At 39.2% G+C, this 288358-nt stretch overlaps 1 long non-coding RNA gene and 1 other non-coding gene across 2 annotated transcripts; both read right to left on the reverse strand.

The window, feature by feature from the left end:
- Positions 1 to 24348: 24348 nt before the first annotated feature.
- On the reverse strand, positions 24349 to 198122 carry LOC123788628 (uncharacterized). Its single transcript, XR_006778553.2, has 3 exons — positions 198060 to 198122; positions 110716 to 110797; positions 24349 to 24718 (listed from the first exon to the last, which is right to left on the reverse strand). It is a non-coding gene; the product is annotated as an uncharacterized LOC123788628 (long non-coding RNA).
- Positions 198123 to 287856: 89734 nt separating this feature from the next.
- On the reverse strand, positions 287857 to 287963 carry LOC123788655 (U6 spliceosomal RNA). Its single transcript, XR_006778568.2, has one exon. It is a non-coding gene; the product is annotated as a U6 spliceosomal RNA (small nuclear RNA).
- Between the last annotated feature and the right edge of the window lie 395 nt (positions 287964 to 288358).

The following is a 288358-nucleotide window of genomic DNA, read 5'->3' on the forward strand; positions in this document are numbered from 1 at the left end:
AAGAATATTAGGCAATGATTCAGGAGGCCAAGGATCTACACTTTATCCTTATCTTTGTGGGCTACATTTCTTTCACTTGCAAAGTAAGTGGATGCCTGCAGAGGTCTAAACCCCTTAGATTTTTAAGCTTCAATGTCTATAACATAGAGGATTTAACAATTTAAGGATTAAGCCTCCAAATTCGGATTTTTCACAGATACCTGAATTTCAAGCATGCTGGCATGTCATAGCCCTCCCCTTAAAATGTACCTGGTTTATTTCAGGGAACCCAAATTGAAAATATTTAATGTACAAACAGAATCTTGCTTTAATTGTGATAAATGACATGTCAACAAATATATAATCAGTTGAAAAATATACCTGAGCAAATAAAACCAAATTTTTGTGGTAGATCCTGAAAAGTAGCTTGAAAGAAATAGTACAAGATTTTAAAAACCATCTCTAAGTTGAAATTATAGAATTTCAAATCATTTGATTTCAGATTTTCATAACCCTCTTCTCTTTTAATAATTTGAGCTAACAATTTATTGAGCAATTGCTATGTTCCAGTAAAATATTCTATGTAATATAAAGATGGTGATATTAACTTTGCTTTCTTAGTGTTTCATGATGCATCCTTTTCCCATCTGTTTACTTGCAATCCAGCTGCGATTTTACATTTTACTTGTATCTCTTATAAATGGCATATAGATAACGCTTTTCAAAACACTCAATTTTTTTTTTAAAGATTTTATTTATTTTTTCAACAGAGATAGAGACAGCCAGCGAGACAGGGAACACAAGCAGGGGGAATGGGAGAGGAGGAAGCAGGCTCATAGCGGAGGAGCCTGATGTGGGGCTCGATCCCACAACGCCGGGATCACGCCCTGAGCCGAAGGCAGACACTTAACCGCTGTGCCACCCAGGCGCCCCTCAAAACACTCAATTTTTTAAAGAATTTTTAATTCATTTACCTTGATTGTGGTTACTGGCACTTCCTGGCTTTCTATTTTCTCCTTTTCACATTTATTCTTTATTTCTTTATTCCCACTTTCCTGCTTCTTTTGGATTCCTCCAGTTTTTTTTATTTAACATTTTCTCTTTTATCAGCTTTCTAGTTATATCTTCTTGTATGTTATTTTTAGCAATTATCCTAGAAATTTCAATATGCAACCTTGACTTTAAAAGTCTATGTTAATACTTTTACCACTTCCGAAGTAACAATAGCTTCACAACATCTTTTTTGCTTTTCTACCCTTCGTGCTATTGGTGATCTATTTTTTTTTACTTCTATAATGTTATAAACTTCACAAGACTGTTTTAAACAGTTAATATTTATTTACATTCACTCATCTATTTATCCTATCTGGTGTTTTTTATTTCTTCTTGCTTCCATTAGGGGTTATTTACCTACAGCCTGAAGATTTTCCTGCAATATTTCTTGGAATGTCTCTTTGCTTACAGTGGATTCTCTTTTATTTGTTTTATCTAAAAAGGTCTTTCTTTCTCATTCACTATTGAAGAATATTTTTGCTGGGTATAGAGCTCTAGATTGGCAATTCCCCCCCTCTTATCACTTTAATGATGTGATTCCATTGTCTTCTGACCCCAATAACAATAATTAAAAGTTAGTTATTTGTCTTATTATTTCTTTTCTGAACGTAATGGGTCTTTTCCTTCTGGTTGTCTTTAAGACATTTTCTTTGTCTTTTAATTTTTAATTGCTTGAATAAAATGTGACTATATAGTTCATTGCTTTTATCTTAGTTGAAGTTTATTGAGCTTCTTGAATCTGTGTTTCATCAGTTTTTGGATATTCTTGACTGTTATCTATTCAAACATTTCCTTCTGCCTCACTGTTTTCTCTCTTTCTGGAACTTTAACTACAGGCTTTATATCTTTTGATTGCTTTCCATATCCCTCTTGTTCATTCATTCTTTTTTTTTTCTTTATGCCTTAATTTGGATATTGTCCATTGATTAGTTGTGAATTTGCTAATTATATCTTTTAGTATCTCAGACAGCTGTTTGAATAGTTGTGTTTTGCAGTTCTAGGATGTCTATTTGATTCTTTCTATATACTGTAATTATTGGCTGAAATTCTAAAATTTCCCATCTTTTGATCTATTTTGTCAATATCCCCCACTATTTTCCTTAGCATGCTAATCATAGTCATTTTAAACTCCTTATACATACACTCCAATACCAAGATTTCTGCAGGTCTGTTTCTGTTGTTTGTTTCGTTTTTTCCCCTGATTATTGCTCACATTTTCCTGATCCTCTTGTGTCTAGTAATTTTTATTCTATACTGAACATTGAGATAAAAGAACTGTAAGGTCTCCATATAATACTTTCTAACAGTAGGAGTTTCCCCTTTCCTGCTAGACAGATACAGTGAGGAATAGATCACTATAATCCCATCAAGTATTGGTTGGGTAGTGATTGGATTTCAGTTTTAGTAAGATTCATTCCATCTTGGTTCTTAGGCTTGGCCCTCCCTGGCTTTTGATTGTCTTAATTTCCTCAACTCTGAAAGTATAAACTTAGTGTATTTTGAATTCAGTTCTCTAGTTCCATACTTTTTGCAAGTTAAATACTTGGCAGATGTCTTGAGGAGGAGATTGGTTGTGTATTTAGGCTTCCTCACTCTAGTGGGACTTCTTTTTCACTAAACACTTTGGGGTGACCAATTCATTCTGGTTTTCCTGGAACTCTCTTAGTTTAAAACTTCAAGGTCCACATTCTGGGAGCCTCCTAAGTCCCAGATAAACTAAGACAACTTTCCACACTTACGTGCACAGCAAGATTATAGGTTTTTTCACTTTTCCTTTCTCACCCAGGCACTCATGTCTCCTATACCCTCCTAGAACTCAGAAACTTTCCCTTATGTTTGGGGCTCTTCTATTTTCTGGTTTATCATGCCAGTTCTTGACTGCCAAAACCTCTGCTGATTTATCTTTTCTCTATAAAATCCCTCAATTTGGTTCAAGTCCAATTCTTAGGCTTATCCTAGAATTTGCAAATGTCTCCAATTAAGAAAACTACCAGAAACCATTGAATTTCCTATTTAGGGATCTTCCTTCTCTGAAATTTTAATTTAGTCCCCATCGCTTTGTTCCTATAGCTCTCTTTTGTTTTTTAAAAGTTTGTTTTTGTAAACTGGTTATTATAATGGGAGTTTTTGCCTACCATATCCTATTATAGCCAACCTTGAAGCACAAGTCCATAGATTATGCCTCTTAATATGTAAACTTTGTGAAGTAGATGCTGTTATTATTGCCACTTTATAAAGAGATCAGGGAGGTTAAATGAGTTTCACAGGATCACGTAGCTTGTAAGAGTCTATCCAGAATCCAAACTAAGACTGTCAAGCTCCAGTTCTTTTTTTCTATAAATTATAATAATATCCTTTTAAAAACTGGGAAACTGAGGTTTAGAAAACTTGACTTGCCCAAGGCCTCAGGGAAAGTTTGAGACAGAGCCAGGATTAAAGCCCAGAGCCCCTGACTCTTGGTCCCAAGCTCATTTTAGAGCCACATAAGAGGACATCAAGCATCACACAGACATAAAGAAACTGGTACTACTCTAGATATAGGTATTATACAAAGGAAAAATACATGCAATAAAATTCATACATCATTAATTGCCAGCCTCTATGTGCAGAACTTCACTCATCTATACTGTGTATACACTGTCACATTTTATCCAAGGGCTGATGTCACATAAATATCACTTCAACAAAAATTCTGTTAAAAATGTATGGTTTTTTTAGAAATATAAATAAATAAAATATAGTTTTTCAAATATGCTAGCTGCAATGGCTTTTTAACAGGTGGAGTTGCTTTGCCGCATAAAAAAAACACAGGGGAGGTAGAGCTCTTCTAAAGCAAAGTTACTAAGAATGCTGATTTGAAATGGAGTAGGAAGTAGGCAAGAATCTAAAGGGATTCTTTAAAAATCTCATTTCTTTCAATTAGGCTGGTCTGGTTCCTTTCCTGAGAGTCTCTTTGTCCCTCCAATAAAAGAAATATCACCATAGTGACTGAGGAAATGACTCCCTTTTTGTGGAGGTAGAGAAAGACAATGCCAGAAGGATGGAATTTGAGTTAAGAACAAAAAATAATCACTTGCTTCCAAATAACTCTCCTGTTTTGGCTTGTTATGTTCTCTGAAGAGTCCACTATTAGGCCTTCTCCTTTGGACTAATGCCTGATATTGGTAAAGTTCCTCTTAAAGTTGAAATATTTCCTACAGTTGATACATGAACAGGAATTTCCTATACAGCAGAGACTAAGTTAGGGGGTCCTTGGGAGGAGATCCTGATGAACCAAAGGGCAGTGTTTCCAACCAAGGCAACAATATTAGGATCCTAAAGAGCAGGGGTGGCTAATTCTGCCCCCCTTCCTTCCCAGCATCCATTGTCCTAGTGTGATCCCCAAAGGAACACATGGGTAGCTCCTCTATGTGATTTATGGTACCCCACAGCCCATCTACCCAAGAATTACAGGAGTAGCTCACATTAGTTGCTTCGATTGGCTATAATCATGCACTGTGTTAGGAACTCAAGGTTGGAATATGATAAGGTCATCTAGTTAGTGACACAAATTCACATTTGGCCATCTATTCATTTCTTCAGCAAGTATTTATGGAATACAAACTCCATGACAGGAATTGTTTTAGGAGCTTAGAATATAGTGATAAAAATGACAAGCATGAGCAATTTCCAGAAGTTCCTGTAACTAGGAATGGTAGAGAACATATGTTGGCCAGGAAAAAAAATAAAAATAAAACAAACAAAATATTATAAACAAAATAAACATATCTACTAGCATCCAATCTGTCACAGATTTTCTCTGAATTCTATGATATCCTCAGAGCATATCTAAAACCTCAAGCAAAGAAGAGAACAGTGCTTTGCATGCCTAAGGCTACTAGTGTTCACCCAAATCAATGTGTTCTAACATCCCTGTTTCTCCAAGGAAGCCCCAAATACCTCAGCGGCTGTATTCAGGCAGCAGAAACCTGGCTGCCTATTCCCAGGTGCATGCCATTCAATCTCTATCTTAACACGGTTCCAATGCAGTGCTCATTAGTAAGTCAAAAAAAAAAAAAAAAAGGAGGGGGAAGCAGTATGCAGGGAGGAGCAAGTTGCAGGAGTTCAAGAGAAGAAAGACAATGCAAGCAACTGAGGCAGAACAGTGTGTATTACTTGATGAATTATTGGGCATTCAGAAGCCTCTGTGACCTTTGAGAAAATTCACAAAATTTCTAATCTTCAGAGATATGCAACATACTGACTTCCTTTCAGAAGATATCTGTAAAGGTCAAGACGTTCTCTAAGCTCATAACAGAAGGGACCCTTCCTCCTGGTTGGTCACTTCTCATGAGAACTAACTAGCCGCCATCAAAGATCAGCTCCAGCATGTCCTTCCACATCACCAAGACTGCTGGGAGGTGCTGAATTTCATTTTCTTCTGTTTTTATGCCTTCCGAGTGTGGATCTCCATTTGTGAATAGCCGATGAGCGATAAATATCAAGTCCTTGACTTTCTCAGACCTATGGGACTACTATAGAAAAAAAAAAAAAATGAAAGGGTTCTCCATAGTTTTATGCTTCTTTCTTAAGCTGGACCTCTCCTCTCTGTTTAGAGTTCTATCGCTTGGTGTACAGAGAAGTAATAAAACATGGCAGGGCACAGTACAAGGTTAAGATGTCATATCTCCACATTGGGGTGTGTTTTGAAATGGTTCCATGAGACTCAGAATCAGCCTCAAACTTCAAACCGGAGTCCCTTGCTCTTCTGCTGCTGCTTAAATTATCACCCTAGCATTTTGTAAAAGGACTCAGTTTCCCCTAGGAATTTATACACAGTGTAGCAGTTTATACAGCAGTCTCAGCATCAAATTCTTTTAGTTGAAGGCCCAACTTAACAATTTACTAAGTGTGCAATCTTGGGGAAATCACCTTAGTATGCCTTAGTTTCTTCATCTCTGAAATGGAAACTAATAATAATGCCTACCTCATACAGTTGATTTAAAGATTAAATGGGAATGAGGTTTTGCACAGTGTCTAGCAAATAGTAAACACTGAGGCCTGGTTGCCACTATATTTATATATGTACATATGCACACACAGCTATATCCTGCAGAGGAAAAGCTCAAGAATTTTGATCAAGAACTTGAGTAATACATTACACACAAGCAGGTATGTATATATGTGTGTGTGTACATGAGTACATACATACATATATTTTTAAACTCAAGTCCTTGACTTCATTCCCTAGCCAGCATGATGAGACATGGTTACCCTGCCTCACCTCTGTGCACCAAACATGGCATGGCCCTAGGCCAAATTAAACCACTGGCATCTCAGTCAAGCAAAGCCAGCTGAACTCGGAAGCAACAAATCTATGAATTTCTCTTTTGTTTCTAAATCTCGGAGTCTTTTGCCTGTTGAATTATTCCTTATTTTATCTAATTTATTTGATTTGCCCCTAGCTTGGGCATTTGTTTCTCTCTTCCAGAACTTGTTGTGGTGTCTCCTTAAATGATAACACATATTCTTTCCCGCTGATTCTCCACATACCCTCTCTATACCTAGCACCCAATCATACATTCCTAATAACAACCCTCCCTCAAGTCCAATGAGGTTCTGTGTCTGCTGAGTGTCTTGCAAAATGGACCCCAGTGCTCTCTTAGCTTTGCCTGGGCTCTGTTCTCCACGTCCCCTTTGCTTCCTCCATTGGTGTTCTTCCCACAGTATCCCAGGCTTCTATGTGTACATCTGTCATCAGCTGTTTTGGTCTCACAATTGTTCTGTCTTTTCTCAGTAAATTTGTGGCTTATTATAAAATTAGCATTCCCTAAACCCACAAGCATGAATGTCCATGTGAACACCCACGTATCCAGGCGCACACAGAACTTTACTTTAGAAGACAACTAGGTACAGCCTTCATTGAACAAGGAAAGAATCGCAAACTGTTTTTTCTCTTTCCATGCTGTAGGATCCACACATAGGTGAAGCCGAATCAGAAAGTGGTGACTTTATTTTTATTTTTTATAATTTTTATTTTGTTATATTAGTCACCATACGGTACATCCCCAGTTTTTGATGCAATGTTCCATGATAGAAAGTGGTGATTTTAATATTTATTTTGATCATAAACCCCTTTAAGAATGTTATGAAATTTATGAATCCTTGTCTTCAGGAAAATGCACACATTTAGTGGAGGTGGGTAAGTTTAGGTCTCATATGTCCTTGGACCCCAGATTAAGAATCACCTCTATAAAGAGATGCATTAGGCGCTATAGGGGCACCTGGGTGGCTCAGTCGGTTAAGCGTCTGCCTTCAGCTCAGGTCATGATCTCAGGGTCCTGGGATCAAGCACCCCGTTGGGCTCCCTGCTCAGCGGGTAGTCTGCTTCTCCTTTGGCCTCCCCCCCACTTGTGCTTGTGCTCTCTCTGTGTCAAATAAATAAATAAATAAAATCTTTTTTTAAAAAAGAGATGCATTAGATGCTATAGAAGGTAAATAAGTAAGTGAACGAAAAAGTAAGTACATAAATAAATGGTACCATTTATCGAGTCCCCACTATATAATGTAATATTTCAGATTTTCTCTATACCCCTGCAAGTTAGCTATTACTGTTTCCATCTTGCAAATAAAGAAACGAGGGCTCAAAGAAATTAAACAATTGATCTAAAGCCATTCATCTGACAAAAAAACAGAACCGGGATTGGTCTAAGCCTGGAGCTTCCTTCTGGTCCATTCTTCCCTCTAGTCTTTGGACCTCATACAGGCTCCGGGTTGGCACTATCAACTGTCCGAGCCCACTGTATCCTGAGTGGCATCACAGTGAGGTCCCTGAGCATTTATAGAGTTGATTCAAATTACAAGCCTTAGTTTAATGCCACAAGGATGACTAAAATTAGCTGCAGATGGTTCCCCTACTAGCTGTAGTCATTAGCTCTGACATGCCACTCAGATCAGAGTTGTATGTTGTCTCCAGAGCATCTTAGACAATGCAATTCCCATGCCTCGAACCCTCCACATAATTTACGCAGGAACAGCTCCGCATCTTAGTTTGAGTTTTCCATAGACTTGTCTCAATAGAGTTGGAAGGCTTTGATGCAGTGCTTAATTTTCAATGCCTATTGTCTTTTTTAAAAAGAGCACGCCAAGTGTAGCCCGACACGCCTTTGAAGTTGTCATCATGTCAGCGTTCTGACATGTAATGACCATAAGATTTGCCTTCCAGTTTTAACTATTTCTACTTGAGGAAGGAAATCTACACAGTGGGAAAATATGTGGCCCTTTGCTTTGTTTCCTTTCCTTCTGGGGGAGAGTTATTCATGTGTGTCTTGAATACAATAAGAAATAGCACACGCTACTATCAGGATGTTCTTGGAAACATTATCTTGAGCTTTTATTCTCATAGCTGGATTCCACTGTAATTCTCACGTGGCAGGAGTAAACTATTAATAGGATTCCAACATTTTTTTTTTCCTACTAGACCCCGGAGAAGTCTCCTTTGCCATGTGAGTGAAGGGCAGATTGGATCTTGACACGACACATCGATTTAGTTTCCAAAACAGTAACTTTACTAAATAAATCATTTCAGCGCTTGATTGTTATTTATACATGCAAATCTGGTTTTCATTTGTTGGACCCGGACAGGAGGAAAGCTAATAATCTCATCAAAAACTGAATATTTTCCATTTTGGAAAGGGCACAAAGTTCATAATCACATGACCTGAACTCTGCCATGGGTGGGTAAACCAAACAGCTCCCTAATATGTCCTACAGACACACAGCACTGAGATAGGAGGACTCTGGGGAGTTTGCAAGCATGAGTCTCAACTGAGGCCAATGACTACTTGGCCTTCCTCCTAGCATCATGTTGTTTTTTTCTAGTGGTGATATACTGAGAGGAAGAAAGTGGGAAAAGGTGAGAACAAAAACAGAGAGATTAAAATCTTGGGCATTAACTTAGTAGCATGATCTTTAAAATAAATCAGAGGAATTGAATTTGTAAATTGGGTTCCTCTCACAGTAAAAAAAAAAAAACCTGATTATATCTGGAAGAGGTTTCAACTTCATAAGCAGGGATATAAGGATTCTGGGAAGACACCTCTATCTCCAATAGTTCCCACACTGTCATGAAAGTCCACCAATAATCCCTTGTTTTAAAAACTGTCCTCTCCTTTATAATTCTCTTTTAACATGCAAATAAAATAGCCAGGTCCATATACCTTTGGTGATAGGATGGGTTCTCTGTTCATTTCATTCCCTTTGATCCTTCTTATCTTAATTTTGGTAAGAAGGAGGTCATCTAACATAATAGTGCATCATTTGTCCTCTGAGGGAGCAAGAGAGAAGTTCGTGAGTTTACTGGTACCCAGTCACTGCTCAGATACTCTGAAGATCCAGAGCAAATGAGGCTTGCTGGCTCAAAGAAGAAAGATACTGTCTTTAATGACAAGGTGTACTGGGATATGGCTGGGAACCTGGGAGAGTGTAAAAGATGGAGGGATGGAGAGAGAACAAAGAAAAATACCAAAGGTCCCATGAAGGGCAACTTGAAAGAAGTAGGAAAGACACCTTTGCACCCTCCTCTGAATTCCAAACATACGTGTAATTGGCTGTACGTCATATCTTTGTGTCTTTCCTGTTGGTGGACCCATCCTACATGCCTTCCAGCTGTTGTAGGGTGTGAAAGCCATGTTACTTTTGGTAGCATGTGGCTTTTCTTCCCAAACAGTTCTCACCTCATAAGCTAAAGCTCAGAAAAGAGAGAAAAAAGGAAGAGCCATAAAGTGGGGTGTGAAGGAAGCAGACATTCCTTGTCTAAATCAAACTTTGGCCCAGGGCTGGCCTCATTTGGAAATTTGAGCGAAGACCATTCTTTTTCATTAAAAAAAAAAAAAAAAGGAATAGTTTTCTCTCCTCCTGGAGACGTTCTCAGTGGGCCAATTTCAGGCTTTTCGGTCAAGTTTCCACCTTTAGAAAATCCATCAGACATCAGACTGTGTAACTGTAGCTCCCAGTGTTGACAAAGCTTCTAGATTTGTGAGGCAACGGTTATGTGTCCCCTGCCTGAAGAGCTTTTGGTTTTTACAGGCAACTGAAGAAGGCAGGATAAATTTTGTACCACGACCAAAGAGAGCAGATACTCGGGGACCTTCTTTGGCAGTAAGATTTGGGATTTCAGAGCACTGTCCTCTCGTCTTCCTCGCATTTGTGTGGTCTCTCTTTTTTTTTTTTTTTTTTTGCTTGATTTTATATTGCTACTTTCAGTTTAATTTGTTCCAGTTCTAAGAGGATTATGCTTTTAGTACCATCCTTGTGATGATTAATGTGTACTAATTGTTTTAGCTTTGAATCGGGACTCTTTGGAGCTGTCTAGGCAAAATCTCCCTTTTGTAGGAGGCAGGCCTGATGAGCAGGAATCCCCGGGGGACCCCTGCACTGCTTCAGGTTAATGTAAGGAGAGAGATTAAAGAAAGTGCAGAAAGTAGCTTCCTTTTTGATTGCGCCCCAATGGAAATCGTGTTGTCCCACACATTGTATTAACTATTCTGGTGGCTTAAAAAATAGAATCAGTCTGAGCAGTTAAAGAGGCCCTAATGAGAACTTTTACAGCTATGGGGCTTGCTTTTGTCATATTAGAGAAAGCAAGGCTGTGATTTGTCACTAATTTTCATTCCTGTTGCCTGACTCAGCCAAGAGACCAGTGGCCTAATGAGCAATGTAAATCAAATCTCCTCTGTCCACGGATTCTCAGGTGGGTGAGGACTATGAAGGCATGAGGAGGAAAAAGACCTGAGGAACAATGACCGTGGAAGAATAATGCAGCCTGAGATGTCCCTCGCTAGGAATAAACCCGGGGATCAACTTTTTCAAGCTTTTGTTCAAGCTTCAAGTGCCTGCAGACATTAAGTGGCAAATAGCCTGAATTTTTAGAAGGCATATTTAAGTTTACTTCAAAGATCTTTAAGTGTCATTCCACAAACATTTCCTAAAATTGCCCCCAACATTCATGTGAACTGCTACCATTGAAGAAAAGGAAGAAAAGGAGGAAGAAAGGAAGGCAAGGGGAGAGAAAGGAAGAAAGGCAAACATGAGCAATTTTGCAATTTCATAAGGTTCTCTTTTAGCAGCATAATTACAATTTTAGTTGTCACTTAGATGGGTTGAATGACATATTCTAGCCAGTTGCTTTTGAAGCTGGCAGCATGTCAGGAATACCTGGGGAACTTTGTGAAAGGTAAAGGTCCCTCGGCTCCAAACCCGTACCCCACTTCCTACCCACTCACCTTCCAATATAGGCATAGCATAGGGCCCAGGAACTTGTTATTTATTTTCATTTCTTAAAGGGCCCTAGGTAATTTCTAACAGAGAGTGGTCTAGGGAGTAGATAACCAGTAGAAAGCCTGAATCATCTTCAAGTACATTGAGTTCAACGAGTTCTAAGACCTGCTGCGATGCGCTTGTGTTGGACTTGGCAGTAGATATAAAAGAAGCATAAATAAAAGTTGACAAGGTCTTCCTGCATGCCTCTCTTCACAATCAAGGAAAAATATTTCTAAAATATTCCCTTGGAAATCATGAATGCTGTGGAAGAAGCAAAGAATATTTCAGATGTATCTGCGGTTCTCTTAATTTAGGTATTTTAATTGTGGAAAAAAGTGCCATTCACAAGACAAAGGTAGATGCATCGTCTATTGATTTGCTGGGAAAAGCAGGGTCCTGTGAACTTAGTATGGCAAAAAATACACAAAAGCACCTTTTGAGAATAGATAGAGTAGACAGAGGCCAGAAAGTAGGGTGACCAAATTGTCCTAGCTTTCCCGGGACTTCCTCTGTTTTAAAATGAGAAGCTGGGGCTGTTCTGGTTTTAAAACTGAAAGTCTCACATCCTGGGAAGTCCCTTAGTCTCGAGTAAATCAAGATAGTTGGTCACCCTACAGAAGACCACCCAGCTCAACATGGTCAAAATGGGTCATTTCTGTGACACAACCAGTCAATTCACCCCAACAATCGTCTGTGTGGACCTTTTGCCAGGATGAGCTGGCTGTGGTTTTCATGCTACTGATGACCAGCACAGAGCAAATGGTCAGACACCTCAAGAACTCACTGAAGAGTGCCGGAAGCCCCAGGCCAGAGTTCTGGTGTTGCCTCTTCTTGCTGTATGATCTCAAGCATCATCGGAGGGCTTAAATTCCACCCTCTGATGTAATATTAGTTCAAACAGGTAAGCACTGACATTCAAATTTTATAATACACGTGAGCACATTATAAATTTTAAAGCTTCATACAAATGATTAACGGGACACAGATCATAAAACCAGAATCATAGTAGAAGGAGAACCTTCTACCAGAACAGCAGGAGTACAGTTTGTAAGTTGAATAGATCAGGACTGCAGGCCCAGAACGTAAACAAAGAGCAAGGTTTCCTTAAACACATTCCTGGACCTGGCATCCTCATTGGTTTAAAAAGTCCTAATTTTGGTCAGGTGGCCCTGGGTCCAGCCTGAGGAGACAAATCACAATTGGACTAAGCCAACCATGGGATCCGTACTACCCTTTCCTAGAGACTGGTGCAGTTATGTCATGTTACCCATAGTTAGAGAAACACAGGAACAGACTGCTGCTTGGGGCAAGTTTATGGTGCTTAATAAAAGTGATGGTAGCCCAAGTGGAAGCCCTCTTTGCCTCTCCTTCTGCCCTCTTGCTTTGGAAGTTGTTCCGTGAGAATGCAGTGACGACTGTGGCCACCACCTTGAACCAAGAAGAAAGACGATGTTGAGGATCGCAAACTGAGGGGTAGAAAGGGTCCGGGTCCTTGATAACATGATTAGGTAGTTGACCCTGATCACCCCTAGACTTATTTCTAGGTGAGGTAATAAATATCCTAATCTTTACAGCATGGCTTCTCAAAATGTCAATCATAAAATAATGCCATTCCATGGACTGTTTGTTACTGGTTCATGTTAAGTACAGAATTTGAGAGCATTTATAAATTTCACAACAGTTTGAGGGAGTAATTTTATGTCTATTATGTCTATTAACTCTAACAAAAGACTTTTGAACATATATATATATGTTCAAATATAACATATCTTTTTATTTCATATATATGTTCAAATATATCTTTTTATTTCATCTTCTGTTAATTCATTTTATCATATTTTACAAAAGTATCAATTCATGATATATGAGAAATTAGAGGAAGAAGTGAACTAGTTATTTGTCTCAGATAGTTTGAGAAGCATTGTTTGAAGCCAGGTTTCAGAAAACTGTGAGGGCCAGTTCAGCCCAATGCCCTTTTTTATACATAAAGTTTTATTGGAACACAGCTACACCTTTGTTTTCATATTATCTATGGATTTGTCCATCCTACAAGGGCAGAGTTAGTCGATCCTGACGGAGACCTTATAGCCTATGGAGTTTAAAATATTTACTATCCGGGGTGCCTGGCTGGCTCAGTTGGAAGAGCATGCAACTCTTGATCTCAGGGTCGTGAGTTTGAGCCCCATGTTGGGTGTAGAGATTAAATAAATAAACTTTTAAAAAGGTATAAAATATTTACTATCTGGCTCTTTACAGAAAGACTTTGCAAGTCCTTGCTTTAACATTCTCAGTTGCATAGTCTCCTAGTTTCAGTTGAAGTAATTCTAACTTACATATCCAGGTGACCTTGAATAATAACATGGGCTTGGGGTGCTGGTCTTCCTCACAGTCAAAAAACTGGGTATAACTTTGACTGCCCAAAACTCTAATAGCCTACTGTTGACCAGAAGCCTTACCCATAACAGAAACACTTGATTAACACATAGTTTGTATGTTATATGTATTATATACTGTATTCTTACACTAATGCTAGCTAAAGAAAAGATTTTATTGAGAAAATCATAAGGAAGAGAAAATACATTTACAGTACTATACTGTATTTATTGAAAAAAATCTACGTATAAGTGGACTCATGCAGTTTAAACCCATATTGTTTGTCAACCATAGTTAATTAACTTCTCAGGTCCCAATGTGCTCATCTATAAAATGGAATAAAAATAACATTGACCTGTTGAAAGTACTGAATGAAATAATACATATAAGGTTCTCAGGAAGGTGTGTACTTTATAATAAGCACATAACATGTAAAAGTTCTCTGTTTCCCTGGCATCACTCTTTGATTAAGAAGCTGCTGTGTCAAAGGTTGAGAGTTTCTATTTACAAGTCATGGGATATAGTAACTCGTTGATATTCATGATCATTCTCTACTGCTGGTTGGGAAAACTTCATCAACAGCTAGGAAATTTGACCCAGTGGTCAAGAAAAATACACGGACCATAACCAATGACTAGGTTTTAGGGATAAACTACAGGCCTTTTTAATATCATCTGGTTCAAGGTTCTGAGGACCTAGCATAATAAAAAATCTAAGCAAAGAGGAAAATGGGTTGAGAGCTCCACTTTTTCTTTTTAATATTTAATGGAGGATGATTCCCCGTGTCCTCATGTGCTGTATTTCAAGGCTACACATTCTTGAACTCTTACTGGTAACAGGAAACTAATGTGATTTTTTTTTTTTTTTTTAGGAAAGCTAACAATGATTTCAGAAGTGTGTGTTTGTTATCAGATTTAGGGCACTTGTCACATTTTGGCCTGAAGGCAAGCCAAGGGAGGGTTTGAAAAAATATCCAAGAAACGTCTTCATTGCTCTTTCTCTCTTCTAATTAAAATGCAGTTCGTCTTACAGATTCCAGAGCATTTTGGATTTGTGGTTGCAAGCATGAGGTCATTTTTTCTGCCTATATGACCACAGTGCATTTTTAAAGTCTTTAGTGTTTGGTAACAACAGAAAAATAACTGGAAACCTGAGAGCTGAGCTGGAGTTCTTTTCAGAGTATTCCCATCATTCCTCAGCATGGGGTAAAAACGAGTCCACCTCACTGGGCTAGTGCCAGGATCCCTGGATATCCTGCACTGTGAACCTGGAGTGTTGCCCCCACCCCAAAAAGGCCAGCCAACTAGGCAAGACAAAGGTGAAGAATATGGCTCTGGGTTCTCTTGGGTCAGAGTCTGCATTCTGGTGTGTCAACCTTGCCAGTGATATACAGCAAGTGAGTAGTTTAACCTCTGTTGCATGAAGAGCAACTCTGTAGGGTGGTTGTGAAGATCAAGTAAGATTAAATATAAAATGCTTAAACACAGTCCCTGGGATGTAGGAAAGTGGAGTGAACCTCTTTAGCTCTCCTTTTCTTCATCTGTAACTATTCATCCTTCTTTTAAAACTTAGCCCAAGAATCTCAGGGGGAAGCTAGTACTACTATCCCCCAAGTTTCAGACATGGTTCTGGTTTGACTAATCATTATAATTAGATGTCAGTGATTGGATCAAACCCGCAGATTTCTGAAAAACCAGCCAATCAGTACATGTTATTATTCTAGGGAAAAGGACACGACCCATGTTGGTCCAATAAGGCTGGTTAGGAGAGACATTTTTCCTCTCCTTGCTAGATGTGAGCAGAGAAGCCCCTAAGGTCAGCTACTGCAGTCATCTTGTGACCACAAAGGAGGCCACTCTGAGAAAGTGGAGATACAGAGTAGGTAGAACCAAGAACATCAGGGCTGGAGCTCTGATTGCATCACTTCTACAACCCCCCTTTCTTTGGATTTCCTGTTAAATGAGGTAATAGTTTATCATTCACACTGGTGTGAGTCAGTTTTGGTTACATGCAGTAAAATCATCTAACTGATAAGACCTCAGTAAGTATTGGCTATTAATTGTCAGACTGTGCCCAGTAAACTACCCTGCTGTGGATCCCAAGAAACTTGGGAAAGAATTAGGGAATGATCCAATTTGATGACATCTATTTATTGAGCAACTAATATAAGCTTGGCATTTCACATGCATATATTCTCTCTCTGGGCCCTCCCTATAACTTTATGAAATTGTTATATTACTATGAGTAAACTGAGACACAGAGAGATTAGGTGATTTCCCTAGGTTGAACAGCCAACATTTGCCAACGTGATTTAAACCCAGGTCTGTCTGGATCCATAGTTTGTGCTTCTGCCACAACGCCTCTCCTGCTACCTTCTAAGCTGCCTCCCTCTGCCAAGATCTTTGTTTCTTTGCTGCAAAATCACTCTCTTCACCAGAACGAACCCATATCTGCATGAAGGATGGGGAGAGAGGCTTCAAGCTGTCCTTCTCTCCAACGTCAGGCAAGTATCGAGTGCCTCATTAGGCATAGGGTAATACAAAGGAACCCTGGCTTTAAAACAAAACAAAAACAAACAAAAAACCTTCCAAGATGTTCATCTACAACATCAGATAAATTAGGAGATGTATTCAAATGCTCCCAGAAGTCTCTACCCAAAAGAGAAAAAATAATAATAATAAGATAAATGCTAACAATGATTTCAGGAAAGAGCCTTCTAATTAAAGGCTCTCTGCCAGGAAAGCAACCCTGTTGTCCCCTAGCTGTGCACACTTAAGACTCACCCCTTTGCCCTGAAGCAGTAGTTTGCAGACTTTAGCATTTACCAGAGTCATCTGGAAGACTTCTTACAACACAGATTGCTGAGCCCTGCCCCGGAGTTTCCGGTACAGTAGGTAGGAGGTGGGGTCAGAGAATTCGCTTCTCTAACAAGTTCCCAGATGATACTGCCGCTGGTGGTCTGGGGACTGCCCTTGGAGAACCGCTGGCTAGGCTATGCTGTGTGTAGAGAAACCAATACCTAGTCAGCCTCTCTTCTGCATTGACATTCAAAGGCTGTAGAACTTCCACCCTCATTCCTGGTGGCCAATTGCCTGCAGATTCAATGATTGAATCTTTCTGTTCATTCCCCTCATGCCTCAGGCTCTGACTGAATATCTGCCTAATAGACTATTCACTCTGAAACTTGGATGTTCCTTGGCTCTCATGAGTCCTCCCCAGGTCAGAGATGGTATCCTTGATTCCCAGTCTCTGCCACCAACAGTTTGACTCTGCTGATGCCAGGAAGAGGCTGGCACCTTTATTTAAAAATGATAACACCGACATCAACAATTTTAAGAGCTTCTGCTTGTTGAATACTAGTTAAGAGTCTTCTGTGGCTGCTGTCAGGCTCCACTCCACCTCCGTTAGTGTTCACCCACCACCCCACCCACCCCAGCCTCCATGACCCCTGGTCTGCTCGACTTCGGCAAGGTCCTCTCTGAGGTTACTCTCTCTGGCTGATCCGCATAGTCTCACGGTCTACCTGGGCCAAGTCCTGGTCCAGATAAAGATGCCTATCTCTTATTTCTGTCTATAAACAAATGCCTAATTTATCAAAGTGTCTACTTCACTTCCAAAAAGCAGAGTACACATTCACTGCCATGGCAAGGGCTGGCCTGCCTTCCTTCAATGAATTAAGACTGTACACTTTTAGCTTACATTTATCTAGGAAATAACTTTGTTTCCCAAAGTGTGGGCCATGTGCCACCAGTGGTTTGTGGATGTTTTTATGTGGCACGATGACATGACATTACTTACACTGTATTACACAGTGAGAAAATTACTTCCTTTTCAATTCTCTTTGAAACCAATTGACAGAGTCAGGGGAAAAGTCTCAGTTTGGTATTTGAGCATCTTTTTTATTCCATCTCTTGCTAATCTCTCTTTTTAGATAATGGAGAGGAGGCCGCAAGCTAAGAACTCCAGTAGACCACAATGATTATCAAGTATGTAATAATACTGTTTTGTTAGCACTCTATTTTTATATATGCCTTCAACTTATGGCAGATAATACTGACATTCCATTTACAGAGGTGACTTCAAATTCCATTTACAAATAAACGTGTCTAAGAAAAAGAGGATTTTGTTTAAACAAAAATATTATATAAACTAGTATATGGTGTCACATGAGTGTGGCAAAAATCATTAGGGTTGCATTATAGTGAATTTTACTTGTCTACTTGACTGTGCCCCAAGGTACCCAGACATTTGATAAAGCATTACTTTGGGTGTGTCTGTGAGGATGTTTCTGGATTAGATTAACATTTGAATTGGTGGATTTAGTAAGTAGATTTCTCTCCCAAATGTGGGTGGGGCCCATCTAGTCAATTGAAGGTCTGAATCAAACAAAAGGGCTGAGTAAGAGGGAACTCCTCCTACCTGACTCTTGAGCTTGGGAACCTAGGTCTTTTCTGGCCTTCAGCCTCACACTGAGTCATCCGCTCTTCCTGGGTCCCCAGCCTGCCAGCTTTTAGACTAGAATTTACATGGCTGGAAAACTTTGTTCTCAGGCTTCAGACTGGGACTGGAACACTGGCCCTCCTGCATCTCCATCCTGCCAACTGCAGATCCTGTGACTTCCTGGCCCTCATATTCACCCCCCGATTCTTCATAATAAGTCAGAGATATATACACTGTTTCTTTGGAGAACCCTGCCTAATCCAAGAATGGCAGAAACTCAGTAATCATTGATAACAGAAATGCGTCGTGCTTTGTACCAACCCTCAATGAGTAGGACAGATCTTGAATTACGTTACTTTTCTCTTTCACCAGTACTGGAAACAAATTGCGAGGAGAAATTATACATTAGATCAATATTTTTTGAGAGTCTAATCAACAAAATTTACTTTTGAGAAGTACCTGCTTCTCTATGAAATGGTACCTTTGCAAACAAGATTGTTGTCCTCAGCACGGACCTGCTACCCCCTCCTTCTCTCATCTCCTGCCAAGCTCCCTGCAGCTCTCCATACTCCCACCATATTGGCCTTCCTCTAGTTCCTCAATATATCTTATCCCTTCTGCCTCTGGGCTTTTGCAAACTCTGGTCCCTCTCTCTGAATGTACTTCTCCTCTCCCACCTCTTCGCTTTTCTCTTGACCAAGGCCACCATTGCTTTAAATGTCTTCAATGTTGCCTTTCTCAGAGAAGTCTTGCCTGACCTCCAGACCAAGTGAGAATCCACCCTAATGGCACCCCATCCTTCTCCTCTGAATCATTCTTCACAACTGTAATTAAATAACCATTTAGGTGTCAATTTATCTAATGTCTGTCTCCCCTCCTGGACTGGAAGCTTGTGAGAGAAAGGAACTTGTGTCACCGTTGGTTCTCAATAAATATTTTTGTAAATGACTTAATCATGACCCATCATAGAGTATTATGTAGGTACCAGGGACCCAAAATACACTTAAGTGACTAATTGGAAAGACTACAACCATTTTTATTCTTACAGATTGAAGTCAGGTACCTCTGACTACTAGCTAGAACAAGTGGCCAAAATTATCTGTGCATCAAGTGAATCAAATGACCCTAGCATGCAAACCTGGCCCTCCAAATATATTGCTTATAAAAACAAGAGATTGGGAACATTGGTTGAAGACAGATGTTCTGTGGGCTGGAGCTCATTGTCCTAACAGTGCAGATTCCCATAACTAGAACTGTGTGTATTTGAGATGCTGGGACATAAGATCCAACTCAGAAAATATTTTGAAATAATGTTGTTCAATTACATAATCCTGGTTATGTTATTGAATTAAACACTCTCTTATATACACTATTATAAAAACATTATGCCTGGTCTCAAGTTCTGGAATATCCAATTACAATAGCTCTTTTCTACATTTGTATTCTCTTCATTTTATTTAATTGCCTTAACATTTTCAGCAGATTTATTATATATGACAGTGAGCAACCTGAGCCTGTGTAAGAGCTAGCCATGCTATTTCCTGCACCCCACCCACCATCTCCCTAATATCACTCTGTCCTGCCTTTTCAAATCCTTGCTAGCATAGGCGCTATCCTCTGCTTGGAGTGTGGACTGTCAGAAAGGCACGGGGTTAGAGGAAACTGCCTACTTGTGGACCCCATTTCTCCATCTCTGAACTGACTTGAACTTTGGCTGATATCAGTCTACCATCCCGACCTAAATCAATTAGTAACATGGAAAACACAAGATGATCTCCATTTCCAAGATGCTCCATCAATGGATAATAAGAGGATAGTCACTGAGTGTTTAGGTTTGAGAACATGTATCCTTGTAACAGGATGACTTGGTTTAATGTGTGTATGTGTGTATGTCTGTGTTTCCTGCTCCATTTTTGTCATCTGACTAATACCTTGAAGCCACATGGGATAAAGAACCTTGATAAATAAGTGTGACTTTATGAGTCATCTACAGCTCCCTATATTCCATTGTAGACATCTTACCCAAGACAGGAAATTCAGGATTGAAGGCATGACTACATCAAAGATGTAAGTGGTAGAAACTAAGTGGCAAAGAGATCTGGGTAATATGGAGACACACAGACCATCAGGAGTCCCGTGCTAATGCACTGTGAGCATATCGTGAGGGTTCCGGAGCTCCAGACACTCCTTCCTCTTTGCCTACTTTAATTGGTCACCTGCTTGGGAGTCTTGTCCAAGATGCACGGTGTTCATAATAACTCTCACCATTTACTGAGCATTTTCTATGTGACAAATACTACACCCAGTGCTTTAACCCTCATTTCAATGAATCTTCCCAATAACCATGTGAGGTAGGCATTATTATTCTTTTTATTTTACAGATTCGGAAACCAAGACCCAAAGAAATGAATTAACTAGTAATTTCAGAATTGAAATAAAAATCTTTTTAACCCCAGAGTCAAGGCACTTAACCATTGTGTTATATGGAACATTTAGCTGCATTCTGTTCTCATTTAAGGTACTGAATTTGTACAATGACCCTGAGATGGGTCTGCCCCTCTACAACTGGGTGCAGTGATTTTCTTAGAAACTTTTAAATGTGCACTTTGAGAAGAAAGTATTTTGATAGAGAAACTCAGAAGTGTGTTTTGGGGAAAAAACAATGGAGTGATCAAATGCTGAATGGAAAAGTTTGTATTAAAAGGCAAAGGCACCTAAAGTTGCCTCTTTTCAAGGGAAAGGGGACATTAAGAGGAGTGCAGGCAGAGAGCTTTCTGCTGGAGGCTAATTGGCAGTCTCTCTGGAAGGATGCCAGAAGTGTCATCTTGTTTCCAGGCAGGGGTATTGATTTTAATACTAATGGAGATTTGAACTGGACCTTGAGCAGTTCACAAAAGTTCCCCTCTCTGGTCAGGAAGCCATGGAGTTGGCATTCAGGAGAGTTTGGGATACGCTCAGTAGTTGTGTAGCAAGCCCTCGTTCTGTTAGCCTGTCACCATGGTGCTTCTCAACATCTTTTCGCTCTCCACTCTTGCACATGGAAGCATCATCCTGTTATAGAGAAGTGCATTTATAGCTGAAATTACCGAAGTGGCCCATTATGTTTATCAAGACAGGGAAAAAAAAAAAGAAAAAAAAGGCTGCAGTTTGTCCCAGCTGCCTGAAGAACAGCTTTCCTGCAAATGGATGGGTACTGAGCCATGGGATTTTTTTTTTTTTCCCTCTCCTCTTAAAAATTAAGTTCATGTAGGAATACCCTTCATGACATGATTTCAGAAAAAAAAAAAAAACAACGGCACTTGGCAGGACAAAAGGTCAGAGCATTCCAGAACACTGAGATTTCCACATAGCTGCATTTTGAGGTTGTATTTCAAAGCTCCCGCCACATGTGCTCCTTTCTCACAGCCGAGGGTATAGGGGAGATCAATAATCCCAAGGGAAGGCTTTTCAGAGATGAATTCACACCAAACAGGAATGGGATTGGAAAAAGGGAAATACAGGCTGATTCCACTGACAACAGCTAATTGTTGTGACTAATTCAGGTTTTGGAAGGTAGAACTCCATGGAGTGTGTGAGCTGCAACATGGTTCCTCTTTTAATTAGTGGCACCACGGGGAGAAGATGGGCTTATAATTGAGTAGTTTGCTGATCGGTCAACTTCAAACCGTAATCAGACATGCTGAGAAGTGGACATTAACCGGGAGCTTTGACTAGCAGGAAGTCTGCCCCATTAGCATGGCTGGTGTCAAATCAGGTTGTTGTCTTTTTTCTAAATTCTTTTGGATGCCAAACAAAATGTGTTCTAGATTCGTCTTCACTCATCCTCCATCTACTTACCTTTCTGTTCCAATTTTCCTTAGCAAATCTCTGCTCAGGCATACTAATGGAAGTCAGTTGATCAACACTTTCACTATGCACGGACTTTCCCTCCAAGCTACAATGCTAAACATTTGTTGTTGGGCTCTCTCTTCCAAGCCAACACCGCAACTATCACAATACCCAATCTCCTCCCTGAGTGCACTTTAGGATTTGTTTTGAGAAATTATCTCTCGCCCACTCTTTGGAATCTTGATGAGACTCTAAGTTAAGAGCTATGGTTTCCCTTCTTTTCCTCTCACGCCCGTCCCACCAAGAGAGAACTAGGTTTATGATCCAAATTAGGCCATTTGGATTCTCTTTCCCAAGATCTTAAATCTGGAGAAAAATGACAGAAAAGTGAAATACTTGAAACTAAATATTCCAGGGACAAACCATGATGAGAACGTTCGTGTTTTTGTTGTTACCTAGACCCCTAAGCTGTTAGATTCGTGTTTCTTATTCTGATTCTCAAGCTTTTCCCAAAAATCCATGAGCCTTCCACTCTCCTATGTTACATTCCTTTCTGCTTAAATTAAGCGAAGTGAGTTTCTGTTGCCTGCAGTGGAATAACTTCAAATGGGAAGATATCCAAGAGAAAGCATCCTAACATACAGCTTGATATTCTTTCTCCACCTTCCTTTTCCTGCTCCCAGTAGGAAAAGTTGTAGAAGGAAAAACAAATCATGCTCGCGGTATATGAGAGGATAAATAAATAAATGAGAAAAAAATGAAGCATTATTACTACCGAGTCTGGTTTGGGGCCTGGCGTGAGTATCTTCATCCCAGATGTTCTCATGGGATCTACTTGGAAGCTGCATTCCCATGGGATTCTCACTGAAGTTTGGAACATGAGAGTGATTTGTCTGCGTCCTCTTCCTGCTCAATTTTCTGACAGGGGCCCCCACACTCACTCATGCCCTCAACCATTTGGGGTTGACGGCTGATACATACATAACTGTCATACAGCATCTAGTGCAGGAAGGAGAAGTGCTACCTACCCTCCGTTTCCTGGCCATATTCTGGGCATGGTTCGTATTAGCTTGCCTTCAAGAAGACGAGCCTTGGCACGCCTTCAGATGGGTGTGTTGTACATGTGTGTGTACTCTGTTGCCAAGCTACCCCGGGAACAACACATCCTTGCTGCACTCATCTCCTGCCCAGTGTGTCCTTGGTGCCTCTGTTGGGGAAAAAATAGCCACCTGGCCTTGTGGACACTCTAATGGTTTTTCACCTTCTGGGACAAATCAGGCCTCTGTCTTCAATGCGAATCTAAGGTTTAGAGGGGCCATCAGCCACGATTCCCACCCTATAGATCCCAAACTGTGTGCTCAATTCTAAGCAGTGAGCAGAAGCATTTCCCTAGCTGACCAGGATTTATACCTCTCACTGGTGATGAACATAAAAGTGCAAGAACTATACATAAGGAGGGAGTTCACCCTAGCTAGATAGGGGCTGGGGGGAGGAAATCTGCAAAATCAGGTCAGCCTAAAGTGGACCAGGTTGGCCAACACACTTCACAACCACATCCATTCAGGGTTTTCACGGGGCTGCTTTTCTTCCAGCCCAATCCACTAAGGAGTTGCTTGCGAGTTCTGTGGATTTTCTGCACAATTACAGATTATTGCCATGGCAACAACAGAAACATGTGACAATTTTGCTACCTCAGAGACCAGGAACAGCCACTCACAGGCACCACACATCATCTTGTAATGGGACTCTGTGCCGTTGGCCTCACATCGTTTTAAGGCTAATCACTGCTTTTTCACAGATGGAGTTTTTCCCCCACCCACTCTATTTTCATGATCTCTTAAAACAGTTTGGATTTGCTCTAAAGCAGTTCCACATTTGCCTGTGTTTATTTGGTCATAAAAAAGGTATTATTCGGGGGGTTGGCGGAAGGAAAAAGAGGGGTAAAACTTGATGAGTGGAGGCAGATGGGAGGCGATCGGCAGAGGAGGAACGACTTTGCTAGCAGATGGTTTCCTTGCCACCGTGTCACTGAGTTGAAACCCATGACAGTCCTGGGATCTTGGGTCAACCATGTACAAGGCCACCCTGGGAATGAACAAAACCTGCTTTCTTTCAAATGAGCTCAACTCCTCTGTCCACTTTGCAGGCACAATGAGAAATGGGACCATTGATAATTAAGTTAGAGATGTGATTGAGAAGGGGGACCAGGTAATACTTTCTCTCTAGCAAAACAATCAATTTATGTTTCAGAAACTTGTGCACATAGCCAAACCCCAGCCTCCTTCTGCCAAGCATTCCCCCCTTAATTTTTTAACCTCTGGGCATTTCAAGGAAAATTGAATCCACATGTTTTCAGATTCATTTGCAAATGCAGTTTGCTCAGAGCTGTTTGATGACCAGTATGCCCTTTGAGTGTTTTTATGGGCTTAAACTTATTTTCCCCCCAAGCCTCTTGCTTCTGAACCAGGAAGTGGTATTTGGAGTTTGAGGCAGAATTCAGAAACGATCATTTTCTAAAGCAGTCACCAGATTCTCCTGTCTCTTTCTGGACCCTGGCAAAGCTAAGAAAAGGTTTTCACATAGTACATGAGAATAATTGAGGGTAACTTACTGTTTTTACAACCGAAAAGCAGATCTGATATGGATGCAGTCCAAATCCTCAATCACATGGCTTCCCCATCTTTCTTTATTACTGATGACATTTGTATGGACACAGATGCTTTCTTTCCCAGGGACGTGTCTCCACCTGCAACATAATTCCCTGATTGAAATAATGCTTCAGAGGCAGGGTTGGAAGTTTAGACTCATCACCCCTGCCCTCAACCAAATTGCAGAAAACAATCTTTGTTTATTATAAGTGAATCGTAGCTGCTAAGTTGAAGGGGCCCTTTTACTATGGAGCCTGAGATTTGGGAATGATGTGGGTATTCTTTTCTGACTTAACCATACGACCCAAAGCAAATTCTGACTTCCAGAAAGGTGGGAGTGTTATATCTGTGTGTTCTAGATATTATGAAAAAATACTTAATAAGGAAGAAGGGTAGTTGGGAAAGATCTACAGAGCAGGGAAAATGTCTCTAAGCCTGGGATTTTTCTGAGCTATCAAGTTTCCTTTGAGGTTGTTCAGATGGATTCCACCTACATTCCAGGACACTTTCGTTAATGAGGAATTAGTCTGAGGAGATCTCTGAATAAATATTTGTGAGCAAATAACATTCTTCCAGGAAGCTCATTTAATATAGTGTCTATTTTTTCTTCCTTCTTTATTTCCCTTCACCAGACTTATGATCCCAGAGAAAGTTGCATTAAATTCACATGCCCTATTTTTAACTTTCATCTGGACTTCCTTTTTTTTTTTTTTTTTCCTTTAAGCATGAGAATCAAGCAAATAACAACCCTTTGTATTGCATCCAATGGAAGGTCACAAGCTCAGGGAATTTTCTTAAGTTCCCGGGAGATGCAAGGCCATAAAAAATTCGTGTGCATGGCCTTCATTCTGTGCCATTTTGGCTGTAAGTTCTGCTAAGTATTTTCACTCCCGTTCTACAGACAAAAGCAGATACAGCGTTTGTTTCAGTTTTTGTAGAGAAACTGCCTGTAAATTCACAGTTTTGCTTCATCCTTGGCCCACCCAAATCAAAAGGCTTAAGTGAACAATAGAGTTTGCTGGTCTTGCTGTGGTCAGCCACAGCCTATAGCAGAGAGCATCAACAGACACAACATCAGATTGCATTCCACCTCCCCCACAGCAGGACATGTTCCTTGGAGTTTATCGCAGAGAAAAGGAGAAGAAGGAGAGGAAAATGTAAGTTTGTTGGTAGCTTACCATCAGTTATAGAGGGGGCCTCAAACTCTAATGTCCACAGGGCAGGATACCTGTCCTTTCTCAGCTCAACTCATGGACAGTAGCTACACAACTCAAGTTAATTTTTGCCATATTAGATAACAGGCTCAGGGCAGACAGATCTTTTTGTTTAATGGAAAGCCATAAATTTATATTTTAGATGAAATGTCCTGATTTTAAAATATTGGGACTATCTTCAAAACTATAAAAATGTATGGTGGACTAAAGACACTAGATATGTGGAAGGGTTTATTCCTCTTCTAGGTGCCAGACAAGCTCAATGGAGCAGCCAAATAGGTGGAAATGCAGTGAACACCATTGATTTCCTGGCCATTTTTGAAACTCCTAGTCTCAATGTCCAAATGTGATGGAAGGTTGTAAGTCAGAGGAAACTGTAGCCACAGCATTCAAGATGTGGGGACAAGAATGGGAAATGAGTAGGGAGAAGGGACAGGATGTAACAAGCATCCTTTCATGACCGTCATCTTAACTTGGACAATTCATTCCTATATTCAGTCAATAATATTCACTGAGTACCTTCCATGAATCAACACCATACTGGACATTAGCTGCGTGGTGGTGTACAAAATAGTCATCACGGCTATCTTCACAGAGCAATGCCTAGGGGGGACAGAGACATCAATCAAATAATCACACAAATGAATGTAAGCTGTCCAATTTAATACATTTTCCAAAGAAGATGTGTGGGCTATGAGAATATATAATTAGAGGATTTGATCGGCTCAGGGTAGTAGAGAAGAGAGTAGGTTGACTAAAGGCCATACATAGGAGTTACCCAGGCCCAGGCGGAGGGAACCAGCTATCCAGCCGAAACAACAGCCCTGTTGCAAGCAGCCAACAAAGACCCCATGGCAGAAGGGGTGGACACAAGATAATGAAAGACTAGTGTGGCTGAAACGCAGAAAGCATGCAGAAGTTGGCAGAACCCAACCTTGCAGGGCTTCCTAGGTAGTGTTAAAGAGTTGTGACTGATCCTAGATCCAAGCAAATGCAATCGAGTGCTTTTAAGCAGAGGGGTACAGGATCAGGTTTACATTTTGAAAAGATCATTCTGGTTACAGAGTGGAGGGATAAGTGTAGGCAGGGAGACAAATTAGGAAGTTGCACTGGTCCAGGAGAGATGACAGCAGTTTGGATTAGGGTGGTGAGTTGAATTATAGAGGGAGACGGATGAATTAGAGAGAGAGTATTAAATATAAATGAGAGGACTTGGTGGTGCATGTGATGGTTAATTTTATGTGTCCAGTTTGCTAGGCTTAGAACCCAGTGAAATAATCAAGCACTAATCTAGATGTTGCTGTGAGGCTATTTTGTAGCTGTGGTTACCAGCTACAATCAGTTGAGCTTACTACCAGATAATGTGGGTGAACATTATCTAATCAGTTGGAGGCTTTAAGAGGAAAATTGAGATATCCCAGAGAAGAAAAACGTGTGCCTGAAGACTGTACAATCAATTCCTGCCTGAGTTTCTAATCTGCTGACCTGCCTTACAGATTTCAGACTTGCTGATCCCATCATCATGTGAGTCAGCTCCTAGTTCTATTTCTCTGGAGAACCCTATTAGAGACTCTCCATGCCATCCCTGAGATATTCTCGTTCCTTCCAGAAAAGAACCTGACGCAAATTATATCAAATCCGCCTCTACAAAGAAATGGCCCGCTCTTGCACACACACTTGTGCAACACGAATAACGGCGGAATATGGAAATATTTCTTTAGATGAAGTCCAGGAGTTTGACTGAGGGAAGAGGGAGAACCAAATCCTTTAAAAGGAAATTTGGAAAGACCGTGAATCTTACAAAAGATGAAAAAAAGTTTTTCTTTGACAAACAGGTTCTTCCATCCCAAAGCTTTCTGGGTCTTTAAGGAGAAGGGGAAACACTGGTAAAAGCAAATGCTGTTTCATATGGACAACTGCTTGAGCCTCCCAATTGGCTGAGCCTGGCACTGGCTCTAGCTGAGCTGTGTTTTCCCAGGTCCTGGACAGAGGGAGTTCATAGGACTGGATGAGGCTGAGGTCCTGGGTGAGAAAGGCTGAGGAAGCTGATACTCGCACCAAGTAAATCAGTCCAGAGAGTCCAGAGGAAGAGCAATAAAGCGGTGGCCTCCAGTTTCCATTACTGTGAGCCCTTTAACCCCTGGAGCCAAACAAAAAAGTAAATAAAGTCCCAGAATAGAACTGGTTTTAAAAATAAAAAAGGAAAAGCTTTCTTTTATTCTCCTGCCTTTCCTTCCTCCTTCTCCCTTCCCTTCTGTGGCTCAGATTCTGATCCAAGCCTTGCCAGGAGGGAGGCAAATTTGCTGTCTACATGAGCTGGCAATGTTGGGAAAGAATCTGAATTCTTTGGTGCTCCTGCTAAGCAGCCCTGTCACATGGTAGCCCGGTGAGCCTCTCGCTCAATCGTTGTATCCTGGTAATCCAGCAGGCTGTTAAGGGAGAGCTTCGGAAGAGAGAAAATAAAGGCAGGGATGGGTTCAATATGATGCCACTTCCCTCAGAGAGTATCAAGAGAGAGAGGGGCAAGGAACTGGTGCATACAGCTTGGCTGGTGTTTGCTGGGTCTTTTTTTTCCCTTTTGGATCAATAAAATAGAAGAACTCATCCAGAATCTAAATCCTCCTAAGGTCTATCAAATAGATGGGAAAGCATGCTCAGTCCCTTCATACAGTATGCAGGATATCAGGAAGTCAATTAAATTCAGTGTCTTAGTTTCTCCCTTCCTCCCTCCCTCCCTCCCTCCCTCTCTCTCTCTCTCTCTCTCTATATATATATATATATGGAATAATTTTCATACATTGAAGCCACAGGAGGCAATAGAATTATAATGTTGGAAGTGATTTCAGTTCAGTTATGTGAACTCCCAGGACGCCTGGGTGGCTCAGTCAGTTAAGCGTCTGCCTTCGGCTCAGGTCATGATCCCAGGGTCCTGGGATTGAGTCCCACATCAGCTCCTTGCTCAGCGGGAGCCTGATTCTCCCTCTGCCTGCCATTCCCCCTGCTTTGTGCTCTCTCTCTCTCTGACAAATAAATAAATAAAATCTTAAAAAAAAAATTATGTGAACTCCCACCTGATGGAGGACTCCTCTCTCCCTCACCTCCTCTGACCACTGGTCACCCAAATGTTCCTTTTAGCATGCTCACTGGTACAGGGTGGATGGAAGGAACTTAATCCAGAGCTCATCCATCCCACTGTCATAAAACTCTGGGTTTTGCAAACTTATTTTCTATAGAATAGAGCCAAAAGTTCTCTTCACTAAGATCCACCAAGGAGGGGAGAAGCACTCTTGGTGGTTCTTAGCTCCAACATGGTTTATTATAAGAGCTGCCACTGTACCAGGCATCCTCTGTTATCAAAAACCCTGTCTTCTAATACATCTTGCTGAGAAATAATCCATCAAGTATAACTATATAGAGAGATATATGTACATATATATGCCATAAACACACACATAAAATATCTCAGGAGCAAAGTGAAAGCATAAAATCAGCTGGCAGAAATGGCCCAACTTAAACAGGGCATTAAGTGGTATTAACAGACTAGCTCTAGAAATGATCAGAAATTCCCAGTCGGATCAAAGATTGATATCAAAGACTCAGAGATACCTCAAGGCCAGCATCTCTGGAGAGGATTGGAGCTGATTGGAATTGAAGCTCTATCTCTTCCCTGTGCATTTGAGTGAACACTTTAAATCTCCAAAGATTGAACTATAAAGAGAAATTAGTTTATTAATAATTCACAGACTCCAAGGAAAAAAAATGTCAAAAGCATATGCTCAGGAACAAAGCTGATTTTATTTTTCCTGTTTAGAATAGAGCTATCTGTAGAGAACTTGAAGTGCCAGGCTCAAAAATTGCATTTGGTCTTTTTTTTTTTCTTGTCTTCATGTTTTTAAAGAAATGTTTCTAATAAAATATATGTGAGCGTTTAGTCTGATTTCCCTCTGCATACTTCAAGTTTTTCAAATCCTATGAGGTTTGTGGGGAGTGTCAAGAGCAGAATACTTTATTCAAGACTTTAATAGTTTGAGATATTTTCATGGTGAAGTTATTAGCCAAGAATACTTAATTGAAGTTTTTGAATTCAAGGCAAGATACTCAAGAATGGGTGTAAAAGAAAAAAGGTTAATAAAAATCTGGATTTAAAAATGACTCAACGAAATCGACTAAATGATCAAGTCATTCTCTGAGAGAAACTTCTCCTTAATATGGGGAGAGGGGTGCATTTTTCCAGAAGTCTACTAGACTGAGATGTCGTTGAAGGCAAGAGTTCTGCCTCATTTCTCTTGGCATCTCCAGGTTCAATCATAAGCCAGCTACTAAACTGCCTCAGTTTCCCCAATGTGGCTGACAGTAGGCTGGCATGGAGAAACACAGATGGGAACGAGAACAGGCACATCTTTTCTCTTCCTGAACAAGTTAGCACTCTTGTATAGAATGGCCTTGACCTTCCTCAAAAGAAAAGCTATGTTCTGGTATAGGTGCTTGTGCTTACTACTTCCTGCCCCCTCATGCTCATGGGTCATCCCCATCAGCTCTGAAATGATTTCTCACCTTAATAAAATCCTTGACCCTGATACTCTTACTCCTATAGCCATTTTTTGACTTTCCTGTAAAACAGAACCCACCTAAAAAAATTATCTCGTATTACTATTTTATTTCCTAATATCTTGTTTCTTTTTTGAACCCATTCTAATCAAGTTCCTGTTTCCACTACTCCACTGAAACAAATAATCTGTCATTATCTGAGATTATATTATATATTTATGTTCGATTTGTTAATTGTCCATTTTCCTTATTAAAATATAATCTCCATGAAAAAGATTTATTTTTTCTCATTATTGAACATTATTTTTCATTACTGTATCCTCAGCACAGGGCTAACATATAGTAGGTTCTCAAAAAAATTGATTGTATAAATGAATGAATTAAAAAGAGATCATGTTCTTTTATATGAAGCCCATTCCAGCTATAGCCCCTATGACGGATAAACAGTTTGTTAATAGTTTAAATCACGGCCAGACAAACCTCTCTTTGAACAGTCACACTTTGAGAAATGACTGCTGGAGAAATTCTCCTCTTTGGAAATAGAAATTCAGGCTCAAAAATCTCATCATGGAGGACAACAGAGAGATATCTGTACATATATATGCCAGTAAACAAATGTCGAATGGGTGTCCTTGTAGTGTATGACAATAGCCTGATGTATTGCAATAGCGTTTTTTGCTAAGTAGTATAATTTGGCACAAAGAGAATGCACCTTGGATTTTAGCTGAGTTGTTTCAAATGTATAGCCAACTGAAGGAACAGCCCCAGGCTTTGTACTTTAGGGTGATGATGAAGCAGTTGCCTTGTTCTCAGCATGGAAATACTTCTTAGGCTCACCAGATTGTTACTCTTTTGTGATAACAATCCTTTGAATCCAATTTTAATTCCTTATCTTTTTTGCTTTAGGTCAGGGATGGTGAATAAAATATGCCTCATTTGACAGATCTGATTGAATTACTCATCAAATATTTAACTCAATAAGTATTTATTGCATTCCTGTAAGTAAAAGGCAATGTTCTAGGTGCAGGGAGTAAAACGGTAAACAGACAAAAGTCCTGCCGTATGGAGTTTACGTTCTAGTTGGTGGTGGTTGCTGGACTGGCAGTGAAGATTCTGTCATCTATTAGCAATGTCTGCCATGGTTGCAGAGAGGAGTGTGGTAGCACCAATGCTAGCCTGGGATTTGCTGTTCTGATTTTAGATTTTATTTATAATGTCCACTTAGCTTTCTAGCTCAAGCCACCCATCTCTATAAGTGACTTAACCTTCATATAGCCTCAGTCGTACTACAGGCTGTAAGTGTAAAAGTGACCGCTAATTAGAGCAAATGTAACGACCAACTTAGGGGCTTTTCATCAAATTGGTATTTACTGCTAAGCTCAGCTTGACATTTTACTTGGTCCCAATAACTATTTTTTCGCTTAATTCTTTATGATTAGCTCATGGCCTTATGCCCCAAAGCTATCTTTTTATCTACCTCTCAGTTCCCATGTTGACTCCCCTGTTTGTCCACTTATTTGTTTATCCATGCAAGAAACATTTACTCAGCAGTTACTATATGCCAGGTACTGCTCTAGGCACCTGGAAGGCAGTGCTGGAAAGAACAGACAGAAGCCCTGTTCTCAGAGAAATTTATATTCTAGAAATAAGCTAGACATAAACAAATTCATGAGATAATTCCAGATAATCCATGTGACTAAAGTAATAATAGAGTAATTTAGGTAGAGTGATTGGGAGAGCATGACCTTAGGAGGTGATATTGAAGATGGAATCTGAAGGATGAAAAGGAGCCAAACATAGGAGGGTGAGGCATCTGGTATGGTAAGTCCAAATGTCCTAAGCCAGAAACCAGCAGTGGCCTGTTCCAAAATCATTATGGCTGGAGAATAATGAATGAGGGGAGGATAGTGAGATCTGGGGTAGATAAGCACGCAAGAGCCAGATCAAGGAAGTTTCTAGAATATGGTAAGGATGGTGTTTGCCTACCTTCCTGGAATTTTTGCTCATTTCCTACTGCCAGACTTTCCAGGTTACCACCATCAGCTATCTCCCAACATCTCTACCCAGTGGTACCTGGAATCAAACTGGTGACAATAGCCCATGACAACAACTCAGCCCTGAGAACTCTGTGTCTCCAGCCACATCCTGTGAGTCTGGTCAGGAGCCTGTGCCATGCATGTTCTGGTCTAACCCACTTCCAACTAAACTCGGGTGCAGATTCAGTTGCTCAAAGTTGTCTTTGCACCTCACTCTTCTCAGACTTCCAGATTTCACCAGATCAAAACCATCAGCTGCGAGGAGAAGGGATGCCTAAAGAGGATTTGTTGCTGACATTCACCTGAAGCACTTGGTGACAAAGCAGCTTCAGTTCTAAAGTGTTCCCAAGCAAGGGTCCCAGGGGCAATGCTACAGTGAGGCACTAATTACTCTTTCTGAGAAATTGCCTTAGTTCAAGGATTTAGTGCCCCAGGGCCTTGACTATCAAAACTCAGCTTAAAGAGGCTTCTTAGCAGGGATAGCTTATTCAGTGACTTAAGGGCTCTGTCCTAAAACCCCTGCCCCCAAATTATCCTCATCACTTGTCATTTGGCCTGATATTCTATTGTTACAGTCAACCCTTTCATTCTTCAAGATTTTCCAGTTTATTAAATAGAAATATTCTCAGAAGAGTCAACACCTTAAGCCATTCCTAATTTTGCCTCAGTTTCCTCTCTCACTCCAAATTGTCTTGCAAAGCTACCTACGCCACATCTTTAATTCCTGCTGTCATCTGAACTCCTGATACCCTATCCATCTAGTCATTTTTAAGTTACGGTTTTGCCAATACCTGGTGCTGTGTATTTAAATATTATTCCCAAAGTATAGGTGTGAGAAAAATCTAAGCTGTGAATTCCATTCTTTAACTCGTTGGTGATAGCTAAGTCAGGACTCTGAGAGTTTAGTTTCAGTATCAACATCACCTTGCAAATGTAATGAGGCAGATGAAGGAATGACTAGAGAGTACCGAGGATTTTTAAACAGAGCTCTACTGTTTCTCTAATACCCTGGATGTGCTAGAATCATAAATAGCAAGCTAGATCCAGATACTTTCTATCTCCTGTGCAGTATCTCAAATGATTGCTTTCAACACTGGCTTCAATGCAGAAGGTTGAAAGATCTGCCACAGTACCCTAAAAGACTAAATCTTTAAAAGAGTGTTCTTTTGTGCTGGTGTTCACTGAGAAAGTGATCTGGAAAGAGTGTGTTATGAGAATACCCTATGGTTTCTGAGATGATCCGAAGTTGCCATAAACACTAAAGAGAGAACAATATAAATAGATTAACACAGAGATGGGAAGAATCTAAGTCCCACCCCTTGAGGTAGCTGACCAATAAAGAGGCTCTTAAAACACGGGAATGATATGTAATTCCAACATGAAAATTGATTCCAGTATTTTTGAACTTAAAAAAACATAAAAAGACAAAGATAAAAGCATGGAGATAAAAGAGGATAAAAAAAACATACAAAACAGGAATCTGTGCAGATGATGACAAGATTGTGAAGGCTTCCTCTGCCACTAAAAGGTCAGATATTTGCGAATTTTTATATATTAAAAATTGATACCAGCATGACCTCATTAAAGAGCTAATATTAGTAGAAAAGGATAGGTTAGTGTCAAAAACAATGCCCAATTCCCAGCACATGGTACCTGGCTTAGTCAACTTTTGTCAACCTCAACAAAACACTAGCACAGGCAGGATACAGGCTGTCATTCCCAATTAACACAACCTCTGGTTTGTCCATGTTTAATGTCAAGAAATTATGACACATTCACAAAGAGACAGCCATTAGACACCAGTGTCCCATTCACACCTGTCTCCCATACACCCGGACCTGATCACTTATTAATGTTACCACCCCAGTTTTGCTCACATTTTTCACATTATTTTTTTTTTCATATAATGCGAGCATGGCCACCTCTGTAAGCAAACAAGGGAGACGACGCACTCCCACTTTTCCCTAACCAAAAGGCATAAACTTAGCCAGAATAAAAGGAAACACACCAAAAAGCATGTGTTCTCTGGTGATCCAAAAACATGATCCTGGCCAAAAACCAACACTGAAGGGATCTTAAGGATGAGCTTGGCTTTCCATATGGATCTGTGTTGACTCCAAAATACTCTGCCCACAGAAAGCCCATGTCAGCCAGTAAGTGATTATTCAGCAGTGGGATGTGCAGGACACATGGCAGATACCCCCCATCCCCAACCAAGACGATCGTTCATTTATCTCCCTTAAACATAAACTAAGGCAGAATGATCCCGGGACTTCACATATGAAGACCATCAAGCACTGAAATGAAGCTTATCTTCTGACAAGCTCTTCTTTTTCTATTCTTTATCTTTTTAGCAACCAGAACTGGATCAGTTCCCAAAGTTCAGTGCAGTTTTCAGAGTTTACAGGCATTCCATAGTTCCTAAGGAACAGAGTATAAAAATCTGGTAGAGTGAACCAAACTAATAAAATGGAGAATGCAAAATACCACCACCACTCCCCTTAAACTGATTCTAGCAATTGGGGGTTTTCCAGGTCCATTAACAGAAGTGTGTTATCATTTTTTACCAGAGGTCAGTGTTAAAAGTCCCCTTGCTGCTTCAGACCTACGCTTAGAAATTTGAAAGATGGGGAGATTTGGCTTGGCTCATCCTATTTAATTTGCACTATGCCTGGATCTGTCAGGTTCTAAAGAAAGATACAGCCCAGGAGATTTGGGAACTTCCTAATGTGAGTCAAGTTGGCAGCCCGCACACTTGGCTTCCACTGATTACAGCTTCAGTTTCTGACCCCCAGGAGGCCAAACCAGCAAGAGGGAAATGTGTATAGTAAATGTTGAGACCTAGGTCCATAATGAAAGTGCCCCCCTTTCATTATGCTGGTTCCTGTCTTCTGGCAAAGTCCACCTTTTAGAGCCAATGCCTTCCCTATGGCATGGAATTGAAGAGAAATATAAAAACCCACATCAACCCAAATGCCCAACAATAGGAGAATTGTCTAAAACAATGTGGCCTCCATAAGACTGAGTATTGGCAGCACCTATAAATCATTTTTTTGGATATTATTTAATTACATGGGAAAATGCTCAAAATGCTAAGTTAGAAAGTGGAATACAATACTGTAATTTATAGTATAGTTTCCCCCGAAAAAAGTACAAAATGGTTATGTGTGTATGGTGAGATTTAATTTAAATTGAATTTTGTAATATTTTTTACATGAGATGGGATAATTATTAATGTGTGTGTGGCAGGGGAACTCCACCCTTTCATCCATCCCTGCTCTCTGAGAAAGAACTGCAGCTGCTTAGACAGATTATCTCTAGAGAATGTACTTAGAGCCACAGCAGAACTACCCTCCCATGGTGGGAAAAGCGAGGGGACTGGGAGGCTGATGGGTGGAGCCATCACCAGTGGGATGAATGTTCTGTTGGGGAGAGGGTCGGTAGGAGAGGGGGAGGTGAAAGAGGAGAGAGGGATAGGAAGAAAAATGGAGACCCTGAATGTTCTCTGGTACCAGAGAAGAAATGGGGAGAAGAAGAGATCTAAGTAAGAGTTCACATGTTGTGAGTTCTTCAGTGGCTTTCCACATATGACAGAAAAGTAGGTGAAGACGGTTCTTTCTGGCTGGATGACTCATGCTTCTTTAAATATGACCCTGCTCTGTGGGAGGGGATACCACAACTTCATAAGGAAACATGTATGTTTTCCAAAATTTCCACAATGCATAAATTTTACTTATATCAATAAAACAAGTAAATCAGAAATAAAAGCTGGATCCTCCCAACAATTTGCTTGGCTAATGAACTACAGCTATTCTCCTTGGCTACAGCAAGTTACAATGAGTAGGTACCTTTCCATCGCAAGGCAAAAGTAACAATTAGTTATTTTTTAATCAATTAATTGACTCAATAAATATTTATTGAGCATCACCTCTGTGCTAGACACAGCGAAGCACACTTGACATATAGTCTTGAGCAAACCAGCCATACCCCTGACCTTAAGAAGGGTCAGAATGGAGGAAAGAGGCTGAAAGAGCCCCTGAAGGACCATCTGGGATGTGCTCCACACCAGCCCTTGGTAATGCAAATCCCCTCCCTGAAGGTTCCTTGAAAAGTAAGAGACAAAGCCAAGGTGTAAAGTCCATTCTTAATTAAGCATCGTTATGAATCAATTTTAGTCTGGAGCCAGTGGCAGATAAAAAAAAAAATCAAAAAAGAAGAAAAGCAAAAGTTCAAGACAGTTCTCTTGAAGAATAAAGTTCTTGTTATGCATTGTGATGCAATGCCAGAAAGTGGAGGGTTAGTGAGGTAAACTGGGGGTGGGGAAAGAATCCCAGCCTTCTAGGCTATGTAATTTGGAGGCTATTAAAATCCTCTCGCCCTTTCTTTTAATGCATTTGTTACAGAGAAGCAGTTGCCCAGAGTTTGTCAGTAACAGCTCAGCATATGCAGAAAATCAATCCCAAACAAAGTTCAAAGAAATCCTTTCAAAGCTCTGTTCGAGGTGACAAATGGTTGCTAATGAGCGGTGGAGGCCCTCTCCTCATTTGACTGACAGGTGAAAGGATAGCTGACTAGGGAAGGACCACCTGCTCACTCCTGGCCCAATTAAGACCTCCAACTGTTTACAGTAACATGAGATTCACATTAATTGATTCCCCTTCCTAATCTGCCCCAGCAAAAAAATCCAATGTGAGATGGAAACTCGGAGGAATGATCGTAAAATAAACTGACATGGATTGTTTCAGCATTTCCATAGCCCTAAGCTGCCAATGGCTCCTCCTTTCTCTTCAACCGCAGTTCTCCCTACTTGCCTTTGAACTGTGCCCTCTACCACCTACCCAACCACCTTTTACAGAGGGAGAGACATGCCGGAGTTTGGTTCAATTCCTGCCAGTTTTCTATCCTAACTGAGGCATATCAGCTAATGCACTTGATGGGTGCTTGCAGGTCCTACAGAGAACCAAAGTTCTTGCCCCAGACAAAATCATGGCCATGAAATTGACTGTGAATGTCTCAGACATTCTTCCACTGGATTTGAGCTGATGGTCTTAACTCAGATAAGAATATTAAAAAAAAAAAAAAGAACATTTCGTCATGTTTTTTGTTTCTAAACTCCACATCTGGGTCTGGATAGAATTTGTTATTTTTTACATTGTATTTTAAAGTGAAATTGGCTTTGTATTTCCCTATTTTTCTTCTTTAGGATGGACTTCCTTGGTTGTTGGGAATGGCTACTTATATCCACCAAAAGACAAGCACAAAAATACTCATGACAGCCTCATTTATAATCACCCAAACTGTAAATAACCCAAATATCTATTAAAAAAAGAATGAGTAATTAAATTATGGCATATTCATATAATGAAATACTATATAGCAACGGAAAAATAATAAACTTCTATTTTCTGCAAAAACATAAAGGAATCTCAAGGACAAATTGTTGAATGGAAAATAAAACAAAAACAAAAACAAAATAACCCATCCAGACAGGATAGTAATTACCTGAGGGAACTGAGAGGAGGCCAGAGGAAACCTTACTAAGGTACTAGGAATTTTCTATATCTGGATCTGGATATGTTTACTCAAAGGCTTACGTATATAAAAATTCATTGAGCTGTAGCTAAAATTTGTTCACTTTATGGAATGTAAGTTGCACCTCAAGAAATGTAACAATCAAACAATACTGCTGTTTCACAGTTTACTGGGGCCTGGGTGGAAATGGGGGGATTCGGTAAAACAATCCTGTTTGAGGACCATGAACTTACTTTGACTGGCAAATGTAGTGGGGTTCTTCAGTGGACTAGTAATAATGACAATAACAACAACAGCAATAAACTGTGTTTCAATGGTCTTTACAGTAGAAGAGTGATGTAGAAACCATGTGAATATTTATTCATTTTTATTCTGTAATTTATATACATAGTATCAGCAAGACTGAAAGGTTTATAGTAGACTGAATAATGACACCACCACCAACCCCAAAGATACCTATATCCTAATCCCTGGAACCTGTGAATGCTACTTTACATAACAAGAAGGACATTTTAGATGCGCTTAAATGAAGGATCATGAGATGAGATTATCTGGGTAGCCCAATGTAATCACATGGGTCTTTATGAGAGGGAGGCAGCCAGGAGATTGGACTGTAGTAGAGGAGAAAGTAATGTGACCATAGAAGCTGAGATTGGGATGGTGCAGCCAGAAGCCAAGAAATGCCAGCAGTCTCCGGAAGTGCTGAAGAGGCAAGGAATGAACTTACCCTGGAGCCTCCAGAAGGAACAAGTTTGTTGATACTTTGCTTTACCCTCATAAGACTCATTTTTTACTTTTTTCCTTCAGAACTATAAAAGAATAAATTTGTGTTGTTTTCAGCCACTGAATTTGTGGTAATGTATCACAGCAGCAATAAGAAACTGGTAGAGGACTTGAGATCACACTGCCGGTATTGCAACTTCACCTTCGATCCTTTAAGTTCAAATTCGAGCTCTTCCACCACTTCCACCACACCAAGCACATGACACAAAGCAAGCCAGAATCCAAAGGCCTAAAGGTATAGCAACAGAGCATGGGATCAGCATGGACAGGAAGCTCAGTGGACTCCACCAAGTGATCTTCAGGCATAATTAGAACCTCCCAGGTAAGAGTTGGTAAAATAGTCTTGCTACTAAAACCTAGCTTTCAAGCAGGGTAAGAAGTTGTCAAAAGAGCTGCCAAAATACTTTCAGTGAATGCCATTCCTAGATGGGTCTAGAAACCTCCTGGGCAAGACAGCCACATATTTGTATTGAGTTATGTCTATGGCCTACAACTGAAACACCAAAGTCAATTTTCCAACTGTGGTTTGAGTTATCTGGTTTGGCCACCTATGAAGATCCAATTTGCCAGTGGAATGTCAAGTCTCCCAGACACTCAGTGGTAACTGGGGTATTTTATTCATTTATTCACTCACTCATTCAATACTTATGAGCTGTTACTCTGTGCCAGATAAACAGGAAGTAGAAGGAAATTGGGAAAACTGAGGTTCTACTCTCAGAAACTGCTTACAGTCTGCTGAGATGTTTCTAGAGATTGTGGCTGAAGGGGTAAAAAAAGAAAAAAAAAAAAAGAAAAGAAAACAGTAATCTGAGAGCCACTGACCCTCTACAGTGAACCATTTCTCACTGAGACATTGGATAATACTAAAACGTCAGCGTGTGGAGGGTAACAACTTGGTCTTATGTGCTATGTGTTAACTGGTAATTGCCTCAGGTAAGTGCTCAATAGTGTGTAATGAAGAGGTGGGAGTGGGAAGGAAGGGAGAAAGGAAGGGGGTAGTAAACTTCTGGGAAGGCCACTACCACACACATTACTGTCACATTGGTCTCCTAGTTTCATACTGTTCTTCTGCCAATCTGTGATCTTGAGACTGAGGTCACGTTTTATTCATTTCTGTAACCCCAACACCCGGCACTTAATAAAAATAATTTTGGATCAATGAATAATTCACAAGGCACCGGGAGATAATTCCAAACTAAGCAGCCACTCAACCTACTTGACCTTCTTGTAGCCCTGTGGTCCAGGTCAGCTCCTACTATTCTCACGAGCACAGCATCACCCCCGGGACTAGGGAATACATGAATATTATCTTTAGATGAGCAGACAAGTGTGTCCTGTGGCCAAAGCAGATAGGGTGTAAAAACAAAAACAATGAATGAATGAGGATAATCTTGCCCCTGGTAAATACAGCATCACTTGGTCATTTTAAATTGCCAGCATAAATATTTATGGGGGAAAGGTTGGATCACAAAACCAACGAGAAGGTAGCGACGAAATCTGTTTCTTTCTAGTTTCAGAACAGAGAAAAGAAACCCTGGATCTCTGTGATGCCCTACATCATTTAAAAGAATTAATCATTTCACACCAGACGGAGACCAACAGTGAGGTTCGTTGAGGGAAGTTTGGAAACCTGAGGAAAACAAGGTTTTCCAGCTGCCACTGCGTTTCTGAGTTTCTCAGAGGAGCTCTCGGCTCTGTTTATCTGTTTCACATCTTCTTGTGTGTGATTTTTCAAGCTCTTCACTGTGAACTGGGGACTGACTGGGAGGTGCGACTTTCCCATCAGTTTCTCCTCTCAGGAGAAATTGGAAATATGTCCTCTTGAAGCCGCCTGAGCATTTCTTTAGAAGGAAGATTAACTGTCTCACTGCTGCAGTGTGCGTTCAGTGGACGAGTGGCACATTCCTCTTCCCTTGCCCTAGCTCTTCTGTCATTTGCCAGTGAAGGATTCTGGGGTGTGAGCATGGAGGGGGAGGCTGGCATCGGCCTCGGTTGGCTCCCAAGAGCTATTCCTGGCCAGTAGCCTCCCAGAACAAAGAAGTCCCGGCCAGGCCCTGCAGCAGCCTGGGCAATGTAAATAGGTGTTTGGCCTTCAGGTAGTGTGGGAATCGTATCTGCAGGTTTGCATTTTCCATCATTAAAAACTTCATAAGAATATTGGCCAAGATATAAAACAAAGCCACAACTGTTTCTCTAGCCCAAAGACAAGAATGGTCACCTGCATTTGCTTGAAAGAGGAGCCAGGATTGCCCTGAGCAAGCTCTCAGAAGCATAATATTTTCTTTGCAACCACCATACTGGCTCCAATAGCTTCCCCTTACTCTTATGGCTTCCAACCTCCATCAGCATAAAAGCCAATCATGACAGTCAACTTTGGCTGATCCTTTGACTTCAGACATGCTTCCTCTGATACCCACAGGCTCAGTCCCTCACTTTTTCATGCTTTTGCTCAAACTTCCTTTTGTCTGTGGCCTCTCCTGCTATCCTACCTAAAGTAGCACCTCTCACTTTCTAGCTCTTTTCCAGCTTTACTTTCATTCACAGCATTTAACATCACCTGACACATTGTGTATTTTGTTTGCTTGTTTTTGTCTGTTTCCACCCACTAGACTGTAATCTATTAGAATGCGGGGACTTAGTTTTCTTTACGTCACTTATGTATGTATCCTGGCACCTTGAACCGCCCTTGGTGCGTAGTTGATGCTAAAAGTATTTTGTTGAACAAATGAATGAATGAACACATGGCTCTGCCAGACCGAGGTTCTTATTTTTACAAGGAACTTCTGTTGAGAGCTAGATTGTCTTATGAACACTGATATGCAAAAGATGGAAATGCACTTAGCTTCTTAATAATCCATTTTAAACCTAGCACCCATGAACCTCATTCTTGTTAGTCTCTCACATAAACAGTCATCAGTAACATTTATTGGTTTGCTAGAATATGCAGGTAGTAGGCTTGGTGTGAGTAGAGAAATGATGGATAGTCCCTGCCCTCAGGGGGCTGAAAGCCTGGCAGGAAAGACAAAAATTGAAACAAGCAACAGCAATGAGCCCTCTGGAGGGTTATGATGGGGGAGCACAGGGAGCTACGGGGACACATTGCCTGAGGTCTACCTACTCCGGGACCTATGAAGGTCCTTAAGAAGTCATAAAATAACTGTCCTCTCTGAGTACTAATAATCAATTTTCTGTGAATACAAAGTAGTGCTCAATTCAAACAAAACCATAGTCTTTATGATAGTCCTTGAGAAGTGCTGTAGAGTCAAGAATGTTGAGATCAATAGCAGGCCAATTTGAGGGAAGAAAGCTGGAAATGGTTGTTTCCTGCACTACCAGCGTGTGCTAAACACATGCTAGTACTCTCCCCCTTTCTTCCTGTCTTTCTCTCAATCTTATTCTCCACGTATGCCCACATTTATGTGCACATGTATAGGCTCCCCGGGTTCTCATAACAATCCTCCTGAGGTAGATGCAAAAGGCTCCACTTTTTAAAAGTGAAGGGATTGAAGTTCAGCGAGGTTGTATAACTTGTTCAGAGTGACACAGCCAGTGAGTGGCTACCCTGAGATTCAAAGTCAGCTATAAATGGCTCTCAGAGCAGGTCTTCTAGGTTCCTCCAATCTTATCCCCTAGGCTTGTGCTTCTGCTGTCACTGTGGTAGGTCCCCTCCTGGCGTCTACCAGTACCAGGTTTTGCATATGTAAATGTTGCTTATAATCCCTACGTGCTGACAATGTGTTGGTCTTACAGGAAAACCAGCTCTTCCTGATAAATGGGGCAGGGAGCAGGTCAAATGCACGTCCATATGGGGTAACCATGGCTTCTGGTCCTGGTGAGGAATTAAGGCTATTAGACTATCCTGGACACTCTGCAGAAATTTCCTCTGGTGACTGAGGTGGAGAATGAAGAAAACAATGGTCTCTTTCGTAAACTTCAGCGCTGACTTTCTGGTGACCTGGGCAAATCATTTAATGCCACATACTTCCCTTTCTTCATTGGTAAGATGAGGCAGAAATAACACTGAGCAGTCCCACACAGGGACAAAGATTCATATAAAAGTCAGGCTCCTAAAATGAAGCGACACAGGCACGAACACAGGATTTTTTATTGCTACAGCTAGAAGTTCATGGAGGGAAATGAAAAAGGGGAGGGCCTTTAAATTTTGTGTGACAGGATTCAGCTGCCCTCAACCATTACTGCCAGGCACAATCTTGTACTCTCTCCACTACCCCCCCCCCATGAGGGAATAATCAGGGGGCTCCACCTGCAATGTCACTTTCATCCATCTTGGCATTTGCCATCTAAAGAGCTCACTTCGGAAAATAGAAACGAATAACAATAGCAATAACAATAACCATCAACCCTACATTTGTGAGGCATTCTGTAGGCTGCAAGCACTTTCATACATATTGTTCATCTGAACATTGCAATTCAGTAGCAAACGATTAGCTCCCCCATTTTACAGATGAGAAACTGAGGCTCAGAGAATTAGAAACTTGACTTAATCATAAAGACTCAAAAGCAGTTATTCTGACTCCTCATTCAGTGATCTTTCCACACACTTGAAGTCAATAATATGATGAACCACATCGTGTGTTAAACATAACAGCCCCCCAAAAGTCCAAGTTGTGAAATGGTCACCTTGAGAACAAAACCTCTCCCACATGGTGCTGTTACGCAATCGGTTTTCATTTTCAAAGACTGCACAACTTCTTTTATTTTCACAAAACTCCAGGATGAGTATGCCAGCACATCATTCATTTGAGATCCCCTCCTTGTCAGTTGGGCTTGGAGTTGGGAATCATGTTCTTGGTATTTTTCTCCAGAAATGAAATTAACGGAGTCTGTCAGAGACTTGGCTCTCTTTTCATGACTTTTGGATGGAAGAGAAACATTTGAACAGAGGTAAAGGAAGGAGCCGGCACAAGCTTGGGGCCTGAAATGATGAAATAGCCATTCACAGATAGCTGCAGTCAGTGCATTCAAAATCACATTGAAGACCTATACAGATCTGAGAAATTAACCCCTGAACCAATTTACTGCACTGGTATTCCACTGGGGTCCCTCTCAAACAGATTGTCCTACATTACCAGAATAATTGATATCTACAGCTGTAACAATTTCCGTATTCATATAGCATGAGTACTTTTATTTGCTTGGATATTGAGAGGATTTTCAGGAGGCTGTGAGAAGCAATCTTGACAAGTAATTCCACTCAGTTTAATCTTAAAGAGTATCATTTTTGTGGGCCTATTATTTCTTTTAGAATCCCCAAGCACACTGACTGTCCATAAGCCATCATCCTGATACTGAGAGGTCAAAAAGTCAAGGCCTTAACTGTGCAATGACAAATGATAATCTAATAGTGACCTGAGACCCAGAAAAATTCTGTGTTGACCCCTGAATCCAACAATTGTCCCTCTTGTAGAAAGTGGATTTATTGTGTCCCATCCTTTGCACCGTCCATCCACTTGGGGCGTACATGTTAACTTTTCACTTATCCCTACGAGGGCTGGCTTCATGAGCGTGCAACCTGTGCAAGTCACATTAGGCCCCACACTTAGAAGAAGGCTCTCACATTTTGTTTAATACTCTTCTGTTGCTATCTTGAAATCCTAAACAATTTTTTTTTAAAGATTTTATTTATTTATTTGACAGAGATGGAGACAGCCAGCGAGAGAGGGAACACAAGCAGGGGGAGTGGGAGAGGAAGAAGCAGGCTCATAGCAGAGGAGCCTGATGTGGGGCTTGATCCCATAACGCCGAGATCACGCCCTGAGCCGAAGGCAGACGCTTAACTGCTGTGCCACCCAGGCGCCCCTCTAAACAATTTTTGAACTGAGGACTTCTCATTTTCATTTGCACTGGCCCCCGGAAATTATGAAGCTTGTCCTGATCCCAAGAATGTAAGCTCCCATGTCAGCTGAGATTCTTGTCTGTTTTGTTCACAGATAGTCCCTAGAATGGTCCTTGGCACTGTTCTTAATAAATATTTGTTGAATGAATGAATGAGTAAATGAATGAATACCAAGATACTCGATTAATGAGAATCTCCCATTCCCAGGCCAAGCCAGGGAACAAAGTTGCTCTTATTTATCATTTTTGTGTCTTGAATTCTGAGTCCAAACATTCCAAAGTTAGGTTATAGGCCTAAATAATTATTTAAGGATGGAGAGCTGGCAAGAAAGGGAGAAAGAGCGGGCCCAAAGAGAGATACAGCCAAGCCTACTAAGAGACACTGCCCAAAGATGCTGAGAGAAGAGGCATGGTGTGCTCCTGAGCCAGAGAGCAGGGGAACAGTCAAATCCCGCCTCTCAAATCATCAAGGGGAAAATTCCCTAATGTAAGCCAGACTGCTGGGAGAGTCTTCTGCTTGTGAGCTCAGTCTTACTCCATGCCCCTCAGGTCTTGTAGGAGGAGAGCAGCCCAGCTGTAGGCCCAGAAGACACACCCAGGCCTGTCAGTGGATTTCCTCAGCTGCTAAGTCGAGACGTTAAACTCCAGCAGTGGGGCTGTGGATGCAAAAGCTAGTCTCCTGAATTGCGCAGCCATTGTCAGTGAAGACCAAGAAAGGAAAGAGAAACTGGGACCTGCAAAAGTCAGTTCTACCCAGAGCTGCTTCATGGAAGCAGAGGTAATTGGAGAACAGGTGGATACACATTAGTATTGTTCACACAGAGTATACAAGACTGCACTAGTCCAGTAGAGACTTTAATATGGTTGAAGCCAATTTTCATAGATTTTATTAGTCAATTTCGGTCTTTGAGGATTTAATTGCCATGTCAATACACCCTCATTAATTTTTAAAAATTTTTTTAAGTTTTTATTTAAATCTCTGTTAGTTAACATACAGTATAATATTAGTTTCAGGTATACAATATAGTGATTCAACACTTCCGTACATCACCCAGTGCTCATCACAACAAGTGCCCTCCTTAATCCCCCATCACTCATTTCACCCATCCCCCCCACCCACCTCCCCTCTGGTAGCCATCAGTTTGTTCTCTATAGTTAAGAGTCTGTTTCTTGGTTTGCCCCTCTCTTTTCTTTTTTTCCCCCCTTTGCTCGTTTGTTTCTTAAATTCCACATATGAGTGAAATCATATGGTATTTGTCTTTCTCTGACAGACTTATTTCACTTAGCATTATAATCTCTAGCTCAATCCACATTGTTGCAAATGGCAAGATTTCATTCTTTTTTTATGGCTGAGTAATATTCCATGGCATATATATACCAACCTCATTAATTTACTGTTTGAGGACATCATGGTAACAAGCAGATCTCTTTCCTGAAGTCCTTCATGATTAATCTTAGAGAAAGGGGGATACTGAGAAACAACCAATCTGGGCAATGGTTGTATTCTTGAGCCTCTATGACTCTATTTATTGGAAATGATAAGTTATGAGCAGAAAATCAAGTTATCTGAGGTCTTTGGGGGAAAGTAGACAACTTGAATCATAAGGAAAGACAAACAAGAAAACTAAAGCCAGCAAATAGTAGTCCTCTGGATTACATGGAGAAAAAGCACAAAATGAGAAAGAGAAAAAAATATCTGCACAATGTCCAAATTTCAGGCACTGCCAAAGTTTGCAAAATATCATTTCATTTAGAAATGCTATGATTTAATGGCAAAGGAGGACATTTTGTTGGAACGCCTAGCGTAACAAACACTTTTCTGTCCACTTAACAGCACTCCCCTGGCTTCATCTTGTGGAGAAAATAATAATTTGGATGTTTTGAATTATAGCAGTAATACTAAAGGCACTCTAGGCCCACCCAAATTCCCAGTGTTGAACGTGGTGTCAGGGCTCAGTAAGAATGCAGCAAGATTCCGGCAGACAACTTGGTTTTAGGACATGGTTCAGGCTTTGCTGCAGTCAAGAAGGAGTGAGAAGAACTTTTTTGTAGGACTGTACCCCTTGTCAGTACTCCTTTTGCCAGGACAAATCCAAGACAGGGCTGTCTCAGATGAGAAGTCCCAGGGCTTTGGACCATGAGCAAGACCCAGAGGGAAGAACGTGAGTCTGAGCATCTGGTCTTGGATCTGCTCCTAGCTCTGCCACTAATGAGCCCAGTGACCTTGGGCAAAATTTCTATTCTCTCTGGGTCTCCCTCCTTCATCAGTACAATCTTTGACTTTTAGAACTACAAAGACCCTTAGAAATCATCGAGGTCTATATTTTCCAAACTGTGTTCATATGCATTCTGCCTGCGTGATTTGTGCCTTTTCCATGTACCACTTATGATTCTTTACTTCCATAAATCTAATGTAAAAAAATCAGTATCAGTTAAAATATGCAAAAGGTAACTGCTATCTATAACATTAAATTTAATACAAAGCCATATTATTAAATTCTAGCTAGATAAGTGTTGCTCATCTAAGAAGACAATAGCAACAAAAACAAAAATAACATGCAGTATTTATTGAGACCTTGGTATGTGCCAGGCCTTGTTCTGAATGCTTTACATACATATAATATTTCATTTAATTATCACAACCCTATGATTAGTACCTATTTTCACCCTGTCACCCCCATTTTATAGATGAGACAGCTGAGGCACAGAAAGATAAACTTGGGACCTGCTCTCTCTTTGTTAAAATGCTGTGTCAGTATGCATGGCATGCATACATGAGTCGAAGACTTTCTCCTGACATAATCAGAAGGATTAAAAGAGAATTTTAAAAGAAAGTAATGTCTTCAGTAGGAGATTCAGTCTTATTTGATGCCATTAGTTTGTGCTACCCACTTAAAACTACTCTGTATGCCTTAGGTAACAGCTATCTCATAATTCTGGTAGAGAATGATCTAGTCAAAGAATAATTTGAGAAATGGAAGATTTTCCCACAGCAGCACTATTGTGGACCTTTGTGATGTTGATCTCATTACTTCCACTGCTGGTATTTGTTCTTTTTTCTGTACTCTGCCTAAATGATTCCTACTGGTATTTCAAGGAGCACCTCATCATCGACCCTCCCTGACCTCCACCCAAACCCTCTGGGGGCCTTAGGTCACCCCTTCTTTGGTGTCCCCATTGTACTCTACATACATTTCAGTTATAGGAGCTGCCTTACATTGGATGACCTCTACCTTTGACTGAACTGGTTCTTTGGCATAGAAAGTAAAGCTTGTTCTAAGTAAGTCCACAAATCTAAAAAAATTCCAAACCAAATATAAATTAAGTGAGTTAAAAAAAATGATTTTGCAAAGCACTCATTACATAAAAAGAAAACACTGAACCTAAATGCTATGTTCTAAAAGTTCTTTTGGGGAACTGCTTCATCATAGATTAGAATGGATGAGGCTTCACAAAACAAGAATCTAATGAACTTGGATAGGAGAAGCTTTCCTCTCCTGGTTACTCTCCTTGGAGGTGCTCTTCTTTGCTGCCATGACCTGCATGGCATTCACAACTAGGGTCATCAGTCTCAAAAACCCTATATTTCAATATGTGATAATGCTTCTGAAAGCTCTTGAAGATGTCAGGGACAAACAGCTTCTGGGTGTCATATCCCTACTCTTAGTCTTCTTCAGCTAATGCTTGTTTCCATTTCCCCCTCCCTCTACCTCCCACCCTCTACTCAATGATCTCTTCCTCTCCCATTTCAGCCAGAGTGCCCTGAATTGCCTTAGATCCTGACCAACATTAACTGTCAAAAGGCTATCTTTGGCAGACATTGTAAAACCCAAAACACCAACTGTGGTTGTTTCCAAGAGGGTGATATTCAGGCTAAAAAGGGTCATGAAAGCAGAGCTCACAAGTTAAGTCACTGTAGGTCTAGGATCACCTATAATTTGTTTACATGTCTCTCTCTCTGACTTGATACAAAGTTCTTTGAAAGGAGGGACCATGTCACAGTATTTTGTGCATCCCAAAGTTTTTCAAGCATTATAGACGTATTGAGTTATTCAATTAATTACTAGACCAATTAATGCAGTTCAAGATTTTCCCAAAATTGGAACCCATGATCATATAGCCACCACCTGAAGAGAGAGAGAGAGGGAGGGAGGAAGGGAGGGAAGGAGAAGGATGGGGAGAAGGAGAGAGAAAGAGAATGCTATTTAATGAAGTTTCTCAATCCAGTTTGGATTACTCTTACCCTTAAAAAGTCTTTCCTTATATTGAATTGAAATTTTTCTCTCTGCGACTTCCACCAGTCATTCCTAGCTCCATCCAATACAGTAGCATAGCAAGAGTTGATGCCTCTTCAGCTGAAGATTTTTCTTATGTTAGGAGACTGTGCTTATTTTTGGTTCTTTCATCCTTTTAAACAACATCACTTAGTCCCTCAAATTTTATGATTCCCAGATCTCTTGCCGTCCTGGTAGAAGCCAGAATAACCCAGATTCTGGATGTAGTCCACCTGCTTTAAAATACAGGCTCCATAGCTCACTTTTGGTGTGATCTCTGAGTCTCGGTGTCCTCAAGTGTGGAATGGAAGTAATTATTATTATAATAATAGCACCTCGTGTGTCTATTGTGGAACTAAATCAGATGATACATGCAACATGCATGATACAGTGACAAACATTTAATAAACACTCAAAATATTAGATACTAATGCTCAGGTAACAATTAACCAGGAGATCCAGCCCTGGGGGGCCCATGGCTCCCTTGGAATAGAATTATTTCTGTTTTTTTTAATAATAATTTCTTTTATTATATTACGTTAGTCACCATACAGTACATCCCTACTGTTAATAAAGCCTCCTTGGTTTCAGTTTTAGAGCAGCCACAGCCCCTGATGGCTCATCTTGGGCTTGTGGTCAATCAAAATCTTCAGCTCTTCCTCTCTCTCTCTCTCTCTGTCCCTATCTCTCTCTTTAACATAAACTGCTGTCAAACCTACTCTCCCACATCTTATACTTTAAAAATCAATTTTCTGAAACTAAAAGCAGAACATATATTCATCCTTATTAAATTTTCTGCAGATCAGTTTGGCCTATCATTCTAACATGTCAAGACAAGTTTAAGTCTTGATTCTGTCATCTGACCTATTAGTCACCCTTCCCAACCCTGTGTCATCTCCAGATGTGATAATTATCTCTTTTCTCGTCACTGAGGTCACTGATAAAATCCTGAACAACTTCAAGGCCAACAACAGAGCCCTGTGGTACTGCTGACATTCTTTGGGCAGCAGGCCAACATTTTCATTTTATGGATGAGGAGAGTAAGATTCAGGAAGGCTAAATAATTTGCCCATCCTCATACAATACAGCCAGTTGACTATTTCCCAAAGTGTATCCCCTGAGAGATTTTCCTAATAAAGAGTTTCCACGGCCAAATAAGTTTGAAAATCATGCATACTCTGTTTCCTTCTTAGAGATTTGCAATGCCCAAAAGCACACTGAAGATTTTGCGATGTCTTCCAGTCAAGAATTCCATTTTACTTGTTTAGTATAAACAGGTTTATACTTGTTTAGCTCAGCATTTCCCAAATGTATTTGACCACAAAATCTTATTTTCAGGTAATACCTCTTATCCCATAGAACCAGTGTCCCATAGTCAGTTATGAGCAGACACACCTGCAACACAAGACCATTGTCTCTCACTTGTCATGAAATTAAGTCCTGAGATCCCCATGTTTGGAGAGTTTTGTGACTTCTAAATGGAAAATAAGATGGGAAAGAACTTTGGAAAGGAAGAGTTAATATATGGGAATGTAGTAAGATGAAGAAGGCAGGAATCAAGGTTGAGGGGACCCCTCCCCTGGCCTCTGTGCCTCCAAAGCTTGAGTGAAGAGAGGAGCCAGAGCTGAGTGTTCCTAGGAGGATTCCCCACCCCCTGCCTCCTGCCCATGCCCATGCCCATGCCCGTCATAGCATTCCATCATGCTCTGCCTTGAAACCATCAGGGCTAGTCTCACTATGCTTTTATCCCTGGTCATGTCAGTCATCCCAAGAAACCAGGGACTCCCAGGGGGCTCAATTGCCAGTTTCTCAAGAGGAGTCCCTGATTTAAAGTTGTAATCCCTCCATCTGGCATCCCCTCCCCTTCCCTGCTTTATTTTTCTCCACAGCATTTACCACCATCTGAAATAATATATATTTCATTTTTTGGTCTGTTTGTTTGTTTTGTTTATTGTCTGTATCCCTTTACTAGAGAATAAGCTCTATGCTGGCAAGGATATTTATTTGTCCATTGCTTTATTCTCTGCACTTAGAATAGTATGTGGTTGATAGCTGGTGCTCAATAAATATGAAAGTACTCTTCAGCCCAAACCAGGGGGCCTAAATGAATTATAGCCTCTCAAAGGGCAAGGATCACATCTTGGGTTTGCCTTGACTTATTTATGATGTGATACCATCTGCTGAGTGGGTCTTTATTACACTAGAAATGAATATTATTACTCAGATAGATATCAATATACAGGGAGAAGCTATTAGTCTCGGAAACCACATTCTCTCTCTTCTGGTGACCTCATCCACCAGGCCTTGCCTGGGCATGACTCATAAATCCACAACACCACCTCTGACCCTCATCCATGCCATAGCCTACCTTTCCTGTGCTTTACTGGACGTTTCTACCGTGCTAGGCAGCTTAAACTCTTCAGTCCCACAGCCAGAAACATTATCCCCTCCCTGCCAAAAATGAGTAAAGAAATAGCAACAACAACAACAACAACAACAAAATCCTTCTTCAACTTTATTATTTAGGCACCTATTTATGTTGGTTGCACTAAAAAATGATAATAATTACAAAAATTGACAAAAGCCATGACATTGTTTTCTGACTTCTCCTTCTTCCTTATAGTCTCTATAGCTGAAACATCCCTGCCAGCTCTTCCCTCTGCCTCATGACCACCCTAGTATCAGGTTTCTATTATCTTTTCCCTGAGTAATTGAAATATTCCTCTCTGCTGCCTTGTTTCCAATGTCTTTCATTTCTAATCCAGTGTTTTTCAAGCAGTGGACCGTGCCCACTAGTGGGTTATGAAATCATTTAGTGTGTCATAATCAGCATTTTAAAAATAAAATGAATAGAACAGAACAGAACAAAATAGAACAGAATAGGACAGGGAAAAAAAATCAGACTGTTTGTTTGTAAAAGTTTTGCTGAAGGTGTATGCATATGCCCTGAGCCATCATTATGTAAATATATTTCTCACAATAGTTTAAAAGCCACTGCTGTAATCTAATGTAGCCCAAAGCAGAGATTTAGGTGACATCACCCTCTACCTAAACCTTGCAGCGACTTCAGAGTGCCCTCTGAATTAAGTCCAAACAAATTTGCCCAGCATTCACTGGTTTCCAAACTCAGGGTCTAGCCTCCCTTTGTAGCTTATTTTCCAACACTTCTATACTCATACCTAGAATGCTCATTGTGCTGGAATACCCATTATTTTTCAAACATGCACTGAGATTCCTAATGCCATGATTTTTCATATGCTGTTCTTTCTTCTGGAGCAGTGACTTTCAAGCTGGGGGAACGATTTTGCTCCCTGGGGACATCTGACAATGTCTGGAGACATTTTTGTTTTCACAAGCCGGGAGGGGTGAGGTGTTATTGGCATCTAGTGGGTAGAGGCCAGGGATGCGGCTAAATATCCTAAAACACAGAGAACAGTCTCCCACAGCAAAGAATTATCGGGTCTCAAATATCAGTACTATTAAGACTGAGAAAGCCTGTTCCAGAGCAGAGGATCTCAAATGGTGGCAGCATCTAAATCACTTGAAAAACTTATGAAACATGGAGTTTGGGGCTCTGTAGATCTGAGGTGGGGCCCAAGAATGTGCATTTCTAACAAGTTCCTCTGAGATACTGAAGCTGCTGCTCAGGGACCACAGAACCATTGTCTAGACCAAAGGGACCTTTGTTTTCACCAGGGTTTAACATTACCCAACTAAGGCTTTAAAGGCCACCCTCTTTGCAGAGCCTCTCCTGGTATCAGCCCAGTTTCTTGGACTCCTGCAGCAGCTGGTCTCTGTCTCTCTCTCACTTCTGTCACTACTCCCTGGAGCTTTCTCTCCCTTGTGCTGCGTTCACCCAACCCCGTGGAGCATGTGCTTCCCTGGCCAAGACTTACACTCACCTCCCACTTCTTACTTCTCCAAAGCGCTTTGGGCAACCTCCCTGCCTGAACAAACTGCCATCAGCCAAAACACAACCATGGCATGCGTCTCCCCAGCCGGTTGTCCGCAAGCTTCTTTCTGTCCTCTCACCCTCCACATTGGGGATTATCAAAGTGTTAAGGAAAGCACCGGAGCATGAAAGGTTATATAAGTCCTTTTCAGGCACTTAGGTGGGAAACTGAGTAACCAAGGGACAAAATGACTGAAGTGACAAAAAACAATAAAAAGGGTAAAGGTCACCTATAAAGAGAATGAGTGCATTGCGACCTCATTTTTGTTCTTCACTGTTTTGCCCAGAATCAGCACTGTCTACCACCTTCATGCTGGGCAGTGAAAAAGAACATGAAGAACAAAAGGAGAGATAAGCGACAGCCATTCTGTTAGCAGACCTTGGAGACTTATGTGCATCACGCATGAAATAATTGCATTCTGAATGTGAGCCTTTACCTAGTCAATTTCCTGTACAGTTACAACTCCACCGTAGGTTATTTTCACTCGGATCCCCCATGTATGACTTTTTAAAAATGTAATTTTGCTTTAATCATATCATCAAAACATATGATTTTTAAACACTCTGTTCTCCCCAAAAGAAGTGTCCCCACAGTGGATATTTTGATTCCCTTTTTAGCCAGGAAAAGACTGTCACACTTCAAGTGTCACGAGCAAGAATTTAATTTAGACCTAATAAGACAGTTATTATATGTTAAATACCATATGGTTATTAAAAACATATTTATTGAGGTTTAACAAGTATGTCGAGACAAAACTCCATAAACAGCAGGAATTGTTAACAGGATGCAGTTATGGATTCTCAAATCAGGCAATGTATCTTGTGAATGGATATACTTTATATTAGACCATTAAAAATAATAATAAAGAATCTCCAAGGGCCTCCATCGGGAGGGCAAAAGGCACACTGAATTTGCGTACTGCTCACTCACCCCTGGAGACGTAGGATCAGTTCCTATTTGAGATGGGCATGAAAAATGAGCTTGGGGGTCTTCCCTTCATCCTCATTTGTGCTCTGTGCAAAGCCAACTGTATCATTCGGCATGATTGATGAGGGCCATTGATGGGAGCTTGCTGGGGGAGGGGGAGAAGAGTTTAGGAGGAGTCACTTGGAATAAGTCAGAGGGAGAGTACTTGTGGAGACCTAGGCCAGGTTTCTGATGCTTACCAATTCTCATTTCACTTAAAAACTTTAAAATATGTGTGTGTGTGTATGTGTGTGTGCATGTTTACATTCACGCAGTCACACATGCACAATATCATATAGGAAGTCCTTAAGAACAGCGATAATCACCCCAAAGTAGTAGTGTTTGAAAATACTGCTTTTGTACGTTAGGTACCGAGTGTGGTATCCTCTAAACTTGCCACATTGCTTATAAGAAAACCGGGCTGGAAGGAAGGAGCCTGCTCACATCATGGCCCAGCTCTCCTCCAGCTGAAATGGCAGGGATCCGCCAAGGCCTGTGTTTATGGCCCCATGTGCCGACGCTATGGCAATGCCCCTAAGACAATGGCGCCTGTTCCACAGGATGACTTCACAGGAGGCTCAGGCCAAAGGACTTCAGATGGGCCATGAGTAAGAACCAGCAAAAACTAATATCCTTAACAGTTAGCAAACATGTCGAAGGAAATTATTCATAAATATTTGAAGAGCAGTGAGGTACAAGTTTGGAGTGAGCAGCTGTTGGTCTCCAGGTTTTCCCCAGTGTATTAGCCCCTTCTTAAGAGAGTCAATGTTCTGCTCTTACTAAGATTTCAAATGCCAAGCCCCAGAATTCCCTCAACTGCTTTTCACACAAAAGGTTCCTGGATGCCTCCGTGTAGTTCTGTAGTTATGCAGCTACCAGCCAGGTCTCTAGGTGGTGACCTAGAAAAGATATTTGTGTGGAATATTCAGCTGTCTTTAGAGCCGTGTTTGGAATTCTTTTCACTCCTCTCTGAGACTCGTGTGTGTGTGTGTGTGTGTGTGTGTGTGTGAGAGAGAGAGAGAGAGAGAGACATAGAGAGAAAGGTGGGGGGAGTGGGGAAGAGAATATATAATCATCACGTCAGCACAATGAACAGACCCAACTGCATGAGGATAATTATGTTTTACAGTTTTGCTAAACACAAGAAAGTATTTTCTCAGGCCATTTAATTGAAACAACATCATGGGTTATACCTTCATTGTAATAAAACTCCACTGTGTGTCCAAGTGCCAGGGGATTTATTAACTTGCTCCGAGCTCTGAGAATCAGCAGGCAGGGTCAGACGCAGCTAGTGATGATGACATCATCGGTTTTGGCAGCTCTTTTCAACTGGTGTTGAGTGAGGTAATGTCCCCAAAATTAAAACTGACAGCAAGATTAATGATGATAGATTCACTGACTTTTTTCACGATTTAAATTGGTGTTCTGTTTCTTCCATTCTGGACGGCCAAGAGAGCTTCGTGCCATTAGCTGGGCATATCAGCAAAGCCAGATAACAGGAGCCCCTTCTCCAGGCCACCTGGGGACAGGCTGGAACTTCAGGGCTGGGGGTGATTTAGAGATGAACCAAAGGAAGGCATACCCTCAAGCCTTTCACAGAAATTAGCACAGTGAGATATGCTGTCTTTATCAGATCAGCAAATACATGCATTATATTTGTTACTTTGGTGTAAGAAAGGTTAGGTGCTCTGCGAGGGGTTGCTGTGTGGAGGAATACCTCATCAAATTTTGTTAATGAGTCAGAATTTGCAATCCCTGGAACTTGAGCTGGGCCTATCTTGCTCTTTTACTTTCTGTACGGAAAAGATTTGCTGAGGATACTAGAATAGAAGCATGAAGAAAATTCTAAGGCAGAAGATTGGAAGATGTACGAGCTGCATGAAAAAGATCCATTTATGAGCCATCTTAGAGACTCCGGTATCTGACAAACAACTGTCATCTTCATTAACTAATTATTCTATCCCCACTCCACTGTTAACTACTTAAGGGCAGAAATTAACCGTTTCCATCTTTGTAATTCCAACAACGACCCAAGCAACATAAAGCAGGCACTAAAAAATATTTTTTGAATGTATGTTACTTAAAGCAGATACTTTAAGAATTTCTCATATGAAATTGAGACTCCTAACTAGGTTTATGGAGTATACTTTCAAATAATGAAAACACTTTTCTTTAAAAATATGGTCAAATTTATCATAATCACTAGCCCATGTGGACATGTCTCACTAGCTGAAATAATGTGGTTACTGTTTCAGAGAAAGAAAAAAAAAGAATGAAAGAAAAGAAAAAAGGAAAATCCACCATGACATATGATGATATAATGAACAGTCATATAGCAGGATGGCAGAATTGGGGAAAGTCCTCAGTATAATCTCATTGTGAGTGTGATGTTTTCTTCCAAAATGAAATCCATCTGTAGATTCAGGGATTATCTCACAATCTTACTTAGAATTGACTCTGTTGGGAGTGGGGGGTTGCAGTTGGAAAGGAAATGCCCTGTCTTAAAAGAGGGAATGTAGGGTCCACTCGGCAGTGGGTGAGGATGTGTGAATTCCCTGTGACTCTTCCCTGTGACTCTTCCTATTTCTAAAAAGAACATTCACTGTCTCCAGAGTCAGGAGACATTGCAGCTAGTCCTTGCCCCACCCCAAACTAGCTAAAACATTTTGTATAAGTCCGTTCTTTGTCCTGGGGCCTCTGTTTCCCCATCAATCCATTGGGAAGGTGAATAAGTAAAGTCAACAAGCACTAAGACCCTTTGCAGGCCAGTCATTCTCTGGTGCTAGAGGTTTAATTGCTCTTGAAAGGGTCACACCCAGACAGATCAAGAGGACCATACTAACTCCTTACTCCAGCGGTTCAAACAAAGTCAGGTTCCCCACCCCCCCTAAAGTTGAGGGTACTGGTTGGGATAAAAAGATAGGTTTTCCCCACCCTCTGTTCTTTTGGCAACCTAGGCTCCAAACATTTTGTTTCTAAGTAGGTTCCTACACTTTCCCACATTTCTCTTACCATATTTCTCCATCATTTCTTTCTTTCCTCACTCATATGTGTCATTGTCTTCACACAGAACATTAGATTGTGGATGACAGATTTGGAGGGAGTGTCAGGTTTCATTGATGAGAAGTATAGGGGATGAGACCTTACTAATGCCCTTTTTGTCTCCACCTATGACATTTCTTTTTGGAAAAAATTACTATTTTTGTCACCTTTTGGAGTGTTTATCCAGCTCATACTAGTCCTCTTTACTAGGCACTGCCCTCCTATCCACAAGCGTAAGGCTGAGACTTCAGCAACCAAGTCCATACTAGATGATGCCTACCTCGCTGGTCATGGCTAACCAGAACACAATGGGCAGCTGAACCACGCTGGGGCGTTGGAAAGTCTTCATTGTTTGGAGGCTGGAACCTTCCCCCCTCTGCAATGCAATGCTTTTTTGTGAATCACAGCCCTAACTCATCCCACTTAGCCTTATTTGGACAAGATGTAGACAGAGTAACATGAAGAGAGTGCCCAAGCACCGTGTGCAGCAAGGAGGGATAATATGTGAAGTATGAGTGCCAGTTTAGGGAGGCAGGCTTTCAGAACCCCTGGGGTGGGAGACTAAAATGTTGTCCCAGGACACCTAGCACCGGCTTTGCTTTTTTCACCCAGCCTCAAGATGAGGAGGCAGCCTTGCTGATGAGTTTGGTTCACCAACCAGGAGAGCCCATTCTTTGTAAACAGTCCTTTACACCAGAAGTTCTTATCCTGGGTGGCCTTAGAATCAGTCACCTGGGTCGCATGTCTAAACTGCCAAAACCTGAGATTTTTGCCAAAATCCAGAGATTTTGATCAATTAGTCTGGGGGGGGGGAGGGAGAAGGCATTGGAATATTTTTTTTTGAAAGCTACCTAAGTGATGCTAATATACAGCCAAGGTTAGGAGCCACTTTCCTAAATTAAAGCCCTAGACTGTTAGTTTGAAATCTTCCATGATGGTGATAGAAGTCTGAATGTTAAAGGGCAGTGGTGGAACTAGAACTGAGCATCCATCTTTATTCTACAAGTTCCCTAGTGTTTCACAGAGTGTTGGTGACAGTTGTGTGCCCTGTAGAGGATCAAAGGGCCCAGGGAAAAGTCACACCAACATATGCTATCTTTGCCTCTGCTCTGTGCAGTCACCTCCTCTCACTGAGCCCTGTATCCCAGGCCAAAATTGGAAAATGTTTTTTTGTTTTTCTACCAATCCAATAAACGTACCAATACTGCATCACTCAGCTAGACAGAAATGCTGCCAAGTGATTGCTAATTCATGTCTGATGATACAGGACGCGTGATGCCAATAGAAGTATGAACAAGGAGAAGGTGGTCACTGTGTGACTTCTGAAACCACAATTTTAGTTGGAGTGCCATGAAGCCAGCACTCTGTCCTAGTCCAAGGATAAAGACTCAGCTCGCCACAGCAAATCTAGGGTGACCAACTGTCCAGGTTTGTCCTGCTTTTAGCACTGAAGTCCCTTGCTCCAGGAGACTCCACAGTCCTGGGAAAACAGTTGGTCACCATCTCTCCTGTCCAGATTTGCAAAGGACTAACCATGGAAGTCTCCTCTCAAAGTTAGAAACATTTCACTGATAGACATGACTGCCCATCTCTATCAATGCTGAGCATACCTTTCATGCTGGCTGTTTCCAAACCTCTGACAAATGAGGGGTGACATTAGGAGGGAGGTAATAAATCTCTTCTGAAGCCGAATATTTTCCATCCAAAGCCCTGATAATAATAGAGGTCAGAGCTCAGATACTAAAATTTATTCCTTAAACTACCTAACCCAACCCAAGCCAGTCAGGCCTTCTCCCCAGGGAATTTGGAATTAGGACTTAGGGAGACCCTGTTAATCTCTTCCAGTGACAGAGGGGTAACGTGCACACCAGGGGCTGTTGGCAGCCAGGTGCTGCAAAAGCAACTGTTGAAGAGAAGAAACCAGTCTGCAGTAAGAAAAAGTTAAAAAGGCACCTAGGCAGAAGTAGAGTGGAGAGAAAGAAAAAGAAAGCTGCTTGAGGTTTGGCATGGTCACTATTTTTTCTCCCATGCCCTTTCTGATCCCCATCAGAACTCTGGTTCTTTAGTTTTACAAAATCCTCACCACCCCCTTGTATTTTTCAGCTGCAAGCCTAAAAAAGTTCACCCAAATTGCCTTGAGAGAGTTTATTGTTTCATATTAGTGAACAATTTGGAGTATATCAGCTTCAGGCATTGCTTGATCAAGGCCTCAAGTAACGAACTGTTTCTCTTTCTCCATCATTCAACTCTAGTCCCCGGTAGAACTTCTTCTCAGCTCTCTGGTAGGCTCACCCCTCATACTTGTAAGACGTCTCCCAGGATCTCCCAGCACTATTCCCTGCTAAGTTTATTCTCAGTAGCAAAAGTGAGACCTTTTAACAGGATTGCCAGTAAAAGTCTTTTGCTTCTCAGCAGCTCATGCTGGCCATACTTAGCCAATACCTAGGGTCTGGAGGAATGTGTTGCTCAGGCTGGCAGACCTGAATTACATGGCCAGGCTTGTGCCAAAGGAAAAGCCAGTTCCACTGAAGTCTATGGATTGAGATGTGAAAGGGGTGATATACCAGAAGGCATTGATTTATGGTTATCATATGTAAGATAGATAGATGGTAGGATAAAAAATAATAAGAGGTGTCCCTTATTTTTACTTAAAAAAAAAAACCAAACATTTCCCCATGCTAGATTAAATAGGTTAGAATTAAAAGAATCCTAACAATTACAAAAATACAGCCCACAGTTATAGCACAACATTCTAGAAATCTTCTCCCTCCCTATGATTTCCAATGGTCCTATCATAGGAGTAGACGTAGGCCCACAGCCAAATTGGTATTTCGTCCAAACAGAAGACAAAGCTACAACTCAGGTGCAAAAATTTGGGTTTTTCTGCTTCTAAATATGGCAAAAATAACAGTATTATGAAAAGACTTTTTTTCAAGTCTTTGTTGTACAAGTAGAAAAGCCACACGTTTCTCCAGAATACTGATTAGCCTTCTCTAGTACCAGCTAAAACTTTGAAGTGTGAGACTTTTTGAGAAGAGCTACTTCATTAATAACAATAATCATGATATAAAGCATTAGCAACACAGACAATTAATCTCTTCAATATCATAAACCCCAAAGCTTGTATTTACTTTGTATTTGTAGGCAAACCAAATCTGTCTTCCTGGCTTTGTTATCCCTGGGTCTTATCTGGAAAGACCCAGTGAATACGCATGAATCAATCCATAGAAATAAAACATCAAAAAAGAGAAGAACTTAGGCCTTTTGTTCTATTTATCAATCCTATGTCTCTCGATATTATGACTCCTCATTCTCTATAGAACTTTAGACTTTAAGCCCCACAGCTTGACTCCAAGGAAAATTTCCAGAATTGCCTTCCCACTGCACACGCCAACTTCAACATAATCTCTCCTCTCCAGCAGCATGGAATAACTCACTGGTCCCAACACATGTTCTGAGGTTCCCCATTCTGTGCCTTTCTCCTTCTTCCTTTTTTTTTTTTTTTCCCCACATGCCCTACTTTTTCTGGAATGCTATTCTCCACCTTTGTTAATAATATCCATTTTCCACGGGCCAACTCAAATGCCCCTCTGCCATTAAGCCTTTCGTAGGCCTAGTTTGGAATTAGTTCATCCCTCTGCCTAAAAGCCTTCAATGGCTTCTCACTGCATTGAGGAAAGAATTTTGGATTCTCTGGTTAAACTTATAAGGCTTTAAATTATCTGCCTAGCTATCTTCTCATCTCATCTCAAGCTATATTCTAGCCACCCCAGATCCTCTTCTCTTTCCAGGATTTCCCTAGGTTTCTCCACAGTCATAGATCCTTTACACATTCTTTTCCCTCTGCTTAGAATGCTCTTCCCTTGGTTTTTCTCAAAGCTGTCTCCTTCTCAGTTGTTAGGTTCCAGCTGAAATGTTACTTCTTCAGAGATCCTTCCCTACCTACCTAGGGCTACCATCTGTCCTAACCTCATACTGCTACACTCTATAGTGTATATAAAGATATGTTCCCTATCTTTCTATGCTTTTTCTGGTTATATAATTATGTATTTATTTGTTTAATTGTTTAATGTTTCTCCTTCCCACAAAATGTAATTTGCAAGAGGTCAGGGACTTAATTTATTTCACTCATTCAACTTTAGATCTGGCATTTAGCATGGTGTTTCCACACTGGAAGAAATATTCAATAAATATTTATTGAACAAATGAGTGTATCACTCCCTCTTTTATACACTGACAACGTAGTTGTATCATAATCTGCTTTATATGATAGATGTTTATATTAGTCTTGCATCTCATACTAGACAAGATTTCAAGAGAAGGATCGTGAATAAATGATATAATACTTGCAAAGCACCAGGCCCAATCTAGATCCTCAATCAGCTGTTGTTTTCATAAGGTTGAACATCACAGACTTGAGTTGGTCAGTCTTGGGTTTTCATAAGATCTCATCACTTTCCAGCTCTGTAACCTTGGTGAAGTTTGCTCAACTTCTCCAGGCCTAAGTCTCCTCATTTGTAAATTGTTAATAATAATACCTTATAGGACGGTTGTAAGGATGATATAAATACAATGTCTAGAAAGTAAAATGTGTTCGGTAAATGGTGGCTATCATTATTATCTTATTCACACTGAGAAAGAGACCAGCCAGCCACATCAGACAACCAGGAGCTGGCCTAGTACTGTCAGCTAGTCCATGGTGTTCTCCTATTAAACATAAACAATATCATAGAGCATTAACCTCAGACAAGACCATCCTGGTGACCATGATGGATGAAGATAAAAATAAGACCACTCCATAATCACATCTGAATAAAGTCAAAGCATGAACATTGTCCAAACCACAAAAACGACCAAACTTCCCTCCTTCCTGGCTAATAAGTGACTGTTGCTTCTTAACCTATACAGCCTTAGCATTGTCTGGCATTCCCTACTTCCATATAAGACTTATTTAGAAACTTAACCTCTATTTAATCTCCCCTTCTAAATAAGATTTCCTTAGATACCCAGAGGATTATCCCTACTTTCTGACAGCACCCATCCAGAGCCAAACCTTACTTTCTTAAACCCTCTCCCAAATCACCTATCACAAGCCCAAATCTTACAATAAGTTCTTCCTAATGCCCTCTCACTGAGATGTCCCATGGTTCCTCATGATGTACATTCTCTGCTACTGCAAGGATTAATAAACCCAACTTGCTCAACTACAGGTGTGCTCCTAGTGGTCTTTAGCTGAAGGTCACTGATAATGGTAATAACGAGAACATCAGCCACCATTTATTGATTATTTACCAAACACCAGGTCCTCTTCAATGCAATTTGCATGTGTTTACTTACTCAGTCCTTACGCCAACTTTAGAATGCAGGCACGATCCTTAGCACCATAGTATTTGAAGAAACTTAGCTTTAGAGAGGTTAAAATTTTTTCTGAAGTCAAACAGCTAATGAGTGGTGGAGCTGGTATATAAGCCAAAGCAGTCTGACATTTACCCACCATTTGTTACTGAGCCCTCCAGGGGACCTATCACTGTGTCTTGAACAGAGACAGCACTGCAAGTTTAGGAAGATCATGAAGTCACCACAACGTGCAAGGCACAGAGAACTCAGCATGTGAGAGAGTTCCTTCAATATGTTTCATTGGCAATGTACTGAACAGCACTGTGGGGGCTGCAAAATAGAATAAATCATAGTTCCTGACCTCAAGGAACTTACAAGCTAAATGAGGAGACAAGACTTAAACGCACAAAAATTTAAATAACAATACAAGCTGCAATACAAGAGACACATTAAGACAGAAGAATGCATGATTCAGTGCTAAATGAGGTGTGCGGATGGTACTGAGAGAGGGCTTACCGTGGGCTGCAGGCTCAACCCACAGATTCTAACTCAACTCAAAACCACAGACAGGAAATCAGCTACGGAGACATTTTGTTAGGAAAGAGAGGGGGAGAAAAAAAAAGAACAAAGCTTTAATGGAAAAGAAGCTATTAAAATTATACTTGCAGGATATACAGATAAATGACCTCAAAATTTTACTTTTTGGTAATTCATTTTTGAGGAATTATAAAGCAGTCTCTAAAAGGGAGCCTTGTGGTTATTTCCAATGGACTCCATATCAGGAATGCTCAGGAAGAGTATAAAGTTCATTGCTATTTGGGAGAAGTGAGTCCTGGCCTGACCCTATCTGGATTGTCTGCTATAGGTTACACTCGGGTTTGTGCCATTGCACTCAGGTGCCATAGAAAGATGTTTAATGACAACTCTGCACACAATACCCTGGAAGTATTCTCAGCCACTGAGAGCCACAATAAGATTGGGATTATTTCTGTAAGAGGATAACCAAGCTCCTGTAGCGTATTCCAGGGATTTATGGAATCTCCTAGCACTTTCAGACCTAGAAGAGATAGAGATCAAGTGCTTTGTATCAAGTGCCTTCAAACTGTCTAAGCAAAGGCTTTGGTATCAACTTGGGCAATGACATTGGGCAAATTATGAAACCTCTCATCTGCAAGTGGAATTTAATAACAGTACCCAACTCATGAGGCAACTATGGGGTTACATGGCAAAATGCTTTCAAAGAGCTTAAGGTGTCCAACATATAGAGTACATTCTCAGAATGTATTAGCAATCAATATTACTGTCATTATTCTCCATACTAATACTGTCCTAGGGACCTGGAAAGATACAAAAGAAGCATGAAATATAGTCTTCCTGGATACTCCTAAAGCCTCTGAACCGGGTATTTACTCTTCCTGATTTGGGTTAGTCATTCAATTTTTTTAATTAGTGACCATCCTATATTGCATCCGTGCAGGAACTCAACCACTTGAATTTGACTACTAGCTCACCACTTACACTGTTTCTGACTCAGTTTATTTACAAAAGCAATTAGAGTAATAATGGTTCCTACATCTTAGGACTGTTGCAGAGAGTCAAAGAAATAACGTATCAGAACCCCGAACACAATGTCTGGAACATCACTGGCTCTCAGTGAATGTTATTGTTTACCATCATTATTATTATCATCACTGTCATCATCATCACCATTAGGAATATTCCAGACTTTTCCTCTACCTCAAGAGATTCAAGCTCAATGATCTCCAACATGTCCTAGGCAACTCAACCTCCTGGGGCTTTGTTTTAAAACACATTGTCCTCTATTGACAAAGACAAATCTTTGACCTCATTCTAAATTGCTGTGTGGGCATAGTGCACACTGCCAGCCACTCCTATATTATAACAAATGGCCTACATTTGCAAGTTTGCTGGCTGAGGTCAAGGGTCTGGTCCTTAGGAAGAAGAAAAAGAAGGAGAAGGAAGAGAATGAAGAGGAGGAAAGGAGAAGGAGAAGGAAGGAAGTAGAGAGCAGGGCTGGGGTGGGGGAAAGGTGGGAATGATGGAGAGAAAATGATGAAGAAGGAGAAGGAGAAGGCAAAGTAGGTCAAGCCACCAGTGTCTGTTATGACTGAAGTCATAGCTGAATCCTGGCTGAGTTATTTGGGCAAATTATTTTTTATTTTTTATTTTTTTTATTTTAATTTTTTTTATTATATTATGTTAGTCACCATACAGTACATCCCTGGTTTCTGATGTAAAGTTCGAGGATTCATTAGTTGCGTATAACACCCAGTGCACCATACAATACGTGCCCTCCTTACTACCCATCACCAATCTATCCCATTCCCCCAGCCCCCTCCCCTCTGAGGCCCTCCGTTTGTTTCTCAGAGTCCATAGTCTCTCATGCTTCATTCCCCCTTCTGATTACCCCCCCTTTCTTTATCCCTTTCTTCCCCTACCGATCTTCCTAGTTCTTATGTTTAGATGAGAGAAATCATATGATAGTTGTCTTTCTCTGCTTGACTTATTTCACTTAGCATTATCTCCTCCAGTGCCGTCCATGTTGTAGCAAATGTTGAGAACTCGTTCTTTCTGATAGCTGAGTAATATTCCATTGTATATATGGACCACAGCTTCTTAATCCAGTCATCTGCTGAAGGGCATCTTGGTTCCTTCCACGATTTAGCTATTGTGGACAATGCTGCTATGAACATTGGGGTGCATATGGCCCTTCTCTTCACTACGTCTGTATCTTCGGGGTAAATACCCAGTATTGCAATGGCTGGGTCATAGGGTAGCTCAATTTTTAACTTTTTAAGGGACCTCCACACTGTTTTCCAGAGTGGCTGCACCAACTTGCATTCCCACCAACAACGTAGGAGGGATCCCCTTTCTCCACATCCTCTCCAGCAATTGCTGTTTCCTGCCTTGTTAATTTTTGCCATTCTAACTGGAGTAAGGTAGTATCTCAGTGTGGTTTTGATTTGAATTTCCCTGATGGCTAATGATTTTGAACACTTTTTCATGTGTCTGTTAGCCATTTGTATGTCATCATTGGAAAAGTGTCCGTTCATATCTTCTGCCCATTTTATGATTTGTTTATTTGTTTCTCGCGTATTGAGTTTGGGATTCATCCCTGGGATGCAAGGGTGGTACAACATTCACAAATCTATCAGTGTCTTAGATTTTATCCAGAAACAAAAATTCAGAAATCATATGATTCTCTCAATAGATGCAGAAAAAGCATTTGACAAAATACAGCATCCTTTCCTGATTAAAAACCTTCAGAGTGTAGGAATAGAGGGTACATTTCTCAAGCTCATAAAAGCCATCTATGAAAAGCCTACAGCAAATATTATTCTCAATGGGGAAAAGCTGGAAGCCTTTCCCTTAAGATCAGGAACACGACAAGGATGCCCACTCTCGCCACTATTATTCAACATAGTACTAGAAGTCCTTGCAACAGCAATCAGACAACAAAAAGGGATAAAAGGTATCCAAATCGGCAAAGAAGAAGTCAAACTGTCTCTCTTCGCAGATGACATGATACTCTATATGGAAAACCCAAAAGAACCCACTCCCAAACTATTAGAAGTTATAGAGCAATTCAGTAATGTGGCGGGATACAAAATCAATGCTCAGAAATCAGTTGCATTTCTATACATGAATAATGAGACTGAAGAAAGAGAAATTAGGGATCCATCCCATTTACAATAGCACCAAAAACCATATGTTACCTTGGAATTAACTTAACCAGAGACGTAAAGGACCTATATTCTAGAAACTATAAATCACTCTTGAAAGATATTGAACAAGACACAAAAAGATGGAAAAATATTCCATGCTCATGGATCAGAAGAATTAACATAGTTAAAATGTCCATGCTACCCAGAGCAATCTACACTTTCAATGCTATCCCGATCAAAATACTGAGGACATTTTTCAAGGAACTGGAACAAATAGTCCTTAAATTTGTATGGAACCAGAAAAGGCTCCGAATCGCCAAGGAACTATTGAAAAGGAAAAACAAAGCTGGGGGCATCACAATGCCGGATTTCAAGCTGTACTACAAAGCTATGATCACAAAGACAGCATGGTACTGGCACAAAAACAGACACATAGACCAATGATACAGAATAGAGAACCCAGAAATGGACCCTCAGCTCTTTGGGCAACTAATCTTTGACAAAGCAGGAAAAAACATCCGGTGGAAAAAAGACAGTCTCTTCAATAAATGGTGCTGGGAAAATTGGACAGCTACATGCAAAAGAATGAAACTTGACCAATATCTCACACCATACACAAAGATAAACTCCAAATGGATGAAAGACCTCGATGTGAGACAGGAATCCATCAAAATCCTAGAGGAGAACATAGGCAGCAACCTCTACGACATCGGCCAAAGCAACCTTTTTCATGACACATCTCCAAAAGCAAGAGAAACAAAAGAAAAAATGAACTTGTGGGACTTCATCAAGATAAAAAGCTTCTGCACAGCCAAGGAAACAGTCAAAAAAACTAAGAGGCAGCCCACAGAATGGGAGAATATACTTGCAAATGATGCTACAGATAAAAGACTAGTTTCCAAGATCTACAAAGAACTTCTCAAACTCAATACGTGAGAAACAAATAAATAAATCATAAAATTGGGCAAATTATTTAACCTCACTTTTCACACCCAGTATTGGTGCTAGTGTCTCTTTTATAAGAATGATGTTGCATTAAAAGAAGGAATACATGTATGCACATAGTGCTTATCACATATTATATCCTTAGACAATTATAAGCATAGTGTCATTGCAGGTGTTCTCTGTCCCATATGAAAAACAACTGCCCAAAGACCACAGCAGGATAGCATTACATCAGCTAAAAGATTTCACATTATTCTTTTAACCTCTTTCTTTTTCTAAAAATGTAATCTTGAGTTCAGACTGAAGAGGAGAGCACAACTGTGCTGTTTTGGGTTTGAGTGTGAAGACCACACAAGTGCAATGGAAAAGGCTTTGGACAGAGTTGAGATGTGGATTCTAGTACTGGTATCAATTACATTCACCTCTGGTTCTGAGTTCTCGTTTTCACAACTGTGAGATGGGTGTTAGGAATAAAGACTGAACTACATCGCATATAAAGTTCCCCCAGCTATAATCCTCTGGGATTCTAATCTAGAGCTAGTTAAACTAGTACCTCTCAAAGAGTAGCTTATGTGGATTAGAATTACTAGGTTTTCAGTGAAAAATATACGTTCTGGGATTTCCACCTGGGTTTAGAGAAATCAGAATCCTGGGGGTAAAAGCAGAAAGTTAAGGCCAGGAATGAATGTGTGTGTGTGTGTGTGTGTGTGACCTTAGAGATTCACTGCCCTGCACTGCAGAAGACATAGGCTTTGGAATAATAATGGAAATAAGAGAAGGGAAATGGGAAATGGGAGAGAAACCCATGCCGTTCAGGTAGATCACTATGAACCGAACAACATGTAGAACATGTTGGGCACTTAACCCATTAAGATTACCGAAGATGCCAAGGAGAAATATTTATAGGTGGTTTTTAACATAGTCTATAAAAAAGGAGGTTGATTTAAACATAAATTACCCACACATCATTCTTTAACCTCTAAATCTTTCTCTAATGGCTTGAAAGGCAGCTTATTAAAGCAAAGTGAGTGTTTAAGTACTATATATCTACTGGTTAGTTTATAAACATCTACAGAGGCAGACAAAGTTACTGAAACCGACAGGTTTGCTAATAATAGAAAAAAAAAGCAAAAAAAAAAAATTAATGAAATTTCAGCCTGGGGGAAAGGCTTAAACATCATGGGGTGTGATTTTTCTTTCCTCCTCCTGGCTCTGCCTTCTGGGTCAGCTCCACTCTCTGAATGAATCTTCCCATGTGGTAGCAACTAGCAACCCTAAAGGGGAAACCAAATACCTCTATCTAGGACCAGTGAGCAACTTGGGTGAAACTCTCATTGGACTAGCTTGAGTCACATGACTGCTCCAGAGCCAATAACTGTGGACTAAGGATTGACATATGCTGACTGGCTGCTTATGACACATGACCACTCCTGGATCTGGGGAGCAGGGTTCACCACACTCAAAACACACAGGTTGAGGGGCGCCTGGGCAGCTCAGTTGGTTAAGCCCCCAACTCTTGATTTCAGCTCAGGTCATGATCTCAGGGTGGTGAGATCAAGCCTACATCATGCCTGGGTTCAAACCGCAGATGAAGCCCTGCATCAGGCTCTGTACTCAGTGTGGAGTGTGTTTGTCCCTCTCCCTCCTTTCTCTCTGTCTCTTGTGCACTCTCTCTCTGTCTCTCTCAAATAAATAAATAAATAAATAAATAAATAAATAAATAAATACAATCTTTAAAAAACAGAAACACAAACACAGATTGAGAATGGAATAGCACTGGTTTCCCCAAGCAAAATTAGGGTGCTATTACTAGAAAACAAAACAAATCGTGCTGGATAGGCAAAACAACAGACATCCCTTCCAAAATCTTAAGGTAGCAACTATCTTTTATGGGGTGAATGCACGTATTGAAAATAGTGTGGTAAATTATGCCTCACCTAGTATGTATTTGTGTGCTGTGTATGTGCATGTTTTCTTTCTGTTATATGTATGGTCCTGTACACACTTGTCACATACATAGTGTCTTAATGGTCATGGAAAATTAGATGACAAATAGTGCTGGAAAAAATGAACAAAGTTTTGATCATTGTTTAATTTACTAAAAGAACAGCTCCACCTAAGATTCCTCCTGCCTGTTGCCAACAGTGACAAAGTAGTTGGAGATACTGCAAATATGCTTCTGAGAACCTTCTGCAGCTGTTGCAATAATAGGGCTGAAAGCTCAAGGAATGTAATAACCAGGAAAACATTTTCTGTCTCTTTGGAATCCCTCTAAGAGACCTCTTTGGATTTTCTTACCTCTGAAATCTTATTACTCAACATACTAGTCTACACAAAATGGGTATTCAATGAATATTTATTGAATGAGTATTTATATGAATGAATAATGAATGATATCATTTTTAGAACTGGGTTTTACTCAGACACTGATTTTCTAAATTACTTAACTTGTGGGGTTATTTTATGGAACAGGATGGTCATTTTAAAAACATATATATTTTTTGAAAGTTACATTAGTTTTTGCCCCTCTTTACTATTTACAAAGGAATAAGCCAAATTTTGGTATTTAACAAAATAAATTGACCAGGAAATGGTAGAATATTTTTATTCAGAAAACGAATTTTTCATGATTTCCAGATGCTAGAAAGTTTGGCACTATTCAACATTGTCTACAATGTAGGAGAGCAAAGATAATGAAAAGCAAAACTAGAGGGTAAGGGTACTCTGACTTTAATTAGCTATTTATTATATAAGAAATTGATTTAAAACGTACCCAACAATTAAAATCTCTCAAGCCAGATATACAGAAACATAGCACTGAATCGAGAGAAGTTCAGAAAAATGTTTAGTTTTCAGATATATCAAGGGCTATATCTTATTCCTCAGAATTCTAGAAGAAGGAAACTGAACCCAATAAAATACCAGGCACCATCCCTAACCAAGTGTATGTCCAATTGCATCAAATTTTGAAAGAAGGAGTCATGAAATGTGCAAACTTCTCTCAAAATCATTAATATTTGCTTTTATTTTAAAAAGAAATCCTAGGCCATGAACTACTTAAGCTTTGAAATCAAACTAAGAATGACAGGTACTCTAGTTACTTATTGCCGCATAACGAACTAACCCAAAACTGAAGGGCATAAAGCAAACACAATCTTATTATGCTCACAAATACTGTGTGTCAAGAATTCAGACAAGGCATGGTGGGGATATCTTATCTCTGCCTGGTGATGTCTGGGGTCTCAACTGGGATCATTCAAATAGCTGGGGATGACTAGAACAGCTGTGGACTAGAATTATCTGGGAACTTCATCATCCATATGTTGAAGTCCAGGCTGGCATAACTCAAAGGCTGATCTCAGCCAGGATTGATCAGACACCATACACATGGCCTATAAGCCCTGGATTGACCATACACCATACACATGGCCTATAAGCCCTGGGCTTTCTCATAGCATGGTAGCGCCAAGGTAGTCAAACTTCTTACATGGAAGATTAGAGTTCTAAGAGTAGGTGTTCCAATGAACACAGTGGGGTCTACATGACTTTTTATGATTATCCTCAGAAATCACATCCCATTACTTCTGTTGTAATCTGTTGATCAAGTCATAAGCCCACCCAGATACAAAAGTTAACATGAACCACTTCTTGAAAGAAGGAGTGTCAGAGAATTTAGAGCCACGCTTTGAAAAATCCATGACACAGAATTAAGAATGGGCTAAGTTTTCAGAAGAATCTCCAGGATGCAATTTTGCTTCATAAATGGTTGCTGAATATTTTTTCTGTGCTAAGTATGGCTAGAAGACATAAAATGAATAAGACATATTCTCTGTCTTACCTTCATGAAACTTATACTTTTAGAATAAGAAGGTAATACAGACATTATTAATTTTAATACTTTCTCTGACTCCTGAGACCAATGAATATCTTTCTTCTGCCTAAATAGTTGAGAGCCAGCACTTTGAAAGCTGACGGTTAACTATGTGGTAGAAACTGGCATGGGTTATGTTATATAATACTCAACAAAAAGTTTTATTATATACATACTGTTGTTTATCCCCCTTTTAAAGCTTCAATAGAACTTCTGAGAGGTTAAGTGTTTTACCCAAGGTCACACAGCCAGTAAGGGACAGAACTCAGAAGCAAACCCAATTCTGTTGACCCCAGTATTTGATCTTTAACACAACCATTCCACTATCCTGGTCTTCACTAGATCCAGATGGCTAACAAATGTGGCATTCACCAGATAACGTCTTTCAGATCACCACATAATATTGCCATGTGGTTTCAACCCAAGATTTTTGGAGAGAGCATGCTTTGACTAGCCATAGATGTAAGATGAAAGTAGAAAATACCAGAAGCCCCCTCTCAAAATCCATCATACCCTCAACTCATCCTCAGTTTCAACTAGAATTCTTCCTATCTCAAGCAACAAAAACTTCAACTCAGATGGACTTCAAAAATAGTCAGAAATTGAGCCCTGTCAGGCAGGCTTCAGGGAGTTTGGACTGTTATCATCAAGGATCCTTGCTCTTTAGGTCTGATTGGCAAGATGGCATTTCCAGCCATTAATTAAGACAAAACATCCAGAAAAAGGAGAGACACTATTTCTTCATACCTCTCTTTCTTGTGAAGAAGGAAACTTTTACCACAGGCCCCTCTGCAATCTTTCCCTCTTGTCTTATTGGGCAGGATTGGGTCATGTGCCTTTCTTGGAACCAATCACAGACAAGGGGAATTTGACTAATAAAAAAACCACTCAGGGCAATTAGTCCCATCCAAAGAGCTGGAGATGGGGGTCACCTTTTTTTTTTTTAAAGATTTTATTTATTTATTTGAGAGAGAGAGCCCTAGCGGGGGTGAGAGGGCAGAGGGAGAGGGACAAGCAGACTCCCTGCTGAGCAGGGAGCCCAATGAAGGGCTCGATGCAGTGCTCAATGCAGGGCTTGATCCCAGGGCCCTGGGATCATGACCTAAGCTGAAGGCAGATGCTTAACCAACCGAGCCACCCAGGGGTCACTTTTTTAAAGGTGCAAGTCTTCATGTGAAGAGATTGATACCTGAACAAATTCAGGGTTCCTCTAGAAAGGAGAAAGTGGGAATGGATGGTACTTGGGCAACAGGTGTCTGCTACACCCTTCTCTGGTCTGCTGTGGTGATTCAACCCATGTCACCTAGCTCTGTTCTTTATCTCCTCTATGTGCTTCATGTAATGGTAATTTCTTCATTCTCCCAACAAACTCTGAAGGATGTAAATTTCTAAGATGGTGAAGCTCACCTCAGACCATGAGGTAAATTGTTAATCACTGGGATGAAAGACTGAGTTTTGGAAAAGGTGAATATTATTTGTTGAGGAGACAAGCCAATGCAAATATTCTTTAAGTATATTCCATAGTATATTAATTCTGAAAGTGCACGTGTGCATGTGCATGTGTGCGTGTGTGTGTGTTTAGAGGAAAAGGTAGATGGAAGTGGAATGAAGGTTCTATGCTTTAAAAAAAAAAGGCTGAAAATGATGCACACTCCCTATTTGACATAGTTATAGTGTGAATTAACATATTAAAAATCCTGAGAAATTCCGCAGCAGAGCAATCTAGCGTTTAACCTAGCATTCCCTGTCTCTTTTTAGATGGGAACACTTCTGAACATTTCTATTAAAATCCTGCAGAACACGTACACTGTGATTACACTTTGAGATACACTAATAATACCTTCTCTTGACTTGTGACATAAGATTTCAATATTCTTAAATTAATACCAGGTATGGAGACATCAAGAGTATTATAGTTTTAAAATCCTACCACCAAATTATTTTTTTCTTGGAATTCAACTCAATTCAAATAATCCATGTCTAAATATGTAACTATGCTGTTCATATACACATACATAAGGCATATATCTATCTATCATCTATCTATCTATCTATCTATCTATCTATCTATCTATCTATCTATCTAACTACTTATCTACCTATCTACCTATCCATCTATTAAACTTTGACTGAAGCCAACCCAGGGAAAGGAATGCATTTGGATGGGGTGGAGTAATGATTTCCATCTGCAGGATGCTGGGTTTTAGGTGTCTCTAGGATATTCAAGTGGAAAATTTGAACAAATATTTGGATATGGACATAAAACCTAGAATTTAGGAGATCTAGGTTTCAGTTCAAAAATACTAGAGAGACATGTAGTGAGGCTGAGACTGACTATGTGAGACAGTTGAAAAGTCAGGGTAATATGTTATTCATCTAGTGGAGATTTCAGAGGGCATAGCAGGAAGGGTGAAAGAAAGATTGATGTTGGCCAGGCATAAAGCATGAAGCAAGAGTACATGAAAGGAGAGATAACAGAGGAGCTAACACATCTCGAGGTGGCCAAAGATTACAAGAGATGTGAGATGTATTAGGTCTAGTCAGCTGCAAGTTTTCCAAGGTAATGAGGCACTACATCCTCTGGTGGCCTGTGGAAGGTGGCAAGTGTTGTGATAGTATAAGAAACACGACTTATTTCTATTGCCATCCACAACGTGCATAAATTGCTCACCAGTGGGTACAGAGATTTTTCTCGGTCCTTTGTTGGTTGTCACCTTTCACATCAGCTCCTCTCTTCTCCATTCCAACACCTACAATTTCTCAGGTGAACCAACTCTACCTTGACATCCAGAATTGGAAGGTGGGTCCAAGGCTAAATCAACTAGAGCACACTACCCACCCGGCCACAGTGATTATAAATTCAGTTTAGTTATAAATATATAACTTAAGTTTGTCTAGTAACAACAGTTTTCTAGATTTTGCTGTGAATATTGAGACAAAAATACATTCTTATTCCTGTAGCATGTGAGTAAGGAACAGATAAGGCAGAAGCTGCTGGGCCCATCTTTAGGGACACAATATGAAAGGACACAATCTTCGGACTAAGATGTCACAGTGGAAGGTACACCAGAAATATAGAGAGAAACAAGGACTCTGTTGACATTGTTTGAGTTGCTGGATCAGTCCTCAACTGAATCCTTAATCTGGATTTTTCTTTTTTTAAAAAAAGATTTTATGCATGTATGTATGTATTAGAGAGAGAGCACAAGCAGGGGGAGCAGCAGGCAGAGGGAGAAGCAGGCTCCCTGCTGAGCAAGAAGCCTGATGCAAAATTCAATCCCAGAACCCTGGGATCATGACCTGAGCCAAAGGCAGATGCTTAACCAACTGAGCCACGCAGGCATCCCACTCTGGATTTTTCATATGCATAAACTAATAAAGTCCCCTTACTATTTAGGTCAAATTGAGTCAATATTTAATTAATTTCAACCAAAAATTAATTGAAATATGATACAGAGAGATTCTAATTTCTGGTGGAGTCAGCTGTATACTGAGCTGATTACACAGATATGGAAGGGAGACTCTGAGCTAGAGGCCCTGGGCATGCAGGATCCTGGGAGTGGTTGATCAGACCTTTTGTCTTGATTTGCTTAGACTACTATCTCACGGTCAAGTCACATTTTTAGAAAAGTTTGCATGACTATAATTAGATATCGAATACCTTTGTCAGTTGAATGATGCTTTCAAAAATGTTCTTATAAGAAAGAGCAATAAGTCCTTAAAAATAGTAATTTGGTGGAGACTCAACATCAATCACTTGTTGCCATCATGAGCTATGCTTTCTTATTGGAGTCATATTCCAGATGAAGCTGATATTGAGCCACTGACATTTATGAACTTATTGCTTTGACATTTATAAACTTATTGCTTTTTGACATTTATAAACACATTGCTTATAAATTTGTTAATGAATTTATTAGTTAACAGAAATCTACTGCTCACTGAAGTAGCAAAATTTAACTTCAAGGCTGACATCATTACATATAACCTATTTCCTCCATAAAGTAGAAGGTATATTCAGGAAGAATGCCAATTAGGATAAAAAACTATTTAGTGGGCCATCACACATTCCTTTAAGGAAAGAGACAGCAGCACAAGCACTAGTTTTAGCTTTCAATGAGTTTAGTACGATAAGTTGTTCTACTGGACCAGGGCTCATCAAATTTGACCTGTGACCTGTCTTTGTAAACAAAGTTTATTAGAACACTCATTCATTTACAAAAGTCTATGGCTGCTTTCATACAATAGCAGATTTGAGTAGTTGTGATAGAGACTGAATAGCCCACAAAGCCTACTTTTACTACTTGTCTCTTTACAGAAAAAGCTTGTGTATCCCTGTGATTAGACTATGAGTGCCTTGAAGGTAGAACCATATGATATTCATCTTTGAATAAAAATCTTTGTATATCGGATGCTTGTTATGTGTCAATCACTGTGTCACTGTGCTTATCCGTTTAAATCCTAAACAACTCAATGGATTAGGTATTCTCATCTCGGTTCTATAAAACTTGAAGAGGTAAAACAATTTTCTTGATGACACGCAGCCATTAAATCCCAGACCTGTGAGTCAAACCCACATAGACCCCTTTGACCTAAAGTTCATGCTCTTAACCACTGCACATCCTACACTGCCTCTCCATCCCTCTACATAGTTCCAGCTTCATAAAAGGAACTCGTTGTTTGATATTGAATCGAAATGGAATCAGAATTATTATTCTAAAGATATTTGTTTATTTTATTTAAGCCTTAATAGAATATTTACCTGCCAGAGATACTCTCTTAATTGAGAATGAATGGTCTAGAGAAAACTGACAAGGAAGAAAGAATTATTTCCAACATGAAGGAAGAGCTTTATTTTCCCTTTTCCATACATAGGCTTTCTCTTCAGTTTTGGTGTTAGGTAGGGAGCACTAACAAATCAATGAAGTTGACCAGAAGAAAGAAACAAATCGAATTGTTACTTGGATGATACACTTGATTTATGAAAGAGAGGTTGAAAAGGCCTACCATCACTTCAATGGGATAACTTCCAATTTTCTTGCTGCCTTTGTGCTGTTACCTGAACCAACTGAAAATGCTCTATTGCTCCAGGTTCTATACAGGTCAAGACCCTGTTATGTTACTAACAACTGATTAACAGTTGCAATGCTTCTTACCTATTATTACCTAGCATACAGACTGTTGAGTCATGGGGATTGTTATGTTATGGATTGCAACTACACCTCTCTCTTCTCACTTTTCTCATTCTGAGCTTTCTCAAACGTGGTCTTTACAGATAAAGTGATTGACTGTAACAAAGACAAAATGCAAAGACAGAAAGTTGGCCCAGGAATGATGGGGAAGGCTCCTCTTCCCAAATTACATGACCAAAAAGAGGTAATTATTACTATGGGAAGAATGAAAAAAGAAAATTTTCTGTTCCAGAAAATACTTTGGATTATATTTTGCTTATTATCATAGAATATTTTTCTTTAGAAAAGTATAAAACTCTGAGCTAACAGCTTCAAAACTTCTAATGAATTTTTTTAATGGAAACCACAATTCCATGTACACCACAGTTCCACTTCCCAAGGAAACCTTGTTGTGCCAGGAGCTAGAGTTGTTTTTCTGTTATTAAGTATGCAGTGGTATTATCAGCAGTGCCTTGGAGAGTTATGGGTCCTACTGAAGGAATGTTCTCGGAAGCAGATGGGAAAGATGGTTGCAGAGTTATCATGTCGGTGAGTGTCTTGGTGTTACTGTCAATCTCTGCCTAGTCCCAGCTAACATGTTGGTTCTTTATCATTTTTTTCTTGTCTAAAGGCAGAAGTTAGTACTAGTGACTGCAAAATTTTCAGTTTCCCAAACAAATCTTACTTCAGGGATTCATCTTAGAAACAATTTTCTTCAGCTGTCATTGTTCTCTTCTGGACAGCTTCAAATAATCCTGGCTGAGCTTTTCTCATCCATTTTAGGAAATGAAAACATTTTTCTACTGAGGCAAAAGTTCCAGAAATTACAGTTTAGTTATCACATAAATAAAATTCCCCATCTTTTGTAGGTCTTCTCTAATAATTTTAGCCAGCCTTGATTTCTTCTTTTTCCAGATGACCCAGCCCATTATTTCTTACATCTTTACTTCTCAAACTATTGTTCTTGGATCCCCTGTATCACAACCACTCCTGGGGGAGTGTGTTGTAAATATGATCTCTAGACCTTATGTCCGTCATCCTGAATCCTAATATCTGCGGTTAGGCTCAGGTATTCCTAAAAAGCTCCCGGATGATCCTTCTGCTCACTAAAGATGAAAAATAATGGTTGTATTACATCCATTTAGACAATAGGTGATTCACAAATTAGCCCTTTACATATCTTGTAGGCAGGAATGTTGCAATCAGATGAGCAAGTTGTGTCCAGCACAAGAGTATCTAGTCAAGGGGAAGGAGAACAAAATCAAGATGTGTACCTTGGTACAAGATTATGCCCATGAGAGGAAGAGGCGGGCTTTTTTTTTTTTTTTCCAATATGCACAAAGGTCCCCTGTGCTAATTGGTTGCCCACAAGGTTACATCTGTCAGGAAGGGACATCTTTTTTTTAATTTACACGAGGGCACTCTGTGGGTTGGCAGTGCCCTACTTGTAGGTCTAATTTATAGGGCCCATGGGACAAGCATCATGTGGTAAGTTCTTTGTTCCCTCTCCCATGGTACCTCACACACCATTAAAACTCAATATTTGTAGAATCAAATTGAAAATGCTAATAACATATTAATGCTAGAGAAAGAAAGACAGTTTTATCACTCAAACAACAATAGTCCCCTTCATTTCTCTTCTCTCCTGAATTCAGCAAAATCAGCAGAATTTTCCATTGCAGACCGCAAATTGAACATACAGTCTGTGTGGGGGGCAAAATGAAACTCTTCTCTTCCTTCCTAGTGGAAATAAAACTCTTTGGCAGTAATTCTTGGATTGTTTTCTTTGGAAATTGCATTCATGTGATTTTTCAAGATGTTTCCCGGGCTTTGTTGAAATTTGATCCATTTAACAAGAAACACATAACTCAATTCATGTTAAAATTCTCAGGGTTACTTAAGAATAATTATGAGTTGTCCATGTGTGCTAGAAAAACAGTCCAGACTTCCTTAAGAATGGGAAGATTATTTGTCTCTCTGGGGTAATGTTTCTCCCGATTAAGTATGCCCAATGCAAGAGTTTGCTCAAGAGGTGGCCTTTCATTGGAAAGCAGCAGTCAGGCTTCACTAGTTTCACCCTAAAGCCATTCTCAGAGGTGATTTATCACGTATGAACCAAGAATTTCTGAACTATAGAAGACAATAATATTAATTTGCTTAAAGAGAACGAGACTTGAGCCAAATTCTGGGATGTGATGGTTGGATTTGCTCTAAAACACAAGTTTCCTGAGCTCTCTTTGCTGAGTGACCTTTCCTTCACTTTCACCCTTGTTTTTACTAACCCCTCTAAGCCACAGCAAAATCAAACAAAGCCCCACAAATCTCCCTTGCACTTGTACAACTCCCCTACCACAGAAATGGACTTTACTGAGCATTCACAGACTCAGACTTGCAGGTAGCAAAAGCAAAGTAAATGGAGACAGTGGGTCACCGTACAGAGACCTGCCACCTGTCCTTTTGCCAGTGTTCAAGAGAGAGCTGATCCCTGTTCACCCACCGTATTTGAGCCTCTTCTGGTTGGTTACAAGTAATAGAAACCCCTTAGGGAACTTAACTGTAAAGATATAGGAGTATCTCATAGAAACTAAAGTCTTCAGGAAGAACTGGAGCTGGGAACTAGAGGCCATCAGGGACCCAGTGATATTTCCCCACCATCTGTCATCTTTGTTTCTCCCACTCAGTGCACCCTATCCTTTTATCCCTGGTTTACACGGGTAGTGCAGTGTTCTTCAGTTTAAATTTCCTCTGTTTAAGAGGCCAACGCACACTTGCTTTTCTTCATCCCAATTCCAAATTCCTGAGGATGGAAAGCTGTTGCACTCATCTTGGATCTAGTAACTTTTCTTTCTTTTTTTTTTTTTTTTTTAAAGATTTTATTTATTTATTCGACAGAGAGACAGCCAGCGAGAGAGGGAACACAAGCAGGGAGAGTGGGAGAGGAAGAAGCAGGCTCATAGCAGAGGAGCCTGATGTGGGGCTCGATCCCATAACGCCGGGATCACGCCCTGAGCCGAAGGCAGACGCTTAACCGCTGTGCCACCCAGGCGCCCCGGATCTAGTAACTTTTCTGGTTCAATTGTCTATTGCAAGGATCAGAGTCAAGCTGAACCAATGTGAGTTCAAAGAGATCATCCCTGTTGTGGGGAGGAATGTCCCAGAAGAAGCAAACTTCTCAGAAAATCTAAAAGGGATCCTGTAGAACCCTTTCACTTAAGATCCTACAAACAAAGGAGAGCTTTAAGGTCATTTATCCCAAGTACCCATCCATGGCAGGTATCTGTTCTACAACATTGCTGACTAACAAGAACCCTTCAGCCTACCTTGAATATTCCCCAAAGATGGAGTTTCCTCCTTCTGAGGCAGTTAACAATGTTAATTTTTTTTTCTCAGGTTCCAGCAAAAATTCTTCCAATAATGCCCACACATAGTTCTAATCATTTAAGAATCATGCATCTCTAACATTGGAGTGAACTTGCATATATATATATATATATATATAAACATGTACATATACAGATACATCTTTTAAATGAAAAAACCTGAATAGAGGTTAACAAGAGGAAGGATTATGTGAGAGAAGGAGCATGGGCTCTGATGATAATAGTCAGTTTTCAAATAACTATCAACTGGCTGTGCAACCTTCAACAAGCCGTTGAATGTCTATTTCCTCAACTGTAAAATGGTCCTAGTGTCATGAAAATTAAATAAAATAAAGTACATAGAGTGTTCATTTTAGTGCATGACATAGAGTCGAAGCTTAGTTTGTTTTAGCTGCAATTATTTTATTTTAGTATTACTTACTTATATAAACACAGTGAGATCATGTATTTTCTAACCCCTATATCATTCTGCAACTGATGGTTCTCAATTTGACCAGATAGTTATTCCTCAAAGATTGTTCATGCTAATGGGTAAAAGTAAGAATGACAACATTGGGTTTTCTTTACCCACAGCCTGGAACTTGTTTCTGGCAAGAAGGTTGGAGAAACATCCCCAGATCACTTGTCACAGAGGCTGGTGCCATTTTATTTGTTATTTAAACATGAAGCTGAAGGTTTCTTGCTCAAGCTGTAAAGACGGGGAGTGAGTGGAGAGCATTCTGTATCTATAGTTTACAGAATTGAAATACAGAAGTTGACATTTTTAGGACTTTCATAATCTTTGCAAGTAAGTAGTATAGCCAGAGCCAAAGTGTTCCGAGTCCACTGTTACCTCCTGGATTTAGTGTAAGGTGCAGAGAGAAAGGAAAAAGAAGCTGAAATGATTGGAACTACCTGGGGCTGCATTTGTTAAATGCTTGCCCTGAGAAGCTGAAGAGAGCCAGAATGTGTCAGGGGGCCTAATGCACGGTTACAGCACGACTCTTCAGACTGCAGATGCCTTCAAAACAAGGGATACTAAGGAAGAAGTGAGCTAACACCTGTCTAAAAAGATTATCATTTCATTTCTTTCTTCCTGTGAATACTGAAGTGTGCCTAATCTTTCTATACTAAAAAATATATATAATATATAGACTTTCTATATATTGTATATAATTTCTATATATTATGTATAATATATAAAATTTCTATATATTATATATAATATTTTATAACAAATTCTGAATTTGATTACAACACACATAAATACAAATGTAAATAAAGACAGACATTATTTAAGCTTTTCCCTTTTGTCTGGAAATTTGTCCTATTCATCATCTACCTGATGAATAGATGCAATTATTAGCTGCATTTTTTATGTAACTAGGAAAAAAAAGAAAATAGGAAAACAGACCAAGAAATAATAAAGTTTCCTGTAATTTTAAGAAATAGATTCTTACTGGGGCGCCTGGGTGGCACAGCGGTTGGGCGTCTGCCTTCGGCTCAGGGCGTGATCCCAGCGTTATGGGATCGAGCCCCACGTCAGGCTCCTCCACTATGAGCCTGCTTCTTCCTCTCCCACTCCCCCTGCTTGTGTTCCCTCTCTCGCTGGCTGTCTCTATCTCTGTCGAATAAATAAAAATAAAATCTTTAAAAAAAAAATAGATTCTTACATATTCTTACAATTGATGTTTTAGACAAGGGAGTTAAGACCATTAGTGGGGAAAGGATAATCTTTTCAGCAAATGGTGCTGGGATAACTAGATGTTCAAATGCAAAAGAATGAAGTTAGACACTTACTTCGTACTGATACAAAAATCGACTCAAAATGGATCAAAGACCTACATGTAATAATTAAAAATGTAAAACTCTTAGCAGAAAGTATAGAGGAAAATTTGCATGACACTGGATTTGGCAATGATTTCTTGCATATGAAGTCAAAAGCACAGACAACAAAAGAAAAATAGATAAACTGAACTTCATCAAAATTAAAAAATGTTTGTGCATCAAGAGGACACTGTAAAGATAGTGAAAACACAATCCATAGGATAGGAGAGATATTTGCAAATTATATATCTGATAACAGATTAATATCCAGAATACAAAAAGAACTCCTACAACCCAACAAGAACAACAAAATGAATAACCAATTCAAAAATAGATAAAATGTTAGGGTGCCTAGGTGGCTTAGTCGGTAAAACATCCGACTCTTGATCTCACCTCAGGTCTTGATCCTAATTAGGGTCGTGAGTTCAAGCCCCGCATTGGGCTTGAAGCCTACATTAAAAAAAAAAAAATAGACAAAATGTGGTATATACATACAATGTACTATATTATCCAGCCATTAAAAAGAATGAAATTCTGATACATTCTACAAAATGGATAAATCTTGAAAACATCATGCAAAGTAAAATAAGCCAGACACAAAAGAACAAATAACCTATGGTTCTACTTATATAAGGTATCTAAAATAGGCAAATTCATAGAGAAAGTATAATTGAAGTTACCAGGAACTGGGGGGGGGGGATGGGAGTTACAGCTCAATGGTAGAGAGTTTATGTTTGAGATGACATAAAAGTTCTGGAAATAGACAGTGGTGATGGTTAAAAAAATAAAATAAACTGAGATACTTCCAGAGGAAGGGAAGGGCACTCCAGGCATGGGGAATGGGATGTGCAAAGGCATGAAGGTAAAGATGTCTCCATGTTCGAGAAGTCCAGTGAGGCTGCATCACTGGTTTATTGGGAAGAGAGGCTGGAGTCTAGGCCTAGTTAGGAAGGGCTTTGAACATCCATCAAAGAGAAGTAACGGCCTGGAAATACATGAACTTTCTAGGCCCACCTTTCCATGCCATGCTGTATTATCAATCTCCAGAGAAATAAAACCAGGAGGAAAATAGGTATACATCTTCATATATATACACATATACATCCTACTGGTTTTGTTTTATATATAGAGAGAGATAGACACAGAGACAAAGAGAGATAGAGACAAGAAGAGAGAAAAAGAGAGAGATTTATTATAAGGGATTGGCTCCTACAATTATGAGGGAAGGCAAGTCTCAAGATCTGTAGGTTGGGTGCGCAAGCTAGAGGCCCAGGAAAGCCATGTGACCAGAAAGAAAGGAAGCAGAAAACTTGTGAATGGCCCTAAACCCTCCCACTGAAAGTTCTGCACCCAATTCCACCATGTGCGTGGGATTTTCCCTCACCAACAATCAATTCTCCAACACCAGCTGGGTGTGTTACAATTCAACTTAATTCTGATACTATTTACTTGGAGGTAGCATCAGATCCCACAGGTTAAGGTCTCAGTCCCACAAGACTGCCCCCAATTTAGATGTCAGTGGCAAGTCCAGGTTGTAATCTGTACTTCTGACCAACTGGCTATAAATCAGAGGTTCCTACCACCTCCTCCTTGGATTTGATTAATTTGTTAGAGTGACTCACAGAACTCAGGAAACTCACTCACTCAATTACTGGTTTATTATAAAAGGATATAACTCAGGGACAGCCAAATGGAAGAGATGCATATGGCAAGGTATGGGTAAAGGGCAAAGAGTTTTCATGGCCTCTCCAGGCCACTGTCACCAAATCTCCACATATTTACCAACCAGGAAGCTCTCCAAACCCAATCCTTTTGGGTTTTTATGGAGGCTTCATTACATAGGCATAATTTATTAAATCACTGGCCATTGGTCATTGATTAAGCCTCCAGCCCCTCTTACCTCCCCAGAGATTAGGGGAGTGGACTGAAAGTTCTAACCCTCTAATCATGTGGTGTGTTCTCCTGGCAATTGGCCCCCATCCTTAGGTGCTTTCCAAAAGTCACCTCATTAACATGACAGGAGACACCTTTTTTACTCTCATCCCTCAGGAAATTTCAGGGGTTTTAGGAGATCTGTGCCAGAAATGTGGATGAAGACCAAATATATATTTATTGTTATAAATAGCAATATCGCAGCCATGTATGTTAATAAATGTATCACCAAGGAAATACCTCCAAGCAGAGCAGTTGACCATAGTGGTTAAAAATAAATAAATAAAGTCAGAGCCACAGAGATTGATAGAAACCTCAACAGTAAGAGACCTTAAGCAACATCCAGTGACCCCCTTCTGGAACAGGCACTACATCTTTCCTTATCGTTTCTGCATCACTTATAACAAAAATGAATGAGAAACCATGAGCATGACTACAGTGTTTTCATCCCAGAACCACAAGGACTATGGACTCTGGGAAACAAACTGAGGGCTTCAGAGGGGAGGGGGGTGGGGGATTGGGATAGGCCGGTGATGGGTATTAAGGAGGGCACGTATTTCATGGAGCACTGGGTGTTACACGCAAACAATGAATCATGGAACACTACATCAAAAACTAATGATGTACTGTATGGTGACTAACATAACATAATAAAAAAATTAAAAAAAAAAAAAAGAAGAACTGTGTCTTATGAGGCTGCCCGGGCCAGTGGTGGCTCCAAATGTTCTGTAAAGTAGGGGCCTAGAGGCATAAACCCAACAAGGACAAATGCTGTGACATTTGTCTTAAGACTGGATTTGCTTAGCAAGTTTGCTGTTTTTACTTAGAATGCATGTTTATTTGGGATGGCTCGGGGTAGAGGGACTGCTGATGAATATCACAGGGAGATAAAAACCCTGTGAGCCCCCTCTTTGTGCACTGTCCCCAGCCCATGGCTGTTGAAGAGAATCAAAAAAATGTGTGCTGCTCTGCCTCTTCAGACCAGAAGACATAAACTAGTACCCTGCTAGGGTGGCCAACCATTCTGGTTTGCCTGGGACTGGGTGATTTTTCAGGATGAACACTTTTGGTACTAGAACAAGGACAGTCCCGGGCAAACCAAGATAGCTGATATCCAGCATAGAGCCCTCAGACATATTCTATTTTGTCATTTGGTGTTTTATTTCTTTTTAAAATTTGAGTTAGAATCATTTAAAAATCAGGTTTTCTGGTAACATCCAGGTACATATTTCTTTTAACGATTCAGAAGATCTGGACATTCTGAGACCTATGTTGCTGCAGGGCAGCAAATAACCAGGGCCAGGTCGTGGCAGCTCTCTCTGTCAGACAAACACGTGCCTTCCAGATCTTCATAGTTCCCAACCAGCTACTTTCACTCATTTATACTACCTACCTGGACCCTGGGACATGAAGCTGCACATTAGAAATACCTGAGTGGCCTATACAATCCCAACATCTAGCTGCACCCTATACCAATTATATAAGAATTTCTGGCGGTGAGACCCTGGCATCGATATACATACATCTTAATATATGTACATCTCATATAATTGTGCATCTTAAAGGCACAATTCAGTGACATTACACACATTCACACTGTTGTGCAACCATCATCAGCCTCCATATGCAGAAGTTTTTCATCATTACAAACATAAACTCCTGTACCCATTAAACAATAACTCCCATCCCTCCCCCCCAACCCTCGCAGCCTTTGGGAACCACCGTTCTACTTTCTGTTTCTATAAATTTGTCCATTCTAAGTAAGTAGCACATATAAGTGAAATCATAAAATATTTGTCCTTTTGTGTCTGGCTTATTTCACTTCACTGAATATTTTTCAAGTTCACCCATGTTGTAGCATGTACCAGAATTTCCTTTCTTTTTAAGACTGAATAATATTTCATTGTATGTATATACCATATCACTATACTTTGCTGATCCATTCATCCAGTGGTGGATATATGGATTGTTTTCACATTTGGCCTATTGTGAATAATGACGTTATGGACATTGCTGTATGAGTATCTGTTTGAGTCCCTGCTTTCACTTATTTTGGCTATGAACCAAGGAGTAGAATTGTTGGATCATATGATAATTCTGTGTTTGATGGTATCTGTATTTTTAAGTCCCCTAGGTGATTTCAGTGTACAGACAAAGTTGTAAACTTCTGCATTAGAGCTTGTAACCTCTGAAGAATCTTTACCTTCTCATTCTAATATGAGGAGAGGGAGGCAGGCAAGAAGCTAGTGGGCAGCTTAGCTGATTTAGCCACAAGACAATTAACAAAATTAAAAATGATTTTGAGAGTACACAGAATCTTTCTACCTTCTTACTCGAACCTCTGCAAACAATTCTCGCAGCCCTTTATTGGACATTTCTATCAGCCTTCCAGGAGAGCTATCTTCACAGAATATTTTGAATTTCATTTTATATCTATAGCTTTAAAATATTAATTCAATCTGTAGAATTTTATAAAAATGTACTGGATTGGAAAATGACACAAAAATAATATCCACTGGTTTTCTTTTATAATATCATCCAACTAAAGTGACACATTTTGGAGCAGCACAGTTATTAAAATGCAGCCTGATGCTGGTATGAATGTCACTTATTTTTAAAAGGAAAGTAATTTTACATGATTTTCTCTCTTATTTTTTGTCTTGATGATACCAGGAGATCTGTGATTCAGGGACTCCAACAAATGGTCTTGTTCCTTCTACCATGCTACTTTAAATGAAGACTGAAAGCTTTTAGAATCCTTCCCAGGGGAATTTATGAAATGTCAAAATGGTCACATCAGCCCCTTGGACTAGCCTGGGAATGAAGACTTAATTTGGTCATGGGAATAGCAGATAAATATTTCCTTGAAGTTCTTTCACCCTCCTGGTCTTCCTCCTCTGAAAACATTCCATCATGCTGTATCATCCAAAATGGAACACTCACTGAACTGAACTCAATTTATCAGGGATATCATTTAGGGCTCTTAGTGTCCCAAGTGGTAGAAAACAAAACTTATGTGACTTAACACTGAAGAGCAGTTGTGAGTTCGTACTATCTCAAAGAAATTGGATGGGCTTCAGATGAAGCTCGATCCAGAAGTTCAGACAATGTCACCAAGATTTCAATTCTCCTCTGTCTCTCTGTACTATAATCCAGCGTTGGCTTCATCCTCAGGGGGCTGTCCAGCAGGTCTGGACTCTCCAGTTATGCTATCAAAAGACTTGTGCAGTTCTGTATCTCTCATCTTTATAGCACATGTCCAGAGGGAGCCATGGGGCTCTAATAAAGCTAATAAGAGCCCATTCCTAGAGCTAGTGGAGGCATCAACCCCATACAAATCACATAGCTGAGGATGGGAAAGGGGTGTTTTCCCATAGAACATTTAGCATTCTGTTTCTAGGGAAAGGGAAGAAAGCATTCTGAGCAGCAAAAAACATGGGTCTACTATTCCAGGTGTGTTCTGAACAATGCAGAGCAAGGGTGACTCTTACCTCCCTTGTTCTAAAACAGTGCTATCTAACGGAATTTTCTGCGATGACGGAAATGTTCTATATCAATGCTAATACAACAGCCACCTAACCATACGTGACTGTTGAGTACTTGAAATGTGGCTAATGTGACTGAGACACTGGGTTTTTTATATTGTTTAAATTAAACTTAATTTAACTTAAATAGCCATGTATGGCTAGGGGCTGCCATATTGTGCAGTACAGTTCTAGAGACTTTTATTTCCATTAAAGCAACTGAAGATCACATTTGTTTTTTTGGCAGGCACATAATATTATTTATAGTACATAATGGAGCTTATTATTAACAAAATTCCATAGCTTTTTTTCTATTTATGAGTCCACTGAGTCATGTCTTTGCCATTCTGTATATTTGCAATTAATAATTTAGAACTAAATGAAAGATTTTACATTTATGTCAGCTTGAATTATTGGGGCATCCCCATCCTTAAAGAAATATTTTATCCTGATTTTTTTTTCCATGATATTACTTGGTCTACCAACCTTATGTGGTCTCTGTCATGAAAGGAATCTACCCTACAGCGGTGCTTTCTTTCTTTTTTTTTTTTTTTAAATCTGAGGATTATAAATGGTTTTCAAGAGTCTGTGACACTTCTGAAATTACATGTAGATTTTTGTGTGTTTCTTCTTACGTTCTTTTTTTTTTAAGGAAAGAGCCCGATGCCTTTATTAAATTTTCAAAGGTTAAAATCAATAATCAAGAATTTGTATCTTCACACAAATTATTAAACCAAGGCAGGAATCTGTGGCCTGCTGTTAAAAACAGCCCTCCAGATTAATACGAGTGTTTTCCCCAGGCTCTGTCTCTTCCTTAGACCAGAAAAATAGTGAGGTTTTTTTTGTTTTGTTTTGTTTTTTTAGCTTTAGTTGTCCTGCCCTGTGCCAAAACTACTGCCCACTGTAAGGCAAAACCACTAAAATCAGAAACTTCAAGTTTTAACTTCAAAACTGACTTCCAAAATCTCCCAATTATTGTTCACTCTTTAGAGCACTTAGGTAGGTGTTTTCGTATCTTGTATTTTGTCCATAGTTTATAGTGTTCTGTGGGAGAGGGTCATTCTTATAAATCATTATATATTTATTCATTATCTTATTATCTCATTCTTATATACATGGTATTTAATTAACCAGACCTATACTAATAAACATTTAGACTTTTACCAATTTTTAAGGAGGGCATATGATGAACACTGGGTATTATATAAGACTAATGAATCACTGACTTCTACCTCTGAAACCAATGCTACATTACATATTAATTGAATTTAAATGAAAATAAATAATTAAAAAAAGAATTTTAAGAAATTTTTTGGCGTGCAATCATTGCTACAGTGAACATCCTTATTTGTGCCTCTCTGAGCACATGTGCAAGTAGATCATGAAAAGTGGAGTATGGGTTATAGAGGAGGTACATTAAGATTATAATCCATGGTGGCTGCAAGTCTGGAAACATAAATAATATTTTATGATAAATTATATCACCATATCAATAAAACATTTGATATATATTAATATACATAATAAACATCCAAAATTTATCACATGTATCAAATGTACCAAAATGTTTTCAGACATGGTGGCCACCGTGTAGATACTACCAAAATGCTTCCTAAAATGTCTATGAGTGCTAAACACCATGCCCTGGTATAGTAACTAAGGAAACACTGAATTTTCTTTCTGGAAGATTTGAAGAAAGGCATTTCTATCAGTAGTAGGTTGAAGATGGCCTTCAAAAGCCATGAGGCCAAAGCAACTAGAGGCGCATGGACAATGCCAGGCACTTGGCTTTTTTGGTGCTACAGCTCTCCTCTTAAAATGGGCTCTGAAAGTTAGGCTTGGCATCTCCTCAGCTTTGCCTTGTCTCATGCTGTGAAGCCATTGGGGACACATTGTATTTGCACAACCCTGGAGCAAGGAAGTTTGCATAAATGAACACTACAAGAGCAAGGTGATGAAAAGGAGTCTGATCTCAGTTCTCCACCCCCTAATGTATGCCAGCCCTGCTCTCAACAAATAGCAGACTTCCCAAAGAGCAAACGTTAAGGATTATTAAACCTTCATTTCTTAATTTCCATTTTGATTCAAAAATCACAGGAGGCTATGATCTTACTTTATGATTCCTTTTCTCCCATGCAGCTGGAATGGGGATTCTGACATTTATTCGCTGGTAAAACTAGGGTTTTTCTTTATGCCATTAAATATTCTTTTTCATGATGGTGTTTTACTTCACAAATGGCAAATAGATCATGATGTGACCTGCGTAGAAATGTTTTCAAAGCAGGTTTGAGAATTCTGAAAAATTCCCCTTATTATGTAATGAGTTGAAATCCCACTATCTTATTTGACACACTCTGCTGGCATCACCCATCATATTGGCAAGAGAAAGTTAACTGAACATGGGAAATCTTGGTGCTTCTACTTCATATTCAGCAAAGTTGTTTTTCTAATGAATTCTAAGAACATAGCAAAGATCCATTGCTATAAAGCTTTTTTATATTTCTTTTCAATCAGGGGTTCATTTATGAAATACTAAACATCCATTAGTTGTACTAATCATCAATGTAAACTGTGTGAGGGATACAAACATGAAATATCCTTACACCAGCTTACAGCAGGGTCCTACTTAGTTTCTTGCCCAAGATAGGTTTAAATGTCAGACTCTTTATGTAGGTCCAAGTGATGGTATTAATATTTTTTTAAAAAATACAGTTGCTACCTTCAGAGTTTACAGTCTAGGGGTGAATGCAAATGTTAAATAAAAAATTACAAGTGGGTAAATTCACAATGAAATAAAAGTTTTAACCTTGCTTTATAACTTAAAACCAATTGAACTCTTGTCCCTCTCTCCCCATCAGACAGCCAGCATCCAGTAAGAAGGAGTTCCTTGCTTTTCATCCTCCCCACTTTGTTTCATTCTTTCTCCTACCTTATTTCATTCTCCCTTCCATGTACTATTTATTTATGGAGTGTCTCCTATGCATCCAGCATTGTGTTGGAGCAGGAAATGTCAATGAAAGCAAGATACAAAGTAAGAGAGGAACTATGTCCACTACTGCCCTTCTCAGAGCACCTGATGGTCCAAGGGCAGGCTTTCCCTTCAGAGCTCCTGCATGATAAGTATGCCTTCTTCTTCTCTGACTGATCAGATTCCTAATGCCCAGGATCATAAGTCAGAGGGTTGTCCCATGACAAACAATTTACTGGGACTTGGAGATAGCTGGACAGTGTTAACCAGGAATGAAGGCTGGCGAAATGGCCAAAGTTTATTAAAGCTCTCTGTATACCGCTTAAGACAGAATTCAGTCAACTGCCTCGGGTGGCTTTCACTCCATCTTAATTTCCAAGAACCACAGAGATGAAGTAAATGAGCCACAGGAATAGGGATTTCTTCCAGGCTGGAGATATTACAATCCTTCTCTGAATATAAGAGTTGGCTTAAAAGGGCAGCATTCACTATTGAGGGGATAACTCCGAAGAGGTCTTGTGGTTATAATGGTTTTATGATTATTTTGGATCTCTGCAAAGACTCCTGTGTTTGGGTAACTGATTCCACACTGGAGAGATCACACAAACATTCCTTAACATTAGTCTGTGGCTTTGTTTGACAGAATTAAAAGAGCTCTGTGTCCATTCCAGTCCCCCATCAGACCCCAAAACTGTCATTCAGACGACTGTGGATTCTTTCAGAATTAAACTCTGGTTCTTCCTTACTTTTTTTTTTTTAAAGCATGTATGTAAAAACAGTTTGGGGGAACTCTACACTGTGTTGAAAAAAGAAGATATTTAAGTCAGATTGCTATCCTCCAAAAACCTAGATGAGGAAGTGATATTTGTTAGTTAAAATGCACACATACATATATACATACATGCAAACATATAAGAAACAAGTTGGAAACAAGTTGGAAAACATACATAAATATATATATATATATATATATATATATATATATATATATATATATATATATATATAGAAACAAGTTGGAAAAATAGCCACCCCTTTTCTTCTACTATCAGTTGTTTGGGAAATATTGCCCAAGCACCCATCCTTTAGGGGAAGTCTATCTTATATGTTGAAAATAAACGATTCTTAAGTCAGGTCACAGTCTTCTAAAAGACTTTGGATGAAGAGATGAGATCTGTTAATTAAAATACATAATACATACATATGTATATATACACACACAAACAAGCAGGTTAGAAAAAATATCAAGGATGACAAGAAGGAATATATTCAACAAATATTTATGAAGTACTAGGCATATTCTAGTGCCAATATAGAGCTTTTATCGTAGTGAGGTAGATAGATAATAAACAAGTAAATATATAATTTCAGGTAATAGAAAGTTCCATAAAGGAAGAATAAAGCAGGATGGGAAAGATAAAATTGTGGAAGTAGTGTTATATTTGTAAAGAGTGTTGTCAGGAAACAGGTGATATTTGATGTTAGATTATGTGAAAATAAGTACAGGGAGTAGCCATGAATCCAGATCAGGCAGAGTCCTGCAGATGACAAAAAAGACTGGGACTTTCATTCTAAGTGGGATAGAGGAGACATTTACAGGGTCTTGAGCTGAGGACTGACATGATCTAAGATGTGTCGCCTATGTTAAGAACAGACTGCAAGGGGTAAGGGCTGAAGTAGGAGACAAGGTGGAAGGCTAATGGATGGTGAGCACGGATAATGGCTTGCACCTGGGGTGGCAACAGGGATGATAAGAAGTGAACGAATGATAGAATCATTCTGAAGGCAGAGTTAATAGAAATTGGAGATAATGCTAAGTAAAATAAGTCAAGCAGAGAAAGACAAATATCATATGATTTCTCTCATCTATGGAACATAAGAAATCGGATGATCCGTAGGGGAAGAAAGGGATAAAGAAAGGGGGGGTAATCAGAAGGGGGAACGAAACATGAGAGACTATGGACTATAAGAAACAAACTGAGGGCCTCAGAGGGGAGGGGGTGGGGGAATGGGATAGACCGGTGATGGGTAGTAAGGAGGGCACGTATTGCATGGTGCACTGGGTGTTATACGCAACTAATGAATCATCGAACTTTATATCGGAAACCGGGGATGTACTGTATGGTGACTAACATAATATAATAAAAAATCATTTAAAAAAAAAAAGAAAGAAATTGTCGATAGATCAGAAGTGAGGTGTGAGAGAAGGAAAGAGGTTAAGGATGACACCAGGGTTTCTGGCTTGAGCAATTAAAAGAATCACTAGTTGAAATAATTACAAAAACGTTAACTTGTTAAGAGGATGTTTTCATTGCAATGCAAAACCACATGTTTCCACTGGAATGGCTAAAATTTAAGACTGACAGCATCAAGTATTTGGGAGGGTATAAACCAATTAGAATTCTCATGCATTGCTGATGGGAGTGTAGAATGGTATAACCACTTTGGAAATCAGTCTAGCACTTTCTCATGAAGTTAAACTTATACCAACTTATGGCCCAGAAATTTATTCATAGGTATATAACCAAAAGAAATAAAAACTGATGCTTCAAAATGATGTATATAAGAATGTTCATAGCAGCTTTCCCTATAATAGCCTTAGAACAGAGACAATCCAAATCTCCATGGACAGGAGAATATATGATATAATTATAAAATGGAGTATCACTCAGCAATTTAAAGGAATGAACCACTGCTAAACATCGCAACATGGATAAATCTCCAAAACATTTTTCTGAGCAAAATAATTTAAATACAAAACAATATATATTGATTGGTTCCACTTAAATAAAGTTCTAGAACAGAAAGAGCTAATCTATGATGAGAACTCAAAAAAGTATGTGCTTCGGGGCTTGTGAGATGGTGGGAGGGTTTTCTGAAATACAGATTTCTGGAATGATAGAAATATTCTATATCCTGATAGAGATATGGTGTAGATCAGTGAATGCATTTGTTAAAATTGATCAGACAGTACACCTAGAGTACACTTCATTTCACTAAGTGATTATTATACCTCAACTAGAAACTGTTTACATAAAAAGAAAAAAAGTTTAATAAATACTAAAATATTTTTAAAATAAAAATATAGATACCCAGGGATACATACCACTTATGTATAAAAAACACAAAACTTCATATATTTCTATCAATACAAATATGTATATGTATACAATTAAAAGCAGCATTTTTACATTAAAAAGAATCTGACTTAGTAGCTTTTCCTGTCTACCTCAGCACTGATAATAACCAACAGTAGCATTATCTTGTTTAAATTTTATGACAGCCTTTATGAAGTGGTTTATTTTACTTGCCCCACTTCACACATAAAGCAACTGAGTATTAGAAAGTAACATGGCTTGCCCACAGACATATCACTGTTGACCAGTAGAGCTGGAGCTTGAATCCATGTCCGTATTTCCCCAGTTTGTAATACTGCATTACATTTTCCTCCACAGCAAGACCACAAGCACCCTCAAGGAACCTTTGGGTTTCTCTAGGACCTCAGACAATCTCTCCAGGTGCTTCCCTGTCCTCCAGTTTCCTTCCTATCACCTTACACCTAGTTTCTACCTTCTTCCCCAGCTCCTACAGGTGGATGTTTCACTTACAGTGTCTGCTTGGTCTTTGGTTTTATGTTTAGATATTGTCTTTTGGCTCCAATTTGGCCGAACAGTCTGAAGCCCTCAGGCTAGTTCTGCTTCACCAGTGCAAAATGCCAGGCTCTCAGAACCCTCACTTAAGTCCAGATTTTCCAGGCTGAGCCTTGGGATAATTCCTTTCACCATCCAATGTGGAAATGTGGAACAAGACTTCTTACTGAATTTGCTTGATGAGACTGGATATCTACCTCCTTTCCACCAAGAAACTCTAAATTATTTTTTGAGCCATAGAATGGAGATAATTTTACTATTCATAAGTACAAAATTCAAATGTGTTGGATATTAGGAAAAACAGTCTTATCTACCAGAGTTTTAAAAGTCTGACTTAAAGATTCTGAAAATTCAACTACCTTATGTTTTCCAAAATTGAAAAATGATTTCAAAAGTTAAGGCTAGATCTGGCAAGGCAGCAAGAGAAATAAGTAATAGGTTGGAATGTAAAACAAACAACCTTTCAGCAAACTGTGCCTTTTAACCCAGGGAAATCCTCTCTGCCTCAGAGAACACAGGTCAACGTATCGGTCTTCCACTTTATTAAATTATTAGTATTAAAAAATAACTCTGAGCAAGCAACAAAACACAGCACAGTGCTTTCTACAAATAAAATTTAATTTGCTATCTCAAGAGCTGCTGGCTTTTATCGCCAAAGGTTGGAGCGTGATGTTTTCAGAAAGAAACTTTTTTTTTTTATCTTGTTTGGAGGAAACATGGCCAACATTAGTTCCAAATATTTTATTTCAAACATAAAGCATAGAACCAATACTAATAAACAACAGGCTCTTATGCCGACATTGGTGCATGTTTTTGTTATTGCATTATATTCCATGAGAGTTATTTTGCATAATTAAATAGAAAAAAAAACCCTTGAACTTGGAATTATAAAACCGTCACCACAAACCAACAATTCCACTTGATGTGTATTAAGTCATTAAATTTATTGTAAAAAAAAAATGGAGAGAAAAAAGTCTTTTCCTTGTAAATCATTAAAAATTCATGAGGGTTGAAAGCAGAGCAAACAGCCCATATGTTTGCTTAGGGAACTACTGCAGAAGAAGGCACTGCAATTCAGAAGAGAAAATGAGCTTTTCTTGAAATCAGAATGGCCTGTTATCAAAATGACTACCATGTGGGCTATTGGGAAGAAAGGGCTTAAATTCTGAGAATGTAAATGTTGGTCCCACTGTTCCAAATAAAGAATGTTTGGGATGGTGGGGGGAGGGGTGGGCTGGTCAGGGTCTAAGGAGTCTCACAGTCGAGCAGTTTGAAAGACTGGCCTACCATGGGATCTGTGGAGGCAAAAAGATCCAGAAAACACAGGCTGAGTTAGGACCTGGTTTCTGGACAAGAGTCAACCCAGTCTGCATCACATTGTCCAATAGCTGAGACAATGGTTTTGTAGCCACTTATTTAGACATCAGAAGTTAATCAGTTTATTCATTTGGAGGATTACCACAATACTTGTTACAATCTAGTCTGTCAACGTTATGAGTTTGCTCTGAAAAGCTTTTTCTTACTGTGTTGTAACTGGGAGGCATTCATGAAATGGGCAAAAGTAGGGAGAAAGGGATCCAAGTTGCCAGGAACAATATCCATTCAAACTGGTTCAGGTAAAAGTGTATCTTTACTGAAGGGAAAGTCGAGTTTACCCAAAGATTGGAAACTGAGTTCAGTTTAGAACACCTAGGATCTATATTAGAAAGTGGGACATGGTAGCTCCTCCTTCTGCCTCTCATGGAGTCACATTGAACCTTTTGGGAGAAGAAGCTACAAGGGAATACAGTACCTTTCTATTTACTCACCAATTTTCTCTAGTACTCACTGGATATCTGGTCTGTTTTTCTTAATCCGTGCCAACTCTCCATTTCACTGATGGCTCTTCTGCCCCTTACTAATTTGTTTGTGGTGTTGGATGCCATGGCCTAATGGTGGTCCCAACTTTACATGACCCCCCCATCTCACTGATTGCCTGTTTCTCTTTTGATTCTTTTTTTTTTTTTTTAAAGGAATTACTGGCCTAGTTCAAGTCACATATTTATTCCTGGTCCTATCAGTAATGGCCAGAGAAATTGGTCAGCTTCCCAATCACCAGGGTGGAAACAGATTCTCTGAGACAGGAATGAGGACACAGCACCAAATTGACTAGAACATCCATAATCATACAAGCTATACAATCAGCCCTTACATAGTCAGGAATTGAACCTACAAAACAGGGTTGTATGTGTATATCACTTAAATAATTGCCACAGTTCTCTAGTTCTAAAATGAACATATTTTTCACATTTTAACATTTTTTTAAAAGTGAGATGTAGATTGCAATCAACCTGTACATTTAATGCAGTATAATAGCTGCTATTAAATTGATGGTGGATCATAAGTTCAAGTTTCTCCAGGAATTGAGGAAACATAGAAAGCATGATTCTACTGGCTCATAGTTTTTTCAAAAGCTAAAAATCAAATCTTTTTCTATAAAATTACTATTAAGCACTATCTCCCTAATTGTTCTGTATTTGTCTCATTTTCATTTGAAAGATGACAATTTCATCATTTCAACAGGTAATTCTCCAATCCCATCATGTTACCCTGTCCTCTGATATTATGCCTAAATCATTTCTCTTTGGATTAACTCATTATTTCAATTAAAGTCCTTGATATATGTCAAAGACGTGCCCTTATTTGTGACAGAGCCATAAAAAATGTGTTGCTTTAATTCCTTCTATAAATCAGTTTCTCAATTCCATTCCCTTAATTATGTGCTGTTTTTCTCTGGAATCTTTCCAATGTCCAGAATTTTTTTTTTTTTTTAACCTAGAAGTGTTTCCAAAATTTAAGTACAGGATGCCAATATAGTCTGACAAAACTGCCCTTCCTCTTTTGTGATGTCGCCTTACAAACAGTTCCAAGGAAGGCCTTTCCCCTACCAGGTGATTCAACATAGAACTAAATTACTCTCTAGATTCATCGTGCATGCTTACTTATAGGGCATTGGCCCACCAGTAAAGACTAGACATTTTGGGTTATTTTTACACACAAAACGAATCTTTTACTTTCTTTTCCAGTGAAATTTCCTCTTATTATTTTCAAACACTTGAGTTATTTAGCCTGCTAGTTAGCAACAGATGCTGCAAAATTGCATTGTCGGGAAGTGGGATGATATGATACAAAGACCACTCCCCCTCAATATAAGTTTTAGTACAGGTTGTGACATGGACATACCATGTGGCTTTAAAGAGGAGTTAACATCGCTGGCCTAGTAAATGGCTGAGAAGACAAGTAGGGCTAGTTGATTCCTAATAGTCCTTCAGCTCTAACATTCTACATTATCATTTCTTAATGGACTGGTTAACATTTTTTGGAGTGCTCATAGGCTCAAGATCACATTAAGTCCTGCACCCATACCTGTAATACCACACCAACTCTGCATTCATTCCCCATATTCTACACCTTCAGGAAGAGACTATCCAGGCTCCATCAAAGTCCCATTCCCCAACAAATGTGCATGCACACACAGAGACGCACATACACACATACACATTTTGCTTTGGAAGTGAAACTCTACAGAATCCAGTACTGCAGGAGGTCAGCTCTTTATCTTTTTTTCCTGATGGATATACACAAAAAAAAGAAATGATGTCCTCGTTTTTCACCCTGATAAGAAGATTGCACACTGCCTTCCTTTCTGATAACCTAAAGAAGGAACTATTTGTCTGAAATGATTTATGCTATTTTCCGATAATCTGGTTATAAAGCTGGTTAACACACCATAAATTTACCTTAATAGACCATGGCCTGCCCTCTGAATTCCTTTTCATATTTTTGTCTTACTACATCCTTCCTTCAGGCCCAGTCCCCTTGAAATGCACCAGCCATACCTGGACTGAATAGTCACTAATACATGGCCTCCTCCTGGTTTTGACATCTAGAACCCCATTCATCTGGCTTCTGGGTTCATTTCAGATCACAGTTTTGCTTGCTAAATGAAGAAATCATTGCCAAAAATCGAGTAGGCATGATACCAACTCTAATCTCCTAGGAGGCATACCCTCCTGACCTGCTGATTCATACAGTGTGTGTTATGCTCAAATTACATGAGAAATCCCTTCCTGCCTTTTGTCAATAGCTATTTCTGCAAGGTCCTCATTACTTTCTAATTGACCAAATTTGTTTTCTTGATTTTTCTCATTAAACACAGATTTAGAAGAAACTTCAATTACGGAGCTTTTCTTTAAAAAAAAAAAAAGATTTTTATTTATTTATTTATTTGACAGAGAGAGAGTGAGAGCACAAGCAGGGGAGCAGCAGGCAGGAGAGGGAGAAGCAGTCTCTCAGTGGAGCAAGGAGCTGGATGTGGAGCTAGATCCCAGGACCCTGGGATCATGACCTGAGCTGAAGGCAGAAGCTTAACTGACTGAGCCACCCGGGTGCCCCTGTGTAGCTTTTCTAATGGCTTTCTTCCTCCAGGCCTGCCCTCATTCCTAAAGAGGACTTTATGCTACCTTCGGTATTTCTCTCTCTATATCTATCTAAAACTGACTAGTAGCTAGATGTCTAGCTTTATAACTTTGGGTGTGAATAACATTCTCCCCTCTCCCCTGCCCTGAGTAGCGCTCCTCCTCCACCGAGTACAATATGCATGGAATAACTTGCCTGCGTTAGCAAAACCCAGCATCTCCATTTCCTGACTATTCTAAGATGAAGTCATGCTTGGTCTTTCTTGCCTAGTGGAGCCAGAACTCTGATGTGCCGTCCTGAACCTAGACAACTCTTCCTGCTCCTGCAAAGTACTGGTTGTTCGAGAATAACCTATACTCTGTGAGGCTTCAGGTGCTCTATCCTTGCCAGTGCAAATTTCTACTGAGGATCCAATAGGTTTTCAATGCTACATTTGGTTTATTCCAGGGTAAAACTTCCCTGGGCTCCCAAATTAGTTTCTATGTGTGTATGTGCATGTGTGTGTGTTTTAATTTGCTAAAAAAGCTGCTTCCCGAGGCTCAATGTTGAACCCAGAAGATCTGATCAGAGCATGTTCCAGGGTCCTCTGCCTCTCAAGCCCAGAAGACCCATCCCCTTTACTACTGTAACAAGGGGCTTAAGTCCAGATCAGTGTATTTCAACCCTCTGAGTTATTTCAGGAGTCTCGAGACCCCTCTTCCACCAAGTGAGTCTGTCAAGGCTACTCAGGCTACTCCAACAGATTCAGACAGCTTCCAATTTAAAAAAAAAAAAAAAAGGAGGACAGGCTCAGTCCTGACTCTCATAGAAGGTCCCCAGGCTCCTATGCAAATGACCTCTCTCCTCCTTTGTGCTTGCTTAGCCATAGTTCCTTCGGCCAGCTACCTCAGTACACACTCCAAATGTTCTCCACAGACATGAAAGCGTTTTGCTAATGGCTTCTTTCAGTGTTTCCCACTGAGACTCTATCCACACCTGGTTGACTATTTTAACTGTCTGCTTGGCTGGCCAGCTTGGCCCAACAACCACGGTGCGGGTGTGGGTGTTTTTCATTGAATAAACTGCTTTTACTGTTTTTACTGGCTTGACCAGTCAAGCAGAGTAAAATAAGTTACATGTGCTTTTAAAAAATTAAACCATTTTTGGCACTTTGATCAGTGGTTTGATGAAATCTGATTTTTACTTGAGTTTGACACACGTTAAAGCTTAAAATTTCTTTCACCAAATGGCCTCCTTTCCTTTCTATGCAGAACCCACTAGACTAGTCAACCCAGCATTGACTCTCACTCAGTTCATCAGTTTTCTCATCTGTTACTTGGGCAGAAAGTCCAGTGATCCTCAGTCACTGCTTAAGATAAAGGCCTTTGAATATAGTGGAATCCCCAGGTGTCCTTATCCTGCTTTACCCCTCACTAGCTGCATGATCTTGGGCAAATTACTTCACCTTCTTTATGCCCTAACCCTCAACTGTGAAATGGTAGCATTAATAGAACTTGCCTGATAGGGCTGTTATGAGGAATAAATTAGAGAATGCATGAAATATCACAGTCAACAATTAACAGTAATAACAGCTAACATTTATAGACCATTTCCTATGAATTAAGCCCTAAGCTAACAGCCTCTTAGATGATCACATTTAATGGCACCCACTATTATTATTATTATTTGCCCAAGTTATTTAAATTTCACAAATATTTGGTCATTACTCAGTGATTAGGGCTTTTGTAGATATAAAGATTACCAAGGTAACATCCCACAATTGGTTTATATTCTAAAGGAAAGAGTAAGACAAAGACACACAAAAAAAGCAGGTTGAATGGTGAGTCCATGAGCGATCTGCAAAGTGTCATGACAACATAATCAAAAGAGAGATGACTTCTCTAGGGGCCTGGGTGTTATCAGGAGGCCTTCCTGAAGGCGGTGATATTTAAATGATGGATTTGTTTAAACAGGCAACAGTAAAAACAAGAATAAGAAATCAGCAGTAATAATAGCAGCTAACGTTTGTAGAGGGTGTTTTGCATTCCAGATGCTGTGAGAAGCAGGGCATTTGCCTTATTTCATTTAATCAACCCCATGAATTAGGTATTATTGATCTCATTAATTCACCCCTTGAATTAAGTATTATTATCATCCCTCATATTCTTCTCAAGGCTGAGAAAAATAAAATAACTTCCCCAAGAACACATATCCTGTAAGGTCAAGGCAGGGTTTGAATCCAGAGCCTGTGTTCCAACCACCAAAAAAACCACTTCCAGGTAGTTGGGAAGGGAGTGGCGGTAAAACTGACAGGACAAATTTATACAAAAGAGGGGCTGCAGGTGCGCTCAAGGGCAGTGGGTTACACTTGGCTGCAGGAAGGAATGAGGGAAAAGCAGGGGTAGGAGAGAAGGATGAGCATATCAGCTAAAGTCCCCTACACAGAGAGGTGGCCTTCAGGAAAGCTATAGGCAGAGGAAGTCACAGAGATGTACTTGAGGAAGACTCATTTGGGAAGAGGATTCACTAAGGCTGAACTGACGAGACCTGATGACTGCCTGGGTTCAGGAAGACAAAGGTTAAGGCAGGAGTTGATGATTCACAAATTTTCATTGCGACATAATATGGGGGAAAACATGTTGATAATTAACATGTGTCACTCGCATGTAAGATTTTCCATTTCTCTCATGCTCTTCTCAAGTTGCAAAAAAGCACTGGAGGTCACTATACTTTTCTCTCACTAAAGAAGGTTAAGATTCTTCCAGGGAATCTCTCTATGAAACTGGGTAAGGGGGAAAGCATCCCAGTGTCCTTTCTGGAAATCGTAGGTCCTTGCACTTTCCTTAACCATGAGCATAGGGGCGCCTGGGTGGCTCAGTGGTTAAGCGTCTGCCTTCGGCTCAGGGCGTGATCCTGGCATTCTGGGATCAAGCCCCACATCAGGCTCCTCTGCTGGAGGCCTGCTTCTTCCTCTCCCACTCCCCCTGTTTGTGTTCCCTCTCTCACCGGCTATCTCTATCTCTAAAACAAAACAAAACAAAAAAAAAAACCAAAAAACAAAAAACCATGAGCATAGCATGCATTACGGTGACTGGATTATCCACGGTTTTTGCATCCTTACTATCCTTTACCTAGGAGGTAAAGTAGAAATACATGGCACAGGGGACCAGAATTTGAAAGCCATTCTTGTCATTTCCAATTATATCATGTTAGGCCAAGTCACTGATTTCTGTGCACCAAATTATCTCACTTAATCTTTTTAACCAATCCTTAATGCAAGCATGGTTAATCCAATTTTGCAGAATAGTAAACTGAGGTTCAGAGATAATAAGTAACTTACCAGTGGCGGAGCTTCAGTTTGAATTCACATCTATCAAGCTCAAAAGTTTGGGGTTATCAGTTTAAAAAAAAAAAAAAGCATTCATTTCTTTGTAGTAATGGAGTCTCTATTAAAGTTTTCTGAAGTATCATGTGCATCTTCTCAGGTAACCTTCCAGTTCTTCCCAATCTTTTAGCACGGAAGTTTCCAGAGCAATTTTCCCAAACATCTTAAGTTTGCTGAAAGAGGCTCTTGCATAATTCTAACCCCTGGCCAAACTCTTAATGATGTTATTTCACACCATATGCATTGAGGTTGGCCTGAGTCAGCCATTTTTCTTGCTTTTGAATTTTTTTTCTCCCCCTACTCCCTTCTTTTCAAGTCAATAATCATTTTAAATGCAAGAAGTCAGCCTCCTTTTTAGCTGACAAGGCTGGTTGTTCACACACCTTTCGGGTGCATAACCGACAAGTGTCCACTTAGGTGTGGGGCTGACTATAAACAATCTTCAGAGATATTCCAGGGAAAAAAGACAGAGGAACTAGCAATTTGCTGAGCAAAGGATGTGGTGGTCTTTAGAGCCAAAGTAATCCCCAAAAGGTCTTGATTAGGAAGGGTGAGATGGCAGCCTCCAGGCATCCCACCTCCAGCCCCGTGTCCTTTTTCCTGGTTGCTTCCTGCAGTGAAAAAAATCTGCATGCCTAGGGAAGCAAGAACCCCTCTTCCAGATACAATGCTTCATCCAGCCCAAATCCTACTGCTCCTTTTCCCTCCTGGCTCCCTCACTAACTCTCTCGTTCTGGGAAAAAATGCATGCCTCGTGGTATTTCGATTCTGGTTGCACATCTGAATCACCAGGGAGGTTTAAAAAATGCCAGTACATTGGCCCCACTCAAGACTAGTTAAATTAGTGTCTGTGGAGGTAGGTCCAGGGCACTCATTCTTTGGGCAGTGTGCAAGTTGGGAACTTTGTAGACTATCCTTCAGTTTGGGCTTGTCTGATGTTTTTCTCATGGTTGGACTGCTGTTATGGGCTTAAAGAGGAAGACCGCAGAGGCAAAGTGCCCTTCTCATGACAGGATATTGCTGTTCTCATCACAACTTTGGGCTCTGCTATAATAGAAGAACTACACTATAATGGTAGTTCTGGAGTCGGAGGGCCTGATCTCATACCCTGGCTCAACTACCTACACACACATGACCTCAGGCAAGTTCATTTTTTCTCTCCAAGTCTTAAATGCTTTATTTGTAGCAATCCTTATACATTTGTAGCGTTTATACTAGTGCCTGGCACATGCTAAGTATTAAACAAATGATAACCATTATTATTATTTATTATTATTAATCATTATTTTGGACAAAGTTCTCCCATGTTCCCTTAAATATGAAATATAGGAGTTGAACTAGATGATATTTAAGGTGTGTTTAAGTTATAATCTTGGATTCTGGATGAACATTCTCAGATGGTTTGCAAATGAAAAAAAGACGCATCAATGCATGCTGCTTTCTAATTCCCCATCCTAATTCTCTGATTACCCTTTGTAACAGAAAGCTGAATTAGCAATTCTGTCAATACAGGTTAAGTTCCTCTGTATCTCAGAAGCAGCTATAATACATAGGGAAACACTACACATGGAATTAGAAAATATGAGTCCAATTCAAGATGGGAGTTGACATTACTAGTTGTTAAGTTAGGTTGGAGTTGTGTTTCAGTGGTAGAGATGGGTTTACCTTGACCCAGCCATGCACCCTTGAATGGGCCCCATGGGGACAATAACAGTAGGTGGAGGGCTGGGTGAGGGGTAAGAGTTGGGATGATGGAGATGAGCAGAGTGTGGCAGAACAGAGTAGGGAAAAGAATCACCTTTAGGAGCCCTTGGCAATCCTATCCTAGCAGGTGGAAATTGGCTAGCATAGCTCCAGGGTTCTCCCTAACATGTGGCTGGCAGTTCAACTGCAGGATTAACCCCAGATTCCTCACCTGTAAAATGAGGATAATAATTCCAGCTCCTGGAATTACTGAGCAACTTTAATGAGGCCATACATTTAGAAAAGCTTTATAAACATAAAAAATGCTATTCAGATGTATCGTTATTTGTGAATATCTAAGATGGAAAACAGTGAGTAGTAAGTGGAGGTGGGCTTATTGTAATATACAAAACATAATTCTTCCTATCTACAAAGGTCAGTGATGTGGCCCAACACATGAGTGCGGCAGAAGAGATTCTTGCTTTCTATCATGTTTAGGAAGTTTCCCTCTTATAAATCTTGGGGCCGCTGGGGCGAACCTTTGACCAACTCAGTAAATAGAAGATGTATAGGGGGTCTAGATTCAGCAAGGTTGGAAACTAATCACAAACTTGCTTCTCTCAGATAAGAGCTTCTGTTAATTAACATTTTAAATTTTAATGTGTCAATAATTTAGGAACCCAGTTTGCATGGGTTGTGATTTTTTTTCTTCCTCCTATGAAGAACAATTTTGCAAGGATAAAATCACTGAGTAGGGCATTCCCGTAAAGTTCATTAGGAAGGTGAGTTGAGGTTAATTTGTCTCAGGATGTCCATTGTTCTGTTGCAAAAGCTGGTTTCTGATTTTTATTTTAATCCTAGTCCTATAAGATTCAGGGTGATGGATCTGATCCCCAAATTTGAGACACATGGCTTGAAACTGGGGCTATCTCTGAAAATAGGAGTGAAATGCAAATTAGGGGTTTTGCTATTCAGGTATTGCCCAGGTTAGTGCGTTTAGATTGCACCGAAAATGAACCAATGCAGTCACTTAGAAGGTGAAAATGTCAATAAGCTCTGTGTTTCATCTAGAGCAGAAGTTGGCTAACTACAGCCCACGAGCCAAAGCCAGCCCTCTGCCCGTCTGTAAATAAAAGTTTTATTGGAACAGATTCATGCCCATTTGTGTACTTGTTGTCTAGGGCTGTTTTTGCACTACAACAACAAAGTTGAGTAACTGTGACAAGACTGCATGACTCTCAAACCCTAAAATATTTATGGTCTTACCCTTTATAGAAAAAATTTACCAACAGAAGACCTGACATAATTTCAAGCATTTTAAAGCAAACAGTTTTATTTTTAATAGTTATAGGTTTATTATCTATTAGAAAAAAGATAAAACTGCCAAATATGTATTTTTATATATTTTGTTGTTGTTGAGAACTAAAAAATATATAGAGAGAAAACTTTAAGTTAATGTAAGGAAAAATACAAAATTAATAATATAATTAAAAAATGATGGTTGTAGGCAAACTCTGATATTTGATAAACACAGAATGCGCACCAAAAAATTTTGTTTGATTTTTATATTTCCCTGGTTCTAAGAAAATTTGGCCTAAGAGAGGTTTTTAACAAAAATACTCTCAACGCATTCTTTATTTTAGTTTTAAAACAATTTGGGGAATTAAATAGGCAACAATAATGACTTCATATATATGAAGATGAGACATAGATGAACATTCATTTGGTCTTTCTTGCCTAGTGGAGCCAGAACTCTGATGTGCCTTCCTGAACCTAGACAACTCTCCTGCTCCTGCAAAGTACTGGTTGTTCGAGAATAACCTATACTCTGTGAGGCTTCAGGTGCTCTATCCTTGCCAGTGCAAATTTCTACTGAGGATCCAATAGGTTTTCAATGCTACATTTGGTTTATTCCAGGGTAAAACTTCCCTGGGCTCCCAAATTAGTATGTATGTGTGTATGTGCATGTGTGTGTGTTTTAATCTGTTTTGGGGGGAGGAGACAGAATAGAGTTTTATTGGGGGAAAAAACTTAACTATAATCTTTGCTCATCAGAAAATGGTCTTGGCTTACTGGAAAGATCCGTAAGGCCTGATATCAGAGAGTTCAGTTCTGTCATGTGACCATGGACACAAGACTCAGTTGATCTGTCCCTGATGCTTATGGTCAAATATAAAGGCTCAATCAAACCTACAATGAGATCTCACCTCACACTTGTCAAAATGGCTAAAATTAAAAACATAAGAAATAACAAGTGTTGACAAGGATGTGGAGAAAAAGGAACCCTCGTGTCCTGTTGGTGGAAATGAAAACTGGTGCAGCCACTGTAGAAAACAGAACAGAAGTTCCTCAAAAATGAAAAATAGAATTATCATATCATCCAATAATTCTAATACTGGGTATTTACCAAAAGAGTACTAAAACACTAATTAGAAAACATATGTGCACTCTTATGTTTATTGCAGCTTTATTTACAAAGCCAAGATATAGAAGCAACCCAAGTGTCCAACAACACATGAATGGATAAAGAAGATATATACATATATAGGAATATTATTCAGCCATAAAAAAGAATGAAATCTTGCCATTTGCAACAACATGGATGGATCTAGAGAGTGTAGTGCTAAACAAAATAAGCCAGTCAGAAAAAGACAAATGCCATTCAATTTTACTCATATGTGGAATTTAAGAAGCAAAACAAACCAAAAAAACCCCATAGACTCTTAAATGTAGAGAACAAACTGGTGGTTGTCAGAGGGGAGGAGAGTGGAGGTATGTGTGAAATAGGTGAAGGGGATTAAGAGTATACTTATGGGCGCCTGGGTGGCCCAGTCGGTTAAGCGTCTGCCATAGGCTTAGGTTATGATCTCAGGGTCCTGGGACTGAGCCCTGATTCAGGCTCCCTGCTCCACAGGGAGTCTGTTTCTCCCTCTGCCCCCACCTCCACTGCTTGTGCTCTCTCTTTCTCTCTCTCGCAAATAAATAAATAAATAAAATCTTGTTTAAAAAAGAGTACATTTATGGTGACAAGACTGAGTAATGTATGAATCACTATATTTTATACCTAAAACTAATATAACACTGTATGTTAATTATACTGAAATTAAAAATAATAACAAGTTTCTAAAAAGTAGAAAGCCTTATAAAAAAAACCCATATATAGTCCCTATAATATACCACTTTGAATTTACTCTAGACAGATGGTTCTCTAAGTGTATATATTGGAATATTTGTAGGCTTAGATTTTTTTAGTAGTTTGGTGACCAAATAACTTAAGAAAGAAAGATTTGAACCTGTTCAAATTTATTGCAGGATTTTTCAAGATCTGCATAGATAGGACACAACTTTGCTCAAACGTACCAAAACACAGAACTCTTTTCCCATGGAGCATTTTGGAAAATACCACTTTTAAGGATCTAGACGAAAGTGGACATAGTCAGATGGACATAATATGACTCAGAGTCTAGAATTTATTTCATTTTGACATTTTCTGGGAATTCCCTTTTGGTTGTATCAACTTAATGGAGACAAATTTCATGATAGTAGATGGTACAACTTAAAAACATGAAAGAACTTGTGTGCAAAAGAATACTTTGGAACTTTGAAAAACAGTCTGTGCTGAAACTTTTAGGAGGCTGATTAAAAATAAAGCCCAACATTCTTTAAAATGTGCATTATCTTTTAGTAGAATCTAGAAATTCTACTTTTACAAATTTATCCTTTGGAAAAATCAGAGATAAGAGCATGAGGAATTTACTGTACAGTGATTTATAATACTGAAAAATTGGAAACAATTTAAATGTTCAATAATAGAAGATTGTTAGGAGGGTTTAAATAGTTTGGAATATTAAGCAATAAAAATATTATAAAAGAGTACTACTGACATAGGAAATTGTTCATGATATATATCTAAGAGGAAAAAATACTATTAAATAGTATTCACAGTATTCTACTTTTATCTTTTAAAAAGTATATAAGTGAATATACACGAAGAAGGTTAAAAAGACTTACAGGAAGTATAAATAGTGGGATTATTTCTGGTGATGGAATTATGGAGGAAGCTTTCCTTCTTTGTGCTGAAATATTTGCCAACTTCCCTGCACTGAGCTTATACAGGGGGGAAAAAAGATGCAATTGTAGTAGAAAATCCTATAGAAAACAAATTTATTTCTCCTTATATCACTTTTTCCAAAAGAATTTATGACATGACACATTTTGCAAATACACTAAACTATGTATTGCTAGAACCAGATAGGATTTTCTCCGAGGTGCAAGTTTGGCTAAGGATGATACCAGGACCCTGGAGGCTTCAAGCATTCTTCTTGTTTCATTCTGTTCAGAAACATGTCAACATGAGGAATGGTTGTGCCAGCATCTCCAGAAATGACCTGTGGTTTATAATCCAGGTAAACAATTTCCCTGCAGCACATCAAAGCCCTGACTCAGCTTGCCCTATATATCTGTTCCACTTACATATAGTCGAGAACTCCACGGTCTTGTCACTTCCTTCCCTATCCCTATTCCTTCTAACCCAACAGTGCCAGAAGTAAAGTATCTGAGTCAGAGTTGATGGGGTAAGGATTTTCTCAAGCTGGAGAGTGTTCCAACCAGGACAGTTGCTTCTACATAAGATAGTTAGCTCTTTCTTCACATTTTGGGGCAAAATTAAGTCAACGTGCACAAATCTCTGTCCACAGAATTTTAAAAATTCTCCCAATGTCATACATTATTGAAATTTGTGTTCCAGCCGCATGCCACTGTACTAAAGGTATTCTGCCATGAATTTACTGTGTGAACTTGGGTAGGAAGTCTCCCCACTCTGGACCTCAGTTCCCTTGCCTGTTTAATGAAGTGACCAGACTTACTCAACAAACATTTACTGTGTTTTCTACTCTAGGGTTAAAGGTGGATAAGTCAGATATAGCCCTCATCTTAATGGAGCCTACAGTTTAGTAAAATGGACACATATATATGTGCATATATCCCTTATACAAATGGGGGGGGTGTTTCTAGCAAATCCAAAGGAATGTGGAAAGTATTACAGAGGAGAAAGTATAGAGATTCTACTGGATCCACAGGAGGGGCATCTAAGCCAGACTCACAAAGTCAAGGACAATTTCCTACAGCTAGTGATATCCAAGACATGACATCCAGAAGACATACCGAAATAGGAGTTAAGAGTTAGTGAAAGAGAAGTAATGGAAGGAAGCAATAGCTCACTCAAATCCCAGAAACTAAAGAATGAGTGAGTAATTCAAGAGAGTAAAGGAAATTCATATGGACAAAATGAGGTTGCGGGATGGAAATAGAGCAAGATGGGGCAGGCCATGTTCAAGAATTTAGATCAGCACTGTCCAAGGTATATAATGTGAGCCACATACATAATTTTAAATCTTCTAGTAGACACATTTTAAGAAGTAAAAAAGAGCTGAAGTTAAATTTAATAATATATTTTCATTAACCCAATATATCTAAAATATTATTTCGATATGTAATCAATATAAAATTATTAATATGATATTTGCATCCTTTTTTCTACTAAATCTTTGAAATCTGATGTTTACATTTATCGTTCATCTCAATTCAGATTCATCACATCTCAACTGCTCAACCTGCACATCTGGCTAGTGGCTATTGCAATGGATAGCACAGGTGTAGACTTTATGCAAAGCCATCACAGGGCTATAATGAGGAATGGGATATGAAGATCATCCAGGCTGCTCTGTGGATAGCAGATTTGATGGGAAAAGGCGGGAAGCACGGAAACCAGAAAGGAGGATATCATAGAATCTAAAGGAGACATTAGGTAATGGCAGGGAGAATAAATAGATCTCACTGGAGCCATTCAGGAGGTAAACGTAACCATTTTGACACACACATTAGCCTATGGAGCACCCAGATTCAAGAGCTACTTCACAAGGCATCTCTTCAAGCTGGAAGCCCCAGACCTATGTGAAAAGTCACAAAAGCCAAATGTCTTTCCTAGGAGTCATGCAAGGAATGGTTTGGGTGAATGGTTTGTATGCTGTTTTGACCCTTTCTTCTCTGTTCAGAGTGAGATAGAAGAATCGTCCAGAAAGTCTGAGAGTGTTGCTGCTTTTATCCCCTTCTGTTGCTGACACACTGAATCTAGAGAGAGAGGAGGGGAGGAGGAGACAGACGGAGAAAACTGCTTCTTAGGGGTGATTACAGTCAGAGAGAGGCTTGAAGAGACATTCCCTGGCCCCATATTTCTTTTGCCACCAGTAACTTCCAAATCAAATGAGCTCAAGCTGCAGATCAAAATGAGATTTTTCTTATTGACTTCCCTGAAAGCTTAGCAGGCTCTCTGCAAATCGAGTCATGTGTATCCTGCATCATCATCAACCATTGCCGATTGCAGGGATGTCGGAACTGGGCTGATGTTGGCAAATATGTCACTGATGCATGAGGCCAGGGAAAATCTAGCTCTTATTGGCCTGGCCGTGCTGACCTGGTTTGTCCATAAATGAAGAGCAAATGCAATTTGCAAAACACATGGAACTGATAAGGGGTTACTACAAGGTGGGGCTGGAGTCACATTTCTAAGAGCAGGCATGCTTGAAGAGGAGACAAAGCATATTTCAAGCTAAAAATTGGACAGGCAGTGTTTCTTAAAGTCTGCTCTGTATACCACCTTTCTCATAATCACCTGAGGAGTTCGTTAAAAATGCACATATTTGCGTCTAACCCCAGGCCTGCTGAAAGGGAGTGTCTGGGGGCTGGGCCTGGGGCACTCCATGTTTAACAAGCTCCTGGATGATTCTTATGCATGTTAAAGTTTAAGAATTCCTTGAGGAAAGAAAGTAGGACAAGAGTATTTCCACTTGTTTTTTGGAAAAAGCACTGAACTTGGAATCAGTCTACCTGGTCCTTTATGCAGACACTGCTGCCAACTGGCTGGATAACATCATGGCAAGGACAAAGAACACAGGATATGAAATCAGAGGGGGCACAGGCCTACCTCCTTTGCAAGAACTGTGTGATGATGGTTAATAGCTGAGCTAAGCCTCACTGTCACCACCGGAAAATGTAGACATGGGCTCAGGTGACCCTGAAAAATCAATCTCTGACATGCTAGCTCTGACATTCTATTTCTTTAAATCCCCTAACCTCAGTTCCTTCATCGGTAAAATGGGCAGGTTATCTTCCATTTGGGCTCTGCTATTTGGGGGATCCAGTGAAACATGTATATCTATCTACACACACACACACACACACACACACACACACACACACACACATTTTTTAATTCCAAAAGGTTGACACAAATATGAAGTGGTAGGTATGAACCCATAATAGAATTATCACCACTTAGGATATTATTTGTCTTTAGACTATTTCTATACTGATAAAATCCCCTTAAAAGCATAGTAATTTATTTTTTTAACAAAGTACAATACAAAGTACAAAAGGATAATTTTGCTCATTTACTATAAATTACACTAATATGAAATGGGCCAAATTAACTTCTGCTATCTCTTTAACACAACCCCTAGCCTTGCAGAGACAAAGAGATTCACCCCAAGATAGTCAAGGTTTTCTGTCCATGTATGCAAAAAACACCGTCATTAATGACCGTGCCTTAACTTGGCATTCAAGTCTATCGATAATTTGGCCACTGCCTCCTTACATGTAGCCAACACTAGCAAAATTTGATTTGATGACATGCTTTGTGCTTATCTGCTTCACAACTTTACATTTATTTCATGCCATATCCCTAGTCTAAAATGTCTCTCTTCTCATCATCCTTCTAACAAACTCTTACCTATAAAAATATCATGGATGTATGCAACTATTTAACTTTAGATGTTGAGTTTGAGGTTGCGTATAAAAGCAAAACAAACACACAAACAAAACCACAGCTGATGACCAAAATTTCATATGAGAAAAAAAATATATTGGCAACCTCTCATTTATCCATAGGACAGCTCAAAAACCATCTACTTCATGAAGGCTTCCTTTATCAACCCAGTAAAGTCCAGTCTCCGTCCTAGAAGTTCTCCCTAAATCTTGCTTGTTTTACCCCTCTTTTTTTTTTTTCCACATTTGCCTTTGTATCATAGCTACTTGTGTGAGTGCATTTCAGGTTCCCTACCTTATTATAGTTTCCTCGAGGGGACGGTCCAGCCTTTATTCTCCTCCATCTTTCAAGACATGTTTCATGGATAGTAGGCGTTCTATATTGGAAGAAGAGAAAGAAAAAAGAAGGAAAGGCTTGTCAAATACTATTTATTTTCTTTTAAATCCCAAGTTGAAACAGAAATGAGCTAATCCTTCCTCCAAAGGAAGCACATTAAAGAAATACCTAAGTGCAAATCACCAAGTTCAGATCCTTATCAAAGAGAAGGATTTAAACAGAAAATGAACTCTACAGACATTCAAGAGGGAAAACAACGCAACACAAGCAGAAATGTATAACTGGTTGAATTTAGGTATGATCAAACTTAGGAAGCACATGGATAGGTTCTGTTGGCAGCTGAATGTCATGGAGGATAGTACATGAATATCCTCTAGAGGATGCCGGAGTTTCCCTCCAAACTGCCCACTCCTCCTGGTCACTTTGTATGTGAAACTTCTTTATAACTAAGTGCATGGTATTTGCCGGTAACTAAAGACCCTGAAATTTTATCTAAGTAAATTTCATACACAATTCTAATATATAACAAAGAGTACTTGGGAAGAATCTGATGTACTGGCATTACCCTCTGGGCAAAAATGTTTTAAAGGATGCTCATGAATTGGAAGAACAAATATTGTTAAAATGTCTATACTACCCAAAGCAACCTACACATTTAATGCAACCCCTATCAAAACACCACTAGCATTTTTCACAAAACTAGAACAAACAATCCTAAAATTTGTATGGAACCACAAAAGACCCCAAAGAGCCAAAGCAATCTTGAAAAAGAAAAGCAAAGCTGAAGGCATCACAATTCCAAACTTCAAGCTATATCACAAGGCTGTAGTTATCAAGACACAAAAACAGACACATAGATCAATGGAACAGAATAAAAAACCCAGAAATGGACCCACAACTATATGGTCAACTAATCTTTGACAAAGCAAGAAAGAATATCTGATGGAAAAAAGACAGTCTCTTCAACAACTGGTGTTGGGAAAACCGAACAGCTACATGAAGAAGAATGAAACTGGACCATTTCCTTATGCCATACACAAAAAATAAATTCAAGATGGGTGAAGGACCTAAATGTGAGACAGGAATCCATCAAAATCCTAGAGGAGAACACAGGCAGCAACTTTTTTGACCTCAGCTGTAGCAACTTCTTACTAGACGCGTCTCCAGAGGCAAGGGAAACAAAAGCAAAACTGAACTATTGGGACTTCATCAAGATAAAAAGCTTCTGCACAGTGAAGGAAACAATCAACAAAACTAAAAGGCAACTTTCGGAATGGGAGAAGATATTTGTGAATGACATATCTGATAAAGAGTTAGTATCCAAAATCTATAAAGAACTTATCAAACTCAACACCAAAAATAAATAAATAAATAACCCACTTAAGAAATCGGCCAAAGACATGAACAGACATTTTTCCAGAGAAGACATACAGATGGCTAACAGACACATGAAAAGATGCTCAACATCACTCATCACTAGGGAAATACAAATCAAAACCATGAGGAGATACCACCTCACACCTGTCAGAATGGCTAAAATTAACAACACAGGAAACAACAGATTTTGGCAAGGATGTGGAGAAGGGGAACCCTCTTACACTGTTGGTGGGAATGCAAACCGGTACAGCCACTCTGGAAAACAGATGGAGGTTCCTCAGAAAGTTAAAAATAGAACTACCCTACAATCCAACAATTGCACTACTGGGTATTTACCCAAAGGATACAAAAATACTGATTTGAAGGGGCACATGCACCCTGATGTTTATAGAAGCATTATCAACAATACCCAAATTGCAGAAAAAGTCCAAATATCTATCAATTAAAAAATGGATAAATAAATTGTGCTGTATATATATACATATATATATACAAACATATATATGTATATACAATGGAATGTTGTGTGTATATATATATATATATATATATATATATATACACACACAATAGAATGTTACTGAGCCATAACAAAGAATGAAATTGTGCCATTGGCAACCACGTGGATGGAACTAGAAGGTATTATGTTAAGTGAAATCACTTGGTAAATATTCAAAGTTCCTCAAGATCTCCAGTGTCCAAGTCAGGGGTTCTATGTTCAGTCCCAAGATTTAAATTAAGTAGTCCAGACTTCTGGACCCTGGTTTCCTTATCTTTTTTTTTTTTTCTCCAAATTTTTATTTAAATTCCAGTTAGTTAACATATAGTGTAATACTAGTTGGGAAATCAGAAACTGCTTTCTGGAGGAAGTCATATCCATGCTGAGGCATGAAGGATAAGGAGACTAAAAATTCTGTAGTGAGCACAAACACAAGAAGCAGCAGGGTATACAGAAGAACAAGGGGGTTGCTAGAGGACACAGGGAGGAAAACAAGCGAGCTAGAGATAAGCCTGAAAAGGCAGGTCAGGCAGATTAAGGGGGGGGCTTAGAGACCATGCTAAGGAGTCTGCCTGTGATGTGGAATCAGCAAGTGCTTAAGCAGAGAAATAGAATGGTTTGGCCTTTGCTATCTTCGTAACTGGCATCATTTAGTTGCTCAGGCCAAAAATCTGAGTCGACTTCATACTTTTCATCATTCACCTTTCCCTGTATATCTAATCCATTAAACAATCCTGTGGGTTCTACCTGCAATACCTGGCCACTTGTCTTCCCAAAGCCTGCGTCTGCCCTCCTCATTGCCCCCATCACGTGTACCTGAGACAGTCTCCTAACAGCTCCCTGCTTCCACTCTTACATATTGTCTATTCTCACCACTGCAGAGCCGTCTTGCCTAAACAAGAATCAAAACCCATCTCTTCTCTGCTTCTAACTTTCTTATGGGTTCCTGGTGGATGCAATCCAAGCTCCTTATCATGCCCTACAATGCTTTATGTGATCTGGCCTCTGCCTACCCTTTGAGCTCATTTCCTTGTACTTTCTCTTCTGCCTAGCTCAGCCTAGCCATTCTGGAGCCCTTGATGCTCCCTCAACAAGGAAAGCTCACGACACCCCACTACTTTTACCCTTGAGCTTTTCTCTCAGATTTTCCCATTATCCTCTCTTTTATTCAGATCTGTCCTCAAATGACTCCCCTTCAGAAAGTCTTTATCTAAGCATACTAAAAGAACCCTTTTCCCACCCCTCCTCCCCACCACTATCTCTGTCCTCTTATCTTGCTTCACTTTTTTATACTTCTATCTAGTTCCCTATAACCCCATATCCTAGAACCGTGATCTGAGCTCATAGGAGGTGCTTAAAAATAATTGTGAAGATAGAAAGGGAGCATGTTTGAGGCAATATGATAAATTATCTTGTAGACTGGCTGAGGTATCTAAAAATTTGTCTCCATAGCTGGATTCAATATTTCTTTTATCTTTTGCACACATGTTTCTCCCTCATCCCCATGTTTCCCCCTAGATCCTGAGACCACTTTCTAAGGTCTTTAAAAAGAAGAGCTTTACCTCTATGAATCCCACCTATAAATTAGGAGTATTGAGACTCCCTTAAAAATTAGTTGAGAAGATCAAATCAAGAGAATATTAAGTGTAAACTACTACCTAGAACTTAATGACAAATTTAGACTCCAGGGAATAGATTATTACAAGATGCTTGAATTCACTGAATACACAAGTACTATTATACAGTATTCTGATATTTAATATTTATTTAATTTAATATGTTTAAATTTTTTCTGCTAGACTACAGAGACTAATTCTTATTCTTCCTTGTACTTTCCCAGACCCCCACCCCAGTGTCTCGCATGGTATCTGCTGTCTGTTGATTTCACAGAAAACAAACAGTTTCTGCCCCAGAATTAGGCACATCTGGGATTCTCTGCTTCCTAGAACCATGCACTGCCAGGATACACTGATTTCCTAACTGACTGACCTCCAAGATCTGATTACTCCTCCCCATCTTGCCGGATTTTGCTCCCAGGCCTCCCTTCTTGTGACTGTAATGATTTTCTAAATCCTTCATCTTGGCTACTACTTCCTAGGATATGTGATTGTAAGGGCATGCATATCTACCTCTCCATCCCCATATTGACACTTCCCTAGGCTGAGGTCTACACGTGCATTCTTCTTTTCCAATGTACACACACACATACACACACACACACACACACACACACTTCTGAAAAATTTAGAACAAATTCTCTGCCTACACTGAGTGAATGTTGATTTTTAAACTTAATGGAGCATAGAAATTATTTTTTGTCATGATTTATAGAGAGAAGACAATTTTTTTTCATAGTAAGCTACCCCTGAGTTTACTTAATAGGCCTTCTACCAATGGGTATGTTGGTTGTTTCTAGGTTTGCTATTCAAAAGTCACTGCACATGTGTGGACATGACTGTTGAATGACTTTATACACAAAGACTGGCAAATCTATGCTACGAGTTTTGATTTCTGTTGCCAAAAGCTGCACTAATTTATATACGAAGTAATAGCATATGCATGTCTGTTTCCCTGTTATCAAGCTTTGTATCTTCATAAATCTGTTAAGTGAAACATGAAATCTCATTTTTTAAAATTTGTATTTCTTTAATGATGAGTAAGGCTGAGCATTATGTTAAATGCTAAAGACATTTATGTTTCTTTTTCTTTGAACTTATTGTTAATATCCTTGGTTCATTTTTCTTTTGGTTGGTGATTTTGTTTCTTTATTTGCAGACACTGAAGAATTAAGGAAATTTAGTTATAGTATAGTATTTTTTTCCATGTTGAACTTTAAGCACTTTATGTGGTCAAATTTGTCAGTCTTTTTTTGTGTGTGTATGGTTTTGGGGATTTATTTCTTCTTCAGAAATATCTTTTGTACTTCAAGATTACAAAAGCATTCCACTACATTTTTTTTTACTTATTTGTATGTTTTTCTTTTTCTTTCCTTTTTACAATTAATCCATTAATCCATATGGAACTGTGTTAGTTTTCCATTGCTGCATAACGAATTACCACAAACTTCGCAGCTTAAAACAACACACATTTATTATCTTACAATTTCTGTGGATCGGGAGTTGGGCATTATTTAACTGGATTATTTGCTTAGGGTTTACAGGTTCTGAGCAAGGTTTTGGCCAGAACTGTGTTTTCATCAGAAGCTCAACTGGGGAAAGATCTACTTCCAAGGTCCCTCAGACTATTGTACAAATTCATTTCCTGATGCTATAGGATTCAATGGCATCCTCCTTTATCAAAGCCAGAGAGAGAGAGAGAGAGAGACTCTAGCAAGAGGGGCATTACACCATTATGTAATTACACACACGTGATCACATATAATCATTCACCTTTGTCACATTCCAATGGTTAGAAGAAAGTCACTGATCCTTCCAAAAGAATTGCATAAAGGTATGAATACCAGAAGGCAAGGATCCTAAGGACCATTCTAATCTCTGCACTCCACAAACTTATTTTGGTGAAAGGAATGAAGTAGGGATATACATTTTTTTAGATGGTTAGCTAAGGTCTCAATATCACTTATTAAATTACCTAACTTTCCCCTAACTGATTAGAACTTTTACTTCTTTCTGTTTTCCTCAGATAGATATAGTTAATATATCTCAAACTAGGTCTTTTCTCCTTTCCTCATCTCACCTACAGCATCTGCAATATTGGAAATTTTTGTCAATTCCACAATCAGTTTATTGGACATAAAAAGTACTCTTATCAGGCTTTTTCCCCAAAGGCAGTCATCATTGTCAGTTTCTGTTTTATTCTTTCATATATATGTATATCTTTGTCTTTATTCATATTTATTTCCATATCCATATCTACCTGGCTATATATAAAGATTAAAAAAATGAAATGAAGAAAGTTCATTCATTATCTCATTCCTTTTCTTATAAGAGGTACATATTTGCAACAGAGCCCAGACAACCTCAGGCAAATCCAAGTATATGCTAGGAAACACTAAATCATTTAGTAAAGCCAACCACTGACACTAATCATGCTCATAAATGAGCCAAACTCGGGACCACGACAAGGAAGTGGGCAACCAAGGTAGACCAGGAATATTTCTGAGGATATGAGCATATCCCAAAGAAGATGATGTAGATAACAAAGAATGGAAGGAGAGTATAGTAGGAAAACCCAGCTGTTAGCAAGTTCCATGCTCTTGAACTGCCATGGTATCCAGTTGGTGCTTTATGGATAGGATCCTGTTGAGTTTAATAATAAAAACTAATAATTTCTGTGACTATGTTCTGTTTCACACTGGAGTCTGTGACCATCCACTGAAGCCAACATAACTGCCCATCAGAAGCAGGGGGTAGAAAGATGATGAAACACCTACTAGCCATGACATTTCCTGAAAAAATGTCCATCTTCTCTACTGTTATGACAACCCACCCCACCCTACCACTACCTTTTTGGAAAAGGCTATTTCCTATGAACTAGAGGTTGCTGGGGTTTTTTTTATTACATTTATTTTGAATGGGGAATCTATGCATGTAGTAAAATATTCAAATGTTACCAAATATACATGAAAGAAAAAGTATGTCTCCCCCTATCCCTGTCCTTAGCTCCCCAGGCTCCATCCCCTTCCCAGAGGGAGTCACCACTATTATCTTTTCATTTCACATTCTTCCAGAGATTATATATTTTATTTAAATAGAGCATAATTTATATATAATTTATATAGTATGTATTATATGTATGTATATATACATATATATATATCATGCTTTAAAAAATAAAACAGCAGCATGCTTTATACAATTTTCTGCACTTTGCTTTTTTTTTTTTTTACTTAATGATGTATTTTAGCATTCCATGTTAGTATTATTGAATTCCCTAATTTTTTTTATTTTAACTTTTTTTATTATATTATGTTAGTCACCATACAGTACATCCCCGGTTTCCGATGTAAAGTTCGATGATTCATCAGTTGCGTTATATATGTTGTTTGGGTGTAATATGATTTTTGTAGCCATCCCTTATTAGTAGACATATAGTCTATTTCCCATCTTTTGCTTTTAGAATAATGCTTTAATAAATAACTTCATACTTTATAATGCCATCTTAATTAACAATCCTTTTAAAGATCAGTAAGAGATTATTTATAACATAATTTACATTGTTTCTACCATTGATCTCCATCTACCAAAAAGCTGTACTCCCTTCACAGCAGTTGTTAAACTGAGGTTCAAAACAGGTCCCATTGATAGCCACTGGCTAAAAGTAACATAAAGACATATTGTGTTTGGTCCACACCATTATTTTTCAAAATGGAATGAATTTTAAGCACTAAAATTGTCAGAATTGTGATGTGATATAGAGAAATGACACCAAAATTGAGATGTGGGGTGTTTCTTAAATAACTATTTAGCAATGCTGGCCTCACATTCTTGACCAACAGTAGTCAGCTGGAGTTGAACAAAAGCTGTTCATTTCAGCTGTGGCTTCTTCAGTTCACCATATGACCATGATGAGAACCAAGATTGATCCACATCTTTGAGGTTGTATCAGTTGTCATTTATCATCATACATTCTTTATTTTTCCCTCTAGAGCAGAGTTGAGAAAAAAGTGAAATGTTTTTGTATTAAAATGTCTCCTCATAGTGGAAAACAAAAAAATGGACCCATACTCACCACTACTCCCTATTGTCTCACACCCAGATGCTTCCTCATCCATTTACATAACTACCATGGCCTCTCCAAAACATCTAAAGTTTGCAATCCCATGTTTAAAATAACTAGACTCTCCCTCGGGTCAAACATATTTTCAGAAACAGTCTAATAAAGACCTATTGTCTATCTCTTTTCTTTATTTAAATTTCCTTCCATTTGTTAACTTTTTTGACAGGTTAGACCTAGAAAGGATTATTTATTTTTTAATACCATTTCTTTAAAAAAACAAAACAAAACAAAACTGTGTCTGTCCGATGGACTTTGCTGCTGAAGTGGCCAATCCATTAATTCTGGAGGAAGAAGAGCAGCTGGCAAAACTAATCAGTGTTGGACATTTGCATTTTTTCCCTTTTTAATGGTCTCCCTTGGTGCTGGGAGATTGGTTTTCTGTGTTGGAAGAAGAGCATAGAGAGCAGCTGCTGCCTCCCAGTCTACTGCATAGTAAAGGAAAGAGCGTGGTGCAGAATTCATCTACCAAATATCCCAACAGGTTAACCACCTCTGGAGCGAGGAAGTCACAGCTTGCTTTTGAAGGTTCTTTGTATTGAGTATAAAATATTTTATGTTTTGGGGAATAAGATGTCTCTCTTCAAATTCTCCCTCTATATATATTCTCTACACAGTAAGATGATGCTAAGTTCTTAGGCTTGAGAATCTTCTATTGATGCAAGACTGACAAAAAAAAAATTAAATACAATATGAACTTGAAAAAAACAAGCATAAGCATGCTCCTAAAATCAGGCAGCAATGTGATGCTCACTGCAAGTTATTTAGTGCTTCCTATTGAGTGCTTCCAGGTATTGTGCTCAATGCTATACAAGCATTATCTCATTTAATTCTCAATACTCAAAGACATGTGCTATCATTAACCCTGTTTTATAGTTGGAGAAACTGAAAATCAAAAAAACACAGTGATTTTCACAAGGGCTCTAAACTTGTAAAAGACAGACTTGATATTCATCTAGGCCTTTCTGATTCTCTTGTACGCTTAGCTAAACCCCTGGATAGCTTCCTTCACAGAACAAGAAATCTATAAGGAGGTTGGTATTGTATTTTCAGTGAGGACCACCAGGTGCATTCTCTTTGGAATCTATAATGTTTCTGTGGATAATCACTCAAGGAGGAACATTTTCAACCTATTCTTTATGTGATTTTTTTTCCTTCCGTATCTTCTTCACAAGAAACAATCTGTCTTGGCCTCTTTCTCCTCAAACAATTCACAACTGAAGTAGCTACCCATGACCTCACTTCTATTCTGAAAGAATATTTATTTTATTGGCCACTTCTCTTCCTGGCATTCCTAGGCTCTCCCTCATGCCCTAAAATGTTAAGTCACTATTCACTAGCTCTTGCTGCTGGCAGCAAACCACTCACTGCAACTACTTGGTCAAGCCATACCTAACCCAGGTCAATTTGTCCCCTAACCCATGAAGCTTCAAGCTTCACACCCCATTTCTCTCCAAAAAGATCTTTAGTGATCTTATTTTTTTTAAATAATTACTTTCAATTTGCATACAATAAAATACATTCTTTGTGGTATAGTTCTACGTATTTTAACAAAGCCATACAGTTGTATATCCACTACAACAATCAAAATAAAAGCACTTCCATCCTCCCCCAACAAATTCTCTCATGCCAACCCACTGTTGTCACCCACTCCTAATTCCTAAATCCTACCAATCATAGATTATTCTCAGTTCCTATTAATTTTCCTTTTTCTATAGCATCATATAAAATGCAATCATACCGTGTGTATTCCCTCAAGTCTTCTTTCCTTCAGCATAACGCATTTGAAATTCATTCAGGTTTTTGTGTGTCTAACTAGTACACTCTTTTTTACTGATGAGTAATACTCTGTTGTACAGATGTTCCACAGATTGTTAATCCATTTACCATTTGAGGGACATATGGATTGTTTCCAGTTTTTGATGACTATGAATAAAACTGGTATCAACCTTTGTGTACAGTATTTTTGTGAAAACATATTTTTATTTCAGCTATACAAATACCTAGGAGAAGAATTGCTGGGTCATACAGTAAGTTTAATTTTATGAGTGCAGTTGTATCTCATCACGGTTCTAAAGTAATTCTCTGATGACTAATGTTGACTATCTTTTCATGTGCTGATTTTTCACCCAAATATCATCTCTGGTGAGGAGTCTCTCAAATCCTCTATCATTTTAAAAATTAGGTTGTGTGTGGGGGCACCTGGGTGGCTCAGTTGATTAAGCTTCTGGCTTCGGCTCAGGTCATGATCCCAGGGTCCTGGGATGGAGCCCCACATCAGGCTCTCTGCTCAGCAGGGAGCCTGCTTTTCCCTCTCCCTCTCCCTGCCACTCTGGCTACTTGTGCTCTCTCTCTCTGTCAAATAAATAAATAAAATCTTTTTTAAAAAATTAGGTTGTGTGGGTTTTTTGGTGATATTTTCATAATTTAAAGATTAATTCATTTTATCTTGATTATCCTTTAAAATTTAAATATCCCAGAAAAGTAACACATTAAGTTTCTACAGATCACTGATATCTTAGTTTAAATTAGTTCTATCCATTCACTCAAAGACGTAAGGACTTACTTCCAGCTCTTTACACTAGAGACTGTGAATACAAAAATAAGCAAACTCAGTCAGCTTTCAAGGAGACTTAACCAGATTGCTATCCACACAGCCAAATAAAACCAATATTGAGGTAAAGGGAATTTAATGGGATGAAATTGAGATCAGCATGGTAATTTTAGAGCAGGGACTCTTGAAGTAAGCTCTCTACACCAGTAACATTAGAACTACCTGGATATTTGTAAGAAAGCTACTGAATCGGAAAGTCTAGGGAAAGACCTAGTCATATGTGTATTAAAAGCACCCTAGGTTATTTTGATGTACATTCATATTTGAGAATAAGGGGAATTGCTGAAGATATCTAGAGGAGGAGGTAAGCGGTAAAAATTTTTGCTTCAGACTCAAGTTTTATATCCATGTACTTTTGAGCAGTTTTCTTCTTCTATTATAGTGTTTAGACTTGAAAATTTGGTGGGCAAAAAAATCCCCCCATACACTTCAGAACTAAGCATCATACTCATCAGAGAGTTACTTCATCCTGTGTGTTAATTCTGAATGTAGTCAGCTGGTCACTCTCTGAGTGGTGAGCTCTCTCCTCCCCACCCTCTGTCATTTCTAGCTCTGGTCAACTGCAGGAAGACGAAAAAAAGCAGTGGGTCCCGAGTGAACAGAAATATAGCAGTAGGTCCAACCCAGTTTTAACAGATCAATAATCTTGCCACAACACTTCTCTACTGATTCCAAGAATTTTTCCCTCTATATTTTTGTTGTCGACATGGTTTCTCTTCTAGAAGATTTTTGAGCACAAGGAAGCTCTTCAAGGGCTTACTAATTCTTGCCTTGTACACACTCCTATAGAAAGGTTTCAAGGGAATAAACTCGTTTCAGAAGAAAAAAGTAAGTCAGAGGCAAGTTAACTTTTTGAAACACTTAACCTAATTCTGGTTCTACTCATTCTCTACTACATAAATTTGCTATTTTCCCAAATGACATCTATTCACTCAACCTGTAGTATATGAAAAACTTCCAAAATACATGTCAACCAAAATCTTGTATATAAATATTCATGGAAGCATTATATAAAAAGTCAAAAAAGTAAAATCGCCAAATGATAAATGTATAAAAACAAGGTAGTGTAACTATTTAATGAAATATTATTTGGCCTAGAAAGGGGGTAAATGTGGATGAATCTTGAAAACATACTAAGCAAAAGAAGCCAGATACAAAAAGCCATAGACTGTACGATTCCATCTATGTAAACGACCAGAAGAGGCACATCTATAGAGGCAGAGAGCAGATTAGTGGTTGCCAGGAGCCAGGGAGTGAGGGGAATAAGGAGGGACTGGAGTTTCTTTTCACAGTGATGGAAACAAAAATGTTCTCTATTTAGATAGTGATGATGGCTGCATGACTCTATGAATGTACTTAAAACCACAAAAGTACATACTTTAAAAGAGTGACATTTTTTGGTTTTTGAATTATACCTCAATAATACTGTAATTTAAAAAAAGAGAAAAGTTGAGAGTTTGAGTCTCTTCTGATGGAAGAAGTTGGGTAAGTTCTGTGCAGTAGAGTGGGAGACTATAATGGGTCCTGAATGACCACATAGAGAGAACTGAACAGCCACAGGATCAGACCTGCATTTACGATTTATTCTAGAGGTAGGAAGGCTTGTCAAGAGACTGGTTTCCAGGTTGGAATGTGTTAGAAGGCCACTGAAGGCTTTATGGGCTGTCGTTAGTATTTTCAATTAAGATACCATTCTTAAAATGTCCACATTCTCTGTGAGAATCTTAAAAAGTGACCTCCTTTTCACCATTCTCTGACAAAGTATATATAAAACCCCACTAGAGAGTAAAATATTTCAGCCCATCTATCTATATTCACTCAACTACCACCTTGCTTATTGTTTTTTAATTGAATTGATCAAGAGCTTTAATATGATTACATTTAAAATAGAAGTTTGCTTTCTAAATTATTCCTCTGATGAAGGGACCAGACTGCATATAGACTCCATAAGAGACAACAGAGAGGGAAAGCTCTGTGAAGGTTGAACATACCGCCATGGGAGGTCACAGGGATAAAGTATTAAAGAAAAGCATGAGAAAGGGACCAGCTAAAAATTTAACCCAAAGTTAAAAATACAACATATTTAAATTATGATTTAGAAGTAAAAAAACACAACCAAAAAGTTCAAAAACAGGACAATGGTTTTAAAAATTAGGGTATATCAGGAATGCCTGAGTAGCTCAGTTGGTTAAGCGTCTGCCTTCAGCTCAGGTTATGAGCCCAGGGTCCTGGGATTAAATCCTGCACTGGGCTCCTGCTCAGCGAGGAGCCTGCTTCTCCCTCTGCCTGCCACTCCCCTGCTTGTGCTTGCTCTCTCTTTCTCTCTCGCTGACAAATAAATAAAATCTTCAAAAAAATTTTAAAAATTAAAAAAATAAAAAATAAAAATTATGGTATATCCATGTAGAGATTATGAAGATACTAAAATCAAATTTCATATTTAATAACAGATAAATGACCATATCCCATTATAAGTTTAAAAAGAAGCTCAATTATTAATATAAGGTGGTCCTAAGTATGTATATACATATAAAATCTTATATAATTTTCATATACATATCTGTATATAAATATATAGTTTTTGACACAAAATATATATATATAAACATATATTTCCTATTATACATGAAATAAAGTTTTATACATTTATATTTACAAATATACATAAAATAATAATTGTATATGTATCAGTAAAATGTTAATAAAGATGAGATTATGGGTCATTTTTATTCCTTTTATTACCAGTGCTCGGGAGCTAGCATGATGGATACCCCAATAGCTTGGGAATTAGAGCAATAATACTGCCCTTTGATGTAGCCACTTTGGAAAATATGTTGGATGCTTCTTAAAAAGTTAAATGTAAATTTACCATATACCCAGTAATTCCACTCATAGGTATCTGCCCAAGAGAAATGGAAACATGTGGCCACAAAAAAACTTGAACATAAACGTTCATTGCAGCATTATTCATAATAGCTAAAAAATGGAAACAACTCAGATGTCCATCAACAAAGTATGGCATATCCATACAACAGAACACCATAAAAAGGAATGCATAATGATACATGCTACAAAATGGATAGATCTCCAAAACATTATCGCAACCAAAAGAAACCAGACACAAAAGACCATAATACTATAGGATATTATTTATTTGAAATGGGGATGGGAACAGAGATTAGGTGTAAATGGGTATTATGGATTTTATTGTGCTGGTGAATGTGTTATGACAAGCACAACCCAGTAAACTTCCTAAAAATCACTCAGCCGTACACTTAAAATGGGTAAATTTTATGATATGTAAAGTACATGTCAATAAAATTTTTTTAAAAAATTGAGCCCTTTGAAAGATGAGCTTTAAATCAACAGTTAGCAGACCTGGGCAGAGATCTACAAAACCACCTTTAGAAGACTGGCTCCTAGACCAACAAGACTTGACTATAACCTAACAACATAGTAAGAAATCTATGGTAAGGATGTGTTATTGAAATGGAGGGTTGGAAATGAAAGGATTATAGATAAAGGGGAGAGATGGCCTTGGCTTAGTATATCAGTGTGTTGGGGTTTCCATTACTCTTATGATGAGGGAGGTAGGAGGAGAGGAAGGCGGTGGTACTGAAAAGATAACTCAGCTCAGAGTTAGCTAAATGAGTCTCCATCCACTGATCCCAGGCACCCAGTCCAAGAAAACAGTTGTTGGTTAGCTTGTCTTGTAACCTTGCTACAGGGTGAGGATGCACTAGTAGGTGAATGCAAATCCTTCTAGACTGTGTCCTTGCTCTTGTAAGTTAACAAGCTTAATATTCCTGGGTACCATAGCTGTCACTATGAACACAATTAATGTTAATTTATCCCTATTAAAAAACAGCTTCTGAGCCTATAAGGCAGAGAGCCTGAGTGTGGAAGGTGGTGAGTTTCTCAGACCAGAAGTCTCCCAGGACAACTGGTCTGAGTTATTGGAGACCTCCTCAGTTATTACCTTCTATCTTGATGTGTGTGCCTCGCCCAGGATGTAGCTGGCACAGCCCAGTGCAAGACAGTAGAGCATATGATAAGAACATAGACTTTGGAGTCAGACTGCCTGGGTTCAAAGTCTATGCTACTCCTTAGTAGCTGTGTGACTTTGGAAAAGTTACTTTACTTCTTTCAATTTTCTCACCTACAAAACACAGATAAAAACACTACCTTCCTCACATGGTTGCTAAAATGATTAAATGAGATCATATACATAAAGCACTTAGGCCAGAGCTTGTCGAACTTTAATTATTACTCCTCAATTGGCATTCTTTTTCACACTTTTCTGTTTTTTAATAAATTTTCTTAAAATGAATATATATCATTTTGGTTCATAATCAGAAAGTGATGTTATTCAAAAAACTTGAAATAAATGTAATTTCTGTTCAACCAGGAAAGAAAAAAGAGTAAAGAACAGATATGGAGGAAGGAAAAGGAAAAGAAAGAAGCATCCAGAAATGCTAATAAGGGACATTTTAGAAGGATAGAATATTGAAATCCAGGCCTTTCTGTCTAATACAAGCCATCTGGTGACTGCATCTGAACAAGCCTTACTGAGATTTTTCTTATGAAAGTTCTTTTGCTACTGTTTATTTCACATTTCATCTCAGTGGGCAAATAAGTGGATTTACCCTGCACAGGGCAAGGATAGTCAGTGGAAGGAGATGAGAAGGAAAACTACAATGACAAAAGTTAGGAGTGATTAAGGGTAAGAGGCAGCAAAGACCCCTTCCCCACATTCCTCTCCATTCTCTCAGAATTGGAATCTAAGTCTGTGGTTTTAGACAAAGCTCACATACAATTTAAACCACAGACGCAGTTCCCTTCCCCAGTCCCAAAGGCTCCCAATCAGCCCTCGGCCTTGTGTAGGAAGCTGCTAAACCCCTACCCACGGCTTAATTAATTTTCTGAAAAAAGTGATTGGCTGGCATGACAGCAATAAACATCAAATTCCATTAATTAATACTGAGACATCAGTGTCTGTGTTGTTTCTCAATTACACATTCAGATGCAGCCCCCCCTTGTGCTAGCATCAATTTGGTCCTGAAGCCCCAGAAAAGTCCATTACAAGGGAAGGACAACTAAAGGTGGGGTGGGGGATGGCATCTGTACTTTCACCAAGATAATCAACTTGGAGGAATTCACACTCCAAAGTGTAGTCCCCAGAGAAGGGTTTTAGAGACCTAGATGAAAGGATTTAAATGTGGTTGGGTGAGGCATTTTCATTTTGCTGATGGCCTGGAAGGGAACTATCAGCTTGATGAACACAGAGCTTCCCTTGGGTTCCAAGACACACTCTTCACACTGGCTTTCCCAGCCTTCTTCCCTGGCTCCCTTCCTCATTGTTCTCCCTCTCTCACTCTTTTTTTTTTTTTTTTTGCCCTAACGACAGTCATCTTCAATTTCATGTTAATTCAGAAGAGAGTCAAAGGGGAACAAAAAGCAATCTTTGCTTCTTCAACTCAAGTAAAAACCCTAAAGGGACCATAGCTCCCATAGAGGCACATGCCTTAGGGCCTGGAGACAAAGCAAAATGTTCTCGTGAACACTCAGAGGTTAGATCCTGGAGATAAAGCAATGTGATTAAATCTTGATAGATTTTTGTTTTAAGAGCAGAAGAAGAAGGGGGAGACCTCTTGTTTGCCTGGTTACAAAGAGTGCCGTTGGCAATCCCTGCTTAATCAGGATCTTGATGAGCATATTTTCCCTCCCAGGACTGAGACACCAAGGAAGAGTCTATTTGAAGCAGCCTCCGGCCCATTCCCATGTGGTTGCTCCATCCCTGCCACTTCACTGGACCCTGCCCTGAGAAACAGCTGTTTCATTATTCCAGCAACCTTACGAAAATTGTTTGTGACTTCAGTTTGAAGATTATGAAAATAAAGCCTTAGCCCCACCCAGCCCCAGAAGGCAACATGCAAAGTTGATCATTGTTAAATGTCTTCCATACCTTTTTAGGGAAGTATTATTCCCTTATTAATAAATTAATAATCTTTTCCATTTTAAGAAGAGAGAAACAAAGACCCAAAAATTGAAGATATCTGCCCAAGATCACTCCCCAAATGGGTTACAGGTCCCTAACACATACACAGTGTTCAGAACCGGAAAGGAATGAAATGGGTTGGGCTGAAAACGATATTATGCTTGCTGGATGCTTAGGCTGGGCCTCAAGAGTCCAGATTTTGAGGTTGGTAGTGTTAGGGAGTATTTTTTATTGTTATTTATCTCATGTCACCATATTTCAAAAGGTTGGTAAGAAGGTGAGTGCTCAGGACTGAAAAGTACAGAGGTACACAGATAGAAATTAAATAATAGAGATAACAATGGCATGATTTCAGGGGCGCCTTGGTGGCTCAGTCAGTTAAAGCATCCAACTCTTGATTTCAGCTCAGGTCATGATCTCAGGGTTGTGAGAATGAGCCCTGTGTCAAGCTCCAAGCTCAGCAGGGAGTCTGCTTAAGATTCTCTCTCTCCGGGGTACCTGAATGGCTCAGCTGGTTAAGCGTCTGCCTTCAGCTCAGGTCATGATCCCAAGGTCCTGTGATTGAGTCCCGAGTGGGCTCCCTGCTCCATGGGCAGTCTGCTTCTCCTCAGCCCCTCCACTCCCACCCCCTACTTGTGCTCGCTCTCTCTCAAATGAATAAATAAAAAATCTTAAAAAAAAATTCTCTCTCCCTCTCTCTCTCTCTGCCCCTCCCCCTTCCTCTCTGTCTCTTAAAAAAAAAAAAAACAATGGCATGATTTCAGGTTCAGATGTACTCTAGATGCAAAAAATAAAAAGAAAAGCTTTTAATCTGATATAAAGGACTGGAATTAATGCTGAGGAAGGAGTCAAAATATTTAATTCTATTCCCAGGTCTCATCACCACCTTGCACAGGAGTCTTGATCATTTCACTTAACCTCTTGGGTCCATATTTCATTCACTTGTTTAAAGGTGCTCGATTATACCTGCTCTATTGTCAGGGTTGATATGATTAAGAACCAAATGGCGCTTGTCTAGCAGAAGGTTCCGTAGAAACTTCAAATGGACCCAGATGTGTGGCAGCAGTTGCATGCCTACTACTTAGAGAGTAATGGCTAAAGTTAATACATTTTTAAAGATTTTATTTATTTACTTGAGAAAGAGAGAGCAAGCGAGCACGAGTAGGTGGGAGAGGGAGAAGCAGGCTCCTCACTGAGCAGGGAGCCTGAAGCAGGGCCCTGGGATCATGACCTGAGCTGAAGCAGACATTTAACCAACTGAGCCACCCAGGCTCCCCTAAAGTTAATAAGTTTTTAATATGTCTCAGACACTAGGTTACTGTGCAAACTATCCCTATTCAATCTTCAAATATTGCATGAATTAAATACTAGCATTGCTCTAGTTTAAAAGATGATGAAACTGAGGCTCAGAGATGTTAAGATACTTGCCTGAGGGCCACACAATTAGTAGGTGGCAAAGCCAGGATTCAAAGCTAAACTTGTCTAATTTCAGAGCTTGAGCATTCACACACTAGGCAATTAATTCTACATGGCAAAAGTACTTTAGTATAATTCAGAAAAGCTGTAGCATACCTCCACTGAACACAACATAAAAAACACAAAGTTGGAACATATTCATGCAAAAGGAATAGAATTTCTAGTCCTGAAAGCCCCCATCAGAATGCTCTCAGTGTCCCCTCTCAGACTGGAGCCTAACAGGCAAAGAGGGCAGGGAGAGGGGCTGGCGGGACAAGACAGGACTTGGGGCAGACACAGCCATGAAACAGCCCTCCTGCCCCACAAATCAGTGGTGGCTCCCTCCACTTAAGTTCATTCCAAACAAATCCATTAAAAGCATCATATTAATGAATATTTTATATAGTTATGACATAGCGAGTCCCATTCAGAAGAGGCTCTTACTAAAGGCTGACACAATGAACAACTAAAATAGCCAACTAATCATCAAGGCCAGTAGAAATCTGGTCAGGGGACACAATAATTTTGCACAAAGAAAAAAATGAAAGTCATATACTCCCTTCTTGCTGATTTAAGAAGGCTTTTTAAAAAATTCTACATACCATGTTCAAATATTGCCATCCATCAGCAAAAGACACCTATTTGGATAATTAATTTGTTTTTCCTTGGCCTCTTCCTAGTGTCTGAGGAAAGTCAATGTAATACTTGTTTGTTTCTCTTAAATTAGGTCTCTTTCTGGATCCTTTGCAAACATACACACATGCACACACACATACAGATATACATAAGCACATCTTAACCTACTTCCCCTAGAAATAGAAAGTGAAGAGAATCCTAAGTGACAAATTCAGTGGCCTCCCATGTACTATGCACTCCCCCAAGTTTTGCACCTCTCCCAGGAAAACATGGCTCAAAGATTTTAGAGGACAAAGAGCAGAACTTATGACACAGAAAGCAAACCAGTGGCCTGTGTGCGAAGTACAACTTGCAGATGTGTTCTGTTTGCTCTGCCAGTGTTGGATTGCCTACTGTTTTTTAAGAAATCTGAATTCATTGTTAACATTTAAAAATCTGGATATTTCACAAACATCTCTGAGTTTCTGACTTCTCTTGAACAATTAGTAGATCTGGCATGATAGGACCTGCATTCCTGCACAGTGACAGCCAGCTGGAGCTGAGTCGTAGCTCAAAGAGGGGCCAGTCACCCCAGTTCCCAGACTCCACCATGTTTCCATGTCAGAAAGACAGTTTCATGGCCATTTGTTATCATCGAGGGGTTTTTTCCCCCTTAGATTTGACTAGTACAACAGAAGGCATGTAGACCAGTGGTACAGAATAGAGTCCAGACATAACCCATGCATATATGCTCAACTAATTATTGAAAAGAGCATCAAGAACACACAATGCAGAAAGGACAGTCTCTTCAATAAATGGTGTTGGGAAAACCAGATATACATGCAAAAGAAGGAATTGGACCACTCTCTTGCCACTCACAAAAATTAACTCAAAATTGGTAAAAGGCTGAACTGTAAGACTTGAAACTATAAAACCCGAAGAAGAAAATATAGGGGAAAAGATTATTGACATTGGTCTTGTCAATGTTTCTTAGATAAGACACTAAACTAAAATAAACAAGTGAGATTACATTAAACTAAAGAGCTTCTGCACAGCAAAGGACAGTTAGTAGACTGAAATGGCAACCTAAAGAATGAGAGAAAATATTCACAAACCATATATCTGATGTGGGTTTAATATACAAAATATATAAAGAAGTCATATAACTCAATAGCAAAAAAGGTAATAATACGATTTAAAAATAGGCAAAAGACCTGAATAGTCTTTTTTACCAAAGAAGACGTGCAAATGGCCAATAGATATATGAAAAGATGCTCAACATCACTAATCATCAGAGAAATGCAAATCAAAATCATAATATCACTTAACGTCTGCTGGAATGACTATTATCAAAGACAAGAGAGAACAAATGTTGGCAAGGATATAGAGATTAGGGAACCCTTATATGATGTTGGTGGGAACGTAAAATGGTAGAACCATTATAGAAAACAGTATGGCACTACCTCAAAAAATTACAAATTGAACTACCATACGGTCCAGTGATCTCACTTCTAGGTGCATATCTGAAGGAATTGAAATCAATATCTCAAAGAAATATCTATACACCCATGTTCATTATAGTATTATTCACATATACAAGATAATGCAAACAACCTAAGTATCTGTCAACAGATAAATGGATAAAGAAGATGTGGGGTATATATATATATATACACACATATATACACACACACATATGTACCATATATATATAGAGAGAGAGGGAGGGTCATCCCATGATGTGTTAATGTCCTCAGGCAACCAAAGGAAACCAGGGAGAAATGCATGAAGTAAAGTGGTAGCCTTGGCTGGCATCAGTGGCAAGGTCAAGAAGATGTAAGATGGTGTACACAGAGGTATCCTATATAATGACTGTGGTCAATTACTTCATTTCTGGAAACGTCAGTTCCCCTTCTATAAAGTAGGCTAACACTAGTGCTTCCTTTTTTAGGAATGTAGGGGAAATATAATGAAATAATCCCTGTACAGTTCATAGCAAAATGCCCAGCACATAGTACCTGCTAATGAATGGCCATTTCTAATAAAAACTCTTACCCCCAAGACTACGCAGTATGGAGGACCTTTACTGACAGCTCTGCAGCAACAATCAATGAACCCAAACAATGATAGTTACAGTCTCAGTATTCACTTAGAGAGGGATTGAAACTGGCTGCTGCTCAGCCAATTCTGTCCCATAAAGATGTATTCTTTTGCCCTCCACCCTATGTAGCCCCACTACAAATATATATATATATATGTATGTATGTGTGTATATATATATATATATATTCAACAGAATGGATTGCCCACACTTAAAAATCAGAAAAACTCATATAAAATTCAGATTTCTAGCTCACTCTTGATAAATAGAAAGATCTGACCCCACCAAGCTGGCAGCATTGTCATGTCAGCTGGAGCTGAGTAGTGGTAGTAGTGGTGACCCTTCCAAATGGGGCATGTTTTCTCCAATTTGCCACTATCCTCTCCAAGTCCATTTCACTCATTCGCAACCTGCTGCCCCCGTGGACATTTGCGTCTGAAACTCCTGAGCTGATACTTAACCTAGAAAGGCAGGGTTCCTGGAGACCCTGCCAAGACACAAGGAGGAAAACTGCCACTGGAAACATCAAGGCCTTTGTTTTCCAGTGAGACAGCTGAAGAGCCACCCCCAAGGCTGCGGAACTCCAAGGCTCTGTGATGGAGAGCTAAGTGAATCCTGCTGAGGTGAGAGTGTGTGGTTGCAGTGAATCTGGCTATTACCAACCTGAGGCTGAGGTCACCCCAGCTGCTCCCGGCGCCTGCAACTCTGTTTATTTCATTCTGGTTCTTACCAGAGATTTATTTTTATGAACAGTGAACATTTTTTGCAACATTCCCTCATTTAACCTTCATTATCAAAGTCTCTGCCCAAAGCCCATATAAGCACCATTATTGCCCATATAACATTTTCCAACATAAACCATTTAAGGCATTTTTTTCCCATTTTTATTTATTTCTCTTCTGTTACATTTCATTTGAAATGTGCATGGGGGAGAATGTGTCTTGTTTTTATGTTGTCTCATATAGACCATAAGCCCTAATGGTGGGGGCTGCCTATTTGGAGGTTAATAAGCAATGGGGACATTCATCATATGGAACAAACAACCAGGATATGCTGGCCTCTTAAAAAAAAGTACTAGAAAGGAGTTTTGTGTGACTGGGGGTATTGAAAGGAAAACAAACAAGCTTCTTGTCTCTTCTGAAAGTCAAGAAAAGAAGAAACATGGTGGCTCCAAGAAAGGCAGCCAAGAAGATTAAAAGCACAGTGTTATAATATTACTCTTTAAATCACCCATTAATATGCAAATTCTGTGTGGAAACTGCTAGTATGTGTATCCCTGCACCTCTAGTACCTGGCCAGGGTCTGCTGCAAAGTGAGTAATTTAACAAAAGTTTGTACTTGACTCTAAGAAATTCAACTCAACTGACTTAAGCAAAAATGGTAATGTACTGACTTACATAGTTGAATGATCTGTAGACACATCTGTATGCAAAAACTAAGTGTCTTTAGGATTCAGCTCCTGCCCCCAACCCCCTCTAAACACTTATTCTGCCTTTCTCTCTATTGATTTTACCATAAGCAGACTCTCTTCTGTTGATAGTTAGCTGTTCACCAGAAACTTTAGGCTTACATTCCTACAGGCTCAGTAACTCTAGTAATAAAAGAGAAAGAGAGAGAGAGAAAGAAGAAAAGAGAGCAAGAAAGCAAGAAAGGAGGGAGGGAGGGAGGGAGGGAGGGAAGGAAGGAAGGAAGGAAGGAAGGAAGGAAGGAAGGAAGGAAGGAGGAAGGGAGGAAGGAAGGAATAGAAGGAAGGAAGGAAGAAGGAAGGAAGGAAGGAGGAAGGAAGGAAGGAAGGAAGGAATAGAAGGAAGGAAGGAAGGAAGGAAGGAAGGAAGGAAGGAAGGAAGGAAGGAATAGAAGGAAGGAAGGGAAATTGAAAAAGTTGGGGGAAGGAAGGCAAGAAGGAAGGAGAAAAGAAAGTAAGGAGAGGGAAAGAGCAAGCCTCTATGGTCAGAGGTAAGAACTACATGGATCTGAAGTCCTATCCTCAAGAACTGAAAATGGCCAGGGTAGAGTGCATGCTGGATGGGCAGAAACAGTAAAGGTCCACCACAGAAGGCATAGATGATGCTGTTGCATGAAGAGAGAACCACAGGAGTCAGGAGCCCAGGGCACTTCCTTCCAGCTCTGGAGTAACCAGTGAGGAAGTCTTGCAAACTCAATTTAATTCACTGCCACGAACCCGCACTGCAGCTTACTATGGGCGAGAACTGTGCTAAGGCATGAGAAAGCAAAGGTGAAAAGCTTTTAACAATCATCAACAAATCTACTAACTGGTAGGAGCCATAGCTACGAAAACAAATCATTAGAAAACTGTGTGCTAGAAAAAAAGTAGAAGTATGTGCAAGGTGCAGAGGTTTATCTTTGAATTCCCCCGGAAGCAGAACCTGAGATTAGGATCTGAGTGCAAATGATAGATATTCGGAAGGTAGTCTAAGAAGCAGGGGTAGAGTAATGGGGAACTGACCTGAGAAAGGAAGGATGCCAGTACAGGGGGGACGATATATACAGATATCTATCTATCTATATATAGATATATATTCACCTGTAATATATAATACATTATAGTTACCACCTATTATATAATAATATATATTATATGTTATAGGTGGTGACTATCCAAGTTACCATTGTGAACAAGTAGAACATAATCAGCTGGGAACCTTGGGGGTGAATATAAGCATGAACACGGGCCTCAGAATTATTTAATAGGCAAGGTGGGGGTTGATGGTGAAGAAACTGGGGTACTTATTTATGGATGCCTGTCTATCACTGGCAAAAGGCTGCTTGAGTATGGGGCAGTAATTGCCCTGGCATTTCTGGCCTGCATAGGGGTGGACAGAGTGGGCTTCAAAGGCCAAAGGAAAGCCTCAGGCAAAGAGGAGCACCCCGGGTTAGCAGTCAGGCCAACTGCATTGAGATGGTGGGGCCTTGAAGGCTCTGGGTGTGGCAGTGGCGATTTCCTATCTTTGGGTAGAAATCATTTTGCTGCTCTTTCCTAACATGAGGAAATTGAACCAGAAAATCCCCGAGGGCCTAATCAGCTCTAAAATCCTAAGATACAAGAGTTAGTCTAACTATATTTTATACTTCCATGTCAGCATATCTCAGGCTGGTTCTAAAACAATTTTAAAAAGCATGGGAAATGGGTGGGTTGGTAGGAGGCAGCTGGGAGAGTGATAAAGCTAATAATTTTGTGGTGAAAAAGTACAGGACTTCACACAAAAATGTATTCATCAAAATAGCCTAACTTGTTTAGAGAGGATTTGCTTACATTTAACACTATAGTCTTTGCCCCTGTCCTTGCAAGGTAGGATCACAGATTGCAGGCCATCGTAAAAGGTCCCTCAAAACTGTGGATTCATAGAGAAAATAATTCGAGATCAAAGTGTGGTTATGAACTCCTGGTACTTCAGACTCCTGACTAAGTGCTCTCACCTCTGCATGGACAAAGACAAGAACCAAGAGGCAGATACAGCAAGCAAGTCTTTTTAAAAGAATTTGGTTTTTTCCTATGTCCAGGGTCTTAGCCCTACACCACCTTCACACTTCCAAAGCTTGCTCCTAACCCAGGAGGCTGGTGATACTTGTTTATTATTTCTAGCATTTCTTACCCTCGGAAGTGTTTCAGTAGCTGTTATTTCAACAGGGCCCCCAAACACTTTTGCAATAGGCCTGTGGCTCCATGGCTCCCCTTTCCAACAAACCCCCCATTTCCCAGAAATCTGCCTGTAAAACCCACACCCCTGTGAACGTACACTGGGCCCTGTACTGGAGCATGTGAGTTCCAAGAGACAGGTTTATCTTCTCATTTCTTGAGATGTGTTCTGGTAAATTAGATCTCTTCTCCCTTTTTTCCCTCCTTTTCTTTTTCCATTCCACAGAACATCACTATTGTTGCTTTTAAATGAAGCTTAAGAATTGCATTTGATTGCAAAGGATGGAGCATTTAAAGTGGTAAGTCTGGGGATGGAAAAAATGAAAATCATATAATTCAATAATAAACCACGACAATGGAGGGGAAACTCTTCCTGAAGCACTCTTGACGATAAACATCTCTAAATGCCTATGTGCTCAACTCAGAAAGAATCGCATTTCTCTCTTGGTCAAACACAAGATCAGACTCATCGTAATTAATGTCCTCAGTATGCACACGATACTGGATAGCTTGCAGTTGTTTTCCTCCCTCCATTTGGCTAATTTTCTTAGAAAAGGACTTAATTTAGCAGATTTGGGGAGTGACTTGAGCATTGCTGAGCACTGTATATTTTATTGGGAATGGAGAAAGGACAACCTTTTCTCATAGGGAAAATGCTATTAGTGTTCCTATTCTACAGATTAGGAAACTGATCATATCTTCCTCTTTTCTTATATCCTAGGAAAGAAATACTAAAAACTGTAGCTCTAATTACTACTTCCACTACTATTATTAATAATGACAAGTATTAATAATGCACTAATCGGCTTAACTTAATTTCACTAGTTAATACGTATTACTGAACACCCAAAGTTTAACATAGTGCTAGACATTGCAGGTAAAAATAAAAGAAATGAGAAATTACACTCAGATATATCCAAATAGTATAAGGGCATAAGATAGTACCTTGGGAGCAATTGTATGCAGTGAGCTTCCTTAAGCAAAATACTATTATTGCCCCACACTGTTTCTGGAAGGAAAAACAGAGAAAATAAACACTGTGGTATTCTTAACAGAATTCTTACTCAATCTTGCCATGTTTTTAAAACTAAAATGTATGAATAAAACTCTTAATGAACTTCAGAATAAAAGTGGCACATATGTATCAAATATCTTTGTTGATAGAGGTTCATAAGAAAGAGGTGCTTTTTTAAAAGAAATAGTAATAAAAATTGAAAAAAATTTGAACAGAACTGAACAAAAAAAATTTGTTTTTTCTTTGCTTTCTTTTGATTAGGAATAAGTGCTAATTTGGTGGTATTTCATGCTCATATTACAAATAAACTGTATAAAATAAACATGCACACACACACAAACACACAATTATTTTCCAGAACTTACTGATGCTTTCTGAATTCATGTTTTTAAATGATGTCATGCCATTAATTTGACTATACGAAATACAAAAATTTCTTCATGTAAAAGGCATTGTTTTCTTGACATGTAAAGAGTTTTTATAAACTACTAAGAATAAGCTTAATAAATAACACAAAAAGAATAACAATAAAGCAATCTAATATAAATAACACACAACCCAATAGAAAATGGGTGGAAGATAAGAACAGAAAGTCCACAATAAAAGAAATACTTTGTTCAACTTTAGTTATATCAAACAATAAGACACCATTTTGGTCTATCAGTTAAAATTTGGAAGACACTGTCAAGGAACATATATTTCATTGGCCCCCAGATCACAATAAACATTGGAGGTAGCTCAAATGTTGGTCTCAATGCTCTTCATAAAGAGTACAATTGTTTTTTTTTCCCTTTATTCTTCTTTTATCCCCAGGCTGTGATTTTTCTCACTTTGCCCTCTTCATATTTTCCCTCCAGCAATAATGTTGGCTATGTCTGCACAGAATTCCTAATCCAAATAGTTGAATCAAAATATTTTTTTAGATTGTGTATATAAATTAGAGAAGAAAAGTTCAATGAATCTAAATTCCTATGCAGAAGAAGTTACAACTAGCAGTCTCATGAGGGTACTCATTATTAAACCCTTAGGTTTTTTTTTTTTTAAGATTTATTTATTTATTTTAGAGAGAAAGAGAGAGAGAGAGAGAGAGAGAGAGAGCATGCATGTGTGAGTAGGGGGGAGGAGCATAGGGAGAGAATCTTCAATTAGACTTCTTGCTGAGTCCAAAGCCCACATGGGGCCCAATCTCATGACCCATGAGATCATGACCTGAGCTGAAACCAAGAATCAGATGCTCAACTGACTGAGCCACCCAAGCACCCCTAAACCCTAAGCCCTTAGGTTTTAAATACAGTATGTCCACAGTTGTCGACATTCTTTGAAAAGAGCTGTCCAGATGAGATTGGCAAAGCTATCTTTTTTGACACGAGTCAACCGGGAACAAAAAGAGAAGAAGGAAGCCATCTCAATGAATTTGATTTCCAATTTAGCTAAATTTTTATTTTAGAAAAAAAAATTAGTCAGCTTATCTATGAAATTTTTACCAAAATTACCTTTTTTAAATGTCATGTAAATTTTTAAATATAAACAATAATTTTTCATAATGATCCTTTACATAACTTATCACATTTAATTCTCATAATAACCTTATGACATAGTGCTAGTACTATTCCCAGTGTACAGATGAAGACGCTGATGTTTAGAGATCAAAGAATTTGTCCAAAATAACATGACTAGTAATGGCAGAGCTTTGATTCAAACCCAGGCAGTCTCTTTCTAAAATCTGGATTCTTGAACACTGTTATTCCATCTATAAATATTGCTTTGTCTAGAAAATAATTTTGTTTGTCCTCATGCTCTGGATCCGGATGCATTTCCCTAGAGATGAATTCTCTTTCTCAGATTCTACTGCTCCTTTGGGTAAGACTGGTATTCAGTGATGTCTAGAGAGGGCAAAGGGCATTTGCTCTGTGATTTCCTCACCTCTAAGTTCTCCCAGTAGGTTAGCCTCAAATGTGTCTCTTGGTTGGATGTGCTCCAAAATGTTCTCTTTCATCTCTGCTTTAGAACGCTAATCAGCCTGAATCATCAAGCAAAATTCCCCGTTAAGAAAACAAAACAAAACAAAAGTAGACCAAGTCCAGTGGTACATCAGAGGTTTGGCTAAGACCTCAGGGAAAGAGCCAAAAGTCTGCCATGTGCCATGACCTCTTCACAGATATTTTCTACCTAGCCTAAGAATATGCAATAATATCAATGGGGGAAAATTTCAGAGAGAGAGATTTCAGCTGCATCTGGACTAAGCTTATTGAGAATTGGAGTTCCCTCAGGAAGAAGTGAGCTCCCTTGTCACTGGAGGTATGCAAGCAGAGGATGAATAATTACTTGGCAGAAATGTAAGGGAGTCTCAAAACTCAGATGAAGAGTAAAACTAGTTCAGAAGTTTTCGACTTTGCTTTCTCATACATTGCTAAGGCCGCAATCATACATATGGTACATCACAGATAATGTGCTACCACTAATACAGAAAAATATGCATAATTTATTTTTTAAATTTATAAATTAAAGTGGCTCTGTGTCCATTTCTTGATAATAAGAAAACAAAACTATTGGACAGATATGGAATAGCGAAGAGAATTGAAAGAAAAGAATTGCACATACCCACAAACCAAATTATCTTTTTAGTATATAAACTTGACTGAACTACATCAATAGAAGATTCTTATCCTTGTCTACATTATTCTTCCTTTTATTGTGACAGAATGGAAGTTGGGAACCATTGTAGGCTCGGCCTTTAAGATTTCCTTCAAGCCTTAGACACTATAATTCTGTGATTCTAAAGGACAGGGGAACAATAGCACAAAACAACTTTTCCAGCCTTGGATCCAAACTGGGTTGTTTGAGGGCACACTTAACAGGTCATGTTGCTAAGACTAAGTCTCTGCAACTTATGGTACTAGAATGGTAGGCTGGCACCTTCGGTTCTCTCCGAGGGTATTGCAAGGGATTAAACAATAGAGCTACTTCACTTCTAGAAGAAGTTAGGCTGTCTGTGTGAGGCTCTAGCAGAGAAATTCCAGAGAGAGAGAGAGTCATTTCCCTAGCACTGATAGTTGGGGATAAAGTAAGGACCTATCTGAGGAAATTCTTAACCAAGCATGAGGTATGTGTATAATATGTGTATTGGGGAAAGGGATAGGAAGATCTAGATAAACTTGAAAAACTGCAGTGCCTGGCAGTGGAGCCAGGGTCCTGGGCTCAAGGTCACATGGAATTACTATGGCATCTGGAGCCTGGGGCACAGCACATTTACTGTAGCATTGGTACCAATGTCTGAGGTGTAGGCATGTGTAGATCACCCACAGAACTAGGACCTGGGTCTCTGGGGCTCACCATGGTGACTTGAGAGTCGGGGGGAGGCAGGAAGCAGCAATGGGTATGGGTCCAGGGACGATAGGGAGTACTACTAGCCTGGGCCCAGGGAGTGTGTCACAGCAGCAGCCTACCCCCTGGGGATGGCAGGTCTAAGTCCTAACTCAGGCCCCAGAGGACAGGGTGTAGAGCAGCAGCAGCAGCACAGCTCTGGTGATGGTGGGTCACATCGTAACTCAGGACCCATGGGGCAGAGTACAGAGCACCAGCTGCATAGCCTCAGTGGTGGAGGGTCATTAGGACTCAGGAGGCAGAGTGTGGGACAATAGAAGCTCTAATTCTGTAGCTGGTAGGCACTGTGGTACCCCAATCAAGAAGAGCAGGGCACAGCAACAACTTGGACCATTTAAAGCAGGTCTCAGTACAGGAACAGGAACACCTCCAGCCCTAGGAATGAGATGAAGTGGCAGGGACTCCAGGTGGCTCTATCAGTTGAGTTCAGCATCAGTGAAGACTGCAGGGGTCCTCAGTAGCAAAGACTGCAGATGTCTAGGAAGGTGACAAGGATTTCTGGGATCTTCCTGTTTGCCTTTTCCCATGGGGTGAATTCCCTCTGAGGGGATCTTAGCACTCATCTGCACCAGGCTGGGAGTTGGAGTGATGCAGATAAGTGCTTCCTATACTTCTTTATGCCACAATGCTCAGTTTTCATACTCTCCAGAATTTCTGCTGCTTTTTCACTGTAGTCCAGAGCTCTCCCAGAGCTATTTTTGTCAATTTCTAGTTATCTCTTGTTTTAGTTGTTTTCATGGGAGAGACAAGTATTTGAACCTTCTGGTCCACCATCTTGCTGACATCTCACCTTGTGAAATTTCAAATATATACAATTTTTAAATGTCAATTATATCTCATAGAGCTGGAAGAAAAAGAGTATGTTCTTTAGGCAGAAAAGCATATCAGAGTACAACTTGGACCTACACAAAGCAATGATGAATACTGGAAATGGAATAAGTGAAGGTAAAATTGAATTCATTTTTTCCTTACTTTTAGTTACTCTAAAAGATGACTGATTAAAGTAAAAATAGTAGCAGTACACGGCGCAAGTATAGTATACATAAAAGTAAAAGCACAAGTGATGGGAAGGAGAAATATTGGGAATATATTGTTATAAAATCCTTATACTACACATGAAGTGATATATTATTTGAAGCTAGACTCAAAGTAAATATGTGTATTTTAAACCCTGGAGCACCCATTAAAATTATTTTCAGAGGGAGGCATTGCACACACGTCAATAGAAAAGATAAAATGAAATAATTTTAAAATGTTTCATTAACAACAGAAAAGATATTAAGTGGGGAGAGACAAAGAACTAAAGGAAAGAACAGAAAACAGCCAGCAAGATACACACACACACACACACACACACACACACACACACACACATACATATATAGTCTATAATATATATATATATTCTAAACACAACAATTAAAAGACAAAAATTGTCACACTGGAAAAAAAAAGATTCAACCCATTCTTTCTACAAGAAACTCTCTTGAAATACAAAGCCATAGATAGATTAAAAATAAAGGACAGGGAAAGATATGCCATACAAACACTACAGAAAAGCTGAAGTAGCTACATTAATAACAAATAAAACAGAATTTAGAACAAAAAAGATTATCAAGGATAAAAATGGGACAATATATATGATTTTAAAAGTCAGTTTTCTAGGAAGACAGGACAGTCCTAACTTCAAATTGAATTGATAAGATTCAAAGTACAGGAGGCAAAAACTGATTGAACTGAAATAGACCATCAAAAATGATAATTACAAACCTCAACACTCCTCTCTCAGTAATTGACAGAACAAGTAGACAAAATCAGTAAGGGGATATAAGACCTGGACAACATTATTAACCAACTAGATTTTTTTTAAAAAAAGACTTTATTTATTTATTTGACAGACAGAGAGACAGCCAGCGAGAGAGGGAACACAAGCAGGGGGAATGGGAGAGGAAGAAGCAGGCTCCCAGTGAAGGAGCCTGATGCGGGGCTCGATCCCAGAATGCTGGGATCACGCCCTAAGCTGAAGGCAGACGCTTAAGGACTCAGCCACCCAGGCACCCCTTAACCAACTAGATTTAACTGACGTTTATAAAGAATACTCCACCCAAAAGGAGCAGGAAAACTCTTTTCAGGTGTGCGTGGACACTGACTAACATAGACCATTTTCAGAACTATAAAAGAAACCTCAACAAATTAAAGAATAGAAATCATATGATGTATGTTCTCAGATTATAACAGAATTAAACTAAAAATCATCAACAAAAAGATGTTTGGATTATACCTGAATTTTTGAAAATTAAACAATACACTTCTAAATAACCTGTGGATCAAGGTGGGAGTTTCAAAGAAACTTAAAATATTTTAAACTGTATCAAATACAAAACAACATACCAAAATTTGTGGGATGCAGCTAAAGTGGTGCTTAATGGGCAAATAATAGCATTTAATGTTTATTGAAGGAAAGAAATTCTCAAATCATCCAAGCCTCTACCTTAAGAAACTAGAAAAAGAAGAGCAAACAAAGTAAACCAAAAGAAGAAAATAAATATAAGAGCAAAAATCAATGAAATTGAGAAGAGGAAAACAATAGAAAAAAATAAAGAAAACCAAAAGGTGGTCCTTTCAAAAACAATAAAAATTTATACATCTCTAGCTGAACTAACCAAAAGAGAACACAAATTATCAATATCAGGAACAAAATTAGGATTATCACGGTATAACCTATAGACATTAAAGAAACAAAATGCCACTTGTTGTGATGAGCACTGAGTGTTCTATGTAAGTGCTGAATCACTAAATTCTATACCTGAAACTAATGTTACACTGTATGTTAACTAACTGGAATTTAAATAAAAATTAACTTAAATACATACATAAATAAATGGGGGGGAAAAACAAGGGAATACTACAAGCAACTCCGTATCCATAAATTTCAAATGGATCAATTCCTTGAAAGACATGAATTATCAAGACAAAAGAAAGTGATAACCTGAAAAGTCCTATACCTATTAAAGAAATTGAATTCATAACTCAAAATTTTCCAGAAAGAAAACTGCACCCAGATCATTGCACTGTCAATTTCTATCAAACACTCAAAGAAGAAATATGTAAAATATTAACTGGCTGGGAAAAGAGAATATTGTTTCGATGTCAATTCTCTCCAATTTCATCTATAGATTTATTGCAATGCCTATCAAAATCCAAGCAGACATTTTTCAGAAATACTTAAAAAAAGATGATAGCTGATTGTAAAATTCTAAAATTAAGAATGTATATAAAAAGCAAATGAACCAGAACAGGGAAAATATTTTTGAAAAATAAGGATAAATTTGGAGGACTCACATTATCCATTTCTGAGACACAAATCTACCATAAATTAAGACTATGTGGTATTGGTGAATGATAGACACAAAGATTAATGAACAGAACAGAGAGCCCAGAAACAAAACCACACATACAGAAGTGAGTGATTTTTAACAAAGTTGCAAAGCCAGTCATGGAGTAAAGATAGTATTTTCAACAAATGGTGCTTAAATAATTGCATGTCCAAAAAAAGGGAATTTGGCCTATAACTCACACCTTATATAAAAATTAACTCAAAATGGATCATGTACCTAAATCTAAAATGTAAAACTATGAAACTTGTATTTTTTAAAAAAAAAATAGAAGAAAATATGTGTGACCTTGGGTTAGGCAAAAGTCTTTAGATACAACATAAGCATAATCCATAAAAGGAAAAAATAAGTTGGACTTTATTAAAATTACAAACTTTTGCTATGTGAAAGAAACTGCTAAGAGAAGGAAAAGACAGGCCAAAGACTAGGCATGTCCGCAGCTCACATTTCTGACAAAGAATTTGTAACCAGAATATATAAAGAACTCATAAGATTCAATAATAGGAAATGATCAATCTAATTTAAAATATGGGTGATAGATATGAGCAGACACTTCAATGAAGAAGATAGAGGGCAAATAAGCATATTAAAAATTGTCTAACATCATTAACTATTAAGGAAGTACAAATGAAAACCACAATGAGATTTAATAATTCAAACACTTATTAGAATGGCTAAAACAAACAGCAACAACAAATGCAACACCGTATTTAGGCAATGATGTGGAGGGAATAGAACTCTCATATATTGTTGGTGGGAATATGAAATGGGAAAGTCATTTTGGAAATAGTTTGGAGATTTCTTACAAAGTTAAACACAAGACTACCATACTTTACGTAAATGTAAAAAAAAAAAACAACAAAAAACATAAATAAACCAGGATGCAGCAGGAAAGATGGAACTCAGCCTGTGGCAAACAAAATTTAAATGAATTTCAAATGAATCACATAACCACACTGAAGGGTTTGGAGATTAATATATTATTGGCCTAAGTAACTTCGGAAAACAATGTTTTGAGAAGGTAGTACTATTAGGCTAAAGACAGAAAAAACTATGCACAAATACCATATTCTAACTGGTAAATTTGTTTAGGACGGGAGCATAGGTTAGAAATTCTGAAACATTATTTGTGTATAAGGTTGAACAAATAAATATGTACAGTGTGTAAGTAATGAGAGTCAAGTTTCTTACTGTCATAGAAAGTAGTTAAAAATAAAGAAAGAGGGGGCGCCTGGGTGGCACAGCGGTTAAGCGTCTGCCTTCCGCTCAGGGCGTGATCCCGGCGTTGCGGGATCGAGTCCCACATCGGGCTCTTCCGCTATGAGCCTGCTTCTTCCTCTCCCACTCTCCCTGCTTGTGTTCCCTCTCTCGCTGGCTGTCTCTATCTCTGTCGAATAAATAAATAAAATCTTTAAAAAAAAAATAAAGAAAGAAAGAAAGAGGGAAGACTAGAATGAGCCCTACAGTGCTGGATTAAAGTTGAAGTTATCAATATGGAATAGATAAACAAATATAGATCTGTATGTATGCATGAGTTAATACACATACGTGTATTTCGTAGCTCCATCCACTGAGAGAATCTAGAAAGAGTGAGACTTCAATAGCAATAATAACACCTAACACCCAGGCCCTCTAAATTACATTCTCCAATAAAAGGAACCAGGCTTCTTAGAGAGCTGGTTGGTTTCTGGGCTGGAGTAGAGGAATATGCACCATGGACCTTGAGTATCTTGTGGTGCCAGAAAGTAAGGAAGTGTCCAAGTGCTCAAAACCAAGCCAAACCAAACCAAAACAGAACCAAACCAAACCAAACCAAAACAAAACAAAACAAACCAACAATAAAAAACCAAATGATAGCATATGGAAATGCCACAGGAGCCAATCTGGAAATGCTGCATTGACCATATGCTATCATTTGGTTTTTTATTGTTGGTTTGTTTTGTTTGACCAAAATTCAAACAATCAAGCAACAAAATAAATAACAATAATACTGGATTATAATCCAAGGAACAAAAATGTACACAAGCATACTGAATAAATAAATACATGAAGGAGAAGTGACAACTCTTTCTTACAGAAGAATTCCAACTAATGCATGTAAAAAGAATGCGAGAAATAGAAAATCACCATTAAAGCATCACAGTAGTCAAGGTCCACCAATGGATGCTTAAATTGATGAGTAAAAGTTTAAGCAGAAACAGAATATCTGCTTAATCCCAAAGTATCTTCTCAAAAATATTTACTAATTTCAAAAGGGATAATGTTTACAGTGGAAAGTCCAGGCAGCCAGCCAGGCAATGGATGTTAGCCAAGTAGCCAAGGTTAACATCAGCAATAACACACATTGGTACCATGTACTCCTAATATGTGCCTGGAGTAGGGCAAAACCTCTGCTGTATTCTTCCCAGTAATGTCTAACTTCAATATAATCAAGAGAAAACATCAGACGAATTCAAATTGCCCAACATTCTACCAAATAATTGGCAAGTACTCTTCGTGTCAAGATTGTGAAAGACTAGGGAAGACAGAGAAACTGTTACAAATTGGAAATGACTAAGGAAACATAAAACTAAATGCAATGTGAAACCCTGGGACAGAAAAAGGACATTGGTGGAAAAACTAGTAAAATCTAAATAAGTTCTGTACGTTGGTCAATAGTATTGTATCAAAATTAATTTCTTGGTTCTGTTAGCTGTTAGCATAAGTGTTTACTGCATGAAGGCTATAGGTACTATTTTTTGCAGCTCTTCTGCAAATCTTTTTTTTTTTTTTAAGATTTTATTTATTTATTTGACAGAGAGGGAGACAGCCAGCGAGAGAGGGAACACAAGCAGGGGGAGTGGGAGAGGAAGAATCAGGCTTCCCAGTGGGGGAGGCTGATGTGGGGCTTGATCCCAGAACGCTGGATCACACCCTGAGCCGAAGGCAGGTGCTTAAGGACTGCGCCACCCAGGCGCCCCTCTTCTGCAAATCTAAAATCATTTCAAAATAAAAATAATTTTCCAAAAGTAAACAACAGCTTTTACGGTTACAAAAATTATCTATTATATCTAGAAGAAAAGCCTTGTTCTCTGCTTTCCAGGCAACTAGTGTAGTGTCTCTCATACCAAAAGCTTGTCATTTAAAGAAAAAAAAATTGCCTCCTATAACAATTATTTCCTATTCATTCTGTCTCAAGTTGTTAGGATTTTATCCTTATTCATGAATCCACTGGCTTTTCATGAGGATAAAAAAACAAGGGAGAAAGAAATCATTAAGAAGGTGAAGAAAATGAGGAAAATTCTGTTTGCTGGAAAAATTCCAAGCTGGTAAAGCCCTATTTTTAATGTTTGTTATTGCTCACTTGCTTATGTATGTACGTACGTATGTACAGTTACCTGAACCTGATGAGAGTCATGAATCTCTGGATTAAATATTGCTTGCTCTCACTGCTTTTGGACTCTCTCTGATATCTGTGATCAATGCACTGCTGCACTTGGACCTTTTTCAAATTCCCACTCATTTTAACTGTTTCCTTGTGCCAAGGGAGGAAGATTTGAGGGAATAATGGAGATAACCTCACATGGTTTCCTCAATGGGTTTCAAGAACAGACCCAGCCCGAGCTTCCAAATGGAGAAGGCAGGCCAAGGCATGTTGAGCTTCATGGAATCAAATGATTTGGGAGCTATAGGGGCCCATATCAGGTCACCTATCTTCCTAAAGGACTTGCCCTATTCTATAAATTTTTCTCCTTGAACAATGTCTCAGCGTCAACATCCCATCAGTTAAATTTGGAGAAATAGTGTGTGTTGGGAGGTAAGGGAAGAGATGCTTTTTAACATCAGATTGCCTTATAAAATAGAACTTGGCAGTCACCTGGGAGGACATGATTCTGACACTGTTTCCTTGGCTACAAAAAGGGAGAGATAGCTGCCTTCCTCCATGTTTTAGACTTGTAAGGAAACAATGGAATAACTAAAAAATGGCATGAAAAAAATGTAGATCAGTTTTCATTGAAATGTTAGGATTCTCTCTTTTCCATTCTTATTGCCCTCAGGGTAAAATGAATATTCTTTGAAAGTGTTTAACAAAACCCTTCATATCTAACTCCAACCCTCCTCTTATCTCTGGGCACTCCTCTCTTCACATCCTTTATCCAGTCACACAGGACAGTGCCCATTCTCTTTCCCACATTATTGCCTTTAACGTACTTCTCTTCCTTCCTGAAATAGTTCTCTCTGTTCTTATCCATTCATGACTCTACTTCAACTGAGAAATTTTTACTTATCTTTCAGGTTTCAACTTATATTTCTTCCAGAATGCCATTGCCCAAATCCCCAGAACCTAGTACAACTGGTCTGCTTTAATATGTATATCCCCCACCATGCCATAAATTCCTAGAATGAAAGAATCTGCCCTTTTTCACCATTACATGTATACCTGTCTACTAATAGGGTCTAGCACACAGTAGGTTCTCAAAAAGTGCCTATTGGATGAATGAATGAATGAATGAATGAATAACTGAGAGATGAATAAATGCATGCTTTCAATACAAGCTCTTTGATATAGGTCCTATACAGGGGGCTGAGATGTGGGGAAAGTTTTCCAAAGACTAAACTGATGGAATAATTAATGAATTTGCAAGAGAAAATTGTGTAGTGGAAAGTCATTTTAAACCAGGAAGACTCTAAAACTTAAATCCTGGGCTTACTATTATTATTGTTATTATTATTTCAGTAATATAATATTATAGCAGCTTACATTTGTGTATCCTAACTATTTGTGCAGTATTTGGCCAAGTGCTTTGTACATATAAGCATTTTTAATCTCTCCCACAATCTTCTGAAATCAATACTAGTTTTAGCCCCTTTTACAGATGAGAAAACAAAATCAGAGACATTGGGTTGCTTGTTCAAAGCCATATCACTGTTAAAGAGCAGAGTCATAATTTGTATCCAAGAATGCTAGACCCCAGATCCTGAATTGTTAGAAGCTACATTCTCCCATCTCACTAAATTCCACTCCTACCTCCCCTGCCAGACAACCAACTTCCAAGGTCTTCCAGGTCCCCAAAGTGCAGCAAAACTAGTTTAAATCCAATCCTGGATGAATTCTTGAGTTGGGGCTCTGTGTTGTTCCCCATCATCTTCTCACTCACTAATAAGGCTACCCTATCGAGTGGTTCTGATTGCAGCTTCTCTCTGCTCAAACCCAGGGCAACTATTTCTCTCAAGGATCCCTATCTGAACTGCTAAGTTTATGCTTTAATACAACTATGTAGCTCTCACTCCCCTACAGATCCTCTTTTTTCTTCATTTGCTTCCAATAAAGAGACATTATTTGTTTGGGAGCTTTCCAGAGTAACATGAATCCATCTTTTGAAAACTAGTCCCTGCATCTGGAAAATTGAATGATGCTTTGGTGTTGGTTTAGCAAGAGAGTCGGTCTGTGGAAACAGCATTGTTATTTTATTATCTTTAATGCTTTTAAGCCATATTAAGCAGATTTAATTTCCAAAGATGTCTTTTCTTGCCACCACCCTCCCCCCTTTTTAAATAGACAAGTCAGTTTCTACTTTCAAACTGGTTGCTTTCAAATATGCCACTGAGCATTGATTTGGCCACTTAGCTGAATTAGCCACATGGTCCATCTGTACCTTCCTGCCCTTCCCCAGCAAAACAGGTGTTGCCTTTAACATAATGAGAAGGCTTTTTCTTATCAGACCACTTCTTATCATAAAATTAAATACACACACATCCCAGAATCTCAAATCCATCATATAAATAAAAAAGCATACTCCCTCAGTCCACAAACAGCAGTTCTCTTAAGAAAGAGATGTCTGACACCCTCTAATCCATGAACCAGAGAGATTTTGATCACCCTAGCCTTCCCAGTATGGCTTTTTATTCTTTGCATCAATACATGCTCTAACTGGAGATGCTCACAGTGCCAGCATGCGATAGCTTCAGTAATCATCTCATCTGCAGACCAAGAGACTGCTCTGTTTCTTCAAACCCCAGGTAAGATTCCAAACCCTGGAAAAGCTAAAAACAGCTGGTGGATGGTTATTCACTTGTGTTCCCTATCCTTGAATAAAGCAAATAAAAATATACTGCAAAGATAAGACTTCCGTATTTTAAAGAAAAAAATTTTAAAAAAGAATTGACTCCTATATTTAAAAATTCATATACTAAGATTCCAACTCAGACATCGAAACACATCACCATGATTATAGGGCTAAATAACAATGGAGTAAGGTGCAGAATAAAGATTCCCATGAATTTCCTTTCCTCAACTGAATTTTTTAATCAAAGACTAAATTTGTTTGCAGAATGTGTCCTTTAGCATAAACACACTGTTAATTTTTTAAAAAATAATAAACAATAAGGGTTTATGGAACTGAGAGTAAACTCTGCCCATTCTATTAAGTTGATTGTAAATCATAAAAGGGGTTTCTAGTAGCACTTGGGAGCCTCAGTCGGTTGGGCCTCTGACTCCTGGTTTCAGCTCAGGTCACGATTTCGGGGTCCTGGGATCCAGCCCCCTGTTGGGTGCCTGCTCAGTCTTCTTGTCTCCCTCTCCTTCTGTCCCTCTCCCAGCTCGTGCTCTCTCTCTCTCTGAAATACATAAATAAATCTTTAAAAAAATAAAAAATAGGGGCGCCTGGGTGGCACAGCGGTTAAGCGTCTGCCTTCAGCTCAGGGCGTGATCCCGGCATTATGGGATCGAGCCCCACGTCAGGCTCCTCTGATGTGAGCCTGCTTCTTCCTCTCCCACTCTCCCTGCTTGTGTTCCCTCTCTCGCTGGCTGTCTCTCTCTCTGTCGAATAAATAAATAAAATCTTAAAAAATAAATAAAAATAAATAAATAAATAAATAAATAAATAAATAAATAAATAAATAAATAAAAGGGGATTCTAAAATATAGAGTAAAGAACCTAAGGTCTGATGCTAGAAATGATCCAGTGTGATTTCATGTCCTTTGTCAACCAGCTGGAGGATAAGATCTCTTTCTTTTTCGTTGAATTATACAAATGGTCTGCAGTGGGATCTTAATACAGAAGAGCTCCTCACCCACTGCTGATGAGGATGACCTACATGGTTAAAAGAAAGAGCTTCAGTTTTACTTTTTCTCTTTTTCTTCTATTATAATCCATTCTACCCAAGAATTCAATTGTATAATCATTGCACACCTACTAGGAGTAAATGAAAGTGTTAGATGTGCACAAAAAGACCCCAGGCAGTTTATAATAACAAAACTTTCCCTTTATCTGAATTGTTAACTAAAGACATATTTGTATCCAACAGCAAAAGCAGCACACAGTTATTAAATCTACTATTTAAATATATTCAGGGAAAACTTTTTTTCTTCAAGCCTAATTATCTTTGACACTACTATTTCAGGGTTTGCTCCCATTTGTGGATCGTTAGGGATCCAGAGAGATTTGAGATGTGGTCCCAGACTTTGAGGACTGTCTAGCACCCCTACTCGGAAACTCCTGCAAATATCTTAGCCAAGAAAAATCCAAATGATTTAAAGATGGATAGTAAAAAAGGAATAAGTACAGCATTGATGCAAATACCCTGTGAGGGAAAAAGTGGAGCAGGGCAACAAAATTCACCAATAGATAAAGAACACTCACTAAAAAAAGTGTTAAAAGGAAGCAGACTTTTTTTTTAAGTGACCAGACTTCATTTCATGAATTTTAAAACAATAGTGAAGCAATCACGCCTACAAAGCAATACTACAAAGCAGAGACACAGAATGCCAGGTAATGGATAATAAGACTGTAGATGATGAAACACGAACTTGCAGAGCTCAGTAAGAAATACAAAGAAAAGTTTGAAAAATAAAAACCACCCACCATTGAACAAACAAACACTGACATTGAGAACAGACACTGTAGGATGTTCAGTAAGAGAAATAATAGACAGCAACAAGAAAGGCAAACAATATGGAATAAAGAGTTTAAAAGGATTAATGATTAAAGATATTAGAAAAAAAGAATAAGAAGATGCAGCAATCATGTAATTGGAGTCCACATTCAATAAAACAAAGGCAATAGACCAGAACACCTATGGAGAATAAGATCTAAGAAAACTTCAGAGATAGCTGAATTTACCCAATGAAAGATGGTAGCATATACCAGAAAAAATTGATATGAGAAGATAAACAATGATAATATCTGGGAAAATCTTGAATTTTAAAGACAAAAAAAGAATACTCTGGAGTCAGTAAAACACATTAAGTCACTTATAAGGTGGAGAAAAATGTTCCCAGATTTTTCCACTTCAATATTCAGAAGCAAGAGACAGTGGGAAATACCTATATCATTGTTTGGAAACTTCATCTCAAAAAAAAAAAAAAGGTAAACAAATATTGAACCCCGGTTAATAATATGCATGCTGAAGTATTTGGGGGACAGGCTGTACTGATATCTATTGCTTATTTTTGAATGCATGAAAAATAAAATGAATTGAAGAAGTGACGGACAGATGTCTGGGAATGTGATAAAGCAAATACAATAAAATATTAATTGTAAAATCCAGATCGTGGGAATATGAGATACTTACTGTAAAGCTCTGTAGCTTTTCTCAACATTTGAGGGTTGTGAATCCTTAGCCTCAAACATTTCTATCAATAAGATAAAGAATGAAAACAAAAGAATTTTATATGATTTTTCAAAGTTATAAATAATAAAATAAACCAAAAGAAAGCAGCATAAGGAGGTAAGAGAAATAAAATCAGAAAGTAATGAATTATACAATAGACTAGGAAAACTAATGACAAAATCAAGGCAAGTTATTTTTTAACTTTGAATTTTGCAATACGTCTTGGTATGCAGAAAAATTGCAAAATCAGTACATAGAGATCCTGTATGCCCATTATTCCACTTCCCCAATGTTAACATATTGCATAACTGTAGTGCAACTACTGAAACCAGACAATTAAACAAATGCAATACCATTAACTAATCTACAGACTTCATTCAAACTTTGTCAGTTTTCCCACAAATATCCTTTTTCTGACCCAGGATGCATTCCACGATCCCACATTGCATTTAGTTGTTTAGTCTCCTCCAATATGTGATAATTCCTAGCCTTTTCTTAACTTCATGACCTTGACATTTTTGATGAGTATTTGTTAGCTATTTTCTGGAACGTCCCCCAGTTTGGGTTTCTCTAGTATTTTCTCATAATAGGATTCAAGTTTGCATCTTTAGCAAGAATATCTCAGAAGTACAGTATATCAGAACATACCAATGTCTCTATGTCTCATTGCTGATGATGTAAACTTGATAAGGAGGTATATGCCATGTTTCTGCATTGTAAAGCTACTATTTTTCCCCTTACAGTTAATAAATAAATATCGTTGGGGAAATATTTTGAGACCATGTAAATAAATACCTTGTTTCTCATAATACTTCACTGATTAATTTTAATACCATTGATGGTTCTTGACTACAATTATTGCAGTCTCTGGCTAATACTGCTTTCTCTTTTTATCATTCTTCTACATTTATTAATGGAGTACTACTATAAGGAAGAGCTGTGCCTCTCCCCAATTTATTAATTCAATCACTTACTTACATCAACAGGGATTCATGGATGATTTATTTTATTTTACAGATTATAGTGCAATTTATCATTATTAGTTTTCTTGTCCAAATTGTCTGTGTTGGACACTGGGAGCTTCTTAAAAGTTGTTTCCAGTGTCCTTGCAAACATATCCCCATCAATTAAAAAACATTTCCTCACTTCTGGAGTCGCAATTTTTTCTAAGCTCATCTTGTGTATTTTCTCTACTACATCCTTGAAATCCACTATTTCTTAAGGAAGCCCTGGTTCCTACTGTTGGAGAATGATCTACAGAAAGCACAACTGAAGTGCTAGGTGTGCTCATTGCTATTCGAGTGTTTAGCCCCTAGGAAGTATTTGTATGTATACTAACACCTGCAAACACACATATCTATATTTACTTATGTATCTATACATGTGTATATATTAAAAAGTATTAGTTCATATTGATATCTCTAATTTTAGTCCAACACCACATAGACTATTCCTTGCCTTCTCCCTTTCCTTATTTTAACTTGTTTCTCCCTTTCCTTATTTTAACTTGTTTAAGTAAGAAATCTGCTTTCATTATCTATACTACATTTATTAATTTGTGCAGTTCAGTTTCAGGCTTGCTCACCATATCCCTATGAGAACCACATTTAGTGGCTAGCATACAATATTTGTGTACAGTTCTTTTTGTTGTTAGCCTTATAGTGTACAGTAAAAATACTGTTTCCAGAGTTACTTAGGTTTGTTCTTTTCTTCTCCATCCCCTTCCGTGTGCTTGTTATTCATCTGTAACACGGTTTCATTTGTGATTTTTATATTCTATCTTGGCTTCCACCCATATCCCAGGGAATACTACCTTTTTTTTCCTTTTCTTTTCTTTACTTTTTTTTTCAAGAACAGTAATTTTTTATTGTCAGTTTCATAAAACAAAATATGATACGTTATTCTTTTGCAAGCTTAGTTAATGACCAACTTGAGAGACCTGAGGCAAAGCCTATGGCTGTTAATGTTCTAGACACTAATATACAGTAAAAGACTAAATGTTCAGCATTTCTACTTCTGTAATAATACGAGTATTGAGACTGGAAAATTTCACAAACTTGATTTTTAAATTTTGGCTTGATCCATAAATTGTGTACAAACGCTGACTTTGAAATATTAATTTTTACAACACTCACTTTGAGATTTTTTTTCAGTCTTAAAAAATCTTGACTTAAGAATGACTGTACAAGAGATATTATTTCACTCAAAAAAATTCTACAGTTGATATCCTCAGTGAGTGTAACATTAAAAATAAGCCAAGTAAAATTTTTGTGCATCCTTTGTCACTTCCTTTATTGGAGATTACAACAGTTCTGTTTCTGCCCTGGGAGATGAGGTGAGCTAAGCTGTTGGCTGGGGCAGAGAAAGAACAGTGGAGCAAGAAGAAAGATGCTTTGTCATTTAATGACAAGCATTTACCTAGACAATGCAATGTCTAGATTTGGTGAACTCTCTTTTACTTTTCCAGTTTTCACAAGAAAACCAGGTCACTTAACATAGCTTAAATGTTGGTTTTTAAAGAACTGTAGGATTCGTCTCAGCCCCATGCATTGTGCTCTCCACCCCACCCCTACTAGTTAGTAACCTTGGTAAAGTAACCCTCTCCTAGCCTCAGTCTGCAAAGAATCTTCCTGACATCATGTTATCATGAGGATTAAGTGAGATTTTAAGTGGTAGAGAGCACAAAGCTCTTTGAATTATTATTATTGTAGTTTAATAATAATACATTAGTTTCCTATTTCTTTTTTTTGTAATAATTTTTTTATTATGTTAGTCACCATACAGTACATCCCTAGTTTTTGATGTAAAGTTCCATGATTCATTGCTTGAGTATAACACCCAGTGCACCATGCAATACGTGCCCTCCTTAATACCCATCACCAGCCTATCCCATTCCCCCTCCCCCTCCCCTCTGAAGCCCTCACTACCTTTTTTTTCAGTATGTGAGGTATTACCGTGGTTCTAAGCATCAGAGCTATACCAAAACATTCTTAGTAATGCATTGCTCCCCACTCATGTCTCCTACCCCATTCTCATTTCCTCATTCTTTTCACCCCATTACTACCCATCCCCGTAGGTAATTAATCTTCTTAGTTTATGGTTTACCCTTCCTGTACTTCTTTTGCCTAAACAAACACATACATGTATTTTTTTTTTTAATATCCTTTCCTTTCTTACCTGAAGAGTTTACATATTCTTTTGAACTTTCAAAACCTGGTTATTTTGAAACTAAAATAAAAGATAAACTACCTAACCTAAACAAGAAAAAGAGAAAAACAAATTTTTTAAATAAAATTATAAAAGGTAAAAAATTACAAAGTAAGAAACAATTTTACTCAAATCTATGTCAATAAATTTGAGAACATAGATGAAATGGATAACATTCTTGGAAAATATACATTTCCAAAGCAGACTCCAAAAAGGATAGAAATATGTAAACTCTGATTTTCAAAGAAGACATAGAGAAATTAGTTTGGTTATAATCATTCTCCACTCCTGCATCTCTACATGTCCAGATGATTTCACAAGGGAGTTTTCTGATCTTAAAAAGTAAATAATTGCAACATTACCTAAAATGAAACAAAAACCTGGCAAATATCAGACATGTGTACCTACAGACACACATACACAAATAAGAAAACTATAGGCTAAACTCTTATGAATATTGAAGCTTATTAAATAAATATTAACAAACACAATCTAATAGCATATTAAAAAATAATATATCTGACCAATTGGGGTTTATTCTAACAATAAAAGGAATTTTCAATATTAAGATATCTATTGGGACACCTGGGTGACTCAGTCAGTTAAGCATCCATCTCTTGATTTCAACTCAGGTCATGATCTCAGGGCTGTGAGATCGAGCCCCACATTAGGCTTCATGCCCAGTGTGTAGACTGCTTAAAATTCTCTCTCTCCCTCTCCCCCCACCTAAAAAAAAGATATTTATTAATATGATCTATCATATTAACTTAGATTTAAGCATAAAAATCTTATGATCATCTGTCTCCATAGATGCTGAGAAGTCATTCAAAAAAAATTCAATCATTCTTAACAAAAATATCCAATAAGATTAAAAAAAAAACGATTTTATCTCAAGCCAATGATCACTGGAAAACACTAGAGTCATTTTGCTCAACAAATGTTCTATTGACATTTTACCCCTGAGTCACTCACATACTAAATTCCAGAAGCAACTTTCCTGAATTATTATAGAAACAAAATATACCCTGACATTCCCAAATGCCCCTCTAAGGAATTGGTATTATCTTGATGTGAAAACCACTGAACAGTGGGTATTTCCACTCCACTACTGTAAGTCAGGACATACACTACATAGCACTATTCTTTAACACCATATTGGAAGTACTGGAAAACACAATTAGAAAAGATAAAGAAAATAAATGTATGAAAATTAGAATTGAGGTACATCTACAACTTTTTGAAGATGACACTTGGTATACATGGAAGACCTAAGAGAATTATTAAAACTGATTATAAAAAAAAGAATAGTTGAGTGAAATAATAAGATTGAAAATTTGTATAGAGAAATCAATAATCTATGTATAAACATATAAATAAACAATAACCAGCTAAAAGATATGATGGAAAAAGAGCATATTTATATTAGCAAACATAAATAAAATTATTGGGGATAAATTAACTGTAAAAATGTGACACTAAATAAGAAGAAAACATTAAGACAGAGCTGAAGGATACAAAATAGCATTTAAATAAATTAAAACATCATATTATTGGACAAAAAGACTCAACATAATGAAGATTAAAATACTTCTTTTGTTAATTTATAAATGTAATGCAATCCCAATTTTTTAATAAAGGGTTTTTTTGTGGGGATAGTTTGGAATTAGACATTCTCATTTTGTCTTCATATATGAAGACCAGTAAAACTTTGAGTGGAAGGGGAGTGCAGAATCCTTCAAGAGCAATGAGAGGATTCTATCCTTATCAAATATTAAAATATAAAGACTCCATACCAGCATAATGTTATTTAAGTGTTGAAAGAAGAAAATCACCAACCTAGAATTCTGTATCCAGAAAAATTATCCTTCAAAAGTGGAGAAATAAAAACTTTCTCAGACAAACAAAAATTGAGAGAATTAAACCTGACTTCCAAGAAATGTTAAAAGAAGTTCTTTAGAAGAAAGAAAAATAATATGAAATTCTGATCAACATTCAAAATGGAGCATTAGAGAAGAAATAAAGAAGGTAAAATAAAATCTTTTATTTTTTCTTGATTCATCTAGTAGATAATAATTTGTTCAAAATAGTAATAGCAATATATATTCAATGATTCTAATTTGTGGATAAGTGAAATGAATGACAGTAATGTCATAAGATATAAGAGGGAAGAATTGGGAATACTGTGTTATAAAGTAACCTCATTACCCATGAAGCAGCATAATTATTTTTTATATACGTAAGATATAGAAATGGTATGTATGTCCAAAGTATAGTGTCTATATATGAGTAAACTTAGATATATTGTACATTGCAAACTTAGGGAAATCACTAAAAGAATTTTAATAGCAGGGTGCCTGCGTGGCTCAGTCGATTACGTGTCTGCTTTTGGCTCAGGTGATAATCTCAAGGTCCTGGGATCAAGCTCTGTGTCGAGCTTCCTCTTCAGGGGGAGTCTGCTTCTCCCTCTCCCTCTGCCCCTCCACTCACCCACTCTCTCTCTCAAAAATAAATAAATAAAATATTTTTAAAAATAAAAGAAATAAAAGAATTTTAAAAGCAAGTATACTAAGAGAGCAAAGAAAATGAAATCATATGAAATGCTCGGTTAAAATCAGTAAAGAAAAGGAGTGGAAAACAAAGAAGATACAAAGAACTAGGGAAATGAATATAAACTATTTACAAATATGGTAGATATTAATCCAAATATGTTAATAATCACTTAATATTTTTAAAGACTTTATTTGTTTATTTATTTATTTATTATTTTTGAGAGAGAGAGGGCATGTGCACACAAGTTGGGGAAAGGGCAGAAGAGGAGGGAGAGAGAGAATCTCAAGCAGACGTCACACTGAGCGTGGAGCCCAACATAGGGCTTGATCCCATGACCATGAGATCATGACCTGAGCTGAAATCAAGAGTCAGATGCTTAACGGACTGAGCCACCCAGGTGCCCCTCAATAATCACTTTAAATATGAATAGTGTAAATACGCCAAATAAAAGACAAAGACTGTTAGAGAACAGTTTAAAGAAAAAGAAAAAAAAAAAAAAAACAAACCCAAGACCCAGTTATACGCTGTCTACAAGAAATCTATTTTAAGCATAAAGACAAATAAACCAAGGGATAAAGACAAAACATGCTAATACTAATCAAGGGAAAGCTAGGGTAACTATATTAATTTCAAACAAAGTAGACTTCAGAGAAAGAAAGTTATCAGTGATAAAAAGGGTATTAGATAATGATAAAGAGGTTAATGCTCCAGGAAGACATAACAATCCTTACTGTGTATGTGCCTAACAACAGTGTCAAAATATGAAGTAAAAAGTGATAGAACTGCAAGAAGAAAAGACATATACACTATTGTATTTGAAGACTTCACCACCCCTCTCAGTAACTGACAAATCCAGCAGGTAGAATATCTGTGAAAGTATAGCTGAACTGAATAGGCCATCAATCAACTAGGTCAAATTGACATTTATAGACTACTTCACTCAACAACAGCAGAATACACATTCTTCTCAAGCTCACATGGAACCTTCACCAAGATAGAACATATTATGGACCATAAAACACACTCTAACAAATTTAAAAGAACAGAAATTAAATAAAGTATGCTCCCAAACCATAGTGGAATTAAACCAGAAATTAATAATGAAAAGATAGTTAGAAATTCACAAAATATGTGGAAATTAAACAACGCACTTCTAAAGAACATGTTGGTTAAAGAAGAAGTATCAAAAAAATTTTAAAATATTTGGAACTAAATGAAAATAAAAATTCAACTTATAAAAATTTGTAAGATGTAGTGAAAACAATGTTTAAAGGGAAATTTATAACATTGAATGCATATATTAGAAGATAAGAAAAATCTAAAATCTAAATTTCCATCTTGGAAACTTTTAAAAAGAGAGCAAATTAAATCCAAATTAAACAGAAAAATAATTTTAAAAATAGAGCAGAAATCAATGACATTGAGAACAGGAAAACAATAAAATCAATAAAACCAAAAGCTATTTTCTTTTGAAAAAAAGAATCAATAAAATTCATAAACCTCTAGCCAGGTAAATCAAGGAGGAAAAGAGAGAGAAAACACAAATAGCTAATATAGAAAATGAAAGATGGGCCATCACTATCAATCATATGAACATTAAAAGGATAATAAAGGAATATTTGGCACTTTTATGCCCACAAATTTGATAACCTAGATGAAATGGACCAATTCTTTGAAAGTATAATGCATCAAAACTTATAAAAGGAGAAATAAGTAATCTGAATATGCCTATATGTATACAGAAATTGAATCAATAATTATTAAACTTCCAAAAGACAAAGCATCAGGCCATTCATAATAAAAACTCTCAGCAAGCTAGGAATGGAGTGAAACTTTTTCAACATAGTAAAGGAAGTCTACAATGGAGCTAACCTAATACATAATGTGAGTTTCTAGATACTTTCCCCTAAGAATGTGAACAAGGCAATTATGTCCCCTCCCTGCACTGCTTTTCAATATCCTACTAGATGTCCTAGCTAATGGAATAAGGCAAGAAAAAGAAATAAAAAGTAAACAAATTGGGAAGGAAGGAATAAAACTGTCTTTGTTCCCGATGACATTAGTATTTATGTAGAAAATGTCAGAGAATCATTAGAAAAAATTTCGGAACTAATAAGTGATTACAGCAAGGTTGTAGGATACAGAGTTAATACACAAAAGGCAACCACTTTCCTATATTCCAACAATGAACAATTGGAATTTTAAATTTAAAATATAGCACCATTTACATTAACATCCCATTCTCCATTAAAATAAAATACTTAGGTATAAATATAACAAAATATATACAATATCTGTATAAGGAAAATTCCAAAACTCTGATGAAAGAAGTTAAATATCTAAATAGATATTCCACATCCATATATTGAAAGACTCAATATTGTTAAGACGTCAATTCCTCTCAAATTGATCTAGAAATTCAATGCAATCCCAATAAAATCCTAGTAAGTTACTTTGTGTATACTAACAAAGTGATTCTAAATTTTATATAAAAAGGCAAAAGACCTAAACTAGCCAACCCAAGACTGAAGAATAATAAACTCACAAGACTAACTACCTGAATTTACGACTTAATTACAAAGTTACAGTAATTAAGACAGTGTGGTATTGGCAAAAAATAGACAAATAGATCACATAAAATAATGGAGATCCCAAAAATATACTCACACAAATATAGTCAACTGATCTTTGATAAAGGAGCAAAGGTAATTCAATAATTAAAGGATACTTTTTTTAAACAAATCATGTTGGAACAACTGGACATTCACACACAAAGAAATAAGCCCAGTCCTTGCATTTTTCATAAAAATTAACTCAAAATGGACCATAGACCTAAATGTAAAATGCAAAACCATAAAAACTTCTAGATGAAAACACAGGAAAAAATTAAGGTGACTTTGGGTTTGATGATGAGTTTTTAGATACAACACAAAAAGTACAATCCATCATGGGGTGCCTGTGTGGCTCACTCAGATAGCATCTGCCTTTAGCTCAGATCATGATCCTGGGCTCCTGGGATGGAGCCCCCGCATTGGGATTCCCACTCAATGGGGAGTCTGCTTCTCCCTATGCCTTTACCCCTGCTTGTGCGCACTCTCTCTCTCTCTCTCTCAAATAAATAAAATCTTAAGAAAAAAAAAAGTACAATCCATGAAAGAAAAAATTATGTTAGACTTAAGATTAATGAGATTTATGAGAATAAAATGGCAAGTCACAAACTGAGAGAAAATATTTGCAAAACATATCCAATAAAAAGCTTGTATCCAAAATACACGAAAAACTCTTGGGGCACCTGAGTGGCTCAGTCAATTAAAAAGCATCTGACTCTTGATTTCAGCTCAGGTCATCATCTCAGGGTCCTAAGATTGAGCCCTGAGTCAGGCTGTGCATAGAGCCTGATTCTCTCTCCCTCTTCCTCTGCCCCTCTCCTCCCTACTCTGGCACTCACTCTCTCTAAAATAAATACATAAATAAAGAAATAAAATTTAATTAATTAATTATAATTTTTATTTATGATTTATAATATATTTATGAATATATTTTATTAAAAATAAAAATTGAAAAAATTTAAAACCCCAAAATAAACAAAAAACTCTTAAAACTCAACAAGGAAACAACAAAATTTAAAAACAAGCAAAAGGTCTGAAGAGACACCCAACCAAAGAAGTTATACAGATGAAAAATAAGCATATGAAAAGATGTTCAACACCATGTTGTTAGGGTACTGCAAATTAAAACAACAATGAGATACCGGTACACATCTTTTAGAATGACTAAAATCTAACTCTGACAACACCAAATGAATGAAACTTTCATTCATTGCTGGTGAAATGCAAAATGGTACAGCCATTTTGAAAGACAGTTTGGCAATTTCTTATAAACCTAAACAACACTTACTACATGACCCAGCAATTGTACTCCTTGGTATGAAACTTAAAACCACATAAAAACATGCACATGTATGTTTATAGCAGTTTTATTCATAGCTGCCAGAACTTGGAAGCAACCAATATGTCCTTTAATAGGTGAATGAATAAACAAACCATGGTACATCCATATGAATTATTCAGTGATACAAAAAAAAAAAAATAGCGATCAAGCCATGAAAAAACATGGAGAAATTTGCTATGCACATTGCTAAGTAAAAGAAGGCAGTCTGAGAAGGCTACATACTATATGATTCCAAGTGTATAACACTCTGGAAAAGGCAAAACTAAAGAGACAATAAAAAGATCAATAGTTGCCAGGGAGGGAGAAAGGGATAACTAGGTGGAACACAAGTAATCCTTAGGGCAATTAAACTATTTTTATGATACTGTAAGGATAGAAACAAGACATTATGCATTTTTCAGAACTCATAGTAGTGTATAAGACAAAGAATGAACCCTCATGTAAACTATGGACTTTTGTTAATAAAAAGTGTATCAATATCGGTTCATCCATTTTAATAATTGTACCACCCTAATACAAGATGTTAATAATAGGGAAAATGTGGGGGAGGACAGAGGAAGCATAATATGGGAACTTTGTGTTCTCTGTATCTCAGTAGCTTCTACTCAAATTTTCTGTGAACCCAAAACCATTCTAAAAAATAAAGTTTATTAACTAAAAATTTTAAAAGTAATGACAAAGCTAAGCTCTCTATTTATATGAAAAGACCTATCAGATGCATGAGTGAGAGAAAATAGCAAGAGCAGAATTGTATATGAAATATGTTGCCTTTTATATGAAAAAATGGCAGAATAAGAAAGTACATTCATATTTGTTTGTTTATGCATAAAAAGCTTCAGAAGACTATCTAAGAAGCTAACAGCAGTAGTTACCTGTGGGGTTGGTGGTTTAACTGGCTGGATGAAGGATAGTAATAAGAGAGCAAACACGTAGATCTGTCATGTGATTGTAGCACTATTTTATTTTTTTAATTATTATTTTAAAAAATGAACCCCTCCAAATGTTTGTCTCAGCTCTATGGGAAACCTGAACTTGAACATCCCAGAATGAATGCAGTATTTTTATTCAATACTCTGAATAACTCTCTAGAATTTACCCTAAAGAAACTTTCATATGTGCACAGTATACTCAAAGAAACTACAAAGATATTCACTGCAGCATTATTTGTAATAGCCCAATTTCGGAAACATCTAAATAGGCATTGACAAGAGGAATTGGTTAAGAGAATTGTGCAATAGAGACATACTAGAAACTGCAAAGGACCAGTTAAAAAGAATAAAGTAGACTTACATGCATTGATGTGGAAAATGTCCATGATGTATTGTTAAGGCACAAAATAAAGTTGCAGAAAAATGTGGACAGAAATTTTTCAAGTGTAATATAATTTTGTTTGTAAATGCAATAAATAAAGATCTGGAAGGATATACAACAAACTGAAAACAGTGCTTACCTCAGGGGAAGTATGTGGGATTTTAAAGGTAGAAAGGGAGAGGTTTACTTTTTAGTCTTTCTACTTCCTATTGCTTGACTTTTTTCCCCCTGCAACTAGGATGTATTGGTTTTTATACATGAATAAAAATATAAAGATTTTTAAAAACCCAGTGGAGTGTTCGTGTCCAGAAGCAGCAGCCATCTCAGGGGCTGTTTGCCATTACTCTGTTCATTTCTTTTATACCAGGAAGGGCTAAAGGAACCTCAGTGTTCTCCATAGCATTGTTAACCGGGGCACTGAATCTAACTTGCTATACCCTGTAATTGGATCCTTCCAGTAAAGCTGCCTCAATAAAATGTCCCAAGTGCTGCAGCCAAGTGTTTAGGAGGCACATAGGACCCTGGTGGCAGCTCTGGGGGTGGGGAAGGAGGCCTGGGTCTGGGGCCAGGGTCTAAAATGCTGTAGGAGGCATGCATTAACGTCCCAGCAAGCTTAACGAGCAACAGAGGAGCACGTCTGCATTTTCCGTGCAGGCTTAGGGAGACTTGTTTGCAAGGCTCAGGATCTCTGGTGAGCAGTTTTCTGTTGCTTCAGTTACAGCACAATTGCAAAAATATTAATGCAATGAGACTTTTGTATAACTACATTAGGAAAGGGAAAAATTAGCTCTGTGGTTCCTTCAGCAGTCATTCATAACTGCTAATAATGAATATATCTCAAGGAAGGGATTGTTGAGAATTATCCCCTAAATCGCACCTTGTGCAATACCTAAAATGATGGATGGAGAAAGGCCTACAACTTTCTGTTTCCTTGGTCTGAAATCATGATGTAGGTTCCATCCATATGGTCTTTCCTCTTATTGTTTCATCTCCAGGGGCCACGAATTCCCTTATGATCTAGGGGATAAGTTCTCTACCTTGGTCATTTTTGTTTTAAAGTTTCAAAGGCCAGGAGCTGAATCCAGATGTGGCCTTTTAAATCATGCCAGCTTAGAGTCCCAGAGTGTTTGTACTTAACACTTGTCTGTCTCACTCCCCCTGTTCACACAAAGGGAACATAGGTCTTCAAGGATGAAATTACACAGAGGTGTCAGGCACAGAGTTGGCACTAAATTCAGGTCTCTGGAATTTTACTCCCAGATTTCTGGGGTCATGTGCTCATTCCTTAACACTTTCACTCATTTATTCATTCAATAAACATTTATTGAACAACTATTATACATAGAAGAAAGATAACATTATAGTTAGAAGTGCCAACTTTGGAACCATATTGTGTAGGTTGTCACCTGTGCTCCAATACTTTTTAGCTCTGTGACCTTTATTAAGTCATATAGCCTGTTTGTATCTGTTTCCCCATATTTAAGTGGGAATAATGATGGAATCTAATATGATTGTTGAGAACACATGTAAGGGGCTTAAAACACCTTGTAGTATAAAAATGGTAGCTACTACTTCGATTGTTATTGTTATTCTTATCATTTTTATCATTATGTACCAAGCATTATGCTGTGAACTTTGACCATGATGAAAAAACAATATGGGGTTTGCTTTCACAAAATTTACAGACTAGTGGGGACCTAAACATTAATCAAATATGGGGAACCACAAAAACGAACTGTGAGATTGCCATTGTGACTGGTGCTTCTGATGAGATATGCCTGGGATGGGGGCAAGAGGGAGTGGAGGAGAAAAGAGCTGGATATACCCAAGTCAGGATAGTCAGATAAGGCTTATCTGGGGAAATAACATAGTTCTGAAGGGCAAAGAAGGAATTTACTGGGCAAAATGGGAAAAGAAGAGTCTTTGAGTAAAGGAAAAGAATGTGCAAAGGCCCTCTGGCAGCTGGGACACAGTACCTGCGTGGAACTACAAAAGTGCATGTGTAGTTGGAGCATCAATATCAAAGATGGGGCAAGATGAAGTTGAATCCTTATAAGCATCACATCTCCTGGGGCCTGGTAGGCACTAATGGATTCATCATTATCCTAGTTACAATAGGAAGCCACTAAAGAGTTTTCAGCCTGGGAGTGCCATGATTTCCATTTTGAAAAATCATTCTGGCTGCTAAATAAAGAACGGATTGAAGGAATGATCCTTCTTTATTATCCATTGTCTCTCTTTTGTGGCACTCATTTCACTATATATAAATGGAGGAGGGTGTGTGTCCCAGAGAAGAAGTCAGTGATCTTTACAAAAGCAGAAACCAGAGATATACCTAGAAAGGTTGAGTGTGGAAAGTGGGATAGGAGAATGCAAATTTAGGCTGCTTGCCAACAGGGAATTGCACACCCAGTCCTCCTTCTCTAAATGGTCACTACATCAAACAAGGACAGGAGTTATTTGTTGAAAGCAATGGGAACTGATTCTGGACACCTATTGCAAAAAGGGGATTTGTTAGAAGATGTAGAGGTATTCCAGGATCAAAGGAAGGTTGTAAAACCAGGCTCAAAATGACTAGAACCCAAGTGACTCAACGCATCTTGGTAGAGGAGCCAATGGAGAAGAAATCTCCACCTCTGTCTCCAAAAAGAAATTGGAATGGATGCTAAGCAGCCAAAAAATAACAGATAATCATTGGAGTATTGGTTCATGGAAGCATCTTCATTTCCCCATACCTAATCATCTCTACCACCCTCCCTCCAAACTCTCCCCCATGAATCCCGTCAAACATGTTTTCACCACCCTGCCAGATTCCATGCCATCTGATCCATCTTTTTAAATGATACCACGAAGGAGTGCCTTCTTACTTCACCCTCCAGTCATGGGCTCCCACTTTGTCTCCAAATTTCCATTATGCTTGCTGCTTGCTCACAGTGAACATCCTTCTCTACCTTCGATTTTTAGACAGTAACCTACTTGCTGGCTACTTTCAGGGATATGCTGTGGAATAAGAGAAAGAGCATTGGGTTTCGAGTAAGAGAAAGAGCATTGGGTTTGCATACAGAGAACAGGATGCTGCCTTCCAGCCTTCGTAAATAAATTGCTTTCCCTCTATGAACCTCAGTTCCATCATCCATGAAATGGGGGCAGCAACAACAACTACCTCACAGATTCTGAGACAATCAAAAGAAAGAGTGAATGTGGAAACATTTTTAAACAGGTGGTTCTCAACCCTTGCTACACTTCAGAATCTCTTGTTGTTTGCTTCTTAAAATACAGATGCTTTTCCCAGATCTGCTGAATCAGAATATTCAGGGATAGACCCCAGGTAACTGTATTTCTAAGACGTTTCAAATGCAATTCAAATGTTTAGCCAGTGTTGAAAACCACTATGAATACACATTTTAGGACATACACACTCCTTTTTTTTTGTAATAGTTGAGCTTACTTTAAGGACATACACACTCCTGTCCAACAACACTGACACTTCTGTAGTCTGGCTACAATGCCCTAACCCTTCTTCTTGCTTTTATTCCTAGGCCTCTCCCCACCACCCTCTACTGAAACTGCCCCAGGAGCCTTCAGTCATTGTCAATTAGACATCAATAGTCTTGCTTGAACTCCCAAGTGCCTCTCACTGCTCTTTGGTTAAGGAATAGACTCTTGAACATGAATGACCAAAGGCCCTACATGAGCTGCTCTGTTGACCTCTGACCTCAACCCTTCCCTCTCTCCCTTCTCTCACTAAACTCTGGCCCACAGTTCTTGTTGGTTCTCTAATACACCAAGTTCCATTTCCATGGGGTTCTTTGCACTTGTTCACCCTCTTGTCCAGAATGTTTTGACCTTTAAATGGCTGGCTTTTTCTTGACATAAGGCCACAGGGAGAGCTTCCAGACCATCCAGTTTCAATTACTCCCTCTCTACCTGCCATCCTCCATCAAAGCACTTAACTGGTGTTCTTCAAATCACTTACCATCCTCTGAAATTATTCATTTATTTGTTTTCTTAATTTTATCCATATTCCTTGGATAGACTCTGTAAGAGAGGACTATTGCAAGTCAAAGTGACTGCTTTATCCCTGGTGCTAAAAGATTGCCTGGTACATAGTAGGTACTCAGTAAATTAATTCAGTGAATGAATACATAAATGTATATTATCTCAGGCAAAGGGGATTCATGCTTTGTCATCCCCAATATTTTATCAGAGGTATAAAATGACCAGAATTTTTGCTGTGATTCATCTCCCAACTGCTGAATTGCAATTCCCAAAATTCACAGCCAAGTAGTATCAGGTGACCATAGACTCAAAAAGGTATCATAAATTGCTTAATATGTTTTCTTCTGGGGCTTAGGCAACGAACTTGATATTTACTGTTTGGCAAAGCCTTTCTGTTTTTCTTTGTTGGTAGGTGTAAGTTGATTTTTGCAGCCAAAAATACCTCTTTCTGGCTGGCTTCCCCATTTTTCTCCCTTTTACTAGCATACCCTGGAGTAGTATAACCAAGCTGAGGTGAGTTATGTGCAGGGAAATGGGCCTTAATGAATAGAAAATCCATGGAATTCATTTGATGTTAGCACATTAACACTCTCTTTGCCAAGTCTTCCAAATTTCAGCTTTCTCCCACAAAAAAATAAAAAAATAAAAATAGTGGAGGAGGGAATATCTCCCTCAAAGATCATGATCTTGGAATTACATAAGCAATTCTATACATTTTTAAAAAAAATGAAATGTGCTACAAAACAGTCAACCATCATCAATGAACCCCAGATTTAAATGTCAACAAGCCCCACTAGTACAATATATGGGTTAGGAGCTTAGGCCATGACATCAGTCCTACTTGGTGTTGTGGCTTACTGGCTGTGAATCTGAAGCAAGGAAGTTAGCCTCCCTAAGTCTCAGATTCCTCATCTGTAAACTAAGGGCATAACAGTACCTACATCATATTGTTAACCATTGTTAGGATGAGATGAGATGAGATGAGATGAGATGAGATGAGATGAGATGAGATGAGATGAGATGAGATGAGATGAGATGAGATAGATATATGTCAGGTGCCCAGCATAGCACAGGCACACAGTAATGATTCTATGCACATTCACTAAAAACTACATAAAGAAACGACATTCCATCCTCCCCATGTTTTAGTCTCCACTTCCCACAATGTCCTTCCATGCTATGCTCCCCCTCAGGAATGCTGAAAAATGGGATCAATTTGGACAGAAAGATGGGTGTGATTTTGGTTGTGCTTCAGTTTTCCTGAGTCCATGCTCCTGAAAAACAGCAAACATTTTGGTATGAGAAATTCCCTGATATATTCTATGTCACAGTCTCTCTCCCATCAAGTAGAGATTACACTATATGCTATAGGCTGAATGTGGACTGCAAATATTCTTGAGAGTCTGGTCCTTTGCCATGTCCTTCACCAGGTCCTGGACATATTATACTAAATAAGACATGGGCACTGCCCCCAGGGGTCTCACAGGCTCACTTCAAGTCTCAACTCTGCCACTTACTAGCAAAAACATGGGCAAGTCACTTGCCTTGCTCAACCTCAGCTTTCTCCTTTACAAAATGTAGATGGTAATATCTGGAATCCCATACTTTCAGTACTGAAATGGGAATTAAACAAAATAAAGTTTCTCTAATGGTCAGAAATCAACTCTGGCTAACTTAAGTGGAAAGGTACTTTGATAAGGGTGTCAGATGACTCAAAGTATCAGCCCCCAAACTCAAAATCCAGGAAAACAAGCTATATCCAAGAGATCCACAGCTATTTTCAGAAGGAACACCCCAGGGAGAATATGACCATTGCTAGAAACCAGTGCCATCACTACAGAAAGTTGCAGCCATTGCCACTAGGTCCACCACTATGAATAATTCTATCTAAATCACATCACCAGCTCAGAACCTAAAGGGCCAGGCAGAAACATCCAGCTGGCTGAACTTAGATCATCAACCCACCGCCTAGCAGCCGCCAGGGGTTGGTGAGAAGGGAACTAGAGCCTATCAGCTTCCAATGTGGGAGGCAGAGCACCACTTTTCTCCAGGAGTTATACAGGAGAGATCTCTACAGAGGAGGGGTGTTTGGGTGCTGAGCATTCCCCAAAATGGATATACCTCCCTGAAGACTATAAAAGTACTCTGCACACACTTGACGGTGTGTGCAGTACATGATTCAGTACTCTGAATCATGCCGACTGTACAGAGTTCAACTGTCTATGAGTGGGGTTGATTAGAACTTACAGACCTAAGGAGCACACTCATTGTGTTTTAAGAGAAAGAAGGATGAATTATCCATATATGAAAGAGATTTACTGTAAAAGCCCATGGGCATTTCCTAGAAAAATTCCAATAGTTTCATGCTGTTAGGACAAGTCATTTGAGTAACTTCTACAGGGGAAATGGCTTATTGCTTTATTCACTAATATCAACCTGTCATCTCGTTACTATTGATTAGCACTGAATGGCCGGCGGCATGTTGGCAGAGAGCTGGTTCCTTCAAGATTGGCGCTGACCTGCAAATCCTCCTACCCAGCACCAGGTACTTTCTGAAGGCTGTAAAAAATTCTCCAGCCAGTGGTTTCTTCCCCTATTTCCTCCTCTGGCTCAGAAAAAAAAAAAAAAAAAAAGAAGGAAGGAAGGAAGGAAGGAAGGAAGGAAGGAAGGAAGGAAGGAAGGAAGGGAGGAAGGGAGGGAGGGAGGGAGGGAGGGAGGAAGGGAGGGAGGAAGGAAGGGAACGGGGAAGGGAGGGAGGAAGAAATGAATGACATATATGAATTAAGGGAAAGAAATATTTTAACCTTTCTGAGAACTGTCTTAGAAGCTACCTTCACTCAATAAATGTATTTGTTATGCAGTGCTGGAAAATTTTAGAGGGAGGACAGAGGAGGAGAGAAACAATAGCTAGCTTTGGAGCTCGAGTCTTGCTTAGAGTCCCCCACCACTCTGGCACCCTGCTAAAAGCATGCTTTCTTCCCACTACCTCAATCTTCCCACCTACCCCTATATCGCTTTATAATAAGCAGCCTAGAGTGCTGTCATTTAATACACATACACAGGGCTCCCCAGAGCTTGGAAACTCTCGTGCAACTGTCTCCTTGATAGGCATCTAAGAAACAAATGAGGAGAAAGGATGTCTAAAGGCTCCATTAACATTGTTAGGTTAGAAACGTTGACAATAAGTCGATTCTTTTTGACACGACTGTCCTGGTAATGAAGGGACATTTCTACATGACTCTTCCTAATGTAAGATAAGATATGGATGGCCGCTGATTTTTTTGACACATGTCCAGTATATCAAAGGGGTGGGAACTGGTATTTAAAAAAATAGGTTGCTTCAGTGACACATTAATAGGAGCCCCGGTTGGGAGATTAATGATAATGCTACCTTATGCTTGAGTGTTCTGGCAGCTCACCTGGGAATGAAAGCTGGGATTCCTACAAGAGGGCTAGAAAACCCAGGGACCTCCACCTAACATCCAGATGGAGTTCCCTCATTTGCCCATAATCCTAGAAAACCACCAGGAGGAAAGGAATTACTCATGCTCTAGAACATCACTTTTCATCTGCCTCTGGCTGGGTTCTGAGTAGGGGTAACTGTATGGGCCTGGTTCTAACTGGTCCAAAAAAAAAAAAAAGGGATCTGCTGGGATTGGTAGCAGACAAGAATTGAGCTATGTATGTGAGATAGACTGCTGGAGCAGTAAAAGCTGCCTGTTTAGAAGGCAACAGAATGGAGAACCAGCCAAGAATGGTGGAAAAATAGCTCTTTCAGCATCTAGCTATCTCCAGATACTCAGGCCTGCCTACAGAGCTCAAAGAGGTCTTAAACAGGTCACATTTGATGGAAAACAAAATGAAATAAAACCCAACTCTGTGCTCCCAATTCTCCTTACCCTGCCCTACATTGTTTTTTCTTTTTCCATTGCACTTATCACCTTCTGACATATAATATAATTTACTATTATTGTTATCTTAGGTTTAGCTCTGTCTCACAGCATGGATCTTCTTGTGTGTGTGTCCCAAATGACCAGAACAGCGCTGGCACATGGTGGGCACTCAGTAAGTATTTGTTGAATAAATGACTGGTTCAAGAAAAGTGCCAAAAGTCAAATATTTCGATTGTTAAAAAAGATCATATAGCCCAGAAAGCTCAGTCAGTAGCATATGAGACTATTAAAAAACACCCAAACAAACAAAGAAACAAAAAACCCCAACACCTTTATAAAATAAAGTTAGTCAATTCAATTTTGGCGATTTATTCATGCTGTTTGAATGAGAGAACGCATTATTATTAATACTAAATAAATAAATAATTATCATAAAGACTCAAGGGGAAAAGCAAATATTTGGAAAAGGTGAGCATTCTAGAGAAGGCTACTAAAAGCAAAAGATGATTTCTGAAAAGCTGCTTATTCACTCTCATGCATTTATTCCCCTTTTGACAATAATGCAAACAGTTCTAGTACTAGTAAAAATAACAACAACCTATGTTTATCAAGACTTGACAATGTCCCAAGCAGGGGGCAAAACTATTTAGATCCATTATTTCACTTAATTACCTTAGCAACATACTGGAGCAACTGACAAGATTATCATTCCTTTTTCACAGAGAGATTGAATAACTCCCTCAACATCATACAGTTTGTGTATGGCAATGCTCGGCATTAAACCCAAATGTTTGTCATTCTGGGTTGCAACTTTAGGCCCTGTGTCATACTTTCTTTTTTCTTTTCTTTTCTTTCTTTCTTCTTTCTTCTTTTTTGCATTCTCTCTCTCTTTTCTTTTATTGTTATTATTATTATTACTATTATTAGCTTTTAGTCACTCCCTTTTCCGCTAGCCAATACCAGTAAGGAAGGGGAAGAAGTAATTTTTTTCTAGAAATGGGGAAAGCAGAGTAAGTGGATACATTATAGAGAACCCAAACATACTTTCAGCCAGTCTTCCCTAGAATACATGACAATACGGATGCAGTTAGGAGATTCATATGAACTCAAATATGCTTATTTGACTCTCTCTTTCTTTCATCAGTTTAATCACAAAGGATTAAGAATACACTTCTTACCGAATAGCATGTCCCACCTGTGACCTGTATACCTGATCCACCTCCCTTCTCATGCCGGCTCTCAGTTCAGTCAGTTACAGTCCCACCTCCAGCTTCACAGGGCAGATGGTGCCAGATGGTTCACTTACAAGTTCTGCTATTGAACCGCTGAGCTGTTGCCAAACTACCCTCCTTTGAGCCCTAAGAGTTATTCAAAGACGCCTCAGGTGTCCCTGGGGGATAGGCGGGGTACACTTTACCCACAAGGGCTCTGCTTTAATCTACTTCACACCTTGAATTTCTGAACCAGATTTGTTTGTAAAGATTCATCAGCAATAACAGAGAAAAGTATGAAATCACAAGATAGAGAAGTACAGTTTACTAGAAAGAGCCCTTGGCTGACTGTCAAGGAAATCAGGTCCTGGTTCACTTAAAATCATTAACCCTCTGGGACTCAGTTTCCTTGTCTGCAAAATGAGAAGATTTTGTATTAATACCGGTTAATCAGTTGTGACAAATGTACTATAGCAACGTTAACAATAAGGGAAACAGTGCAGACTACACAGGAACTCTCTGGAATTCCTGCAACTTCTATATCAATGTAAAACTTAAAAATTCTATAAGTTTAGTAAAAATGTTTAAATAGAATTTTTAAGATCTGTTCCAGTTTTAAAAATCTCGCTTGACATTATCCTTTAAAGAAAGCTACCTTGGTAATTTATCATTTATGGACTTTCAACTACACCTGGAAATTCAGCAGAAATCTCTAATTTCTGAAACAGTTTCAAATATTGGTTTATCTTGGAAAATTAAGTTCGTCTGGATCCTGGTGTTTCCTACTTTGGGTATCTTTTGTTATGGAACCTTGGGTTTCTTCAGCTACTCTTACTTTCCTGGTCCTCCTTCTTCACCACTGGTTTTCTAGCTGTCTTCCCAGTTTCAATTCCTTTGGTACTACATAAAAAATAAATAAATCATTTTCTATGCACCTACTATACTGGTTCATGATATGAACCACAATTATGTATGGTTAGATACAGACCCATAGGCAAAGATGTACTTAGAAACATAGATACAGATACGTATACAGATAAATACATGTATAGATATATAGATCTTTACCTTTACTGTACTAATGCTGTTCCCTTAAAGTCCTGCTGGTACAAAAATGAAGCACAGTTGAAGACTTCACTAAGTTTAATAAGACAAGTTTCAGTTATCAAAATTAAACTTTTCTCTATCAAATTTCAACTATTGGGTTTCACTGTCATCTTCTGTGTTCTTTCTGAATCCCCCATCAGCATGTGACTGTATTTTGCTGGCTCCCAATTCACCCACTTAAGAAGTTCTCATTTAAAACATCACTGACATTTACAGACTATATTGGCGTTTTGAGAACATTGGGTGAAAAGAGTTGTGTTTTGGCGCTACCATTTCATTCCACTGAACTGCCCTTCTTGGCAGGGCTTTCCTGCCTCCCTTCCTGACCCCAAATTCCTTATAGATAGTTAATGATAATGCACAGACTTCCAAAATCCCCCAAACACAATCAATGTTGTCGGGCTTAGGCCAATCTATAAATCGGGTGTTTGAAACCAAACTGCACAGCTATTACTGACTAGAGTAGCCCTAATGAAATCCTAGCTATTTGACCTGCTAACTTGAAAGGTGTTTAGAAAAAAGAAAATCCATTAATCAATTTGTTTCTTGAGGCAACTTAGCAACAGGGATCCCAGTGGTGGATTGGGTGCTTTTGCTAATAAGCAAGTTGGACTGAATGAATAGTTAGTTGCATCAACTTAATTTAACTTTTAGGATATTGATTTTCATTAGGAAGATTCAATGCAACCTTCTCACCTGTATCTGAAAAAGATACAGCTTTTTATTTCCTTTTGAGACATGCTATATTTCATATATATTTCATGCTATATACAGAATATCTCCAGAAGCCCCTTACAACATGGGAGAATTGGTGGAATTTTGTCTCACACCCAGAACTCTCCTTTGTTAGGAAACCAGGACAGAATGATTTCCAAGCCCCATACTTCAAAGATCAATCCCCACCTTTTTTTTTTTTAATTCATACCCACTATAAAGCTTTCTCATTACATCTTCTATATATCCCCACTATCCAAGGATATTTTGGTTTAGCTTTCATTTATTTGTTCATTCATTCACTTGTTTGACAAGTATTTATTTAGCATTTACTATATCCAGGTACTACACTAGGTGCTAGGGATACTTTGGCAAGGGAAAGAGCCTTGTGGAGCTTAGAATCTAGTGAGGAAGACAGATAATTAACAAGTAAGTAAACAGAGAATTGCCTCACATAATTGCTATATGGAAGTGTGGTAAATGCTATAGTGGAAACCAAAAGGAAGCAAAACAGTGAATAACAGGAGCAAACCAACTTAGACATGATGGTCAAGGAACAATAAAAACTAGTATTTATTGAATGTTCCCTAAATATTTTACATATATTTTCTTATTTAAACCTCCAAATAATCCTATGAGATAGATATCATAACAACCCACATTTTTTAAAAGAGGAAACTGAACAACAGAGAGGTTAAGGAATTTGCCCAAGATCACAGAGCTAGCAGCTAGCAGATTTGAATTTTAATCCTGGCAGGCATGCTCCAGACCCTACACTCAACCACTACACTCTCCTGCCTCCTTGGAGAGGTGTTATTTATGCTGACACCTCAAAGCTTGCAGTGAGGTGCCCGAACAAGGAGAAGGGCAGAGCATTCAGTGAAATCAGAACAGTGCATAAAAATCCAGAGGCAACAAAGTGGCTGGCATTCGAGAAGGCAGGCAAAGCTACAGCATAATTGGTAAGAGACGAACTTTATTTTCTGTATGTGCACTGTGAAAACATTTTAATATTTTCTGAAAACTATGCATCAGTCCCAAAGCAAATATTCTGAAACCCCCAGGTGAAGGTTGTCATAAATGGGCTCATTAGATCACTGACAGAATGACACTGAACTCCAAATCTTACCAGTACCTACAGAGCTTCTCTAACCCTGCAGAGTGAGCACTTTAACCATTTTATTTGGTTTCTGAAGGCTGTTTAATACCCATCCATGAGATCAAATTTTAACTTCTTGAAGAGAAGTCACATCACAGTCATCTTTGTGTCCTCAGTCCCTTGGAACAGTGTATGGCACAAAAAGTTGCTCAGTGAAGAAGAAATAAATGACCAGCAGATGAATAAATGATAGTGCCTTGGATATAGCATGAATCAAGAAATCCTTGAGAAAATCTGAAGGGGAGAGTAGGGAAGAACTTATTGTATCTCAGTGTTGGGGGCTGGGGGTCAGGGCAGAGAGTCACCAGCGGGAGCTGGCTGGGGGATGAAATTATTCAAAGTTCAAGGTAAACATCTCCACACCTACCCATGGGCTGGAATTATAGGAGTACCGCCTTGGTTTTTGGTTTCCTTCTGCCTGGAGAGAACTGTGTTTATGGACCTATTCAGCTGCTGGGAGTTCCAGTGGGAGATGACTTCAGAAGTGTGATATTTAAGAGCAGGAGGAAGGAACGGCTCCATACGGATGCCGGGCCTCTCTTTATTCCACTCCGTATGCCAGGCTTCAAGCCTTCTCGGCTGATTCCCATTTGTCTTTCTCCTGTGGAATATTTCAGATTTACAGTGCCATCTGTTGAGGAGCACAGGCCCAGGACGTCACGGTTCAGCCTGCAGCCCTTCTGCCGCCCAAGGCGGGGAGGCGGCCCCAGAGCACAGCGGCTGGTGCCAGGCTCGTGACTTCCCTGCCCGCGCCAGGCTGAGTGATGGATTAGGGCCCCCATCAAACCCCCCCTCTTATTTCTGCATCTGGATTAGTGGCCTAGGCCCATTTCTGGTCCTCCTTGTTCATCTGTACCTTACATTCATTCTCTCTCTCTCTCTCTCTCTCTCTCCCCCTCTCTTGCAATCTCTTCCTCTTTTCCTCCTTGTCTCCTGGCTTGGATCTGGGCTCCCTGGGCCTTTGCTCTACTGCACTGTACATTAACTCCTATCTCTTCTGGCATTTTCAGAGACTGTCTTTGCCAGCGCTCTAGGGGGTGGCTGCTGAACTCTGCGACTCTGACTAAGGAATACTGTCACAAAATTGCTAGGTATCATTCAGACATCAAAGGGCACAATGCTTCAAATATTTGGATGCTCGTTGGGAGGATCTGGGGTCTATCCATGTATCCCATCTCACTCAGGAAAGCCTCTTTATTTCCAAAGCAAAACTATCTGCCTGGAATTGACATACAAATATGTACTCCAGCTCTTTTTCCATGGCAGGCACTAGTGCAATCAACAGGCCACATGCATGCCCTAGAATTTGCAATTGGGCCATCTCCAGCATCCCAGACTGGAGAAGTAACAGGCAGAAATGCGGGATTGATGGGCAGAAACCTGCTCTGTCATTCAACTTGCATCACCTCCTGCCTGAACAGCACATTCATCTTTTCACAGTGCCTTCTTTTGTCCATGCTTCTTCTAATAGGTTCCCACAATAACCCTGGGAAACACGGAGTGGGTCTCATCCCTCCCATTCTCATTTGGCTGACAAGATTCGAGGAGGCTACGTGATTTGCCCAAGGTCACACTCTTTTTGTTTTTGTTTTTGGTGGTGCATCTTCCAACTCATAATCCACTGCTCTTCCCTCAGTATCATATTTGTACTCCTCATTTCTGCTTTTCTTAACCATGAAATAGTCATGCTTACACCAGTACTCTGATACATAATCAAAAGCTTGGCTTCACAGTTCACCTTTGGGGATCTCAGAGCCTTAATTCAGGAGTATTTGAGTAATTTTAGTAATTCGTACATGACCAGGTTAGAATCACATGAACATGGACTGGCTGGGTTTCCCTTAAATTACCTATCCAAATGTGTGTACTAAACGATTTGCTAAATAGCATCAGTAAAAATAGCAGCAACAGCTAACACTGAATAAGCATTAACCCTATGCCAAGAGCCCTTCTGCTCTCCATGAACTTAAACTTCACCATGACTCCACATGGTGGGTAATACTCTCTTTACCATCTTACAGAGAAGAGAACTTAGGTCAAGTAGTTTGTATAAAATTACACAGTGATTATAGTTGAGGCAGGATTCGAACTCTTAACCACAGAGGCCATTCTCCTACTCACTTTCGCTACGAGTTAAATAAGATTGTAAATGTTAAAGAGAAATTGAGGGGGCAGATATTTAGACAACAAAAGAAAAAAAATGTCAAGAACTCTAAAATCACAGTCTTCTGTACATGATGGACTATGTATAAAAAATTCTTCTCTCTCTTTAAAGTAAGCCCTGAAAAAAATCATACCTGATGTCTCTTTAAGTCAAAGAATATTAAAGAGATTCCATGCTAAAAATCAGAAAAAGAGATTAGGGGATTTTTTTGGTCCCCCCCCCACAATCTGACTAGTATTACTGAATTACTGTGTTATTTACTATCTACTTGGACTCCCACCACACTGTCACCCTGCTTGTCATCCAGTGTGTTATACATTTTATAGCAGCCATGTAATAATAGATAAATCCCATCGCACAGTCTATTTACAGGATACCTCACCCCTCTCCATCTGCATGTTCAAGATTACAACTTTATCAGTGCAAATAAAATATCATGTGCTAAAAAAGCCATGAGATGTGATCAAAAGTCAATGGGCCAGAAAAGGCAAATATGGCAAAACAAGTTGCTCACTTCCATGAAAACAAATAAAATTTTAAGATGTAACAAAGTCAGCAATTTCTTTTACTGGCAGCAGAGATGATCTTTCCTGTTCTCTGGCACAACAGACCCAACTATATGAAAGCCCAACTCTGAGACATTTAGCTATGTCTGAAAAGAGTGGAGCTGGGGTGTAGGAAGAGATTAAAAGGGCAAACAACCATGGCTCAACAGAAAACCTTCATAATTCCTAACAATTCACTGGAAAAAAATGCAAATAAATTCACCATTGGCCTAGTCCTAAGTTTAACAGTTTCTCTCCAAACATATACTTTATACATTTTTTATTATATATAAATTAATATCCTCTTTTTTGTCCTTAATATTGAGTAATGAAGACTTAATTCAAGCCAATGCCTATGAAAATATTGGGGAAAACCATTGAAAAGGTTTGTTGTCTCATGTTCAGTTCTTTGCAAAATGTCAGTTTTATTTTCACATTTGCTTCTCTTTAAAGTGAAAACAGTTAAGGTAGAGAAAAGCAGATACAGCTTATGTGAGATTACTTTTTCTTAACCTACTCAACTTTTTATACTAAACTTCTTCGGGGAAAAGAATGATTCTAAGGATAGAGGGTCCATTGGGGTATTTAGAGTGATTCCAAGGTAGGGGAAGATAAAGTATCCTTTCAGAGTAGATAAAGAAAATGGTGCCAACCAATTCTCAGGAGCCTGAATTCCAAACGTAATATGAATCTGTGGCCCCACCCATGAGGCCCAATTTCCCAATTAGAAAGAAATAGGGGATTGGAGAGACTTATTAAACAAGGTGACTCAAAATCCAATTTTGATGACTTAAGCATAAGTGCATCAGCAAGCACTGTGGATTAAATTTCCTTTAACATACACCTAGGTTTAGGAATACCAGAAAAAAAGATTAAGGGGGAAAAAAAATGTGCTTTACATTTCCTTCTCTCAATTCTTGAGTAAAAAATGTCTGAAGACATTTAAAAATCAAAACACACAACCAAAAATTTACAAACCTCAAACAGATTTTGTTCTTACAACATCTGAAAGCTAAAGACAGAAGCATGAGAGAAAGAGAGAGAGAGAGAGAAGGAAAGAAATTTAGAGCTTCACTGAAATCCTACCTTGCATTGTGAGAGCAAAGGAATTCTGACACAGTATATTGTTTTTCTCTGTCATCACCACAAATCTGTATTTCAAGCTAGGAACTAGCATATTGTTTCCATTGAGTGGGATTAGCAAAATTTGTTTCCAGGAAAACTTTAAAACTAGCCCCAAGTTTCAGTCTCCATCGGTTAGGTCATAAAGAGCAGCAATCAATTCCAAACTTTGATGGCTGTTCATGGTGTCATTTGCTGCTTCACATCTGTTTAACTCGGAAGTGACGTTCCCAATTGAGTGTGTTTTCAGCAAGTTCCCCATGAAATTACTTCAGTTTTATGTATAGATCATTGTGTACATTTCACGAATTCATACAGAGCTAAAATAAATAGACACTTTCAAGCTTCACAGTTTCCAATCTGATATTTTTCCAAATCCAGGAGAAAAAGAAATGGGCAGGGAGGAGAAGAGAGAAATGATTGAACATTGTGTCTTTGAAGAAAATATGGCAAAAAGTAGAAAGGATTATTTTGAAGTTGTAAAAGTCCTGGACAGATTCCCTTTACAGATCATTACAGCATAAAGTATTATTGTTCTTTTTACAGAGACTGGCTCGTTTTACTCTCTCCTATAGATGGTTCAGCTGCTATGTTCCAGAAGTCCCCAGTCTCACAGCTTCCTTGGCCGGCCAGGGCAGATGCTATAATTCTTCGTTGCTTTCCTATACACAAAGGACTGTCAGCCTTTCACCAACAGATGGGAGGCTTGTCTTCACTCACGGGTATTACCATGTCTGCCCAACAGTGAATTGATTCTTACCCTACTCCAGAGCAGAGCCTGGTGTGGTGGGAATTCCAGGTCAGAGGTAAAAGCAAATGTTTCTGGAGACACAGGAGAAGGGAGGGGGAGTTTCATCTCAATCCTCCTGATTTAGAGTCCTGGGGTAAATGCCGCTATAACAAGGCTCCCAACCAACAACAGGATGACATAAGCTCTTCCATTTCTAACCCAGTTACCCACCAGAACCCAAAGCATCCTGAAGCTCATGATGTATAAATTTAATTTCTCTTTTATGGCCAGAGCAGTATTTTCCATGATTTATAAATCATTTGGTCGGTGATTTCTTTGAAATCTTTGCCTCATTTATGCTCTTGACCTCTTGACCTCCTGATACATTTATTTATGCCAGAGATCTCTCTGCAGTGGTGCAGTTTAATGTCATTTGCCCGAGACTGGGTGGCTGAGAGGCAAAGAAACAAAGACAAACATTTACGGAGGTTTGTGATGCAAAAATGTGTGTTTAAAAAGAAGGATAAACAAAGGAAAATGTGAACACTTAAACCATATTATCCCTCCACTATTGATTTATTGCAGGAACCCTCTATTTATTGAATACTTTATGGGTATCTGATTATATGGCAGTTGATGGGGCAATGAGAGAATACTGATCCTCACAGCAAAAATATTTGCTGTAAATGTCATGACATGCCTTGTCTATAATATGATTCTTTCCAGATGGTTATTTTTCAAGTTTCAGAAATGGAAAAATATGCCTTAAGACAAGTATACATAAAAATGATGCCTTTCTTCTTTGTCTCTTCTTCATTTTCATTTATTAATCTCTGCTGTTTACTATGAAGCAATGTGCTAAGGAAATCTGGTCAGAATGACATCTGATTAATTGGGCAGGGCACTTCCTACATAGCTCTTTGCTGATAACCCAGCTGTCCAAGAACCATTTCATTATAAGAGATGCAGAGGCAGGCGACAGTCACAAAACCACTGGAAGCCGGCTCTGCTCTAACAGATTGGCACAATTTGTATCACCGGTGCTCAGAACCTACAGGGCTTGCATAGCCCAGAGCCAAGGACAGGCTTTGCCTCTCGGGACAACCTGTATTTCTCTATGCCATTTACTCGTTATTGAAACGTTGTGAAGAAAATGGCTCCTCTTCAACACTCCCTAATCCATTTACCCGATGCAGAATTAGTTACTCTGGTTTTATATATATAGTGAGACACGCACGCACACATACACACACATAACCAGGTATTGTTTTACAGACATATTCGAGAGGTAAAACATAATATTCGTGTAGCGGTTACAGCTCAAGTTAACAATGCACTAATGTTGAGCAACTGATTCTCGATATTTTAGAAAGCTAAGTGTTTTAGCTCCTCTGGCTGCTCCGTTTTACTGAGAAAGTATGTCATTTGCACATTCAATTACGTAAATTCAACCGCTGTCTATGGTCTTAGTGGAAAAAACAATGAAAGGGAAAGATAGAACAATATAAACAGTGTGTGTGATTTTTGCCCTCCATTCCTCTCAAAAGACACAAGTACCACAGCGACTGAATCAGGCATTCTGAATCGGCCAGTCTCCCTACCTCCGATTTGGTTTCCTCGTGCCTCTCACATTGGGAGCCTTTTGCCGCACTGAATCTGGCTCAAGGATAAAGCTGACTGCATCATTTTTTTTCACCATAGATGCTGATGCTACACATGAGTGCTTTAAAATGGGGCTAATTGCAGCCCGTGTCACAGCTAGGAATCCTGTGTGAACAGGCGGAGTGAAAGCTACTGAGAAACATCAAGTAAGAAACCAGAGAGTAAAAAGTCCAAAGGCAAAAACAGAGGCACCGAATAAGAATCGAGTTCAAACTATCAGAAACACAAAGGTCAAAGTCAGTAAAAGGTGACAAAATGTTCGCACCGGTGATTTCAGAGTAGGAACTGTTTTCTTCTTTATAGATTTCTCCATTTTACAACTTATCTGCAGTAAGCATGGGTTAGTTTATGAGGAGAAGAAAACACACTGTGAAGACACTAACCATGAAAATGAGAATGGATAAAGAGAGACAGAGAGAGAGACTGGAATAACACAGCCTGGACCTGGAAAGTACAAGGGCTGGGAAGTCACAAAAAAGGCACTGAAAACCTCAGTTCATTTCTCTCCTATTTTTCTTTTCTTTCCCCTTTCTTCTTTCTTTTTTCTTTTTTTTCTTTCTTTTTTTTTTTTTCAATTTACCATCTCTTTCCTTTTTGTTGTTTACAATTGAGTTTGCCTGCCCAGGTTTTTAATCCTTACCATCTTGATTGCTAAATTTAGAACCCCCCTTTTGGGGTTCCCTTGCCTTTTGTATCTAGGAAAATGGGGGTGAGGGAGGGACAGGCATTGTAAAGGGGCGGGGAGGTGGCAATTACCTGACTTTCCTTGCACCCTGCCCCTCCTGCAGTTCCAGGAATCTAGGTTTTGGCTTCAACACAGTGGCCTCAGAGGGAGAGCCTTTAAAGAGGCTTCTCTTTAAAGCCTCCTCTTTAGTCTGGAACCCCCAAAATGCAAGAAGCCTTTCCCTTGATTCTGTATAGCAGTATTGAGACCAGGCTCTAACTTCTAATATGATTTCATTTATAGTTCAAGAACAAAAGAAAGCTACAACACAGAATAACTTGCCTCTACCCCTAGAATAGGCTCAGATGCTTCCTCTGGAGAGTCCCTTATGGAGATATCCCCTGGCCTAGCCTCAGCTCAAAACATAGCCAAAGTCATCTCCTTTCTTTATAGTCCAGGTCCCAAGGCACATCTCCCAAGCAGAAAAGAAGTGTCTCCTCATCCCAGACCATAATTTTCATTCCTAGTAGATCCACTCTTAGCCAGGGTGATTGACAGAGGCTATACCATTTCCACTCAGAGCAAATGTTACCCTCACCCACAAGAATGTGGTCCCACTCTTTGGTCCCAGCATGAAATTAATATAAAAGAACAATAATTCAGAATCAGAGCACTTCTCAAAGTCTGGATTACCAGATCCCAAATAGATCATCAAAAATCCAGCCCATCCTTTACTCCAACCCAGTCTGATCCTCCCAGAATGAAATGGAAGATCTCGTTTGCTTATCTTTCTGGAAATCACTTTCCCTGGAGGCAGTAGGTCAAGTAGTAATCTCCAGGTCACCCCAGACACAGGTAACCATATCTAAGGCACTGTGCACCCTAAATCACCCAGAAAAAAGAAACATGAGGAGCTCAGGCTCATACATGGGCAACAAATGTACATGATCATACAGGGCATTCCGTTTCTCAGTCAAGAGTATCTATGATTAAGGCAAGAGAAACAAAAGAGAAAATGAACTTATGGGACTTCATCAAGATAAAAAGCTTCTGCACAGCCAAGGAAACAGTCAAAAAAACTAAGAGGAAGCCCACAGGATGGGAGAATATATTTGCAAATGACACTACAGATAAAGGACTGGTATCCAAGATCTACAAAGAACTTCTCAAACTCAATACACGAGAAACAAATAAATCAAAAAATGGGCAGAAGATATGAACAGACACTTTTCCAATGAAGACATACAAATGGCTAACAGACACATGAAAAAATGTTCAAAATCATTAGCCATCAGGGAAATTCAAATTAAAACCACACTGAGATACCACCTTACGCCAGTTAGAATGGCAAAAAGAGACAAGGCAAGAAACGACAATTGTTGGAGAGGATGTGGAGAAAGGGGATCCCTCCTACATTGTTGGTGGGAATGCAAGTTGGTACAGCCACTCTGGAAAACAGTGTGGAGGTCCCTTAAAAAGTTAAAAATTGAGCTACCCTATGATCCAGCCATTGCACTACTGGGTGTTTACCCCAAAGATACAGACATAGTGAAGAGAAGGGCCATATGCACCCCAATGTTCATAGCAGCAATGTCCACAATAGCTAAATCGTGGAAGGAACCGAGATGCCCTTCAGCAGATGACTGGATTAAGAAGTTGTGGTCCATATATACAATGGAGTATTACTCAGCTATCAGAAAGAACGAATTCTCAACATTTGCTGCAACATGGACGACACTGGAGGAGATAATGCTAAGTGAAATAAGTCAAGCAGAGAAAGACAACTATCATATGATTTCTCTCATCTATGGAACATAAGAACTAGGAAGATCGGTAGGGGAAGAAAGGGATAAATAAAGGGGGGTAATCAGAAGGGGGAATGAAACATGAGAGACTATGGACTATGAGAAACAAACTGAGGGCCTCAAGGGGGAGGGGGGTGGGGGAATGGGATAGACCAGTGATGGGTAGTAAGGAGGGCACGTATTGCATGGTGCACTGGGTGTTATACTCAATTAATGAATCATCGAGCTTTACATCGGAAACCGGGGATGTACTGTATGGTGACTAACATAATATAATAAAAAATCATTAATTAAAAAAAAATGAAAGGCTCATGATGTATAAAGAGCATCAAATGGTCACATAAAGATTTTCCTTTTTGTTTTGGATGAGGCCAGTATACAATACATTTTTATGGAGCCTTATTTTTACAGTTTTAAGGCTTTCCCGTTTTCATTTAGCCAATTTTTTTCAGAAATGCCTTTCATAGACATTCCCTACAGAGGCTTCTAAAGCTATTGGGAAGTAACTCTGTCTGTAAGCATCTTTGACTACATCTGACCATTCACACATATTTCTAAAAAGGCAGTGAAATATCAGTATTTTTAAAAATTTTTTTCATAAGCTTGTGCTACTTAAAGTCCAGTCCTTAGTCTTTATGACCAATGTGCTAAATTGATAAAGCATCTATTTTTCCTATGCAGAAATGACTACTGAATGAAGCTTGATGGTCCTTCGTAATTAAAGGACTCCTTAAATGAAAAAAAAAAAAAAGAGTATTTATGATTTTACAAGCCCCCCCAAATAAGAGCTGGTCTTGCTTTACATTTGGGTAACATAGAGACAATTCTCCTAGAACAAAAAACCAGTCTGACCCAGAAAGTCAGAAAGCTGACTTTCTTATAAGACAGAAAATCTTTGCAGCTTCTAAATGACAGGATTTTTTTCAGCTTTTACTCGTAAATGTTTCAAAATCTTCAGACACATTTTTAGTTAGGTCATCCTGCTACACTCATATAATTTTTACATGGCTATGATCATATTTCAGATAAAATATTGCATTTGACCTTTCTTTACTTAATATGATGCATACATATGTTCATGTCTCATCTATTTTGTTTAGAATTAAAATGGTGATGTGAGTGTTGTAATAATAGTGATATTAATAGTGAAGAAAGCAGACTCTCCAAGGGGAAGGGGTGGAAGGCAGTGCAACCTTAAGCAAACTCTGTAAGTATATCATTTATTTTCAGAGCTAGTCTCCTCCCTTCTGAAACCTCCCTGTGTTCAGGTATCTACATCCCCAGCAGTTGGTGCAATGCCTAGAGCAAAGTAGGTACTCAGTAAGCCTTTATTGGGTAAATGAGCAATTGAATAAAGAAGTGAATGAGTACTCTTCCCCACTGCAGTGGTCACTTTGACTTGTCTTCTCTGCAGCATCTCATCCCTTAGACCCATCGAAGCACCTCTCGTCGTCAACACAGCCCAATTCTGTGTTCTCTGCAACTTTAAATTATTGCCTAATAAAAGCAAATTTTACAAACTCATCATTTTAGGAAGTACACTGGATCCCTAAGGAAGACCTCTACTAAATAGGCCAATGCTTTTTGAAGAATCAGTGGCTTGCCTGACCTGGGAAATTGTGGCCTACAACATATTAGAGTCAAAGTTGTTCTAGGTCCGTGTTTTGCATATTCTCTTCTCCATGCTCTTGTTCAATATTCTTCTGGTTTCTCAGGGATACGCTTTCTCAACATAGTGAAAAGGGGTATGAAAGGCCTCACCAAAAGCCCAAAAAGAATGTGCCGTAAAAACACAGTGGTTAGAGGTATAGACTTTGGAGCTCAAAAGACCTTGGTTCAATTTCTAAGGAATGAGTCTCACTGTATTCATCTTTAAAACAGGAATAAATCAGATAATATATGCAAAGTGCAAGTACTGCCTAGCATATATGAAGAACCCAATACATGTTAGTACTCTCTCTTTTTTTTTTTTAAATAATAATGTAGGCCAAGCAGCAAATATGAGATGATCGTTTTCAAGTACTTCAGTAAAACAGTGAAGAAGCTATTTGGGGGACAGAGACAGCCTTTGCTACAGCTCAAACAATACAATTTACATCACGGATATCAAATATACCATATCCTGCCACCATTCTCTCCTTCTGTGCTCATGACAGACATCATTAATCAAATCCAGACTTGGCCTCAGTCATCTTCTCAGAGCTGACTCTACTGATCAGTATCATCACAAGAAAGGAAATCTATTTGCCATTCCATGTTTATCTGGTTCCCTCCTCTGACTGTGCCAATGTTAGCCCAGGGAAGTACACTCTTTAATCGGACAGTTGTACAATTATTTTTTCTTTTTTTAAATAAGGCATTAGACTCAACTACTTAGTTGTAAGTTTCCATTCACTTCAGGTTATAAAGTTACTAAGCACCAATGCTGAGAGCTAACAAACTCCTGTTTTTATCCCCAGTGCAGAGCATTAATCCCTTACTCTGAGGAGGTCTTCAATGAATAGCTGTTGGATTTCGTGCTGTTTCAAACCCTGAAGCTGGAGTGTATAAATTCACCCCTGGTCAAATTTAATTCCTTTTGTTTTCCTTTCTCTTCACTGCTTCTCTAAACATTCTCTTTGATTGTCATTAGCTAATTTCCCAAATGAAGACTAAGTTTCAGGAACTGTGTATATTTTCAGGCTGGACAATGCCTTTTTGAAGAGCAACCTGACATTTTATTAGACCATTCTCTGTCTAAGATGGGGAACAAGTAAAATAATATGCCAATTCATTCTTTAACAATAACAACAGTGAAATAGCTTAAATTACAGAAGAATAAGTGTTTTAAGGGAATATTTTTATTGATATAACTTTTTTGAGGTCACAGCTCAAGGTCTTTTCTTCAGGTTATAAAGGGACCATTTAGCTGAGCTTGCGTTTTCTTTGTCAATTTTATGCCAAATAAATACATGGTCTTAAGGCAAGGTGGCAAGGGACAAGATGATAAACACGGCTTCCAGAATTTTCTTTAAGAACTTCCACCTTACTTCTGCATCCTGGCATGCCAAGTCATGTGCTGGTACATCACAGCTGTGTTTATACAAGAAAAGTGAACTGGAGAGTTACATATCCAAGCAGTGAAACCGTTCCAATCTGGCTAATTGGGGTTCCTAACTTATCTTTCCTCACTAATATTTATTTTGGGGGAGGCTGAACACTTTTGAAAAAGGCTGTAATTATATTATCCCTATAAACACAGCCTAGGTGACCTGTTTTGACCATGCCTCAAAACTAATCAGTTATTTTCTTTCTTCTCACTTCTGTTTCTTTCATTGGGTAAGAAAATATAAACTAGTTTCAGATTCCCATAGTGATAAAAAGTTCCATCCTTCTTCCTCAAATACCTTGCACATTTCTAAGCAGCAGGTAACACACATCTGGGCAAAGTTCAGGCTTTAGGACAGTGTTTCTTACTTGGAGTTTTGTGTATTCTCTTCTTGTAGCAATAGGGGAAAAAAATTAAAATGCTTAAACATTTCTAGACAACACTTCAACCTATCTGCTGCATCTTGCCATCACTTGTAAGTGAACCATGGAACACGCATTCTGAATATAAAATTGCGGGGGAACCATGCTGGCTTTGATGAATGCAGTCCTGTGCTTTAGCAACCCCATATAACAGGCCAACAAATTATGTTCCATCTCCCCCTCTGTGCCTTGCACAGTCCCAGGAGGATTGCACCGTCGTCAGCTGAAAATCCCCAGAGTAGCTAGCCGGGAAGCAAGGGGAATGGCATAGCAAGGAATAGCAAGAATATTGATTGTAGGGCCACCTCTCTAATTAAGGAAGCACGAGGGTTGCGATTCTGAGGAGCTTACAGCACCAATTTCCCAAATCAACCTGATGTACTTGCTTTTCTATCTGATGTCCCCTGAGGGTCTACCAAAGGCTTTGTATTCAGTGTAAGAGAAACAAGCACTGCAACTGCACAAGGTCAGTTTTCCATTTTGACTTCTGAGTATGGATGCTACATACTAAGACCCAATGTTTCAAATTGTTGTTCCCAAGGCCCAGGCAGGACAAGCTTGAGCGAAGGGGCAGCACCAGTTCTACCTAATGTGGGCCTCTTCGTGGCCTATGTGTCCCACTATAGGAAGACCACCACCTTCTGGCCTAAAAAAAACAAAAGGTGGGATCATTACAATCGAAGACATAGGACGAACAATATGGCATAGAGAGGTTACCAGTACAGCGTCTGGAGTCTAAGAGTGGCATGTTGCAGTGCCAGCTGTTCTACTTATTAGCAAATTTCTTAAATTCTCTGCTTTCCACTGTGCTCAGATGTTAAGTCAGGATAATGAGAGTATCTGCTTAAAATTGGGTTCCTGAGAATTTAATCATATAATTCATGTAAAATGCTTATATTATCATCTAGTAAATAGTAAGTGCTCAAAAATATTAGCTGGTATCTAACTCATCATTGAGTGTATTGGGCAAGAGGATAAAAGTTCTCTACTGAGATCAATCATGAGCTTAGTCTTGCTAAACTGGAGAATTAAGTTGCTGAAGAGTGTTAGAAATGAGGTTTATTTGGCCTGCAATTATATAATATTATAGCCGAGGAATCTTAAAATACCCTAATCTTACCCCAAACTGCAGGAATCCTCCCAAGTGCGTCGTTCAGGGGACTGATATAATCAAGGAATAATGGCAGATGAAAATCAAAGTAATACTATCGCTACAGACTTTGGCTCCAAATCTCAATGCAGAGTGGACTGGACTGGACCCTGTGGAACACTGCTTTTGTCTAGTTAGACAATCAATCTATCATACCTGCCAGCTCCAAAATGAATAAACCCAGACATCCACGGACTACAAAAAAGAGCATGTTTGCCTGCAATGCCCAACTTCAAGCTGGCCTGGGCTGTGGCCAGTGAAGTAGATTGCACACCTAACTGCCACACAGGAAAGGAAACTGCAAAGAGATGACTCAACTTATTTCTGAGGCAAAGATCCTGGCCAGGCCACTACTTTGGCTGCATGGAAGGAAGAAGCAAAAAAAGAGGAAGAGACCCAGAGGAGATAGATGAAGAGACCCAGAGGAGATAGATGAAGAGACCCAGAGACAGAAAGAGAAGCAGATGCAGACACCGTTTGACAGCAGCCTTATGACTTCAGTGAAGAGAATTACCTGGAAATCTAGAGAGAAAAAGAGTCCCCCACTGGTGAGTGACCTTTGCCAACATTGCCATGTACACAGTGAATCTACTCTACATTAACACTCTTGGTCCAATCATTATGCTTGATTTTCACCAAGCCTCATTGGAGGGAAGAGAAAAAAACTGGCCTGAATATATTGAATAAAGTCAGGGGATCTACTGAAGAGTCCCCTGGAATAGAAGGCAAAAACTCAATGGGATTCCACTTGTTTTGGTAGACATTTGCTTATTACTATCTCAATATCTTCAAGTCAAGGCCATTTCTACCATTCCTGTAGAGCAGAATTATGACTTTTAGAATATTTATTCTATTTTATCAAGCCCATACACTATTTTCAGGGTTTCTCAACTTTCCCACTATTGATATTTTGTGCTAAAGAATTCTTTATCCTGTGGGCTGTCTTGTCCCTTGTAGGACGTTCGGTAGCATCTCTGGACTCTACCCACTGCATACCAGTAGCATGACTTCCCCACCCTGAGTTGTGACAATCAAAGATATCTCCAGACATTGTCAAATGCTTCCTCAAAGGCAAAATCAACACCCAGTTGGGAATTACTGCACTAGGTTATGCAGTTATAACACACAATTACCAAATCACAACCCGTGATCTTTATTGCTTGCTCACACTACATGTCCGTTGTAGGTAGGCTGGGAGCTCAGTTTCTGTATCAGGCTAATGGAGCAGCCACTATCTGGAGCATTGCTATTCATTCAACAGGGAAGAGGGAAGGGCAGAGTTTTTTGTAAATCATGCACTAGCAAACAAGTTTTCCACCCAGAAATGACACATCCTCCTTCCACTCACATTTCATCAGCCAGAACAAATCACATGGCCACACATAGCTCCAAGGGTGGGGAAAATGCCATCTCATTATCCCAGGAGTGGAAATATTTGGTGAACAGCACTAGTGACAATAACGACTAGCATGTGAAAAAGGTCAAAGCTTCCTCCTACATTAATTTCTTTATTATTTTTACTAGTTCCTTGCTTCTATATTCTTTGTTTCTAATTTTTCTAATTTAAATTAGATGTTTGCTTACTAATTTTTAGCCTTCTTTTCTATTCCAAGCAAAATCGTTTTGAATTTACTTCTAATGCCCTCTTTCTCATATCCCACAAATTTTAATATGTAATGCTTTTGCTATTATTCAGATCCAAGAATTTTCTAATTTTCATTATAATTTACCTTTTGACACAAGTTATTTAGAATTACACTTTTCTTAGTTTCTATCTATAAAATATTTTGGGGGGACGATTCATTTTTTTATGGCTCAACTATGGTAAGAAAATAGGGTCTATATGAATCAGTATGCACATGATACTGATTTTTTTTCTTTTTTTTAATGCTGATTTTTAAAACTTTGTTGGGATTTGGTTTATGGCCTAGTAAAGAGTCAATTTCTATAAATGTCATATGTATCTTTGAAAATGAGTATCTTTCACTGTAGGTTATAGAACTACATGTGACATATAAATCAATGTTGTTAATTTTATTTTTCAAATATTCTCTATTTTTACCAATATTTTATCTGCTTGATCTGTCAGTTTTTGAGAAGTTATATTTAAGTTCCCACTATGATGTTTGTCAGTTTCTCTTTGTAATTCCTTCATTTTACTTTATATAATTTGAAACTATATTATAGGTACACACAAATTTAAGAACATTTTCTTTCCCTGATGAGTTGAAACATTTTCATTTAAATGGTAACACTCTTTATCTTCAGTAATGGTTCTGCCTTAAACTCTATTTTGTCAGATATTAACACAGCTATACAATCTTTCTTTTGGTTGTCTTTATCCTTTTATTTTCAACCTTTCTATGCCCTCATAATTTAAGGTGGACCTCTTTTAAACAACAAACAGCTGGTTTTGTATATGTGTGGTTTTCCTTTTTTCTCCTTTCTTGCTTTCTTTTCAATTGCTTATGCTATCTCATTCAATCTTTTTTCTTGAGATTATTTTCCTTTCTTCCAAAGTCTATCCTTTCAAAGTGATTTTTTAAAAAGATTTTACTTATTTGAGACAGAGAGAGAGAGCATGCACAAACAGGGGGCAGGGGGCAGAGAGAGAGGGAGAAGCAGGCTCCCCGCTGAGCCGGGAGCCCAAGGCAGGGCTAGATCTCAGGACCCCAGAATCATGACCTGAGCCAAAGGCAGACACTTAACCATTTGAGCCATCCAGGTGCCCCTCGGAGTGATTTTGTTAGGAATTGTTAGTAGCTTATAAACACTTTCAGTTTTTGTCTGTATGCATGTTTCTTTTTTCCCCCCCCCCAACCATTCTTGAAAGATAGTTTAACTGGATATATAATTCTAGGCTGACAGATTTCTGCTTTCAGTCTTTGAAGATATTCTGGGCTCCACTGTTGCTATTGAAATTCAGTCCTTGTTTTTTAATTATTTTTCATTTGTAGAAATGAAAACTAAATGTATAGATGATCTGGAGGTCTTTTTCTGTTTGTTTTTAAGATTTTTTTGTTTTACTATTACATGTTTGGCTACAGATTTATTTTTATTTATCCTGCTCATTATTCTTTCTTGATCTGAAAATTTTATTAACTCCAGGAAAATTATGTCATTATCCCCTCATATATTACCCCCTTTCATATTCTCTTATTCTGGAACTCTGTTTAGACATAGTTTAGATTCTCTTAATTATGACTCTCTCTCTTAACATTTTCCACCTCTTTCTCTGTGTTGCATTCTGTGTAATTTTTTCAAGTTTATCTACTAATCCACGAATTTGCTTTTTAATTGTATCTAATCTGCAATTTGATTCACCTATTAAGTTTTTCATTTCAATAATTCTATTTTTTAAGTTTTATTTGCTTTCTTTTTCAAATTCTTTTTATAGTCTCTTATTTATTACTCTCAGCATAATTCTCTCATGGAAAAGTAGCATAAAAAACAGATATATGTAAAACATCTCATAATAACAACAGCAATCAAGATATGACGCTCCTTATACAAATACCTTCGAGGCAAATCCCCTCCCAAGTTCAAATTTAGGGAATAAAAGAGGTTTTCTCTTATAATGCTGTATTTCACTGGATAATAATAGCTATGCAGACATATTGTCCTTTGGCCCTAAATGTTTGAAAGCTTAGAACATATATTTATCCCCAATTGTAATGGCTTTCCTCAGCCTAGACTTTCTGATTCAACCATTCTTCTTTCCATCTTACCTTAAAAAACTAAAACAAACAAACAAACAAAATTTGTACCCATGTATCCATCTTCTATTATATCTGTATTTTCTATTATAAGCCTACTCAGATCTTTGGAAAGTATATGAGGCAAAAATAATCACAGTAACAAATGTCCCCTGGGCCTCACTTTCACTATCTGTCAAAGAAAAGGTTGCACTAGATGATTATTTATGGATTTAAAATATCTAATAGTTTGGTGCAAAGAAGAATGAAACTTCTAGCAAAACACAGTTGAAAACTTATGGTAAGTCCTCTAAATGAAGACTTTCAACATAAACTATTAAGAACATCTTAGTATAGCAATATATCTTAAGTTTATTTGGAAGAATCACTAAAATAACCCAGCTTCAAGCACTCTGCAGCTCCCATCAAGAGATGGAGTCTTTCTCTCCATGCCTTGAATCTGCATCGGCTTCGTGACTTGTTTTGGTCAGTAGAATGCAGCAGAAGTAACATTATCATTTCTAAGCATAGGCCTTAAGAGGATTCTCATCTGTTCTCATCTTTTGGGGATAAACCCATCACCATGTGAAGAAGCCCAAGCTAGCTTCCTTGGGGATTAGAGACCACATGGAGGCCTATCCAACAGCCAATATCAACCCCCAGATACGCAAATGAGGCCACGCTGGATCACCAGCCTACCCTAAGCCACCAACTCCTATGTGACCACAAGAATGAGTCCAGTTAAGCCTGGCAAAAGAACCCAGTCCAAACTGCTGAACCACAGAATCATAAACTCTTAAATAATTATTGTTTTAAACCACTGAGTTTTGGGTGGTTTGTTACACAGCAATAGCTAACTGATATCATTATTATGCTCATTATTATTTCATTTGATACTCTTCACAACTCTGTGAAATAAGCAAGATTGATAATATCCCCATTAATGAAATAAGAAAATAGACTGTATTTCTTCTTTGTCACAGTGGACTCTCAAATGGAATGTGTGGAAAATGACTCAAACAGGTATGGAAACAGTACAGCTTGTTTTTACCCTTATTTTCATTAAAAAAAAGGAAACAAATGGAACTTTACTGATATCAATATACAGCAAGTGAGCAACATGTATATAATTTATCACAATTGTGCATACATTAGAGATGCATGCTCAAAGATGTTTTATTGATAGTGATGTGACATGAAAAAGTTTGTAAACAACCACCATAAGCAAAGTGGTAGAAGAGAATAGTTTGGAATACAGGCTGTAACACTACTATCCCTACCTGAACTGTAGGACCTCCAAACTCAAAGAACAGGAAGAATTGAGCAGAATTTAAAAATGAATAGAAGATTTGCTACAGCAAATGAAAGAAGTTCCAATGACTAATTGCTTTCCTTTGAGGAATTAGGCATGATAGTTAAAAATTCAAATTATATAGTTTTCTAAAGCATAAATAAAATATCTCAGTGTGGAAGGAATGCATTTTTTAAAAGCAGAATAGATTAATTTAAATTATACCCTGGTGGGCATTTCATAATTAGGTTTATATATGATTGCATCTGGAAAACATCATTCTTCTCAATAGGAAAATTACGCAATATGTATTGTATTGTGGGAGAATCACATGAAATTATTTTGCTTCTCCCATCAGCATGAAGGTCCTAACTTGCTTCAAGAATAATTATGAAACTATCCTATCATATATGTTATATGGAATAAAAAATATTGGTCCCCGAATTCTGTATCCAACAGATAGGAACAAAATTGTTTGGTGGAATTCAATTGATAATTCATTGAACTTCAACCACGTTCTCTAAACAATGTCAACGGGGAAAAGACATTGGAATCCAGTTTTGTGATCAGCTAGCCAAGCATTTTTACATGGCTGTGTTTATCAGGAATTACGAGGATTAACTGATTTAATACATACGAAACTCTTAGAATAATGGCACATAAAAAATACTCAATGCAGGTTACAAATTATGAGAACAGGAATAGGAATAAATATGTAATCTTTGAGGAACAGTTGGATTGGCTCATTTCCTTTGTCTTCACACATACCCAGTAGTTCCAGGTAGCAGCCGTTGTCAGCCTGAGTGCTTAGAACTGACCATCATCGAAGGCAATCTTCCCAGAATCCATAATTTTACAGATGAGGAAGCAAGCTCACGGAAATTAAATGACTTGTCCATGAAAACTCACATCAGAGTCTAAAGGTCTCCTAAGTATTTGCTCTTTCTATATATCAGGCTACCTATAATCATCGTTCTAGGACAGTTGCAATTTTATATTAGAGCTAACGTGAATCTCAGAAGTAACTTCACAGACCCTTTGGAGTCCTCTCCCTACGCCCAGGTTCCAGGATGAGGGACCTGCCAGTTTATAACCAATGTCCCATAACCCCAAAGCGCTGATATGATATGACTCCCTTGTTCACACACACATAAACACCTGTAAGTGGCTTTATAGAAGACCCCAGTAAAGCTTCACCAAGCAACACCTTCACCTATATTAAGTGTAACAAGCACACCATCAGTTCATACACACTGTGAAGGACAGGCAAAATAAACTATATTTCTGAGTCTAGCCCAGTTTGGGCTTTCCTTTAATACAGTGGCTCTCAACTGGGGGTGATTTTCCCCCAAGAGGACACTTGACAATATCTAGAGACAAATGGGGAGGAGGAGGTGTATTAATGGCTTCTAGTAGATAGAGGTTAGGGGTGCTGCTAACATCCTACAAAGCACAGGACAGCCCTCTACAGCAAAGAATAATCCAACTCCAAAGCTAGCTACTGTCACAGTTAGGAAACCAAGGTGCCTCCTATAAGAACATAGACACTTCTTGCTGACATTAGGCAACTTGCTTTAACTCTCATGCCCTCTTTGTGATTTGTCAATAAAATGGGGGTAATAATAATACTTATCTTACAAAATCCTTGCGAGGATTGAACAAGAAGTTCTATGTTAAAGCCTCGCTGTAGTGCCAGTCTTGCAATAAACAGCTGACTCATTCATTCAGTAAATATATATTGAGCCACAAGACTCAGTGGACATAAGGGTGTGTGAAAACACCCGTTGTCTCTGTGTTCAGGGAGCCGCGGTCTAGAGGGGGAGACAGACATTAATCGGAGTCACACAAACAATAAAAATTCGCTGTCATTATTGTTGTTGTTATTAATGAGAGAATTTCCTCCTTTTGTGGACATCCCCATGCTTCTACTCCTAAGCTTTTTCTGTGATTTTTCTGATATAATCCAAGAAGGGCTAATACCAAAGGTGAGTGGGCTAAAAGTCTTCCATGCCCACAATGGGATGAAGAGCAGAAAAGCTCTTTGCTCATCTGTCAGCTTTCGACCTCTGAGAGAAGCTGCCCCCAACTTCTAATTGTCTGCTCCAAACTCCACAGTGTCTGGGGAAGGGGCACGTGATCCACAGGCAGCCCTGCCACCGTGCTGCGTTGCTATAGTAAGGATGCCCTTTATTGATCAGACTTGCCTGGAGTCATGTAACTCCCCAGACTGCTGCTGGGCTCCCCAAGGGGCAGTTGGCAGGCAGCAGCGTCTCTCTGGACCAAGGCTGATCCCCAGTCCTGCCCTCTCTCCCACTCTGGACACATGAAGGCTGCCACAAAAGCACCTAATGCTTCTTTGTAGTGTCTTGTCATTCACACACTAATTTGAAGTCACAGATCAAAACTGGATAGAGACACCAGGGAAAAGAGATTTGAAGATTCCCTGCCTTCCCTAAAGCGACACTGCAGTCCTGCATCAGCAGCCAACAAACCCCGTTGTTTTCCCCAGAGAATCTCTCTCCTACCTTTAATTTCACCACTTTCCAGAGTCTCTCCATCTTGCCAACATTTTTATTACAGGAAGTTTGACACCATATCTTAGAAGAAGTGCAATATGTCTGCTACCGATTAGAAAGTTGATGCCCTGAGAGGTTAACGGACTTGCTCAAAGGTCACAATCCGGTTAGTAACCACACAACCCAGAGACATACCCAGTTTCTCTAGTACCCTCAGAGAATGAAGCAGCCAGAAGGTGTTTCCCAAAGACTTTCCTTTTTTTATTTTCTAGCTTTTTAAAAGCCTTTCTATAAATATTTCTTATAAACATTTGCATAGAAATATAGGTGAGGGGTCATTATTTCTAAAAACAGGGCATTAAAGTTTTCTTGCTTTCTCAGAACTCCAAATGTCATTGAATATTCACATTTATCTATTGAACACCCACCCCCCACCACCACCACCACCACCACATGTGTTGGTGATCTGAGTTGACTGCGGGTACTTGTTGGTGAGGGTGCTCAGGCAGAGTGGTCACATAACTGAGTAAAAATCTTCTAGCAAGTCAGCAGCACAGCCAGAATTTTGGGCTTTAGCTAATGCAAAATTCTTTCAGCCAAAGAAGAAAAATATACAGGAAGGATTCTTCAGTGTTCTATCCCATACCTGTGGCAGGCATCCCTAACTGATCACAGCACCTTTTCCTTGCAGGCATAGATTTAGCCTCAGAATCCTTCTTAAGACCATGGTCCACACAGTTGTTGCCCATCAGCCAGTTCAACTTAATATATGGTGACATGGGAAAGCCTCTTCAAGCAGAGTCCATTCACATGAGACTTAAAGATGAAATGAAGACAGACATGAGAAGAATCAGAGGAAGAGCATTTTAGGTAGAGGAAACAACACATGAAAAAGTGACAAATGTGAAATGATACTGACATATTCAAAGAACTGGAAGAAGGAATTCTGGTTGTACTGCAATGAGCAAGGAAAGGAGTCTCAGGGGATAAATGTAGACTAGGCGGGACTTCAGGGGATTGTCCTCAACCATTCAATCACCTCCTACTACATCAGTGTGAATTAACTTACCTCATTCATAGGTAGAGGATAATACAAAGGAGACAAAAAGTACAAGAAATCTCCCCAAGGAATACAGTTTGAAGAGAAGATCTGGACACTGGGGCTCCTGGGTGGCTCAGTTGGTTAAGCAACTGCTTTCAGCTCAGGTCATGATCCCAGGGTCCTGGGATCAAGGCCCACACTGGGTTCCCTGCTCAGCAGGGGAGTCTGCTTCTCCCTCTCCCTCTGTCCATCCACCTGCATGTGCTCTTTCTCTTTCTCAAATAAATAAATAAAATCTTAAAAAAAGAAGAAAATCTGGACACCAAAAAGAAGATAGCAGCACTGAGCATCTTGTCAGAAAGAAAGAATCACTGTCAGCTGGGTGAGGATGCTGACAATCAACTGTTACCAGTCAGGATTCAATCAGAGAACCAGAACCAGGAGAAGGGATATGTATGTGTGTATATATGTATATGTACATATTATAGGATATATTATAGGAATTTAACTTTACATAATTGTGGTAGATTGTTAAACAGACTTTGTAAAGCTGTGGTCTTTCCTTCTCGTGCTCGATCATAGAGCCAGGGAAGGGAAGATTACATAAAGTGAACAAAGACAAGCTGGAAGCCACTGCATGAGCTGGAGCCCACGAGGAAAAACTGGAGCCCATGTAAGTTCTCATCGCTTCTGACCTAGATGGTGTGGACCTCCTGCAGAAGCCAAGGTCTTTCATCATGGATCTAAACACACACATTGCCCAAGAGTTAGAAAAACTGAAGGAGGGTCCCCAAGAAGAAGGAACAGTTGGAGACCTGCCTGACTGCTGCTTCATGCAAAGGAGGTGATCCTTCAGATAAGGCATAATGTGTGAAAACTACAGAATGGCTACTGCTTCATCTCCAACCTCCAAATCTCACATAAGGATCCTCTCTGTGGCCCACCCCAACTGAACACATACCAAGAAGAGGATCTGGGGGCTCAAGGTTCAGCCTAGCAAGTTACTGTATTACAAAGCCATCCATCAACTGAAAGATGGACTGGTAATGACTGTTCTTGCCTACCACGGCACCCCCTTCTATTCTTCTCCCCTCTACAGTCCCACACAGCCATCTCTAGATACAGATGATTAGACTAGGAATGACACTTGACCCAATGACACTTTAAAACAATCCATGAGCTCACTGAACCATTTGTTATTTTGTGTCTCTCTGTCTCTGTCTGTCTGTCTCTCTCTCTCTCCTTGGAACCAAGAAGCATAGAGAGACTCCATTTGTTAGATGTCTGAGGGGGTTTGTAGGGGTTGAGGACAGTAGAGACTGAGTAGAATTTGACAGGTCCTTTCAGACCCTGTGCAATCAGGGAGAGCTGGGGCAGAAAGACCAGTAATAATGAGAGAGACTCTGTGATGCTTGAAAAACACAAAGGCCCCTCAGTTCCTGGTTTTCTCTGAGGGGCCCAACTGTACTTTGCTTTCTGTGTAAACACATGATGGCCAATGGCAATAAAAACCTCCACTTTCACCTTCACTTTTGTCAGTGGGGCTGTTTCTGGGTTTTGCAGACAATCTGTCCCTAAGTCAGACAGTGGAAGTTGAAGTCAATCTGTACTTGCTTCCCAGTTCTCCCTAGTTACCATATTCAGTGACCCAGACAGCACAAGTCAGAAGTGCTTCAATTCACACTCACAAAGATGTGCCATGAAGTCACAGCAACAAGGAGGAAATAGCAAAAAAAAAAAAAAAAAAAAAAGTGAGAGCCGAAGGAGTCACGGAAACATCTCCCTCCCGTGCTGAGTGCTGGGCACATCACGTCATGTCAGCAGAGGCTTCATAAGGTAGTGAGAGGGGGGCAATTTCAACTCACTGCTACTCCTGAAATGCGCACTTGAGAGATGGCGCTCTTCCCAGAGCTGTCAATCTTCCAGCATTCACGATCCTGAAAATCGATTTAATAGAACATTTTAAAGTAACTTTTTCAAAACTTTATGCCAAAAAGAAAAAAGAAAAAGAAAGAGCAAAGTGCTAATTGCACTTTAGAGCTTCAGGTGCTTTTCAGTCCAAGATCTCAGAGTATTTGATGAACTCTTATTTCACACAACCTTGCTTCACCCCTTAGTGGGAACAGATCAGTATTGTTGAGTTCATTTTACAATATGGAGAAACTGAGGCCCTACTCAAAAAAGAAGAGAATGTCACTGCTTCCAAAGTTCGACTTCAAGAGGAATTAAGGGAAAATGTGGCTCATTTAGATCAAAGGCCTTATAATTGCCTCAGACTGAGATACCATGTCACACACACCTCAGTTGCAAATACTTCACTCAAGATGTCCGTTTCACTGGCCACTATGCCTTTGCCACAAGCTTGAAAACACACAGGCAGCTGATAGCTCACATCCCTACAATTCTACAAACAAAAATGGAAAGAAAGTGCATTTATCACCCAAGCTTCTTTTTTCTAAAAATCCCAAGGAAGAACTCTGATGAATGGTTTGGGTCTGCATGCCCACACCTGAACCGACTGTTGAGGTCAGAGAAATGAATACTGTGATTGGCCAGGCCTAGATCACATAGGTCACACCCCATGGCCAATGGGAGAATGGAATACCACCCAAAAAAGAGGATTAGCCAAGATAGAACCAGCAGAAGAATTGTGGCCTGAGCAGCCATCCCAAACTGTGTCTTCAAGAAAACTACTGCAGCAAGAAAAGGTAGCCAAATACACACATCTTTTCCTCTCCCTATCTTAAGCCCCTCTAAGATGAAGATGACTTGCTGCTAAATCTATGTGTGTGCACACACTTGATTCCTTAGGGTAAAATCGTAGCAGTGGCACACCTGGGTCAAACAGTACTTACATTTTTTGCTGACCTCCTTGCTGACCTGCTTTTCAGAAAGGGGGTACAAATTTACATTCCCACCAGTATGTGAATGTATTATCATTATTCTTTTATCTGCTTCCTAAAGAAAAGGCAAACATACCATAAAATGGCCAGAAGGAGCAAGTGAAACAAAAAAGAAGGAAAGGATCCAAATAAATTACCATTTAGACAACCAAGATCTGAACAACTGAGAAATGTTTGTCCCGACAAGGTATGAAGGAAATCAGGGGAAAGACAGATGATGCTGGATCCTATCTATGAGCAAGGGCCGTGACCTTTCAGAATCAAGCAGCAATGTGAACAAGAAGTGTCCCTCATGTCAGGCAGCTGAGCATTTAGAAGTAGCTGGCCATGCATAGCTTACATCCCCAGTCTCCTCTGACAAGAAAGCCAGATGAACTCCTGGCAGCATGTAGATGGGATTACATTTCTCAAGGATCACAGCCCATTGAAGCCAGGGCAACATACCTGTCAAAGGCACACTCTGCCCCATAACTGCCCCGATGAACTGTGGGCTAATTGCCATTGCCAAAAATAATCTCCACAGATTACAGCAAGCATCATAAATAACAGGGGCTCTGTGACGGTGCATTATGACAAGGTCTCAATCGCTCTTATCTTTTACTAGAGTGGAGCTTGTGCATTCGTGTTACTAATGAATCTTTTTCATTTGTGCAAGTGATGTTTCCATTTGACAATGACATGAACATAAAGTGGAGGTTAATTTACTCCATTGTGAGAGGTTCATTATTTAACCTGACGTTGAGGACAAAACAATGTAGCTTAATAGATGACAAATAGAAATTAGTTGTGATGAATTTTGCCATTTAATACTAGCAGGCTTTAATATTTGCCATAAACATGGCAAGAAAGCCAGAGTTAACCTCTCTGTGGGTGGGGTTTGCTCACTCTGCTATTTCCAGGGTATCACCCAAGGATCAAGAAACTTCCATTGGGAGGTTCCAGTGGAAACAAGCAATGTCCAGTTATATAAAACACTTTGGAGGCTAATGGTGATACACTGTCATTGGGTCAAGTTTTATTGGATTGCTTTCCTTTAACACCAGATAAACAATTGACTTACAATGCTAGACACAAGAAGTCGTATTGAATTTTGATAGCTGTTAGCGCTGGCATCTAAAACCCTATGCTTGTGTCTTTTTGTTCTTCCACATGAAGGTAGCTGAGCAGTAACAGGAATGAGCTATAATTCTACAATCAAACAGAGCTTGTGTTTGAATTCCAGGCCAACCAGTCACCACCTCGATGCGTTTACGTTAGTTATTCAGCTTTTCCTAGTCTCAGTTTCCTCAATCATAGAATGGGAATGATAATCGTATTTACCTCATAATACAGATCAGATGGGATTCTGAGGAGGGAGAGTTACATAAAACTTGGAATTTTTATGGAGTCAGTGTTCTTGAATAATGGTTATAAATTCAGTCATTGATTCTGATTTTTTTTTCCTCCATCAAGACATGCTATCTGTAGGAAACCCAGGATATGACACATACACCATCACACAATTAGTGTGCTCCTCACCCCAACAGCATCTGCATTTGTACAGGCCTTCTCGCTGTAGAGAGAAAGACTGTTCCCAGGCTGAGGAATTTTAGGTTCAATTGATTAGGTAAAGAAGGAAAGAAAGGATGAGACCATTTTAGGCAAAAAGGACTGCTATGCAAAGGCTCTGTGTTAGTAAGAAGTGTGGGAAATAAAGAAATCCAGTATGTTCAGAGTGTAGAAATCCAGAAGGTCATATAGGAGAAATAGACAGGGCCAAAATTTTGCAGACCTTTGAAGGCCAAGGTGAAGGGTTCTTGTCTTTATCCACAGAGCAATGCCTGGAAGGCCAATGTCCTAACCAGAGTCACAGTATGTTCAGATTTCACTTTGGAATCCAGAGATCACTCTGGAACTAGTATGAATAGCTTTGGATGTAGGCAAGAGTAGATGCAGTCAGGCCAAGCTGGAAGCTACTACAGTGGCCCAAACAAAGATGGCAATAACTTTAGATGAAGTGTTGGTAGATAGAGAGAAGTAGAAAGATTTGATAAGTATGGAGGAGGTAAAATTAACTAGACTTGGCAACGGACTGGATATGGGGATAAAGAAGGGGCTATCGATGATTTGCATGAGTCACTGAGCTCAGCACACGTGTTTAGAAATAAAAGACTAAGTCTCAAGGAGAGTAAATTTATTTTCCATAAATCAACATACATCTATTAGTGACTGAGTTTATAACATGTGTTTATGTGTATGTGGCATCTATACTTGTGATTTGTGTACGTAAGCGAGAAAAAGAGAAAAAGGTGTTTGTGTGTATACCGTGTATTCACACACACATATCCAGGATGTATTATTTAGATAAACTAAAAATTTGAGCACTCTTTTATCTCTAAATAAAAGTTAGAAATCTTATGCCCATCTCTCATCTCTATTAACTGCATCCCTGTGACATATTACTCCTTTTCTGTGCTTATTTTTCTAAACTGCAGAGTGTATATACAACCCTCTATATACTTTCTTTTATCTCTCCAGTGTGTGGTCACCTCATTTTATTGTTATTCTGGCTTCTATTCAATGTATTAGTTTGTGGTCTATGAAAGCATATTTTAATAATTTTGAAGGAATCTTTTCATCATGGAAGCTTGTCTAAAGAAGGCCTGAAATAATCAGTATTTCAGATTTTTACTACTCTCCAGCCCCTTCCCCCACCACGCACACATAGTCATATATGTTTTGCTATTTTAAAGAAAGAGATTTAACAGCCATAAGGCACTTTTAAAAATAACATTCACATCTGGGCTGACCACCTGTATGCCAAAATTTAGCTTGATGTTAATTAAAACAGGCATGTTATAAACCTCAGGAAATGGCAGCTGACCCCTAACTATGAATGTAATGCTATAATAATACGTAGTAAAAATAAGACATTTTGAGGCTGTTGCCCAAACCACTCATGCATTAAAATTCTCACCACTGTATACCCTGCAAGAGGACGGGTAAATCAACTGCAGAAATGGTCCAACCAAAAAATAATAATGATAACAATTCAAGGGTAAGAACCATTCATTCTTTCAACAGATGGCTGTGCTAGACAGACGTCAGCATTCTGCCTCATGAGGAAGATTCTGTGTGGAGTTTGGAAGACTGATTAGCTCTATCCCGCCAGATATGATAATAACGATATCAATGCAGCTGATGTTTACTGAACCTTTTACTCTGACTCTTGCACTGTGTTAGGCACTTAACACAGATGACTTCATTTTATCATCCTAACTACCCTACGAGGTAGGTGCTATGATTATCCCCATTTTACAGATGAGGAAACAAAGGCTTGTGAGATTTAGTTACCCTCTCTGGGTGGTACAGTGGCAGAGCTGGCAGTGGAATACAGGCCCTCTGACCCCATGGCCCACGTGTGTCACAATGGCTCTGCACGGCCACAGAAGCCTGCCTCCACTCCCACTTGGAACTTTCCACCTGTAAATTCACGCCATTCTTTTCATACCCACCCACAAGTGACCTCCTGCATTTTCTACCACCTCTTTTCCTGATGCTTTTTTGTCACTTTACTTCCATGTGACCCCAGAGCCTCTCCCATTTCCTTTTCCCTTTCCCATCAAGCCCCTCTTGAAGCCACTTCTCTTAATTGCCTCTGACACCCAGGCATTTGACAACTCAGCTTTTGCTCTGCTTTTCATTTGATCCAGCTATTTGCCACTGCCTCTGAATTCTAAAATTGTCCTCTTTCTCCTTGCACCTTAAATTTTTGCTCCATAAAGCAGGGTATTGGAAATTTGCATTTTAGGACATGTATATTTAGAATGCAATCAGGAGGAATAACATATATTTATATTGCAACTGGATATTAGAATACACAGACACTGGCATTAAAAAAAAAAAAACCCTAGGATTCTCTATTATACAGACTACACCATCAGGAGTGCCCACTGGCACAGTCATGAATAGCACTTGAAGTGGTAAGTCTAAGTTCATGTCTAAAATTTCCATATTCACTTCCAAATGCGTACTTTTAAAAAGTTTTTTTAACAATACAATTCAATTGTATTGCAGTTTCTGAAGCTACAATAATGATTGTGCAAGCTCCATAAGAGTAACTGAATCCACTGCATATGCAATATGCAACAAGATTTGACCAAACTCTATCCCACAGGTCCTCTAAGGCTTTAGGTATACAATTCTGGACTCCAGCACTTGGAATCAGTAAGACCAAGGTTTTGCTCACATCTCTACACATATTCACTCAGTGACCTTGGACAAGTCATTTAACTTCACTGTGCCTTGGTAAACTATCTTAAAATGTGAATGACTAAATAGAACCCTCCTTGATGAAAATGAAATGAGAGAATACATTTAACATCCCTAATCTAGTTTGTACTCAATAAATGATATCTGTTGTTTGTGCCAATTCTTTTGTAGTTGTTTTTATACCAGTAGTAGTTGTCCTAGTGTTTGTTGCAACAGCACATCAAAGTTCTGTGCTAGGAAAATTCTGCCTACTCCTTCCATCATCAGCCACACCAAACTGCTTGTGGTTACCCCCATACACCATATTGCTTCATCTTCTTCTTCTGTGTCTTTTTGTATGTTCTTCTCCTTTCCCGGAACTGTCAGTTCCCTATAAATTGGCCTGATGAAGTCCAAATCACTGTCTGAATTTGTGAAATTCACCCCAACTCCTCAAGACAGCCTTAAATGTTCCTTATCCCATTTTTCTTAGAAATGTCTCCCTACTAAACTGAACTGGTTGAGAACAGGGGGTATGTTTTATTTTATTTTTTGGTGCTATATTCCCAACACTTGGCATAGTGGCTGGTGTGCTGTAGAGACCTATGGAAGAAGCTTTGGCATCAAGGAACAGAAAACCCCACCTCAATCTGGCAGAGCATTAAGGAACTGTGCCATCTTATACAACACTAAGTACAGAGGCAGGGTGGAATCCAGGGCTCATGTAATGATTCAACATCCACATCAAGAACCTGGCTCTTCCCACCTTCCTACTGACATCTCAGTGAGGTGGCCTTGCCTTCAGGTGGAGTCTTCATGGGCATAAGATGGCTGCCACAGTTCCAGGCCTCTCATCCAGGTATAATAATAACCAAGAAGAAAGGAACCACTTTTTCCTGTGTCTTTTTTAGAGTAGCCAGAACCATTTCCCAGAAACCCTCAGCATACTTCTGATATTTCATTTCCCAGGATTAGGTTTTATGTTCATTCTCAAACCATTCACTCGCAGGGGAAATGAGATTACCACGATTACTGTAGGCTAGGGATCAGCAAACTCTTTCGGTAAAGAGCCAGATTGTAAATATTTTAGGCATAGAGAACCATACAGTCTCATTGCAACTATTCAATGTGCCCTTACAGCACAAAAGCACCCATATATAATGTGTAAATAAATGAGTGCTGTTATGTTATGTTCCAGTAAAACTATTTATGGACACTGAAATTCAAATTTTATATAATATTCATGTGTCATGAAATAGTCTTCTTTTGAATGTTTTTCAACTACTTACAAAAATGTTGATACCATTCTTTGCTTGAAGGCCACACAAAAACAGACAGCAGGTCAGATTTGGCCCAACGTCTATAGTTTGCCAACACTTGGCTTACAGTATTTGGAGTCAAATGTATGTTTAAGTGCCATCTACCATAATTTCCAAAGTGCATAACAAATATTTTAAAAATTAAAGGAATAAGTGATTCATGAGAACACAGTTCTTGCCTAGGAGAAGTTCATATGATATATATGTATATGATTTCTCAAAAGATATTTCTTAAATAGCTGCTTTCCCTAATGATGGTGGAGTTAGCAGGACTAAACAAACAGAAAATTATGGTTTATGACAGGTTAGATACTAAACTGTGAAAATGGAAGGTAAAAAATTTTTTGTGTTAGGATGTGTGGGAAATAGAGATTTGAAAAACTCTTCGTGAATCTAAAGTCATAAAAGGTTTGCTTTGATGGTAAGTAGGTGAAAGAGATTACTTAATGGGTGTTTTCTATGTTAACATCTTCTGACTTCACAATTTTCCAAACATAATGTTGCATGTATCCTGATGCAGGCAAAGAGATAATTATAGAGTAACTGCTTGCACTCAGTGTAAATTAATCAAATGTAAATTAAATAAACTGTAAATAGAAGATACTCCTTAGCTGATACAGCAAGTGAATCACTTCCATTATAGACTCATTTTTGCAAAATTACATCTAATCATAGTATTTTAAGATAGCGTTTGGCAAAACATCTCTAAATCTGTCAACAAAAGCAGCGATTACTTCTTTGCGGCTGAATACCTTTGCCAACAAACACTCATCTGTCTGGAAAGATTTATGTATGGTTCTGCCTAAAGGCAGGGCTAAAATCTCAATGACCTCTGGAGGTTTCTTTCACCTTTGTGCTCTGAGAGTCAATAAAAATTCATTTTAGAGCAATACTGCAATCCTTAAAAAACTACGAACCTACAATGTAATCAAGTCTGTTCCAAGAATCCCCGAAATAAATATTCTTCTAGGTAATTATATAACTTATTTTGCTTGATCAACATTTTAATCTTGCTTGTCAGTTGCTGCTTTAATAGAGTCCAACTCCTTAATATGGTTCGTAAGACCCAGTATAGCTGCAGTTGAGGTCAGCACTGTTCTTTATGCTCCACTGGACTGATTTCCTCAGTTCTTCAAGCACATGGTGCTTGCTTCCATACTGGTCCATGCAGGTCCTTCTGCCTGGGCCACTCTTTACCTCTCCCTATCTCACTCACCCCTTGGTGTGGTTAACGTTTCCTCTTCCTTCAGGCCTTGGATTAGCTTGGAGGATCTGGAAGCCTTCTCTGCTCCTCCCACCCCATTATGGGTTAGGTGGCTCTTCCACGTGCATAGCACCCTGTAGTTGCTTGCTCCTTTATAATCCAAGAACTTTTCTGTGTATTTGTTAGTCTTTTGAGAGTCAAGGAAAAGAACTGTGACTTATAGTAATTATAATAAAAAAATATAATAAAAAGTAGAGGAGGCCATGTCATAAAGGGATTTATATGCCTTGCTAAAAAGTTTATACCCTAAAGAGTATAAAAAGAAACCACTGGAGACATTTGTCATGCTCATATACCACTTTCAGAAAGATCACTTTGGAAGCAATATCAGAGAATGGACTTCCAGAGAGCAAAGGGATGGATGGCAAGAAGTCCACACTAGATGCAGCAAGACCACTTGGGAAATGGTTGCTGTAGTCTAAGTGAGAGAGGATAGAGGTCTGATATAGCCATGAATACAGTGAATGGAGCACAGTAATTATTGACATTTAATAGGTGGAAATCTATACAGTTTGTAACCACCTATGTATGAAACTGAAAGACTGGGAGAGAGAGAAATCAAGGTTTGGACAGCTAAACAAAAAGACAGTGCTAGTCAAGAAGAAATCTAGGAGGAGGAGCAAGTTGAGGATGGGGGGAAAAGGAAGATTAATTCCATTGCATACATACTGATTTCAAGGAGCATGCGAAGCATCTAGGAGGAGATAATCAATAGACTCTGTATACATATGGATCTGAAAATGAAGAAGTCTAGACCAAAGAAAATATGAGCTCCATCAGATTGAAGTCACAAGTGTTTAGATCACTCAAACAGAATGTATATTAAAAAAATAGAGGAGAGCTTGGCCAGAAGCTTGAACAATACCAATACTTCAAGGGCAGGTAAAAAGGGGGGGGCGGGGATCATAAAGAAAATTGAGAATTGGCCAGAGAGGAGGGGAAAATCAAGAGGAAGTATAGTTAAAAGAAAGAGAAAGTTCCAGAAGGCAGATATTATTAATCAGCTATGATTACATAACAATCACAAAATCTCAGTAACAAACCAGTATAAGCATTTACTAACCAGCTCACAAGTCTAAGATTCAGCTACAATGGCTGGGGCTGCTCTGCTCTAAATGTCTCTCATTCTTTTGGGAAAAATAAGCTTCCTGGGGTATGTTCTTTTCCCAGTGATGGCAGAAGCCCAAGAGGAGCATGTGGAAGCCTACAATGCCTTTTAAATTCTAGCCTCAGACTGGCAGTCTACCACTTCTGCCCGTATTTCATTGGCCAAAGTAAGTCACAAGGCTGGGCTCCACAACACTGAGTGGAGAAGTGATTAATAGGGATAAGAATTATGACTGTGGCTGAAGCAATTTCATAAGAGGCTTAATAACGCCCTCAAGTAAAAAGTGACATTGCTCACTCAAATGAAAATATTGTTTTATGTGTTTTAAAACATACCTAGAGCCAGTGACCTGATTGGCCCATCCCTTTGGAGGACTCTAGCATGCCAGGGTCAGCCCCCACGAGTCACACCCTTATAAGAAGTCCAAGGGCTTCCCAGGAGAAAATAATCATATGTCATATCAATGTTGGGTGAGTGTGGGGTCAGGCTTTGATATCAAGACGACTCACTCAAGTAAGCTCATGAGGAGAGTTCATTGTAAGTATATATGTCAATAGAAATGGGAAGTCATCAAGATTCGAGTCTTATCTAGGGGCTGACTACCTTCACCAGCTTTCACATAGGTCTAATGGTCTCTTTCTCATATTATTTAAGCTACTCTTTGCACTTCTGCATTATTCTCCCCATCTGCCAATTGGATGTTCCTTGTACTCATAGTTTCTGTTCCATTCTAAATTCTACTTGCATGTAATTCTGGATGGTCATGACTCTAGCTTGGGGCATTTCGTGTCCCTGGGCTCTCCGAGTTTCCCAGTTCAAACTCCTAAGGGTGAGATTCGTATCTCTTCAGCTCATTTCTTACACTAACTTGTGTAACTGGCAAACTTATTAATTGGTCACCCTTGAGTCTCATAGCCATCCCTAATCTGACTATTTGCGACCCACTGCAGGGAGGTACAAAGAATAAGGAAGTTCCCCCAGAAAGTACTGTGGGTAAGAAAGTATCCTCTGAACTTTCTAGTATAGGGAGGGTCCCAGAACATTGGAATTAGGCTTCAAATAAGAGCAAATAAAATGCCTACCCTTTAACTATTGGGAGAGAACCTAGGCAGAAAGTTCATCCTGAAGGAAGGAGGATTGGAGATGTGACTAAACCCCAGGACACTGATCTACTATAGATATAAAGAGAGAGATTTTAGCATGTTACATAATGGAATGTTTCTTGTATATCTCTTGGTCCAACCTCACTTACAGGAACTTGTCCCAAGACCCTTAAGATTAGAACAAAAGAAATAAATTGAATATAAAATTATAATACTGGGAAAGATGTAAGAAAAACTAAAGCCATGCTGTTTGGAATCCTTATCCAAGGAATGAGATGCAGGCTGGCAGAAAGTCCTCCTCCCACCTCACTGAGAGGAATGATACAATGGGGCAGGAGGGACCAAAGCCATGGTCATGTAAGATGGCTGGTGAGACACCAAGACAGATAGGATAGCTATGGTTTTCCTTCCTACATTATCAAAGAGGAGAAGCAAGCTTAGAATAATGAGCTAAGAGTTCATTACATCATGGCATTCCTACAGGGAATCATGTGATGGCCTTGGAATTCCACTTCACAAGATTTGATTTCCATCCAGGAGCTCAAAGACTAGACATCCATAGTATCTAATGGTAGAGCTCTCACTGCTCTTTCCACAGAGTTTGTAGGGATGCATCCTTAGTTGATCAGGGGCAGATTTGCTTCTCTGTTCTCTAGAAATTATTCAATGAATACTGAGAGTCTTATGTTCCGAACACAGGTTATGGCCCTACTCCCAACCAAGGATGTCTCCAAGTACTCAACTGGTCTTTTTAACTGTGCATCTACTCTGCTTACAAATGAGTCAGATCTGAGAAGAATGATATCCCTGGAGATATAGAACATACTAGAAGCAATTAGAGAACAACAAAGAACAGCATATGGCCAAGTACCACACAAGAGTGTACCAACAACAGTTCAAAGAAGGCAAGGTTAAATTAGCTAGAATCATGGTAATGGGGTCAGGGATAAAGAGAGAATTAAATTTGGGCTAACCCCAAGGAACCAGCTATTGTGGCAATTACGAAGTCTCTAAATTACTTCCCTCTTTCCCCACCCTCAAAAATAAAGCAAAATAATACTAAAAATGTATAAGTAACTATTTACTTTAATATTTTAAGTAAACATACGCCACACCTGTTACTTTTAAAAGGAGGGAAAAGGTGTTAGCAAATCAAGCCATAAGGTGTCACAAATCCAAGAAGGTTGGAAATCACCACATTCAAGTCCCCCTTGGGTTTGGAGAGATTTATGCTTCTTAAGGGCGTTCAGACATTAACAGCTCAAACCCCCACACTGTACCCTGGCTTCATTTAAAGGACCCATAGGTCAGACCAAAACACAACAGAGCTTTATATGCCAATTTTTCTTGACTCTCTGTAGGTCAGGGGAAGTTAAGCTCATGTAATTAGGGGATAAAGACGGAGGCTGGGAGTGGGGGATGGAAGCATGATGAAAGTTCCAGCGTTTAAAGGCTCAGTAGGAAGCCAGAGGAAAAGTCGATAAAGTCATGTCTTTATGAAACATGTGTTTTCCATGGTAGAGTAAACGTATTTGCTATTACGCCCAGGGAATCTCTCTCTGTGACTTGGCACTCTCACCCACCTGTGGGGCAAGGACAATTCAAAATCATTATGATAATTGTGAGATCATTGTTGTCTCAAGCTGCCTTCCCAATTATAAAATATCCATTCAGTTACATTCAGTCTAATATCAGCACTAAGTACATTACATTGCATTAACTTTATTTCACAATTGATAACCCATATGACTTTTTGTAATTCTCTTTTAAGTAAAATTGTTGATTAATTGAACTATTTACAAATGACGGCAAAAAACAAAGAGGTTCCTCAAAAGTTCAGTCTCAACATGTAATCACCAAAAGAGGTCAGTAAGCAATGACCAGAAACAATAAAAACAAAGCAGTGAAAATTAAGAACAGCTATAGCTGAGAAAATAAACAAAGAAAAGCCCCATAATCTTCAGAACAAATACATGGAACAAATACATGGAAATCTTAGATTATCCCAATGACAAACATCAATACTCATATAAATGACTAGATCCCAGAGTCAGTCTCTTAGATTCCAGCCGTGCTATTAACAAACTAATGAAACCCATGACTCCTTCGGACTAGAGACCAATGTTAATGGACCCAGTGAGCTTCTTCTGAAAACTGGGTGTCATATTGATGACCATTTATGGTACCTACATCCACCAGGAACTATTGCCAGTGGTATTCTCATGACAAAATAAAATTCCATGTGATGGTCAAATAGGGTTTGTCTATTAGAAATTTTTGATACCTATCATTACAAAGAGGAGAGAATTTTTAAGTTTTTTCAGACTCTTTATTCATTATCTATCATCTGTCCCATCTTTCCAACCATTCAATCTTTTCTTTCTTTCTTTTTCTTTCTTCCTTTCTCCCTCCCTCTCTTCCTCTCTTTCTCTTTCTCTTTCTTTTTTTCTCTCTCTGTCATTCTCTTTATCCTTCCTTCCTTCCTTCCTTCCTTCCTTCCTTCCTTCCTTCCTTCCTTCCTTCCTTCCTAGAAATGTGTACTGAGCATCTGCTAAATCTTAAGCATTGTTCAGGGCTTTGGGAAGACAGTGGTGAATAAGACAAACAAAATCCTTTGTCCAGTGTAGCTTATTTACATTTTAGAGAGGGCAGGCAGGCAAAAAACTAGTAAATAAATACAGAAAGAAAGAAAATCTCAGATAATTCCTGGATTACAGAAGACAGAAAACAAAGCAATGGGAAAGAGGCTACCCTAGAGAAGGTAGTGGGGAAGGCCCCTGTCTGAGGGAGAAGTGACATTTGAGCTAACACTTGAACATGGAGAAAGATCAGCTATAACTCACGGTTTCTCAACCTCAGCACTGTTGACATTCTGGACTGGATATTTCTTGTTGTGAGGAATTATCCTGTGTATTATAGGACGTTCAGCAGGATTCCATGTTCAGCCAGCCTCTGCCCATTAGATACGAGTAGCAACCCCACCTCCAAGTCATGACAATCAAAAATTTCTCTAAACATTGTCAAATATCCCCTGCAGGACAAAGTAACCCCTGCTCAGGAACCACTGGACTATATAAGACCAAGGGGAAAATCATTCCAGAAGAGAAGGACCAGCACAGACAAACCCTATGATGGAAATTAGCTTGATGCATTGGAAGAAAAAAGAAAGGAGGCCAATGTAGGTGGAATGCAGTGAGCAAAGCTCAGAGTAAAGCAAGTTGAGGTTGGGAAGGTGCCAGATGAGGAAGGACCTTGCAGGCCATGGTAGGATTTGCACTTAAGTCATGAAAACACATTCTTGATATGGAAGCTATTAGTTCAATAGAGTAAAGAATAAATATGTGAACCCAGATTTTAGAATTGTCTATGCTTCAGCAATTAACCAAGGATATCCTTGAGCTAATGTTCCACAGTCTGAGGATACCTCCTGCATCCAAATGCCCCATACCTAGAGCAGCATTAGAGAAGAATCACAATCACCTCCATTCTGGTAATTGTCTCCACAGCAGGTTACCATATTGCATTAATTTCCCTTGTAAAAATGCTCCAACTCATCTTTTAAAAGGTTTGCACTGAAAACAAAACAAAGCAAAACAAACAAAAATGGTTTGCACTGAACATCTGCAGTACTAAGTGAAGAAGTTCTTAAATTTATCACCCTGTGGAAAGGATCAGGATTGTCAATGGTAAATAAATTGTATGTCACATTTGATTTGTGTTCAGTTTACATGTTATTTTATCAGAAGTTAAAAAACAAAGTCTCAAATTTTCCCAGCACAGGAACATCCTTTGGAAAGTTTATTCTGAGGCAGGAACAAAAAGATTCTTCTCTTCCTATTTCTCCAGAAAAGAGATAAAATTAGTGATAACACTCTTGAACAATGAAATAACCACACCTTAACATGGTAAGTAATATAGAATTTCTCAGCTGGGTTAGATCTAGGGAAAGTTGTGCTGAAAGCTGGAAGACCAACTCTTCAACACCTTCCAAATTTCAACTAAACAAAAGTTCCCTTCGAAATTACTCAAGCATGATTAATTGAGCTGCAAGCTAAGAAATTAACTATATGTCAGAAATAAAAATAAAAATAGAGTGTGGAGCAATTTGTAAATGCTGTGGCAGATACACACTTCAGGTCATATTAAAAAAAAAAGAGGCAAGGAGATTTTGCAAATAAGCAATATGGACAAAGTGAATAGGAAAACAAAATACCTGTATCTTCCTTTCAGCTCAATAATCATGAAAGCTACATGATTTGGTAAAAAGAGTTTGGGGGAAGGAAATACAGTTTCTAACTTGGATATCACTAAACAACAGTCTGACTTTGGCAAATCTCCATGCTCTGCCTCAGTTTTCTTACCTGCTGAATGGGTGTAATAGTAGCAAGTGTCCTTAACTCCCAGAGTGGGTTAAATAACCTAACATCACAAATGCACAAAAATTACATATAAAGCATAAAACCTCATAAGTGTGTAAAAAATTATGGCCAAAAAATCACCTGGAGTTTTATCCTATGTATAGTCTTTCTTAGGCTGAAAAGTAAATCTCAGGATAAAATTCCTCTTCAAACGGTCCACATAATCCACAGATCAGATGATCTGTGGAGAATTCTCAGTTCCTTTCCCCTGCATGGAAACTGAGATACAAGAATGAGAAACAACTGAAAGATATCTTCTCTGGGACTGATCTCAACAACTTCATTTATTCACATGGAGAATTAAACTCATTCATTCATTCATTCATTCAACAAATAATTACTGAATGCCTACTATGTGTAGGGACAGTGCTAGGCCCTGGATATGGAGAATGAAACTAGATCCTTGTCCTTGAAGAGTTCACCCTATGGTTGACAAACAAGAGAAGAGGGAGCTCCTAACATTTATTGAACATGGGACTACACCAGGTACTTTCTAGATGGTCTTATATATTTTATAACCATTTTGCAGGTGACAAACTAAGAAATGGGATATTTAAAAAATATCTTGCATAAAATCACAAAGCTTCTAACAAGGGAGGAGAATCGGAGCCTATTCATTCATTCACTTACACTATTTATTTATTGAGCACCTACTATGCACCTGACACAATGCCAGACACTGGGGATACAATAGGAAATAGACAAAAATCTCTGTTCTCAGGATGTTTACATGATTGTGAGTGGAGACAGATAAAACGCAATACACACAGGTCTGCCAGTCACCAAAAATCCAAGACCCATCCAAGCTGCCTTCCTCTGGGTCACCACTGTATGGTAACAAAAAAGAACAAGAGGGAAAATACACACACACACACACACACACACACACACACACATACACACACACACACACACACACGGGGAAAAAAAAAAACAAGCAAACAAACAACTAAGCATCCCCAGTAAACCAGAAATCTAGAAAGAATAAAGCCAGATAAAAGAGCTTGCCAGACACTAAAATGTCCTCTTCCAAAATCTAAATCGAAAATGTTTGCATTTGCAATGGAGCGCCTGTAAACCCAAAGGCAGGCAGCTCACAGACCACCGACAGCACAGACAGTGCCTGTCAGGGCACAAACATGAAAACCAGCTCTCCACCAGAAGGCTGAGGTTTACAGGAATTAAAAGGCCTGGGTCCCTGGCTCTTGGAGATGGCGAGACAAGACAGAAACATATGCCTGCCTGCCTGGCAACAGCTCTCTCTGGCCTGGAATGAGTGTGTCTACACCGTCCAAGGGAAGCTGGCAGCCACAGTGGCCTCGGGTGAAGGGAAGCCGTCGCCAGCCAGCACCAGCACGGGGCTTCCCTACAGGCAGCTCTTGCTGAAACAAAGAGGGACTAAGGGAAGAACTATGGATGTCCAGCCTCCAGGCTCAGATCTAAAATCAAGAGCAGCACTGCGCTAATGGAAGGCCGGATCTGCTCCAAAACCTTGACACTGCGTCTGGGATGCAATCTGAGTAATTTCCTGATGACTCTTCTCTGCATAATGGATTTGAGTTATAAAGGAATTTATGCCCTCAGGACCAAATTACCCAGATAATTGAAGATACAAGGAGGGGGAGGAGGGGAAATAGGAGAGAGAAAGGCCTCAATTACACGGGTTTCTCCTTCACTCTGAATGAGTTCAACATTTGAATTTACCATGGTGTTTAATTTTTAAAGTCACTTTACATCCACAAACTGCCCTGTGTGGAGTACAGTGAAACTGCATAAGGCCTAACCTAACGTAGGCTTGCAGATTTTGCAGCCAGGACCTACTACCCTCCACCACCCCAGTCCTCCAAGATGAGACTCCACTTCCCAGTTTAAGCCTCACAATCACAACTAAATCAATGACACTGCATTAAGGGTTGAGCGGCTTAATATTAAAATAGGATCTACTAAAACCTGTAGGCAGCCAGGCTGGCTTTGGGAACTCCAACACATCCCCAGTCACAGCTAAGAATTTGATGGGGATTTTAAAGATAGAATGGTTTAAATTCCCAGAGCTGGACACTTACTCTGCTCCCGTTCCTTTTTGCAGTCTTTCTCATACTTGCAAGAATTACTTGTAGAATGGTAAGCACAAAATCACTAACTGTCCTGTATGAGCGCATTAAGGGATCTTCAAAGGGATTTTCAAATTCTGTCACCTCTGTGCTGACTTGACACCCAAGCCCAAGGAAACTGTGTCCCCAGCACATTGCTTTTAGGCCTACCCTTGGGACTAGTGACCATAAGGCAAATTCAAAGTCTTGCTCCATTCCACACTCAATGGAAAAAATTTTGAAATGTCAGTGTCTAAAAAAAATCACACAAGAGACCCCTTATCCACACGCTCTATGCCATCTAGGTTCCCTTCTTTGCCATAGATTGTGGGCAAAGGGACACAAAGAAGCCACTTTTTCAGTTTCTCATGATTTAGTCCAGATTTATTGAGAGACTAAGGAATCTTCATTGTGGAGTTGTTACTTACCCGAGCACACCATATTGTATCTATTGACAGAACCTCATTTTGTCACTATTTACAGAACTGGATAGACAAATGAATAAAAGTCAAAGGCTCTGAAATATGACTGGAGTCTTGAAGTCCCAGAATCAGAGCTATAACTGATGGTGGCATAAATAAGTTAATTTGGTAAACTATGCATTGAGTTTACAAGGCACCCAACACTGGCCAGCTCAAGTAAAGTCTGCCATGAAGCACCAAAGGGCTTGGGAGTGGGGGTAGGACAGAGGGTGGTGAATAGTCTGTAACAGGTGTTAAACCACTTATTCAAGCACTCCCACAAATGGCCTGAAAGATTTTCCCAGCATCCCCCCTGCTCTCTATGAGTCACTGTGGGAATAGCAGTGAGGTTCAGAGTTGAGTTATAACCATTCAGTGAAGCATTTCCCTCCAGACTGTACAAAGGAAAGGGGCTATGTTAGTAAATTTATTGACTATTTCATTAGATCAATATGGAATATGATTTAAAAGGCTCTGCTCAGGCTCTTTAAATCTATTTAATCAAACCAATTAATAAAAAAAGTAAGAAGTTGAAGCATATCCTGTAAGGTGCATCATAAATATATTCCCTTACTTGGGCTTTTGATCTCACCCAGGTAATTAACAGCTTTAGTTAAGTTCAGTCATTCCTTCATGCTTGGCTATGGTCATAAAAACCCCCAGGCTATGTGTAGCTCTTGGATTTATTATGTTTTTCTTACTGCAAGAATGTCTCTCTCATTCCGTTTTCTCCCCTCCTTGAGAAAGTTTATGTAGCCATTGCTTTTGCAGCTGTCATAAAGGCTACACTGGCTGGTGAGCTTTGTGCTGCTCACGAGGCTGCGTGCACTCAGCTGTTGGTATCCAATTCGGTAGCTTCTTCACTTTCATCCAACTATTCCACACTAACTCCTCTCTCGGAGTGGGGAAATAAAAACATCCTGAAGAATGACTCCCAAGGAGAAGACTCTCCCATTGTCTATCTATTCTCAGCTACTTTTCATGAATGAAATGGCCTCTCCTTGTTACACAGAATATGGTTTTTATGATGGGACTTGGAGCAGCCTCCTTCCCTGTAACTACTGAGGAAGAACCATTCTTATCAGCTGTTCAATGACCCCACTCTCCACAAACTTCCTTCCAGTCCTCCTTCCAGTTCCTCAGTTCCATCTTCCTAGCTACAAAGCTTTGAGATGCCTAGTCAAGCCAACATATCACCTAAAGCTGGGAGGAAAGTTCAGTGTCCTTCCAATGACAGAGTCAGTGTCATCCTGGGTCCATGAGGCTGAGCTTGTAGCTTCATTCTGCTTTATAAGCAGAGAAATCTCAGTTTGGAAGGGCAGCATAAGTTTCCCCCAATGCTCTCCTCTACCTCCATTTGAGGAAAACCTTGGTAAACATAATACCCAGGTAACTGCTCCAGGGTCCTTTCACAGCTGAAAGCAGAGTCTAAGAAAATATGGCAGTTAGCTATAAATCCAAGCTGTGTGTCAACAGTCGACCTTCTTATATAAGTCATAATACTTTGTGCAACAAGTGGGGGAGATAAGACTCTCTCTTGATATGACCAGTTTTCCATGGGCAATCAACTTTTGTTTCCATGCACTGGAAAGCCGGGAAGGCTCACAAAAATTCTACTGGGGTCTTAAATCAGAGCAATTGCTTTCTCAGTTTAAGATCAATAGCAGCCTATTCTACTTCTGCCTCCTACTTACTTTGGCCCAATTCAATAAGTATTTACTAAATCTCCACCACTCTAGACATGGTCAGAAAAGGCACAAAAGAAATACAAGACACATAGTGAGCACAAGGATTTTATAATCTTTGTCGGAGATAAAAGCAGGCAGACGTGAAATGCTCATGTTTAAGACCATCTTCCCCTTAGCCATCCCTACAAATACCTGTTCCCACAAACCCTTGACCATCATTCATTCAACATTTATTGAGCATCTACTCTATAGTATACACAAGGCTACAAAATGGTGTGTGTGCTGTGTGCAATAAAAAGATAAGTAAGCAATTACTAATCTCTATGGGTTTATTGTGGAATAAAGGAGAAAGAAGATGCTTACAAATAATGTCATGGCTCTCCATACCATGGAATTTATATGAATAAAACTCAAAAGAGTTTAATTCAGATACTCATATAATTTTAATACAGTCTAAACTAGCAACTCTATTGTACACTGAAACCCCAATTTGTTCAAAATAGGTAAAGATCCCTTTGATTTAAGTAGACATCTGATTTAGAGAACATATTTAATAAAGCAGTATTTTAAAACTTGTAGTAATTCAAATTGGTATTGACAGACTATGTAGCAGAGGCCATACTTGGATAACTACCTAAAAATAATATATGATTTCTACGCCGGTTGCTTGTAAGCAGGGTTTATAAGACGCATGAGGGGAGCTGAAAACTATCGTGAGTTGTTTAACCATTGCAGTTATATTGCGTCATTGCCTAAAAGAGCAAATTTCTTCAAAGAAATCTTCCTTCTTAGACCAACATTAGTGTAAGAAGAAACATCCTCTTCTAATAACATGATAAATTTTAGCTCAGTCTCTGTGTAAATAATCACTAATGCTGACTTGCAGAAAGAATAGTCATTATTATTCCTAGAACTTTTCGAGCCCTTGTGAAATGTCAAATACTAGGCTAAATGCTACGAGTGCATAATCTCACTGATCGTCACAACAACGCCACAAGGAAGGTTGTCTTATTAGTTCGATTTTACAGATGAAAACATTGAAGCCAAAGGTCCCATAGCTAGTGAAGACTGTCTGAGTTCAGAGCTCCTGCTTTTAAATGAATCCAAAATCAATGGAGTTGTGTCACATGTATGCAGTTCAGGGTTAAAATAAGTAAGTAGGTTGGCAAAAGTCCCAAAAATATCCTCAAGCACAGAGGGAACAAATGTGATTTTTTCCCTACCAATTTCCTTTCAACCTTCTGATTTCTAGGGGGACCATTTTTGCTCTGTGCCTCCTGTTCTTTCACCTGCTCTCCAATCAAAGATGCTCAAGTGGCCAAATCCACTTAAAATATTTAAAAAAAAAAATGTTCCTTCCTCTTGCTTCAGGTGCTTGTCTGTATGAGGTGACTCTGGGACGCCTGGCGAAGTGGGAGCTTGGAGAATGGTGTAAAATTCCCATCACTAAAATTAAATTATTAATTTTTTATCAATTAATTGGATGAGGATTGGTGGGGAAGACAGGCCCTCAGCTCAGCAGAGCTCTACTGGGTGCCAGATAAAACAAGAAATCTGCCTGGGTGAAATGGGTAAGAGGGGAGGAAAAGCCACAATAGTAATAAATGTGAGAATCCCCTAGTTTCAGGAGAGGGAGAGCACACCAGCTCCCAGGAGGAGAAATGCAGAATCACTAAGATTTCTCCAAGGGGGCTTTGATGGAATTAGCCCTCCAGGCCTTGTGAAAAGAAACACTACTGCTTGCCCAGGAGTTGCTTTTCTTAATTCTCTCCCATACTGAGGAAGATCAAATCCCAGAGAAAAGAAGTTTCGAGCCTCCCTTTGAACGGATGGAAACTGTTCTTACTCAAAAGACTGATATTTAAAAAAAATAAAAATAGTTTGTATTTTCTGGGTATATAAATAAATCACACTCATTATAAAAAATATCAACCTATTTAGAACACACATTTTTTAATTTTTTTTCACTTGAAATTCCATTCCCCAAGATAACCATCGTTAACACTATATGAAGCATCATTCTATACAACTCTTTTTGCTTATAGGGAAGTAGTGGAGGACAGCTACAAAAACCCAGTGATTAGTTTGTTGACAAATATTTACTGCATACATACTATATGCCAGCAATCACAATTACACGTTTCTTTAAACTTTTTAAATTCAATAATATGATGTGAAATTATTTTCATATCAACAGAGGTCCACATAATTACCTAATTATTTTAAATCATTTCATTACATTTGACCATAATCTCAGTGATGGGTCTTAAAGTTTTTTTGTAACTTCTTGCTATCAAAAACAATTATGCAACAAAAAAGCTTTTAAGATTTCTTTGATTATGTCCTCCAGGGAAGTTACTGGAAATTCAAAACACCTTATATTTATGTAATAGTTCACTATTCAGTTGGTGTCATACTTATAGCATGACAATAAAGAGATTGGTTTCTGTAAAACTCTCATCAGAACTGGTCTCATTCACAGTTACACTGCATAAATCCAGATTTCCCTAATAAATTTGAAAGAGCAAGATTTGACATGTGAGGAAACTGAATCATGAAATATATGTGTGTATGAGAGACAGAGATGGTAAGAGAGGCCTCAAGATAATTCTCTGAAACTAGAAAACAGGTATCTCAAAAACACCATGGTGAAATATAGCATGTGCATATCGACTGGACCAAAAGAAGATTCTAATAGCCCCACTGATCCTTCTAGATAAAAAGTTCCCTGAGGATAGAGATTTTACCTTACCAATGTATTTCCAGTACCTAGCTTGGGGCTTGGAATATGACAGGTACTCTATAAATAGTTCTAGATTGAATGAACAAACCACAAAACAGGTCTTCACGGACTGCTGCAAACCACAGTCAACCTCCCACCTGCCTGCCCCCTCCCCCCTCAGCAATGAAAACTGAAATGAAGCAAAGAAATCCATAGCTAGTAAATTATCTATAGCTCTTATCCTACAATGAATTTCTCATTCTGAAGGAGCTCTGGATAGGAAGTCTCCTCCAAAGCCACATCAAATCTTTGAACTGGAAGACTTGTTGAAGGAGACTGTAAAAAGTAAGTGGAGAAGGATTCTTCCGCTGAGCGCTTTATTTTGCCCTTTCTGAAAATTTCTTCCAGCTGCTATTAGCAAATTCCATTCATCTCACCCATCCGTGCCCCTCGTCTACTTCAACCCATAATATTACCTCACCCTCCGCCTCTTTGTCAGAAATCCGTCTTGTGTACTAATTCATATATACATACACTATATATGTAAAGGAGCATTAGCAAGTGGGTGGTTCTTGAAAATCAGCCATTCATCATGCATATTGATCACTGGGGTAGTATGGTATGAATCAGAGAGCAGCAATCATTAAATCAAAGATTTATACTACTAAAAGAGCACCAAAGCAATTCATCAATTCCATACCACCCTCGGTGATTAATTAGGTTCCAATCTGACAGCTTAGAAGCTGGTTCACAATTAAGGCTATTACAGTTAGAGGTAGGTCGCTTTCCTTTTTTTTTTTTTTTTCCTTCCCTTTAGGAAGAAGAAAAGGGGGGAGGACACTAGTCTATTGAGCTTCTGGCATCCTGTACTTTCCCTTCATAGTACTTATCACAGTTTGTAAATATAGTGTTGGGATTACATGTTTAAATTTTCTCTCTCCATTAAACCATAAGGTCTTCAAAGCCTTAGAGCCTCTAGCATAGGGCCTAGCACATAGTAGGTGCTCAATAAATATATGTCGAGCAAATGAATTTATTAACCAGATGTTTCTGATGCTTCAGCCCAGATATAGCATCACTTACAATGGGGCTTCCAATGTTTCCCACTAGGTCTTATCCTCTAAAAAGTTAAACTAAATCTTCCTAGTCTGGAAAACCATCCTGGAAAATTGCCCAGCATCAACTAAAGCCAAAAACATGCATTCCCATGACCTAGTAATTCCAGTCCCAGGTATATACCCAACAGAAATGGAAACAAATGTTCACCAAAAGACATGTCCAAGAATGTTTATAGAAGCACTGTAATTAATAGACCAAACTGGAAAAAAACTAATTGTTCATCAACAGAAGAATGGGAAAATATATTGTATATGGTCATACAATAAAAAACTACATAGCAATGAGTAAGAAGAAACCATAGCCTCATGCAACATGGATAACTCTCACAAATGTTATGTTGTCAGAATGAAACCAGACACAAGGAGCATATGCTATGTGATTCTACTTATATTATGTTCAGAAATGGGCAAAACTGATTTGTGGCATCAGAGTCAGAATAACAACTGCCTTTGAATGGTTAGTAACTGGAAGAGGGCACAAAGAAGGCTTCTGGGGTGCTGGGAAAGTTCTATTCTTCTCTGGATGCTGGTTACACACGTGTGTTCACTTTGTGAGAATTCATTATTTCCTGTTGTTTCATTTTGTGAAAATAGAGCTATATGATTAGTGCTCTTTTCTGTATATACATGGTAGTTCAAGTCAAGATGTGTTTTAAAAAAGAGTTAACCTACTTTGTTTTTCTCTGTGTGATGGAAAAGTGGTAAACATCTTCATATATACCCCAGTGCCAAATTCAAATTTCAGAAAGTATACCTTAGTGGGGCGCCTGGGTGGCACAGTGGTTAAGGGTCTGCCTTCAGCTCAGAGCGTGATCCTGGCATTATGGGATCGAGCCCCACATCAGGCTCCTCTGCTATGAGCCTGCTTCTTCCTCTCCCACTCCCCCTGCTTGTGTTCCCTCTCTCGCTGGCTGTCTCTCTCTCTGTCGAATAAATAAATAAAATCTTAAAAAAAAAAAAAAAAAGAAAGTATACCTTGGTGAGAATTCCAAAGAATGAGGTTAGACTGCATGTCCTTTTGAGCCCCTTTCAATCCTACCATTCTGTGATAACTAACTTTTTGGAAATTGATTTAGAACTCAATGTCCAGTTGCTCTGGATTTCTTATGCTAACATTGGCTACTCTCAGAAGAGTGAAATGATGCAATTAGAGACGACTGTCTTTCTGACTTACATTCATAAGTCTCCATCACCTTTTATTTATTTTTTTTTTACAAAAAAGAAGCAATTTTATTTTTTTATAATAATTTCTTACTATCTTATGTTAGTCACCCTACAGTATATCCTTAGTTTTTGACCTAGTGTTCCATGATTCATTATTTGCGTATAACCTTTTATAATGTATGTCCACCTGCAACGCTTGCAAAGCAAGTAGGGGGCTATATGTGAGAGGGTTTAGAAGAAGTGGGTGTGGTGAAGAAACACTGTGGGTTTAAGAAATTCAGAGATTCCTGATAATCCCTAGCATTAGACTAGAAAACCAAGATGTAGATTTATAAGAATAAAGCCCTCGTTTTTTTTTTAAGGCTTCCTCTATACCAGGCACTAGTTTTATTTTTACATATTCTTTTTACATATTCTTTCATTTGATACCTAGAACATCCTATGAGATAGATACAAATTCCCTCAACTGTAAAGAGGGTGAATCATGTCCCCTCCCTGAGTCTCAGATTCACATCTGTACCTCTGGGAATAAAATGCCATGCTCATAAAACAGTGATATAAAAATAGGCTCTGAAACAAAAATACCAGGGTTCAAATCCCAGCTAAGTAACTTACTAGGCGTGTAACCAGAGTAAAATATTTAACCTTTCTCTGCTTCAAATTTCTCTTTGGCAAAACAGGATTACTAATAGTATCTGCCTTATAGGATTATTATGAGAAGTACATGACTGGGTATATATGGCATTTAGAACTGTGCATGGCACATAGTAAGTCCTCAATCAATGGTAGGTATCTATTAATGCTGATGATTTTCATAGTATTTTATTTATATATCTACTCTTCATAAGTGCTATATAATCAGCAAATATTACATATTCAATTAGTATAATTTTTAGTAAAACAAATCTGTCACTAATAGTTCTCTACTGGTTTAGAATCTATTAGAAGCTAGAACACAGAAGAAATAATTGTTATATCAGGCTCCAAACTTCTTGAAAGCCAGGATCATGTCCGTCTTGCTCATTATTACATCCCTGAAGCCAGTCAAAATGCCTGACACACACTAACCACTCAACAAGTATTTGATAAATGTTTTAGTAAATACTTTCCCAGCATATCTATCTAATCTCCCCACTTTGTATCCATCCAGAAGAGGCCTGGTTATTTACAGAAATTTTCTTTCAACCATAATAACCACAGATATTCCCTAATTTTTTTAAAAGGAACAATTTTATAAGATTAAAAAAAATGTCTTTTCAAAAGGATTCACTACGTGCTCTCAATATATCAAAATCTGACTTATTCTTACTTTTTAAAAATTTACCCATTCCAATGTCAGCTATGATAAAGACTTTCATTCTTAGAACATAAACTTCAAATGCATTTATTTGTTCATTACCAAGTGTTTATTAAGGACCTTGTATTTGTGTTTAGTGATCTTAGTTTTAAATTACAGAAACCTCAAACAGATTTATGGCACAGAACAGGAGGTACACAGGTAGTTGTGCAGGCTTCTTATTTGGTTTGATTCAGCAGCTCATTAGGTCATCAAGGCCTCAGATTCTTTCTGTCTGTCCACCCTTCCCTCCTTGTGTTAGCTTCATTCATACTGTTAGCCTGATGACAACTGCTGCAGGGTGTGGCCGACCTTATTGATTATCTATCCAACAGTTACACTCTCCCACTTCTTCCTTTCCAAAGAAGTCCAGCTTTGTTCAGGTATCAGACTTCAGTGTACTTCATTAACTCCTCCTAAATCTGGTGGTTAATTATCTAAGCCAATTATGATCATTCCATTTGTCTTCCCACAATTGTTTGAAGAATGCACATGTAACAAACCTTGGCAATGTAAGCGGAAGTCAGCTTTGGCCCTTCTAATGTTTTCCAGACTCATATAAAGGGACACAAGTCAGGAACTTGCCCCATTTCCTGCCTCTAAACATTCTTGCCTCTCCTGTGTGAAATGATTCCTGGAGTTGCTATGACCATCTTGTCACCACAAAGAAAGCTACCAACACACATTACAGAAAGATGGAAGGAAACTTGTGCCCCTATGATTAACCAACACTGGAACTGTTCTCTGAACATCTTGTTATGTGATAAATTAGAAAATAAACCCATATTCTTTTTTTTAAATAATTTTTTATTATGTTATGTTAGTCACCATACAGTATATCCTTAGTTTTTGATGTAGTGTTCCATGATTCATTATTTGCGTATAACACCCAGTGCACCACGCAATATGTGCCCTCCTTAATACCCATCACTGGCCTATTCCAGTCCCCCACCCCTCCCCTGTGAAGCCCAGTTTGTTTCCCAGAGTCCATAGTCTCTCATGGTTCATTCCCCTTCTGTTTACCCCCCTTCATTCTTCCCTTCCTTCTTCTACCGATCTTCCTGCTATTTCTTATGTTCCATAAATGAGTGAAACCATATGATAATTGTCTTTCTCTGCTTGACCTATTTCATTTAGCATAATCCCCTCCAGTCCCATTCATGTTGCTGCAAATGTTGGGTAATCGTTCTTTCTGATGACTGAGTAATATTCCATTGTATATATGGACCACATCTTCTTAATCCAGTTATCTGTTAAAGGGCATCTCAGCTCCTTCCACAATTTAGCTATTGTGGACAATGCTGCTATGAACATTGGGGTGCATATGGCCCTTCTCTTCACTATGTCTGTATCTTTGGGGTAAATACCCAGTAGTGCAATTGCTGGATCATAGGGTAGCTCATATTCTTTAAGCTTATTTTCGTTGGGTCTTCCAGAAAGTTATAAAGCACTATGAAATATATATAGTTATCACTATACAAACACAGCTATTTCCAGAGTAAAGAAAAAGATAACCTTTCAGAGGATTTCTCTTAAAATAGAAGAAAATTTACCCAGACATCTCAACCTCTTCCCTTCCTCCCCCACTTCCTCTCAATTCTGATTCGTCAGTCTCAGGTCATATGCCCACTGTTGAACCAATCACAGGCTAGAGGAATTGGATTACCCTAAATCCAATCAGATCTACCCCTGGGATCTGAGCCTGGGATCAGCTGTGTCTGAAGTAACTGGCTGCATAGGGGAGCGGTGACTGCCTGAATAAAACTGAGTTCTGTTAGCAGGAAGAGGTTGGATATTAGGTACTCATTTGCTGTATCCTGCTTACTAACGTATGCATACTGTGTACCGGACTTGGGACTCCTCAGTGATAGGAAATGTTTAGCACAGCTCTACTTCAGTAATAAAATTAAAATCTGCATCCTTCAGGACCCTATTTTTGGAATCTTAAAATCTCTTAAATCTAAGGCAAGTCAGATCTCTAACAGTGCTGCTTGGGCTGAGTCCAAATGTGGATTTTGCTAACACAGATTTTATCTAAAGTAAGGTCAAAATAGGTTTCTTCCTACATCCCGCTAATCTTGCAGCACTGTAGAAACAATTCTTAAGCATATTGGCATATTAGGAAGTACTAACTTGCTTCTAGGCACATTTCTGATACTCTCATTTCCAATCAAACTTGTCTAAACCTAAGTCATCAGACTTCCTGGAGCCTAGAAAACCATTCTCCAAATTGGAAAGAGCTTTTCTCCTTTGGAGGTAGTATGGTATAGTGGTTAAAAGGGGTTTCAAATCCCTGCTCTACCACGAACTAGGTGGTCTTCGGGCAAGTTGCTTAACCTCTCCATGCCTTAATTTCCTCAACTATAAAATGTGAATGATAATCATAGTTCTTACCTCAGAGAGTTGTAGAAAGTATTAAATTAGTGCATGCAAAGTGCTAAGCACAGTACCTGGAGAATAAAATGTTATCTCAGTAAGTATTAACTATTCATCATGTTTCTCTCTTCCTCTCCATCTTTCCTCTCTCTTTCACTGTATTATCACAGAGCTGTATCATCACGGTTAGCAGAGCTAGTTGACTCACCACCTCTGACTGGGTCTTGTCAGTCAATCAAATAGCTCGAATTTCTTTTTTCCCATTTGGTTAGACAAATTCACTATTTGGTATTATACTTAGCTTGGCCAATTAACTGGGAAATATATATAACATTTATATGGTAATTATCTCTACCCTGAGCTTTCTCGGAGGTCGTAGGACTGAGCCTTTCTGGCCCAGGCCTCTGGAGTCAAGGTGGCTTCCTTCTCTTTGGGCTGCCTTCCTGGCTTTGAGCCAGTTCGTCTCCACAGGCTCAGAAAGCCTGAGCTCCGAGAGTGCCTTGGGGATTCAACTTCATTGACTCGCAAAATCAAAATATACAAATTCCCCTTTTAAACCATGATATATAACTGGGAGAATATTGCCTCTCCACTGCATTAGGGCCCGCCCTATTACCTTATGGAATTACCCACAGTGGCAGAAATCCATTCACCTGATCCACTGACACCCTGGGGGCAGCTCAGATAGCATAAAGCCAATTGATAGATGTATATTTGATATATATTTTATGCCTGGAATTTATGTCTCCTGCATGTTTCATTTGCCATTCTGACTCACTTTATGCCACAGGAGAACTAGGGAAATTTCAAGACGGACTGAGAAAGAAACGGCATGGAAGAACAGTGTGGAAATCAAAATAGCAATTTTTCTTTCTGATCTAGGACCTTACACCTGAGCGTCCTGATCAGCTTTATAGCAAAAAGGATGAATTTCCCCCACCCTCCTCTTCCCAGGAAGGGATTATGAGAAGAGCTAAACCTGGAAGAATGGGAAAATCCTTTTCCTGTAAACCAGTAGCGGAGCCAGGTCCCCACTACAAAGTGTGTGTGTTGCAGGCAAGGGGTAAAGATAATAGAACTAAAGGTATGCATTTTATTCTATAGAGTTATCAAGACCCCACCACATATTTTAGCTCATTTAACTCTCAAGGTAGGCAAGATTGGTATTTTCAGACCCATGGCACTGATGTTCCAGGGAATAGAATGACCTGCTTAAGATCATAGCTTATGGCAAAGCTGGAACTCAGATCCAGCCTTCTACCTCTCTAGTGTGAAGAAAAAAAAAATTTTTAGAGGGCTGCTTCATAAGCTCCCATACAGAGGGAGAGAATTCACCATCGTGTGTCCTACTCAAATCCCTACTATGTGTCCTTTATTTTGCAACAGCTTAATTTTAAGAAAAGAATTTATACCAATTTATGACAGCTTACACACACACACACACACACACACACACACACACAATTCAATCCTCATAATAACTCAGTGAAAGTAATGCAAAGGAATCTGATGCTGGGAACTGTGCTCTTAACCACTCTGCCAATCATGAATGGAGAAATGAAGGCTATACCTAAAAGGTCTCCTATTGCCTCAATACCTGGCACATAAAGGAGAGGGCCCAGGGAAAGACAAAAATCAACTGACCCAGTCCCCTCGATTAATTTCTTTTGTTCCATTGGAGCTAAGCTGCTCCATTAGCCTTAGCTACCTCGGATGGCAACCATTCATTTTACTTCACCAAGTAACTACTGAAAACAAAGCTCTATGCCAGGCCCTGGTAATTCAGTGTGAACAAAATAGACATAGCCCTCATCCTCATAGAACTTGCAGCCTGCAGGGTAAAGTAGGTAATGAGCTAGTAACAGCAGTGAAAGCAGTGAGGCAGCTAGCCTTTTTTATAGACTCCACTGAAAGAGAATGAAGAAGTCATGTATCTGGCCCAACCAATGCAGAAATCCCCTCCACAATCTCTTCTCCAGATGGCCATGCAGCTTCTGCTAGAATCCTCAAATCCAGAAAGCTCCCTCTTCCATCAGCAGTGTATTCCAGTTTAATCTAAAACACTTTTCCCTATTTTGAGTATACAGCTAAACTCATCTCAAACATTACTTTTAGGCCATGGCTTCCCAAACTCTTCCCTACAAGGTAGCATTCTGGTTCTAACAAGTCTGCCAAAAACTAAAGTAAAAGCCTAGAAAAAGTACTTTAAATGTAGTCTGACCAAGAGGCTAAAGTAGAACTATGATCTACCTTGACTAGGATTCTGTGCTCCAATTAATTACTGCATTTATTGTTTTAGTTTTAATACTGACCAGACAGAATTGGCTCATGTTGCACTCAGATGATCACCCATGTTTTCAAAGAGAAAGTTATCAAAAGTGGGTGTTCCTCAAACCTCTATTTGGACAACTGATTATTTTTTTAATGTAAATGCAGTTCTTTACATTTCCCTCTGTAAACTTCATCTTGGTGAAACAGATGACAGTGTTATCTTTGTACTTATTGAATAACCAACTCTGTCTTAGCTTCACAAAAATGATTTTCATAAGAAATCTATTCAGGGGGCACCTGGATGGCTCAGTCGGTTAAGCAGCTGCCTTCGGCTTCCTCAGGTCATGGTCCTGGGGTCCTGGGATCGAGCCCCGCATCAGGCTCCCTGCTCAGTAGGAAGTCTGCTTCTCCCTCTCCCTAGGCTGCTCCCCCTGCTTGTGCTCTCTGTCAAATAAATAAATAATATCTTCTTTTAAAAAAGAAATCTATTCAGACTAAGCATTTGATAAGCTGAATAGTCCTTTCTGAAGACTTCAGAGTTTTGGAGAAAGATCCCTTTGTATGGCATTTCATATGAAAAATCTTCTCTGAAACTCTTTACTCTCCTCACTACCAGCTCTAGGGCCTATGTCTCAGTTTCTCTCTCACAGATCACAGCGTTTCTAACTCCTGTCCACCTGCTCCTTCTCCACCATCCCAACTCCAATCAAATTCCTCTCTCCTCTATTATGAAAACAATCCAGTTCATCCCCAGCTCCAACCAAAATGTTATCTCAACATACACAGAAAATAAAATAAAATTAAATTAAATTTAAATTAAATTTAAATTTTCCTTTTATGTAATAGGCCTACCCTCCCTAGAAGTAAATGCATGTGGATAGATGGTAATCAGTATTCAGAAAATGTTTATTGAGCACGTACTATGGGCCATGCACTGAGCTCCTTGAAAGATGCACTATCAGACACAATCCTGGACTTCATGGCACTTACCACCTAATAGGAGAAAATAGGTGGCAGTCAGCTAAATATACAGTCTATGAAAATTACAGGCATAACAATCTCTGTGAAGGAAAGACAATTCCAAATAATTGAAGGATTTGGTGTAGTCAAAGCGTCAGAAAGGGATTCTTTTAGGAAGTGGTGAATGAGTTGAGACTAAGGAGAAGGGATTAACAAGACTCTTCATTGTCACTTATTTACGATGCTGAAAAATTAGAAACAACATAAATGTCTATATAAAGGAAACATTGTGACATTAATCTGTGGCATATCCACGTGATAGACTACTAAAAATCCATTAAGAATTAAATTTTTGACAACTGAAATATTACAAATAGGAAACATGCAAATCAACCTAACTTTAAAACTATTAATGTAGGGGCGCCTGGGTGGCACAGCGGTTAAGCGTCTGCCTTCGGCTCAGGGCGTGATCCCGGCATTCTGGGATCAAGCCCCACATCAGGCTCCTCTGCTATGAGCCTGCTTCTTCCTCTCCCACTCCCCCTGCTTGTGTTCCCTCTTTCGCGGCTGTCTCTATCTCTATCGAAAAAATAAATAAAATCTTTAAAAATAAAATAAAATAAAACTATTAATGTAAAGTCCTAAATAAAATGTTAACAATGAGAATAACTGCAGTACATTATGCATATTGATTCATTCCAGGAATTCAAAAGTATTTTTTAATCTTAGAAAATCCATTAATGAAATTCATCATATAAATAGGTCAAAGGAGAAAACTATGATTACCAAGAAAACTGTCAAAAGCATTTGTTAAAATTTAATCCATCTCCAAGTTAAAAAGAAAAAGCACCTTACTTTTTGAAAAAGACAACATATCCCCCAGAATTAAGAATCATATTTAAAAAAAAAAAAAGAATCTAACTAGTGAAACACGAGAAGCATCCCCATTAAAGCCAGCAATATGAAGGGGGGGGGCATTCTTTATATATATATTTTTTAAGTATAGTTAACACACAATTTTATATTAGTTTCAGGTGTACAACACGGGAATTTGACAAGTCTATATGTCATGCTTATGCTTACCACAAGTGTAGCTACCATCTGTCTCCATACAACAGTTATTACAATACCATTCACTATACTCCTTATGCTGCACCTTTTATCCCTGTGACCTATTCATTGCATAAGGACACCTGTATCTCCCACTCCACTTCACCCATTTTGCCCCATCCCCCCACTCATGGGGACATTCTTTTATATTTGTTATTTAAAATTGTTCTAAAAGTGCCAGCCAGTACATTTAAAATCAACAAAGTAATAGATACAATTATTCGAAGAATGAATGTACAATTTGTCATCATGTGCATCACATAATGTGCTATCACACTTAGAAAACAAAGAATAAACAAAAAAAATAGAAACAAGGAAAGCATTAATAAAGTGGTCATTTACAAAAGAAATACACAAAAATCAATACTGTTCTTACAAACTAAGTAAAACTATGGTAACTTAAAATTTTTGATCCTAAAAAAAATAAAAGATAGACAAATGATACAGACAGAACAGAAACAGGTTCAAATATGCGTGAAAATTTAATATGTGATAAAGAAAACACTATAGTGATCATTTTTAGAAACTATATATGTCAGAATCTATAAAATACAACTAAAGCATCTGTAGTAAAGATGAAAGAATAAAAATACATTAAACAATCAAAACAAAAGTTTGAAAAAGAACAAAATAAACCAAAACAAAGCAAAAGAAAGAAAACAAATAGCAAAACCTAATGCTTAGGGGGCGCCTGGGTGGCACAGCGGTTAAGCGTCTGCCTTCGGCTCAGGGCGTGATCCCGGCGTTATGGGATCGAGCCCCACATCAGGCTCCTCCGCTATGAGCCTGCTTCTTCCTCTCCCACTCCCCCTGCTTGTGTTCCCTCTCTCGCTGGCTGTCTCTATCTCTGTTGAATAAATAAATAAAATCTTAAAAAAAAAAAAAACCTAATGCTTAGAAAAGAGAAAAAGGTAAAACTAGTAAACAAATTAAAAAGCTGGAATTTCAGGAAATCAATAAAATAAACAAACCACTAGCTCAGTCAGTCAAGAAAAAAAATGGGAGAAAACACAAGTAAACAAAGTAAGAAACAGTAAAAAGCAAATAAAACTGAAAACATCACTAGAAAATACTTTGTATAATTCTGTGCAATAAATTTGAAAATCTAAATAACTGTATAATTTTAAGAAAATACAACTCACCAAAGTGATCCCAGTAGACAAAAGCTGAACAATTTCCTAGAAGAAAAAAAGAAATTATCAAAGACCTACCACAAAACAAAACAAGAAAACAAGCAAACAAAGCAGCTAGCCTAAATAATTTCATATTGACACTGGACCGTCAAAGAAAACATAATCCCAATGTTATTTAACTTGTTCCAGTGAATAGAAAAAGAAGAAGAAGGGGCGCCTGGGTGGCACAGCGGTTGAGCGTCTGCCTTTGGCTCAGGGCGTGATCCCGGCGTTCTGGGATCGAGCCCCACATCAGGCTCCTCCGCTATGAGCCTGCTTCTTCCTCTCCCACTCCCCCTGCTTGTGTTCCCTCTCTTGCTGGCTGTCTCTATCTCTGTCGAATAAATAAATAAAATCTTTAAAAAAAAGAAAAAAGAAAAAGAAAAAGAAGAAGAAAAGTTTCCCAATTCCCTTTATAAGGCAAGTATAACACTGATACTTGAACCTGGTAAAGATTGCACCAAGAAACTACAGGCCATTCTCACTTATTAACATGGACACCAAAATAAATTTAATATTAGCAAAGACAACCAAACAACCAATTAAAGTAATGCTCTCGCCATGCAAGGAGAGTTCAACATGAGATTTATTCATATAATCCACCATGCTAATAAATCAAAGGGGGAAGTCATATGAAATAAATACACTGAGAAGGCATTTGACAAAATTCAAATTTTTACAAAATTTGCAAAATTGTGAATTAAAAAAAAAAAACTTAAAATACAGGAATCCATGGAAATATTGGCATTCCTGGCCTGCTCCTCCTGAAGACAAAGCACACTCACCCCCTCGGGCCAAGACAAAAGTATCTATGGCAGAATACACTGTATGCAGGTGACCTCCCAGGTGGGCCTAGGGGATCTGGGCAGGGTATGGGCATCTGCTGTATTAGGGAACACAGGCCAGTTGCAAAATATCACCCCCACAGACTCCATGTACAATGCAAAGGTAAAGGAAAAACATACCTTTACAGTGGATAAATCTGGCTAAGTAGTTTCCCATGCAGCACCTAATTTAACCCTCCACTCCACCACCCAAAAGATAGGTAGACTCATCTCTGTTTCAGAGATAAAAATGTGAGGAACAGAGATGCTTAGTAGCTTACTCAGAGTAAAGAGGTTGGGTACCCTATCCTTCTACCTTTCTTTAGCTTCCTAGCTTTCCTTATCAGGAATCCTCACTGGCCAAACCCAAAAGTAAGCCAGAGGGCAGGAGAGCTGTGGATGTGATCCTTATCTGTCAGCCTTCCAGGTCCTGAACAGGGTGGAGAAGTGTAAGGTACACACCTAGAGGGGCTAACGAAAGGTAATGGGTATATCCCACTTTTAACTGTAAGACGAGGATAATGAAGAGCTCCTGCCACTTGAGCTGTTCAAGGATTGAATAAGATATTGCATGTAAACATCTCAGCACCTTCTTGGCAATAATCAAACTCTCAACAAATGTTAGCCATGTGAAAGTCTGTCATTAGCTTGCATTGGTTAAATGCCCTGAATCAAATAGACTTCATTTTTGAGTCAAAAGTTTGGCTTTGATACTTAAACTTTAAGAACAAAAAGCCACAGAGAAATGACACAGCTGGCTCCATCCATCAATATCCAGTGAAAAAACAAACAAACCAACATCTGGGCAGAGAAGGATGCTGATAAAATGAGCAATACCAATTTCCCCTCAAAACAACACATTAAATCCATTTTTAAAAGTGGTGCCAATGAGGAACATTCTTACTAAGGGAATATCTTTTTGAGCTGTGGCTCACTCTAAGAATATTCTCTTTGCCCCATCTTGTAAACGGCAGAGTTCATACTTAATAATTTTGGTCATGAATGACCACCTAAATACGTCAGGAATAATTTCTCATCTGTGACCCTCAGAACTGAAAATATAGATGAATGTAATTAACCTACTTCCAAAATTGGAAAAAAAAAATCTGCTCTATTCTCTCCTGACTTGGGAACATATGGTGTCAGATTACATGGTTGGCACCTGGCTGACTGCTGGGTCCATGTGTCGCATTCTAACACAAACAGGCAGAGGCACAAAGCCTGCCCAGGAGAGTCGCCAGCCAAATCCAAAATGGGCAGCTCAAGCCACAAGATCAGCCAGAAACTGCTATTAACATCCTGGTGGAGGAAATAGAGCTCTCAGCACCACCCTCTGAGCCCAGTTTCCCCTCTTGCCCCACGACCTCCTTCCATAAACATCTTGAGAAGGATCCGTGAGGTTGGTTTCTCCGTTGACGCAGATCGTCAACACTCCTGGCTCTATTTATCAGGGAGAGACTGAATTGGCCTCAACTCATTTTTGGGGTTGGCTCTCTTAAGTTAAGGCATTTTGAAGCAAGAAAATCCAACCAAATGCTTTCCATACCAATTAAAGGTGTGCTTGTCATTCTCCCCCCACCCAAGCTCCCAACTCCTGGCTTGTTTATACTGAGTGTAGGACATTCACCTCCAGCCTAGTGCAAAGAAAGCAAAGGGGCGGTCAGAGGTTTCCTGGCTTCATTTTTCTGCTCTCTCCCCATCTTCTTGTAGTCCCTATCTCTGTCTCTGTAAATCAGTTCAAGCTGCTGATGCACCATGAGACTGAATATGCTCCTTTACACTCCGGTCCCCCAAATTGCCCATTACAATACTGAAGTGTCCTTGAATTATATTATTCCTTCCTGCTTGTGATCATTTTATTCCTGTTTTTTGCTTCGTTTTTTGAAATGTGCCCACCTGTTTCAGGGTTTAGCTCCTGTCTGCTGTGGGAATTAAGAAGCCACAAGGAACTGGGTGGAGTTAGTACAGTTAGAATGAGAAGCAGCCTAGGGCAAGAGACCAAGGGTGGCAGATGTGTGACTTTTTTGTCTCACCTGAGACATTCCATTACAACAGACTGGGAGGTAGAAGACATAAGTGACAAGGAGGAAAGGTCACTGAAAGGATTAAAAACTGTTTTTTTTCTACCAGCTGGAAGAATCTCTAAGACCAAAGAGAAAAGATCATCCACATGCACTAGCAAGAAATATTAACTCTCCTACCCCCTTACCAGTATGCATTTTCTGGCCGGAAAAAGATAGTGGTATGGAGAACTGTTCTCTTCTTTCCATAACTCTGTCTTGGTGGTTGTGGTAGACATCTGCTGTTCTTGTCTGCCCAGAGTCTGTTTCCTATTTCTTCTGTTAATAACACTTCCATTTCCTCAATGGAAGGCTCCTTTCCTACTGTAATTATGGGGCTGCTAATCGTAGCACATTGCCCCTACCCTCATCACTACTAGCCACAGATATAGGCATTCGACCTACATGAGACATCTTCTTATTTTGCTGGTGTAAGTGAATTAATCCCAAAAGGTAGGCATGTAACCCAAGCCAGTTTAATGAAAAACTTCTCTGAAATTTATGTAAAGCTGGAGTCTTGGGGAGAAGCATTTTTTTTGCTATGGAGTCATCAGGCTGGGAACATGTGAAACTGGAGCTGCCTGTGCCATGTCCCCTGCTATGTAGAGGAAACCACTACACAGTCTGTATGAAGACATTGAGAGATGGGAAAGATGTGGAGGAGAGACAGATGGGGTAGAGAGAAAATGAGTTGGAGGAGAGATGAGAGAAAGACAGATGAAAGAGAGGTTGGGGAGAAGAAATGAGCAGAGAGAGAGAATGAGGAAAGATAAAATGGGAGACAGAAAGATGGGGGAGATGTGCTAGAAATGGAGTCAGAGAAAGATGGAGGGGAGAAAATGGAGAGAGCAAAACAGGGAAGACAGAGTGGGGAGAGAGAGAAATGGAGAAGAGAAATATAGAGTGATGTGGGGAGAGAGAAAGATGGGGAAGGAGGCGTGAAGGGAAGAGATAAATCAGAGAGAGAGGAAAGTAAAAATGGGCAGTGAGAAAAAAACAGGGAGAGGAAAACGTGAAAAAAGAGATGGGAAGAGGGGAGGGAGAAAAGACAGAAACCTACTGACATCTCTTGAGGTCCTACTTCCAGGCCATCCTTGAGGGCACCGGCATCCTCATGTATTCTAGTTATAACCAGGTTTGAGTTAGAGCCTATCTTACTTGCAACCAGGAATGATAAACCACTCTCATGCTCTTAATCAAATCCAATCCTGTTTCAAACTTAGCTCTTAATGGCTGTGTTCTAGAACCCAAAGATGAAGCAGAGGTTTCACAGATCACCTCAAAACATAATCACTCTTAGAATCTACCCAGGTGATTTCCATTCAAGTAAGTGGAGAAAATGTAAGTTGTTTTTCCCTGCCTGCAGACAGCATGTAAAGATCTTCATTTTTTCCTTCCTACTTCCCAATTGGGATCTGGCTATCAGAAACCAATCTTCCACCAAAAATACAAAAGAAATTACTTGGAGGTTAAAAGCAGCATTTAGGAGAAAATCATGTTGTACATCATACCAAAATTTAATATGACTTTATGCAAAATAGTAATGTGTCTGGTAATACAAAGATCCTTCTAAAGTAGGTTAATAACAATCCAATATTATTCTCCTTAAAAAAAATGAAAATGTATGTCAAAAAAAAAAAAAAAGGCCTAAAGTAGCTGAATCTTGTACCCATTGATGGAGCTGATTTACATAGATAGCATTTAACATTCCATCATCATTATCCTATCAGTCTCCTGTCTAACATGCAAGCCTAAAGACATTCAATGTGCTTAGAGGTTAAAAAAAAAAAAAAAAAAACTATATCCACCAGCCAAAATGGTGGTAAATGACAAAAAAAAAAAAAAAAAAAAAAAGAAAACGAAAAAAAAGGAAGAAAAAAAATTTTAGGCAGACAGATGAATATCAACTGGGATGAGAAAAAGACTGTCACCCCGCTCCCTTCTGTTCCAATATAGTAACCTAAAAGATTGAATAAAAGAAAACTAAATATTTAAGAGTAAAATGTGGTTATCAAATGGGGAGAAGGGAAAAAAGGAAGCATTATGATAATAGTTGAGTCTGCTTCTGCTAGAGGAAGCTGCTTTGAGTATGCGCACCTTGACTTAAATGGAAAGCAAATGTAAATGAAACACAGTTCCTCCTTTAGAGTCGAGTGTGTGAATATTTTCAGATGTTTTTTTCTTTTAAAATGTTAAGTGAATTTAATTCTGATGAGAAGAACCAGAGAGAAGAGAGGCTCTGGGGAGACTTACTTGTCTGTCTATGCATAGTATGGAGAGGGAAAGCAGAGGGTTACATGTGTGTATATCTTCCTCATGTTGAGAGCTTCTTCTTGGCCATATACTTGACTGTGGCCTTGCAAATCCAATGACCTGGCCTCTTTAGTGCCACTGCCAGCATATCAAGAAGGCCAGAGGGATTAGAGGCAAAACGGAGCCTGGGGGGTTGTAAAGCCATTGACCTCTGTCACCCTAACCACTACCATAGTTCTGAACATATTTAGACTAGCCCAGAAGAGCCACAGTTATGTCGGATGTGTGTAGCTGGGTGGGTGTGGGGAGGTACACTTTAAATCAGCTGAAAGAGGTATATGGAGGCAGAGAGAGAAGAAAAGGAGAAACAACGGAGAGTGAGAAGAAAGAGCAGGGAAATAGGAGCAGGGAGAAAAGGCAATAGTGAAAAAGAAGATTATAAAGAGGTGGAGAAAAGATTAGTCAAGGGAAATGAAAATTTTCTTAGCCTCCATTCATCTGGTTCCTTACCCAGAACACCTAAACTAAGGCCCAGCCTTTCAACAGTTGCTCCAAATAGATGCTGCAAATCCCCATACCCTTGCCCCTGGGCGGCCGTCACTAAAACTGCTCTTTCTTACCATGCTCAAGTATACATTAGAATCCTTCCTAACACAGTATTCCAGACACTGCTATTAAAGAGGACTATGGCCTTGATATATAAATGCCATCCCTACAGCTTTTCCTCAGCCTCAAATCCAGACTGTGTGCCCTCTAGCAAATGTCCACTCGACAGCAGGCCACTCCTGGGATTGTTCCGAGCAATGTTGAATCTTATTTACAAGAAAAGAGGATAGAAGTCAATTAAATAGAATGTGATACCAAGAGAAATATGCAGAAACTCCCCCAAAATTTTTAAAACACTAACAACCTTGGGCCATGTCTCTTTTTGTCCTACCCCACAGCGTGACAAGACTAACCCAGACAAACCAGGTTCTCCCAGCCAGCAGTCTAGTCTACTAAAGAACAAAGATAAAATAAAGTGACAGCTTTTGAATATTAATAGGGCATATCAGCAAGGGTGAGCAGCAAACAGTGGAAGTCATCCACAAGTTCTAAAAGCAGTTCCTAAAAGCCCGAATTCATCTCATCGCTCCCCACTTAAGAATTCCACTAAGAAAATGAATCTTTATTTCAAAAATAAACTTCTGAGATGACTAGAGATAAAAGCAGAGAAAGAAATACTGAAGCACCACAGGACCATCCTTCACTCATCTTCTCCCCCTGGGGCCCATCACAATGCCAAGTATATTATAGATGCCCAGTAAATGTTTGTGGCATGAATGATGGGAAAAGAAAAGGAATATTTTAAAATCAACTTCAGAATGGGAATGGGCTTTGAAAACAAGCTGGCCCCTCTCAGGATCACAGAAACAGAAAATAGATTTTGAGGTCACTGAGATCTACTCCAGATATTACCTATAGAATCTCTGGAGAGTTTTCATGTCTAAAGAAAAGTAGAAACAAAGTTTTCTGAAGCACCACATTTCTATTTTTTTATTCACTTGCCCACCCACTCACCCAATTCACTCACCCACCTACTCACTCACTCATTGAATCATTCAATAAATGTTAGTGAATGGCTATGATGTGTCAAGCGCTGTGCAAGCAAGGCTCTGGGGCTCTAGTGGTAAAGAAAGACAAGCAGGGGCCTGACTCTCATGGAACTTGTATTTGCTTTGTTCCTTCCCCTCACCCTAAACCTAAGCTTACATGCTTAAGTCATTTCAACAGCCTAATTGCCTCCCTTCCACAAATGTCCTCCACCCCTAATTCATTGCCCACTCACTCAGCATTAATTTTTTTAAAAGCGTACTGTCATCATGCTGTTCACCTGCTCAAAAATGTCCAATGGCTCCCTATCATCTTTAATTCATTTTAGGACCCATTTATCAATCAGGCACTCAATATGAAGCATGGGGCTAGGATTATAAGATAAAGTCTGAACTCAACATAGCATCAAGGGCTGCACTGGTTATTTATTGCTATATAGTAAGTTATCCCCAAAGTTGGCAGTTTAAAACAATAAACAAGCATTATCTTCCAGTTTCTGTGTTCAGGAATCCAGAAAAAGCTTAGCTGTTAAAATGAGATTGCAGTCAAGTTGTTGGCCAGGGCTACAGTAATCTGAAGGCCTGACCAAGGCTGAAGGAGCAATTGCAAGAAGACTTGCTCACGTGGCTGTTGGCAGGGGCCTCCATTCCTCACCAGGTGGGTTTCTCCATAGGGCTTCTTGAGTGTCCTCACAACCTGGCAGCTATCTTCCCCCAAGGTGAGACCCAAAAGAGACAAAGAGGAGGAAGCCACATGCCTTTATGACCTAGTCTTGGAAGTCACATACCATCACGTCTGCTGCATTCTGTTAGAAGTGAAGGGGGAGAAATCAGAGAGGGAGATGAACCATGAGAGACTATGGACCCCAGGAAACAAACTGAGGGTTTCAGAGGAGGAAGTGTGGGGGGAGGTAGGAACAGGGTGATGGGTATTGAAGATAACACGTGCTGTAATGAGCACTGGGTGTTGTATGTAACTAATGAATCATTGAACAATACATCAAAAACTAATGATGTGCTATACAGTGAACATAATAAAAGAAAATAGGAGTCGCTTCATACTTAAGAGGAGGGCAATCAAGTTCCACCTCTTGAAAGGAGGAATAGCAAAGAATCCATGGATTCTAAAACCTAAAGCCACCACAAATATATTATCAGATTCTTTTCTGTTCTATTCTGTTCTATTCAAATCACCACCAACTATAATCAGACCCAAAAAATATTTACCTATTTTCATAATTCTCTGCTGGTATTCCCAGTATTAACCTCTATATTCCAACCCAGCTGGTTCTCCTGAATACACTGTACCCATTGGAAATACTCTTTCCTCGTTTGTTGCCCACACCTTTCCCTTGTCCTCTGCTCTCCAAATTCCTTACTCCAAGAGAGGTAACACAGTAGTTGCTAAGATGCTGGACATTGGGCCGCCTTGGGTTCAAATTCCACCCCCGCTTTTGGCGAGTTACTTAAGCTCCACCCACTTGAATTTCCTCACCTATAAAATGGTGATGAGAGTATCTATTTGATAAGTTTGTTATGAGGATTAAGTGAATCAATATTTATAAATTACTAAGAATAGTGCTTGGCATGTAATAAGTGCTTTATTAGGTAAATAGTATAGATATTGTTCTTCTACATCCAGTCCAAGTTCCACACTATAGTCCACAGTGAACTCTTCCAGTGAATTCGTAATGCTACAACTGTTCCCCGTCTTAAGCTTGGTCAGATCTACAAATTATCACTTACTTTCCTCACTTGTAGATGTTTTGCCTCATCTCCCATTTGTTGTTTCCTGATGGTCTTTAAACTCTGTACCTCCTTAGAGTGCTCAGTCAGCATTCGATTCAAAAGGAAGAAAGGAGGGGATTAATTCACATCGGTGCCTAAGAAAATTACTCATGCTGCTCGTCTAGTCATCCCAAATACCAAGAAACTGCACTCTCATTATTTCCATGTGACCCTGTGGTATCACAGAGCCAACCCAAATCAGGCTCTCCTATAAGATCAGCCATGTATGGACCCCCTTCCTCACTAAGGGAAACTTACGAAAACACGTAGCATGGATGAGGTGGGACCGTCTTAGTCCTAGAAGTAGGAAGGACAGGTGTGAGCATTGGAGAAGAGGCTCAGGTACTACTATAACCACAGGTAAAGTAAACTTCAACATTATGGGACCGTTAAATTTTGAAGACCCTAATATTTCAAAATCATCACCAACAAATGCTCCTTCTTCCATCCCCAACTCAAACACTATGGAATTTTAGGACTCCTCACCTACACTTTTTCTCAAAATGGTAGTGTTTCCTTCCCAAGAGTTTAGAGCTTCTGGTAAAGGGCAAAACCTGTGCTGAGCCATTTTTCATATTTGGAACCTGCTGGTACTTCCAGGTGAACATACAGACAATGGCAATTAATAGATATAGGGGACTTTGGCGGAAATGTTCCTTGCCACCCCCCATCACAGATAGGATGTTCTAGAGGTCCTGATTTAGCCACCAAGAGACTACCTTCATTTATAGTCATTCCTTCATTCATTCCTTTTTCAACTCATCTTTATTAAGCATTTACTAGGAACAGTGGGTGATACCAAGAAGTAGAACACAAGTGCCTGGGTTTCAGGTAACTAACCTGGAACAAGTCACCCTCTCTGGCATCAATTTCTATAAAATGAGGAGGTTGGACAAAGTCTCTAGGGTTCTTTGCACTTAAAAAAAAAATTGCTATTTTTCTGATTCTAATGCCTGCTCTGCTTTGCCAGGCAGGGTTGCTATGAAGATGAAGTTAGAAAATGTGCATGAAAGTGCTTTGAAAACTATAAAGCACTGCTCAAAATGTGAGGCATTATCCTCATTGTTGTTGCCATAGCCCCAAAAATCCCTAGAGAAAAGTTTTCAAAGACCTGCTTGATAACATCCCACTGGGATCCTAAATAGGAAAAGCTCTTCCTCCAGTCTCACTGGGATCTCTCCTGCTGCTAGAAAGTCCACAAGGTTGTTTCAGCACATTAGCAGCTTCTGGTAGCAAATGCTTTTCAGAGATTGCAATTGCCCCCGGGGGAAAAAAATCATTATGTGACCTAATCCTGAGGTCTAGTCTAAGTCCAGAAGGAAAAAGGCTGAGATCAATTAGTGATGTCTGCTCTGGGCACGGGAAGAAGTGGTCACCAGCTGATTGACATTCCTGGACCAGGTCCTTTTGCAGCTAGGATGTATGAACTTCAATTATGTGCCCTGCATTTTACTAAATGTTTCACAAAAATTATCTCATTTTTGAAGTAAATACTAATATTAATCCCATTTTACAAATGAGGAAACTGAGACCCAGGGAGGCTGACTTGCCCAAGTTCACATTGCTAGTATGTGGCAGAGCCAGAATTAGAAACAAAGGCTGAAGGATCCAAGACCAGTGCACTTTATTACAACATTACACTGAACTTCAGCTGAGATCTTAAAATAGCATACAAACAGGTAAACTAAAGGAACTTCCTTATATTTTTTTTTCTTGGATGAGAGACGAAATTGTTAATAGCAGCTCAAGGTTAGAAGGTTATTGGCAGCCTCTAGCTCAGCACAGGGATTGAATCTCTAAAGTAACATTGTGTTAATGTTTTTATTTGTTTTTTTAAGTAGTTTTAAGTAGGCTCTACATGGAGCCTAACAAAGGGCTTGAACTGACAACCCTGCAATCAAGACCAGAGCTGAGGTCTAGAGTCAGACACTTAACCAATTGAGCCACTCAGGGGCCCCAGCAGTCTGTAAACTTTTTGACCGCATATTCCATAAGTTAAAACAAAAAACTGTGTCATCCAATTCAACATATAGATATCTTTATATGCACGTATTTATTTTCATATCACATACATATATCACACCACTAATGTAATGAAGACATATTAAAACATATAAAAAATAGAAAATTCTTAAATGAGAAATCTATATAAATACAATTTCTAATATTTTCTACCCAAACCCCAAAGGAATTATTGTGCCCAATCCCTGGGGCACATACAGCCACTTCTTACAACACAGAGCAAGAGTGATATGTTTTCCTTATTTTGCCTCTTTGGGCTCAGCTTTAGGGCTTGCCCTAGGCAAAATGCTCAAAAACAGAACTACTCCCTCTTCCCACCCTTCCCTATCTACCTCTACTCTCCATTCCCCTCCCTACACCATGTTACAGGCCCCTTTTTCCCAGGCTCCCAGGCACACAGGCACACACACACCCACTGCCCAAGTTCCCACTGTGAGTTCTCGTCCAGGGCTGGCATCTCCTGCTATGACCAAGAGCCATGCATTTATACATTCATTCATTCTTACAACCAACACTTGCTGAGCCCCTATTATAGGAAGGCACTGTAGGAGCTGAAGAGAATTCAAAGATGAACCAGTTCCAGACAGATCCAGACAAGAAGGGGAATTAATGCACACACATAAATCAATATGATATTAAGTTAAAAGTAATAAGTTCATTATGAGAGACATGGGAGAGATGATTTCCAGGTAGAAGAATAAGGGAAATGTGTATGAATAAGGAGACTATGAGCACAGGCAGATGGGACTCAGAAATGGCAGGAAGTGCACTTCGGACTCATGGGGCAATGTGGAGGAAAGGCAAAGAGGGGAAATTTCTCAGTGGAACAGAAGGGGTGTACAACAGATGGGGAATTGGTCTTATGTTATATGAATCATGCAGTCCAGGCAGAGAAAACAACATTCACAACAAAGTAGAAGAAGAAAAGAGCACAGTGGTTGGAGTAGGCAGGCTAGGGAGTGCAGAACTTGATGAGGCTTAGCAGTGGGCACAGCTCAAGCCTGAAAGGCTCACAAGGATAGTTAAGTCATTTAAAGTGTGAAGAGCAGCCATAATCAGATTTACCTTCAAGAAAGACTGGTCTGGCTGCAGTGCACAGAGTACACCGAAGACAGGTAAGGGAGGGTACATCACTAAGGGAGGGTACACTGTCCTCCAGGAATGAACACATCACTCCAGGGTGTCCCCTGAAACATCCTCATGGGGTAAAAGACTTCTGTTCTGCAAAACACTCCCAGCCTATTCCCAGCTTCTCTGGAGCCAGGCTGCTATCAGGATTAATCACAGAACACAGGCTGCAAAAAGAAGACAGGAGAACTCACAGTCCAACCCCTGTACATTTTGTAGGCCAGCCCATCTCTTTATGGAGATGTTGGGAAAGGATTTCCTGCCTCTGGGCCCCTTATTGCCTGGGGTAAGCCTCCTCCTGGCAGGACAGATTCTTCTCTTGGTCAATCAGAAGCTTGGGAATCTGATTTCCCATTCAGTTCCCAGGGTGCTTCAGCCTGAGCTGACACACTGCCTCTTTAAACACATTATGAAGATTATCAGCAATGTATCAAGGTGTCTTTGCAGAATGGTATAAACTTCGGCTGCACTACTTATTGCCATAAACCACACTTTCAGGTTTTTATTTATATGCGCATTAGTTCAATATGATTGGATCTGTAGGCAGCAGAGGGGATTGGGGTAATTTATATATATATCAATAAAGGTCTCCAGCCAGCCACTGGGTGCTCTAAGGGGAACAGTAGTTCCATTTAAAACATTAGGAACTGAAGAAATTGAAAATAACTCTCTATTTAGAGGCCAAGGATTAAGGCATTTTGCAGGGAAGGTCTCAGTCCAGCCAGGCTATGCTAAAAAAGCTGTTAAAATGTCATTTGGCTGATAGTTAAGCCACAGAATTTACTTTAACCCCTTCATTTCAATTGGATTGTGTGTGTGTGTGTGTGTGTGTGTGTGTGTGTGTGTGTGAAGCACTGCCCCTCCCCCTACAGAGGGGACAGCACAGTGTGGTGGAAAGGTGGCTGAGTGCATGGGCATGATGTCACTTTTTGCCTCCTAACCTGCATTTCACTTTCTATGGTAGCATCACCTCAGTGAGATCTATCATACCCAGTGAGTAAGGTCTTCCTGGAACTGTTGGTCAGGGTTCACTAGGATCCGCAGCCAAGGGGCTCTCCTTGTCTAAGCTGTGCCAATCAGACTTTCTCCCCTGAGATTTTGACTAATGATAAAGTGCCACAAGGACCAACACTGGTGGTAATTGACTTTTCCGGGTAGTCGTATCCTGAAGGGACTCTGTTAATTCCTCCCATCTACTTCAGTGGAGTGTCACTGACTCCTGGGTCTTCTGTTTTCTCTTCCATTCTATGAAGCATGAAATAGCCTTCCAGTGAGTTCTTCTGCTTATGTTAGCCAGAGTTTCGGTTGCTTGCAGCTAAGGAGTCTATGTGAGCTGCCAGGAGCCCTGGATGTAAGGTGTGGGTTCATCACTCGTTGTGTGACTGTGGACAAATAACCTCCCTATTCTGGATGTCAGTTTCCTCACCTGTAAAATGAAAGCACTGGAAGAGGCCAACAATTCTTGAATTTTAGAGACTGTGAGTATCTTGTTGAAAGTTTAGATTCTGATTCTGTCATTTCGGGGTGCAACCCAGATGTCTGCTTTGTAACCAGCAGTGATTCTGTATCAAGGTTTAAGAGCACATTTTCAAATTATGGTCTCCAGGATCCTTGGTTCTGGAGAGCATCCACAGAGATGGCCTCTGGTGCAAGAAAAGTTGACAAAGGTGGCCCTCTTGTTTCAACTAGGGCAACTCTCCTTTTATGTTTTATATATTGAGGTTCTATATTAAATTTCCTCTGTAAAAAAAGGATCTACCACTGACAAAAAAAATTAAAAATCTGTGAGCTAGAATCACTAGATTATCTCTGAGGAACTTTATTGTCTCATTCTCTGAGGCACTTCCTATATGGATTCCAAAGGGTAGCAGGTGTCAAACCCTTTGGAGAACTGACCACTGTATTTTACTTGAACTTCAGCTTAGAGCAACAAAACCAAGACCTCAATATTGGAATTATCTTCCTATCAAACCCATGAACAGTTTATTTACTCCACTGGTGAAGAGGCAGCAGCACAGGCCCTGAGTGACTTGCCCGGTGGGATGCAATTAGATAACAGAGAGCCGGGTGACCTCTCAATCATATGGTCAGGCTCCTCCTACAGTGCCTCTTCCTGCTGTGGAATTTGAAACACCATAAACTGGAGCCAGAGGAGATCCATAAACAGCCCAGTTCTTATTTTTTACTTTAGAGTCCCTATGTGGCTTCATTTATTTTCAAAAGAGCATGTGACATGTTCGTTGGCACCTTCTCTGCCATAAAATATCTGTTGACATTTGTGGTTTGGGGCTGGGCTGGATTAGTTGCTGTTTCGTTCCATTCACCTACTGCATGTATTACCAGAAGAATTGCCCTTCTACCCTGAGCCCCCATTACAACTTCTACCCTCTACTCAGAATAATCCATGTGTGCCCTCTGTGGAATGGGAAGACTGAAAAAGAGCTACTCCATCTTTTATCAGCTAGGTGTAACCTTAGACAAGGCGTGTAACCTTAGACAAGGCATGTAACCTGTCTCCATTTCTTGGTCCATGTGAGATTTTTATAAGGATAATGATAGATAGATAGATGATAGATAGATAGATAGATAGATAGATAGATAGAGAAGAAGGAAGGAAGGAAGGAAGGAAGGAAGGAAGGAAGGAAGGAAGGAAGGAAGGAAGGAAGGAAGGAAGGAGAAAGAAAGAAAGAAAGAAAGAAAGAAAGAAAGAAAGAAAGAGAAAGAAAGAAAAGAAAAAGGAAAGGAAAAGAAAAGAAAAGAAAAGAAAGAAAAGAAAAGAAGAGAAAAGAAAAGAAAAGAAAAGAAAAGAAAAGAAAAGAAAAGAAAAGAAAAGAAAAGAAAAGAAAAGAAAAGAAAAGAAAGAGGGAGGGAGGGAAGGGAGGAAGGAAAAGAAAGAAGGAGGTTAGTGACAGTGGCTAACATTTCTCTACCACCACTTACCATGAACTAGAACACCTGAATTGTTTCAATTCATCCTTTCACAAGCCTACAAAGTAGGTATAACTATCACTACCTCATTTTACAGAAGGAAAAATGGAGGAGTGAAAAATTCAGTAACATTCTCAGGGTCACAGAGCCAATAAGCGGTAAAGTAGGCTTCAGTTCCACGAAATCTGACCCCACAGATGTGTGTTTCACTGCAACACTACCTTCAGGGCACTTCTCCACACCTCGTGGAAAACGTGGGAGCAGTGTCAGGCTCCCGGAGTATGTTGGAGGAATCAGATGGAGGGTGATTTAGGGTAAAATAATACAAAATAAAAACATGGTACAATGGAAAAAACACCAACCTAGTCCTCACCAGCCGTGGGATCTTGTGTTATTTATCCTCCCTGAGGCTTAGTCTTCTTATCAGCAAAATGGGGAGTGTTCCTACCTTGTAAAGATAGTGTAAAAACAGAGGTGTGCGCACAAGCACCTACCAAACCTTCAGGAAATGAGGTGCTATAACGTGCGTGCCAGCATTCCAAAAAGCTAGTTGAAAGTAAGACATTATTATTCATATGAAGTATTAATATATGTTAGAGTAGCATAGAATCCCTTCCAAGATTATAAAGCCAACCTAGAGTTTTCTTCCCTAAGTTAAACTCACAGAGAGCTTCAGTCAAAAGTCCATAGAGTTAAAACAAACTTGTCTCCGTCTTCCACCCACCCTATTTACCTGGGCCAAGAGCCTTGAAATTCCTACAATAGGAATGTCAGGGCATTACACATGAAAGACAATTTAAGTATTATCCCATATGGAAAGTAATCTCTTTTACACTTATCATTCAGATAGAATTTCTGTTAATACATTTGCATAAATCCTTTTGGATATATTTCTGTACATATACACATACACTCACAAATAAGTATTTATTTTAATGAGATCATATTATAAAGGCTACAATTGAAATCTACCCTTTTTTCCTTAAGAAAATGCCATAGACACCATTCTATGCCAATAAATGCAGATACATATCATCATTCTAATACCATCCTTATAGTCTACTGTATAGATTTACTATGATTAACCAACTGGAAGTTTAAATGGCTTCCAATTTTTGCTATTATAAATAGCACTTCAACAAACATCCCTGTACATACATCTTTGTGTATTTATCCTTTAAGGTCTTAGGATAAATTCCTGGGTATAGAATGGCAGTGTCTTGGGTGCCTGGGTGCTCAGTCGGTTAAGCACCTGCCTTTGGCTCAGGTGGTAATTCCAGGGTCCTGGGATTGAGTTCTGTGTCCCCTGCCTGGCGGGGAGTCTGCTTCTCCCTCTGCCCTTCCACTCCCCACCCCTGTGCCTGTGCTTGCTTGCTCTCTCTCTTTCTCTCTCTCTCTCACAAAAATAAATAAAATCTTTTTTTAAAAAAAGAATTGCAGTGTCATACATACACACGTTAAAACTTTGCTGTAAGAGCTTCCGGGCTGGTGAACACATCCACATGCCAGGAGAGGAGTACACCCCAGTTTCATGCAGACAGAACATCTCCTCTAGGGACTATTGAAGAACTCACCCCATATACCTCTTCATTGGGCTGTTCATCTGTATCCTTTAAAAAATCCTTCATAATAAGCTGGTAAACAGGGGGCTGAGAAAATTAAATAATGTGAATAAAATTTACCACTGGTCACGTGCAGGGCTAGTATTGAAAACAAGTCTGTTGGACACCAAAGCAAATGTCCTTTCTGCCCTTGCTGGGCATCCTCATGGCTTGGTGGTCCAAGATTCAGGTCCTGGCATTTGGCATGTTGAGTACAAAATTGCAGAATGAGAAGACTGGCCAGTATGAATAAGTTAAAGATTCTCAGTGGTTATTAACTGACCCGATTGTAGCAACATTGTTCACAGTTATGAAGACAGTTGACTAAATGTACCAAACAAAAATCCCTAAGAACGCTAAGTACAGGTTTGGACAGGAAAACATAGCTGTGGGATGCTGGGAGCTTGACAAAGCCTTAGAGGGTAAATATTAGACCTGTGGAGAAGGGTTGAAAGATTTAGGCTTTCTTAGCATGACAGGACTGAGTGGTAATTCAATAATGACTCCATGATATATAAAGATTTATTCTGTGGGACTACGGTCTGAATCCATGATGTGTACATGGCTTGATCTGTTACTTTACACACAATTCTCAAATTTGCTCTTGAGAGGGCTTAGATATAGTGCTTTCACATCTAAAAAAAATACTTTGCTATATATTTCTAAACTATATTTTTTCAGAAAGGTAGTTCCACCTAGGGGCGCCTGGGTGGCTCAGTCGTTAAGTGTCTGCCTTTGGCTCAGAGCGTGATCCTGGAGTTCTGGGATCGAGCCCCACATCAGGCTCTTCTGCTGGGAGCCTGCTTCTTTCTCTCCCACTCCTCCTGCTGTGTTCCCTCTCTCACTGGCTGTCTCTCTCTCTCTCTCTGTCAAATGAATAAATAAAATCTTTAAAAAAAATTACATTTAGAAAGGTAGTTCCACCTTAGCTTCCCACTAACTGTTATGAGCAGAGGGACTTATAACTAGTAGGTTGAACCATATGAAATTGTCATATGTAGGTCAAAAGTGGTTGAATATTGGTAAATTCATACAGTTCCTTCTAATAATTAATTCCTTTTTAAGAGTATTTATTTATTTGACAGAGAGAGAGAGCACAATTGGGGGGCGGGGGGCTAGCAGAGGGAGTAGGAGAAGCAGGTTCCATGCTGAGCAGGGAGCCTGATATGGGCCTTGATCCCAGGACCCTGGGATCATGACTTGAGCCGAAGGCAGATGCTTAACTGACTGAAGCACGCAGGCGCCCTAATAATTCATTCTTAATGGGAACCAAACATTGCCTTTTCATTGCAAACACTACGTTGGCCATTAAGAAAAAGGCAAGTAACATATTTGTATTATGTACCTTCTTAGGTGGGTTGGGAGAAGGAAATAAATAGATGAAGATTATTTTCACTGCCCCTCTGACAATGAGCAATTATTTGAAGAACTCCTACTTTCTAATCTGGAAACCATCTGTTCTTGAGTAAGGTAAAGCATTGATTCTGAATCACTTGATGGCAAAGAGTGAGTTGTTACTCTATGTCCCTTTTTTGTCAAAGGATGGATCCAATAAAACTGAAAAGAAATTGGTGCACATTGTCACAAGCCCTTGAAACCGTCACCCTAAACACAGACTAAATCTGGAGGAACGTCACAGCTAAAGAGTCTTACGGCAAACCAGGCATTCCTGGACTGTGTTCCAGGGAGAGGCAGTCCTGCAAATGCTCTGAGAAGAAAAAACTACATGGTCATACATGTTGGGATAATAGGACATCCTCTTTATTTATTTTTTTTTAAAGATTTTATTTATTTATTCGACAGAGATAGAGACAGCCAGCGAGAGAGGGAACACAAGCAGGGGCAGTGGGAGAGGAAGAAGCAGGCTCATAGCGGAGGAGCCTGATATGGGGCTCGATCCCACAACGCCAGGATCACGCCCTGAGCCAAAGGCAGACGCTTAACCGCTGTGCCACCCAGGCGCCCCATCCTCTTTATTTTTTTAAAAGATTTTTATTTATTTGTTCTAGAGAGAGAGAGGCAGAGGAAGAGGGAGAAGCAGGCTTCCCGTTGAGCAGGGAGCCCAATGTGGGGCTTGATCCCAGGGCCCTGGGATCATGACCTGAGCCAAAGGCAGACGCTTAACCAATTGAGGCACCCAGGCGCCCCAAGACATCCTCTTTAATTTGAAGTTTTTGATTTATTAAAATTAAATTAAGTTAAAAGTTTAATCCTGGCAAGTCACAGTGAGAAGCCCTGCAGTAAAGAAACCTGCTCCCTTTATTGAACCCTGTGTTTTTCACACTTGTTTGACCACAAATCCCTTTGGTCACATGATATTTGTTACCACCCAGTGGAACAGACTTTCAAAAGTGTCCCAAATTCTCATTTTATTAGAGAAGAACTTGAATTATGAAGATTACACAGTAAATCAATGGCAAAACCATGATTGGATGTATTACCTCAAGCCATTCAACAGGTATTTATTGAGTGCCTGCTAATGTACCAAAATCTATGCCAGGCACTGGCAAATACAGTGAACAAGACCTAATCCTTGATCTCAAAAAGGTTATGATCTAGTGGGAGGAAAGACAAATCAACAGGCAATTTCAACTAACTGTAACTTGTAGTAATCTAGAACATGTGGCTATTGAACACTTAAAATGTGGCTTCTGAAACCGAGGAACCAAATTTCTTAATTTAATTTAATTTTAATAAATTTAAATTTAAAAACTAAAGCAGTGTGAAATATTTTTCTATTAAATGCAGCTTTGTTATTTTGGCAGGACTATATTTCACTTTAACCACTGAAAATTTAGCATCTAAATTGAGTTGAGCTATAAGTATAAAATACACACCAGATTTCAAAGATTTAGTTCAAAAAATGTAAAATATCTTATTAATAACTTTTGTATTGATTACATATTGAAATGTTAATGTTGTAGATATATTGGGTTAAATAAAATAGATTAATAAAATTAATTTCATCTGTCCCTTATTTAATTTTTTTAACATAGCTACCATGAAAATTTTAAACTACATATGAAGTTTGTTATATTCCTTATGGATAGAGTTGATCTAAGACTTAGTGCTCAGGGAGCACACAGGAAGATGCCTAACCAAGATCTAGGGAAAACTTCCCAAGAGACGATTGTGAAAGTGAGATCTGAAGGAAGAAAAGGAATGAGCCAGAAGAGAAGAAGGAAGAGTGTTCCTAACAGAGGGAATGGCTGTGCAAAGGCCCAGAGGCCAAACAGAGCAGGGCACCTGGTTCCAGATTAGTATCATTTCCAGTGCACTGCACCTCCTCTGCTCGAGGCCAACAAATGCTCCCCCCACAGATCACGACCTCTGAAACCACTACAAGCGCTTTATTGGGGGTGGAATATCTCTGAAACCACATGCAGATATTAGGTGCTTGAGAAAGAGTAATATGTTCACTTTTCATGTAGATTAAAGCTAAATGCAGACTCCACTCTTGCAAAGGCCACTAATTCATTCAAGCAGCACAATGATTTTATATGTGCTCAAAGGAATCTTCTTTATAGGAAATAACTCCCACCAAAGCAAACAGCATATTATTCCCAATAAGCATAATTGTAATTGGTTGTCGTGAGGGCAGAGAGGAAGTTCAGCAGCAAAGGGTGGGTGCAGAGGGAGACACTAGGAAACCATTTAGCATGGTGATGAGAATTCAGGCTCTGCCAGCTCCACCACTTACCTGCCCTGTGACATCAGACAATCTCATAATCACTCTTGGCCTCAGTTTCCTCATTTGTGAATGAGAAAAGGAGTGGCATCTACCACCGTTGTCGGGACCTGCTTGGTGTACTGCAGGGTGTCGAGCAGTGTCCCTAGTCTCTGCCCACTAGTCGCCAGTGGCACCCCTCATCCCAACTGTGACAACCACAAATGTCTCCAGACATTGCCAAAGGTCCACTGGGGGAAAAAAATCACTGCTTATTGAGAACCACTGATCTACTGAATGAGTTGTTGTAAGGATTAAATGGGATCCTGCAGGAGAAGTGGTGGTACAGTGCTGAAACTTGGCAAACGCTCAATAAAGGTCTCGTAAATAAATACAGAAAGGGAGGAAAAGCTCCTACAGGGATGACAATGGTGCTTAGCAGATCTGCCATTTTGTGAATTTAACCAGCCATCACGTTAGCCCAGGAACTTTCATCTATTCCCTCTCCTCCTCCCACCTCAAGAAGCCAGGCCCTGAGTCTCCCGGGTAATGTGGGCAGAAAGGCCCTGCAAATGGGACATGACTGCCTCGATGGATTTAATGGTGCTTTTTAAATGTGGATAATTATAGGGCCTCTTCTAAGCAAGTGCACCGGTGGCAGGAGGCTGCGGGCTCTGGGGCACCGTGGGCCCGCATAGCTCAGCTCCGTCGAGCTCATGGTAATGTTATTAAATGTGCTCTCTCCTTTTATTAGGCATCTTAATAACCTCTAAGTTGCACCCAGGAGAGTTGGTGCAGAAAAGGAATTCTGGCCAACCTAATTTGTATTTGAAAATACCCCATAGGCCAACGGAACAAGATTCAGATGAATTTCACAGGCAGCTGAGGGCTACACAAGGCAAGTGTTTCCAAATTGTACTCGATTACTGAATGCAAAATGCGTGCCTCCTTGCCTTCCCCACCCCCGTTCTTTGCCCTCCTTCCCTGCTAATGCTGCTGTACCCCTCACACTTGAATATACAACCCACACTCCAGCCACTGGCTAACTAAGAGGCTTAATGTGGGTCCTCCCTTGTCTACAGGGAAATAGTCATAGGAGCTCATACTTATTGACCATTTATTACCCTGAGCCAAACCCCAGTGCATTCCTTAGAATAACCCAAAAGGTGAGTGTAATCGTTATCCCATTTTATAGTTGAAGAAACTGCAGTTTGAAAAGGTTAGTATCCTGCCAGAAAGAATTACACAACAAGATAATTACAGAGCATGGATATAAACCCAATTCCATCTAACTCTCAAACTGCAGCTCTTCACCACCCACTAACGTTATTCAATAGTCGAGCGGCGACAAGGAGTAAGTCCATTTATTAGTTCATCATGTTTGGGTGACCGTATGTTCCAGAACTGTATGGAGTGTTGGGAAAAGACACTGCCCCTACCCTTAGAGATTTCACAACCTAAGCACAATTATACACAAAGGAAAAAACATTTAAAGGAATCAGGAAAGAGGAGTCACAATTCACATCATTTAACAAACATTTGATGAGAAGTTACTATATGTCAGGTGGTATGTTCTAGCTACTGGGGATATTGTCACGGTTACAAATAAAGGGAACAGACTTGAGAAACATTCCAGGTATAAAATGACTGCAAGGGTAAGGGACACAGGGAAAGCAAAAGAGACTTAGATTTCCCTTGTGCAAGAGACAGTGAGAATGAGCTAGCCATTAGGTAAGGTTCAAAGGTGGAATTTGGAGAAGTGGTGAGTTTGCCTTCAGGATTGTTATGAGTCACCATAAGACATCGTAATAGCTTCCTGTTACTACTATAACATATTACCATAAACCTAGTGACTTTAAACAATACCATTTAATTTCTTCCAGTTATGGAGATCAGAACTCCAAAGTAGTCTTATGAAATAAAAATCAAGGTGTTTGCCGAGCTTGTTCTTTCTGGAGGCTCCAGAGGAATATCCATTCCTTTCCTTTTCTAGATTCCAGGGGCTGCCAGCATTTCTTGGCTGCTGGCCACATCACTCCACTTTTTGCTTCTATCATCACATAGTTCTTCTCTGTCCTCCTGCATTCTTCTTGTAACCACACTTGTAATTACAAGAGGCCCACTGGGATAATCCCGGATAATTTCCTCATTTCAAAATCCTTAACTTTTTGTCATCTAAGTTAATGTTCACAGGTTCCAGGGACTGGGACATGGACATATTTGGGGGAGCCATTATTAAGCCTACCACAGATATTTAGGAAGAGATGTTCTACACACAGACAGAAAGGCAAGTCTAGAACTTGGGGGAAATGATTATCATTCATCCATTCAACCATTCAACAAACATTTATTAAGCAGTTCATATGTGCTAAGAAGACAATTGCACCAAAATAGTGGATTTGGAGCTCATCCCCATAGTTCATAGGTGATGGAAGCTTATGTAAAGAGAGTGTGTAAAGAGTGAAAAGCAGAGAACTGAAGACAACATTTTGGGGGAAATTTACACATTTCTGGAACAGACAAGAAAAGGAAAACTAATGTGAACTTGTCCAGATTAATACCTATCACACAGCACCCTTTGTACAGGCTTTTTGTATTGAATGGGTGACCATAGGTGATTATACGTAAATATAGAATGTGATTTTGAAATATCCTATCTGGTGGCAGGGAGGTGGGGCAGATAAAGGGGAGCGGGGGAACTCAGGTACATTTCTTCTTGAGCCACAGCATCTCTGGAAGGTCTATTCTCCAGGCTCTGATCAACACTAGTCACTGTGGTTCTGGCCTACTCTTTTCTTCTTTTCTCAGCCAAGTGCAGCCATTAAGCACTTCACATCCAATCGCTACAGCCCAAGCTCTTGGCTGCCCCAGTAATGGAGGCAGCAAGAATTTAATCCATGGCAGCCTCAGGTGCAGAAAGATGATACTAAATATTTCATTCCTGGGATGATGGGAACTGGAAGCCCCTGGAGAGGATCTGGCTGAATCTTTTAAGTGAGCCCTTCCAGGAATCCATTGGGTAACTGTGCTATTGGCAGTAATGATTGCCACTCCGGCCTTCACTTCCCAGTGGGAGGGGAAGCAGCATTAATGTGCAACAGTGTTAAAAGGCCAGCTCCAACTCCGGTTCAAGGAAATTCTTTTTTTTTTTTTTTTTTAATTCTGCTTTCAGAGGTTTCCTGTCACCTCTCTGGATCCAAAACACATTTGTCACCCATTTTTCCCTTTTTTGTTTTTCATAAAGAGCCAAATGAAAGGAGAATAAAAAGATGTAACAAAGAGAAATCATTTAAGATACATTTCTTCTCTTCAGGAAATTACCTGCCTTGGCTTACATCTTTAACTCCTCTCAATCTTTAATAGCAAGCACTAGAAGACAGTAAGTGTTAGAATGGACGAGAGAAAAACAGATGCATTATCTTGGTGAAAAATTGCATAGATTGTGTTGGTAAGTAAATACCACTTGTTAAGCACTAAAGTATTAAAATGAAAAAAAGAGACTATTTTTCCTTAAAAAATTAAGTGTTTTGAGAAACTGGATTAGATTTTTTTCGTTACTCTTCACAAAATTGAAAACAGATGGTATATGCTATAGACTTCAAAGTAAGTAAAGAAAGTGAAAAAGGTCAGTTTCAGTGTAATATGAAGGTGAGATGACCTGAAATATGACCCTTTTGCCCTTGAGACCTGAATTCGGATCTGATTTGTGATTTTGGTCAGAGCTGCATACACTGAAGGAGTGGGGTGCAAATAAGAAGTTAAAGAACTATTGAGCAGGAAACTGGGCTCCTATGGGCGCTTGGAAGTAACCACTTCACAACTCCCCAACCCTGCCCATTCTGCAGGAAGCTCTACTATCCAGCCCAGTGTCTTCTGCCTCCTGTGAACTCCTTCCTTGCTATCTGGACCATTCTGTGTCATACAGCTTTCTTCCCTCAAAGAAATATGAGCTCCTTGAGGGACAGTTGGATGGAAGCTATTAGGAGCCTACATGGTTTATTTACCTGCTCTCAAACTATTGTTTGCTTCATATATTAGCCTGAGGTTGGCTTTATATGCAGATGGAGCAAATTTTTATGTATCTTTGTATCCTCTGTTTCCCATGGAGGGTTAAGTGAACTAAAGGAAGTGTGAAAGGAGACTTTAGATGGTAGTACGTTTTCTCTAAAGAGAAAATATCACTAAATAGTAAACATTACTATATACTAAATAGAAAGCATTTTCTGGGGCGCCTGGGTAGCGCAGTCGTTAAAGCGTCTGCCTTCGGCTCAGGGCGTGATCCTGGCATTCCGGGATCGAGCCCCACATCGGGCTCCTCCGCTGGGAGCCTGCTTCTTGTCTCCCACTCCCCCTGCTGTGTTCCCTCTCTCGCTGGCTGTCTCTGTCAAATAAATAAATAAATAAATCTTTGAAAAAAAAAAAAAAAAGAAAGCATTTTCTATGGGCACCAACATTATTTTAATGTGTCCTAGAAATATACACATTAAGAAACCTTCAAGGGGCACCTGGGTGACTCAGTCAGTTAAGCCACCAACTCTTGATTTCAACTCAGGTCATGATCTCAGGGTCCTGGGATACAGCCATGTCTGGCTCCCCGCTCAGCTGGGAGTCTGCTTGTCCCTCTTCTTCTCCCTCTGCCCCTCCCGCTCTCATGCACACTTGCGCTCGCTGTCTCTCAAATAAATAAATAAAACCTTTTTTAAAAAAAGAATCCCTCAAAATACCATGACTGTGGAATATAAATATATAATAGCTTTCAAAAACGAATTTCTGTAGAAAAATGTTTAAGTCAAAGTTCACATGGAATTTAGATATGGCAAAAATCATGAAGATGATGTACTAAAGTGTTGGAAAACACTGCCCTAGGCCGTTGAGCACAATATTTTTTATATTATCCAACAAATATTTGTCAGTTGAATGTATCTCAAATGCTGTTGTTTGCTTATCATCATAGTAGCTTTTTTTTATATATCCTGAGAAAATATCAAGAACAGAATCATTTGACAGAATGAATAAATAGAAGTTTTCATAAGCACTGATCATCATCGCAATGAGCTCTGGAATAAGAGCAGAACTCAGGTCAAGTTCTGGCACTGTTATTTTCCAGCAGAACTTCTAAATGTAAATAATTATGTGTTCAGTGCCTCAGTGTTCCCATTTGCCAAATGAAATTGTTATGAGGAGGAAATTAAATAATGTTTTCAAAGTGCTAGCATGGTGCCTGGCACATAGAAAGAGCCCAATATATGGTAACTGTTATTATTAACAATAACAGCATCAGCAATAACAGTACAAATTTGCATGGAAATTCATGTTTTTTAAATGGCTTTTATCCAACCATTAGCATTTATTCAACCCATCTACTAGGTGCCAAGTACTGTGCAAGATGCTGGGATTCAACTGTGGAACAAGAAAAGAATGACTGCTGGGTAGACAGGGTAGAGAAATAGAGTATAGAATCAGGTGGCCTATTTTCAAGTCCAAATTTTGTTACTTCTACTTGGGCAAGTGATTTATCTTTCAATGCCTCCATTTTCTCATCTATCAAATAGGAATAATAACAATAACAATAATAATGACCTTGTAGGGTTGTGTGATGATTAAATTAGTCCACAAATGTAAAGTATCAACATTATCAGAAAGGTATCTCTACATAGTACACTGAGTTTACTTTAGCTTTTATTGTTGGAGTTCTTGCACTCACAAGGCTGCCATATTCTACAAATGGCAGCTGCTTTCCAAACTTTGTATTTGCCACAGATTATACCCAGCCACTAATTCAGAGACAAAGGTGCAGCCACTTAAGTATGTTTGAGGTTTCTCTGCTGAGAATATTTTATCACTGAATCCAATCAATTACTTCATAGAGATTCAGATCAAGCTGGTCTTATAATTAGAGTAGAAGGTCACCTACATCATGCATTCTCCCACCCACTAGGAACATTTCCACCCTCGTCCTCTATACCTAGAGACTAAAGCACACAAACAGAGACACTTACACCTTCCCATTGTGTGGAAGTTGTGTTGTTAATGGAAATATCAAACAAGGCAACTGCATGCTTCACACTTGAATCTGAGGCCAATTTGGAGCAAGCACTGACCTAAAGCCTTCTGTAGGAATGACTGGTTACCTGAATACAGCTATACTATCTGTGTAAGAAGGGATATAAAAAGCCTGATTTTTTTTTTAATCCAACAATTTTTTTTTAAACCTTATAGAAAATCCAGATAGGTACCTGAATGGTCAGATTCAACCTGTAGATAATGCGGCTGCATGAACCCAGCCCCAGACAGTGTCAGAACAACCATTCTTTTGACAAGTGAAAACAGCCAAGTCAAGACATTCCAGCCAGAGACTGTGGCTTCTCCCCCTGATGAAAATAACTGCTTCAATCTGAGCTGTGCCAACACAGCCTCAGACATAAAGGTGATGAAGGGCTGTTTTCAAAGCCCAAAGTCTTGCCTCAGGACCATTTAGAAAACACTGCTGGCTAGGGAGCCATCATACACATAAGTCAATGAAATATTACCCCTAATTGAGTGGGCCATTTGAGAATGCAACCAAGAGCGTGTCCAAGGAGTCAGCACTCCCCTTTACAACTCCCCAAGCCCCTCCTGGGTTAGTATCCATTTAAAGAGAGAGGAAAAAAGACCACTTTCATCACTTAAGTGTAAATGAATCAAAGTATGATATGGATAGGGGAGCAATCAGGTTCCCCTGATGACTGATCTATTAAAGGGAGTGAAGGGTGATCCATTCTGTATGTGGTACTCCTGAAACACACTGCTGGGTCATTGATTCTAGACTCCCCAACCTCCACAAATACAGAGGGATATTTAGGAGTTCAGTTGGCATGAAGGACATAGGAGAATCAGTGGTCTTAAAAATGAAAAGGCTTTGGATGCATCAGATTTGGTCACCAAGGGCAATGCAACTTGGTCTCTAAGTCACTCTTGAAAATTCCATTAAAAAGTCTCCTGGAGAAACTAATCCCAAAGCCAGTTTTGAAAAGCCAGATATCTCCCAATTTTAAAGAGGCACACTAAAGTCAGCAGCAGCAAACTGGTCTGTTTCCTTTGGTCCAAACACTGGTTTATTGTTTTCATTTAATTTATTGTCAATATTTAAAAATCAGGATATTTGGGATTTTGCATTTCTTGAAGATCATCTGACCTTCTATTTCCACATGGTGAGAATCAGCAGAAGTTGAGTAGCAGCTACACCTTCATACAATCCCCATGGTCTCTAATTGGCCCCCTTGACACATCATGTTAACTGTCGGCCTCTGAAGGCAATGACTGCCACTGGTATCATGAAGTGCCTGTATAGACGGCAACCAATTCAATTCCCCTGGTACCGACAAAGAATCTATGTTAAGGACTGAATATGGGCAAAGTCAAAAATGTCTCCGATTGGCTTGACATGAAACCCCACCCAACAGATGCCCCATGCTGAGTGGGGACAAACTGGCTGATTTAGATCCTTTCTCTTGAAAGGTATGACATATCTGTGAGGCAGCTTGAGCTAGCTGTCAGTTTTCCATAAGGTCTGCCATATATTCCAGTTTTGAAGATATCAGAATCCAGAATGTTTTGTCCACTAAGGGTTACTAAAATTTGCAATAATTCCTATTTCTGGAGTTAGGCTAAGCTTGTCTCTTTTTAGAAGTTTTAAAGACAAAAATATGCACCGTCTGCCTATCTCAAAGCTCTAATCTCTCTACACTTGCATCACCATGGGGTAATATTGCTTCAAGAGGAAGCACAGCAGAGTGGGGATGAGCAGTGCCTCTAAAATTCAAATGCCTGCATTTGGGCCCCGTTCTAGCTCTTGCTACATGATTTCAGGCAAGTCTCTTTACCTCCCTGAGCCATTGTCTCATCTTGTAAAAAACGAGATTGAAAATAGTACCCACATCCTGGGTGCCTGGGTGGCACAGTCGGTTAAGTGTCTGCCTTCGGCTCAGGTCATGATCCCAGGGTCCTGGGATTGAGTCCCACATGGGGCTCCCTGCTCAGCAGGGAGCCTTCTTCTTCCTCTCCCTCTGCCCGATCCCCACTTGTGTTCACTGTCTCTCGCTCTCTCTCAAATAAATAAAATCTTAAAAAAATAATAAAAATAAAAATGAGAAGAGTACTCACATTCAAAAAAGGAAAAAATAGTATCCACATCATAGGACTGCTGCAATAATTAAATAAAGCAACACACGTTGGGGTGTCTGGGTGGCTCTTGTTTAAGCACCTGATTCTTGGTTTCAGCTCAGGTCATGATCTCAGGGTCGTGAGATTGAGCCCTGCTTTGGGCTCCACACTCTGCATGGAGTCTACTTAATGTTCTCTTTTCCTCTCCCCCTGCCACCCACCCCACCACAACCCCCGCTCTCTCTCTTTCTCAAATAAATAAACAAATAGTTTTTTTAAAAAAAGAAAAAAGAAAAGCATGTAAAACACTTCACGCAGCATTTGCCTAGATAATATGTATTCCATAAATATTAGGTTAAGAAAAAGTGAAATCTACAATGTGAAACTTTTCACCTATAACTTGCTTAAACCTTTCATTTTAGCCTTCTTGTTGCTCCCATGGACTACCCAAATATAAATTGTATAACCCCATATTTTATACTTTTGTCTCCAAAATTCGTCTCTTGTTTGAATACTCTCATTTTTCTCTATATTTAATACAGTCTAATCCATATAATAAGGCTTAATCCAAGTACCACTTTTCCCGAAAAGCCTTCCCCGACTACCTCAACTACAGCATGAACTCCCACTCTTCTGTAATCTAACCTTTGAACTGGTAAATATTTCAAAACTGCCCATACCATTGCGATGAAAATAATATTGTTGCATACTAACACAGCAACCTGAATGCAGCAAAAAGATAAAATGAGATACAGCTTTTCCTCTTGTAGTCATGGTCATGGATCTATATGATAAGGTGAACATTTCACAATCACCCAAAGGCTTAGAAGCATTTCACCTCAAAATTCCCTGCAGTAAATTCTTTATATTAACAGCTAATGTCTGCTTCCCAGTCATTATAGCTACTGACCTTGATATGATAAAACTAAATAATATTAAGATACAAAGTATTTATCACTGATGGGGGATAAAAACTTTTATAACTAGAGCCAACAGGACTTGTTGCTGGATTAGTTTGGGGATGTGAAGAACGGAGCCACCAAGAATGACTCCTAGATTTGGAGATTAAACAAGTGAGTGAATGGCAGTGCTCTCTCCTGAGACAGGAGACACTGAGGAAAATGTGAGAATTTTCTTGGGAGTGAAAGGAAAATCAAGAATTCTAGACATGCTAAATTAGAGATGCCAATTATAAATCCAAATAGACCAATGAAGAGGGAAATTGTAAGAGTCTGGCACTCAGGAGAAATACTGAAGTTACAATATAAATTTGAAAGTCATTACTATAGAGTTGATATCTAAAGCTAAGAGATTGAATCAGATTACCTAGGAAGGTGGAGGGGTGGGATGGAGAGAAAAAAGAAGAGAGCTGAAGAAAGAGCCCTAGAGACAACTAACCCAACTAAGAAGAAGAGATAGGCAGTGACACAGGCGCAACACCAGGAGACAGTGGCATACCACAAGTCATGTGAAGAAATTTTCAAGAAGGAGGAGTGGTCAACTGTGACAAACGTTGTTGACAGGATGAGTAAGATGAGGCCTGATTAGCAGTCATTAAATTTAACAAGATGGCTGTCATTGTGCCATTGTTAAGAAAGTTTCAGTAGAGTGGTGAAAATTAGCATGATTAGAAAAAAAGAGAGAGAGTAGTAAATACAATATAATACATTCTTCTGAGATGTTTAATATAAAGGGGAACAGCTATGTGTGTGGATATCTACCCATAAAAGTAAAGTAGAAGCATGAAGGCCAATGGGAGGCTATTAAAGTTGTCTAAGTGATAGAACAATTTGACCTTTCAGATGTAAGATGGTTACCCAATTCCACTAAAATCTAAAAAATAATTATGTTGCCAATATTCTGGCATAATGGAGGAGTTGATGTTTTTTTTTCTTTTTCAAACTTTTATTTAAATTCTAGTTAGTTAACATATAGTGTAATATTGTTTTCAAGAGTAGAATTTAGTGATTCATCACCTACATATAACACCCAGTGCTCAACACAAGTGCCTTCCTTAATACCCATCTGTCCAAAGACAGAATCAGGAGTATTAGAAATAAAGAGAACCTCACATTATCTAATCAACCCCAACTGCCATTCACCTGCCATTTTTCAAGTAGAGAAACTGAAACTGAAAGACATGAAATCATGTATCCAAAGACAGAAAATTTATCTGTGTAGAAAAAAATTAGAAACTGGAATGCCAAATTTAGTACTCTCTCTTCATACTACACATGTGCCATGTGTGGAAAGCTATAGTACATTTAACCAAAGTCAAAAGGGAGAAATTTTTATTTCATGCAGGAAGACATTTTAAAGTAAAAGCTAAAAATAGAAATATGATATGATCCAGTAATTCCACTAATGGGTATTTACCCAAAGAAAACAAAAACACTAATTCAAAAATATATTGTACCCCTGTGTTTATTGTAGCATTATTTACAATAGTCAAGACATGGAAGCAGTGTAAGTGCCCATCAACAGACGAATGGATAAAGAAGATGTAATGCACGTGGGTGCACACACACACACACACACACACAGGAATATTAACAGCCATAAAAAAGAATGAGATCATGCCATTTCCAACAACACACATGAACCTAGCGGGTATTATGCTAAGTGAAATAAGTCTGACAGAGAAAGAAAAATGCCATGATTTCATTTATATGTGGAATCTAAAAAACAAGACAAATGAACAAACAACAACTACAACAACAACAAACCAGACTCTTAAACACAGAGAACAAAGACGTGGTGGCAGGGGTGGGGGGGAATAGGCAAATGTATAAAGGGGATTAAGAAGTACAAACTTCCAGTTATAAAATAAGTCATGGAGATACAGCATAGAGAATACAGTCAATAACACAGTAGAAAAAAACTAAAGGTTAATAACATAAGTTTTAAGCTGCATTCTGACTTGGCCAGTTACTATCCGCATGATCTTGGTTAAGTTACATGCCTTCTCTAAACCTCAGTTTCTTCATTCATAAAATGGGATAATAGTACCTGCCTCATAGGGTTTTTATAAGGATGAACTAAGCTGATATACATAAAATCATAATGTCAGATATACAGTAATGACTTAATAAATGATAGCTATTAGTATGATTTGTTGTCTTTTATCTCTGATAGTTCAAGTATGAATTGAGAGGCTGAAGAATCTTAACTGAGAATGGGAGAGAAATTCCAAGCAGAGAAAAGATCATGATCAAAGTCATCAAAGAAGGGATCACAGATCATATTTGAGGAAGAGTATAACACAAAGTAATAACAAAACATCCTTTTGGGGCTCACATTACAGAGAGTCAAAAAGAAATTCAAATTCACACAAATATGGAGCTTAATTTTTTTTTAAATGCTAGTCTATTACATCTGGGGACTCTGTGATTCATAAAGCGAAGCTATGAGCATTTGATTCCCCAACCCTGCAAGATAAGCTAGGCAATTACTATTATTATTATGCCCATTTTAGAGATAAACAAATGAGGCTAAGAGAGATTAGGGCCATGAAATCTAATATGTCCCAGGGCCAGGACTAAAGCTCAGGTCTTCAGTATTTTCCATTTAGGTGTCTGATTACTTGGGAGAGCCTAAATACAGCTTCTGTAGCATTTGATGATTTTATGATGTGCTTTGGGATTTATGGATGTTATTTTGCTGGTACCTCTCCACCTCATAATCCACAATAGCAGTGTCTGCCTTTTGTCTATGAAACATATAAAAGTACCCAGAGGTTGTTAAGTGGTGGGTGCATCCAATAAATACATAAATCATAAAAATACAAAGAGCATATGATGGCTGGTTTCCTTTCTGACAAATCTGTTTCCTTCCTGACAAGAGATGCTGCCCTGTGGTTCTTCATGTGGGGAAATAAATGTCATAAGTTATCAGCCATTTAGTATTATGCCATGTATGCACCTAGAGTCCTGTGGGGATTTAAATTTCAAATTGAGGCATATCATTTATGAGGGCTGGTCTAGCCCTGTATATAGGCAAAGTCAGTGGATCAGTTTAAGAGATTATTTGAGAGCCCTCAGAAGTGTCTCTTCTGTCCCCAAAATTATTTCTCTGTTTTGCCACAGTCTCTAAAATCTCCACGTTTATGCAGTTTTTTGGGTTAAGTTATTAAAGTTTCTTCCTTCATTATTCCAGAAATATCTGTTGAGCTATGACATATCAGCTATGACACTGTCCTCGGTGTTAAAGATGCAGCTATAAGCAAAATAAATAAAAACCTTACCATCACAGAACTTTCACTCCATTGAGGGATGTAAGGGTAGACATGGCAAGGTTGGGAAATAGGAAATAAGCAAAAATAACATAACATTAAAATAGTTTCATTCAATCAATATCAACGAAGAGCCTATTATGTGCAAAGTCAGCACAGGTCTTGAGACAGTTTACCCAGGAGATCATTTAGAATAATTTAATTTGTCAGGTTAGTCAGCTAATATCTTAAAACCTAAAGAAATCCACATAGTGCCAAGCTCTATATAGTTTCTTGTCTCTCTGTGTCTCCCTTCCCTGCCCCTGAAATCATTTGATTTAGCTCCATCTCTAGGACCAGTTCTCACAACATATGAACAGGAAGGATCTAAGCAATGTCAGTCACCAACTCTTTGGAATTCCCTCCCAAATTATCCTGACAACTGGATTTCCTTCATTTGCTCAAAAGACATTCCTGAGTATCTATTATGTATATTAGATGTTAGAGATACAAAGATGCATGAGGTAATCCCTGCTCTAAACATTTCATTAACTCTAGCAAGAAGAGGGGCAAGAAAAAAACAAACGAATTGTAGCCCAGATGCTGAAGCCCTATTACTACTTATAGACTTCCCTGCTATTTCTTCTGGATAAATTCACCATCTAGAATTCCCATACTACAGAGCAGTATGTCTAGTAGAACTTTCTGCAATGATGTAAATATTCTATATGCATGCTGTCCAATATGACAGCCCCTTGCCACATGTCAAGTTGAAATAATGGCTAGTACAACCAAAGAACTGAATTTTTTGTCTTACTTATTTTAATTAACTCAAATTTAAGTCTAGTAACCACATGTGGCTAGTGACTACCATACTGGACAGCAAAGGTGTAGAATTAGGAATGGGAGGCAAATCTTGGTAAGAGATCTTAGAACCCAGGGTCTATGAGGGTATAGGGTTCTGATGTCAGACTCTTCAAAATGTTGCCATTGTCCTGGAAGTTTACTTGGACTTTCCTAGTTAGAGGGCTTTTTCTTTCTCCATGTGGTGATTCAGGACCCAGGCACCTTCTTCCTGTAGCTCCACAAACATCCCCTAGAACCTTGGAGGCTTTTGTGTTTAGGCAGTACATGGAAAGAAAGAAAACAGAAATACCACACTGACTTCTTAGAAAATCCAAGAAAAGTTTCCTCCATATTCCATTGAATACATTGCTTGCTGGAAAATGTAGTCCCTGACTAAGCAACTGCTTCCCAGTGATAACTACATGCTATAGAAAGAGGATAACAAATTTCTGGTGGACAGGTATCCATGTTTGCCAAAACCAACACTAGCTCTCTGTTGGGATTCTAAAGTTGAGCTGAGAAAAGCACCGAATACATGGCCCCAAGTAAAAGCTACTGCTCTGTCAGTGAAAATAGGAATAGCATTAGTCAAAGTGTCACTGAACTCAATTCTCCAAACAGGAAAACAGAGGGTAAATTCGTGGCAAACACATAAGGACGGAATGCCCTTCATAGCCAAGGAGAAAATGTCTCCTTGCCTGTAGATGAAAGAAAGCTGCCCTGTTTGCACTATTTCCTTTTCATACATTCATTAAATGGCCCTCTAACTGTCCCCGTCTCTCAGTGGGTTTGCTGATAGGCCGAGTTGTGATTCTTTCCCCATCCCCTTTCCATCCTCCATGATCAGCTTCAAAGTGTGCTCAACCATTTGACACCTAAGTCCAGGTCGAAGGGAGAATTTAAGAGGTGTGAAACAGGAGGTTCCTTTCATCTCTGTGGCCCTGAAATGCTAAAGTTGTATGTGTCAGAACAGGAGGAAGAATTTGAATATTTGTGATTTATGGCTTTTATTTCTGCTTTGGCAGCTTCAGCTTCAAATTCAGGTTTCCTCAATGGTGAGACGACACAGAATGCATTGCTCCGTTGTCAGGATCATGAATTATGGTTGTATTGATGACACTGGAACAGTGTTATATGAATATCCTTCCACGAATAAATACAATGTAAGGCCCATATTTCTGTTGTTCATTAGAATGGCCTGAATCACTAAAGCAAGAATATTCCTATGCCAGACAATTCTTTCCTTGGAATTCCATTGTTCCTTTACTGCAAGGACAATTAGATTATCAATGGATGTGGTCACTGCTGCAATCATGTTAACACTAAAAAATATCTATAAATTCACATCAAATCTACATTATGGAAAATGATCAATGATTCCATTGCCATTACTCCACAAATAACAAAATCTCTCTCCTCAGGTTTTTGGGAAGTCTAAATGAAATATTTTATAAAAAATGTTTCACATTTTTCTAACATACAATTACTTAATAAATATTAGTTTTAATTCTTATAATTTGGCTACAGTGAACATCCATTACCCTTTTGGATACTAACAATCCAGTTTTCTTTTGAGGAACAATCCAGTTTCTTTTGAGGAAAATCAATATTAACCCATGTGGTTGGCAGTGGAAAGCTGTCACTATCTCCAGTCTCCAAGGGTAAGCCCATAGTCTAAGGGTAAGCCCATAGTCTAACCACACAATGCCTGACCAGTTCAGGGATGAGTAGGGTGACCCAAGCCAGGTCACAAAGGCATTCCCTAGAGATTTGCTGGAACAAATGGTAAAAAAGTGGTCTCAGATTTTTGTTATTCTTCCTAGCTGGTAGAACATAAGCTTAGAACAGCCATGGACCCCCTGCCCCCCGACCGTTGAAGAGGGTATAAATGCAGATAAAGTCAACAGAAAGGAAGGAAGAACTGAGACAGATTAAAAACAACAAGTTATGATAATATATAGAACCCTGGGCCTAAAAAATCCTCCACCCAAACCCCTCATGCACCCCACCCCCAAAAGTTTCCCTTTTCCTATAGAGCTTATTTGAGTGGGATTCTGTCATTTGCAACATAAAGAGGTAAAAACAAGAGCAATTAGGAGAATGTGATGATCACTGCACATCTTTTATCAGTGAGAGAATATAAATAATGATTAAATCATAAAATTTACGTTATTTTGAAGTTTACAAAGGACTTTCATATGTTATCACCTATATTGGCTTATTAACACAAGCTGCTACAACAGATAAACCCTAAACCTTAGCCCCACAAAGATTTATTTCCCATTCACATCATAGTCCGTGGGACTTAGGTGATCCTTCTCCACCTTGTTGCTACAATTCTAGAACATATGGTCCCCATGGCAGGGAAGGAGACGGTTGGAGAATCACATACGACAATGTAAACGCCCAGTCCTGAAGACTGTGTATATCACTCTGCTCATGTTCTATTAGCCAGACTCAGTTACATGGCACCAACTTCACTGTAAGGGAGGCTGGAAAGCGTAATCTTCCTGCATGCTCACAAAAAGGGAAAAGTGTGGTAAGACATTATCTTTGCCACATCTCCTTTTATTTATTGTATTGAATCCCCTGCCAGACAGGCAGGAGCGCAGGGGTCTTGACCCAAGTTGCCTGCTGGGTCCCAGGAGCCTATCTGGGGTACAGGGTCAACAAATGACCACAGAATGTGAAACTGAGGTGAGTATCCTGAGAGGCAACATCCCAAGGTGAAATTGAAACTAGCTCAACAACCTAAAGAAATCAGAAAGGATGAGAGAAATCAAGTACAAGTTCATAGGATGGATCCAGAGAAAACAGATCCTGGTTAGAAGAGACAAAGTGGAGGTCAGGGGGCAGAGCCTGTAAGAATGTCTCAGCTATGAAAAAAGAGCCATAGACTCTTTTTGTAGAGCGTTAATCACCTCTGCTTAGGCAGAGGGACAGGAATACTCATAATATCCCTTTGACATATGCAAGGCAAATATAATTAACCCTGTTTCACAAGTAAGGCTCAGAGAGGTGAGATGACTTGCCCACGATCACACAGCTAGTAAGTAAGAAAAATAAGATTGAACCTAAGTCTTCTGACATTCAATTCATGGTTCATGAGTTAGACTACTAAACCTACTCAGCCCTCTTCATTCTCTCTGCCCTCAGCAAATCCATGTGCTTGTTGATAAGCAAGAAAGGAGACATCTAATCCAAGATATTCAAGTTTCTAATAAACAGGAAATGCATTCAGAGTCTGCAACTGTGTTCCCTCTGTCTCTCTCTGAAATAGTAACTGAACAGGACAGTCCTCTATTTGGGGGTCACAAACTCTTGAGATGCTGATAAAAGCTATGGCCCTCTCTCCTAGAAAAAAAAAAAGTCATGTGTTTATGAGGATATACTTTTGCATGCTGTTTTACAAGGTTGATAGAGCCCCTGATGTCTAATCCTGGGCCCTCCTGGGACCCATAACCCTAGGTTGGAGGCATCTCCATGGCTCACCTAATCTGTTCTCAGAGTGAGGAGGGAGGTCAGGTCTGCTAAGGACCTCTCTGCAGCTCCTCAAATACAAGGAAGCCTACCTCCACTTGAATGCTAGCTCTCTGTTAGTTAGCAATTCAGAGTGATTTTTCAGAGTAATCCCTCAGTCTCCCATGATACTTGTCTGACAACCCCTTAATCTTGGCAAGAGCTGCATTAAACCAACCTGTCATCATCATCGCTGCACAGAGCAGCGGCTCTGAGAGAGACACACACACTCACTTAGAAGGAAGCCTTTCAACCCGTTAGAAGAAATTAGAATTTGGGGGGAGGGAGGGGCTATTGCTCCATAACCAGCACTCCAGAGCAGTCAGACAGGGCATGCCAAGAGGCACCGGGCCAAATTCAGGCTTAAGGTGGGCTGCTTCCATCCTAGGCTCTGTCAGGAGTTGTCAAAAGGAATGTTTAAACAATCACTACTCTCAAAACCCAGGTCCATGCCCAATTGGATTAAAACAAAGGAATGGAACCATGATATGAAAAGGTGTCAGGGGAAATTTGCTGAGAATGGAATTTATTTTGACAAATTGAAAGAGCCCAATGGTTACTTTGGTTCTGGAGAAACTGTTTCATCAGTTACTTTTGTGACTTGTGAAATTTTAGTCCTTTTTAAAAGAAAAAGTGGCACCACGTCCAGCTGACACCCCCAATATATTTAGGAAACTTAAAGAAAAACAACAACAAAAATACATGATTGGTCAAAAGGCATGTATGGTCAAATCCCTCTCCTGGATTAACCCTTTTACAAAATCCATAGTTTATGAGGTAATTTTGATAATTGTTTTAACTACTATTTTGTATTTTATTGTGTTTTTTTTAACCATCAGGATTTTTTCTTTAATTGAAGTATTGTTGACATACAATATTATATTAGTTTCAGGTATACAACATAGTGATTTGACATTTATATGCATTACAAAATGCTCACCACAGTAAGTGTAGCTACCAACTGTCACCATACAAAGTTATTACACTATTATTGACTGTATTTCCTGTGCTATACTTTACATCCCCGTGACATATTTTATAACTGTAAGTTTGTACCTTTTAAATTCCCTTCAACTATTTTGCCCAAAATGGTAAACTGCCATTTTTTGATCCTTTGTCATGCCTAAGCACTTTCAAATCCTTTTTTCAAATAGTTACTGAGAATCAGTTGTGGTACATTGATTGTAAATTGGCCTCAATTCTTCACCTCTCCCAACCTTGGTCCAGGTGACCTACCCTACTCCTTGACTCTGAGGTTGGCCCAGTGATGCTTTGGCCAGTGGGATATTAGCATATGTGAAACAACCGGAGGCTTGAAAAAGCATGTGTGCATTTCTATTTGCATGCTGGTACCTCTAACATTACTGTAAGAATATGCCCAGGCTGTCCTTCTGCAGAAAGAGAGATATGTGGAATATAACTAAGTTGCCTCAGGTACCCTACACAAAAACCAGCTGACCCTCAGACCCATGAGCAAACCCACACAAAATCAGCAGACCTATCTCGCTAGAGTCCAACAGACTCTTTTTTTTTAATTGAAGTGTAGTTGACACACATTTTTACATTAGTTTTAAATGTACAACATAGTGAGTCAACAAGCTTATACTTTTGCTATGCTCACCACAAGTGTAGCTACCATCTGTCACCATACAATGCTGTTAAAATACCCACTGACTATATTCCCTATGCTGTGCCTTTTACTCCCATGACTTATTCACTCCATAACTGAAAGCCTGTATCTTCCACTCCCTTTCACCCATTGCTCTTCCCTCCTCCCCTTGGCAACCATCAGTGTGTTCTCTGTATTTATGAGTCTGTTCCTTTGTTTATTCATTTGTTTTGTTTTTTTATATTCCACATATAAGTGAAATCATATGATATTTGTCTTTCTCTGACTTATTTCATTTTGCAATAATGCCCTCTAGGTCCATCCATATTGTCAAAAATGGCAAGTTCTCATCTTTTTTTGTGGTTGAGTAATATTCTATTGTATATACATGTCACTTCTATTTTATTTATTCATCTATTGATGGACTCAGGTTGTTTCTAAACATACGGTTCATATGTCTTTTCCAATTAGTGTTTTCATTTTCTTTAGGTAAATATCCAATAGTTGAATTACTGGATCATATGATATTTCTATTTTTAATTTTTTAAGGAACCTCCATACTGTTTTCTACAGTTGCTGCACCAATTTACATGCCCCACCAACAGTGTACAAGGGTTCCTTTTTCTCCACATCCTCAACATCCTCTGTCTTATCTTTTTTTAAAAGATTTTATTTATTTATTAATTTAGAGAGAGAGCATGCTCAAGTGGTGGGGAGAGGCAGAGGGAGAGCGAGAGAGAATCTCAAGCAGACTCCATGCTAAGCATGCAACCAGACGTGGGGCTCCACTTCATAACCCTGAGATCATGACCTGAGCCAAAATCAATGTCGGATGCTTAACCGACTGAGCCACCCAGGTGCCCCTATTTCTTGTATTTTTATTTCTAGCCATTCTGGCAGGTGTAAGGTGAAATCTCATTGTAGTTTTCATTTGCATTTCCCTGATATTAATAATGTCAAGCATCTCTTCATGTATCTCTTTGCCATCTGTATGTCTTCTTTGGAAAAATATCTATTCAGCTCCTCTGCCCATTTTTTAAACAGATTTTTTTGGTGTTGAGTTGGGTTGTATAAGTTCTTTATATATTTTGGATATTAACCTCTTACTGGATATAACATATGCAAATACCTTCTCCCACTCAGTAGGTTGCCTTTTCATTTTGTTGATGATCTCCTTTAATGTGCAAAAGCTCTTTATTTTGGTGTAGTCCCAGAATTAATATTGTTAAAATGCCATACTACTCAAAGAATCTATAGATTCAATGCAATCTTTATCAAAGCACCAATAGTCCTTGAGGTTTTTTTCCACAAAAAAAAAAAAGAGCAAATAATACTAAAATCTGTATGGAACCACAAAAGATCCCAAATAGCCAACGAAATCTTAAAAAAGAACAACAAAGGAGACATCACAAGTCTAGATTTCAAGATATACTACAAAGCTGTAGTAATCAAAATATTATAGTATCAGCACAAAAATAAAAACAAATCAATGAAACAGAATAGAGAGCCCAGAAATAAACCCACGTAATGTGGTCAATTAACCTATGACAAGGGAGGCAAGAATATACAATGGGGAAAGGACAGTCTCTTTAACAAATGGTGCTGGGAAGACTGGACAGCTACACGTGAAAGAATGAAACTGGACCACTTTCTTATACAATAAACAAGAATAAGCTCAAAATGGACTAAAGACCTAAATGTGAGACCTGAAACCATAAAACTTCCAGAAGAAAACAGGCAGTGATGTCTATGACATCAGCCATGGCAACGTTTTTCTAGGTATATCTCCTAAGGCAAGGGAAACAAAAGCAAAAATAAGCTATTGAGACTACACCAATGATTCCTGACATACAAGCAGTAAAATCACATTTTATTGCTTATTACTATATACCATTGAAGTTTTGTGAGTAGTTATTACATGGCATTTTGGCAATGGATAGCTGATACACCAACTATGTGTCCAGGCACTGTGCTAAAATATGGCATACAACAATAAAGAAAATGGCAAGGCCTTTCCTCCACATTCCAGATTACATTACCTAATTCAAATGTAGAATAATTTTATAAAGTAAGCTATACTCCCATTCACACACAAGGAAAGTGAGGCACAGAATGGTTGCTGACGCAAGGCATTATAGCCAGCAAATGGAGCCAGGCTCCCATCTCAGGCTACATGATGTGGTTGGTAAGTCACTCCATTCAGCCATGATTTCTGCCTATGAAAGATAGGAATAATAATATAATGCATACTCCAAGATTTACTGTGAGCATTAAAGGAGATCATGCATGTCAAAGCACTTAGCACAGGGCTATGTACATGGGAAATTCAGGAAGGGTTTGCTGTGGATTATACCATTTCTGTTATCATTATTATCATAGCTGTTGTTGTGATACTGTCTGAACCCAGAGCCTGACTACTTAACTAGTTCTTTATTATTTTATTGCCTCTGGTCTAGTTTCCTGCCCTTTCTACCTGATCAATGTGTAGATAGAACTGATTGATAAGCCTGGTAAATGTCACCGCTTCTTTTCATAGGGAAATAATCAACTTTAAAAACCTTTATTCCTGTGACCCTACAGGGGGCAATAGGCCACTTCTGACAGGTGCACTAATGAGGGCTTATTATACACTTAGGCTACAAGCAGACAGATCTAAAGGGAAAAATCGGCTACATAAATTGCAGGATCCACTGCAAAATAAAAATACAGGGCCCCTTGTTCAAATAGTATTAAGAATTTATATCAGAGGTATAGTTACATCAGAGTATTGAACTAAGCATGGGGCCATTCTAAATTAGTACCTTTTCATGCAATTGTTTTGAAGAACAAATGAAATGAGTATATCCAGTCCTTAAAGAAATGTCTGGCAAAGAACAAATACTTAATAGTAGTGGTATAAGTTTTCACTGTTATCATCACATGTTTATCGAAGTAATGAAGGGAATCCCAGCCAACGTGTAAGCCCTTTTCAAAACCCTTAGACAGTCATTTTTTCATGTGGTTTTTGTAAACATCTCCGACAAGCAGGCAGACTGGAGCCTTCTCTGTCCCATGGTTAAAGAAATAAAAGCTCAGAGAGTGTTTGGGGATTTCCAGAAGCTACACAGGAAGAATGACTGAAGTCAGCCATCTGGGATGCCCCAGCCCCGCAGTCTTTCCACCAGTGCTCCGGGCTCCAGCTTCATCTGGCCCTGACAGAATTGCCATGCAGACAGCATTTATTTATTTGGTATAGTCAGGACCCCAAGATCAGGCTGAGATTACAGATCTACTTTGCATAGAGATCCACACCAGAGGCTCCTGATTTGTTCTCTTGGTTCACTTACTTCCCCCCCTCCACCCCAACTCACATTACAATGTAACCGTGTCTTCCCAGCAAACCACAGGCCATCCAAGGAGAGAGGGACTGGGAGAATTGTTCAGTAGATGATCAGCACACAGGCCCTGGAGTCAGATAGGGAATTTGAATCCTGGCTCTGCTACTTAACAGCTTGGGCAAGCGCTTAACCCAGATTATCTCAATATTGACATTTGGGGCTGGATAATTCTTTGTTGTGGGAAGGTGCCCTGTGCATTGCAGGATGTTTACAAAAACCCTAACATCTTCTAACATCTATTCTTTAGGTGCCAATAGCCCACCTGCTTGCCACCCCACCCCCTGGCTGTGTCTTCAGAAGGGCCATTGTTCCCTTTGTTAAGGGGGTGGGGGAATCACTCCCAGTTGAGAACCATTGACTTAATATCTCCAAGCTTCAATGCCTTCAGTATAATCCAGAGGTAATAATGATAAAAATACCACCTTCATCAGGTTCTGAGGATTGAATGAGATGATCATGTACCGTGGCATAGGGCCTGGCACGCAGTTAGATGGTCAATATTATGATACACTGCTATTATTGCAGTATTGGCCAAGGAATGGGGACCTTTGCAAGAACTCCATAAGCTTGCTGAATTTAAAGCTGAAAATTCATTTCAGCAAATATGTATTGAGGATTCATTTCCAAAGGTATTTTCCCAGGTACTGGGAATTAAAGTTTGAATAAGATTTAGACCCTGCCCTCAAGGAGCTAGTCTACCTAGTGGGAAGCTCACAGCCCAGATCCAGTTCAAATACTAGCTCTGTAACTTACATATGTGACTTAGGACAAGTTTGCAGCACTTTGTGGCATCTCAATTACCTTATCTGTAAAATGGAAGTAATAATAAAAAGCCATAAGGGACTTAGCTCTTAACCAGTCAGCTACACTGTCTCTCAACAACACCCTGGTTCCCTGATTGTCAGATTCCTTTCCCCTCACCACACAGCCTACAGTTCAGAGCGTAAGTCCATAGCACTCCCCAATGGAAGATGCTCCTTCCTTTCCAGGAACATTTACAAACATCCAGGAGGTGATTAGGAGACTAAGTCATGGGGTCAGATGGCCTTGGACTTATGGTCTTGCCCAAGTCACTTCACTTCCCTCACACATCAGTTTATTTACCTATGTGACGGGGACAGCAATGGTACCTACTTCATAGGTTTCTTGTGAAGATAAAATGAGATCATTCATGTAAAACACCGCCGAAAGCCCAGCACCTAGGAAGCACTCAATACCCTGTCGCCATGGCGATAAAGGTGTTGAGAAGGGGGAGGAGGATGCTGACCGGGAAGGGAAGGAGGAAGATGTGGCTCTCCAGGGCCTGATCCAATAGCCTTTTGAGAGCTGACACAGGAGCCCAGAACTCAATTCCCTCCCGGACAGTAGGGCATAACCTGCAAACCTTTCAACACCAAAACCTCCTCTCTCCCCCAGCCCTTCAAGGGCCAATTGTAGCAGCTTTTTCCCAGGCCCTCGCCAAACGATTCAAGTGGATTAAAATATGTATGTATATATTTATGCGGACAAGAAAGAGGAAAAGCGTAACTTCTAGTCATAGCCTAAATTTCCTGCCTCCAAAGCCCAGCTGGATAGCAGGAGTTCTAACAGAAAACAGCCGCACAATTAGCTGGAGTTCTGTAGCTGTCTGCAGCAGACTGCTTACGCCGATGTCTCGATAGGTGGTCTCCCAGTTCATCAGTTCATAAATAAGTAATTTGAAATGTGTTCCTGAGGGAAATTTTCCTCCTGCTCTCCCCAACAGACTGTACTCATCAGTTTTCCCATTCTCCAGGTAGCTGCCGTCCTCATTTATGATGGCCAGAGGAACTACGCTGCTCTAATTCCTGCTTCATTACATTGTCTAATGCGAGTTTGCACCAGCCTCACAACTCCGCGTTTCTTTATATTGATAAGAAAAAAAAAAAACTTTGCATATATTATTTATTGGCACTTTGGAGGTAGCTTGGCTACAGGTTTAAATGGAATATTTTTACATACAAAGCAAGACTGGCAAGTTGAGCTCTGGACAGAGGTTTGGAAATGTTGCTAAGCTCTCAAGTGGCACAAACATGTGCACTGGGTAGGCATGCACACGGAGCACACAAACTACACACACCACACGCGCCACACAAACCCCACCGTCCACACACAGCCAAACCATCACCCCCTATTTGACTTCCTTTACCTTGGTTCCTACCCCTTGCCACACATTTAGACTGGCAGATATTTTGTACCCATCTTGATGCGTTGTTCCAACCTTCTATTTTTCCACTCGAGAAAATGCACAACCAGATCAAAAGCACCTGGTGACTTAGGAAAACCAGGGTCCCCCACTGGTGAAGCTAATGGAGTCACTAATTTGCCTGGCCAATAAAACCAATGATTTCTATACTAAAAGCCTTTGAGTGAAGCCTCCGGGGCTTGCTCCAGGGGTAATGAAGGGGGGCTAGTTTCCTCTTAGCCAATAACCTAATTATTTTTTAAAGCACTAACTGTACCTTTCATTATAATAATGCATATAATTGATTTTACTGATTATGTCTTTTATGGCATCTATTAGTCACTGGGAACTATATTTACTTCTTTTTGTTGTTTTTGTGATTGTTTAGCTTTGGGGTCTCATAATAGGTAATTAATAAAATATGTTAATCTGAGAGTAATTTACCTAATGAGATCTCCAGGAATGCTTTTCTCTCCTGATAAAGGAATTCCTCAGAAGGCTTTTATGGAAGAAAGCTTTCCTGTGAAATCTTGGCACAATCTGGAACCTAAATTCAGATTTATTTTTGTCTTCCTAGCCTTTGGACAGCCTGAGAATTTCATTGAAAAATTTTAAAAATGACTGTCAGGGACTGTCCTGTTTCGGAGGAAATTGTCCTTTTCTCCGGCTTGGTGGCAATAATCGACACCCTCTCCCCCAGGACAACCATCTGGTTAGCCATCAGTGAAGTTGGCCCTCCAGCTACTCGGATGGCTCTTTAAGAAAGGGGTTATAGTTACAGTTTAGAAGGAGAACTAGATTATTGCAGTCTAAGAAAAGCAAAACCAAAAGAGCAAGGCAAAGAAATGAAAGAAAATAAAGGGGATAAACAGGGACAAGTCTACACTACAGGTGACTTTTGGCACAGAATACACTAGCCAGTAGGAGAGAACAACAAAATCTAGACTGGTCTCTCTGGTGCAGGAACAATTCTGTATCTGTGAGGGGTACCAGTGTATTAAGCAGAAATAGCTCATTCTCTGGGATGCCAGTCAGACCCAAATAAGGATGTCTGCAGCACAGAGTGCTAAAACTGTCTGAAAGATGGATCTGGCTCGCATGCGGTCCTGCACCTCGGCCTTAGTGGCATTGGTCACATCATTTCTTCTCTCCAGGCAGTATTACCTTTCACTTTCAAATGGGGGAGATACCTCTCCCATTGGATCTGTGAGAAGATTAATGAAAACTTGCCTGTAAGGAAGGAACAGAGAGCTTGGCATTCCCCAGGGTTTCTCAGCTTCACTATGACAGACATTTGGGGGAAGCTAACTTTTTGTTGGGTGGGAGAAAGTGTCTGCATTGTGCCCTAGCAGCAACTCTGCTTCTAGCCGCGAGGTGTTAATAGCACTCCCACCTCCCAGTTGTGGCAACCAAAATTGTCTCCATATTCCCAAATATCCTTTGGAAGGGGAAGATAAATGTGGTAGGCAGAACTGCCACCCCAGAGAACCAATGGCCTCCAGTAAAGACTCAACAAACACTAGCATAGTGTTAGGATGATCTTTCCTGAGAGTCACCTAGCAGGATAGATGAGAAAGCTACTTGGGGGAAAAAAATGTAGGGTGCCCTACAGTGAATCCTTCCCATTCTTCTTATTATCACTGGGCATATAACTCCAGACTTTGTTTTGAGTGAATATCTCATGCTAACATGCAGAAACTTCTTTCCAGAGGAGGCTGAAGTCTCTCGAGTAAATAGGAATCAAATAGGGGCTACGATGACTCCAGGTTATGGATTACAGACCAAGATGTGCAGGAACCATCTTACTTCCTGCTCCTGGAGAGCCAAACCAAACCAAAACCAAAGGCCACTGATACGAAGCGATGTGTCTATGGATGTGCATGTCTAGATAGATAGATATAGAGATATGTAGATATATCATACACATAAGTTTCTAATATGCACAAACAGAAAAACTACAGTAAACACTTTGCTGATGGACAGAAAATTGTAAGTTACTTGCCTCTACCCATAAAAGGCAAATTATGAAAATCTATAAAGCCTAAAACCGACCTGCCCAATCTTTGACTTCAATGACACACAACTTTCTCTAAAAATTCATGTCCCAGATGCTTTTCTAACTCAGACTATTTCAAGTTTAGATGGAGATTCATTTGGAGTGGTTCTTTTACTTGGTGAGAAAAAGTAACCTTCGTGCATTGAACACCGCCCATGTGAAAGGCTCTTTTACAAATGTCATCTCATTTAGCAAACTAGAGAGCCTGCCAATTTTAGCAATCATTTGATTGCTTTACTCCATAGAAAGAGAAGAGTATGTATACATACATATTTACCCAAAAAACCCATATGCATTTAATAACATAGAAAACCACATAAACACAAAAATAACAATTGCCCGAATGTGTCTTCACACAACCCTCTCATGCACTCGTTCAAAACTGAGTACCTGATGACATTTGAGGTCCATACACAGGATTTCCCAGTGAGCAAAAAAAAAACACGTGCCTGAGACACCCTGGTGAAACAGAAGCACCCAAAATAAAAATTTTAAGTAAAATTTCCTATTTGGAATGTATCAGAGTAGTCATTATGGAAAATAATCATTCTCTATTCTACTTCCTTATAATTCGATTACAGTTTTGCCTTGTTTTTATTTTCAATCACCTAAATTGGGAGGAGGCGAGGTCACCACAGTTTTTTGAATTATTCAGATCTTTAAAATCTTAACTGAGCCCTGAGACACACCCAAACATCCACATCCAAATTATGAAACATGGAAACCCATGCCTGTTGATCCAGGGACCTCTTAGCATGACACTTGGGACGGGTGGAGGGACTCTGTTCTGGCAGCCAGGGGACCTGTATTTTAATCCTTGCCTTCTACTTACTCTGCATTGATACCTCAGCTCTCAGTTTCTCAATGTGAAAAAAAAAAAAAAACCCTAGATGATTGAATTGGAACGATTTTCAACATTCACTTTAGCTTTGACTGCCTGTGAATGCCACCTCTTGCCCAAGGTCACCCTCAGCTGGTGGCCACAGAGACAGAACTGGAGGTAATTCCACCTCCTAGTTCAAGGCCTTTTACACAAAGTTGTACCCACACGCAAACGCCCCCTTCCTTCTCTCTCCTCACTCAGCTCCTCATTACTATGCATCTCCTCTCTCATCTCCTGTGCAGCCAATCCACAGCCCCCTCCCCACCCCCTACAGCTCACACAGCAGGTAGTGCAGAAAAAGATAGCAATGGGGAAAGACAGCCAGGCACATTGAAGGGGTTACTTTGCCCGGGGACCCCTTTATCTGAAGTTGTCCTCAAAAGCGGAAATGAGTTGATTTGCATTTTCCCACTGAAGCATGCAGAGTAGCTGAGGAGTGTTTCTCGTTACCAAGTATCGTCTTCTCTGGTTTGCCCTGAGGGCTTCTCTGGGGCTGGAGCAGCTCTGAAAACACCTGTATGCTGCCCATTTAAATACATGCTTCAGACAAATTTTTCGGGGGTTTCAAAAGGGAGAGACTAATGCTTTCCCTCCCCAGCATACATTATCCTTCCTGTGAATGCTGAAGGCAGAAATTAACCCTTTCCGGATTGGTTTATTTCTTGTCTGTCTATCCATGCAATGCCTGTATTCGTGTTCATAGACTGTAGTTAATAGCTTTCTCCTTTACTCATTCATTCAATTGGTCAGTCAGTCAGTCAACAAGTATTCACTGAGAATCTGCTGTGTGCAAAAGCACTGTGTTGACCGCATTTAACCCACAGAAACAACTTTGATAAGGATCTTGCTCTGAAACTGCTCACAATTTAACCAAGATGATAACATGTCCAGATGGACCCAAACATACCCAGATGTTATCTGGGGGCCTCACCCCAACTCAGAAATTGATTCAGACAATATCAGACAATGGAATCCATAGTTTGCCCTATGACTTCTGCAAATTCCTGGCCTTTCTTCTCTGCTGGTGCATTTAAGTCTGCTGCTGTGATGGGGCCCCAGCACCTCATGACTTTGGTAACTGCGGAAGAACTGAGATGAGTGGAGAGGGGTGGCATCAAGTACCACGTGGTCTTCTGCCATTTTGATGGCCCTTCGCCTCATTCTCAGCTGGCTCCCAAAGTCTGGGCTCTCTAAGAGCTGACCTGCCTCACCATGTATGCTCCTCTGTGAAGTGTAAGCCCACCCTGCTCCTCTCATAGCTAGCACATCCCACAGACCCGTCTTCTTTTCCTGGTATCCTGGGAATTTGGGGAATAAAGTTTTCTCCATCCTTTTATTCAAATAACTACAAGTAGGAAAGTGATGGGAGTCATGAAAGTATATATTCCTGGCCCCAGGCAGGCAATTAATAAATAGATTGAATGAACCTATTTGTTGAAGGAGAGGGATGGAAAAGGACTATGGGTGTTAAGAGGAGGGAAAGACAGCTATCATAAAGAATTCAAAGGACGGGGCGCCTGGGCGGCTCAGTTGTTAAAGCGTCTGCCTTTGGCTCAGGGCATGATCCCAGGGTTCTGGGATCGAGCCCCACATCAGGCTCCTGCACTGGAAGCCTGCTTCTTCCTGTCCCACTCCCCCTGCTTGTGTTCCTTCTCTCGCTGGCTGTCTCTCTCTCTCTGTTGAATGAATAAATAAAATCTTAAAAAAAAAAAAAGAATTCAAAAGAAGGCTTTTCTGGAAAAGCATTTGGTGGCACGTGAGCAGGCAGTATCTCCTGTTACTTAATCCATTCTGACCCTCGTTTACATGTTTCTTCTCCTCTTTTCTTCTTTTGGGCATCTACCCAGCTTTTCATGAAATACTAGGAGATGAAGGGATCTTAAAGGTTTGAACACAGAACTCAGGAGTCAAAAAATCCTAAAAGGACCAAGGAAGAAAAAATTGTGGAGCTCATTTATCCCAATTCATTTGGTTCATAAAGGAGTAAGCAGACCTTTTCAAGGTCATGTGGCATGTTAACGGGCCATAATGCACTCAACCCTCTTTCTTCTGTGGCAGAGACATCTAGACATCTGATGTATTTTATTGGCTGTTTTTCCCCCCTTAATTTGAAGAGTGATCAGCATTTTTAAACCATGAAACTTCACACAATAATCCAGAAAAAAATCAATGGTCTGCCAACACTGGGCTCACATTCCTGCCCAACAGCAATAGCTGGGGTTGGGTGGTATGGTCCCCTGTTTGCACGGTCCCCTTCACTCCCAGTTGTCTAACACTTAGCTGGGTTCATTCATCTCCATCACAGTCATAGCTCCCATGTCTTTAAACTGGGAAACCCTGCTCCTCAGCAGGCTTCTTGCCCTGGCCAAGAGAAAACCATTTAGCATGACTAGCCTCAAGCAGCACTATAAGTGATGTGATTCCAAAAGACCCCTGAATTCAGTGATTTCTCTCACCCTTCCTCCCAACCAAAAACTTCACTGTAGCTTGGGTTAAGTACTGTGGTCCTTTAACATCTTGGATTTGGAATAAAAGTGATGAAGAAAAAAGTGGTCCCTAGCACACACCTTCAGCTACTTTAATATTTTGCCTGAGGGCAATTCTTGCCTAAGAACACTCAGGGCCTCGGTGCGTACATATACACACACAATATACGTGCAACACAAAGTCCCTTCTCTCATTTTCTCTCTGTTTCTAAATCAGCCACATACCCAACCTTGTTGAAATCTGATCCAATCAACAAAAACAAAATTTTCCCCAAGAAAATACAATAATTTTCATAAAATGAAAACCTCTTTGAAGAGGAAAATGTGATGGTTTCCTCTAGAGGGTCAGACAGAGTATGAACCAAAGGAACAGACTTCAAGAGTACAGGATAGTGCATTTTGCTAATGTGAATGTGTGGACTTGGAGAGGCAAAAGGTGTATGAACACAAGGCAGAAAGAAAGAGAGAAAAACTGTCATTTTAGCAGGAAGTACTTGACTGTGATACCAAGTTAACAGTCGGACAAGTACCAAAATGCTATGTCCAGAATTTCAACAAGTCTTCCTTTCTTGCGTTCCCATTGTGAGTTCCAGGAAATGGAGAGAAAATGTAATGAAGCATATTTCTTTTTAAGTGGCATGTAGCTGGCCTCTATGTGGATCCTGTTTTCTGGCATCATTTTAATTAGGAAAGGCGAGAAAGTTTCCAGTGTTCCCCCCACCCCATCCTTCTCTGTGTCTAAGTGAGGGTTTCACAGAGAACTGGCAACCAACACAATTTTGACAGAGTGAACTTCTTTCTCTCATAAGCATTCCTCCAATCCCCAGATAATAACCCTCATTCCTCCCACATTAACTAACACACACAACTTTCTTCCTCCCACCCTCCCCCAGCCCACACTTCTCTCCAAAACGTATAACATAATTGTGAAGGCTAATTATCAAATAATGCTTAAGCCTTTGGGAGCAAGATAGAGGGTTCTAGAAATGTTTTAAAAAGTCCCCAGGCTGCAATAGAAACGTGATTAACTGAAACAAAAATGCCTGGTGAAAAGTTTCGAAACTAAAATCAGTTTTAAAAAATTCTTCACATACATGTATTACACACATATATATGTAATATTGTACTATGTAATATATATTGTATCAGAATAGTATGTGTGTATATATGTATATATGTGTGTGTATAGACATATAATGTTTAAGTTTTTTAATGGGTCACAGAGATTCTCTGACATTCTAGGGCAATTCCCCAAAAGAGAGAAATAATTTGAAGTTGATCCATCCTTCTCCTGATGCTGGGATGTCCACCCAGTGGGTAGAGAGAGAGATTCTGCGCACTCCCTCCCTCCCCTGAAAAAGAACCTCTCAGCTTGCTCTGGAGGAAGGGAGGAAACAGACGTCTGCCTCTAGTAAGAGGAAAGGAGAGAGCAATTCTGGGCAATATAATTCTCTTCCTGACCCCAACATGAGCAGATAGAGCCTGACAGATGTAGTCTTTATCATGGAATAAAACAGGCTCACAGCAGTGTGCCACACACATGAATGTCACATTTTATGAATTGCTGTATTACCACACTACACGCTGCAGTAAGCAGAGCTGGGTGGACCAGGAGGTTGAGAGAGAACAACTGGGCCTCCTGCCTCCCATGCCCCCTCCACTCCAGGCACAGGCATTGGTTTTCTGTCTGCATCCTCAGAGAGGAAGAAACAGTGGGTGGATGCAACTGTGTGGGGGCCAAGTCCTCAGCCATGATGTGTGAAGAAGTTAAAAATAGCACCCCAGCTGGTCCAATTTCAACTGTCCTGGGACCCTGAGCAGTTACAGAACAGAAGGGGTTGGGGTAGAAGGAGAGGAAGGATTCAGAGAAAGTGTACATAATAACTATGCATGGCCTATCATGCAAAGAGCTGCAGGACAGGAAAAAAAAAAAAAAAAGGCTCTTCCCTTCTCCATTAGTAGAAATCAGGCCTAGAATGCTAACTCTGTGCATGGTAAGACCTGTGACAGGATGGAGAGCCCATCCATGAACCCTGGGTCAGGAAAACAAGGAAGGTCTACTCTAAGTCTCAATTCACAGATGAGCTTTCCATGAGAATCAGCTCCTGACCCAACACTGTAGAGTAGATGGTATCCATGATCTCCTGGACTCACTTTCTAATTGAAGAGCAAGTGTGACTTGCCATCTTTACCTAACCCCCCACTGAGACTTCCTGCCTCATTCGTGGGACTCAGGAACGATTGGGGATTTTGAACAGGAGAAAATCAGAATCTATTGGGGATCCTCTCCCTCCAGATTATTAAGCTATACCTGAGTCAGTTGTAGTGGAGGTTAATGACACCTTTTAATTTGCAGTCTTTCCTGTGATGTCATGTCATGCCATCCAAATAAAATACAGTTACTACCTGCATTTAATGCAGTATTCCAGAGTCCTTACAGCCATGGAAGAGTCATGGCCCATCTCCCCAGACCAATTTTTCTTTTGGTGCAGGAAACTAGGCTAGGGAGATTATTCTTCCTATGAGGAAGCAAGCATATGTGTAGAGTACCCTACAAAATTCAAGCACCTTTAAGGTAAAATGTTAGTCTTCAAAAAAACTGCAGGCTTCCAGGAGATTGTTTTGAGCTTCAACCCAATCACCAACATGGAAATGAGTTTACTTCCCTCTGTTATTAGGGATTCTTTGGTATAAAAAGATAATCCATATGCTAGGCTAAATAGTGGCTGCCCAAATATATCCATGTCCTAATCCCCAAAACCTACGAATCTTACCTTATAGGCAAAAGGGACTTTGCAGATGTGATTAAGTGAGGATTATGAGATAGGGAGAACACCCTGGATTATCTAGGTGGACCCTGTATGTAAGGAAGATTTGGCTGCAGAAAGTGATGTGATGAGGCAGAGATTGGAGTGATGAAGGAAAGAAAGGGCCACAAGCAAAGAAATACTGAGGGCCACCTAAAGCTGAAAAGGGCAAGGAAGCAAATTTCACTCCTAGAGCCTCAGACGGAACCCTGCCAACACTTGATCTTAACCCATTTTGGACTTCTGACCTCCAGAACTGTAAGAGAATAAATCTGTATTGTTTAAGCTGCTACATTTGTAATTCAGAAACAAAAGTCCAGGTCATGTGGGTCAGCAACTTCACACTATTATAATGAGTGATTTTTCTTTGAACCACACAGAACACAGGATGTTGGAGATAATTATTTTATCCCTTCTCCATTAAAAATTATCCTATTAAACCACAAACCATTTTTGCTCAGATTGGCTTCCATGCATTTGCTCATATCATCCCCCCTGCCTCAAGAGCCATTCTCGTCACTGCTATTTTAGGTTCTATAGTGAAACAAATAAATGAAATCTTCTTAAATGTATATGCCTGAAGAAAGTGAGGTCTTCTGTGCCTAATGGGCTTCAGTAATTAGAAAAAGCAAAGAAAGGATTTATAATTCCATAAAAGTTGGAAGTTCTCACCTCCAGTACCAATCTCAGATCTTTAGACTGTATGATATGAGTGATAATGAAAGTCTCAGGACACCAAACTGTCTTTTCTACTGGTCTACTATTCTACTGGAAATACACATTGTTCATTGGAGATTACAGCTCAGTTTCTCCAATGCCCCCCCAAAACAAAGAAAATAATATAAAAGGCCATGGTCAGTCATTAGCCCCAAATCATAAATCAGTTTAGAAATAAGCCTACTTGCCCAGACCTCTTATGAATTATAATGAAATCCAAACAATTGTAATTTACATTAAAAAGAGTTAACTGGAAGATAGGCAAAGAGGATCCAATATACAACCATTAGGAGACCCTGAAAAAGTAACCAAGGGAACAGAAGAATCTCAAGGGAACAAAGAAAATACCAAAAACTGTAATACAATAAAGTTTTCCTAATATAAAAAATGATTTGAACTATATGTTGAAAAACATACCATACACCTGAGAATACTGACCCAGAATGACTAAAACCAAGACATATTCCAGAAAAAAATATTGTCTTTAAAAGAAAAGGGGGAGAAATTAGATACCTAGGCAAAAAGGAGCATATAACTTACAAAGGGAAATCAAATTAAATTATCCTCAGATTTTTTTCTTTGACAGCAAAGCTTTTTGCCAAAAGAAATTAGAGTAATGTATTTAAGATATTCAAGGAAAGAAAATGTGAACTAAGGATTTTTTATCCAGGAATTCACAAACTGCTAATAACATGTTAAGACTCAGAATATTATTCCCATGAGCCCTTCCTAAGGAGTCTACTAAAGAACAAGTTTCAGACAGGTATTGCTGGTGAATATTAGACATATAGTTACTTGTAGATAAAAGAATAAATGAGGGTTAAAAGGTAGAGACTCTAGTATATGATTCAAAATGAAAATATACTACAACTATAAAAAATGGGGAGATGATCAACATACACAAAAAACCATTTTATCTGCTTTCAGTAACAATAATGTCAGTCATAGTATGAGTATTACTATTCTGAGAATGTTGTATATGTAAAGTACAAAAAAAGCAAATGCTAATTATGGGATATTCTAATTCTACCATCCCCCATGTCTTAAAGGATTTTCAGTGAAAGAAAGGAACTACTTCGATAATAAAAGATGTTAAGTAAACACTCTGTAGATATGAATCTGAATTAGAAATATCAGTACGAACTCATGGGGTATTTGTTTATTCCGGCTCTTTCCATTAAAAGGACTTAAAAACAAAAGTCAACCACATAGCTTTCAGATTTGATCTTCAAATGACATATCCCATTGAATTAAACTAGGATTTCTTGGAGAAACAGCTAATTCCAGGTCTGAGGCAGGAAATGTTTATGATGAGTTTGGCACATCTTGACATGCAGTTAGAAGGAAGCTGTCAAAAACTACTAGGGTCATGTCAGAAGAACTCAGGAAGCACCTTGAAGAGTTTTCCACTGGCCAAAGATCTGAGTTTTATGATAGACTGAAACTCATCAAATATAAATATAAATAAATTCAAGAATTTATGACATATATTTAAAAAATAATAATTGGTCAACTTCTGAGAAAACAATGATCCAACTGTCATCTTGAAAACTGGGTAAAAAAAGGAAATAATAAAACCTTATCCTATCTATCCTATATGAATTCTAGTACTACATAATAAATAGTAGATGAGGGGAAGTATCTCTTGATAAAATTATTCCAGATGATAATTAAAAGGAAACATAGAATTAAAATATTACTATTTTTCAAATCCCAATGAATTAATGGATGTAGACATTGAGCATCTGCTTCAACTAATATTAAAGAACAACATAAGCCAGACACAAGACATAACACCACCTTAACCTTATTAAATGGATCAGACCTGTGTCAGGTCAAGCCTCTGGATTCAGCTCCCAGTTTGCGGTAAATTCAGAAGACAGAGGAACCCATTGAACTGTTCCATGACTGAGCAGTCAGCAAATCTGACTCTAAGAAACTTGACAGGCCAAAGGGCCCAAATTCATCACCAGATAAAGAAAAGAAAGAGGTGGAGGGAGGAAACCATAGATTAGAAGAGACCTAAAAGGGATACCAAGTTAAAAAACATACGGGCAAGACTAAACTATGGGGTTTAGGGGTGCACACTTGAGTGATAAAACCATAAATAAATGCAAAGAAGTGGTTATTGTAAAGGTCACTATGGTGATTACTTCAGGAGGTAGAAAGGGATTCTGTTAGGATGAGCCATGTGGAGGGGTTATAGGGCTGGCTGGCAATTCTATTTCTTGATTTTGGTGGTAGTTATAAGGGTGTTCACTGTATAATAATTCACTAAGCCACACATTTATTTGGTTTGGTTTTCTGCGTCTGTGTTTAATTTTACAATAAAAATATTTTTTTTAAAGGAATTAACTGTAGTGGTTATTTGTATTCTTTCTCTCTGGGTTAACTATTTGGTCATGATGAATTAAGAAGCTCTCCCCAAAGCAAGGACTCCTTTGATTTCTGAAGGAACTAGGACATAATAACTAGTGTCCAGCTATGATCATTGAATTAAGCACTTAGGAGAGCTCATTAAACTTGTGTTGCATGAAATCAGTGAATCAGTGAGTCAACAGATAATGCAAACACTCCATACTCAAAGTCAACCTGCAGACTTCTACTAGATGTCTCTCCCTGGCTAGAAAAATGTTTTGGAGCTCTTTATTACCTGTAGGAAATGCTAATGCTCCCCAGCTTCACATTCCAGCCTCTTTTCCAGAAACCAGTCTCAACCAACCTTTACGATATTACCACAGCTACTTTCTCAAATGCTCTACTCCAGCCAAACAGGTCTACTTTTAGAATTTTATCTCCTAATTTTTTCCATTTCCCCTGCCTTCTCTGGTAGCTTTCCCCTTTCTTTCTACTCACATAAACTCTACTCCTCCTTCAAGGCCTAGCTCTATTCCCATATCTTCTCTAAAGTCAGTCCTTATTACTCTGCCCCATTGTGCTGCTTCTTTCTTTTGAGCCTCAACAATGTCTATTATCACTCTTGGACACTTAGCGTTGTTTGCACTAGTATTATGAGAGAACTTTTTATCTTTTTAACTTGTTTTGAGCCAGCAAATACACTCTGTATTTCTTAAGTCTGGAACTGTGACTCACACTTTTTAAAATTATTAAACAAAGCCTACCACCATATTTTGTGCGTCTCTAATCAGTATTTGCCAATTGACAGGTAAGGTGGGTGGGTGGATGAATGGACGGATGGGTAGAAGAACAAATCAAGTTATCATACATTTGAGAGCATTCAGTGGGTACTGACAGACATAGACAGATAAGTTTATATATGCAATAGGATAGAATTATGGGGGTCTAGTTGACTGCAAGGGGTCTCCAGTCAACTACAGGCAGTTACAGATGATGAGTACTTGGAAACTGAGATGCTGAAATGAAAAGAGAGGACACTGACGGCAAATGGAAGAAGCTACTAATTAAGTTTTTTCATTCACAGCTTTGTCCACATCTAGACCTATCTGTGGCAGGTCATGCACTTAAATACCGAAACTTACAGCAACAATTTTACGAGTCTCACTCCATATACTTTTTAAAAAAGTCTTTACAAAATCACTTATGGCAAGTTTGGAAGTGTACAGGACTATGGGTTGGGTTGAGCAAGAGCTCTTTTTGGCTTCAAATCTAGGTATGAATGATTACCATGAAAAATTAGAGGCCCAATCCTTCACTTATGATGGTGACTTTTGCATAAGGAAGAAAGGTAAGGTCCCTGAAATGTGTCAGCTGTACCAGAGAACTCTGAGCCGTGAAAAAAATCCTTGTCCTGGTCAGAAGGCTAGGTAGCCATGTGGCTTAGTACCTGGGGCCTGTTCCTTCTGGTTCCCTCCCTCCAGCTAACCACAGACCTGCCCTTCTTTTGAAGGAATGGCTCCAGGGAGAAATCTTCAAGGACAAAGAGATTGGAAGGAATAAATGAACTAGAATCTGTGAGCTAAGATGTAAGCAAAAATAAATAAACAGAATTAGAGGTGGAAAGAATAGAAAGCTCCAGAGCCAACAAACTTCTTTCCCCTCATGCTTAGGCATTTTCCCTTCAAGAAAGCCGGTAAAGAAGAGAAAGGTTCTAATGTGAATTGAATGCCTCCCATGTAATGAGCACTGTTCTAGCTGCTTTCAAACATGCAATTTTATTTAATCCTCCCCCTCAACTTGCATGTCATCCTTGCACAGGGCCCATGCTAATCTCCTCTGTATCATTCTAAGTTTAATATATGTGCTGCCAAAGGAGGCACCCCCTCAACTTCAAGGAAAGGGTTATCTTCCATGTTTTACTGAAGATGCAAACCAAGATTCAAAGAGATCAAGAGACTTGGCCACGGCCACACATTTAGGAAGTATAAAAACGAGGATTCAAAATTATGTTAATTTTCCTCCAAACCCTGCCCACTACACCCTAGTGGAAACAGAATTATAGCATGCTTTAACTGAAAGATGGTCTCACCATCATCTCCATTTCACAGATGAAGAAACTAAGGCCAACAAGCAGAAGCAACTTGCCAGGTCACATGGTCAACTTCTAATAGGCTCTCAGCTGTGACCCATGCCTTCTGATTTCCAGGTAGGAGCTCTCATTACTTCTATCCTCCAAGGTCCTACAAAAATGGCACACTCAAATGGGGGCATTAGA

The sequence above is a fragment of the Ursus americanus genome, chromosome 15, assembly GCF_024610735.1.
Source record: "Ursus americanus isolate L20-20 chromosome 15, mUrsAme1.1.p, whole genome shotgun sequence".
Classification (NCBI taxonomy): Eukaryota; Metazoa; Chordata; class Mammalia; order Carnivora; family Ursidae; genus Ursus; species Ursus americanus.